The sequence below is a fragment of the Colletes gigas genome, unplaced genomic scaffold (assembly GCF_013123115.1).
Source record: "Colletes gigas isolate AHSC1104 unplaced genomic scaffold, ASM1312311v1 Colletes_gigas_Sc00011, whole genome shotgun sequence".
Classification (NCBI taxonomy): Eukaryota; Metazoa; Arthropoda; class Insecta; order Hymenoptera; family Colletidae; genus Colletes; species Colletes gigas.
In genome coordinates, this window is record NW_025106640.1 from 7,549,690 (window position 1) to 7,824,529 (window position 274,840).

At 47.5% G+C, this 274,840-nt stretch overlaps 6 protein-coding genes, 1 long non-coding RNA gene and 1 other non-coding gene across 18 annotated transcripts; 5 read left to right on the forward strand and 3 right to left on the reverse strand.

Annotated features, from left to right (window-relative positions):
- Nucleotides 1–344: 344 nt before the first annotated feature.
- Nucleotides 345–19,714, reverse strand: LOC122398450 (nose resistant to fluoxetine protein 6-like). The gene is made up of 12 exons (XM_043398293.1): nucleotides 19,258–19,714; nucleotides 15,840–16,030; nucleotides 13,992–14,200; nucleotides 4,458–4,693; nucleotides 4,206–4,376; nucleotides 3,831–3,924; nucleotides 3,646–3,765; nucleotides 3,313–3,478; nucleotides 2,565–2,740; nucleotides 2,092–2,221; nucleotides 787–1,104; nucleotides 345–470 (listed from the first exon to the last, which is right to left on the reverse strand). The coding sequence occupies exons 1-12, from the start codon at nucleotides 19,712–19,714 to the stop codon at nucleotides 345–347; spliced, it is 2,394 nt and encodes a 797-aa protein (XP_043254228.1).
- Nucleotides 19,715–26,075: 6,361 nt separating this feature from the next.
- On the forward strand, nucleotides 26,076–26,158 carry Trnal-cag. Its single transcript has one exon. It is a non-coding gene; the product is annotated as a tRNA-Leu (tRNA).
- Nucleotides 26,159–111,308: 85,150 nt separating this feature from the next.
- Nucleotides 111,309–120,835, forward strand: LOC122398105. The gene is made up of 11 exons (XM_043397701.1): nucleotides 111,309–111,392; nucleotides 111,531–111,800; nucleotides 117,058–117,324; nucleotides 117,441–117,779; nucleotides 117,850–117,969; nucleotides 118,035–118,210; nucleotides 118,323–118,596; nucleotides 118,748–118,829; nucleotides 118,895–119,039; nucleotides 119,121–119,310; nucleotides 119,434–120,835. The coding sequence occupies exons 1-11, from the start codon at nucleotides 111,329–111,331 to the stop codon at nucleotides 119,583–119,585; spliced, it is 2,079 nt and encodes a 692-aa protein (XP_043253636.1). The 5' UTR covers nucleotides 111,309–111,328; the 3' UTR covers nucleotides 119,586–120,835.
- Nucleotides 120,836–123,193: 2,358 nt separating this feature from the next.
- On the forward strand, nucleotides 123,194–139,485 carry LOC122398461 (putative uncharacterized protein BRD3OS). 2 transcript variants are annotated; one of them, XM_043398315.1, is made up of 3 exons: nucleotides 123,194–123,303; nucleotides 138,937–139,084; nucleotides 139,254–139,485. In XM_043398315.1, the coding sequence occupies exons 2-3, from the start codon at nucleotides 138,989–138,991 to the stop codon at nucleotides 139,452–139,454; spliced, it is 297 nt and encodes a 98-aa protein (XP_043254250.1). In that variant the 5' UTR covers nucleotides 123,194–123,303; nucleotides 138,937–138,988; the 3' UTR covers nucleotides 139,455–139,485. The 2 variants fall into 2 exon arrangements, with proteins under 2 accessions (XP_043254250.1, XP_043254249.1); XM_043398314.1 differs by lacking the exon at nucleotides 123,194–123,303 and adding an exon at nucleotides 138,098–138,222.
- Nucleotides 127,710–132,378, forward strand: LOC122398459. The gene has a single exon (XM_043398311.1). It carries the CDS (start codon nucleotides 127,977–127,979, stop codon nucleotides 130,713–130,715), a length of 2,739 nt encoding a protein of 912 aa, XP_043254246.1. The 5' UTR covers nucleotides 127,710–127,976; the 3' UTR covers nucleotides 130,716–132,378.
- Nucleotides 139,486–140,035: 550 nt separating the features above from the next.
- On the reverse strand, nucleotides 140,036–141,153 carry LOC122398460 (autophagy protein 5). Its single transcript, XM_043398312.1, has 4 exons — nucleotides 140,913–141,153; nucleotides 140,629–140,834; nucleotides 140,230–140,555; nucleotides 140,036–140,159 (listed from the first exon to the last, which is right to left on the reverse strand). The coding sequence occupies exons 1-4, from the start codon at nucleotides 141,066–141,068 to the stop codon at nucleotides 140,050–140,052; spliced, it is 798 nt and encodes a 265-aa protein (XP_043254247.1). The 5' UTR covers nucleotides 141,069–141,153; the 3' UTR covers nucleotides 140,036–140,049.
- A 2,626-nt stretch (nucleotides 141,154–143,779) lies between these two features.
- On the forward strand, nucleotides 143,780–144,788 carry LOC122398462. Its single transcript, XR_006259185.1, has 3 exons — nucleotides 143,780–143,846; nucleotides 144,333–144,358; nucleotides 144,723–144,788. It is a non-coding gene; the product is annotated as an uncharacterized LOC122398462 (long non-coding RNA).
- A 7,890-nt stretch (nucleotides 144,789–152,678) lies between these two features.
- LOC122398458 (voltage-dependent calcium channel type A subunit alpha-1) lies at nucleotides 152,679–242,630 on the reverse strand. 10 transcript variants are annotated; one of them, XM_043398301.1, is made up of 34 exons: nucleotides 242,389–242,630; nucleotides 197,796–197,910; nucleotides 196,977–197,371; nucleotides 191,774–191,877; nucleotides 190,622–190,777; nucleotides 190,103–190,323; nucleotides 188,697–188,800; nucleotides 186,575–186,690; nucleotides 186,334–186,393; nucleotides 186,154–186,255; nucleotides 184,216–184,428; nucleotides 183,675–184,102; nucleotides 183,050–183,372; nucleotides 182,862–182,981; nucleotides 182,061–182,624; nucleotides 181,582–181,927; nucleotides 181,359–181,523; nucleotides 177,121–177,231; nucleotides 174,647–174,757; nucleotides 172,703–172,786; nucleotides 170,033–170,149; nucleotides 169,895–169,960; nucleotides 168,727–168,818; nucleotides 167,379–167,863; nucleotides 167,199–167,303; nucleotides 167,028–167,131; nucleotides 165,646–165,702; nucleotides 162,169–162,380; nucleotides 161,637–161,994; nucleotides 159,797–159,924; nucleotides 157,458–157,636; nucleotides 157,137–157,169; nucleotides 155,690–156,200; nucleotides 152,679–155,446 (listed from the first exon to the last, which is right to left on the reverse strand). In XM_043398301.1, exons 1-34 carry the CDS (start codon nucleotides 242,628–242,630, stop codon nucleotides 155,407–155,409), a joined length of 6,567 nt encoding a protein of 2,188 aa, XP_043254236.1. In that variant the 3' UTR covers nucleotides 152,679–155,406. The 10 variants fall into 10 exon arrangements, 9 of the variants coding, with proteins under 9 accessions (XP_043254236.1, XP_043254237.1, XP_043254239.1 ...); XR_006259184.1 differs by lacking the exons at nucleotides 174,647–174,757; nucleotides 197,796–197,910; nucleotides 242,389–242,630 and adding an exon at nucleotides 171,094–171,141 and having other exon boundaries at nucleotides 155,626–156,200; nucleotides 161,985–161,994; nucleotides 196,977–197,097; XM_043398302.1 differs by lacking the exons at nucleotides 174,647–174,757; nucleotides 197,796–197,910; nucleotides 242,389–242,630 and adding an exon at nucleotides 171,094–171,141 and having other exon boundaries at nucleotides 161,985–161,994; nucleotides 196,977–197,097.
- Nucleotides 242,631–274,840: the final 32,210 nt, after the last annotated feature.

The window sequence follows — 274,840 nt, forward strand, 5'->3', positions numbered from 1 at the left end:
TCTTGGGGCCCGCGTTCCTCTCGAAACTAAACCAAGAACGGACGTCGACAACCGTTCCCCGATGAACTCGCGACGACTCTGTGCCATCTAATTTTTCAAGCCACGCGGCGGTGTTGCATTGTCGAGGAAAATGGATTCCACGATAGCGGTTTCTATTCTCTCCTGAAAACATCCACCAGACCATTCTGGTTACGGGTTTCCCTTCGTCGGAGGACTACAGTTATTTCCTGCGAAATAAGAGGGGATCGATAACGCACCCTTAATAATATGCCTATTCCGAGTGCAATCAAAACGTCCGTTACTTACCGTCGATCGCGCGATAGACTGCGTTCGATCCTTTTCTTCTACCTTATCCTCTTCTTCGAGATAAAAGCAATCTTCAGCAAATTGACTATGGGCGCCTCGAGCGCGATGGAGATACAGAACGACATCAAGTACGAAGCCACCAGATTTCCAAGGTACAGGATGAGCTTGAAAAGTAAATAAACCTTCAGTATCTTCTTCAAACAGAGCCCTGAATCCTAAGCATACTCCGATCTACTGCCCCCAGCTGGGGAATAATTATGGGGTGGTTAAGTTTTAGGGTCCAGAAAGAGACGATAAATGAAATCTCTGGATTTTTGGAGCTACTATTCTGACTGATGATATAAACAATTCCCCGACTTCCGACGTATTAGTGTCAAGGATCGAGGGTAGTTTGATATTCGTTTCGCTTCGGGCGGTCCTGATCTAGTTAGACGAAATCGTTTACCTTAACGAGACCTCCTCCAGACTGGCTCGACTCACCACAAGATCGTTGTGGAGGTGCAGCGGGCCATCCATCTGGGTAACAGTGATCATCATGATGACAGGGTGCACCAAGTATGCGCAGTAAGTCAACCTCGAGAGCGGATATATCAGCCGGAGCGACAGCAGACTGTCGATCATTCGCGCGGATCCGGTGCAACATTGAATAACGATGAAGGATATACCCATCGCCCAGGCGGTGTGTCCTAAGGCGACGTACACGGAGCTCAGACCCACGGTTAAATTTCCGGGGTACAGGCCGTAAACTACCGAGAACATCACGCCGCCCGATAATAACCAGCCGATCGTTCGCGCGATCTAAAACAGAATCGCGATGTTAAATCGCTCCGAATTTTCCACCGATCGTTGAGTAATCGTCCAGAGATGAAACGATAACGCTCCAAAAACGACCATCTTTGGTCGTCGTCAGGGAAAGAAGAACGTTTATGTAACCATCGATCGAGAAACGTTATTTAATCAACGCGTAATTGGGTACCGTAACGAACGCGATTATGTACGAACAGCAACTGATTCGTTGGATTTGTTTTATCCTTTTATCGCAATTAGAACGTCTCTGGCGAATTGTTCAGGGAGTCTTGGAGCGATACGGTTTTTTATTCGCTCGTCTTACCGAATCGGTAGCTGAAAATTCTGATCGATAGACGTAACGCAACAAAATTATTAAATAAAAAATATTGGAAAAGTCGTTCGGAAGACGGGAGTTTCGGAAAAACGGAGAAATCGTGGAACTGTTACTACGCGGGAGAACAAGAGTTATATCGTGCCTAGTTCGCCAAGTATGGGGCCGCGCACAATGGCGGAAATTGACTGCTTTAATTGCTTTTCGGGAAAGTAATTAACCACCGTTGTGCACCGACCCATACGTGGCGAGTTGGGGAACTGTTTAGCACTCCTATCGCAACGATTCTATAATATTTCCGCTTTTGTAAAAACGTTTGAAAATTATTAATGCAACGAACACGCCTAAAGGTTAAAGTATCACATTTGTTTGTCTTTGAACGGTGAATTGTTTTCGAAAATCGGCCAGAAAGTTTAATTATTTTTCGGGAAAGCAATCAGCGACCATAATTATAATTCGTGCTTGGTAAACAAGGATACTCGTTCTCCGGTCTCAAGTCTTTATCCGAACGTTGCTTTGGAAAACTACGTCTTGTTTTTGTTATTATTCATGATGAACGATAGGGTAAGAGTGTTTCCCCATTAGACACCGTTTTCCCGTCCTGAAAAAGCTTTCTAATCTTTGTTAAGCTCGACCTCGAGCGTTTCTCAGACCGTGGTGCTTACCAGCGGCAGTTTCAATTTGCAATTCGTCTTGAAGAGAATGTAGCCGGTGATAATGCCGACAAAGTAAGGTCCGGCCCTCAGCCAGGGTTTATCGTAGAGCTCGTCGAACAGGGCGAACGGTTCTTGGATTCTGAAAAAAAACGAAAGAGAATCGAGCTTTATGCGGGAACACGGTCCTGGGAGAGCAAAAAAATGGAAAGCACGGTACACGTTCGAGTCGCTGTAATTACGAGAAAATTATATCGTCGAGTTCGTCTGGAAACTAGAACACCGGGCGTTCGATTATTAGATATCGGGAATGGAACCGTTACGTTTACCGATAAAGTCTAATTCCGTCGAGCGCCGCGCCGGGAATACGCGTCGCGAACTTTTTTTTACTCCATTAACGGAAAAATAATTCGATCCCGAGCAAGTTGCGTACGTTGTTTGCATATGTGTGAGGAAAGGGTTACGTACAATTGGCGGTTAATTACCTGGCCACGTAGTCGTTGGAGTAAGCCACGAAGAAGGTGGTGAACCATGAGGAGACGATCACGAAAAGAACGGTGAACGCGATGGCCTTTAAATATTTAATGGAGAGAAGAAGCAACAGTATCCCGAGAACGTAGAACTGCGTGTCGTTTGCCATGTACCAGCTCCACAGCATACACTGGAAAGTTGTTAGTCAAGTATTCATCGGATAATTGCGTCAAGGTTCAACGAGCCTGGACTGGGTCGGGCTCGCGAAAGTGTCGGAAAATACTTGGCTCGGGGAAAAACCTATACGCGGGAAGGCGCTAGGGTTAATAGATCGAAACATTTTTATCGCGTATAATCGTTCCGATAGTCATTTATAGGCTTTGTCCTTCGTTCGATCTTTCGATTCCCGCGACAAATCTGATAGATCGAAGTTCATGCGTCGAGGGTTGGAAAACAAGGGTCGTTTAACCGCGCGATTCACCGACTATCCAATCATCGATGAAATTGATTTTAGGACGGTTAGACGACGTTCCGCGTTGTTCCGCCGCTTTGGAACTTTCTCCGAACGATAGAATTAATTATCGGAAAACGATCGAGACCCCGGCCATCTTCGTCGTCTAGTGTCTTCCGGCAGCTCGTATGTCCTGCGGAAATTTCTTTCGATTTAGTCGCCTTTCCCTCGGAGTTCGGGATCCATGACAAGGTCGTTTACTCGATGAACGGAGACGGTTATTTTTTCATGGTCTTTCCTAGAATTCTTACCATTTCCGTTCGAGGGTACAACGAGTTTATGTAGAGAGCGTTCCTCCACCAGAACTTGTCGCAGGTGATGTGATCGATGATCACGGGCGAGAACACGGTCCTCGCGTGAGCCTGCTTTATGGCGATCTCGTTGATTCCCAGGACATACAGGTACGCTGGTGTCAATCTTGGGGGAAAAGAAAATCGAACGTGGTCAATCTGTCGAGATTGGGCAGCCTGGATTTCCGAGAGAACCGTTTATTTTTTGTTGGGAAGATCGGGTCTCCGGGCCTGCACGCGGAAGTTTGATCGATCGTCTAGTTTTCAAGGCTCGCGGTTAAACACCTCGCTCACCTGATAAATCTGTACAGGACCATGATGATAAATTTGTTGAAACACGTCTTTAGGAACGTGTCGCTGTCGCTCTTCAAGCTCCCGGATGATCGATAGAAGAGGATCGTAACCAGCAGGCCGCTGAAAGGATCGCGTTCGTAAAGATTTGCCCTTCGTGTCGTTACTTGTCAATGTTTCGTTCGTACCTTATGAAAAAGAACGTGTCCACGGAAAACGTGGCATTGCTGATCGTCTGGAACATGAAGTTCCGCTCGGTCACCGTGCGCAGCGTCTTGTTTTCTAAAAATCACGTCAAAAAATAGTAACGTTCCCTTAAAGTTTGCCAGGATTACGAAGACCGATCAGACTCGCGTTCCTTTTGCTAGCCAACTTCTCGCGAACGAACGGTACATACTCTAATTACGGGTTCTGAACCAACGGCGATATCCTGATTGCAGCAATTATTATTCTCATTGCCGTTGGTTATCTCTGGAAATTGCTAGCATCAGAAATTAGATAAGTTCTGGCCATGGAAAGGGGGAAGTTTCGCGCGTGTTGCGATCCTCTTCGAGCGAGTTTACCTGCGATGGCGTACACCTGGAGGTAGGTGTGCACCATGACGACCCATCCCAACGAGAGTACTCGTAGACCGTGCAGACAGGTCAGACTCTCCCTGGCCGGTGGTTCCGTGCTCAGAATCTTGCTTCCGTTCGCGATAGGGTTGAAAGCTGTCAGACACTTGAGCCACGGTCCTGGGGGAAAGAAAAGGATAAGAATCACGGTAGGATTAAAACGAAATGGGGGACCTGGCGAGGACGAACGGGACCCAGCACCTTTCCTATCTTCTTTTTTCGCTCGATCTGGCAGGACTTTCTGCAGACTCTTCCCCTCGCAGTCCTCGCCCATGGTTATCCGACGATCCTGATTCAGGTTTTTGTTGGAGAAATTGTCGAGCCTCTCGTTATTGTTCGATACGCTCGAGGATTCGACGTCCTTCGTGCTCGGCTGCGTCCCGTATTCGTAGATCGCCGCGCACAGCATCAGCAGGATCAACACTCCTCCGACACCTCTAAAAAAATAAAACGAGTCAGGTGTCTGGCACAGACGAAGATGATAAACGAGACAATAAAAGAGACAAACGCGACGAAGCTAAATGACGATCCGACGCGTAACTTCTCGTCGCTGAAACGAATTCGTTGGATCAATATTTACGCGAGTAATTTAGGCTGCTTTTGTTCGCCAAATGGCCACGCGAAGTTAATTTAGGCAACGCGTGGGCGCGAATTAATGAAATCATCGCCGACCAAAATAATAAAGAGCGTAACGAAAGGTAAATACAAACTTTGGAGAAACTTTTTCAAGAGTTCGTTCTGAAAATTAGCGTCGAAAACACTTTAAACAGTTGAACTTGTGAGTGCATTGTTTTAGAACCCTTTTCCAGAATAATAACACTGGGAAACTAATCCCGAATATGAGTCCGGTGCACACCTGCGCGCGTAATTAACGGGTCCAGAAATTTATAACGTTGTATCTCTTTCTGATGGAAAATTAGCATCACGATTTTCACGACGACAAAATTACGACGTCATAATTAAGGGATCGCGTACGGATAAGCAAGGAATTTGGAATTCATTTGTATCGACCGTTTGTCAATTTGATCGATCGCCATGCAAGAGATAAATCGGCGATTCGCGAGCCTATTAATCATCGCGCTCGTAAATCATGTTCGCCGACGAAGTGGCCCCTCGATATAAATCGGCATTCTAAATGGACTTGGCTGTAAATAATTAAAGCCGAAGATGAATAGTTCGTCTGATATCTGTACGATTTCGTATTCAAATGTTCCTGTGGTTGGAATGGGTATAAATAACAGAAGACGTGCGAGTTATTACGATAATGCTTGTAACAGCGTCGATCTCGACGTGTGGAAGCACTCTTGCTGTCGAGTCATCAAACGTCAACGTTGACTTTTGACTCCTTTGATACGAAAAAGGAAGTCGAGACAGCCAAACATGCCATAATGTTGTTTTATCGGACGTAGAAAGCCCGCCTCGTTTATAATATTAACAAATAATCCCCCCCCCCCGGTGGGTCAGTTGGTTTCATTACGCAACAATGATTCATTTCCTCGCTTAAGTTTCTTAATTACCGTGCAAGAACACGCCGGCGGAAACATTCCTTCGATTAACCGCATTGTTCGTTCCTACGGGGAGAAAGTAGACGATAAACAACGCTGGTTTTTATCGTCATTTTTTTCCAATTAATCCCGCGACCGCAAGAACGAGACGACCGATACGAGAACCTTAGCGAGGAAACGGGTGGTAGACTTTGCAATCTCGCGATAAAAAAAATGTTGATTTTCGTCAAAGGCCGACGAAGGAACGAAGAATTTCCGGCTTCCGGAAGAACTTCGTCCTTCCGGCCCGCTTAGCCGGATTTAAAACGCGAGCCTGGAGATAATAAAACGGCAAACAAGTTTTTCGCCATCGTTTTCGACGCAAAGCCACGTGGCGCGGTTCTACGCGACCGTGAAACAAATGGAAAGCGTCGGAACAGCCGCGATAAAACTTACGACTTAAATTCTTATGCCTCGGCTTATTTCCATTTCTCTTCTTAATCTTTCCTTTCTGTCTAGTTTATTCTTCAATTTGTTCCCGTGATAAAGCTTAAACCTTCCGGCTGTTCGGTATAATGCCTACACACGCCGTATACGTATATCGTTTTAAAATCATCTTTCGTTTAATCCCAGGAGTCCCTTTCACGGTCATGTTATTTTATCCAAGTACAGTGTTTAAATATTTTACAAATTGCACTTGACTCGATTAACCGTGATCTTGAGATCGTTTTTTGTTTGAGCTTATATATTTATCGAACGGGTTAATCGTAGTATATTTCCCAACGCGTTCGTCTAATGTATTCCGAAAATTGCGTACAATGTGTCGTTAAAAGATTGCGGATCTGTGTACAGATACAGCGTATCAGAATATGCAAAATGCGTGCAGAATATATGCAAAATACATGCAAAGCGTATGCAGAATATATGCCGAGCAAAAGGTAACTGTATAACATTTCATATTACGATTGCTATTACTGTTGTTACATCACGTATTTTTTCATCATAGTTAATTCAGTACGTGACGATTTATAGATTGTTTTTGTGACGTGTTGCAAAAATGAAATAGAAATAGGCAAATTGTTGAGAGAGAAACAACGCGAATGAATCGAGACCGCCGTAAACACGGAGAGGAGCGTGTTTTGGTCTCGAAGAGCCGAGTTGGTTAGTGGATTGCTTCTAAAGAACTGCTTGCGGGTCGAAGATGGTAGTTCCTATACTTTTCTATCCCTCGCTGGAATCCCCCGGCGATTGTAACGGCCACGACACGGTACAAATTTTCAATTTATCCGTAAATTGCACCGTGCAGCGAGCATCCCTTGAGAGAAACCAGACAGGCGAAGTAGAATCACGAAGAACCGACGCGGCGCCCGATGTATCTGCAACCGCGAATCTCGTAACTGTCGAAATGCCAATAACGACACCGTGAAAGTGGATTCCGACGCTTCCACGTGCCTCGATCGCTATCATTTTTCGTATTTTGGGCTACCACGTTCGCCATAACGAAAGATCGCCATTGTTTCGATCCGTTTGGGCCTCCCACCCTGGATTCATTTGACCGGTCGCGGAAGATTTAATGTTAATGGTTGCTAATGAAATCCTGAGAAACCTGGCTCTGTTATCCGTGATCTCGTGGAAAAGTTTTCAACGTTATTCATAAATTTAAATTAACTCCCGACGATCGACCGCGCTTGTGACTCACTTTGCGGAATTATACAGTATTCCATTTCTTCTATTTGTATTTAATTAAATTCGCACCATTATGCGTGCGCATTTGCGTTGCAGATCCGCCGTGGGATCTCGCTCGATGTTTCTGCAGCAGGTGATCTTGACTTCCTCCTCGTCGATTCGGCGATTAGGGTCGCTGGTCGAACGATGAACTTAAAAACTTGTTCGGGAAAAATTATTCCGCGAATCGATTTTTTGTCAGAAGGGGGACACGTGGTGGATTATTTTAAAAAATTGTTGGAAATCGAAGCCTGTTATTTCTCGTAACATATTCGGAGGAATAAATTCTATTTATTAGATACGAAATGATATTCGTGTTACGTTAAAATATACGCGTCATCCGTATTCCAGCGTTGGATCCCTGTGGATTTTACGTCAACCATAGCTGACGATGAATGACGTGTGAGGTCCCGTCACCCATTTCTGATTAACGTTTAACTTCCCCAATTAGGCGTGAATTTCCCTCACCGCGCGATCAATCTCAATATTCTAGAAATTGTCGAAATCCAAGTTGAATCGCTATCGCGTCGACGAGGTGTCGTGACTTAAATATATTGTGAAAGATATCTACAGTTGAAACAGATTAAAATTAGATATTTCGCAGGCAGAATAGCGCGGTTGCGCGTGGTCGATAGTTCGATTGAATTATATGAGCCACAGCGGGGAAAAAACCGCGGCCTTTGCGGGACTCGAGCGCGAATTTAGCGCGGCAGTTAACGCGTTATACGCAGGCCTCCCGTCGACGAGCCATTAGAATCGATCGGTCGCGAATCCGGAGAGAAGCGTTCGGATGAAACCCGCATTCGTGTGGAATGTGCACGATAATGCAACCACTTTCACGTGCTGGCGCTCAAAGGCTTTCAATGATCTTGCGTAACGCGTTCGAGGCACACGTGCAATCCTGCGCACCTGTCGATACGCGTTCCGGCACGTATTCCGACGATTTCGAGCCCGGAAGAACCCATCGTTCATTTTTCAAGAAAAATTAGAAAACTCATCGCGGAATACAAAAATATCTCTTCGGCCTTCGAACCCATTGAAAGAAAATTTGAAGCGTTCGTAAACAGAGCCCCTCTCGGATCGAACTGTGGAATTTGAATATGAACTTGCTTAGAATAAACGAGATAAAGATTACGAAAGCCTCGTAAAGGCGATGCAAACAGCCGAGGTCTCGTTCTCTCTTCTGTTCGTGCGAAAGTGCAACGGTCGTTGCATAATTGCATAGAACCGGTTCATCATCGAGATGGTTACGTGAAAAATATCGCGCGACGACCTCCGTGAATTTCGTTTCTCCGGCCAGCGAAAGTGTGTACGTCCGGATCGTTGTTTTTCAAAACAGTCGCGATAAAAATCCCTGGCATCCGCGGTGCTCGCGAAGTGTCGGAAGAAAATTAAGTCGATATCTTCATTTTCTCCGAGAAAACGGCTCGCGGCGTTTTATTCGGACCCGCATGGCGCGTGGCATCCGAAACATTTTGTCCCGGCGCCTTTCCTTCCATCGAGGATCCGCCGAATAAGGAGAGACAAGTCACTCTCGTCTATAAAATCTCGCGTTAAAACAAACAGGTAGAAATTCGCGCGTTAGAGACGACGTGAAAAGAACATAAATTGTAATCTGTGTCAACATGTTGCATTAACGACGCGTATCGTAGATTGAGATCATCGTTTTAATTATGATAATATCGCCATTTCGCGTAATGAATATAACTGCTTTCGTAGATTGAGCCTGAAAGTTTTTAAATTATATGCAAATCCAATAGCCGTCGATTTGAGATACGAAAGGCCAACAGTATATGATTATTACGCGGAGCTAAACGACCCTCGTTATTCCTGGCCTTTTTGTTTCCCGCATTTTCAACGGTTCGTTAACTCTTTTGGCCGTTTTATTGTCTCGCGGATCATTTCGAGACTTAAGTGTTCCTAATTGGATCCCATATACAGTGACGTGGAGTACCCTGTTACGTTTGGAATTGGTCAATTTCCACCGCGCTCTTCCTCGTCTTTTACGGGAATCCGTAGCCCTGGCCTTCGAAACGAATGTCAACGATGATCGTGCATCGATCCACGCGAAAGGAAGGGACTCTCGATCGCGCTGGGGGCGAAGCGGTATCGCTGAAATCGGGCCGTTAGATTGTAACTCGCCTTGGAACTCGAACGCGCTGCTTCTTATTTTATAGTTAATATGCATTGCGTGCAAGGACGTTTCGAGGTGCAAGGTTCTATTAATATCCCACGCGAGTCGTTAATGCCAACGTAATTTGCGGTTAGTTAAAAGTTCGGGATCGTAAGTTAATGCTCTCGCGGGAATTCGACACTCTGTTTGCTATTTCGCTAAACAACGAGGACCGCCTCCTGTGATAGTCAAAGGGCAAAATTGCAAGGTAAAAAATAATATTTAAGTAAAGAAATAAAAGAATTAATATTTCCGGTTCACCAAGCTCTATAATGAGTGGGACTTTTATCGAGCTTTTTTTCGTATTGCGAATACCAGCGACTCGAGGCTGTTGAAACGCGGCAGGGACATTTCTTCTCGCGAAATCTATTAAAGTTCAGCGTGGAGGAGCGTCGAATCCTCGGCGAAGTCTCGTAAAACTACGTCGGTGCCAGGCGTCGGGACGTTCTTTCGTGCTTAATCCGACTGGCGCGAAATCGATTCTTCTACCCGGCGATGAGCGTTCGAATCTTCTTGGGAAAGTTCGAAACATTCGAAGCTGCGAAGTTCCAAGATCGCTTTGCATATTACTCGAAATCGGAAATTGGAAGATCTTCCGAAATCCCGATAAGCGTTGATCGTTGTTGAGCAGCTTGACAAAGTTCAAAATGCAAAACTGTCGGCTAATTTATATTCAAACGATAACGATTGCCTTACAAAATGAACTAAAAATTCAGAGCATCACACTCCTGAACCCATCTCGATTAATACATCGTTTATTTAAAACGAATTATCTCGCGCAAATTGAAGCTGGCGCGCGGCTAATTAAAACAGAAAAACAAACACACAACGCAGAAACGAAAGAGGAGAAATTACATACAAATCTAAGGTCAATGTAGTAAAAATAAAATCTGGTTACGTTATGTACGCCGATAATGAAAAGCCATTAGCCCGAAACCAGTCAAACCGGCAACGGTACGGAACAGAGAAAACAAAACAATGACATCTACAACGCGATAGACGATAGTAAATATCCCACAGTACTAGTTCCACCGGATACAGCCTTATACTCTCCGCAGTCCATTTATTTCATTCTGGTAATCAATAAATTGTTACTCGATAAAGATCTAAATCAAAGATCGAGAGGTTGATAATAAAATCGCAATTCTTGGGATCGTAACGACCGGTAAACGTGCATACCAGGTTATTAGGAAATTGTATAAATTAGCACGTTATTAATTTTTTCAACGATACGCCTTATTTACACTTTCAAAGATATTTCATCGTTTCGTGAAGAAATACTTTCTAAACGTTCGGCACTTTCTAACGCCTGAAGACCTTCGTGATCTTCCTATTCTAAACAAGATCCGATTTCGAAACAGACGTCGCAGGTATCCTTGGTCGGTCCTCGAACAACAATTCGCAGTAAACGTTTCTTATTGCAGGTTCGAGCGTTTGTTTTGAAACCTCTTCGACCTCCGATCGGAGCTCGCTTGTTGCCTGGCTGAAATCCGGGGAGAGGAGCAACCCTGACTGTGAAGCCTCGCGAAAAATGTTTTGATCGTGCTAGTTTCCTACCTGACGTTCGCCAGTGAACTTGATCTCACCGTCGGTGGTAAGTTGCCTCGTTAATCTCTGCTCTCGACAAGCTTCGAACGTTGCTTATACGCGTGAGAGACGCAGAGTGTGTTTCGTGGTTCGTTTTGATTACCGAACACCCGCTTTCTCCCGCTCTTTCCTCGTGTGTCGTAACGTTATTTATGGAGTTTTCATTGACTGGGCACATCGGGTATCCCGGGAACCTTCGACGATATATTTTCGAGACCGCTTTTGTTATCGAAGTTTCGCCTAAAAGCCTATCGTCGAGGCGTCGGTTCGTAGACGTTTGACCGACGTTGTTGGAAACCGCGGCGCGACCGCGGCTCGTCGTTGCGTAATACACGCGATCCCCCGGTGGCTTCCACAAAAAAACCATAGCTACCATCGGTATGGTAAATTGCGAACAGTTGTGCAAGTAGACCGACGATCCGCGTCTAGTAATTTTTTCGTTAGAGGGCTGACGCAATCGTCGTTACGCCGTGGCCCGATGTAACCATGACACGCGGATTGCATAATGTCGCTGTTGGGTGTGTTCGATCGCACAAATCGTTTCTTTATGGATTTTTTCCCCCCAGATTCGTTGAAAGTGGAACGTGACGGATAACGTATCGGTTGCGTGCACTACGGCCTTATTCGCGAGAATTTGGCACACGACGAGGGATAGACACGCTCTTCGAGTCGTTGCACAAGGAAGACGCACCTTGATGTTGCACGTTGCGTAACTGCAGGAATTTCATCTCGAAAGAAAGTGCAGAAAGTGTGTTATGCACGTGACTGGTCGTGTGCGAACGTACACAATCGATTCGAGGAACGATTGTATCCTAGCAGCCACAAACACACAGGCGAACCAGAACTAATTGGTGAGACAAAAATAAGTACAAGAAAATATTTAATGCGTCAGAAAACCCTTTAAAGTTTTTTAGATGAAATTTTACGCGATTTGAAAGTTTTTTTCTACAAACTTTGGCGAGCGAAATATAATTAATGTAATAGAGGGTTGCGAAAATTTTCCAACGCGTGGTTCTGACCGAAGTCAATTATTTTGGTTGCGTTAGGAGCGAATTCTGTGCCATCGTGCGCAGGTAGAAATTACGCACTTTGGCGCTTAACGAGGCAAACTGAAAACTCGTACCGTCACCGTGCAACTGAAAACGCTACATTATGTTCGACGGTATTAACACAGCCTCTGAAAGGAGGAAAGTTTAACGAGATACGGGGCTGCAGCGGATAAGAGGCCACTTCTTTTCTTTTTTCCCCGTGTGTGTCGTGCCTCAAAGCACGCGACTACTTTCGTTTAAGTGGCACACGAGTTTCAGAATGTTCACGGAACCTCGTAAAGAATTCATGAATTCAGACAACGAAGATTAATTACCGTGTGTTTAGCTAATTGTGCGATTTTAAAAATTATTACCAAAAATCTCAATCGTCGACATCCCCTGTATTCGTCTAAACTAACCTCGATGCATTCTTTTTCTAGTATCCTTTCTTGGAATCAAAGCCGACCGCCATCCTTGATTTCGATGCAAATGCGAAACGAAGAGTTTTTATTATGTAAGTTAATAAATCCTCGGTTGCAACATTTCTTCCAGTTAACCGGTTGCGCCCGCGAATCCTACCATGGAATTATCCACATCTATCGACGCGTGTACCGACTTTTCCGTGCTTTTTTCATCGAGTGAATGTAACTGTTGCGCAAATTCCGGTCGTGTAACCGGAGATACACGACCGAGAGCCGTATTTTCGTGTATCGACCGATCGCCGCGGAACTTTCTAGCCGCGATTCCAATACAGGTGTGAAGATTCCATCACGATCGTTCGAATCAAGATTCGACGAGCAACTTCCATGCCTTGAATATAACTTTGTAAAATTAGTATACGACGCGACAGGTGTCCTCTGGTGGCGGCGAATCTTGCGGAAATTCCCCAGTATCGTGGATAAGTGTCATTTAAACCCACCGCGGACGATGTTATGCAAAGCGACGTTCGCGAATCGTGCAACGAATTTGTCAAATTGCTGTCGGCGATTCCTCCTTCTGGTGAAAATTTATTTACGAAACTTCCGGCCACTTTCTGTTGAAACTTCCTCGTGTACTTAGCTGCCGTGCTGAAAGAGCTCGTCGCGCAGTACTTTCCGTCGTGAACAGGATTTAATAGCGAAGCGAGACTGCATTGAAACAAGAACGGGAACAAACGGTCCTGTACAGTATCGGATTCTTCAAGTTCGTATTTCCCATTCTCTGGTTTTGGTGGGTCGTTTTAATAGCAGAGTATGTGCGCACTTTTGCGACAGATGTTCGGGCATTAAACCTCTCGTCCTCATTAGAACCACGTGGCTACGTATTCGAAATAAAATTCATCCGCGCTTCTATATCCCCGTGAATGCAGATTTTACATTCTCTCGTAAACTAGCTTTCAAACGAGAAATTAATTCACAAATGCACAATTTACATTCGTTGCTAGAAAATTTTGTCGACTCTGCCGTAAGTAGTAGAGTAAAAAATTATTATATTTCATATGGAATTACGGGCGTAAGAACTTTGCAATGCAAATTATGTAGATCGATTATATTTCTACATATTTTTAGTCCTCTTCGCGTATTATAAATGCACGAAAGATTTTATTTTCGGAATCGAGAGTCCCGTTGCAATGGCGGTAAGAATGAAAGTTGGCTGGATCGCGTGTGGTGGCTATTAACGAGCGAATCACGGTTCGAAAATTTGGTTTGCGCGGCTGATTTACGGGCAACCGCGAAGGAAAAGTTTTTGCATTACTTACGAGAGGACGTACAACTTGGGATCGAGCCAGGGACTGTAATTGCTGGAAGGCACAGGCTTCACCGCAACGATGTGAATCTTCGGGCCGGTCGATCGATAGGTTGAATTGCCCTCTCGCTCGACCCGATCTGCGCTAGCTCTCAGCATCGATGTTAGCGACGTCCGGTTGCACGTTGCTGGCAAACAGAGGCCCAAAAATACCTGTCGTGTCTGAAAACGAAACGTCCAGATTCATAAAAATCAAGTTTCATTCATTTATGCATCGACCTCGTCATCCTTTGTTTTGCAAATCGAGACGCACAGAAAACAACTCGCGAGGAATTTATCGAAGAGAGGTTAGAGAATAATATGACAGGATTTAATTAGGATTCATCGCAGATTTCTTCGCGCAACAGCGAGAGGATAGCAATGTTCCGTGTTATCAAATTACTCGTATAGTCTCCGAATAGGTACACCATAGCAGAATATTTAACAGTACGAAAGTGGTCCTAAGGCTGACGTAGACGGTATATAGGTCGCGACGCGTAATTCGTTTAAATTGTTCGTCCCGAGACACGTAATTCGCCTAAGTTCTGCGCGATCTTCGCGCGAACGTGCCACGTACTCCCGCTAAATTAATTTCAAAAAGCGAGTTCGGTGGAATTGGTCGTGGATAAATATATTTCTAATATCTGCCGGGTGCAGTGAAATGGCTACAATCGAGTTACCACCTAGTTTTAACAGAATTATTGTATTCGACTCGCTGGGAGTTCCGTAATAGTTCTATTCAGTTTCTAAACGAGTTCCCTAGTTTCTTCACTTTTCATCCAACCTTCGTCCTCCTAAGATTATGGAGAATCGTGTTCGAGCAGCTTCTGCGTCCCAATCCCTAGTTTACGATCTCGTAGACAGCGTTTCGAGACGATCGGTTAACACCGTCAGAACCGGATGCTGGCTCGATATTCGAACGCAAAGAGAGCAGAATGATCCCGGTGGAAGCGGTTAGTATCTTTTAATTAAATCCAAGTCGCGAGTTTGCAAGACAAGTCGTAGCAGGAAGATTCAATTTCAGAATTAATCAAACTTTCATAATCTTCCATTCTCCGGGGCTTACATCGAACCGTGTGGTCCGGGCTCTCATAATTCGTTTCCCTCGAAGGTTTCCCATATTTTTCCTCGCCGTTGTCTCTGCTTTTCCGCGACTCGGTTTCGCCCAGAGTCGCGACATCGCCGGGAAAATCGTGACGCGGTTTCAAACTCGGTCGACGTAAGCCGGATTCTCCGACACGATAATCCTTCGCGGATCGGAGGATTCCTGCTCGCCACTGAAAAGTGCAGTTCCTGTTGGGAGAGTTCGGAACTTTTGGACCTCGAAGCGTCGACAACGATCGCTTATATCGCTTAACGCAGTCGTCTGCCTCGTCCTTGGCTTTTTACTGCCTCCATTGTGCCCCTTAATTTCAATTTATTCGAACCCTTTCGTTTATTAACTTTGGAAGTCGTATTGAAGGAAAGACAAAAATAATAAATAACGTGCAGGGGTCTGTTGACGTCTCCAAGACGTCGCGACGTTGGAGAACATCATCTGCGACGCGAACGAATCGCCTCGGTAGATTAATTAGTCCCCGGACTAATTTCGTCTGGCGGATAGACGATCCGTCACGTGTCTCTGCGCCTCGCGTTTAATTAATCCGCGTAATAATTCATTGGTCGTTACAAGCCCTCGCGTTATTCAGCTTCCGAAAGCCGATTAAGGCGCGGATTAGTTTAACGAATTGGCATTCCGTTGACGCGCGACGGTTGTTCTGCATCCGGTAAACGAAAGGAAAATCGCGGGCTTGAAACTTGGCGGCGCGAACTCGATACTTACGGAGAACTCGAACTCCTTGGGCAAAGTCAAATACATTCTGGCCACGTGGAATTTGAGGGGATAAGGCGGCCTTTCGTCGATCCCTGGCCGAGCTTCCGTGATGTTCAGCTCTCTGCAAAGGTTGCTCGAGCCGAGCCAAAAGCCGTTTCCAAAATGGAACTGCGACGAGTAACGGCCGCTTGCGTCCGACACTGCGAAAATGAAATTTAAGAAGCTTGCCATTAAATTAAAACATCGGAACTTAGTGGAAAATGGTGTTTGTGTTATAATTTAATTATAAATCGTAAGCCTGAGTTTCGAACGAATTTGTAACGATAGTGAAGAAGTTTTTAACGCTGGAATGGAGACGCTCGTAACGGTGAATAATGTCTAAAAACAGATTGTTGTTTCTGAAGGGGTGGAAATGCACGTTCCCCGGTGTATTTTCTTGTCCTCGTTGCGCAAAATCTTCTCGCTTTCGAGGGTTGGGTTACGCGAGCGAACCACGCCTGGAAGGTTCATTGCCAGTTACGTAAATTGCCCGACGATTCGCGAGAGCGGAGAAAGTGCGGACGATCGAGTCGGCCATCGCCAGGATGTTCGATAAACTCCTTCGACACAGTTCCGAGCGAATCATCCTCGAGCATGACGCTTTGAAAATCCTTACGGAGCCGTAGAGATCGTCGATTAACCTTTCGAGTCACGTGGAAGAATTTTATTCATGTTCGAATCAAACAACGCATTCAATTATTACGAAGTCTCGAGGTGTTTCTATAACGCCGTTATAAATTGAATATAAATTTTTAAAAATGTACTCTCTGATTTTTAACGGTCGAATTAACGAATAATCGACACGTGATTCGATGGAGTCTGTAGCCCAGCGAAACGTGACGCACATTCCATATGGCGACCCGGGCGTTCGCGTTGCTTGAACGCGTGAAATAAATTAACGTAGATTATGTCTGATGTAACGCCTACCGCGCATCTAATACTGCTTCGCGCGGGCTGAAAAACCAATCTCGCGGTAATTTACGTCCCCGGCAGCCTTGTAAATGTTATTTCTCGGGTTCGTTGGCGCCTTAAGTGAGGAGTTGCAAAATACGATTATTCGAACGCGAACACTATGGAGTACCTGTTTTGTAATTCCTGGCCGAGCCCCCTAACCCGTTACAATTCTACGAACAATGTTGCTGGAGTTCCGTTAACGCGTTAAGTCCCAGTTTATCAAGTTTATCGAGCATTGCGTAGCTTTCGTTTACTTCATCGATGCAGGTTCGATCAATATTCGTATTGTTATTGTGAAACGTCCAGCGATGGCGCCGCAAAAGTCACGCGCCTGGCTTCATCGTTCATATTAAACCAGCCTACGCTGGAAAATTCTACGTCCGACAGCTTCGATCAGGTTTATCGACAAATACTTTGCACGGATTGCGAACAAGATTAATTGAATGCCACGGTACGAGAAAACGCTTTTATCAAATCAATTTAGTAACTTTCTTGTTAAAGTTTGGGTCCAGAGGTGCGAGAATGCATAGTTAGATTGTTATTAATTCGCAGTAAGTATTTTAAGAGTTTCGTGGAACATGGCTGACTCGTCTGACTATTATTCGCTGTTTCTACTTCTGGCCCTCGTAGACGACGATCGTGGTACAGCGTTATCCACTTTAATTGGGTGTAATTATTTAGAAGGAGGCTTGATGGAAGGAGATGATACTGCTTTTAATATTTACTATCGTCGACGTAAATAGAAATAGCGAGCAACGGACGGACGCGGGGTTTAAAAATCGATTTCCTCGAGTACCAAGCTCCCTCGAATCTCCATAATTCGATATCTATTTCTATAGAATAAATCAATCTTTCAAAACCTATTTTATCCTATTGTACCCCGTCCAAATCAATGGTAGCCCCGAAATTTAGTAATCTGCCATAGCGAACGTGTTATTCATCCCCCGGGGAAGGGTTGGAAGGGACGTTGTACATCGAGAAGTCGAGGGTTGCGAAGGTAATGTCGCGTGCGGTTTTGGCGGCGATACTGGCCGATTTCGTCGCCATCGCCATCGATAATCTGGCCAGCCGGGTTGTTGTCGGAAATCATCGTAAATCTGGAAAGCCGTGGAGGCCGATTTAGCCCCGCGTCGCGACCGCAGCTTCGATCGATGCCCCGCGGTGACCCCTCCGCGCCTTTACTCGGTTTCTGTCTCGCGATAACGATCCGGGGCTAACCTAACACAGACTCCCCACGTTGAAATTTCGATTCTGATTCGCGCCAGACGCCGTTGATTTACCGGTTTCACCCACCCCCCGAGTTTACGTCGGGATTTTATAGTTGACCTTTCCCCCGTGGCGTGACCGCCGCCGAAGGCCTTTGACTTTCTTAGCCATGGCGCGGAATTTCACCCACAGAACGGCCCTTTTCACCTTCCATAATTAATGGAACGTTCCCGACGCGTTAAAAACGCCGCGCGTCGTGTAACCGCGTCGCACGGTATTTTTCCGAGGCGATAAACATCTGTAATTGTAGCATTTGTTAAACGGTGAGTCGCGACGCGGGATCGTAAAATTTTAAGACGCGCGTATCTTCTCGATAAGGAGTCACCGACGCGTGCATTGCGAAACAGGTTGTCGTTCGTGGGTCGACGGTAAATCAAATTATATAAAACGTTAGAGGCCTTCCCGCTATAGAAAGCCATTTCATCTGTAACGCACTTTGATTTATTCCACGGTCCGTGTCTCGATTTACCCGAGCCGTACGGATCGCGTAACCGTGGGTTAGACGTTGCTGCGACTTTCGATTCGGCTCGAGCGCGGGGATCGTTCCTTCGGGAAACGTTGCTGGAAAGTTCGAAACATTAAAGCAACGAGTTTTTGTTCCCGTCGAGAACGGGTACTTCGGTTTAGGGACGCGTTGGGAGCACGAAAGTTTCCGGACGCGGGTCGGTTAAACTCCGGTCGCGGTTCGCGGATAATTACGCCCGCGTCTTTAACGCTCGTGCCATTATTATCAACGGGAAGATATTTTAGTAGGAGGCTCGTAATAGAAAATAAGAAATTAGCGAGCGGTTTCTGGCGAACGTTAATATCGTTCTCGTCGTTAATTGCGCCGCGGCGATAAAGCGTTTCGGAAGAAACGGGAACGCCGCTGCCGGTACAACTATTACGGTAAATTGTAGTTTCGCAAAGTAATGAGGTATTTGGCAATCGAGCCAACGACACGGCACTCTGGAAGTTAGCGGAGCATGAATTTCTCGGGTCTGGCGACTCGATAAAACGACCAATACACGCGCCCGACTTATCAATCGCGGCGAACACGCCCGAGTTTACGAAACACGCGACACGCGACGATGGCTGTTACGTCGCCATAAGTGTCGTTATTACCCCTTTCCCTCCCTACCCGGGTGGAAATAAAAAAGGAACGAACGATGAGATCCTGTTTACTCACTCTTAGCCGCCCACGGTTTCCCATCCTTCAGGGACTTCAAGAAGAATTCCAAGTCGGCCCTGCAATCGCCCTCGAGTTTTCCGGGTACTCTGGACCACTTTAACGGATCGTAAAGATCCGAAAGCCATTGGATACTGTTCGCCGTTTTCTCGAGCTTCTCCTTCATGAAATCCACGTCCAGATCGCCGCGATCCTCCTCCTTCTTGTCGAACAATTTCAAGTTGTTCTTCCAATCCAATTCCGGATTGTTCTTGCTGAATCCAATTAATCGACCCTGTTCTTTCGGCGTTTCCTCGTCCTTGTAATCGGTGAAGTTCGAGTCGATCGGTTCCGTCGTCTCCGGCAGCTTGTCCCGCGACTTACCCAAACGCAGTATGTTCGATCTATCTTTGGCGATCGTCGTGTGAACCACGCAGCTCAACGTCAGCAGGTAGCAACAAGCTAGGAACCAAGTCATTTTCGAAGGAGGCGCGGTCCGCTTCATGGATTATTCGTATCGCGGAGGATCGACGGGCCTCTTTGACTTCCTCGATCGCGGGTGCTTCATCGATTTCGATAATTCCGATCGCGACGTTTCTCGGGTAATTTTCGTCGGACGATCAATCGTCGAGATCGCCGAGCATGCTTGGTCTGTGGCCGTGGATCGTTGGCTCGAACGCAACAACGGTATTGCGGACTGTTTACGACTCCGGAATGAGACTCACTTTCCTTTTTCACTCGATATATCCTATCAGCCTGGCAATGCTCGACTATATCGTTAAACGTAATTTATATCGTGATTTAAAACGTCTTCGAACGCCTCGTTCGCCGTTTTTAACGAGAACGCGGGGAAATTATTTGTAGATCGTTTGGCACGCTGTCGACGCGATCGTTATCGAAATCGTTGGACAGTTTTTCGTGATGTGGAGGCTGTCCAGTGACGGGAACCAAAATCGACGCACACACGAGGCTAAGGATCACGCACTGAATGAAGCGAATCAACTTAGCAGTCGCGTTCACCCGTGGACAGCGGTCCCTTTCTCTCGACGATGTACTTTACCGTAGTAAATATATTTTCCTTCTTCGGCCACCGTACGCTCGTGCTCCTTGTCTCGTATCCGAACAAATTCCCCGTACATCTAAACTATCGTCCTGCCGCGATCTCCTCCGCGTTTAGGTAACCTTTTTCCTTCGTTATCCTCCGTTTCACGGTCGAGGAAGAAGCAGCTCCGAATCTCCGACCGTGCAAGAAATCTCGTTCGTTATCGACCTGGACAACTTATTAGCCCAACGTCGACGGGGACCGAAGAAATTAATTGGTCGTCACGTTTAAAATTTTCATTATCGAACAATTAAACCCACGGGAAAATAATATTCCATATTTTTGACGATGCATAAATTTACTTTCGAATCGATAGGATTTAGAGGAGTCTTTATTTATTCGGGGCTTAGTTAATCGTTACGCAGAGTTTGAATACTTTCAGTGGAATATTAAAAGAAATTTTTTGTTAATTTCAAGGTTGCCTATTGGCGCCTCGGGGCTTGTGCCACTTTCGTCCACGTTCCATATTTAGATAAAATACAGTTATATTTGACCGAACCTAATTTGTATTTATTATTCACATACGTTTCTCCTGTTGACTGACGTGGTTCTTAACGAAGTAGCTTCAGGTGTTCTAATAGCCAATTTAGAATTCCTTTCCCAGCCATTTTCTGACTTCGATAGAGAGCAAATTGAAATACTGTTTTCTACGTTTCGTGTACCCTAGGCAAACAGCAGAATTCTACTTCTATTTCATCATAAATTTTTATAAAGCAACGTGAAAACTTCCCTCGCTGCCAGTTCGTATATTTCTAAAGTCTTCGTCCCTCCCGTCCGGCTTTTTCTATAATTTCTCGTCCCGAACGAATAAAAGTAGAATTACGTGGCATGTTGCCCGAGTGAAACATCCACCTGTGTACCTAAAGCCAAAAACCAGAATAAATATTTAGTCGAATAGCAAAGAAAACTATATTTTCAATGTGGCCAATATTATATTTATATCGCACGGTCGATGGCCTACATTTTTCAACGAGCGTTCGCTCGATTTTGAACCGTTTCACTTTTCCTCCGCTTCGATCGATCACAGTATTTAGCATAACGCATTATACAACGTTATGAAAATGAAAAAAATCACTGTAAATCATTCCGTTGACTTTGCACGGTCAAGATTTTTTTCTCTTGTTGCAATCAATTCTCTAGTATTGAATATTCTGGTATGTTTACTTTCTCTCTTTATCAATGCATGCGTTGAATCGCATTCTAATACGAGTGCCTACTTTCCATAAATTTCATATCTATTATTTCTAAGCTAGGTATGTTGTTAACTGCACACAACGTGCATGAGGTAACTACCTTATTTCTCTATTGGACTCCGCGTACGTAGGAAAATCCGAAGACACGTGACACCGAAATGAAACGGACAGGCTTTGCAAATATATTTAATGACACGATGCAATTTCCTCTGTTCTTCTGCTTCCAATATTGTAAAATTATAGACAGCTACTTTACAGTCTGTAATACATTTCTACGTTCTCTAAATTGATTTATTTTCAAAATTGATCGCTCCATCGAGACGTAAGAAATTGCCAACGAACAAAGTTGCGAAATGTTAAATGTAGTTCCATCGTTCGGACCCAAAGTTTGTGATTATTTCTCTAAAAAGTCGCTCGCAATCGACGCTTCTCGTTCTTTGGTAATACTCGCTTCTTGCGAAAGTCATTATCGTTCCCCGGTACAGTTATTAAACGAGGATACTGTCGTAATACGAGGAATGGCATGTAAGTTTCCTATGCCATAATTCATAGGTTCTACTCGCGAACGCAAATACTTTTTCCTGCATTAACAATGTTTGTAGAAAGCGTAGATGCACTGATGTAAATTATTGCTCGCGTTACAGGCACTAAAGGGGCTCGTTAATGCTTTATCGCGACGCTAACCACGCGAAGTGCCATTTTATCTTTTATTCGCGACTCCGTAATTCCTTCGGTAATCAGAAATTTTATTTCATTGATGAATTCCATTTGATGTGATAATAATGGAAGATTCTAGAGGCCAAAATAAGACGAAAATCAAGAATATCAATTTCTTGATCGAGGCCTCATGAAAAACTTATTAAAAAATTAAAATAAAAAATTTCAAATCGTTCTAAAAAAATTATTTTCGTTTGTGGGGGCCAATTACAATCATTTTTGGTGAATAGACATACCCCCGAAATCCTACGCAGTTTCGAGAAAAAAATTCGAGTAGGTGCCTAAATTTTTCGACGAATTTGAAAAATTTCATATCGTTCTAAAAAAATTATTTTTGGTTGCAGGGGCCAACAACGATCATTTCTGGTCAACACACTTACCCTCGAAATCCTACGTACTTTCGAGAAAAAAATTCGAGTAGACAGAAATTCGGTCACAGACGGTCGGGGATCGACGAATCGTAGATTTTTACGTTTACCAAGCTCGACGCGTTGCTATACCTTCGTGTGGGTCCAGGATAAGGATATAAAGGACTATTTCCATGATGCTGACGGGGATAAAAGTTCCCTTCCAGCTCGTGACCTTTCTTTCCAGCCCATTCACCGTAAATTACGCCGTTTATACGGTTCGTTTTTGACGTTGACAGCTCCCTTAAAGAGTCACAAATCCGGGGAAACAACGGTCCGCGAAAATTCAGCTTTCGTTTTCCGCGAATATGTTGAACCGATCCACCGTGGCCACCTGTTTCGCTTTGGCTCCCTCGGGGTAGCTTTCGAGGCGGACGCAAAAGTTCGACGATTCTTCTTTTCCTCGCGAATAAACGAATGGAAACGTTTTATCGCGCCCGTTCCTACAAAGGAAAACATTTAACGAAGTCGAGAGTGGCACTCTACGTTTCCGACTCTCCTCGGCGAAATCGTGTTCTCCGATTGCGAGTGATTTCTTTGACTCGACGAGGAACGGTTCTTAAAATATGTCTGTACAGAGGAGGACCGTGCATTCTGCAATTATAAATATAATTGCTATCGAATCGGGACTATATTTTCTATTATTTTTAACCGAGAATTCCGTCGTCGAATCTTAATAATTTCCAGGAAAGCATCTCGCAACGCTTTACGTAACTGTTCGCCGGTGTGTTCGTTTAAAAAATGCGACAATTCGCGGATAATGTTGCTAATTGCTGGGTAAACGTTCTTATTAGCGACCTCCTTTCCTCTATCGAACGGTCACTTTTACTTTTGCCCGGTACCTTTCTCGCGATTCAGATATCTCGCGTCACCGTCTGCCTCTTCGTTGGCGAAACGAGGCGATTCGATGCCCTAAAAGTTCGATTTCGGTTCGTCAACGTCGATTAGGTAAACCACGGGAGCGCAGCTGTCGCTGATTTTCACTTTTATTCGGGTGTTTACATAACGCGACCGCTTGTAAAATCGCTGCACGCGATTCTCGTCTCCCCGTTGGAGTTTCACCGAATTTCTCGGCCCGTTCATCCTTCGTTTCCTGGTTCGTCGTCGACTGTCCGGCACGGAAACTGCCTCTCGAGGAGATCCGGTTATCCGTTACGCAACAGAGCTTTCTACGTGATCGACCACACTTGCGTGCACATACTCGCAACGTTACAACCGGTCCACGTTCGCAAACCATGAGCTGGATCTCCCAGGCACCGTTGTATCGGCTTCGAAAACCCGAGAAAGCAATCTATCCTCGATTCGAGGCGTTCGCTACCAGCAACAGCTTTCGCGAGCACCGATTACAGGATTCACCCAAAAATTAGGCGACCTTTTGGCATATATTTTCAATCTTTTGGTAGATCTTTATTTGCGTTCAAGCATGTTACATAAATTTTTGGACGAAAAGTGATATCCATTTTGGTCCTGTTGTGATATATTATACGGAGATACGCGGAGCAATGGCGTCTCGTAAACCTCGTTGGCAACTTCGCGCGGCCGTCTGAAACAAAACAGGAACACAGATTTCTCATCTCCGCACGTTCCTTTCGTAGCTGCGAGTGAAATAAATTCCGAGGAATGGCAACGAAATAATTCATTTTAGCGCGCGGCTTTGCAACTTTCGTCCGCGATAAGAAGTTCTACACGCGCCAAAAGTGGAAAGACCGATAAAGGCGCGTTCGCTTTACGAGCGTGCCAAAGTTCGAGATGATCGAACGAGCAGTTCTTCAAACGTTTAGTCGAGACCAGCTTGAGAGATGCGGTCTCGAGAAAAACGACTCGAAAGTTTGAAGTAGCAATAAGAGATACTTACAGCTGGCCGTAATTAATCTGCTATTTCAGCTACGTATCGTGCTCTTCTCCAAAATACCCATTTAGAGCCGCTTGATCTCCTCCAGGGGCTGTTCTCGTTTCATTAGCCCTCTCACAGCTCTCGTAAATCATTCTATCTTCCAAAGGAGGAATGAATTTGTTTGTCTCGCGTTTCTTGGTAACAAATTCGACGCGGTTTCGACGAACTGTCGAAATACTGTTGCGTAACGCGCGTTAAAACGTTCACCGTGTTGACTCCTTCGGCGAATTTTCAAACTTGGCGCCAGGGATCGGTTGAACTTTGCGCCAGACTTTCATATCTCGCGGCAGAGTTGGGCAAATTTTATTTCCAAATAGGAACGTCAAACTCGTTCGTTAACTAACTTCTGCCCGCGGCTTCGTTTGCTCGAGCGTCGATCGTAATTTTCATTATTTGGAAATAAATGTTCGCTCGACTCTCACCTTCTGCAAATTGAACGTATGGAATATTCAGAGGATTCGCGCGTTAACAACAACGTCCATGCAATAAATTCAACCATCAAGGCGACTCGATTTAGGCGGTGGCCGAAATAAGACAGCCTTGCTCTACACGGGGCAAGGAAATCCGAAGGTTGGAATAAATTGCTTTATCGGACGATGCGCCATTTTTCCGAGAGGGTTGTTATATTTAAACGGAAACGATGGGTGACGGAAGCTGTACGGCCGGTTTCGTGCATATTTAAAGCACGAGTAATCTGGAATCGACGTGGTTCGGAGGCTGTCCTGGGTGGACCGTAAATAACGTTTCCTTCGGGAGCTATACCATGCATAATGCATTTTTCTTTGAAGCTGAACTCGACGTACATTAACTGCAAAGAATTATCCAGGAACGTAGGAAAATATCGGGCGCATTTTATCCGCGAGAAGATCGTGGCTCGTTGTTGGGAGCGTGCACGATGCAAAGTGAAATTTCAACGATTTATTGGACACCTTGGTATAGAAATCGAAGTTACATCGGTTACGCGACAGCACAATGCGAAATGCATGCGCCCGGCCTTCGCGCGCGGAAGTGAAAGCAAGAAGTATCGACGGAAAAACGATTTCCGAATGTCTGTTTTCGCGCTATCGAGTTTCACCTCGCACGAGAGACGGAGAACAGTCTTGGACGCGAATCCTGAAAGCATACGGTAACCTACGGTTGATAAAGCAACAACCATACTGCGGTTACCAACCCTGGTGAAAGTTATTTCGAACTTATAGTACCCGCCAACGACGTTTCGCGACGCTTCTGAACGCTATCTAATTTTTTATTATTGATAAAACACTTGCGACCTACGTTACGCGATAAACATAGATATCCACGCATAAATAACGTTAATTTATCGTCGAGCTAAAGATAGGAATATTTTACTGGTACAGAGTGCAATGTATTGTCAATGATCCATGACGCCATCCTCTATATAACAGTCACGATCGTTTGTAATCAAATTACGCGTCGGTGTGGATCTGCATCGATTTTAAAAATACATTTCCAAATATGGAATTTATATTAGCTACTTGTACAACATTTTGAGGGGACTGTTACATGTCAGGATGGCCGAGCGGTCTAAGGCGCTGCGTTCAGGTCGCAGTCCACTCTGTGGGCGTGGGTTCGAATCCCACTTCTGACAATTATTTTTTTTATTGCATTTAAAATCGCTATTCTAATCGCGAGTATAGATACTGTACGTAATAATTGATAAACTCGACGGAGAACGATTTGCATTAATTTCATTCAACGCTCTATCTCCATCGAGAGCCAGAGAAGTCTCGATCTCGAATCGGTTCGATCTGTTATCGACTTTCGTCGAAACTCGAACGGCCGTAGCGGAAGGCAGCCCTTCGATACGATCTGCACGGGTCAGCGTGCAACACGAGACCATCAAACTCGGCCGTTATTCCTCGTAGATTTTTTAAACGGTTCACAAACAGGAGTAATTCGCTATTCACAGAGACCTCGGGCGAGATACGATCAAAGGAACGGTCCAAACGACGAGGAGCCCGACCGAGGAACGCCAACAGTAACGCAGGTCGGCTTTCAATAGCAATTATTAACCCCCGGACGATCCACGAGCACAGGCGCGATTACTCGCCGGTATTAATCTCGGCGATCGCCGCGAGCGTAAAAATGCATAACCGAGATACCGTGTCCGCGGGGACAGCGCGAGATTCGCCAAATTAACGATTGAGAACCCTGTTATCGGCGGTTTCCCACGCGGCGGAAAAATTCGATGGAGGAGACCGGCGATTCGATCGAGCGCGAACTCGTCGAACGGCCGTAATTAGTTTCGAGTTGCGCGCGGAGGAGACGTATTTGCGTATATTACGGCGACGGGTAACGGTAACGATCGGCGAGGCTACTTCGTGTAGTCGGGCTCCAGTCAAGTTCAAGATCTCCGGTGTAGATCGTCGGATCGCAGAAGGGGTACGGCGACGAGCGTAGGACGAACGGTGACCGAAATAACGCAGAGGACTCGGAAATAACCAGCCCACGGCCCCGCTGACACAAGACCGTTTGCACGCCGCTCGCGTACCACCGTTCCCATAATCGTCGATGAACTCATTATCGACTCGAACGGTCAATACTTTCGTGACGCTGCGGAAACAGCCGCGAGAGATGGTTATTCGGGTCAACGACGCGCGTCAAACCTAAATGACCGATCGCGCGATGAATCCTTGATTCGCACCCTGAATATCCTGCACCGCTCGTTTCCTGCGCCATATGGAGCCATTTACCCTCCATAGACTGTATTACTCGGCGAATCTAGCCGAGCAGAGTCCAGCGTACACGCCAAACAGCGAGTGTTCGTGCTCGTTGGCGTTAGTTTGAAGTTTTCTTTCCCCCGCGTCGAGTACATTTTCATTTCGTTACCGGAAAAGTATATAAACGCGAGAGAACGTAAGCATCTTACGAGCTCCGTGGAGCAGCAGTAAACAATTAACCGGCACCAGATGGGATCTTTTGTTTTGGCGGGTAATTCGAGCGAATGACGTAAGCGGATTTGCGCGTACGCAAGCAAGGTTTTCTGCCCCGTCATGCAATTAATGTTTCTTTAAATACGATTCTATGAGAGACAAGCTCTCGTCCAACCCTCTGGCGTGTCTCGAGGCTCCGTCCGCTTCTCGTCGGCGTGTACCATTCTTTTAATCTCGAGCTCGTATCCTCATTCCTCGCCGTTTAGTCCGACAATTATTCGCGCCGTTGAAACGCTTTACAATAACAATTAGCGAGAGACCTACTTGGACGACGGTGAACGCGTCACGTACGCTGGTCGAATACTCGTAATTAATATTCTCCGTTTGCAGCCGTGCGTTGTAAACGGTCAACCGGGTTACTAGGATATCGGCTAGGTATTCGAGACTAGTATCGACAATATTGTTTTGTTACCACGAATCTCCGCGCCTTCTTCCTCGCGTCGCTGCAAGCTCGAGCGAAGGTTCGAAGGCGGCTTGTACTTAGGAGATGCCCACAACCTGTAATTCCTTCCTTCTTCCAGTTATCGCCTGACCAACTTCTGTCATTATCCGTCGAGTGGCTGGAAAGACCGTGGTTAGCCGTGTCGTTCCTCGGGGAACGCCGCGTTTTCGTGGTCTCTTATCCATCGCCATCGGCCACCATTCCGCGCTCGAACGAGGACGGGAGAGTTCCCGTTCCCCGGGAATTCTGGGGAATCGATGAAATCCTCCTGGTCGATTCCACCCTACTTCCCATCGCGTGTTACGAGATTCAAACGTGCCTAGAGTGGAGCCTGATTGAGACACTAGGCCCGAGACCCTCGGTTAGCATCGAACGTGTCTGCCCAGGCACGTTTTCAAACGTAGGATTTTAGAGCGGTCATTGTTAAATTCCAATAAGATTGGTGGTTAGGGAGGTATCGTTTGGCTGTTTATCGGCGCGCATTGATATGCAAATGCCACGACACGCGAGTCGAGCGGTGATCGATCAGGCTATTCAACGTCTAATGTTGAAAGATGATCGTCTCATATTTCTTGCTCGAAGTCAGCGGAGTTGATCGATGCCGAGTAATAATCGGGCTTGCGTACCGGTTAACGTTAATTAACGACTCGAACGAAATCAATTTAAAAGAACGGTCGAAAGAATTCTGCTCGACGCTGGGGGATTCACGACGCTGACGCAAAATGGCGGGTTAAGCGTCGGGGGCGAGCGCCCGCGGCCGATTCGTGCAGCCGTCCAGCAGCTATCTCGAGTCATCTGAAAAAAATCTTAACAATCACCCGCGAACGTACACGAGAGGCTCCTTCGCGGTGCCGGCGCGGCTTATCGAGATTCCAGCACGTTTCCAAGCAGCGGGATTATCTTTCAGCGAACCGCCTAAGGAGCCCGGCCGAGCACAATCGTACGCGGATGATTTATCGTCGAACGAACGGAGCTGATTGTCCATTGTCCTGGAAAACTGAAAATTGCCCGTGCTTGTTCCCATGGACGACGGTTACGCGGAACGAGAAAGACGCTCCTCTGAATTAATCGCCGCGTAACATTGTCGTGGCCCCCCCCTCGTACGTTCGTTTCATCCGCGGCGCGTAATCGTGCGAACGGTAGCTCGTTTCACGCGATACAGCAACGTCACGTACGCGCGACAGCAGCCATTTTCTATCTCACGTGCGATTTATACTCTGTCGCGACTGGCGCGTCACTCTGCAGAAAATTCCACGTTGCGTTGGAAATATTCCTTTGCACCGATTTAAAAATTCCGATAACAGCTTTGAAAACGTCTTGGATAGCTCGAGGAGCTTAGATATTGGATGGTCCGCGGTGGTTTTCCGGTTGAATGGCGGTGGCCTATCGGCGTCAGGTTCAATCGCTCCTTAGTCTGCCGTGCGAATTCCAGCGGCCGTATGCTTTATCTAATCATTGGCCAGGCGCAACGGTAAAGACCGAAGGTTGCAGAATTGAAATTCATTGAACCGGTCGTTGAACAACGTCCGGAGTTTCGCGGAGGTCAAGCGCGGCTGATTCTCCCGCGAACGCGGAATTTAATCGAACACACGACACCGTGCCGCGTCTGTGCATAGACGACCACGGCGGTCTCGGAAAGTAGGTCCCCTCAAAACGGAATCTCGATACCGAAACGATCGGGCACGATCCACGGCGTGGCACACGCGAGCCGCGGACCGCTATGGTCGCCGCGTATCCTGATCGCAGCGTGCGCCAGATGGTCCCCGACACGCGCGACCAGCCGTTTAATCGTGTCCGAGCCATCGATGCCATTCTTTCGCCTCTAATCCTATCGCCGGGCTCGCTCGTTTCGCGGTCGATCGACTCCTGCAGGCCATCAACGCCACGTTTACGGAACCCGACAATTTCAGCATACCTATCCGGGGTATCGCTCGACCTTCTTTGTGATTTTTTTATCCAACGTTAGACACGTTGCTTCCTATCGAGATTCTGCGCGTGCACTTGCCCATCTCGTAGGCGTGTACAGGATTTTTTTCGTGGAAAAATATTAAAAATCGTAGGAGTTTCAGCTCCTCGATCAATCGTTGCCACAGGATGGACGTCGGGTATTCGACGACCGATTTCCAGTGTCGTCGAGAGAATTAGGTTCCCGCGGTCGCGGGTGTATCCGCGGCAGGCTAAACCGCTACCTTTCGCGCCAGATGCTGCGGATCCTGCGGAATCATGCGCTCGCAGCGTGTAAACAATCCGCGTTTAGAGGTATCACGCATCAATCTTGATCCTCGAACGGCGATTGCCTCGCCGCGGCGCCGCGTCCACCGTTGTTAACAATAAATCCAGTGTTTATACGGCCTCTCGTGTAACAAGTTTCTAGCGGGATGTATGCAATGCGGGCTCCGATGTTCCACGGAACGGTCTTGCCATATGTTGCCCGTCATCTCGCTTAATAATCGCGCTTCCGCGGACGGCGAAAAATCCTCGACAGTTTGTTGCGATCGAAACGACGAACGATCGACGCTGGTTCATTAAAAACGGATCGATAATCCATATACGATCGCGATGGAAACTTTTGTTTTGAAAATTAAACAGTCGTTTCTGGATTTTCGTATCAAGACTCTTATATTTTTGAAATTTTAAGAATCTAGAAGCTTAAGAAACGCAAGAAACGAGGCGTATTCGACCCACATCGCTAAATACTGAGGTTCGCGAAAAAAAATCGCGGTAGCAGCGAACGTGTTAAGCGGCGATCTTGAAGGATCGAGCCCGAGATAGGATCGCGTGAGTTACGCGAAGCTGCGAAGCGAATCGCGGCTGGTTTACACGACGTCGGGAATTAATTGGGCCACGCGAGCCGATGGAACGAACGAACCACAAGGAGCCCGCAATCCGAAACGGTAACAATGCCGCCCACGCTTTTGTGTGCAAATCGAACAGCGCGAACAGAGTCCTCGGGGGCAGCAACGAAATGAGCCCGGGACGTCTTCGTTATCGTTTTATTGTCGCATTGTTTCGCCACGACCCTCGCTATCCAGATGCTCTTGCTTCCCGCGATTCGCTCGTGTTGTTAACGCGCGAATCGCGCTCGAGAATTCGCGAACACGTTGTACGAGTAGATTCTCGTGCTCGAAAGATCCTACCGTCTTAGACAAAACGATAACTTAACAGTTTTATTCGTAACCAGATGCATCTTTATTCCGTGCATACGTTGTAGGGTCTATTTTAGGTAAACTCGCTTGGAAATCGCTTTTAAAAATGCATAAACCAGTGTAAACAAATTGGAACCGCAAATAGACTCGCAGAAACTTTTTCCCATAACCTGTCGGGATAATTAAAATTTTGTCCAGATCGGTGAACCCGTCATACTTGGCGTCGGTTGGCGCTGGACTCTCGCGTCATCGATCAAACGGTGAACAGTATTTTTCATAGGAAGATCGGGTCCTGATTATTTGTCCTCGTCTGCTTGTTTAACTGTTAGCGCCTCGAAACAGTTATGTCCGGTATTTCGTCTTGTCGCCGGTGTGCTACTCCATTTAAATACCGATGATGATGTATCGCGCCTCCGTAAGTGTCCGCACTTTCCTAACTGTCGACCTCGCGCGATCTTTTTTCGGAGGAAACGTAATCGCTTCGACAAATATTTACGCTGCATCAACGATCGTCCCGATCGCCGTGACTAGCGTCGAGAGAGATTATTTATTTGTTCCGCCGAATAACTATGTAAATGTTTTTACATGTTCCTTGGTAATAAGATTGCGTGTGCGGAGAGCATTATTCATTTGCAGCGATAAATTATCTTTACAGCGTCTTGCTATCTTAAATAATAAACGAGATCTTGCAGCGTGGAACGCGTGCGACAAAGAATGGGTTTTGGTTGACAAATTCTGCCCCTCTTACGTAATCTTTTCATTTTCATCGTTGTCGTTTATTTCACGCGAGAGATAACTCATCGTAATAAATGAACAATGCTCGCAGCACGCTGGGATTGCCAAAGGAGCGTGAAAGCACCGATATAAATTTGTTTCGGGAACCGAGAAAAATAGAAGCGTAAGGAAACTACGTACTCGCGAAAGTGCATTAAACTATTTTTACGCGCGCGCGAGAGATCGATCACCTTTCGACAACGGTGTATCGCATTCCGATTGCAGGCTGCCGACTCGTTCGTCTCGCTTCGTTTAATCCTGTTTTTGATTTATTTATTCGCACGGTTTTGAGTATTGTATAATCAATTCGCCCCGGACCGTGAAATGCCTCGATAAGTATACTGTTGCGTACAGCAACGATGCAATTACGAATTTTCCGCGTTCGCGATTAGGAATAGGACGTTAACGGCGGACGGGGCTGACGTCAAAGGGTTCGAGAACCACGGAAAAAAATGTTTTATCAAAGGTCTACCGTTTCTAATAGCGGTAATTAATAATAAATAATGTCTTCCCCGGGCAGATAAGATCGCCGCGCGACCGGAAGCAATCGGGGGATAGAGTCAAAGTAATCCTGAGCGGATAAACGAGCGGCGCCGCGTGTAAAACCGCGGTTCTCGTAAAGTACCGTCGGCAACTGCTTTATTTTACCGGCGGCTGCGATCGAGGCATTGAAAACGCGGCTTACTCGTTGCGACGGAGACGCCTGGCGATTAACAAACCGGCTGGGAACTTCAATAATACCGCGACCGCGCGGTATTTATCCGGCTGTGTTAATTACGATTCGTTTCGACGTAAATATCGGCTCGCGGGAACCTAACGGAGTGGTTCGTCGTCGGAGCGATTTTTCTCGATCGGATCGACGATTCCGCGGGTGCAACGACGAGGAATTGTTGCCGCGGCCGGTAAGCACCGGAATTATTAACGGTATCAACGAACAATAAAAAACAACGGAACTCGGGGAATAGATATTTTCCAGATAAAACGAAAATCATCGCGAGATAATTAGACGAACGAATATTAAAACATAAAAATTGAAATACACTTGAGTTTCGTTCCAGCGAAATGGACACGGCGGTCGATAAAAATCGAAGGTTATCTGTCGGTTTAACGGTAAAAGGTAAACAGTCGATACAACTAGGAGCTTCTAATGTTTTTTTCGGACGATTCCGTTTTACGAGACGACATCGACGAAACGATTTCCTGACCGCGAGGATTCTCGTATCCTCGGAACGTTTAACGACGGTTACGATCGTCGATCGACGGGGAACCTGTCGTTGGATGTCCTTGAAATAGTCGGAGATTCACGAGCAGCGGTAGAACCGGAACGATCGGCTCCGATGCAGCGGTAATCGGTCGATCCGATAACGGGCGCGAAACGCCCTCGATCCATAAAGATCTTCGGCTCGTACGTAAGAGCGGTCGTTTCGAGGAAAACGAGCACTCGACGTTTCACTCTAAATAGAATCCGATAACAGCGATCGTCGTAATAAAACGACCGCTCCCGGCGAACCTCGACGCGAAATTCCTGTTCCAGTTCCTCGGCGATTCTCGCGAGCCACGGTCGCTGGTCTCTTACGCGGCATTTTCAGGCTACGACGACCGATAAGAGGACGCCGAGGAATTCGTGGGCGGCCGCAAGGCGCGGCAGGAACAGACAGAAGTCGGAAAACGCGGAAACCGTGCCGCGAAATCGCGTTCGTCCGCTCGAAACGGCTGGCCCATATTCGACCGACTTTCGACCGTACAGTTATCTGAACGCAGCTTGCACGCACCGTCGTGCGAGATTCTTCGAGTCTCGTAAAATCCTCGATGGACGGCTACCTTGTGCCTCTACTTTTTTCCCCCATCGACGCGGGGGAAATAAATGTTTACGAGTCGTACAGTTTTGAATATGGAATCTAAAACGCGTCGAGACTCGCGAGTCCAGGCGTGTACCCTCGACGAAGAAGTATTTCAAGTTTACGCGGCGAGTTCCGGGAGCGAATTCTCACCCGAATCCGTCCGATTCGATTGCATGAAGCTAGCACTATAATTAACCTTTCGATGAGTGCATTGCCTCGCGCGTATCGCGATCTATGGTCCACGGTGTGCAGGTTCGAATCGGTTTCCCACATTCCAGTTCCGTCCTCCAGTCTCTTATCTCGTCTATCCCGAGCATAATGATTAATTTTCTTATTCCGTGTTAAATAAAATATCGAAACCCAGAACTCTACATTCTGTGATAATAGAACCGGTTGCGAGATTTGCTATTAAAGATGTTCTCTATTCTACACGAGCGTTCTCCGTGGCATTCCTAGATACTCTATCGATCCTGGTTTCTTTATTATTCAGCTTGACAGGCGAACATGTGTCTACCGCGAACGTCGCGCGGATTGATTTCTGCCCGTTGGTATCTATTCACCATTTATAAGTCCGTTTGAAGGTAACAGTGGCAATTTTGAAGCCTATTCCCGCGTCCCCGGCTAGAAACGTAAAATTGCACGTTCGATACGGTTGGGACCACCGACTGTCATCACGATGGTCCACATACTCGTGGACTATGCGGCCCGGTCGACGCGATAACAGGAGGATTTCCGAGAAAACTCGTGGGTGGCCCCGTCGGAGCGTCCCGTGGCGAAACTCGCTTCGTTGAAATCGCGTCACGCGAACGCGCGATGCAGTTCCACGAATGCTCTGGCGAGCATTCCATCTAGAATTTAGAATTCAGATCGAGAATCGACCGGCTCGAAACTATGTTCGACGTCTCCGCGTCCCGTTACGTGAACACGACCCCCCGGCGGAGAGGTCATCTTTCGATTTCGCAGCCAATGGCATTACCGCATCGACCAGACTTCCCGACAGCGGATAGATCGGTGCAAGGTCGACAGATTTAACACGTCCGCCGTGCCACGGGACGTATACGGCCTCTATCGTACATCGTTTCGAGCCACCATTATTTCACTGCAACCCAGCGATCTCGTCCTTGTTTATTCGAAAATTTGTAGTCGTAGATCGGCCCCGCGGTGCCTCTAAACAACATCTAACGGTCTCTAACCCACACATTTTGGCCATCTTTATTCTAACAAGCCCTGTGATTTCGAGTCTATTTATCCTCACGTCGGGTTCGTATAAACGGAGTTTGTTGAATATCAAATCTCGCAGAGGGAAAGACGCAGCAGCGAACGCGTTAGGATTTTAATGGCGTAAGTGTTGTTCGCTGCTAGCCGATGAAAGTCTAAGAACGTGATCGAAATGATGGTCGTCGGGAAGCGAGGATTCTCTCGCGATAGCTCATGGCTGTGAAACCTGTTACACATCCTTGTCACGGCTCGTCCACGCGTACGGTTTTTGCAAATTCGCGGCCTGGCTCTTCCCATGAACGGGTATTCTAATTGTTGGCCCGTAACACGTACCGAGCTGCCACGGTACTCCGCCTCTTCGTCTTCGAGCATCCTACGCGGTCTTCGGGACGACGTGCCAACGAACATTCGGCCCTGCGCGAATTACAAGTCCCTGCTACCGTTTTTTCCCCTCCCACCTCGACCACCCGGGTTACGTGAGAAAATTGTACTCTGTCGCTTTGTGCAATCTCAGCGGTACAATAGACGTAACATTAATCGACAAAGGAAGGTATGTTCGTATCGTTGGGTCGTAGGTGACCCATAACCGTTTTAATTATTTTGCTTCTGATTGCCGGGCAGTTTCCTCTACTTCGTTACGTTCCCCGAGTGTAACCTGTAATTTCTAGAATTGCGGGGAGAAATTAGTTTCGCTTTGAATCATGGTCGGGTAATTATCATGTGTTTCGCTGTTCCATTCGAAAACGATTTACTCTATCCGTAAAAGTTTTGCTTTCGTATGCTATTTTCGTCATTCGTGTCACATTCTTCGTGGCAATTAAGAACCTTGATGCACTCTACTTTTTATTTATTTCTTGTAATCTAAAACTCTTTTACTTTCTTAATACTGCGCTCGTTGCAACTGTTTTCCTTTAGGATACAGTGGAATTTATGGAAACGAATCCCGTTTATCGTGTTGCCTAGTATATTAAAATCCACACATGCGTGAATATATTTAAAAGAAAATTGCATTCCGCGATAAGGGGTTAAACGAGCCAAAAGTTTACCAGATTTATTTGCTCGGAATCGAGGTTAAACACCATCGTACAAATAAGAAGCGATATTCATATTTGTAAATCAACTTGGAGCTTCGTCCTAGATACGCTGAATAAAAGTTCTGTAATGGAACTAGGACGAAATGTCATAATACTGTTGCACCTGCGCCCAAGAATATTACTTCTCGAACATATGTTTCAACCTCCGCGACGTGCAAATAACTAAAATTAATTTCTCTCTTCTAACGTTTACATTTCGTAAAAATTAGTTTAAGGGAGGATTCTCTCAATAAATCTAGGACGACGTGATACTCTGACATATAATCAATTACATGAAGCTGTAATAGTTCCTGTTGCACAACAGTTTAAAATAGTTTTACGCCTTCCTCCGCGATCACCCTTGGCGATTCTAGCCCGCAATTACGCACCTCTATGTTTCCTTTTCCACGCTTCCTGTAGACTTTTACGCTTTTTCCTTCTTCCTTGTTATTAGTGCTCCTCGAAAGCTCGTTCTTGCCATTATCGTCGTAACATTCTTGCCTCGGAGAATTCCTAGATGACATTCGGGTCACCGTAATTTCTCCATCGTCTAATAATACGTTTCACGCCGTAGATTTTAAACACGCTCGTACAAGTCCGAGGAGCTGACGTTCCAAAGAGAAGAGAGACCGATGCCTCGAAATTACGATTATTTACATATTTATAGTCTCGCGTGGGGAGAAACGGTAATTAATAGGAACGTGTCGAATCGACGCGCAGCGTCGCAAAACGACGACTCCTTTATCCGGTTGGACACCAAGAGAACGGTACAATGTCACGCGTTGGACGCATCCTGTAAAAACGCTTACTGGTTCCAGTCATTTATTTATTGACTCGATCGGTAACGTGCGTAATTATTAGGTGTCGGACACGCTCATTCTACGCGCAGGTCGTTAGCTTCCGTGTCGAACGAGGACAGATGACACGTCCCCCCCCAAACACCTGCTGTTCTTTGTAATTCGGAAAAATCTCGGAGCTTTTCTTCCAAGAAGTCTTCGTTCTTCCCATTCATTTTTTAGAGCGTACAATTAATTTAAATAAGAAAAGAAATTACCAAACCATACTCGAGTTGAGATCTTGCTAGTGAGAAGTAACGATACTACGATGCATCGAAGTGGAGGAAATTGTATCGGAAGTGCGTGGAAAAGTGGCGTGGCCAATTAGCCGAACGCGTGGAAGCGCGAGACCGGCATCGCGTCGCGTAAAGGAGCAATTAATCGGTTTCGCGATTAAATCGGAATCGGTATCCCGGCGTGAGTAGCCGGAGCGGAATCCCAGCGACAAAGTAGCCGTTTGAAATCTTAATTAGGAGTCATCGAGGAAACGCCTGGCAAAAAGATCGAGCGACCGGGCCTCGTAGCCAGCTTTTACGGCTCGGGGATATCATTTCCACCTGCTACCGGCTACGGTCAGCCACGGAGTACAGTTAACTCCGGGCCCGTCTTGAAATATTGCGTTGCCTTTTTGCGGCTGTTCGCGCGAGAAACTAATGGATTGTACGGTGGTTGCACACCGAGGGCGCGCCACCGACATTCGTTCGAACGCATGTTCGAGCTTCATTACGACCAAAGCCGGCCATTATTCGTTGTAACAGCGTTGCTCGCGTAACGAGTATACACTGTAATTTCGTCGAATCGAACAACGGGGAAGATCGCTCGACTCCGCTGGTTCTTCGATCTCTGTTCTCGCGGGAGGATCGATCGGGGGACGATAATAAAATTCGGGATCCCCGGTTAACCGGCGAACAGCTGGAAAAGAGAAAACAGCGTTTCGTTATTTAAGATGTCCCGGGGCCGACCTTGCGGGTCGGCGGATCCAGTTTCCGCGAAAAATCTCGACGCGTTTTAATTTCGAGCTCGGTTCTCGCGGAAGAACCGGAACGACCGTAAAACGGTTGTAAATTAAGCCGCGCCGCGGGTATTCGAAGCTAATTCGAGATCGTTGGAGCGGAGGCTGCGTACACGGCCACGCGAAAGGGATCCTTGTAACCAACCGGAGTCTGTTGCTCGTGCCGGCGTTGTACTCGTAAATTTCGAAGATAAACACTTGTTCGAGGGGGGAATCGTACCGATGGGCGAATAATAATCCGGCTTTTACAGTTCGCGCGTAAGGTGACGTCAGCCAATCTCCACGGAGAATACTGCTTTCGCAATTCGAACGCGTCGCGGACTCGCATAGAATCACGTTTATAGCAACACAGGTAGCGGCGATAGTCGGGGGGTCAGCATCGTAAAATCCACGGCGGTGCGGCTTTATTGTTGAAACGCGAGAATAGGATGCAAAGGAATGCATATGTCCCGAACGCGCGCCGCGAACAGTAACTTTAGACCCGGATAAATAACGCAACAAGTATACGCGGGTTTCGTTGCGTTCCGTTGATAAAACGTGCGCATTACAGACAAGTGGTATCCCGGTTTCTGGATAAAGATGAGTAACGGTAAAACCGTCGGGTTAGAACGATGCCTCTGTTCGTTCCTCCGGCTCGCGATAGCGAAAAGCAATTAATTATCTGCGCAACGTCCGCGGTCGAGACTCCGTCTTGAAACGTTCGGAAGAATCTGTACAGTTTCCGCTTCGTCTATTGTTCCTTGGACACTTTTACGCGGACATAAAAGTTTGCATTGTCTTAAATATCGCTGCTCGAGATTTATTAACAGCCTCGTTAAGACAGGCTGTACGTATCCAGACAAATTACGAAAGAAATTATGCACCATAGAAGATTCCTAATTAATTGTTTATTAGAGTATACCTTACAGTTACTGCCTAATGAGAGGATAACTCTTATCTGTCCATCGTGAGGTAATTAAAAACGCGTAACTTTCAGAGTGAATGGTACTCGCGTAATCGAGCTGAGAGTAAAACCTGTCGTTTGCTCTTGCAAAAGGAAACCAGGGATCGCGAGGCCTTGGCATTGTCCGTTCCAACAATTAGACGACACAATGGTCGCGGGGCCAGGTTATCGCGATAATTCGAACGGACCGCCCACGGTAATTGCAACTCGAAACGCTCGTGCGCGAGCAATGAATCGAGAATTCCGACGCAGGAATCGAAACGATCGACCACCCTGCCGGACAAAAGGACGAGAGGCCCGCGTGGCGGTTACAGCGACCAGCGTCCATTCGCGTGCACCCACGCTTCCCTGCGCGTGTCGCCGCGATTATGGCGTCGTTCCACGGATTGCCTACGATCGCGTAACTATGCGTCGGCTCGATTAATCGACGGTTCACGATCGCGCGAACATCCATTCGGGACCGACCACGCGTCTATGTTCGTACCCGATACGTCGCGTGGGATCAAAGTGCAGCGTCCACTTGCGCGCCACTCGGGAAATACTGTACGCGCACGCCAGAATGCACTACTGTTACTTCGTCCCGTCGCGGTTCTTCTACGTCGTGTGTTTAATCCTTCTGCGACGACAACGTTCGCGTTCCCCGTACAAATAATTAGGAATACAGTTAACCGTTTCCAATCTTCATTGTGGCGAGGCTGATTATTCAAATGTGGGAATCGTTAGCTGGATTAACCGCCGTTTCATGCAAACTGCAATCTCTATTCATAGACGAGCTAATTTTGACACTGACCCAGTTATCGTACTTCAAACTTTAGCATTAACTCTGATGTAAATTCATATGTTATGCAACACGAAATCAATAATATTAATAATGTCCAGACGCGTGGACGGAACGATCAGTCATGTTCCCCGTCGCTGAGGTTTTACAGCACTTTCTTTCTCGATGAATTGCTTTTACGTAATTTGGTGGACAAGCTTTTTCTCGTGGCAGTTGCACGACGAGGACCGTGTCGGAGAGACTTCAATGCCACGAGAGTTCGATAGGCGATGTGCCGCGTTCCGGAGACTTCAATGCCGCGAGAGTTCGATAGGCGATGTGCCGCGATCTGGAGACTTCAATGCGCGAACAGGCCACGAGCGACGAAATCTAATGCTAGGGCCATAGTTTCGAGGCTTCGGCGAAGATTTATCTCGCAATTTAGACAGCTGTTTTCGTTTAGAAAGCGTCCACTCGAATTTTATCAAGAAAGCTAGAAAATTGCTTTAATTTTACCAAGTATGTTCTGAACGCAAGAATCTGAGAGTACGATACACACCGAGGAGCCTCGTACCAAGCTTTTAATTGGAAACGGACACTAATTAAAGGCAATAATTAATGTTCAACGGTATATAGGATATTCAGTAACGTACATCATTATTTTTTCAGCAAGTTACATCTGTTGCTACCGCCTATGTTTTCTATATCAATCCACACAGATTATTTCGCAAAGAAACTGCTGTGCAGCACGAGATCCTCGGGTTTCACGATTTCGTGCATGCATCCGCGTTACTCCGCTTCCCCCGTTCACGCTTCTCGTCGTTTTCTCTTGTTTTCGAGCCTGGGAAATATGACGCCTCCGCGGTAGGAGCCCGCGAGGCGATGGCCCGCTATTATATCCGCGAACATTGTTCGGAATCGACGAACCGTGGCGTAGAAAATAGGACCACGACCGGCGCGGAGGTTGCCCCCTAAATACCTGAATTTCCACTTCCTCCTCGCTATTCTTATCCGTAATTCGTTTCGTTTCGTTCTACCTAATTACTGAATTAAACACCTGAGACCGTTTCTCGGGATACCTTCGTTAGCGTCTTCGCCGCAGCGTGCATTTTGCAAAAATCTTTCGAGCATGGAAACCGCGCGGGGAGTTCTATTTTTGTGTTCGCGATTCGAAACAGAAAACGATCATTCCGTATCGACGAGGTAAAAAGGACTTCCATCGGGCGCGAAGTCATTCGAACGGCTCGTTTTTGCGACGACGAGCGACGAGAGGAGGCGCTTAACGTGGCGAGGGCCCGTCCATTTGTAAACGTCGGCCAGGAGAAACGTAGTCCTAGTAATTTCGAATTAATTGCCGTCGCTGGATCTTTCCGTTCGTTTCGCGCCTCCGTGTTCAAGGTGGAAACGAGGAGCAGAAGCCCCCGAGGTCGCGATTCAGCGCGCCATTAACGCAGTTTCACGCACGCGAGAGCGAGCTGCTAGATCACAACGTGGGATCGCGCGATCTTCAGCCCTAGTTAATTACCCGGTGCCGCGATCACGATGCAAATTTGTCCCTCGGGTACGTGCATTCCTTCCAAGGACGGAAATCGCGCCACCCTTCAAGGACGTCACCTCGGGAATCGAGATTAGGCACGCTCGGAGAACAATGGCAATTGCAAGGATCAGGGAATTCAGCTCCGATGAGTTTGACACACCTTGTCTCCTTGTTCGAACAAAAATTTGTATTCGTTGACCGTGATAATTATTCGACGGTGTCCTTGAGAGCTTCCCTCAAGGCCAGGATCAAGGTCATCGGAGCTGAATCCCCCCTGAGCTGCATAATCGCCGGAACAATGGCGTTTCCCGTACAACGATAAGCATCCGTCTTTATCTTTCGTGTAATCGTAAACTTTATATTAAATTCCGCGTAACAGTGGCGAGACATGTATTTCAAACTATTTTTCCACGGATAAAATTCATAGGGGATTGAATGGAAATGAAAAATTAGCTTTGGTAATGGGCTACATTGTTGCGTTAGTCGTCCTCTGGTGAACGAATCGTGAAAGAAGTTATCGTGTCAGGAAAATCTGGAAAATTACTTTTAGGCTCGCGACAGATGGTGTTGGTCTTCGTCGATCTTTACGGAATCGCGGCTGCGAAATCGCGACTGAACTCGATAGTCGCGGATTGCAGCGTCATTCCGTATCTTTAACGTTATCGTTGCTCTTGATATCGTTCGGTTTCCCTCCTTTTCTCCTCGTGTTCCCTTCCTCTGGCTTCGAAGTCTCTCAAAGGCAGCCGGCAGAAGCCTCTCCTCCTCTCCGACGATGGGAACTATAACCGCTGTGAGCTCGAACGAGCCTTTTGCGTTCCTAGACGCCTAGGAAAGAATCCAGAACTTCGAACAAAAAGCCAATAAATCGCTCAAGCAGCGCGACGGACAAAAGCTCTTACAAATCGTTTTATTTTTTTCTCTCTATCTTACGGTCTTGGCAGAATAATCGCCGATCGAGGCGACGGATTTCTTCCGAATCGAACGAAAGATCGAAAGGCTCGAAGACCGCCTTTAAAAGTATTCGATCGAGCCTTGGGGCGAATCTTAAAAACGCATCCGGCGAGTAATTTATCGGACAGTCGTACAATAGAGACCGTTCCACGGACGAGTTAACCACGACGTGCTAGCTTAGGCGAATGGGGGAAAAAGGGTGCGAGAAAAAGAGCGCTCGACCGAATGCTAATCGACGACGGAATCGCGTCCAACACCTGCCGTCGAAGAGGAGTCGAACACTTCGACTTGGAACGTCTCTGAGAGCCTCGGTACTGTTACTTCGGCCAAGATCCACATCCTTCGAGGTCACCTACTCCTAACTGGACCTGCTGCTCGTTTCCGAATGCTGAGCATCGGTTGAAATCCGTGTATCGACGCCCCGGAGGAACATGAAATTCCGCGAGAACCCTCGGACGCTTCGCGTTCTTCGCGTTTCATGGCTGACGATCCGCCAATTCGTTTATATATTTATTTACGAGCAAAGAAATCGCCCTTTGCAATGAATGACAGGAAACCTGTGTACCCGGAGGTCACGTAGACGCGTTAAATGCCTCGATAATCGTGTTTTTGCAAACTGCGCTCCTATCGGGACTAATTAGCTGTTGAATCGATTAAGATATACGATGTTGCCGGGCAAGGAAATGAAAATCTGCACCAGTCAATGAAATAGATACGTTCGGATCGAAACACGGCTAATAACACTTTCTTTGGCTCTCCAGGGATCGTATAAAATTTAATTTTAAGTAGAAATAATTAAGGGAAACGAAGAATCTCGTATAGAGCAGGTTGCGACCGGTCGAGCAGGTTTGGCACAGTCGCCGACCGGAAAACATTATTGTCAATAAATGGCGAGCGATCGACGAGTCGTTCTTGCGTTACCTCTCGAATTTCGGTCTCGTATCATTTATTATATTTACTCTTGCACTCTTTGCTCGTTACCTATATTTTATGCACAATTACCGATCTTTATCCGTATAATAATAACAATCGTGCCATGCAATATTCAACGGTCGATTTAACCCTGTTCGAGATGGCTGTCCTAATTACTATTCAACGAAACGGAGGATCATCGGCAATAACCTGGAAAGCGAGGACTACGAGAACGCACTTTTTTGCGTGGTGGACGGTCGATTAAATCGTTCCCCGGTGAATCTCGACGGTTCATGCACGCGGAGGATTATTTCCCGCTGTACACGCATCGGTAATTTCGTCGGTGGACGCCGATTTCCAGAGATCGAGGGGTCCTTTCGATCGATATCCCCGATCGAAAGGGTCTCCTCGAACGGATCACGAGGGAATTAATTAAAGGACAGAGAATAAAAGGACTCGAAGAACCGGTCCGAATGCAAGATGCCGTGAGTATTATCGATTTGTCATCGACCGATAAAAACCGACATCCTCCGCGTCCCTACGGCGCTTTTTCTTCTCCGTGCGCCGTTGTAGCGCACCTTGGGCCTCGATGCATCGTCCCTCGTGCACAGGGTGTCGTTCTCCAACGGTATCGAACGATTGAATTAAAGATAAATCGTCGATCCCTGCCGCCGGTCGCCCCCTCGTCGACAAATTATATATAAATTCCGTTTAATTGACACTTGGTTTGGCAGGGCGATTTAATATATTTCAACGGCGACAATGCTCATTATATCGGGAATTTCCTCGATCAAAACCTTTATTGAAATCGTGCTATCGCACCGGGGGAGGAGTGAATCTCCTAGGAACCTGTTTCGATTACGCGCGGATGTCCGAGAATTTATCGCTTTTCAATTACAATCCCGTATTCCGTACACCTCGCAACGTTTATCGAAATTATCGTCGCCGGGGACACGTCGAAAGCGTTCGAGTTTTCCAATAATTTATTCGTTAAAGCTCTCGATCGAGGGTTCGCGCGCGGCGGAACAGGATTTTCGATAGAACTAATGGCGGACGTTGGAAATTACATGGCGATATAATAGATAGTTCGATAGAATTTCATAGATTGTTATCGTCGTTAACGGGATAATACTTTAATGCATATCATAAAGGTAGTTTTTACGGTAATGCAACCGAGCGAAAGTCTGTTTCAAAGTGCAACGCGAATGGCTTGTTAACCGGTAAACGTCCAAGCCGCGAACGAGCCGTAAGTTAATTACGTCTGCTCGCCTCCCTCTTGTCAACAGTCTTTTTTAATTACCGGCGTTTCGGCGATAACCTAATTAGGGATATCAGAGATCGTTAAAGCGCGTTCGCGGATCCCGGAGTTATTTAATTGCTGTAAGAAAATTTTATTCGTTCAAAGAACTGTCGGTTTCTCGTGCGAACGAGCTTCCGGAACCGCGGTGGGAACGACGACGACGACTGCATTAAACAGCTCGCCGCTGCATTATGCAAAATGCACGGCGCTTAATAAGCAAAAAATCTACATCCACTGAATAATATATTTATCGTTTATTAAAATGAACCGAGGAGCGTTTATCGTGCCATCGTTCGAGCGTGTGGGTACACGGGATCTCAAGATTTTTCTAGCACGATTTCACGGAAATTTCGTGGCCCCGCGACGAATACGACGAAACGACTCAACCCTCGCGTCGTTTAGGGGTTGACGAGGACCGGAGATTCTTTCTCCGCGCGTCGAAGATACGCGAGTCGATGCTCCTTTTCTCGCGCGTGTGTGGGTGTATATTCGTAGAAAGGTTGGCGGGGATAGCGGCCGGCGAGCCGACGCGGCGAGGCGAAAAGGGGTGGGAGGGATCATAAATCTGTATAATTGACAGGTCCCGCAGAAAATGTTCATGCTCCATAGATGCTCGAGCAGATAGCTCCGCTAATAACGCCGCGCCGGCTATGCGGACATATATAATGGCCGTTGAAAAAATCCTGCGTCGACTTATAGTGTATAAATACAAAATCGTTGGACGCTGGTCTTTAGGTTTCGTTAACAAACTGCTCGTCCTGAATCTTCGTTTTCACTCTTGAAAATTTCACGCTTTAAATAACGAGATCTCGCGACTCGCGGGTTTGCCTTGTAAACAAACGAAATTGACAACGCGCAGGAAATTATCGTCGGTGCGTCTCGCGATCGGGCGTGTACGCTGCGGACCGGCACGGTAATTTAATTTCAGATCAAAGATCTCTGACCGAGGCCCCCGGGTGGAAGCCGAGCCACGACGCTCGAAAGAAAGAACTCTGAAATTATGTACCTGTCCATTAACCGGACACTTAACTCGGCCCTCTATGCACACGCATAATTTTCCACGCAACTCGCGTCTACCCTGCGCGCCACTCGCGGTTACCCAACTAAGAGGCTAATAATTTAATTCAGGATCAGGTATAAACCCGTCCCCGGAGAGGAATAGGACGGTGGTCGGTCTTTTCAGCGGATCCTCGTCGTCAGCCGCCACGGCGCGCTCCGGGGAACGCTGTTTCGTTCGTAGGAACAAGGGTAGACGGCTGTCAGACGCGTCCAACGCGTCGTTGCGAATTTAAGATGCCTCCCGACCGAACGTTTCATTCTCCAAAGTCGTTAGTACCTTACCCGCGAACAAACTCGAAAGATTTCTTATTCTACGAACGCTCGTACCCTTAAGGTTCCAGTCATGGTTTTCAAATTGTATATTTATCGCGTTAGGGTTCCACGTCTATAAAAACCTAGGACAGTAATATTTTATTCGGTATTCGCGAATTTATGTTTCTCTGGATGGGAGAATTATCTTACGTTTCTATTAGCGAGTGCCATGTGCATCTGAAAGGGCACTTACAGTCGATGTAACAATTTACACGCTTTCTAGACTCTCCTAAAAGCCCCGTGGCTAGAATCATCTGCTAAAACCCGCGAGAGCCTATCGAAATCGAGAGAGAGCGAACGTGAACTGCACCAGTATCGCGTGACGCGAGTTATGGCGTCGAGTTAGTGGCAAATGGGTCCTAGATGTCAGCCGACAGTAGTATAAGTCCCTCGAGTCAGACGTATTTCACTTTTACTTCCAAAGGTTCGAATATCGATCAATTTTTCCTCACTTTTCTCTTCTCGCTTTCTTTGGAGGAACGTACGAAGATCAGATTCGTATCTCGACGCAAAGCGATGATCTATGCGTCGAGAGGACGCAAAGGTTCCACTGAAAAAACAAGATGGTGATCGGCTCGTGTTTCCCGGCGGGTTCGAAGCTAACGCGTAGCAACAAGTGGACGCGATCGACGCCTCGTTGGCGGGGCGCGTAATGGAGCAAAAGGAGCGAGACGTTGATGGTGTCGGGCGTTACGCGATATCGCCGGGACCAGCTCCGGTTCCCTTCGAGCCACACACGCGCGATCCTGGGCGCGAAGTCGACGGGGAAGGTGCACCCACGGAAGTGTACTCTCGCCGGACTGTCCTGGGAGACCACCTTGACTAATCGCCGACGAGAATCGCTTCCCCAACCTCGAATGCTAACGAACGAATAATTACGCGAACTCTAATGCTGCTTTTCGAGGCATTTTTCTGGAGGTCAATGTACTTAACACGAACGCTTTCGATTTCGAAGTGGTTGCTTCGAGCGACCATTTGATTCACAAGAGTTACGAAGTCAGTTTGACGACCCATTCGAAGCTACAGAATGAATAAATTTATCGAGCATATTTTAATAGACGTATCAACGTCGAACGATCTATTTTCGAGGCGCAGATCTTGGCGCGAGGGCTTTATTGTCGATCAGGAAGCGCCGGTATCGGTCGGCTGGAATCATTGTCGACGCGATCGGTCCATTAATAGTATCTAGGCGCACGCCATTAAGCCCTGTTACGAGGGACGATAATTCGTTGGAATAGCTCGGGCAACGTCGTGGACTGCGCCATTCTTGTAATCGGTTCTCGATCGTCCGAGCAGTGAGCCTCTCCCTGCGAGATTATCGGCTCCTTACAAACGAGGTTCGAGGCGCGGTAGCGTGAAAAAGATCGCCGCGACTTCGAAACGGCCCCGTTTAAGCTCGGGAGATTGTAATTTCTACGACGGGACGCCGGTGGACGCGCTTAACCGGTTAATTATGGGACATTTTGACGCTGGATATTGAAACCTTTTCAAGGGAAGCGTGGCATTATGGTCCTGTTTATGGCTTCCCTCGATCGGACGAGTTCTTTCACAGTATGCAACACGGGCTGCTTTTCCACTATAAATTTAATCCGCACCGGAAAGTTCTGTTATCAGCGTCTATTAATATCTAATTTACGGTATAATTGCCGTCGATGTTAACAATTTCTTCCCATTTCGTTGTCAAAGAAACAACCGCTTAACATTTTTACACTCGAAATAATTACGTGGTGGACGCTCGTGGCTTCCTGGTACGCTCGCGTACGTTCGAAAAATCTATTCCCGGCGAATGATCCATTTGCGCGCTATAAATCTCTCTCCCGGCGGGGGGTCCCCGGGAATAATTAAACGCAGTCGACGGGTCGCGATAAAAACGTTAACCACGAAATTGGCCTCCCTCGTAGCCTCACCTGTTGCTACCCCGTGCCTTCGTTGTTAACTTTTTGCCTTCAATTCAGCGTAACGAGTCGCTTAGCGAAAATAAACGGGTAATTTTCTTGGACCGGTAACGAGATCTCCTTACCATTTGTAACTTTAACGAGAGTCAAACGGTCGTAATTTATCGGCGACGCGAATCGCCGCGTTTTCGTCGCCGTTTCTCGTTGCACCAATTAACGGGGCGCGTCGATTGCACGCTTTGCTGTTCGATTCGCGATCCCCGTCGCTACCGTTCGCGAATACGATCGGGTGACCGTTATCGGCCGGCTACCGTAAGCAGATTTATCGAGGCCGGTGAAATCGGACGTCCGATATCGATCGGTGTTCCGTTGCTCCGGCACGCTCGATCGAGCCCTCGTTCCGATTTGCCGCGCAGGATCGACGAATCCGACGACCTTGAAGACTATGCAGAACGTCCCACGGATATTCCATAGGCGAACTTTCCTCGACGACGCCTCCTCGCGTGGAAGCAGACGAAAGATACGGTGATTACCGAGATTAACCGCGCATACGTTTGCAGCCCATTAAGCGCTTATCATTAATTATAACGCGCGGGCCTTCGTACGCGCGAGGATTTCTCAAACGTCTAAAATAATTACACGAAAACGCATAAATAAATTGGTAGGCGCGACGGGAGGAAACGGGGAATACATCGTGTAATTTCCAAATATCGGTATCTCGCTTATACGAGATATTAGAAATTAAACTTCGACACTGGTCATCATGGACGATGACCAGAGTTTCATATATTAATTTCACCTTTTCCCCCGATGGAGTTTTTATATGTCTCTGTTAATTTCTAATTTGCAACACCCCCTGCGTGTCGTCGCGAGGCTCGTCAAAGTCGTAGGGTGTCGTTAATCATTCTCGGCGAGGCGACGCGCGTTCGAAATCGGTAATTATTAATCGCGGTGGTAATCCGGCGTAAAAACGACGCTCGAGTTGCGTTAACGTTAGCATCCGCGAGAACTGACGGTCGTTCGGGGTGGCATTTTGTTTTGGTGCCGCGTAGCCAGCGGGTATAAATTGTAGATCTCCCGTACGTAACGACCCTGCGATAAATTACGTAATTATCGGGAACGACGCGGATCTTGGCGATCGAGCAGCCGCTAATGAAGGATGCGAAAGATCCGCTGGAAAAATGAACTTCTTTCCCACTGTCGTTTCGTCGAGTCGTAACCATCGCGAAACCGTAAGATAAATCGCTGACGTATATTACCGCCGCGCGTAGATATACGTACGCGGAACTTGCAACGATCACGAGCGCGAATTTCACTCGTATCGTTTCAGGGTGCGAATCGCCGCGGATTTCCGGGTCCATTAATTCCTACTTAACGCAGGTACCGTTGGCAAAAAGTCCAAAGATCGTCGCATTAAGAGAAGATTGGCTAACGCGTGTTTCGACGTCGATTGCCTTCTCGATCTCCGTTTCCTTCAATTTTTTTCGCGATGCACGCGTTATGGGAAAACGCAGACAAGAAATTGACGTATCGCGGGTTCTTGCACCGGGGAAATAAATATTGAAAATCATCACGCAAGATTGATATAATTTGTCGCTGAATTGGTAAATTCCACGATGACGGTTCCATTATGGTTTGGGCAGAATAGTTTCTCGCACGGCGGAGAGTTCAACGGCAGAAACGCAGTCCTTTGAACTCTTGGCAGTTTCGCCAATTTTACGGCGCACGATTTCAGACTTCGTATTATTCCGCAAAAACAAAAATTCGATTTCTCGAGCTCTCGGGAACTAGGCTGAACCGGCGCGATCGTAAATCAAAATTTCTTTTAATATACAGGACTGGTTTCGTTTCTTTATTTAACGACTTTATTCACAGTATTGAAAGCAAAAACAAAATGAGGTTCGGCGAGCGAGGATGTTTTACAACCTAATAATAATATGTATGAAAATATAATCCACTGCGTAAAGCGCACATTACAGATTTACGAGAGTCGTGAAAAAGTACGAAATGGACGTAAAATCCATTATTGTCCCAGTCGTGGATTATAAAATATAGGTTTGATTTATTAACGGTGGACGAACAAATTTTTAATCGCCGCCATAATATTAAGATTTTACTGCGTGGTTGATAGGCGTCCGTGTCGGTGCCATTTGTTTGAAATAATTGACAATCTATTACCGTCGATTGCTATTTATAATGCAACTTGTTCCGTTGCGACTTTAATCGTTCCGCGGAACGATGGAAATTATCATATTAGATCCATTTCTCATCGCGCGTTACAATTGGACGAAGAAATGGCTCATGTTCATTACGTCCGAGGCGCGAAGAGCAAACCTCGTAACGACTATCCTTTGTTTTTCGTTCGTGGAACCCATTAATCAAGCTTCTTTACTCAGCCAATTTCCTTCGAGTGATCAGGAAACGCAGTTTTACTCGCAACTAGCATCTGCGTAAAATCTTTTACGTTCGATATAACAATTTAAACTCGTACAAACGTTATCGTTTTGCTCTTTTCTTTTGCGTTGCGTTCAAAACAAAAGCATCGAAGTTAATTATAGAGCAACTTCTTCCCATTGAAACGATACGAAAGAAAAGAAGTGCGCGTTAAAGAGACGTTTCGAGATACAGGCTAACGGGAAGCAGTTTATTTACAGGCAATTTCTGATTGCTCGAACGCTTCGTACCGAAAGTCTGCAAGTCTGCGCAAGGCTCGTTCGTCCGGAAAGAATTCATATCGGTCGGCGAAGACCGAGAGCAAGCGTAACGAACGGAGTCAGGCGATTCGCAGCGAAACCAAACGCGAGTGCTCGGTACGAGATAACTCGAAATTAATCGGTCGTGACCGAGCCACCGAGCAGAAGGGTAGAATCGAAAACGTGTCCGGCGACGGAAGCCCCCGATCTCGCCAGGCTTGTCGACGTTGGCTTTTATCAGCCAGCAAAAAAGGAACGGGGAACGTGTTCTCCGTGCACGGCAATATCTCAGCCTGGTAGGTGGTACCAATTGCAACCAGCAAACCTAATCGTAGGCTGGTCGCAGTCGACAAAACGATCACCAAAGGCCTATCCAACCGAGCCATCGAGACCGGGGGCTTCTCTCGTACGTTGTTTTGTAGAACGGCGTTGATCGCGGTACAGTTACCTTGACGCCATTGAGCACATCCTTGCGGATTCCGGGCTGGAACGAACATCTCGACGGATCCACGCTTTATTATGGTCTATTAATAAAACGAGAAGAAACCGAGGAATCCGCGGAACCTTTTTTAACGGCCGGAAAAAAAGCACCTTGCGTTACCCGGCCATTTTGGTACCAGCCTCGAGGAGAGGAATCCGTTGATAGTTTGATTGGCTCGTACAGTCCGAGGAATTGTCGGTTCTAATCTTGTTCTAGAAAATAACGCGCATCCTACTCGATAAACTATCGTCAGCATTTTAATTGGACGACAGCCACGGGCGGAAAGCTCGTTAAATAATCATCTCTGGGTATTAATAAATTTAGGAAAGTTACATGCTCTGGTGTATTTCGAACCTGTGTTTATCAAATTAGAGAACACCAGATTTCTTTGAGTTCTCGCAAAGTTACGTGGCGGCACAATCAGTTTTAATTTTAATTTTAATTTTCGTGTGATTAATTGGAAGAGATGGATAAGCGTATCCTCGCAGGTCTTGTTCCAATTTGCAAAAATTATATTCGCACACGATCAAGATATGCGGTACGATAGGTCGCAATTTTTATCTCGCAATTTTCATTAACACGATGTTCCAGCGGCGCAAAAACACGCTCACCTCGTAAATTCCCTGAGACATTAACACATTTTATAGATATATTTTCGCGCTCGCGTATACTCGTACCATCCAGCAGATATTAATCACTTGGAACTATTGTTAAGTTTCGTAGATCCTTACTCTTTTTTTAATCTCCGTTCAGAAATCTACGTATATTTTAAACGCGAATTATTTGCACGAATTATAGTAATAAATGGTACCCTAACGATTAGGTAGATCTAGCCAGAGCCATGAATCGGCAGAACCAGAGAGATAATCGAGGAAATCGTAAAAGCTAATAACCGAATCGGGTAGGAAGGAGATCGAATTCGTGTTTGAAGATCCAGAATGATTGCACGGTGATATAGGGTACGGCGGTAGGAGCTGGCTAAATAACAAAAATAGCATCGTCTATTCGCCTGATTACATTTTGATTGCCGAGAAACGCGGTCGTTGAAATACCGCTCGCGAGTAGCTGAATTATCGCTGCGGGGATCGTGCTCGAAAATTTGCATTCGAACGAGCGAGGCGGCTCGATCGAGCTCCGAATAGCTTCGAAATTAAACGAATCAACGTTTCGACGAAAGAAAAGCGCCGAGCAACGTTCGTTAGTTGCGAAACCGGACGATAAATGCTCGTTGCTTAGCTCGCGTAAATAAGGGACGCTTTGTAAACTACAAATTATCCGCGGTCGAGGCGTCGCCCGGTAGCGTCCAGATTCGAAATAGATACCTAATCTACCGTGAACACCGCAAACGTCGTTTTAGCTGCAGGTTCGAAGCCAAAAAATGAAAAAGTCACTCAAAACACGCGATATTGCAGCGTTTTAGCACGAATCAATCTTCGTGCTCGAGATCTGCGGTCGACTGCGTTCCTTTTTTGCCATCGAGCACGGCTAAACGTCGCGACGCTGGGCGCGAGATTCGTTGCATATCCAGGATGCAGCTGGACGAGGAAAAGGGGGAGGTGAAAAGAAATCTGAAAATATCCGGCGATGCGACTCTAATGCGCCAAGTCACCGTGAAATTTTACAATTATACGCGCGGTTCCTGCCGCTCGTTTTTCCGTCGTTTCTTCCCTCGTCGCGAACTCCGGGTTCAACTTCTTACGTTTTATTTTAATAATAGTAAAATTGGAGATCATCGAGCCATTTTGAGTTTCGAATCGAGACCGAGCAATGGATTGTCCGGTGAATCCATATCCGGTGAACGTAGCATTTAGCCACGTGGCGTCGTCTTCGACTGGTTTCGCGAGAATCCTGGCCGGGTATCTTGATCCACGAAGCCCGAGGAAGCGACGCCAACGGTACATCCTGCCCACGAGGCGTCGTTACGCTAGGCGCTGGTGACGACGAATGGATCGACCGGGGCACCTCGTAGCCGATCGAGCCAGATGGATCGAGCACGATCTCCCGCAACCGACTCGGATCCGTTCCCGCGACGCTTTGTTAGCGTGATTAATTAAGTGTCAGCGGCCCGGAGTGGTTCGATGTGTCCTCTGACCGGGCAGCGAGACAAAGGACTCGGTTGTGATTCACGACTGGCGTTGTCCGGTTATCGAAAAACATGACACGCGGTTGACGTTGAAATATCTTCCAGCAAAATTCTCGAAATATCATTTTGATTCAATAACAAACGGAACGGTATATAGTAACTTGAAATAATAATACACGAAGTAACGATAAGGAAAGCAGAGTTGCTGGAAGGAATGAAAAAATGACGGAATGTTAACAAGCGCGGGTCCAACGAAAATTTGATTCGTATCGTGGCACGATTGTTTCTCGAATGTCCGAGGAGGAGATACGTTAACGAGATACGAGGGACAACGCAGTGGCGAGCACGCAACTCGAACGTACGCGCTTGTACGTCGTGTCCTGTTCTTCTTGTTCGAGGCCCCTACCCCTTGTTCCTCGTGTTCGTCCACGTTAATAGCCGACCACGTACCGGAAGGTCGACAGGTAATGCCTCATAAATTACCGAAGAATAATCCGACGACTTGCGTGGACGACCTCGACGAGTCAGCTTCGGAAACCTCGTGACCAAGAGTCAGGTGTAACGAGAGTCCCTTAACGACGTCCCTGCTACGACAGGATGCTCGGAAGCATCTCGTTACCACGGATCGTTTCTCCGTCGTCGAAACGTTTAAACGCAACCTCCTCTCAGGAATCGCTGCGCCGCGATGCACGAACGCTAGATAAATCAAGAAACGAACAGGATAATAGAGACGCCAAGCTCGCAGCCGAGTCAACCCTGGAAAAACCAAGGCCCCTCGAGATTTGATCGAAAGATTAAATGAATGAATTCTCTAATTCGAACGATCGAGGCGTCCAGAAGTAGTCGATCGCCTGATTCGATTCGACAAAAAGTTTTGAAAGTCCCTCGAAATGTAACGAAAGGTCCGACCACCATCGAGGCATTCGAGGATCTCGCGGCTCGAATTCTTGCGGTCGGTGCCCGAGCCGGAAGCGGCGCGGGTTGCACGAAGCGGATGCTGGAATTAACGTTTCATCGGTTCGCAAGAATCCCGCGTGTAGTATCAAGGAAAACGGTTCGTGGCTCGAGTAGGTGTAAACCGTTTTTGCGTGAGCGCGTGCGTATATGTAACGTTTCGAAGAACCTTGCCTATCCATTAAGTAGTTATCGATGCTTCCGATCCCTTCCACGCGAGAACCGCCTCGTCGAGGAAAGATCAGATGTTCGACATCGTTGGTACCTTCTTACGCGGAACGTGGTCCCGTGGAATGATTACGCTTCTGCGAGCACGATACTTCTAAGTAGGTGGAAGCGTTTGTTGGTACATGTTTTGAATAGTACCGATCAATTTGCTGCGCTAATTATACCACTCTACAGGCACGCGATCGAGTCCGTGGTACGTTATCTTCGTGCCCGGAGGAAACGATGGAATCGATAGATACGAGCAGAGAGTCCTGGTAATCGTTGAATTTTTACGGACGTTGTAATTTTGGTACGAGTGTTTCGCGAACGCGGCAAAAATACCAGGCGATGCTCTGTTTCCTTTGTGTTACCGTCGAATGGAATCCAGTTCGATTCGTTGTCGTTTTTTGCATGGTCATCCGGATCGACGCGAAGAGGCTGCTTCAGTGTAGATTGGAAAAATCCTATTTTCTCTGTATGTCAAATTGATCATCGTGGAATCGTTTAGTCGGTTATGGGACCAACCAGTATTGTTTGTAGGCTTCGTTTTGATAAAAATAACGCTCGAGCTGTTCGGTCAGTCAACCATAACCGAGCACGTAGATCGGATACGCGACGCAGGTTGCACCGCCGCCACTAACAGCTAATTATGACGTGAGTTACAAACCGCCCACTCTGGTAATAATCTCATTTTACGCAGGAAGCTTTGGAATATACGAGATCAGAGATTCAGCAAAACGAAAACATCTACGCGTGACGGAATACCTTTCTCGAGAGACGCGGCAACTCGGCACGGGGTGATAATTCCCAAAAGAGAAATATTCGATCGTGCCGCGTTTCTTGAACGAATTTTGAACCGCAAAACGCTGAGTCAAACCCACTATAATTTTCCTCGGCCTACATAGTATTTCAATTTCAACGAGATTCTTCATTTGCACGGCAAAAAGTGATCGATTCGGCGTGAAATAACTCCTCTCCGCCGATGTTCTGGCTGGCTGAATATGTGGCAGAAACGGATTCTTTGTCTGCTCAACCTTGTTTACAAGATATTTTCATTCGTCTTGCGATAACTCTATTTTAATTCCGAGTATTACCGGGGTAGATAAAATTTGAAACAATTTGCAACCTCGCTACATCCCGAAGATCGCGAAGCTATTCTATTCTACGCTTTGCAAGCTGTTCAACGCATAGGAGTCTGTATTTTTTAATTAGGGGACGCGGTGTTTTTCCTCGCGAGCGTAGAAACGAGACGCGTAGCGGTACCGTTGGTTGGTTCAGGTGATTTCTGGGTCAGGACTTTTCGGCGGTCCTGCAACGCGAATTCTTCCGGGGCGTCGCTCGCCAGCCATCGTAAATTATCTTTCTCCGACGCGATTCCGGCACATTAACCACGGTAAGCACATATTCCACGGAGCGTAGGGGCCGCGAGGCTCGTCGGGGCGCCTCCTGCCGCGTCCCGTCGTCTCCGCGGACGTCTTGCAAAAGGAAAACAGCCGTTGAATGATACCGAGCCGCGGAAACCGCGACGAAAAGGAAGAAATCTCAATCTCCAGATCTTATTAGCGGGTACCGTTGCTGGCTGTGGCGTTCGTCAGGGGAAATCGGTTGGAAAATCCTCCTGCGAAGGGGGAGGATCCACCAGGATCGTTTAAGGTCGTTTACACCGGAGACGAGCGTTCGTAAAGAAGGAGTAACTTGTCTGGAGAAGATGGATTCGTCATTAAATGGAACCTGATAATTCACAGACCAGTTACAACGATCTCTCGTTAACTTTCGCGACGAGAACTTTATTAGGAAAGCATCTATTATGAAAGCGAAAGACACTTGGAGATTGCAAAATTGTCCAAAAATCAAAGTACACGTGCGAGTAGCTGTTTTGCAAATTGCACGATTTTGTCTACGAGTACGAACGTTTATCGAGGGAATGAGTAGCGGACATTAGCGAGGGACTACTTGGGTATCTGGATCGTTAGAGAAACAGCGGGATTAACCGAGGTTTCTGCTACTGGCAGAGAACTCATCAGGGTTACACGAACGTGCAATCTACTGTTGATCTTGTTTGAGCTCGTCCTGCGATTCCTACCGTGAAATTCGAACGTCTGGTGTAGCAACGTTTGACGAACAGGATAAAAATTGCAATAGCGTTTGGCTGCGAATCGTTGCGTGCGTTAATTAGTTACTATGTCGAGTGTAGTTGGCATACGGGCAGTGAATCGACCACGGTCTCGTTGTCCCCGGTGTGATCTTTCCGTTCGAGATGATTAATGGGATCTTGTCAACTCGTAACATGGATTTAATCGGTTTTAATTATCGCCGGGAGCCTTTGCGTAATATACCGTTTTTTCGTTATCGATCGTTGTAAAATAATTCAATTAACACGGATCCCATTGAAGGAGCATGTAAGCTGGAACTCTTTGTGCCGTACCGTTAACTTTTACAATGTGCGTATTTATACTTTGAAACGTAACCTCCGTACTTCGTTTACCGTAATCTTCCATACACGTTGACACATATTTCATCGATAGGAAGCAGTAAAAAAGTTTACGTTATTATGCGCGGAACATTCTCATTATTTACGACTTCTATAAATTCCGAAGATTTTTCGATTCTACCTTAAGCTCCAGCTTACGTTCTTGCTGCGCGATAGATTTCTGAAATATCGCTTCCAGTTTCGTAGGGTATAGAAATCCTTGGCTGGTAGCTCGTGCTCGCGACGAAGCATGCCGCGAACGCCAAGGTCGTTTACACTGCCGAACGCAAAAAGATGAGGCATCCTGACCGCGGGATCGGTTCTCCATTAAACGAAACCACCGAGCCCGTTGCTAATCCCGCGCGCAGCCGAGGCTTGCTGCGAAGGCGTGCGACCCGCGGCCAATTATTCAGATCGTCGCGATTACCAGACAATCGAGTGATTTGCTGGCAACAAACGCAACGTCACAACACGCGGAAGTTTTCCGTGCGAAAGTTGCAAATTTCTTTTCGCCCCCGCCGGCTGGAAAAGTATGGTTCCGTCATTCCAAACGTCCCAGGAACGGTTAATCGTTTAAAATACATCGCTCCAGTAATAAACTCTTGCGAGAAATAGTTACAATTACGACGATCTGTAGAATTTCACAAGATCCAAGATCATTGCAAAGAAATAGTATCATTTAGACGACGTGTGCAAGTAATTAGCATAGCCCGAAGGGGGCTAGGATCAAACAGACGTCCGCGAGCGCAAAAATTCCAGAATACGAATCGTCCTGAGAATGGCAGGGTCATTACTTTTCCCTCGGAGCCTGAGGTAGGCAACAATGGAAGGAGAGAACGTTCTCATAGCTCGGTGCCACGGTCAGGGCAATTAGCATCTAATAACTCGAACTTCATTAGCAGGACGCGTTCCTTCGCGCCACGCGATCGCGGTTCACGAACTTGTTGCCGTTGAACTGCGTCCAGGCGTTCGTGATCGACGGAATGTATTAATCGAAGTGTCGAACGAGGAACACAGCGGGACCAAAATGGCCGCGCGAGGGTTGATAAACTGGTATCGAGTCAGCGTCTGTTCGATCGTAGAAATTAGTCGAATTTCGAAACGGAAGCGTTTTCGGTATGTCAACGAATTCTGTCTCGCGTTCTCGAGCTGGTAATCTCGCGAGCAATGTACCGTAATCGCGTTTCGTCGAGAGGACGCGCGCGGCCCGAAGCTGGCATTGTCCGCGAGCGTGCGGTTTCAGCGGGCCCTGTGTTCCCTCAATTAATAAAAGTACTGCAAAAAACGGGACCGTCGTTGTAATTAAAGCGCGATCCGGAAGACGGTGTTCTGCCGCAGCGCGCTCTCGACCGTCGAGAAGAAGAGGAAAGGAGGAGGACGTTGGACACCGGTCGAGCTTCATGCCAATTTAACTCGTCCCCGGTCAGAAGAAGAGAATCAGTCCCAGGGACGGTTAGACTAAATAATAGTGCAACAATTTTTAAGTTAAATGATCGGTGATCGCGAAACTCGCCGTTTCTTGTACCACCGACGCACAAAAAGAGGAATTACAGGCTTCCGGAGCGTTTAGTGGAAACGCTAATACACTACCTTTTACGAACCTACCGGTTACATAAACACGTCTCTAAACACTTTTATCGCTAATCGCGTCTAACTGTAATGAAAGCCTCGCGGATGAAGTCGACTAACAAATCCGATGCGAAACTATAAAGTGTCTTCTCGTTTATGCGTTATTACGTCTTTATAACAGGCAAATAGGGTAAATAGAAGCTGTTATTAGCGAACAAAGAAATTAAGTAAAATTATATTACAGCAGGTGCATAAACAGTGGAGTACAGTTACGTATTGTATTTTCCGAACAGTTAACAAAGGTCAGTATGCAAGCGTGTGAGTGGTAGAACCACAAAATCTTTGCAAATAGTGGACACGGGTACAGTTACGTCGAGGAATCTTATTATTCGGTTGCTTATTGTATTCTCGGGGTCGGAAACCACCTGACCGGAGTGGTTAGCTCGCCACAGGTCGACCAATTGCCCACAGAATAGTTCCACGAACGTTTGGAAACAGAGTTTCAAAATTTAGAATTAATATCTCAGCCTTTAAAATATATTTATACAATCGTCGGATCTATAAGCTATCCAACCGAGCGACGTAACAAGTTTCTCCGGTGCAAGAAGCCATTTTACTCGTCGAGCATAGTCAAAGCATCGCTTCGGAATCGGCTGAACGAGGCGACAGGACGCAACACGCGTTTCTCGGAGATTAAACGATTAGGACGCGATCGAAGCGTAATAATTCCACTCGACGCGAAGCTATGCCGGCTGATAAATCGCATAAACGTCTCGCTATCGAGGAACGTCGTCTGGAAATCGCGAAGAGTACGTTTCCTAGCGGAGATGCGTCCGTTTCCCGTTACTGGTCGGACGGGTAGTCTTAATTATTCCGATCCCGAGCGGCAATTATCGATGTGGACGACGAAAACGACTTATCGATAGTCGATCGAGCATAACGGGCACGCGGAAGCGGCGATAAGAAACGCCGGGAAAGTAGAAAGAAGCGAGGGCGGGGGAGAAAAAGAGCGCTCGCGGGGGCAACGAGCGAGAAGCGCGAGTGAACCGGATGGCGAGACGACTTTTTGAGCGAGTAAATACTCGCGTGACACTGGAGCACGACGGTGTACCGTTTTTTTTTACGCGTCCTTCTCGTTTCGCTTCCCATTCGAATAACGACGCGGAATAAAAGTCGCGCGTCGTCGGGGATCTCTTTGTTGCACGCGCGGGGGACAACGTAATTCGCCCCCGGAACTCGAGTATCGTCATTGTTAGCGCGCGCGCGTCGCCGGGAAAAGTTGCGTTTATTTATCCCCGTTCGTGGACTTCGTCGATGGTTTATTTCGTTTTGAAAGCGTTAAGAAATAAAGTGACTGGTCGACGGGACGCGTTTCGCCGCTCGGATCTTTTTAAGCATTCCGTATGCATTCCTTGATGAAGACAGGCGTACCATCAATTTATGTTGTACCGCTTCCAATGGGCCTTTACGCTCGAAACGAGCAACGCAGATTCCCAAGCGAGTAGCTGAATGGGCAATTGACGAGCGACTTCCTTCGCGAGCCGCGAACCTTTCCAGATACGTTGTCCATTGTCACTGTCCGGCGAGTCCGCATCAATCAGTAGGACAGAGGCGAACGTTCCTACGGCGACTTCGTACCGTTCGACGACTCGACGGAATAATAAAGTTATTCCGGGGGACGAAAGGAAGCGGTCGCGAGCTGAATACTTGGGTATGGAGACGCCGGTACATCGCGCCTCGGTTTCCGTCCGCCAGCCACCGATCGACCGGTATCACCGGCCATTTTGTAATTTATACGACGATGCGAGCGGGAGATTTATGCGACGCGAGTACCGTGTAATAACGCCGAGGCGCGATTACGCCGGGGACCGTCCTTTTTCCGTGGAAATCGCGCGAGATCGCCCCGTCGATCGATCATACGGCGGAGATCGATCGCGGAATGGCAAGCACGTTTTTTACGCGGTACGCGCGTCGACTTCGCGCGAGCCAAAGATCGCTGGATCGATCCTCCTCGCGGGGGAACTCCAGGATATTCCCAGGAAACGCTCTCGCTATATTTAGACGCGGAAATAAAAGCTCTGCCCCCTAATTCCGTATGTTATGAAATTTAATCAAAATCGACCGGCACACGTGTGCTTTCCTCCACACTTTCTTATATCAAATCGTTCGAAGCATCGTCTACGATCTCATTATACAGGCTGCAATTTATCTTCGTACGATACCGTCCTGTTTATCAAATTCGATCGCGCACAAATAAATCAAACGATATCGGGGAACGGTTGCCAATCAGCCCGCTCGAGCGTGCTCTTCCGATCGGTAGTCGAACGCGTATCCCGTGGCGGTCGCGATCGAGACCGTTCGAATTCGACAAAGAACTAGGGAAAAGATTTTCGGGAACACCGGTAGGCTGTCGGATAAGGATCGAGGCTTTTTACCGTCTACGTCCACGAGAACGAGTCTCGCGGATCGATGACAAATCGTCGAATCGGTTACACTCGTCCGTTCTTCCGCGTCCATAATTATTCCGAGCGCCCGGGCTCGATCATGCGGAGAAAGATGTCGCGTCCGCGGATGCCGCAGGAATTACGGGGCGGCCTGGACGGGAATAGGAGGCAGAAAAATCCGGACGTCGATGAACGCGTAGAGCGGACGCAGCGCGCGGAGCATGACACAGGCTCTCTCGACCGGATTCCATCCCACCATATTCTCTTTGGCGCTTCTTACGGTGCCCGTTCGTGCGTGAATCGTGCCTTCGCTGTAATATGTAAGAGGATCGGGCCGTTTTATTATTAGTCGCGAGAAACCGAAGATAGAGCGGAACGCGCGATAAGGAAACGCGAACCGCGGGAAACGACCAAACGCTTACGCGATGTTTGCGCAAACCGACGCGTACCGGATAAAAAAAAAACCCCGTAGAACGTGGCAGGAAGTCGCTAGGGCCTTTTTCTTGCGCCAGGGATCCCGGAGCCCACCGGCGCCAACCGTATTTTGCATCGTTAATGCGTTACTGATTCTCTCGGGGTAATTCGAGGAAGTTCGAGACGTTTTTCGCGTCTTGCCTTTATTTTTACTTGCTCCGCGGGTAAACCCTCGGATGCGGAGAGCAACAAGTGCTGGAGTAAGGATCGAGGGGAGAAAAAGCAAATATGGGCAGGAAGATGCAAGAAAACCGAAGGAAGAGCTAACTACCCAATAAAGAACATAGCGATCTTGCATCCGGACGTGAATTTAAGAAAAAAACTTTAATCGAGGATCGAACGAGTGGAAGCTCTGCCTCAAAACTGGCGATCCCTTAATTTTAACGAGTGCCAGGACGAATCTAAACGTCCAAGAGTAGCACGCTCGATCGTGAGAAGAAATGCACAGTAGCCAGCGTCAATTTGCAACGGTATTAGTAGAAGGCTCTCGCGAAGAAGAGCAACCGGTTCAACAATTGGTTTCTAGAACAACATATTAATCCTCGCGTCGTGTTTGCACGGTTTCCGTTCTCCGGCGCGAATTCTATATCCTGAGGCTGTTTGAAGATTGCTTTGTTAAAGGCTACAGGACTTTCCGTCTTGCATTGTTGCGTCGTGACTCGACGATCCTCCGATCCTCTGTACGCTTCCGGTACATCGGGAATCTGGGTTACACAATTGACCCAAAGACTTCTGTGATCCCTCGAACGTTCGATCGAGCACCACAAGAATTTCGCTTTCCCCAAACTATTGCACTATGATATAAATATATTTCCAACATTCTTCTTACGACTCGAGAAAAGATCGATCACGCGGTAACGGATGAACGGTTGTTCGGTCTTGCAAGCTTTTTATCCAGATCTCGTTCGTTGGAAGGTGAGTGGAAACCAAGGCCAAGAGGCGTGGTGGGGGGGGGGAAGAGGAAAAAGGAAACGATCGAAGAAAAGCGACCCTTTTCCACGCGAAGTCGTCGCTCTTCTTTTCGACGAGGGACCAGTTTGTTGCGAGCGGTTCTCGCGAGCCTCAAGGTCCTTGCTCCTGTCGGCCGACCTTGAACGACCTTGAGGAGTCTGACGAGCGGAGCGCGCAAGTCAGCGATCCGCCTTTCGATTCCGGCATTCGTTCGCGCTATCCCCGCGATCGGACGCGAAAACTATCCACCGATATCCGCGCTCCAGGAAATATGAATACCTCGACACGGTCTTCTGTTCCGCGGCCTCCTCTATTCCCGGAATGCGCACATTTCAACAGGAATTCCGAATCAGGCATTCAGGAAGGAACAGCCTGGAATGCAACGCCGGATCGAATCCATATTTTAAGCGTCCGTGCACCGGGATCGGGGGATGTTGCCACGTCGAATCTGAAAGCGTTCCCGTGTCCCGCGCGACGGCATAAATCGGCGACGTTGATCGGCCAACAGGCAAAAACCCCTTGGCCCTTGAAATCTATTGGACACGCGATGGAAAACCATAAACGCGAATCGCTGGATACGTTTCTTCCTTTAACGAGCTCGATCGCAGGGATTTAACGGCCGGAAGAGCGCCATTTTAAATACTCCTACTTTCCTAGACCAACGCGAATTGATTAAAAGGGAGATAACGAAACCGCTTTGTCCATAAATTTACTCCTTTTTCTAGTTATCCTCGATGCGAGAGAAACGTCCAGCGTTTAATGTCCGGCCGGATCGTCGATTTATGCCCCGCAGAAACGGTAGTCAACCTAAACGGTCGGTTAAATGCGATGCATCGAGTGTCACGCGGTTGTCGTAACCCATTTACGACGTCCACGTTACGTGCATAAATTGTATCATTATGGTTCCGTTACCGAGCGAAAGGGTCGCGGAAGATTGCCGGTTCACTCGACATTTTGTCAGCATCGTTGACGTACCCCTTGCGCCTCCAGGCTGCTAATCGTTTCTAATGGCGGTTTCAAAATTCAAATCGTTCCTCGAAAGCAATCAGTTTAATCGCGAGGAACGGCTTCTGGTCTCCTACGGCTAGCTATGGAAATTGCCTAGGAAGAAGACGTTTACTCGAACTAACTAGACGAGTTAGGGGGGGACCTTTCGGTATTGGAAGGTCGCACGCCACTTCAGGTATTCCTCAGTAGACCGCACATTACGTGACAATCAACTTAAACAAAATTATATGGTGGTATTTTATCCAAATACAAGCTGACTCTCTTCCCAAGGGCTGTACTTTGAAATATAAATATTCGCTGTGGATGCATTCCGTGGAAAAGAGGAACGTTTTTGTTTGCCAGAAAAATTTATAGACGTAATTTATTTGTCTCGTAAATATAGAGTGCACGACTGGTGGATTAATAAAACTTGAACCGGCTCACGGTGCGTATTATCGTTGCAGCGGTGCCAGCAGAGTGCAGAGAGTTAATTGAAATAAACTCCATTTGGAATTGTATAATTCATAAACGAGGAAAACACAAACAGGAAGAAAAATTATGTGGAGACGGAGAGGAAGTAGTTATCATTCAAGTTTAATCATAACAGAAGTACAAATGGAATCAGAAATTTTATTTATTGCATCTTCATGGTACAGAGATTAATTTTGAATTAATTATAGTATTAATTATTTATACGTTCTTTGCGTCCGGATAAAGCTTTTCCTTTTCGATCGGTCGCTAGAATAAAAATACAAGCTTCTACCGACACGTTTCTTTATTTGCAATGGACGAGACAAACACCTTGCAAGGAAGCGTGCGGTCTGGGTTAGGCTAATGCTCGCCTATCTCGTTACGATCACTGGCTGACGTGACAGTGTAAATATCAATATGAATTGAAACATTGAAGCACTTTTTATCTGGCTGTAATCGGATACAACTTCATACGAGTGGCTCACATTTTATCTTTTATTCGTCTCTTGCCGCAGAGGGGCAAACGGGAGAAAAAGGACGCGAGAAGAAACAAGACACCGTCGAAGAATACCGTAGTAGAGTCGCGTTCCGTATACCTCGTTCTAAACCTTATCGCGCATAGTGCAATTTATAAAGGAAAAAACATGGCCACTTTGCCAACCTTTCCTTTGTTTTATTGCACCGACGAAGGGGTTAATACGCGCGGCGGCGCCATTATGGGCTCGCGTTCGCCTTGGCCGAGGAGGCAATAGATAGGGGCAGTTGATGGCACTCTCTCGAGTCGCAACTCGCGCGCGTCGAACGGTACTCGGGCGAAAGGTCTGGCAGTGTTCCCGAAGGATACAAACATGTCGCGGGTGCCCTTTGGACCTCGCGAAACACGCTCGCACGGAAGCAAAGGGCAACCGAAACGATCCTTGCACTCGGTAAAATGTAGCCGTTGCTTCCATGAAATTAGCGTAACTCACGCTCATATTTCAAGTGCATTCTTTCCGGTTATCGTTTCGCTTATCTTCCAACAGCAACGACGAATCGATCGACCACAGCTTACAGAAATGAACACAAAGGGAAGAGAAACATTTCTGGTCAGACATTATGGTGTCGGTAATGAATTTTTTTCTCGAAAGTGGATAGGAATTCGGGGGGATGTGTATTCACCAAAAATGATTGTAATCGACCCCTGGAACTAAAAATAATTTTTCCAGAACGATTTGAAAATTTTTAATTTCGTCGAAAAATTTGCACCTTCTTGAATTTTTTTCTCGAAACTGGATAGGAATTCGAGGCCATGTCTATTGACCAAAAATACTTGTAATTGACCCCTGCAACTGAAAATAATTTTTTGAGAACGTTTTGAAATTTTTTAATTTCGTCAAAAAATTTGCCCCTTCTTGAATTTTTTTCTCGAAACTGGATAGGAATTCGAGGGTATATCTATTGACCAAAAATGTTTGTAATCGACCCCTACAACTAAGAATAATTTTTTTAGGACGATTTGAAATTTTTTAATTTGGTCGAAAAATCTTCAGATCGATATGGCAGAATGGGTCCCGAAAGTCCGTCTGTGGTTCGATAATTAATCCTTGCTCCCGTTGTCTGGTGGCATTAATCGTGTAGGGTTCAGGACATCGGGTCCCTCGGGCGAACAAGTTCGGTGTAACTGAAAAATGAAGCGAAGATTGATGAGACTCCCGGATCCTCGCTTATCCGCGTTCTCCGTCCCTCCTTCTGCTTTCCATTCTCAGCGTGCCGGGGTCGGGGACCTCCTGGTGGATCCTAGGTCGGTCGAAATGACGCGCGGTCGAGCCTTGTGTAACAAGTGCGCCGGTGAACGTGCGTGCATCCCGGGGATTATGTCCCCGACCTAGCCTCGACTACGCAACATCCGCGAAGCGTGTCGTCCCGTTCGCGATACGGCTGACGTGGACCAGCCGGTGGTGACATCCGAGACTCGTCCGCGCTTCCTCCTCCTCAGTTTCCTCATTCCATCGCGAACGGGCCTCTGTTGCGCTTCCCTCGCTGGCTGCCTCCGCGCTCTGCAGCCTTCCTCTCTTCGGACGTCTACTTTTCTTCCGCGTCTCCCTTCTTCTTCGCCTGTCGCCGCCTCGGCTCGTGCTTCCTCCTCGAACGAAGGACGGTGCGGTCAGGACGAATCCGCGGTCCACCGCAACCTCCGCGATGGCTCTCCGTTCCGGGCTGGAAAAATGTCTGTAAATTTCGCACCGTTACGGAAACGATTGGGTGTTTCGAGAAACCACTTACCCTCGGGGCGAAAATCGTTGCAGCTTAACCCAGAGACGATAAACCGGCGAGCTAGAGGCGCGAAGATCCCCCGGAGCAGTCGTTTCGCCGGAACGAGGCGATTACGAGGCGTCCAGAAAATAGTTGCAAGTGAAAATGACTGTCGCGAAGCGACCAGCGCGACCAATCGCCGGCTGATCGGTTCCCCGAAGGTCGCGTCGTAACCGCGTTAGGGGCGAGAAAAGTAGGTATGGAGTGTGGACGATTCGACGCGCTGGCAAACAACAGTCGTTCATTTTTTTTGCAATCTCGTATTTGTTCAGAGGGAACAATGTTGCTGGGGCTGAAACTAGCATGATTAGACGATTAGACACGCGTCGTATTCGCGATGCTCTATGAATACCGAAGCGGCAATTTCGTGCTCGCTGACGTGACAGTCGTTTAAAAAGCATCCTTAACCCCGCGGGCCGTATGCCATTAACCGGCGGTTCAGAAATGTTATTATCCTGAAACGTCTTTATCACGCAAATGCGAGAATACGAGCAAACGAATGTGCGCTAAGATAACAAGCATATAAGTGCATAATGCACAGGGCGGGGCACACGGGGACTGGAAGCTGAAATATTTTCGAGATTAATGGTTACAAGCTTTCGGATTACGCGTACTAAGAAACCATCCAGGCGATATTTTAATTAACCCTTGAGTGGATTATCGGGGCCTCTGCAAGTTTAAACCGATAATTACTTAATTCTCCATTAGTACACGATTTTTCTGATCGAGAGTCCACTCAAGGGTGAAAATAAGGCTTCAATTTCCCGAAGTAAAATATCTCTAAAAGTTTTTGCGCGCTTCCAGAGACGTTGGTAAATTAATCCGCGAGCACCCAGCGCGGCTGAAATTGCTGTCGTTAAAATGTAATATTACGATTGTATTGGTTAGGATTTATCCACCGACCACTGTAGCGGCGTTTTTTGCTCGTCAACCGCATCGGAGAGGATGCTGCGAACCCGGTAGATGGTATAAATAATGCAATCCCCGGCGTATCTCGGGTTATCCGCGGCTCCGCGATTTGCTTACGATCCCCTTTCCTCTTCCGTGAAAAATCCGCAGCCCGCGGAATCGCGATCGTCAGCAACGCGGACAGAGAGCATTCGTTTTCGCGGTATACCCGTCCAGAACCAGAAACGCGAGACGTATTTAAATAATCCCGCGATAGCAGATACGGATCGGGGCTGGTCGGCAGCCTTTTTCCAGCCGCGGCTTAATCCACGCTCGCTTCCCGACGAGATACCGTACGGTCGACGCGCGACGCCTCGTTTTTCTTCTGCTACTCCTGTTTTTCCTCGACGTTCTTGCCTCCATTCCGCTTCGACAAGTACGAACGAGACGCCCGGACGTTGACCAGAGGCTGCTTACCATCCCTGCTACGGCTGCTCGCCTCCTCGCCGTGCATCGATACAGCGAATCGCCTCGCGACTCGTAACTTGAACGTCTCCGACTCGGAGGAATTTTGGACGAGAAGAGTGTACGGCGATTGACCCCTTGACGTACGATTTAATTTCAAATAATTTGTCAAAGACTTGACGACGAGCGAGTAGCCTTGTGATCGTGAAACGAGCCCCCAAGAATATAGATTTTCCCAACACGTTTCTTAATTTCTGTAGTTCGCCTCGTCTATCGTGGAATAGTCGGATAGAGACGCGTTGTATCGGTTCAGGAAGAGGGAACGAGTCGGCGAGGCGTCGCCTTGAGTGGAATCGCGACATTCCTCGGCGACCTGCTTCTCGAAATTCTCGGGTTGATAGCTTAATAGATGGCTCGATAAGGGGGAGGCAAAAAGCGGGTGAAAAACGAGGCAGGCGATTAATTCGAGGGGTCCGTCGATCGCGGAGCGTCTCGCGTTCGTTACGATGACCCCGAACGAGCCAATTATTGCGCGGATCGAACTTACCCAAGGGGGGTGAGGAGGATCAAAGATTCTACTCACGCGCGTGTCTCGCGAACGGGGACGAAAGCACGTCGTTCCAATTTAGAGACAGAAAGTCTTACACGGAAAAGAGGATAACAAGTTCAGCGGCCGCCGCGTCGGACCACGGAACGGAGGAGGAAGAGGTATAAGGGGGAAAATTAGCGGACGGGTTCGAAACGCGCGCGGGAAATTAGAAGTCCGTTGAAAAGAGGTCCGGTAAAGGTACCGCCGCTGAACGCTGGGAACCTGAAAGAGAAAAGGAAACGTTTCGGTGCGAGGATGAAACGAGATCCGAGGCGACCGGTATCGAAAGCGCAGAGACTATGTTTATGGTTTTATTCGCCTGCGCGCGATGGCGTTACGTCACACCCGGAGGTAATTGTTTCGTTGAAACCGCGATGCAGCGGAGAAACCGATGGGAAAAGAAGAAAAAGTTTGATGAACAGTCGATGAAGGGGTTAGATAGACTCGGTGTTTGCAACGCGCCTATCGACTCGAGCAGGATCCTCCTCCGTGGGTATCCACACACGATCGATGTTACGCTCAAGTTGAAGCGAGTTTCCGATTGTCGGAGTGCCTGGTTCGATGACTCTGCAAATACGATCCGCGATCACGATCGGCGGAGACCCGTGGCTACCCATCTTGCAAGAAACCTATCGAAGAACTTTCCTCCACCCTTCTCGAAATGATTTATAACGCTTCCCCCGACCGGTATCGGGGTGTATATTGTCGCTGGAAACTAATAACGATCGTGTCGAGAAACAAACTTCGTGAGGGGAAGAGTGGAATGAAACTGTAAGGGGAGCACACCGGATGGATTGTTAAATAGTTTGCGGGCTAGGGAGCCTCGGGACTCGTTAAGCGCCCTGAATAAAATACGAGCGCCGCTGTCCCGGTAAAAACAGACGGAAAAGAGAAAAAGGGACGTTTTCGATTTGCGGACAAATAGCCGCGCGCAACAACGAGCCCTCGTACCATTCGTTGATTTTTTCCGTCCCGCCGAAATGTCCCGCGTCGAGGCTGCCGGAGCTGGTTGCAGCGCTTTTTGCGCGCGCTTGAATTCCCCGCGAAGATTGATTCGTGCTACGCAACGCCCGAGAACCGGATAATTCTAAGCAGGGTTTATGGTCCTCTGCTCGTAGAACCTGTTAACCCCTCGACGTACATACGCCTAGCCGCGCGAAATTCACTGCCCTGCCATTGAAATAACAAGAAGCACAATCTCGCGGCTACTTCTTGCTCCTCGTGGCGAGCTCGAGTGCCACTGGTATTTTGTTCGACTCAATTTTTGATCCAGTCAGTTCTCCAACGTTTTAATTACTTTCCACTCGGATCAGAATTGTACAAAAAGAGGAAAAGGATCGGTGGTGTAGAACACAGTCGTATGGAGCACGCCCGGAAATCGATTACACGGATTTCGCGCGGAGAGGAAGAACGTAGCGTCACGGAGCGTTCGAATGGAACCTGCTGCGACGTCGAATGCGCGGATCGATTCGATCGAGAGCCAATGGCGCGTGAGAATCCTCCGTGAAATTCGAAACGACACCGACACTTGCATAGATTCGAACAGAATATCTCACTGTTTCGGTTTGAAACCCCTGTCGAGGCTCGGGAGTGACGAAGCACGATATATGGTGTCGTGTTTCCCGTCTATCGTTTTGAAATGATTTTAACGGCACATCGTCCAGGGCCCATCGTAAACGTCGAGAAACGTGGAACAAATGGAAACCGATAGGCGAATAACAGCTCGACGTTGGTGGCTCGATGCGGATGGCAAAAAAGTTCGCGTTGATGGTCTACCACCGCAAGAGGACTGCGAGAAGTTCTTCTTGTCCCTAGCTTCGAAAGAGTTTCCGTTTCTTGCGACGACGTCGCACCTGAGCGCGAAACCCGACGATCGTGAAGAACGTAATGAAATCGGAGACGGAAGTGGAGTCCACGAGCAAAGATTTCGATTCGTTGTTAAATTTCGCTTCCGTGTGAAACCAATTAACAGGTTAACTCTTTCTCCCTCCGGTTTCTACGACTCTCGAACGGTGCATCGACGTCGCATGGATCGAAATCGTTCGTTGAAACAGTCACCGACGGTAAAAGTAGCGTTTATTGGCCGCTGGTAACCAGTTCGACGAGCAATCGTGCCTGGAATCGAGCATCATAAGCGAGCCTCGGTCCATCGTCGCGCGATCGTCCCCGACTTCCGCGATGCAACGCGTCGCGAACGCACCGATGCTCGCAACGGTGCATCTCGCTTAACTCGAGTAAGTATTTTCTAATTACGGGTACGCTGTAAATAACCGGGCAAACGCCAACGTGTAACGGGTTCGACCGGGACCGACCATCCTCGACGCCTCCGTATCGATCTCATCCGGTAAGTTGGTTCAACAAACCCGCCGTGTTTCCTTTGGGCGTGGACGAAGCTTGCGTAGCTTACAACCTGTAGGGAACTGGTACCCTGCGGAGCCGGGGGTTGCAAAAGCTACGTGGAAGGTTGTACAGTGGAGGCTGGATTGATCGTAGGTTTACTGCTGAGTCTTGGTTCTCTGTTAGGATGCTTAGGAAAAATAGAGCGAACGTTGTCAAAGATCGAAGACCGTCGAGGATCGATTGGACGCGCTCCACGCCCCGATTCGATCGCGACGCGAGCAAAATCGGTTTCCATGCGTTTCTTCTCGCCGGTGGTTGTCGCTGGAGGTGCTCGACGCTTCCTCGGACAGGTACGAAATGGCTCGAGGAAACCGTCGCATTACGGCGATACGGAATCGAGGGAAAGGGAAACGTATTGGCTGAAAGGTCGCGTATATCGTTCGCTGGCAGCCACCTGGACGTGGTATAACGTGCTCCCTTTGAATCGAGCGTTCGAAGAGGTCGAGGGAGACGGAGAATCGAGAGGGACAGGCTCCTTTCGAGGAGCACAGTAGCGCATAAACGATTCGACGCAGTCTACAAAGCACCCGAGCGACTTCCTGCCAGCGGTATCCCTCGTCCTTTTGCGCTCGTAACGCGCGCCTTTTACGGGGTGGCTCCTCTTCGGGCGATTTTCATGCTCGGCCTCGACGGGAAAACGATCCCCCGTCCGAACTGCCGGGTAATTATCTCGTTGGCGCCACGGTGCCTAGAACCGCTCGATTCTTCCGTCAGAAATCGACAAAACTGCCTCCGGATGGCCAACAGATATTTCGATGTTAAATTTTCAGAAGTAAAGTTTATTCTCAAAGCGCCACGGTCACGCGACTCATCGATCTTTATAAAATTAATATACATTGTCGGGGACTTGCACGTCAGACGAGCATAGAAGAGGAAGCGAATTAAATCGTGAAAAATTCAGCCCGCGTCATTAATTGCGACGTCGACTTTCTACCGGCCTGTAATAAAAATACGAGGTCTTAATGAACATCCTCTCGATGCATTACCCGGTATCGGAGTCGATGATATTTGCGTAACGCGTTGACGTGCTGTGTGTTTACGACTCGACGTCGGTGAAGTTGATAAATGTAGCCTCTATGATATACCCTTACAGCAGCCAGAGGATTCCCGTTACAGTAGCCGCGGAGGAAACGAATGTCTGTGTAATCCACGTTCGAAAATAATCGCGACATTTCGGTGCGAGGTTGTACGGTTGACTGATAGTTACAAGTATTAATAGACGCGACACGGATGGCCCCCGGCGATTACAAATAGCAAACGGTTCGCGCGTAAACGCGTTACGCAAACATCATCGGCTTATAGTCGCCGACGAGCTTTTAATTTTACGGTGGTATCGATCCCCGATTCGTGAAACACCCTGTACAGTTTGTCGGGTTAAACGGAGTAACGGTTCACCGGTTAGTTGGTTGCTTGATAAAATGAACTTCGCGATCCGGCTGAATCTGCGAATCAATGTTTCACCGGAACCGGTCGTCGAGCAGCTTTATCGGGAATAAAGTAATTTCCCGCTGGTCTCGATGCTTCTCGGGAGCAATTTGCATCGCGGGGATCTGTAATCCGTCGTTTTTTCGTCACTCCTCGGGGACGATTCGACGGTGAGAGTTCCGATCGATCGTCGTCCTCCGATCGATCCTCGATCCGGAGGTGTTCCCGGTCGCGCGAACTCGACAGTCGACGACGGCGCTCGAGGAGTCCACGCGCGCCTATAAATAGACTCGTTCTGACTGAACGCGTGTGACCTTGGCAAGAAATCGCCAATAGATCGAGCGGAATATCGCCGGGACGAAAAAGAAGAACCAGAAGGTGGACGTACCAAAAGAGGAGCAAGAAGATGGCGCGCGGTTGGCTTTCTTTCGAGCGTGTTATTACGTATTCATACGAGATGGCTCGCAATGGCGGACGCTGGAGCTCCGGATGCGAGCTTACACCGGGCCAGGATAATTCCCTGGATCGCGGTACAATTATCCGCGAACAGGAAGGCTACGCGATCGCGCCGGGAATATTCGTCGATGGCGGAAAAAAACGAGATTAACCCCTTGGCGTACGATTTAATTTTATTTCAATTTGCTCGTACAAGGAACGAAAGAATCTTCGAAGCCAAAAAGACGAGGAATACCGAACGTGCTGGGAACGCGCTCGAACGAAGGTAAGCTACGAAGGAAGTTGTCGAAGAGAGCATACCGCGCCGATAGCGGTAATGAACGCAGATAAGCTGCCCTTTAAACCGCGATTATCGCGTCCCGTGGAAAAATGGAAATGAAATTGGAGAAAAATTGAGCACGGAACACCTGACTTGCTCAGAATATTCCTGGACTCGTCGATCGATCGAATCTACCCATAAATAATTTTGTTTTGTTTGGACGAAGGACGATCGTGCGCGAGGAAGGAGGAATGCTGGACGAAGGGGTCCGGTGGTGGTTCGCGTTTGGTTCCGCGGGTATTCTCGAGGACATCGTCGACCTTGGACGGGTCGGTAAATTGCTATAATGAGTAATAACCGTAATTAGCGTCGGTGACGAGGGATTCGCTAAGAATTAACGGCGGTGAAGTCACAAGCGAGGTGGAATCGGTCGGTGGAGATAGGCACGAGCTCCCCTTCGATCGTGGCAGGCCTGCTCGTTGTTTGCAGCCGCGTCGTGCCGGCACTCCGCGAGTCCTTGACCGACCCTGAACCCCGAGGAAGAGTGGAAAGCCGGCTGGTACCTGATTGGCTGCCGCGCGCCACAGTCGATGCCTCTCGAACGGACGAACTAAAATATAGTGATTACGAGAGAGCCACGGTGTGGGAGGAGGCGGCGTAGGAGGAGGCTAGAGGTTCGACGAGAACTCTGCGGAAGAACCGAGAAATCACGGGGAATGACCGCCCCGACAACTAATCCAAAGGAATATCATCGGGAGGTGTACGTCCTCGCCCCGATGATAATCTCAGTTATTTCCTCCGCGAGCCTTTCTTTATTATTCGCCACTCTTACCGCGAACAGAAATTGTTACCACACTTTCAGCCGCGATTAGAGCGCCTAGGAATCCACTCCCGGTAGCCATTCTTAAGGCAAATGCACCGATAACCGGCCACCTTAACGTATCGTTGACCTCTCGAGCAATGGCCGACCCTGCCGTCGATCTTAAATTTAATTCTCCGTCGGACGGAATCGTCGAGCAGGTTTTTTCCTAGCTCCTACGCTCGATCTCCGGGTCGCTCGGAGATCTCCGGCTGGCAATTAAAGTAACACAATAAAGGCTAATCGCAAAAGTTGCACGGTCGACGTCGGATCGCGGAACCGTAGCGGGATAACGTAACGCAAATTAAGTAGCAGGGAACGACCTTTCTCCTCCTTTCGACTTCCTCTGTTCGCGGTCTCTCGCATCTCACCGGTAGATTCCCGTTGGCTCTCGTCTCTGTGATTTTGTGAACAGAGGATCCCCTAGTTCCCTAACGGTATCGCGGCCACACGGAACGGCTCCAATCTGGGAACCGGTGGCCCATCTCGACCCATATCACGAACACGAAAGTCTGTCTTTCATTTTTTGGTCACCTCTTGGGATCGTAAAGTCCCTGAAAACGCGATCATGGAGAATTTCGATCTCTGAGGGTTGTCAACCTCGAAAAGGATAGCTCCTCCAATGACAGAAGAAAGATTTCCTCTTCCTTTAATCCTCGATTATCCACGGTGGCTCTGGATCCGGTTATTTCTCGATGCTAGCCCTGAGAAAACGTCGCTGTTACATCGAACCGATTAATTATGGGAACATCTCGCAGAGTATGCAGACCCTACTAACACCAGAACCAATTTCATTTCCGAGCCATCGTTTTCCCACGGCTGGTATTTACGCGCGTCGATCGTTTAAATATCGCGCGCGCGCCTCGCTCGTCCCGTGTACTTTCTAACGCGTAACGGAAGCGACGCCATATTAATTCCCCGGTCCGCACCGGTCACGTACTCGAGATTTTCGATCCCCTGTACCGAACCGCAACCTCTCAAGGCCTCGCTAGAAGCAGGTGCCACGCTTTTTTCCGCTCAACGAGCCCTAACTATCCCCCTCTGACCACCGTGAATCAATGATTGACGGAAACATCCACGCTTTTTGCCATCGAAATTCCGACCGTCGCGGATCCATTGTTCCAGCGATTCGTCGCGAACGTGAAGCTTGGAAACGAACGGGGCCCCAACAGCCACGTACATTCTACGTGGCGCGCGCTGACTCATGGACGAAGCTTTCGTGCATGGCAGGTGCTGCGAATAATTATACATTCAATCGCGAGGCTACGTTTTTACGTCCAAACAAAAGCTCGAGAAGAGCTCCTCGCGATCTGATCTGACCATCGAACAGAACTCACTGAACCAGCAAACGAAAGTCACTCGACTGCATAGAGTAAAGAACATCAGCGAGTCAAATCATTGTAAAATCAGGTTGTTGTTTCGTTAAAATATAATGTTAAAGAATTGTCATCCTGCGTCGCAACGTGTATCAACGATAAGAGAATTCCTCCTTCCTCGAAGAATGTAAATTACAAATTTGAGAACGTGTATAGTTTGAGAGGGTTAAAAAAGGTAGGTTGGAGCGTGAAAGGGAGTCGCGTGGATCGCTCGACCCGGAAGAAAGCGTAACAAAGTCGAGGGGAGGTTTGCAATTAAGTGGTTAACCCCGCGGTGACCCCGTCGACACGCGCGTCCTCTCCGCCTGGCGAGGATCACGGTTAGAGGCTTTCCACACCCGCGCTCGGAGCTCGTAAAGCGATCGAGCAGCACGCTCGGACGCTTATGCCCGATCATCGGCGTCGAAATAACTTCGCACGACCCGCGGAGGAATCGTATACGCCCGCGTGCAACGATGGATGGACGGATAGACAGATAAATAGATACTTTATTACAGGCACGAAGAACCGTAAGACCCGATCCGGCGGCGGATGGATCGATGCGATCCCAGTTTCGCCGGGACAGCGAATGGATGTTCGAAATTAGAGGCATGGCGAATGCGCGTGACAGATGAATGCGCGGATAAACGAGCTGATTTTATCCGTGGAGATTCGACCCGACATCTCGCCGCGAGTCGGACACCCTGACCCGCGACGTCCAACCAAACAGAGCTTCCTGCGATTCAGGAGCGGTTAATTGGCGATCCACGAAGCGTCCTTTGCTCGCTAGTTTTGGACTTTGTCTCCATTAGTTGGGTATCCGTAAGAAACCTTTGGTCGAAGGGACGACAGAGACTCAGGCAGTCACGTTGGCTGCAGTAAACACAGTTTTATCGGTGAGCAGCGATCGTGATCGCGTGACAGTGCAACTAGCCAATGTTTATGTTAGCTAATAATGTCCTGCTTAGTCACCTCCGGGGTCCATCTCGGGCCTTTTAATTGAATAGCACCGTTGCATTCGGGCTCGTGATTAATGTAGAAGCGGTCTCAGACGAATGGAAATATTCGCAAAGCTCGAGGAGCGTGTAACTTGGGCACAGCTAGCAAAGCATAAAAGTCTACAGTTAGGAAGGGCCGTGTTTGCGTGTCGCCACGTGGCCACAGGCTAGGACGTATGCAAGTTAGATCACCGAGCATAAAACGCTACAGTTAGGCACTTAGACTGACCAGCGACGCTGATTTCGGCTGATTGTTTTCTACGGTTCTCTTCATGGTCGGTGACCACCGTTGTCGCTGGACAAACCTGTCCCGGGGACACTTTGGTGCTCGCTCCTTTCAACCGATATTCTCTCAACGATAGTTTTCCTCGTTGATATTCGCCTAAAATTGACTTTGGTCCATCCGGATACCTCGTTAGAAAAATATGGCGAAAAGAAAACTTTGGTAGTTATTGGAGACGAACTACGAGGGGTTAAGAAGCATTTAACTTAGACGGTACATGGCTCGTTACGAGTGGATCTCATTGAATTTAATATCGCGGAATTTTATTCCCAATAATTTGCATAATATTTATGGTGGAGGGAAGTGGAGGAACAAGACCATTTAACGATGCTCGGTGCAGGCTCGTTGAATAATCAACGAAGGTCGTCAACGAAGGTCAGCATCGGAATCAAATCGGTAAATCATAATCCCATTTCTCGATTGTCTCGTAAATAATCCTACGACTTCTTTCGTTCGCGTGGTTATTTAGCGTCTCGTCGACGGCGAAGTCTCGCGCGACGCATCTTTTATTAATGGCGCATTCTACGTCGACCGGAAGGGCTCGAAATTTCTCGGGGACTCCACGATTACGTTGAATATAATCGTCTTGAGAGACTCTAGCCTCGTCGGTGATTAAAATTAATTTATTCGACGGTAAACGCGCATGAATTTTTCCGATAAAAATAATACCAACAAAGAGCAATCGCTTAGCGGAGATGCATCGCGAGTCTGTAAAACCGGAAACGAAACGCATTTCTCCGATCTTCGAGATCGACAACAAACGTTGCGTGTGCGTAACGACCGCTATTACTAGGAATCGCATCAATTTGCTCCCTCCGCGTTTCGCTGGAGAAACTATTCCCTCGTTGGAGGAACAGCCCATGGATCGTTGGTAATATTTTACGCCATCGAACTCATCCTCCCACGTATCTGGTCGCGCCTTCCCTTAAACGCGAAACAAACGGATCCGTCCTCGACGTTTTCAATTTACCCCGCAATATACCCGAGCAAATAGAAACAATAGTTTCGATCGTATCTACGGATAATTGGACTCCGAGATTAATCGCGTTATACGACGATCTCTTCAACGTTTATTCGGCCATAAATATCGCGTTGCCAACATTAATATGCCCCGGCGATACCCGCTAGTCGAGAGACCCGGTACCGTATATAAATACATCTTTTAACGATCCACCTGTTGATCTAACGAGTGGAAGAAACTTCGTTCTGGTGAGCCAGATACGCTCCTCAGGATCGAGTCATATATCAAGGACGGCTCCCTTCTTTGTTCGTGTCAGTGGCGTAGACTCTGAACGAATCGAGAAATATTTCCAAGAAAAGCGTTGATACAAAAAATATTTGTGCGGATTTCTGGTGGAACGAATCGCTGCGGGACTCAGGATTTCCACTTGATTTCGGCCGGTTACACGGGTCCGTAACTTCCTTGGAAGTTCGCGAAGATAAACAGCTTCATGGATCAGCGATTGTCAGCGGAGGCCATTACGATTCCCGGTGGCTGATATCCGATAAACGATTTGCATTGTAAAACGCGTCGATCGAGGGTGGACGACGATTACGGAATCGCGGTAGGGAGATATTTAGCGACAGTTACGTTTACTTAGTGGTCGGTTTGGTGTTCGGATGGAAACGATAGTGTCGGTTGCGTTGATGCGCGCGTAAGCCACCGTCGTTACGCTTCCCTCGTCCGGACGTTTAACGATCTTATTAGCAACGGACCGACGGCCACTGGAACGACCGCGTCTTCCCAAAGCTGGGCGTCGGATTATGCCAAGAATGCCCGGGGATCTTCGCGGTTATTTGACGAGACAGCGAGCGGAGAGACTGAGCTACATTTTCCGGAATGCAACGGGAAAACGACGAGAGCTATCCCGAGATATGGTGATTCCTCGACGCTAATTATGGTGAAACTCGATCGTTCTACTTGGTTGTTTATAGTAGAACCTGCAATATGCATCGAGGAAGTAGCGCGTAGATCGTTTCGTTCTCCGTTTCATCTGGATCGTTATGGTTGCCATAAAGACGGGATTTTACTTCGATCGGTGAAGTATTCTTTACTGGGAGACTTCGTTTTTTGCGAAAATCTACTTGGAAGATCGATCGAGTACGCGAGCAATGGCGTACGACCTCGAACTTCTGCAGAAGTAGAAACGATGGGTCATGGATCAGACAGATATATTTCTCCATTGTATTGTAACATGTTTTCTAATAATAATAGATCTTTATTATGTTCAGACGCATGTCAAAAGTACAGTAAGGAGAGATAAAATATAATAATAATGTATCCTAAAATCTAACCCAATTTTTCCATCGAATAAATCGTTCGACGTCCGAATTTGCACAATTCTAATATCAATGGCCAGATCTTCGCGAACAATGGAACGCTTGATCGACGTAACGAGTACACACATGTTGCGCAGAAGATCCTCCTCTTAATCATCCGTTACATAATGCGTTCGATCTCAATAAAATCAATCCCCCGGGTTCGCTGAGGAAATCGTATGAGATTTTCACATGATATTCTTTTGTGAGGATTTCTAATGGTTCCAGGTTCGTCGCTTCGTTAAATCGTTAATTGATCTACGATAGATTCGAGAAATAAAATTGTTTTCTAGGATGAAATAAAATCTATGCGAGAGTTTTGACCTTCCATCCTGTAGTCCGGAATTCTTCGAGCGTGTTTTATAGAATATATTGGTATTTTTTGAAGTATACCTCGCTCTCCTGGATGATGTTCCGGTAGAAATAACAAGATGGAGTGACGGCTCATAACGCCCGGATCGTAACGAGATATGTATGAAACATGTGTAGGGAAAAGTGATTTGGCAAGCCACGCATCCTCGTTCGACTGATTTTTCCACGTTGGATTTCTGAAAATGAAATGTATTCGCGGTGCTTTCGTTCCGGTGAACGGCTTCGAGTATAGAATTAAGACGAATCGTTCGGGAAGACTGAAGTTACACCGATAACTCGTATAAAACTGCTATCGTTCCAATTTATACAGCGTTATTAGATCTCGTTACTTCCGGGAAAGTAAAACGAGAACTCCGACTCTGAATATTTCGCTACCCACGGGTTTTCTATTTGTCGCAAGTACAGAGTAACGGCCTTGAGAGTGACTCGGAGACCAATTCGTTTCCATCAGCGTCTAAAATCGCACGATAGTAACAAATCGGTGGTCGTGTATCAGCGCGTCTCGGAGACTGATGTCGTTGATTTTCCCGACGTTACGATCTACTAAAGGAGTCGTTGCAATCACGTTTACAGTCCCGGGCGACGATTTCATCAAAAATTCATTGCAAGATAGTAAAATATTACCGCTACCGACCGCGTCAAATCGTCTTATTACGAGGCTCCGGCGTCCCCGGACGATCCTATCCGCGCGGGAATTGCAAAAACACGGGTCTGCTAATCGTCGATCGCCGTCGCGACGAGCCATCGTCCTCACGGTGAACCTGACCGCGCGGCCACGAGCGTCTTCTATCGTCCGACGCGCCGAATTAATCTTACTTATTGCTTTGCTTGACCCCTCCCCCCCCCATTCCCCACGGCCACCGTTCGAACGTTGACCGGTCTTCCTGGATAACCACGATGAATCTCGCGCGATCTTTCCGATCGATCATCGAAAAACTCCTTCTTCCTCCTCCGTTCTATCTTCGTTCCGTCGGTTTTTGCGCGGGGAGCCAGCATGACGCGGACGTTGCTGTTCCGCGGACGATATTTTATCGCCCCGTGTTCCGCGGTAATAATGCAACAGGCAACAGGTTGCTACATGCCGGGACGAGAAAACACCTGGACGTTGCTCAGGGGGGGGACAGGAAAAGTCAAATAAGAAGATGGAGGTCAAGGACAAAACGATCTTCTCATCGCTCAGTGATTTATTAAATATTGGAGGGGGCACGAGGCTGGAGCGAGTCTTCCTGTTCGAGAACAGGTCGAAAACCCCGATTTAGTTGATGTTCTCCATAGTGTGGAGAACTTCGACGACGTTGGAGGGCTTGCTTCGGTCAAATCCACTCGCCTCACCTCCACGTTGGGGCCCCTGGGACTCTGTACCATGTACAGAGTGCGAAAGAGCGAGTGGTAGTCAAGAAATAGGACCTGGAAATCGAAGATCGTTTTCAAGAAATAGTAAGACAATGCTTCCAATTGTCATCGAGTCAGACCTGACCCAAACCTCAGTGATCGATGCAAGCAAGTTTTGGGGATCGAGGAGTGCGCAGGTCAGTTCGATTTCGTTCGAGGTGACCAGAGTTGAACACTCGTAGAGAGGAACTTCTGTAGGGGGGAAGGGCGAAGAGAGAGAAAAAACGGTAAAATGTCACTGTTCCCTAATTACGCGAAGTAACTAGCCTGCGTGGTGGCCGCGTGGACAGAGAGAGAGGGACACGAGGTAAAGACGGAAAAGAAGAGAGGGAGAGGCACGGAAACATCGTGGCTCGAAGAAGCGAGAGATCCACCTCGGATGGAGCCACGGGTACCGCTAGATCCCGCGTCCAATCGTTGGCCGCGTTTACGCGAACGCGACCAATGGTACGACGTGTTTGACCGGCAAGCAGACGCGACCACCACCCGACCGGCTCGGTTTATAAAGTCAGCCCGATGCGCCGCCTCGAAGACAGACCCGTGCCGACAGTCCAGCCATCAGGAGCGTTGTTTTGTTTTTTTTTTTACTACGTCTTCCGGGCCGAGAGAAGTGTTCCGTCGCGTGTGATCGCGGTGGACGAATCGGTGAACGTTTCTCGGTATTCTCTGTCCACCGTTTCCGTACCAACCCGATTTCCGGTACCGTTTCGAATCCCCGAAGTTCGCCAAGTTCCGCAGCCCGGGAAACGTGGTGATAATACCGAGTGATTAGAGGAGCGGAAGAGCCCGGGGAAACTCTTTACCAAGTGGATAAATCCAACCAAGGTACGTGCGATGCGAAAAGTGCTCGAAGATTCTCAGACCGATCGAAGGAACAGTGTCAAAGACCCGCCGCCGGGTTCCTCGGGTGAGATCGATTAACGGTCCCGCGAAGATGTCGAGAAAGTGATAAGACCGTGGCGGACGTCGCCGCGATCAGAATCATCCGATGTCCCTCGGAGTTATCGCGACGTCGATCCGCGGAGGAGACGATTTCAGGTACCGTAGGTCGACCTTGCGGAGGATAGATCCTGGATCGATCGCCCCTGGATGTATAAAAGTCGCGGGGCGATCGGTGCATACCAAAGTGGCCGCCATTCCCACGGTGAGAGTCGAGCAAACGCGGTTCAAAGTCAGGGCCGTAGCCGGCGTTGAGCAACAACCGAGGCCCGTAATATCGAACGAACGCGAAGCCGCGCGTAAAACCGAAACGCGTTTCTCTCGGCTGAGCTCGTTTCGCCTGGCCGCCGGAGCTAAATTGCCACCCTAAACCCATCCAACGAAATTGCCACCGATGGCGAACGTTCCCCGGCGTGGCTAGACCGGGGGAACCAGATACTCCGGTAGAACTACGGCCGTTATCGTCCAACGATTCCATAGACCAGCGGGGGACGTACTCGACCACCGAATCGTTCGTATTCCGCGTAGACGATCTCGCGGACGCCCATCGAATACATATTCATGCTGGTTACCGCGTCTCGACCATCGAGTCCGTCGACCTTCCGAATAATGTGTGGGCCACATAGCGCACGGACACCGTGTATCCGTCTACGGAGACAATAGAACCTCTTATACTTTGAACAGGGCACGTTGGACTGTGGAATATGGGACACGAGAGGCGTAGGAAATACCTATCGATGGGCACATGTCGTTCCTCGAATTAATAACCCCGATCTATTGTACTCAAAACATTCACGATTTAGAATTTCTAGTAAATAATAGTTACGAATTCTGTAACTTCTGTGTCATAAGTCTAGTGTCAAGCTTGCCAGATGACAAAGTCATAGAAGTTCTATTACTCATAATTTAAGAAGTCTCTGTTACTTTAGAATATTTCGAAACGTGTTCTTGCGGATCCCATGTTTTCGTGATGTTTGATTATCATGTAGTACGATATTGCGTGTATCTGTCGTCGTAACGACGAGCCGGGAGTACGGTACGAGGCGTTTAAAAGCGGAAGCTGATTCTGTCGCGAACAGGTGGCCGCTGGCTCGTTTTCCAGCGTCGAAGTACGCTGGAGGCCGGTGAGTTCAATGCCAGAGAAGCGGTAACGTCTTCCGACACTCGTCGCGTCGTCGCTATTCCGCGTGTTATTTCACGAGCATTACGTATCGTTCGCTCCAGGAAGCGCTCGTGTACGAACGGGGTTAACGTTCCCAATTATCGACACGTTTTCGAGCTATCGTCGCTTCGAACGTGAATGGAATCATCTCGAAATAGTTATTGTCAGTACGATGTTAACTAGGAATAAAATGTACTCGATGAAGTGTCGATCTGCCACGCGAAACCTGTTAAGGGTTATTGAAATGATAAGATCGGCTACAGTGTATATTCTCTGGCATAATCGAAAACAAAACGTCGTCGACGCCACTTTCTCCACTCAATTAACAACATGCCTAGATAATAGTTGCCGTATCGATAATTGCTCGGGTTACAGATTAACCTATTATTTCGAGCCTCTTAAGCGAAACAAGAGCCGTGCCGGACAATACGATGTCGATGATTAATCGCGAAACATTCGCTCTTCGTTAAATGCTCGTGTTTCTTTAAATGCACCACGACGCAGATGCTTGTTTCATGGTCGATGCGTCGAGCGAACAATGGCGTCCGAAACGTCGTTATCGGAAAAGAGTTTACCGGAGTTCGCCGGAGAGGTTCAACAACCATTAAATCATCGGGCCTGTTCGTATATTTAATTGCGTAATTCGTGCACGCCTAATTACGTTTGTGTCACGCACGTCTTGCGCCGCGCGAAAGGGTCTCCGATTAAAATCTGAAAACAGCAAAAATAGCCTGACTATCGTGTGCGTATTCAGTAGGCGTTACGCGATTCGTGTAAGTACGCATCGGAAGGGTACATAAAAGATGAACCGTTCGCATCGTACAACGTTACACTGTAGTTTTAATTTTATGCGTTACGAGGGTCGCGCGGAAAGCTGATTCGATCTGTTCTCTCGTTAAAACCGAGAGTTCGCGAAACTGTGAAGCTAAAAATCGTTGTTGTACATCGAGTTAATTGTACTCGTGTCGTTTATCGTGGTAGAAATACTCGTCGTCGAGGCTGATTCGCAAAAATGTCGGTGAATCGTGACCCTAAGACGCAGCGTCTCGTTTCCAAAGAATGTATCCGCGGGATCTGGTCGCGGACGATATAAGCCTCGTACACCATACCCGCGTGCAAGCCCACCACGCCGTGACGACGAGCTCTCTTCTCCATCGCCGGCACCATCATCATCATCACCATCATCATCCTCATCATCATCAGCCCGATCGTCGTCGTCATCGTTCCTACGCTTTTCTTCGAACAGCCTGGCTTTTTGCTTTATCGTCTGTACGAATCGTTGCGTTACCAGGGGGGGAACAAGGTTGAACGAACTTAAAAACTTTAATTGAAAACCTTCTCCTTCGGCGCTTTCGTTCTCGCTCGCGAAACCGGCCGGGGCGCCTCCTCACGCAGAGTTCAGGATTCTAGATTAATAAACGGCTTATCTAATATAAATTCTGCGTTTCTTTTGCGTTCTCCAATATGGCCACGGCAAAGGATATTAGATTTTGCTAACTAAGCTCAAAAAATCTTTTAGAAAAGTCTTCGAAAAACCAGCCATAAAGCAGTAGATGCAGTCGATAAGAAACGACTCATCGACGCGGTAATAATTGAGGATTGTTTAATTGCGTCGTGAAGTGGTGCTGTCCGTTCACGAGGGCAGAAGAAAGTTGTTCGTCAACGATCCCCGAAGGTGGCAAACGAACGTTTACTCATTTCGCCGCGGATCTGCCATTTAACATGGCGCACTCTTTTCTCTTCCCTCCTGTCCGTGTCTTCTCTTTTTCCGTGGAGTTGCAGCCGCGACCTGCCCCACTATCTCGCGTTCAGCCGATGGTGGATCTTCCAGGCGCCGCCTGGCCGTTGACCCCGGGGCTGCCTACGGCCCTGACCAACACTCCGCGCGGCTCGCGCGCTTCTTCCATCTTACCAACAGGCTCCGACCAGCTAGATCACTCCTCGACCCGCTCCCGAGAGACTTTGGAATTTTATCCGCCGGAATCTTTTCCGTTAATTAACGTTTCTCCAACGAACACCCCCCCTCTGGACCTCCGCGGTGACCTCGTCAACAAACTAGACGCTTATTAACACCACCAGAGACCGTCAAACGTTTATTCCGTGGAAAACATCGTTGGTCGAACGTGACAATTTAACCCTTCAGTGTACCCTCAATCTCAACTGAATTATTTTACGTGATAAAGCATTTAATAAATAATGAACTAATGGAGGATTACATAAATTTTCATTTACTTGAATTTTAGTTCGAACTTGCAGAGGGCTCCAATAATCCACTTAAGGTTTAAGCTCCCAAGCCACGCGTTGCATTTTGTACGTTTTGTTTTTTCAAGCATAAATTTTTAAACCTCTCGCTAGTGGTCTCAACATTGTCTCTGGCTCGCAGAAATACAGCGTGCACGCGATCCCAAATTAAATCACAAGGCAAGGACTTAACGAGTCTATTTTAAGCCCCGTTGGTGTTTCGAGAATCTTAAAAAATTCTATTGTTCTCGCGTCAGGTAGATACACACCGTGTCACGAGCAACTTCGAAGTATTTTATTAAAATTGAAAACGTCGAGTTCGCTGCTCGTTCTTCCGTATTGACGATTTCGTTTCGGGCCCCGTAATTTAGTACCGGAATTATGGCCTCGGTTGTCGTAACCAATTACGTCTAATTAGAAGCGAATAATGTTACTCTTCTATTCTAATTACGCGTTATTTGAATTTGAGATGCATCGCGCGATCGCTGCTAGAATTCCTGCTCGTGGTGCTTTTGAAATTAATATTACGTTTTCTCTAATGATTTTGAAGTAAAATCGAGGTCCAAAATTAATTAGAATATTCCACGGATTTTTAAGAGCAGTTACTCGGTAAAATTTCAACGTCCAACCGGGGGAACAGCGACCATCGTCTCGACTATCTAGTAACAGTCATCCTTGCTGAATCGCCATCTGTGCTGCGCCCGAGCAAAGACGAATGTAGACCGCATAACGGACATTGCATTCACAAATGACGTCCATTGAAATCTCGTTAATAAACGACTCGTTTGCGAGCGATAAACGATTCCCCATTTGCAAACAATGAAGACGGAAACGTCATTATCGTGGTCGGTCGAAACCAGTACCGATGGCGGACGAATTACGGTTGCGTCGGTTTTCATTTATGGCGATATTGACCTGTTAAAAAGTTCTGAGCGTTTTGCTGACCACCAAACGTAAATGTGGCGCGTATGTTTTGAAAAGCGCGTTTGTTTGAATCGTTGAGCGATTGGCAGTCTGGATGAGCCGAGTGCCGACACGTTCGCGGAAGACGGACGTTCGCCGCGAAGGTATTTAAGGTGTTTCATTATGGCTAACGATATCCTCGAACGCGTACCAGCTATTATATCTTCCGCCCTTAATCAGTAACGCTCAATTTCTAACTCGTAATTTGCGCTGCTGTGTGTACACGGTCGAAAGGAAGAGGCGGCGGTTAGAAAAGTAAAAAGGATGAGGAACGAAGGGGAAACCAATTACTCGAGGCAAACAATTATCTTTAAACCCTTTGGCGCCCGTCGAGCGAACGAAGATATCAAATTCGATGGTAGAAGCTAGGACGTCGATCGTAACGTATCGATGTATCGAGGTGCGTAAAGGCGAACGAACTCGACGGGGAGGAGGCGAAACAGAAGGGGGACGGGGGAGGAGGAACGACAGGAGCTCATTATCGAACACTTAGCACGTTTTAAAGCTACTTCCTGGCCATACCGCGCAGATACGCGCATCTCTTTGAATTCGCGCTCGGGGCTTAACGATTTCGCGTTATCGCGCCGCGTTTCCTCGCGATTACAGCCCCCCCCCGACTCGAAAATAAAACGAGATCTACGCAAGCAAGTGGGGAGATCGCGCGTTATTATTTAAGCGATCGATCGTTCGGATCCTACCGTCGACTGTTTTTTCTTCGTCGGCGGCGAGGATGGATCGTTTAATAGAACGCGGCCGCAATAAATTTTAATTCGTTTGAAATTAAGAGTCGAGCTACGGGCGCGGTACAATAAATTTTAATTTCTTCGTCTTGAAATTAAAAGTAACGCGTTCCCTGGCGCGTGGGAACGGCTGGGATGGATTCAGGGCAGTTAAGGGCGCTAATAAAACGCAGGGAAGCCTTGGAAGGATTTGCTTCGATAACATTGAAATACCAGAGCTGTTGTAATTAGTTGGTACAGAGAATTTTTCTAATTTGCGTAGGATCTTAGTTTAATTTTAGAGGCTCGAGTGTCCTTTCCAAAAGAAGAGGAGGAATGGGTAATTCGCGTCCCGTTTCTGATCGGTGTGCGAGCTCTTACGCGTTATATTACTTTCAAATGCACCGCTATCTAGTTGGCATACTTGCATATGGTTTTTATACGCCATATTAGTCAGCATTGTACGTTCGTAGTTGGAGTAGAAAACACGTTTGCCCCGACGTGTATCCGTTAGAATCTGGCTTAACACGTTTGACTTTCAATAATTCGATCTTGCCTACTTTCAGTTCTTTCCTCGGGATCTTCAGGGGCCATTATAGAGAGATTGTAAGATCGAAGGAGTAACAATGTTCCAAATTACCCTAAAATGGTACTCCGAGCTTCGCGCGTCGATCTCAGGCCCCGAATTAAGAAACAGCTCGTGTAATTTTACGAGAATTACCGAGAAAAAATCCCATCTTCGCGGAGAGTCTTCCGGTGGAGGATCGTAAGGGCCGATACAGGAGGTCAGGAGCAATTTAGGCCCGATATTCAATTTACCATGTTGCATGGGTGAACCCGGCTGAAAGGCCATCCGTGATCCGTTTAACCGGTCGTAATGAGCCGGTGCCGTTGGATCATCGATCTCGATCGCGGAGAATCGCCGATAGGTAGTCGGCATTAGGAACATCGCCGCGTATAAATCACGAATCTGCCCCCTTTTGGCCGCATGCAACCTCGGAAGGGGAGGACGCGATGTTGGCCTGGATCCTCGATGGATCCCGAGATCGCGTCGCTTGCAAATTGATCGATTAACGGTACGGCGATCGACGCTGCATCCGTCGCGGAAAATCAGGTCGTGCCCGGCATTCACGATCGAAAACCAGGAAAAAGAGCTCGACGATTAATAAACGTTCGAATAATAAACGACGCGATTAAACATAAACATTTGGACTGGTATCGATAAACGGCTCGCGTTCTAGAATCGCGCGACAGTATCAAGACACGGCTCCACCCTCGGCTACTTTTTCGTGGCCCGAATATATCTCGATAAAACGGTTCTACCGGTCTTCGATCCGGTTCTCGGGTCGTCCTCGCATTTCGATGGTTCGTTTGCTCCACTGCGCTGAAAACACACTTCAACGCGTGCAACCAGTTCTTCATGTTCACCAAATATTTTTCGACCTCCAAACGCCTATCGTTAGCTATCTAACGATGCACGGATCTACAAAAAAGTAGATAGCTCTCTGAGACTATAAATCCATGTCATTAACCGTCGATGGAAACGCAATAAAATGAGTATACGATCAATTAAGTCGGCCAGATCTCACGAGCATGCCTCTTGGAGTTGCAAACGAGATTGACTTTCTCGCCGCTATTCTGTATTCCGTCTAAAATATTCAATATTTGGCGTACGAGGGGTGCAAGGTAGCAGATTGCAACGAATAATAATGATTATGGATGTATTGACCTGGTTGCTCAGCCCGTTGAAATACCTCGGAACGACGAGACCAAGAATATCCGTTGGTAAATCGATTCGATTCAGTTCCCTGGAACGCTGAGCGCTCCGAGACCGTTTCGAGCAGCCCGTTAGAAGGCCGGCCATCGAAACCGTGTCGTTCGCGGAAGGAACGCCGGAAAAAAAAACCACCCGGTTCCTTCTCAGCGATCACGCTTGCTTATTAACCGCAAGCGTGGCAGGAAGAACTTCTGTCTCGAGTCGCCTGCGAATTAACTACCAACGACTGTCCAATGTCTAGGCTAGCTACTCCGTGTTTGCTCGAATCTGTAGATCCTAACGCGATTCGTCACGGTCTACGAGACGATAGATCCTTCGAAACTCTGTTTTCAACCACCTGTTCTCCTTTGAGATCCTTTAGGCTTACTTTCATCTCGAAGCACTGTAGATCTTAACCCTCTGAAGGAGCATCCAGCAACGAAATTCAGGAAATACAAGATATTATTGTTTTAAAGCGATTATACAGGACAAAATGCATAAGCAAAGAATGTAAACAAAGATATGTTTGCTTGAAGTATTCAAGAAAGTGTGCTCGAGTTAATAGTAGATGATCGAAGAAAAGTCTCCGAATGCAATTTACAGTGAATAATTTTGTTTTATTTGGTGGATAGAGCAGTCGAATAGAGAAAATTGGTTAGTTGTTTAGTAGCCGTGAAGGGTTAAATGTGGCTCAGAAGCGCGATGGCGGAAAAGTCGTGCGTCGACCGGTTGAACCCACGGGATTCTTCCGTATTAGGTTTATCCGCGGATCGGCCTCTCGGCCCATAAACGGCGAATCAGTAATGGAGGGAATGAGTAACGGGAGGGAACGGACACGGGCGCGCGATTCGAGCAGCCGCGAGCTGATATCGCCAGGCGCGTGCATCTGCGCCGCCGAACGGTAATCGCGTTTTTGTTGCGGAATTAACGTCGTCGATCGCGATACCCGGAGCTCGCGTGGGCGTGAAAACGCCACGCTTCCGAAACTCTTCTCCCCCTTTTATCGCCCAGGTTCCCGTTACGGAATCTCGAGCGATATTTAAGATTTATTTCGTAAAAACAACCACCCGACGCATCAATCTCTTGGACGTTGCTTCGATGGCAAAAACGTTTAGGATTGAATTATTCCTCGCAAGAAACGCGTACTCTCCGACCGTGAAGTCGAAAGAAAAACATGTTACACACGCTGGACGAGAAAAAACCACGTGTTGAAGAGCTGAAGACAGCATGGGCGAGTGATCTCCGTTTATATTAAATAGACTGCTCGTGACTTGGGTGTACATAGTAGAAACAGTGCACGGACCTGTTGCGAGTAGATATTAAAAATGTCTCTAGCCGGAATAGAAGTTAATCGGTGCTCAGAACCGAGTCGTAATGGCGGCAGTAAATCGAAGGACGAGGGTGGCAAAGGCTCGCGATCCGGGCTTTGACGGTATGTTAAGTAGCCTGGGCGATCGTTACAGCGTCGTAAACGTACGGAAAAGGCAGTTGTAAGAGAGAGGACGTGGGGAGGGGCGGGAGGAAAGCAAACAGGGACGCGCGACTCGATGGGCGAGAGGGAATATTGGCCGCTGGAGTTTGTGGACCGCGCAACGGTAACCTCGCTCGCTCCTCTTCGGCGCCGTGAATCGCGTTGCGTCCGAGCACCGTTACACTTATGAGCACGGACTCCATAAAACGCTACGACCTTAGTTATCGGAGTGGCTGCGAGGCCACGGCCGGGAACGACGCCCACCGCTCGCCTTTATTTCCTCCGGTTCGCTCGACCCGACTTCTCAAACCCTCGTCCAGTTCCCGTTACCTTATCCGCGAGTCCTGATTATTTCTGCAAGCTGATTTCCATCGAAACCACATCCGTTGACATCGACAGACTATATTCCACAACGTAATGCACGATTTTTTAAAGTTGATATCAGGATCGCATCGTACAAGTCTGTTTATATCACGGAGGATCGATAATAACGCGAGGATGCACGATCGGGTAGGTTTACGGTTTCCTCCTGATAACTCGATCTCCTCGAGCGAACGTATCGTCACGATTTTTCGTCGTCGATCGCGAACGATCATCGTGGGCTTCCTGGTTGCAGCAACGGTGCTTCTGTTTCCGCGCGTTCGTGGCATTCACGGTGATATAAATATTAAGCGATCGCGAATGGCGAACCGTCTCGTTCCGACTGGTGAATTACGCCTGGAACGTCCATTAACGGTACACGGGTATGGATACGCGATAGTCGTGGGATCGCGATCGCGAATCTCGATCGCTCGGCCACGAATACCTCCGTAGAGTCTACTTTCAAAGAGCCCGCGCGAACAAAAGGAACAACATATGCAAAACGTTCGACAGATCTTTACTCTTACTGCAAGAGAATTTCATTTCATCGGAGAACCAGAAAAGAATTAAATTGATACTGCGGTGAAAATGGCGCCAACCATTCACGCGACAAGACCAAGGTAAACGGATCTCGAGGTTTACCGCGGCTCAGTCGCAAATTACACTTTCCCGTTTTTCGAGAAGGCAAACAAGCAAAATTAAATGCAAAACTTTCCCTCGAAGCTCTGTAATTAAATAATCATTTTCCACGGGAGGTTCGTCGATTAAATTTTGCATCTTACCGTCTATTGCGATCTAGGCCCCCCCTTCTCTTTCCCCCGGGACGAGGTTAACGCACGATCGCGTTTCCGAACGAAGCATCCGCGCGAAACGATGGCAATCAGCGGTGTCAGGTGTACGCGCGATTCCATGAAGAGGAGGCTTAATTAACAGGACTGGCTCGGTAACTGTATCAATTAGAGACGCGACGCGGTCGATTGTTCCGTCCTGCGGGAATATTTCGTGATTTACGAGCGTCCGGGACCGTTAGCCTTCCTCCGTTGGCGACCGAACGAATCCGCGAACCGAGAGCGAAACGAGCAGGGAATCGAGGGTGAGTCGTCGATTCCGATTCCGCGGGGTTCAGCCTAACTGTACGCTATAACTGTGGCACAAGGTGAGCAATCTTTGCCGGCTGTTAACGCGATTTTAACGACGGAGCCAGACGAACCGTTATCGAGCGAATGGATCCCTGAGAATCGGCTGCCCCGAACACCTTTATTGTTCTTTATTTGCTTTGCATCACGCACTTTCATATCGTGTCACGTTGCACCTGACCCGAGGAGGGCAAGTTTCAGGCTTAAAAGCTCAATCGTGCACCCTTTTGTCCCTCTGAACCCAGTAATTGCCTGACCTAAACTTTTCGTTGATTTCTTTCACGTTTCAACTTGAGAATCAATTATTTTAACACAGTGTGCTCTTCATGGAACGTACTGGTAATTCTGGTTCTTAGGGATCGTCGAAGCAACCAATTTTAGTTTCGAATCGGCCATCGTTCTTTATCCCATCGAGGTTCCCCGCTCCTCCTCCTTTCTCTAGTCTTTACGAGCAGCTCCACCCACCGTCTAGAGGCTGTTTATCATCCCCCGGAACTTTTATCGACCTTATTCTCATTAGGAATAAAAAAAGAAACACCGCCGACCCCGCAACGTGTAATTTAGGCCCGATCGAATCTGCGGAACACAGCCGCGAACCTGTTCTATGCATCTTCCAGAGGCCATTCTCGCCAGGGCACCGCTGGGATCGTTCGAATTTTATGGTCGACCATCGAAATATGGACCGAACTCCCGTGTCCTTCGGGTACCATTAATATTCAACGAACGGTGCCGAAGAATTTCACTGAAAAACCCCTTCCACGATCGACTCGTGTCCAGAAAGCATGCAGTGTCGTTTGTTTCACGCTGTAGAAACCATATTTTTATCGATCGATAGAATTAGCGTGACGAATAAACTGGTAACAAGATGATCGATCGCGTGTTTAATGTGGAAGTCGATGAAACAGGTACGGATCGAAACGATCGACGACTCGGACACGCTCGTAGGAAAGTAAAGAGCAATGAGTAAATAGACTCAGGGCGGTCAGGATTAGAAATCGATGGTCCGTTTTACGATTAACGGTAAATCGCGTATCAAATCGAACGACCGATCAGAGAAGTGGTCAATGAAACGCGCGCCGCGGCTAGTTTGGTGGCTCGGTTGGCCGATTTAAACCGTTGCTTGGTCAACTTTTGTCCGTCCCCATTTCTGCCTGACCCTGAGCAAGGTTCAAGGTGAAACTTCGGGTCGAAAACGGAACGTGGACTCGTTTACGTGCAACCTACAATCCTGCCCGGCCATCGAGGCTAGATTCGATATTTCACATTACAAATCAAAAGTAGTGCAAACAGAGGCCTTGAATCAAGTACTGTTAAATTTATTTCAGAGTTACATATTTTGAAAATTGCTTCTGCAAGTATATTTATCCCCCATAGAGTTAGGTACAACAATTGGCAATAATTTTAGACACCTGCCAAGCGTTTCAGGGTATTTTCCAAAGGTCAAGGGCCACGATCATCCGTGCTACCACGTTCCTTTCTCCGGATATCGTGGTCCTAGGTCCGTAATTATGAGATCTCGAGGTCGTGAAGCTTCCTTCCGGGGGATAAAAATGTCTGGATGAAATCGTCGGGGCACGCTGCCGGTTTCCCCCAGCTTCGAGCGGGTCTCGGGTTCGCGTCACGTCTCAGATTGCCAGGACGGGGCCCGCGCTTCGTTCCGCGTCCACGCGAGGCCCGCGTTATTATAATAATTTCCGCCACTTCTCATCGCATCTCGCGATTCTTTCGCGAGATCGTACGTTCGTTCCTGCCCGCGGGGGAACGTAGAAGGGACCCGTCGTCCACGGGGATCCGACGAACTTGACGCCGAGATTGCCTGTCTACCCTCTTGCATCCACGACCACCCAGCCGGAGCAATCTATTAGCTCTTATCTACGGGATTATGTTCGGGGAACGTTGTTTTCGCTAAAAACGATGGGGATAATTGTTCGCCGCGAACACGATCCGCGGGGGATTCTTTAAACGCGGCTAGATTTCATTAATAAAACCAGAAACGCTCCTCGTCGGAGATTAGCTCCGCCATTCGATCTTTCGCGTCGCTTACCCTGGGGCCTTAATTTCCCAGTGTTGACTGCTACGCGTCCTCGACCATTCGTCAACCTGGTACAGATCTGGAACTCCAACAGGCTCAGACTTTGACCTCTCGAGATTCTCACCTTCTCAAAATAAAATCTTATTATTTAGAAGCTTACATCAGAGACGTTTCAGAGGCTCAATTTCCAAAGATTTCTCGACCCAATCTTCGAGTCTGTTTATTTAAAAATCTAACTGTCGTCTATTCGCCTGGTTGGAGTGGCTCGAGGACGATATATCGTTACCCGTGGAGCAAAGAACGCATCGAAGAAGAGGCGTTCCAGCGAGACTGCAGGTTCCGTCTGTGCGTAACGGTAAATTCTGGTCGAAAAGAGGTCGAAACCGAGCGTTCGAAAAATTTCGGGGTTACGCAATCGCCCTGGGTACTACGGCGATTAATCGTTTCGTGAACACCCATTCCGGTGTCCCCCCGTGACTCATGATACTCGTGAACCGGCGTATCTCATTTCCGTGCTCCTTGAGCCGGCGCGTACCGTTACTCCCTCGTTTAGGCTCTTTCGTCGGAATTCTATTCTTTCGTGTTCGATTCGAGGAAAGATCTCGGTCAGCCCGTGGGACGATCGTAATCCACGGATATTATCGTTCCTGAAACGAACCGTATCTGACTATTGTGATCTTGGGAACGCTCTTCGCCTTCGTGCCTCTCATGTTTTCCTATTAATTCGTTCGAGACAGGTTACGTAGTTGTTCTTAATTATTTAGAAAGATAAAACAGAATTTACGAGGGAATTTATTTCCCCCCCTTGCTTGGGGAAGAGTCAAGGTCGTTTGAAGGTCATTAGGCTCGTGAGACGAGTACGACGACCTATAGTTAGTCGTCCAAACTGTCTAACGAGTAGAGTGATGGTTCAGAAATTAGCATCTCTCAAAAAATTGATTCGAACAGGTAAATCTAGGCCATCGTCGATGACTTTTACACACGAATTTAGGTTGTTTATTTTTAAGAGCTGTCAAATGGCTCTCAGGGGCACGTTGACGCCATCGCGTTACAATCAAATCTTAATAAGCTCCTCCGCGCGAATACAACAGAGTTAACCTTAATCCTCGGATAATTACGCGCGTACAGACTCGATAATGTACAGTTCCCCGGCATTAATGGCGTCTGTGACCTGGGTGTGACCCGCGACGATCAATTTGTCTTACTCCCCAGCGCGTTATTAATATGCCCAACATCGCGAATAAATTGCTAGGTTCCATCAACCGGGGGACGTCACGATCTTTAAAAATTACCTTGAAACATTACACGACTCTTCCGCTCACGTTCGCAATATGCAATCACCGCTTTAACTGATAGACAAAATTTAATCTCAGCCAATTCCTCTTTGTTCAACCCTTTGACGCAAGCACGCAGCTTATAAGCGGTTTTGGTAGTCAAAGGGTTAATTTCATTACTAAAATACCCATGGACCGCGATAGAGGGGTACTATATTCCGCGATTACCATATCCTGGAGCGATAGTTGACGCTTCTGGCGAAGTTCCTAGGAAGAGAGAAGCTTCTTCGAGCCTCTCACTTATCGTGGGAGAGACAGAAGGTGACGTCTTGTTCCCTGGTGGCAGGTACGCGCGAAAGAAAGCGTGTTAATCTGGTAAACGTTGAGCCACGGTACCGTTCTAACGGGGCACCGGGAGTCGGTAGGCGCGTCACGTCGATGGGCGCGCGCCAGAAAAACGGCAACCGGGCGTTGTCCTGGCGGTAAAAATCACGCTAGGACGTATATCCTTGGGCGCAATAATGGCACCGGTGTCCCCTTTGATCCGCCTCGACGACCAAGGGAACATCAAAGGAGCCAGGCTCCGCTCGGTTTTTTATCGAATTCTAACCGTAGGGATCCGTCGATGCTCGTTTAACGAAGCAATTAGACGTATTCGAGTGGATCTGGCGGACGCGTACCGACGGAAACGGAGCTGGACACGAGCGATACCACGCATTATTCATTCCTCCTGCCGCGGCCACGTTTGCACGGAGGTCTCGTTTACGTCCGCGGCGAGGAAGTCCCTGGAAATTCATTACCCGACGAGGCTACCGAGGCTGATGAATCTTTCGAGTTTCCTCGACTCCCGAGGAATCTGGGTAGCCGAGTCTGCCGGAGCAGGTTTCACCCGGTGGGCAGAACCTTCTCCGTGTCTCGGTCCACTGAACCGTGGAATTTACAAGACGTCTTTTCCGATCCCTTTGTCCCTCTAACCCTTGGCGTACCAAGATCTCTCGGGGTCGCTGACTAAAATCGACGATAAGACAATTTACTTATACAACGAAGACACGAGAACATGAACAGTGGGCTATGACACACGTTCACTTCGTGTCTTCTCAACGCAGGGCGATATTAACGACGAAATTAAAAGCAGCAGAAAAAATTAAACGTCACGGAGTCCGGGACAAATGGCGGATCGAGGGAGACCGGCGACCGCAGGCTGTCGGGATCTTTAATTAAGCAACGCGCTGTACAATTCCGCGGGCAGACCTTCTAATTTAGTATTCGACGGGCAGGAAGGCAGAAAGGGTTGCCGAGGTAGAGTGCACGAAGTCTGATGGAGGATCGGTTGGTTATTTGCAGCTGGCGGAGGCACGAAACGCGCCTGCGGATTGATTACAAGGTATGCGGCCGTGCAGCGGTAGCGAACCGCAGCTGCATCTGGCGTACGAACGACAGAGCAGGAGGAATCGGGGCGATCGTGGACGCTGGATGGCGGTACTGCGTGCAATTTGCCGCTGCGTTTAAAAGATCGCGCTACCCGCACTTCCCGAGCAGATTCCTCCCGTTTATATTCGAGAGATACTCGCGAAACGGATTTTATTTTCAACTGCTCCAAGTCACGGATCGATGGAGTTGCGTAACGTTATTATCGCGAGAGCGAGAAACCTTTCCGGCGCATGCACCAATAATAAAAAAAAAAGAAATCGTGCGTATCTTCCGCGGCCGATAAACTTCGTTTTTTTAATGCTCTGTTGGGAAATAATCTGTACAGCAGCTGCGTTTTCTAATAACCATCGTTGATTGAATTTTTGTTGACATTGAGAATTGACGGGAACTACGGTCGCGAGCGAACCGTGGAAACCGGTATGCAACCGGTATGCGGCTTTAGACTGTTCCTAGAATCGTCCGCTCTCCATCTGCCTCGGTTTTTCTGACGATCGTGGTACGCGCGAGAATCGATCGAGACTAATAGAATCGTTCCTCCGACCGCAGAAGCAAACTCGAAAGGATCAGGAGGATTTCTGTTTCGATGGTGTTGGAAAATCTGGTAACTCTCGGATAAAATCCAATTACGGGTATTCCCTTTCCGAGATCTCCGTAACGTCGGAGCAATTGCGAAACGCGATCGTTGTAATTGATTTGCCGTTGGTAAACGCGCAATTAAAGCTAAGCCCGTCGAAACTAGAAGAACCTGAGCGGGAGAACAGAAGTCGGGATCGGTTCTACGATCGGTGCATCCGCCTTTCGTGCGACACGCACGCGTCAACGGCGTCCAGAATGTTGCGTGCTCGGCCTCTGCCTCCTGTTCGTGCGGGCTTCGTCAACCGGTGCAGGAGCCTATTAACTCCAAATGATTTCTCATTACACGGGGCGTCGAGTCGAGCACGGGTCCCGGACCCGGTCGAGATTGAGTCGTTTCTTTTCGTCTCGAGAACGAGTCGCTCGAGGTTAGCTTCGTCTTCCTTTCTTCGCGCTACGACCCGATACGGACACGAACGTCCAAGAGGATACGGCCAATTTCGCGTAAACGGCTCTCTGCCCCTTCAATACCGTTCGCGTAATTTTAATATCGGATAACGTTTCGCTCAAACTTGGGCCCCAATATCGGGGGGGGATCCTCCCAGCTAACTAGCGTCGGCCATTTTAATCTCCGGACTCCGCGACTCGTCCCTTTTCGACCTCTTATTTATTTATTTGTTGCGTTTATCGTAAAGCAAAGTACAACCCCTGGCAAACGGAAACAACAATATAACAAAGACGTGACTCGACCCTTAAGTGGATAAAACTAATAATTGTTCAATACATGTCAAGTTGATTTTCATTTACCAATTTGGTAGAAATCAATAACTCGATTGAGATTGAGAGTCCACTCAAGGGTTAAAGACTAATGACTCCGTCTCAGAGGAGCGCATATGTGGTTGTTTAACTGCTTGCGAGAAAGGTACGGTCGAGCGTCTCCATCTGCCGACCATTGCGGGAAGCGTGGCCGCAAAAAAGGGGTTCGCAACCGACGAGACATTAATCGTTCGCGCTGTCGCGGAATTATAATAGAGAAAAGGAGAAGGTAGGCTAGGTAGATGTATGTAATCTCGCCTTGGGGCTTGATGATAGAGTCTCGTTCACGCTTTCGCAAACCCGAGAATGATACCGTGATCGCGTGGCGTTTCTGCGGCTTTCGCGTTACGTAAACGCGATCGCGATTACCTCGAACTCTCGTAAGCGCGGTGAAAGTGCATCTTCTCTACCTTCCACCCGACATTGACCCGCTTTTTCAGCGACCGTGAAACAGACCCCGGGAACTTTCTTTCCGAGGAACGCGCGCGGTTTTGCGGGATGATCCTGAAAGCTTCCGGAGCTCCAGAACTCCTATGGATCGTCTAAGACAAAATTTTAAGCGGAAGAGAGACACTCGACCAGCTCGTTTAATTCCCCGATGGAAATCTTAATCTAAATTTGACGTTAACAGATCTTTTACCGATCGCCAGGTTATTGTGTACTCAATCGACGCGTACGTATCGCGATGATCGTTCGTGTCGGCGTAGTGGATCGTAAAAGGGTACTCGAATCGTCGTGGCGATCGCGTCGACGGTCGTTCCATCGATCCTTAGATCCCCCGGGCGCTATGCCCGGCAGCCGCGTCCGCTAAATAAATTTCATCGATCGCGGATCGAAAGGGGGTAACAGGTACGCCGGAATGCAACTTCAACTCGCTTCGCTATCGGCTTAATGGTCATTATCCTTCCGCGAATCCGTAATTGCGCGGGTTAATAAACGAGCTGGCTACCGATCGGACTGACCGCGAGGTCGTCCCCGGAATCTAATCGAGGATTCTAACATCGCCGGGAACTGGATTACCCCGGGAAACATTTCTGCGTCGCGGATAGAAATCCCTCGAGCATGACTAAACCCATCGACGCTCCCGTATATCCCACGGCGCGGGATCGATCCGCGTTCGTCCGCGATCGCTTAACATGAATTATGCAAATTCCCGCGGACCAGCCAGCAAATCAGCGGAAAACAAGCCCCCCCGATGAAAATTGCACGGCTCCGGGATAAATAACACGGGGAGCCCCGGGAGGCCTGGTTATTTGTTATCGAGCGTCCACGATCTATCGAATCGCGTTCCATTACCGGGGATCGATTCGATTCGAAACTAACGCGTGCAATTAGACGGCCACTGAAATCTATTACGAGAGAACCCGTGGAATTTTTTTTTCAATTACCGATTCGATACGCTCTGGGTTTGGATGTCGGGCGCGTTACAGGTTATTAAACAGTTTTTAGCGTATGTGTACCCAGAAATTTCTCCGAGTCGCATAATTTCCCGGGGTCTCGTTAAATCTACAACCCCAGGGATCATTAGTTTCGAATCTCCGCCGGTGGCAGAGGCTGGAATGGCGAATTTAAAAGAAATCCCCCGGACAAGCGGTTTCGTGTAACCGAGATCCACGGATCCTCCTCCTCCTCGAGCACTGGTCTTCTTCCTCCAACCCCTTTCCACCGCCACCCGCGCATCCTTGTCACGAAGCTCGGTGTTGCGGTAGATCGTGTCCTTGGGCGGTACATCTCCAGTTCTCTTCCTCGGAGTCCTTTTTCCCTCCTCGTCTGTTTCGCCTCTCTCCTCTCTCTCTGTCTCGCGGCTCGCCTATTCCTGGCCACTCCATTTGCATCGGGCCAACAAGAAGAAGACAAAGGGGGGAACGTGGGAGGTGGGGGAGAACCGGAGGCCGCGGAGATCCGCTTAGACGGTCGGAAAAATCGCGGAACACGAAAGCGAGCCGCTCGTGCATCGAGGGAAGAAGACAAAATGTCGCGGGGGACGGTTTTACATGGCCGTGGCTACGTAATATCTCCTCGTCGGCATGCAGCCTTAGACCGGATGCTGCGTGGCGATCGTTTCGCGGCGAAACTCGTGTCTTGAATTTGCAACCGGCGGTCTCTTGCGCGTTCCCCCAGCCATCTGATAACACGCGGACCCACGGATGCCCGGTCGTTTGCTTTTTTACGCCGGACGCCTCGTGTTCCTCTTCCTTTTGCCTCTGGAATATCCGTGGATCGATCATGCAGGCAATAACCAACAAACTTTTGCGACGCGCTGAAATTCCAACGTCCTCGGTGGTATCTCCGGTAGCGCCATTTTATTACACGGAAATTTTTCATTCCAATTCCAGATTTATTTTCTTTAAATCAGAGATCGAAGATCCCAAGGAACGAATCTAAAGTTTCCGCGCGTTGCACCAAAATGGCGGAACTGGAACCAACACCCATGAAGCGCGCGACGCATTTATCGCGCGTAACTCTGCCAAAGTCGCGTTAGATCGTCCTGGCGCAGCAGCCCTTCCTCCTCGCGACTCGCTTTGCGGTTCCTCGACCGGAGACACTGCGCGCCATTGTGTGTTCCGCGAGCTTCCGCGATTCTTCGGGACGCCGCGTAACGGGGCCTCGTGTTCCTGGACGGTTACAAAGTGAACAGTAATGTTCGACAAACTCCTGTTACGCTTCCTACGGCGTATCTAGCGTGTTCCTTCCGACCGCGACAAGGTCGGCTAATGGTACCCGATGGAAATCCTCCTTTTGCGCCGGGTTGCCTCCGAATAAAACATTCCTAGGAAATTAAATCGTAGCAATTTACGCGCCATAATCACCAGCGAAAAAATATACCCCGTCCGTGTTCGTGTTCGTGTTCGTGTTATTTCTTTCTGAGCCCCAGGTACCATTATTCATGAAATACTTGTTCCTCGAAGGTTTTTTCTCCCCGGGGATAATGATGAGTAACGTATGTGCGTTGCTCTTTAACGTGACAGCTCGTTGGTCAATTTTTCCCCCATAGCTAAATGATAACTGCAACGAAAGATAATTTCAAGCACGACGATCTGTAATTTTCTGCCATCGTTTTCGACGTAATTGCATTCCACCGCAACGCCACGGATGCAAAAACCAACGTACACGCGCGTTTAATGTCGTCGGCGGATCGCCCCTCGAAAAGTAACACAAAGTCTGTTCGCCGGTCACGATATTAAATATAGAACCGTAGGCTTGTTTCCAATAACGATGCTTCATTTTTCGAATAGAATTTCGTGCTAATAATATCGTAGATTGCCCCGTCGATACGATGTGCAATTTACTCGAATCGTCGTTTTAAAAAAAGCTGATTGTCGCGTGCACTTTACCGTATTAAGTCCCCGTGGATGCACGATGGCCGCCGCGTAACTCGAGCGTTCGTTAAAGATCCAACGGGTTCCCAAGTACTCGTCGCAATTTGTTTGTCTCTCGGTGGCATTAAGTGGTGCCCCGAGCGAGATACCTGCCCATCGGATGTTTCTTAAAGGCTACTTTGTTGGATGGACGCCGTTCGAGGCCGCTCTCCTCTTTCCAGCAGTCGCGTAAACGCTGTAATTCCATCGAAAAGGATGGTCCCGCATCTCCGAAGCTGGACTACCGTAACCGCGGACCGAACATCTCTCGAAAGAAACTGGCAATTTGCCACGCCCTCGAACGGAAATAATCCAGTTGTTTCGTCGTTCCGTCGGGGGGAAAAGAATTTTTAAACATCGCCACCTCGAATCGCGCTATCTTTGTGGAATTCATACCAGAATCAAAAGCTTCTCGGTGCATTTGGGCACTTCATCTGGATTTATTTCGGAAAATATTAGCGCGAAGTGAATTTTAAGATGGCGAGAACGCGTTAAGGGGGTAGAATCGGTAGTAATAACTGGACGATCCCACAGTTGGGAGCCGCGGCTCGATTTTCTCGGAAAGGAGCATCGTAGGTCTTGGTCGAACGCCGACACGATTTTTGCAATCTGTCATTCTTCCGGTGCAACGAGGCGTAACGGGTTCGCGGAGCATCGAAGAAAGACTTCTCGTCGTTTTCCTGGAATCTGATCGAACCAGGGCACCGTGAAGGGTTCCGTCGAAAGAATTTTCATCCTTGGAATTTTTTGCGGTCTTTCTTGCGCGATTACGGGGGCCGGATCATCCGGGGTTCGCCTTGGTAACTTTGTTCGTCCAACAGAAAGTACCTTGCGTAGTTCCCGCCATTTTAAAAATTCGAAACAACGAATTAATTCGTAAATTAGAATTTCGTATAACGCCAGGGGGTCTGGAAGTTATTTGCACGGTTGATATTGCTCGGCGGTGGACGAAAACGCTTCCGAGGATGCGCCGTCTGGTCTGGACGGACGTCGTCCGTGGCGATGATTAAATTTGCATGAAAAACGAAGACGCCGCGTGGACAGACGTACGTCTCCGGCGTCTCGCGGATGTTGCAACGACGACGTGGCGGCACGGAGAGGAGCTGACAGGCCGGAATAGAGTTCTCATTCTTGCTTTTAGCGCTCTAACGGACCGTCCGTTTCGCAGAGGATCTTCCCTCCGCGTTGGATCGCCGCGAGCCGGTTCCAATTAAAGTATTCTCCCGCTAACGATCCGGCGCGTATGGAATAAATCGAACGAACGTCGATTAAGACCGTAATTAACCGATCTGTGCAGGCTTGTTTATCGGATCCGCGCTAATCGCGATAGAGCAAACATCGCGAAACTGAGTAAGATCGGTGCACCACGATCGATCGCGCGCCTCCAGGGAGCTAATCCGTAGATCTTGAGCAAATTTCGAGACGCTGATCGAGGTTGAGAGAGGTCGTACGCCTGGATTATCGCGATATCGAGAGGAAACGGAAGGATCGATGCGTGTTCTGGTTGCCAGCAGAAGGGGGTATAATCATATTTCTTGCATCCTCCCTTTCGTCCTTCGATCTCTTCCTTCGGTCGTTCGTCCGCTCTTCGAAGACGTCTTCCAGCCGCTAATTACTTTCGGAGGATTTATCGAGATCGGTCCGCGGGACTATGTTCCTACGGCGGATCGATCGTTATCGTACGTCGGGGCCCCGCCGACCCTCGACTTTCTTATTCGGACAGGGATGAACTCGTTCCTGCGCGTAACCACTCCGAGCACAATAATTAAGGCTCGTTTACGCGGATGACTTTATCGCTCGACGGACCGTACAGCGTCCGTAAAGTTGGTTACCCGTTCGAATTAGCCGTTCGATGGACGGTTGCGTGCTCTGTCAACGCCGAGGAGGCTGACCAGATAACCGAACCGTCTATCCGCTTCTGCTGAAACGGCCAGATGAAATTTAATCGTCTTATCTCTCCTCGAAGGCTGCGTTGGACATATTTTATTTAATTTATTCGTTCTTAGATCTTACTTACAGGCATCCAGAGATGCGCCAAATAGATATCTCGATAAAGAAGTCGGTGGTTGGAAGCCTTTCAAATTAAGTAGCTTATACTTTCCGTTGATATTTAGAGAGCAATTAAACAAAATAGAAGTTACAGGGGAAGCAGATTTTTAGGGGTAGTAGGAGTTTGCAGGGTCGGTACAAACTTTACGGAACTTTATGACGTTACCTGACGCCGAGAATGGGTACCGTTTCGCTGCAAAGTTGGCTGTTTAACGCCCAGAGCGCGCTGACCGCTCATTTAAGATTTATATTATTTAACATAAAAATAATCGAACCCTCGCGGAACAGACATTCGTCGAAATTAACAAGTTCGAACGAGGAAGCGACGAACGAGCTGGTTTTGCTATCGTATAAATTACGGATTCATCGGTTCGCGGATGTTGGTTTGCTTGGGGTTTATCCAGAAGTGGAACGACTTCGAGACGGAGAAACTGCTGTTTCTCACGGAAGGCGAACCCAGATTCCACGCGGAATCCGTGGTTTATGCGATCGACTGAAAAATGGCTACGCGCGGTCATCGAGTGATCCTCGATGGCCGGCTGAAACGAGATCCATTCCGCGCGATCGGTCTCGGACGCCGATTTACGTGCCTCCGTTGTTTATGAATCTCTTATTCTCCGTAGGGAGCCACTCGTACCCCAGCTAGCTACGTTTCCTTCTGCTTCTTCGTCTCATTACTTATGAATCTGCTCGACTACCGTTCGCCACCGCGGAGACGCGCTCGTAAATCAGATTCCTCAAGTTCACCGTTGCGGGTGAACGCGCCTCGATAACCTGCTCAATGCCCAGCCCTATTCTGGATCGATCTCGATACTTATTTAGGCTGTAGGAAGTACTTAGAATCCCTAAAAACTGTCGAGTAAAACGAGAGATCTTTGCTTCATATTCGGTTAATAAAAATTAGAAGATCCACGTAGAATCTCCAGAATATTTGCAAACATTGATCCCATTAATAAAAATTTCTCGAGCTTTGGACCAAGTCCTGCAGTACGTAATTTAATTTTACGAAATAAATAAATAAACGGAGGTTTTACCGTTCGACCAGCACGTAGGAGTCGCCCCTCGCCGGAGGATGAATTTATTTCTCACGACCGGTTGCGTGGGACTAATCTTTACGCTCGTGCAAACGTTTCCACCACCCCCGAAGGTGATCGATCGATCAGGAACACGGAGGCGCTGTCGCGATGGGAAGCCTCGCGTGAAACTGGTCCCCCAGAGCCGAACGAGTCCCGTGGATCCCGTGAGTCCCTTGGTCCCTTGGCCTCTGTATCGCGGGAGATCGGGCCCCGCGCTAGTAGAATATGCAAATAACGATCGCTCTGCCGGAAATAATAGGTGGGGCGAAATTAGCCGACGGAAACGATCCTATCTCTGCTTAATCTGCCACGGAATCTTTTCCTCCGCGAGGATTCCTCTGGAGCCTGCATTAATTTGCTCCGTTTTCGGAAACCATAAACTACAACGCTGATCTTTGTAGACGCAGGATTAGTCCACGAATTAAGAAATGTTTATTCGTTTGTTCGTCGCTCGCGAATGGAATTTGGGCTACCTGTGCTCGAACGCCTGGCGTTACCTTTTGTCACGATATTGTGGGATCGAGACCTCCCCCCGAGAACGAAACAACGGGTCAGGAATTGTCCGTACCCTTCCTTTTCCTCCACCCTTGCAATATTCACCGTTTTTAATTTGGGATCGAGGCTGTAAAGTTCGCATTATCCCTAAACTCTTGCGCGTTTATGGCTAACCCATGCGGGCCCACTGTGTTCCAGCACAATACTGGCCCAATTCCATATCGATAAATACGCATGGAAATGTTCCTACAAAAGAATTCCTGCAAAATATAACATTACTCTTTCGAAATCAATTTTGAGAATATTATTCGAGTCGTGCGTTGCATCCTGGATTTTTTCGGGGAAGCTTTCTCCGGGGATGGGAACCTACGATGTCACCCGAACGGGGCTCAATTTTCCTGCGGTCTTCCGCACCACGTGCTTGTTCCAAAATGACCCGGGAATTTCCCACGAAATGACCATTCCTCAGCTTCTGGTTGCAAGCTTTTAAGATGACCCTCCTCCTGCGAGGTCAAGTCCAGATCCGTTGAACTTTCATTGATAAATTAAAATCCATACAAGCTTGTAACATATCAAGTGGAGTACCTGCATCGTTTCTATGCAGTTATGATGCAGTTACCCGGGAAATAAAATTCACCCAAGCCTGTCCATGTCCTGGTAACGCGTCGAGAGCACGTGCCCCTTGTATCTAGGACTCCTGACGGTCCTGAATCGCGATTCTCCCGTTGGCAATAGATCCAGCGGCGATCTAAGCGCGTCCCTTCCGAATCGGTGTATCGACCGATTGATATACGAGGCGGTATCGAAGGGGATCGGGAAAAGGGTCGAACGGACGTTTGCGAGGACTCGTTAGCGAGTAGCCAGGACGCGGCTCGGACAGGACTCGCGGCGCCGCGGCGTGTTCGTCGCGGGGAAGGCTACGAGCGAGCGTGGCCATTAATCCAAGGCACGGTGACGTTCCAAGGAGCATAAATCTGCATGTTCCGGTAGCGGTGCCCGCGCAGGACCATCCCGGCGCGTCCGGGATCCGCGATCGCGATCGCGATCATACGCTCTCCCGAGCGTATCTCGGCGAGAGGATCCCCGGGGATTTATTCCGTTGACCCCGGGGGCGCGAATATCGTTCGTGTTACGCGCATGGGAACGCGGGGAACGCGCTCGAAAATCCTCGAAAGCCGTGGGTGAGCAATTTACTCGGACGTCGTACGTCACCGTTAACCCGGCGCGTAATTCCTCGGTAATCATCGTCGCGGATAACCGTCGATCGACACACTTTTCGTCGCTACGATTAGACGGGACGAGGAACGGGCACGGAGCACTTAGGATCAATTTGAAGTCAGAGAGCCCCGAGATCTACCGCCTGGCGTGCGTCGTTCCGTGAGAAACGCTGCGTCAACGCCGCTTTCCTACTTTGCATTTCGATACTAAAACAACGAATTCTCAAGTTGAAACGAGAGACTTTTGTCCGGCAAGAAATTTCACCGTTTCGCGACACATTATAATTACGAATTTCGAGAAGAACTCTTCGTGTTATTGCTTAAGTGTCGTTCGACGCGGAACGAACGAAGCGTGTTATAGGGGGGGGGCATATGTGTCCGGAACGCGTCCGTTTTCAAGGGACGCCGGTCCCGGCGATCTGATAATTGATTCTTCACGGGGCCCCGTGAAGATCCCATCGCGTAATTGTACGAATCGCTGTTAGTGCTCGGGCATAATCCGATCGTGACTTTGTAATTAACCACCGGCCGTGGAATCCACCGGATTCGAATAAGTACAGGTAATCCGCGTTTATCTCGTCTAATGATTAACAATTTACCGGGATCGGTTTAATTAAAACGACGCCCGGACACTTGCCCCTCCGCGAGGACGTTACGGGAGCCATTAACGTCGTGTCGGTTTTATTGGAGCTGTTTAAACGTTTCTTTAGAAACGATGGTTCCGATAAAAACGAAGTCTTTCGTCGAACGATCGAACGTATCGATGATTATTTTCCGCAAATCAATTACAAAAGATAATCAAAATGCAATCAATTACCGGCCACCGGTGGCCGTTCCGTGGCCTTCTGCGTTCAATTCCGCGCGTTTCCAAGCTGCTTCATCTCCTTCGCTCGTCATTATGATGCAATGGAACAGGTTCTCCTACGATCATCACGGTTACATTTATCAAAGTACTGTCCAGGCGCCGACGAAAGTCATTCGACGCGTAATGCTGCCTGGAAATTGGATCGCCAGCTTCCGTATGTCTCGAAGGTGTAATGGACGAGCGCGTAACACGGCATTCCGAGCGTGTCGTGATTTTTCAACTCGCCTCGGACTCCTCGAACGAACCTGCAGGGACTCCATTGGCTCAACGACGCGTTTACAGTGGTCGTTAACACGTTCGCTATCCCCCCGTTCCTAGAACGCGAACGAAACGCCCTGAGAGACGATGAGACTTTCATAGCAATAAATATCCCGCCACGATTTCCATTCCTTCTCCACAGATCCCAGCATCAATCATCCGAATATTCTTTTGCTTCAACAGATTTATGGTTCTCAAAATGAACGTCACTCTTTCGAACAAATATCTTTCACCCTTCGCAAAGCCGGCAAAACGCAACGAAAAGATATATTTGCATCTCGAAATGTTAAAGTGTAAAAAATTATCAAACATCGCTTCTCGTTTTGCTATTTTACACGAGTCTTTCCCCCCTCGAGATAAGATCATCCTGACCCACATGTGGATCGGAAGGCAGCGTTGTTGAGTTGTTATCCGGCGATATCGTCCACGGAAGAACGCGTGCATAATTAAATCGGTGCACGGTACGTTCGTTAAGCGATCGCCAGGTAGCATTTAATTGCCCGTCGCGGTCCTGGCTGGAGGGTTTTTCGTCGACGGGCGGAAAATCGTGGTCACCGGTACCCGCGTACCCTATAAATCACTTCCGACGCGGTGCTGTTTAATATTGATGATCCGATCGGTTCCTGGCCTCCGCGTCGTCGAGGCCGCGGATCTCTGGAACCAGTTCGTTACCGGCGAACGAGTTAATAAGGATAGGATTCGCCCGTGGCGATCTCGTCGACGAGTCCCAAGGATGGCGGGGGAACGCCTCCGCTAAACCGGAGCGCATTTGTTACGAGATCATTGTGCCTAGTCACGACCACGGGAACGAGAGCCAAGACAAATGGAAATCCGTGGCGTGCCGGGACCGGAGTCGACCGTGATTCACGAAGCGATTTCGAGCTGGTGGATAGCCTCGACGATAGTCCCGTGGACCTCGACCTTTCATAAAGGGGATAATTAAATGGCCCCCGGGGGCCTCGGACCTACGGACATCGCTCGCGTTCCCTCCAAAAGAATCGCGACGTCGTAGGCGAACTCGACGATGTATCATTCAGCATTCGGGCGTTGGCAACGCTCTTCGGAACGGTAGCCAGCCTATTTGCTCGAAATAGGTTGATCCGGATAATAATAATAGCTTTATGAAGACGTCGTAACGCGATGGTACCTCGAATTGTTCCCGATCGCCGAGGCTTCGCGTCCCCGTTGAATCGGAAAGCAACGAGGAGTTTCTCATGGCTCGTATTCGCAGGATGCCGGAGGAGATCGCGTTATTAAAAACCGTGTGGCTTCTAATAAAAAGGTGGCGGCGCGCGAGGGCCCCGGAAGCGGCGTAGTTCGCGGAACGAAGCACCGGAAGCCACGATCCCCGCCGGCCGTAGCCTTGAACAACCGTGGAACGTCTCTTGGAACTCGTCGGGTTACCACGCGAGGTATCGCGTTAGGGGACCGGTTGTGACGTAAATCCCGGGTTTCCTGCGCCCGTGACCACACCGTAGGACAATGGCGGACGAGAAGTTCGCACGTGTGCCCCGTTCGGACGTCTCACGACGCAAAAACGCACATATGTTTTATCGTATTTGGTAGAGGAAGCAGTAGTTGCAATACCAGTTGGAGACGCAGAAGGAACCGACCATCGGTGGAAAATTATTATATTCCGAACGAAACAAGTTCCTTCCTCTTTGTAATCACCGTCGTGGCGTACGGGCACGAGTAACTGTGATTGCACAAATTCTTCCAGGGTCGTGAACCCACCGTAATTAATCACGGTCGAGCACCCCCGACCGTTTCTGGCCTTCCTCCCCTGTGAAGATTTTCACGCGGAGGAAGCGTGAGCGTTCACACGTGTTCGTGGAAATCCCAGACGCGTCACGTGTCGCACCCACGACGTGCACGCACGGAGACGCGAAGAAAGTAACATAACTTCGAACGGTAACGCGAAATAAACGCAAAGGGAAGAGAAACATTTCTGGCCACAGGTTATATTTTCGGTAAGGAATTTTTTTCTCGAAAATGGATAGGATTTCGGGGGTATGTCTATTCACCAAAAATGATTGTAATTGACCCCCCTAGATAAAAATAATTTTTTTAGAACGATTTGAAATTTTTTAATTTAGTGGAAAAATTTGCCCCTTCCTGAATTTTTTTCTCGAAAGCGCGTAGGAATTCGAGGTTACATCTATTGACCAAAAATGAGTATAATTGACCACCCTAGCTAAAAATAATTTTTCCAGAACGATATGAAATTTTTTAATTTCGTGGAAAAATTTGCCCCTTCCTGAATTTTTTTCTCGACAGTGGATAGGATTTCGGGGATATATCTATCGACCAAAAATGATTGTAATCGACCTTCGCAACTAAAAATAATTTTTTTAGAACGATTTGAAATTGTTTAATTTTATCGAAAAATGTTCAGTTCTGTATGGCAATCTGATTGGACCACAAAAGTCCATAAGGAGTAAAGGTTTACTCGTATACCTTGTGGTTCGACATTCCGAGAAAACTACAGTTTTCTCAGGTAAACTCTCGACCCCGCCGGAAGAGGTCCGCGGTTCTTCTCCCCCGTTTCTTTCACGCGGAGAGCATTAATCTTCGTAGCAGTGCATCAACCCGTCCGCCAAGTGAACCAAAGCGAATTCCTCGTTGTTAGCGGCTGCACACGCGCGACCGCGAGTTTGCGGGGGCGGTTTCGACGCGCGTTCGCTTCCATTAGAGTCGAGTTTGCGAGTAACTTACGATTTGTCCCGGGAAACCACCGGTCAACATCGTTCTGGATCACTGTATCCAACTGGTGAAATCGACTCCTACAATTCAGTTATTTGTCAAGCTCCCTTGAGTTCTAGATCCATCATCGATATTCCAATCATGGATCTGGCGTTACTCTGTTACCATTAGGTGCTATAAAAATCGTTTCTACTCTCGTAGTAATGGAGGCGTCGTAAACCAAAGGGTCCCACAGAACTCGTCATCACCAGGTTTCATTTGTAGTACCTAGCACCTGCTACGGTACTCGAGTCTACCGTTGGCTTCGTCTCGCGTCGTAATTAATTATTTCCTACCATCTAACAACTTAGCTATTTCGCTATTTCTGCTAGTTGATTTATGGCTGAAAGTATCAGCGAAGACCGAGCCCTAAAATAATAAAAATTATTGACGATTCGATCGATCGTCTCGCCTAGGTCGCGGAGCAATTCGAGGCTCGTTGATATCCGCGTCCGCGGGGCGGTCCGGTATAGGCGTTCTGGCGAGTAAAGGGGGAGATGGCGGGGGGCACAGGCTGAACCTTTGACCTTGGTACGAGCCACGACAAAGCTCTCTTCCTCTGTTATACGGTCCTCGGTTGCTCCAGGCTCGATGACCTCGAACCAAGGCTACAAAACGCCGCGGCGTAGACCATCCTCCGGAGGCCCGACGCTCCGTTATTGCATTACGTTAATTTCAACCGGGCAATCTCGCGTCATTTACCTGCTGCAGCAATTACCGAGGGTGTACGTACGTCGCACGACCCGGTACGTGCTCCCGGAGTCCCTCGATTCCCTGACCTGAGCGAAACGTCTTCCAAATAACGCCATCTTAACTACGTATTATGTTTTCCCAACTGGACAAGCCCGAGGTTGGATTTTAATCTGTTAATCCGGAACAAAATGCAGAGGTACCATTTTGAGTATTCTTAAGGGCAGAGCCTGTACAATTTAATTCTTTCAAACTGTATAATCCTTCGGAAACACGGACGAGACAGGCTGTTGGGCACACCGAGCGACCAAGATAAACTGTTTAGCCCCGTAATCTCTCGGTTCGCTAAACAAATATACAGGGTTATTCTAATAACTGGGCCACAAGACAGGCGAGAATTCTGGCGGAAAATTTCGCAAGTTGCACTGGTTCGTTTCACGGTGGAATGGTTCCTGGATAAAAATGGCGTCGCGAAAGAAGCGAGAAAAGGCGAATGGTCGATGGGAGCAACGGGGCGATCTCGAGGCTGGTTCACGTGGGTCTCCGGAGGATCGTGGCGAAATGTCGATCCTTACACGGGCAGCGTACTTCGGGCTGAATCGCTCAATCGACCCGTGGGGAAAAACGCGGACGCGGCGGAACGAGGAGGAAACGATCGATCGTAAATACGTTTCGTCGGGACGAGAGGCGGCTCGAGGCGCGGGGGGAACAACGGGGCGAAGAAATCGGGGAGGTGGCAGCTGTGGAAACGGGGCAAAAACCGAGGAAAAGAAGAGATCCAGGAAGCGGTCGGACGGTGAAACACGAGCAAAAGGCACGCGGGAAGACGGTGACTTGCGTGCTTCCAGCTTGCACGAGCGAATTACTTCGCTGGACGACGACGAGATCTCTCCAGCGACTTCCTCGTGATCGTCTTTTAGCACTTTCATGAACGGGGGGCTCGCACGATCGCGACGTCAAAGATTTATTCCGCCGTGGATTGATTCACGGACACCTTATGTGGCTCGCGTTAACGAGTTATGGCGAGCCTGTGCCCCCTCGTACGTTATTAATTCCGCGAAACGACTTTCGAAATCGAATCTGGGAAACAAACGCGTCCAAAAATGGCCGTGGCCATTTTCTTACGTACCGGTCATATTTTATTTCTGAATTGGGTTCACTGTGCTTGGGGGGACTTGTGAAAATATTTAAACTTCGTTATTATACTGTTACAGTATCTAAAATATAGAACACTAGCATATTATCGTATATGTTATTCCGTGGTAGGTGGGATGATAAAATAATAAATAACCCCTCGTACGTGCGCTGTTTCCTCACCGACACCATTTTCCTCGCGAGCCTTTGACTCGTAAAAGGGGGGAAAAATTGTTACCGAGGTAGTTAGGAAATAATGATAGTGATTTTCCGTTCTTCCTCCTAAAAGGTCAGTTTTTTCCAGAGCTAGTTTCTTCGCCCTGACACGTTCTCGGCTCGCGCGGATCTCCGGTTGAAAAACCGTTTTAGATGCGCGAACACATTTCATTACTCGTGCCGGTTACGCGCGCGTCAAGCGTGCGTGCACGCGGAATTCATTAAGGGGGTAGTCGAGCCACGGAATCTTAAATATCGACCTTTCTCTGACCTTACGTTTACCGGGAAGCAAATAACCGTAATCGGTTCGATGCTCCAATGTTTAATGGTCATTGAATTTAACCCCACCGCCCTGCAATTACGACTCTGAAAGTTTCACAATTATGAGACTAATGGTCATTGAGCAAATTTAAATAAAATTAAATAGTATACGGTTGAAAAATTACATTCAATCGTGCGTTAAGGGGTTAACGTTCATGAGTTCGAAAGTTATGTTGCTGTTTTATTTGAGAGATCATATTGGGAATGGGGATCGTAGGTCCACGATAATGGAATATAGCGCACGAGCGACCGTGGCGAAAGGGTTGTACGTAAGAATCGTGTCCAGGCGAGATCGAAGGACAACGAGGGGTCAGGCCGTATCTAATTAAGTTTCTAACCGAGATCCTTTGCTTCTGTTGCAGATGGGCTCGTCCGCGATCGGCACGATGGCGACCATAGCCGCGAGCGTGACGCTCCTGACCTTGGTCACCGTCTCTCAAGCTGCTCTGGGTGAGTACGATCCCTCGATGGACGACGACCAACGGAGAACAGCCTCCTCGAATCGACTTTCAAACAGTTGCAAAGCGAATCTCCTAGAGTGGCTGGGATGCTGATGATTTTTAAGGAACCTGGTGTTTCCCGTTTCAGCCAGGACGGCGTTCGAGAAGCTGACGGACTACGATTACCGCGGAACGACTTATTACAGCGTGAGGAACCTGTCGTTGTACGAGTGCCAGGGATGGTGCAGGGAGGAAGCGGAGTGTCAGGCAGCGGCGTTCTCGTTCGTGGTGAATCCTTTGGCGCCTATGCAGGACACCCTCTGCCAGCTCCAGAACGAGACAGCGGCCACGAATCCTGCTGCGCAGCCACAGAGGGCCGCGAACATGTACTACATGACGAAGCTTCAGATCAGATCGGGTGAGACCCGTCGAAACAACGTTGAGACGATAAAAAAGTCCAACAACGTAGGGTTAATATTTAAATTTCTTTAAAAACCCAACCTACCTATATATTTATCGCTCTCGAACGTCGGAATATTTCATGCCGCGCGCACGGGTGATTTCAATTATAAATTAATTGACCTGCCCGTCCAGGGAATGATTTATCAGTCCTCAAGGATATTGTCGTTGCATCCGTAGACTTTATAGACTCGATCGTAAATAAATTTTCGTCGCGATCGGAGTAATGGGTGTTAATGAATACACGATCAGCCCACGGAACTTCGTTATTGCGATATCGATCGCGAGATAGCGGGGGGGTTTTTTTCTTTTAAAGCGTAATTCCCGCGCACCTGTCCAGGATGGTTCGTCCTTCGAGGGCTCGAGCGGCCCCGGCATAATCGAGACACCAGCACGACTTCGTTAATGAACGTTAATACCCTCGCACCTCCCGCGTCCCCCCGTCGCAAACAGGACGGGAAACCCTTCCGTGGAACAATGGCGGGCGAAAGAAAAATCCCGCAATAAGCGGGAGGACCTTTGGGGGGAACGGGAAGGTGCGATAATCCAGGTTTAGACGCTGGTGGCGAAGTCGACCGGGGAGCAGGTAGATGTGCAAATAAACCGGAGAAGCCGGTAGCTTCTGGTAGAGAGGAAGGTTGTTTGACCACGTTGCATTGTGACCGAGTTTGATGATAACCTGCAAACAGCCCTTGAGTTTTCCCTCTCGAGTGGCCCGGGGAATTTCTATCTGCTCTTTGTAAGCCGCGAGAACTGGTTGGAAACTTGGAGAATATCGTCCTGTGTGTAGTTACGATTTATTTAACCCCTTCACGTGCATTAACGAGTCTGACTCGTGGCGAAGATTTTGGCCCAAACACGAATAATAACCAGAGTTCAATCAGAGAATAATAACAGAAAGGTGGCCCAAACGTAAACATCAGGAGCCACGATCGCGATTGAGTTTTAGTTCCCATAGGTACGGCACAAATGTCGGTCACGATTCTTATAATCTCTGTTGCAAAACAGTTTAGTATCAGTCTGGTCTGTTTACGAGAAGGGGTTAAGATTGCAAACTTTTCTCTGGCCTTCGAAGAATACAATTTATCAAGTTTGATATTCCAAATAGCCTTTCTCCCCGCAATTTCAACGTTCGTCGAGGGTCGTGGGTTAAGCAGGCGGGTCCTGGACGCTTGAAAATTCTCGAATCGACAAAGTGCCACCTTTTGTGACAAGTTTCGCGCGATGGCATCAGGCCTGGGCACAAAGAGGCCTCCGTTCCGAGGGGCAGATTTTCACGCGGACAAGAAAGTCTACAAATTTGCCAAGAAGGGGGGGACACCAGCGGGTTGGTGTCAAACAATGGGATCAGCTGGTACCTTTGAAACGGCGCGAGGGATGGTTTAAGCACGGTCGCCGGCGGTAAACAGGTATCTGCAGGCGTGTCGGAGGTGTCGAAAAGATCCCAAGGGGGTCTAAGAAACCCCTAATATTGGTTTAACGAGCCTACTGGTGCCTTCGACCCTTAGGAGTGTCTCGGGGCTGGTCGTAAAACCCGCTCGAACGGCCCACGAACACCTCCGGGGGACTCGTCGCCCCGAAACGACCGCGAAGGACTTCGAGGAAGATCTCCGTTTCCCTGAAAACGAGCGTTTGCCTCTCCGCCAGGCGCCTCCGGGACGTCCAGATGGGACACCGGTTTCGTTCCTCGAGTTTGGGACAATTAAAACGACGTGATTCGCGTTAGCCCCCCCGTCTCTTTCGTCACACCTGCTTGGCAGGGCAACAATTGCGTCTGGAAGTCACAGGATACTCGATTGGAGAGTCGATCAATTGTTTTGAGCAATATATGGCAGTCGAAGCAAGTTGCAATGGCGGATGGCAGCGGTGCAAACACTGAAAATCCTCCTTTTCTTAAAATAACCATCGGGAAACGATAGAGGCACCGTGATCGAGGTGCCGGCTCGTTAAGAATTCGCACGGGCAGAGACCGTTTAAAAGTTGGCTCGTCCCGAAATTTACGTAACCCAAACCCTCCCTCCTCCCCCCGTGGTTCCATCGTTTAATTTGAGAAATAAAACGGCCCGCGACGATGATTAATTTTAGCCTCGTTCCGCGTGAGTCACGGATGACAGGGTTCAAACGTCGGTTCACTGCCAACTAAAACATTTCCAGCGGAATCGCGAACCCCCCGCCGTCCCTCAGGATCGCCGTCGCGGACTCCAGGACGTCTAAGAATAGTCCCTGTCCGAGAGGAGCTGGTTTATTTTTGAAGACACCCGGTGCACGGTTCTCGAAACGCCTCTGGAGCCCGGACGAGTCTTCGAATCTTCGTCGTTTCGAGGGTTGCAGAGAATCTGCGGGGGAATTGTTCCCCGCGGAGGCGGATGCCAACGTTTTCGTGGCAAAATGGCCGGTGGCATTGTATCGGCGGGTATTTCGGTGGTCGTCAATCCGTCGGGCGCGATCAGGAATTCGCACGGTCGCGGTGAATCATCCGTGTCGTAGTCACGCGTCGGTTCGTTGGCACCGTCCCGTTCCTCGTCGTCGACATTAGCGCCGGTTTCGAGGGCGGAACAAAAGAAATTGGAGCGCGCGACGAAATATACGATCTGCTAAAATTTCGGCACCTATGGCGCGGCCAAGGACGCCGCCCCTGCTCGGAACAAAGTAATAATAAATTCATTCGGGGGCTCGAAGCTGACGAAAGCTACTCAGCAAACTTTCAACGTGTCAATAAACTAAAAAAATTAAACTTCGAAGAATCCGTTTTTAAAGTTCAAGATGGGGGTGTCAAGTATTTGTATCGTGCAAAATTCTTATTCTTCTTGTTATTCTGTAGAAGAGGCTGATAAAGTTGCTCGAAAGTTTTTGAGGAATTTTGTGTTATTTCGGCGAACGGCGGTCCAAGGTTTGGGGCGTAAATTTTACCGCGGCCTGTACGATCCCGTTCCTCTGCCAAAAAGTCGTGCGTCATAGATCGGATCTAGCGGCGGCGGTCGATCACGGGGGGATGCCAAGTCACATGGCCCGGGTCCGCTCGTGATTTCGGCATCGACTCGAGCCGTTTTCCCCGTGCACGTCCCGCGTTGCGTTCGCGTGACCGACCAACCGTGGTATTCGCCACACTTCCTCGGATATCTGCCGGATATATAACTGTTTCTCGATCGTCGAGATCCGTGCCTCGGCCGTATCGCGAATGCTGACCTTCTTTTTTCGTCTTTCACGCCGCCATGGCCACCGATACCTCCCATTTATCCCCGGGGAGCCGACGAACGCCATTAACCACGCGTTACGAGTCGAATCAAACCCCCTGCCCGAGATCGATCTTGACAATAAAATTCCAACTATCGCTGGGGAACTCCATTCTGCTCGATCTATGCACCAAACTTATTAAAATCACAACGCGAGATTTTCGAAGCCTTTAAATTCGTTAGAATAGCAGTACGGATGATAATGTTATTAGCTTCCTGCGATCTACCTGCGTTTTGAGATATCAAACTGTTACACCAGCGTTCTAGCCCGATAAGATCGGATTCCAAGATCTAATATCGCGAACAAAGAACTATTTATTCTAGAAATTTCAATAACTATTTAACTACAAATATTTCCACGCATTCCCGCGTTATCCGATGTTAAATAGTTTCGAGGAGCACCGTGCGATCAGCTTTATCAAACGCCTTTGTAAAATCACTAGAGATAGCATCTGCGTAATATCCTTAATCTAAAGATACGTAATGGGAAAACAATGCGAGTTTCGAGGCTGCTGATCTACTAGTAACAAAGCCACGTTGTTCGTCGCGTGCTACATTCGATAGACAAGACACTTTGCGAGCGCATATGTGTGCCTTTAGATTCCTCGGGCGTTTGAAATTTTATTTACGCTTGGAATAAAAATTCGATTCGATTCTACGTTGGTACGAGTAAAAGAAGGAACGATCTTGTATACTACCGTTGAATCGCGATAGTTGGATTGTCCCCGTCCCTCGAAAGACATTTTGATTACTGGATATGGTCGACCATGCGAGGCAAATGGGTTGAAGCATGTACCTTGCCATCTATTGGCTTCTCCGGGCTGAACAAATATGCGATGATATTCGATCTTAGACGTAAGCTTATTAACCGGTAGACCGTGCAATCGTAACAGCCCACGTGCACGTTTTACACGCGAATAAACAGTGTTTAACGAATCTTGGCTGCAAATATCATAGTTTGTAGTAATTTAAGCACCGCGAATGGTGCAAAATTCATTGATATTCACCTCTGCGTCGAATAATATTGAAAAGCATAAATTAGCAAAAATAAAAATTCTTTTCGAGGATCGAGAATCAATCCTTACGTTTCTAGATACGATGGGATAAATAGAAACGAGGTTACGAAGAGCGATAAATAGTAAGTTCTTTGGTTACGCGATGAATAATGGCGTTGCTGTTCTCCTATAATAGAATTGCACATAATGCATGCCTCAGTGCCTCTGATAATCCGGAAAGTAAGTCGATTTTATCGCAAAATGAGTTAGCCGCGTTGCCAATGCGATTAAACAGCTGAAATTACGATAGAGCGCACGGTGGTGCGTATCGGTACGGAATAGTTGCGGAAATTTCTGACGTGCATACTGAAATTTATGCGATGTTAAATATAGGAGGAATTCAGGGCTTTAAATAACAAACGCAAAGTCGTAAATTACTAATAAATATAAAGTTTTATTTCTAAATAATTAAGGGTCGAGCGATCCGTTCGCCCACGTCCAAGGTACGCCATTGTTGGCTCGAGACGTTGATGGGTAAAGATGCTGGGAGCAACAAGGAATATGTTTATCGTCTAGATGCCAAATTGCACGGCAACGACACCGACGGTTGTATCGAATATCTCGAGCGTGCTGGCACAGGTGTTGGCGTCTGAAATTCATATCGCATAAATAAGTATTACGTAACCGAATGCACTCCCTGCAGCATGTGCACGGTTCGTCAGGTGTGCAACCGTCGCGTCTTGCGGTCAGGCGTATCCACGTGTCCCTGCCTCTCTGTAAACAAAAATCCCTCGCGCGTCATAAAATTATACAACACGACGAGGTGGTCGGTTCAATTAATTTTAGAGGATCGAATCGCCTCAATCAAATCTCCCAATCCATTCCCAGATATTTCGTCAGGTAGCAAGAATGGTCATAAAATAAATTTGCATCGAAAGAATATTATTTTCGACCATTTGTCAACGTAGTTTCGGGGGTCGTTTTTCAGAGAACGTTTGCCTGCGTCCGTGGTCCTTCGAGCGGGTCCCGAACAAGATGATCCGTGGCCTGGACAACGCGTTGATTTACACGTCGACGAAGGAGGCCTGTCTCGCTGCTTGTCTGAACGAGCACCGTTTCACCTGCCGTTCCGTCGAGTACAATTACGTAACCCTGCAGTGTCACCTGAGCGACTCTGATCGAAGAACCACCGGCCAGTACGTGCAGTTCGTGGACGCCCAGGGCGTCGATTACTTCGAAAATCTCTGTCTGAAAGGTATGAAGTACAAACAGGAATCGGAATCTCTTAATTTTTAATGCGATCGTCCAACGATCGAAGGTATCCAAGGACGAGAGATGGCCAGAGGCGCTGTAAGGGGTAAAATCTTTCAGGAAAAGAGGCGTGCAAGTCTCAGAGGATCTTCCAGATGCCTAGGATCGGCGTGGCTGATGACAAGGTTGCGCAATACGCGGGTTTGCACTACTACACCGACAAGGAGCTCCAGGTTCAGAGCGAGTCAGCGTGCAGATTGGCCTGCGAGATCGAGAACGAGTTCCTCTGCAGATCCTTCCTCTATCGCGGCGCCCCTCAGGGATCGGCTTACAACTGCCAGCTGTTCCACCTGGATCACTGGACTCTCCCCGACGGGCCCTCCACGTACCTAAACGCCGAACGTCCTTTGATCGACAACGGGGAGCGGGTTGGAACTTACTTCGAGAACTACTGCGAAAGTAAGGACCCCCAAAACTTCGTAAATCTCTCGTTCTGACCAGCGTTGGGGTAACTAATATTCGTTTGCAGAGGGTTCGGGGCCCATCGCCGATCCGCTTCCGATCGTCTTCGAGACTACTGAGGACTCCACGATCAACAACCTCACGAGAAACGACATCAATTGCGACAAGACCGGCACCTGCTACGATGGTACGTTCGCTAGATAGCATCAGGTTGACGTTTAGCGGGTAGATCGTAACAGGGCGTTGTTACAGTGTCTGTGGACTGCAAGGACACGCGTATCGCGGTTCAGGTACGCACGAACAAGCCCTTCAATGGCCGGATCTACGCCCTCGGGCGATCGGAGACCTGCAACATCGACGTGATCAACAGCGATCTCTTCAGGCTCGATCTGACCATGAGCGGGCAGGACTGCAACACTCAGAGCGTGGTAAGCGATCCTCAGAGCCGTTCGTACCATGTTCCATTCCACGATCGTCCACTCGACACCTCGACTCTCCGTTGAAACTCTTTGTTTACCATAGCAGCGTGACGGTTTTCAGACTGGGATCTACTCGAACACCGTCGTCCTGCAGCACCATTCCGTGGTGATGACCAAGGCCGACAAGATCTACAAGGTGAAGTGCACCTACGACATGTCCTCCAAGAACATCACCTTTGGGATGATGCCGATCAGGGACCCGGAAATGATCAGCATCACCAGCGCGCCGGAAGCCCCTCCTCCGAGGATCCGCATCCTCGACAGCAGGTCCAGGGAGGTCGAGACTGTACGCATCGGAGACAAGCTCACCTTCAGAATCGAAATCCCGGAAGACAGTGAGTATTTATTTTCAGACGATATGAAGAGGAAGGAAAGGGTGAAACGTGGAGGATCCAATGTGAACGCTTAAATTAACTTACCTTCCTTCTCCATATTGATTTCTCGCGTCATCGAAGGAATAATAACAATTATCTGCTCGATCCCTAGCTCCTTATGGCATCTTCGCTCGCAGCTGCGTGGCCATGGCAAAGGACTCGAAGAGCACGTTCCAGATCATCGACGACGAAGGGTCAGTGACTTATTTTAGGCAAACTACAGCGATTCAGAATAAATAAATAACGATTGAATGTTCAGATGCCCGGTCGATCCATCGATCTTCCCCAGCTTCACGCCAGACGGAAACGCTCTGCAGTCTGTGTACGAGGCGTTCAGATTCACCGAATCCTACGGGGTGATCTTCCAGTGCAACGTTAAATACTGTCTGGGACCTTGCGAGCCGGTAATCCAACGAATTTGATACAGAGAATCGTCATGAATTTTTATTTCTTTGGCAAGATACGAAGGGATGGGTTGATTCCAGGCTGTATGCGAATGGGGTCGCGAATCCGTGGAGTCGTGGGGCAAGAGGCGTCGAAGGAGCCTCGCGAACGCCACGGAGGAGAAGTCGGAGGACATGACGCTGTCGCAGGAGATCCTGGTCCTCGACTTTGGCGACGAGAAGCAGTCGGAGTTCTTGAAGAGCGACGCGAGCATAGACTTCAACGAAGCAGGTAGTTACAAAGATAACACAGAATCGATCAGTACTCGAGCAATCAAAATGACCCCTGGACAACTTCTGTTCCTCCAGATATTTTTCACCTAAGTTTTTTCGTATGTTACGAAATCTGTTGCAGACAAAACGGTGACCATAGTGGAGCCCTGTCCGACCAAGACTTCGGTGCTGGTGTTGGGCGTGACGTGCGCCCTGCTGGTTCTGATCTACATCTCCACGATCTTTTGCTACTACATGAAGAAGTGGCTGTCGCCTCGTAAAATGATGCCGTGAAACCTCGGCTCGGGTACCTCGGGGACGGGTGGTGGGAGGAGGAGGGGGAGGAGCGCGATGGAAAAGAACCTCCGTGTAAAGTGCTAATTCGCCGACTCGCGTGACGCTTTTGTACGCGTTGCGAGACCACTCGCGTTAACCGACCGACCCGGGGAAACACACGCGTTCGCGTGGAAAAATCGCAGGACCCGGTTCCCGGTGGATTTTTCCGCGCGAACGACCTCGCGCGTTCTGCCCCTTCGAACGCAACGATTTCGGGTTGGGTAATCGTCGCGTTTCGAAACGCGTGCAACGCGCGTAGCAATTCGTTCGTTAAATTTTTACAAGGAGAGAAAAGAAATACGGAAAAAACGGCGCACGTTTTGGGTAAGTCGCAAGAGTCGCTTGTGCAACGCTCTCGAGGAGACGTGTTTTCATCGATGATATTAAAGACGGCACTCATTATAGAACACTTTAAATATAATTTCACGCGGACATGCGACCATCAATGGTCGCGGGTGATCACGAGGCTTGCTTGATTGAGCAACGCCTCGCGACGGGGGAAATAGTTTTAAAACGCGTTTACGGCCGAGGATCGACCACGTGGAAGGTGGATAAATGGTTAATGCACACGGTCGGTTTCAGATAATCTTTTACAGGACGGAGCTCTACGCTTTACGCATTTCTACGTCCGATTCATTCCATTCCTTTATACATAATATTTATCGCGCATATCGGATCTTATAGATCGCATAATGGGACGAAGATCGCAGGGATCTTGCGTGCAATATTTCGTGGCGAGTCGAGGAACACGAGTCTTCGCGAGGACGACAGGAAACGATCGAAGGCTTGACGCGTGATCGTTCGTCGTCCGGCCGAACGAGAGAATTTGTTCCTCGATCCGCGGATTATTAAGTTCTTGTCTCCACAAGACGACCAGGGACACCCTGACGACAAACGTTGTAATAAGTACACTTTATTTAAGGTCATCTTAGACACAGCTAACCGTCTTATCCCTCAAGGGCTATTTCTGATCGGGTTGCAAAGAGTATTTAGCAAACCGACGACTTCGCGGTGAACGGGGAACGCACGACACGGCCCTGGCCACCTTTTCGTTTCACGGAAATCGACTTGTAACCCGTATCAAGACTAGCGATATTTAAAGGTTCACGCTTCACTAACGTCTCTAACGATACAACGTAGCGTTTAAGGTAGGAACTAAGCGGAGCATGTAAGCATAGATAAAAGGAGAACGACGGGAACGAGCGAAAGAGGGAGAGCATTTCCCGATCGGGCGACGAGCAGTCTCGATCCAGAGGCGACCGGTGCTTTTATCGAACGTTCGTAAAGCCTCGCTTACGACGAACGGATTCGATCATTTCGCAGATACGAGGCGCAAAGTCCAACCGAGAGATATCCGCGACTGAAACAACGCTGGAAGGTTAACGCGCCAACTCTACCATGAATTGACCGCGAAATTGAAATCGGTGAAAGTGCCAGTCGCTCGACTATGGCTGCCAGAAAAGTCTCCCTTTCGCGACTCTTTGATGCTAGAGTACTTCGATTCACGATATCGAGCCGCGAACGCAAACAACTCCAAACGGTATTCGATCCCTCGATCGGCGACGTCGAAATGACGCGTCTTAGACCAATACCTTTATCCTGTGTCCGACTGAATACTTTCTGCAACAGTAGCTGTTTGCAATTTAAGAAAATGAATAGATCTCTGCGTCGAATCGGCGGGATGTCGTCGATCGAAGGTTGAATCCACTTCACATCGTTCTGTTCGAGGTCCTCGTTTGATCATCGATGTTGAATCGAAGTACGAGAAAGGAGCTGCGGTCAGGAACACGACTATAAATTACGCAAACTGTGTTGGTCGCTTTATTTCTACGAGTGTAGCTATCATCTACTTAATTAACCCTCGCATAGGCGAAGACTGGGCCTTTCCGGACCCACCCTTAACGTTCGAAACGAGTGAAATTTAGAATAATATAGACCAGCGAAGCAAACTTTCACAGTCTCGGTAAATATCATTGCAATAGCCATAAAATTCTTTAATTTCTGCGAAAGATAGGATCTATAAAGTCTCAGTCTGAGCCCTCAGCGATCCGGCGTCCAAGGGTTAACGCGTCGAGTGCCATTAAAACTAATTACACCATTGAAAATATTAAATATTTTTAATATTGCACTCGTCGCGTTAAACGGATGAAAAGGAAGCAATATTATGGAATAAATCTAGACATTTTCCCGTCGAACGTGCCTAACTGCATACTTTGACACGGCGATTAAAGTGGATTTCGGAAAGAGCCACCCCGTCGAGGGTAGAAACGAACAAAGCAAGTGTATATATATTATTGGATCGTAGTATTGAAACGGAGACACGCATACACGCATCAATATCACATGTATTTGTACTCTATTTAAGTACGCGAATGTTTTAATAATTAAACGAAGAACAATTTCGAGAGTGCTTTCCTCCCTTTTCTTCTTTTCCTCGGACACAGCTCTATCCGGCTGTGTTGTTGCACGAACGTCATCGGCTCGTGATTAATCGAACCGCGCGTGCAATCGCGCGTTAAGGATGCACGTGTGAGTGAATTTATTATTGCGACAAGTATTAATATGAATCACTTGATGCACGGCTTACTTAGTAGAGAGAACAGTCAGTTGATATTGGATACAAATAATTGCAGCAACGTCGTTTTAAAAATAGTCGTCTGGTTGCATACGACGTCCGAAAATATACTCTTTCGAGCCCGTCTTAATCATCGTCGTAAAAACATCGATCGGATCGATAAAGATAAACGTGTGTTTGCTCGAAATATACGAGACCGATAAAAAAGAAAAGGAATCGAGTTGCAATCGACGCGTGACTCGACGATGCATTCCGGATTTCTGGGGAACCGTGTATCGGCGACGAGTCATCAAGCTTTTAACGAGGTCTCAAAGGCTGGCAATAATCGATAAGAAATTTAACGAGCTTAACTTCTCTCGACCCACGAAGACAACGGTTATCTAGACGATAAATATTTTCAAGCATTCGTCAAAGGAGGTTTCGCAACAGCGATGAAACGACCGCGGGCGAATATCTTTGGCCGCGTTTCATTTCAGTCCGCGTGTCTAGACTAATTTCTTATTCGATGCAACCTTCGCGATTCGAGGAAACCGCGTATCTGTTCGACGGAATCGTGGTCATTTTACGTCTCCATCTTTATTTTGACCGAGACAGGGGTCAACGTCACGCGATAAAAATATTACCAACGATCAAGCACGATCATTAATCTCGTTTCTCGTTTCTTTTTTAACATTCGTAACTATCGTTCTAACGAGGAATAATTCGCATGAATATTCAACGCGACCGGGAGTTACATAAATCAATAGCGTCGATGAATCGCGGGAAGAAAAAAAGTTGGATCAGAAATAGCGTTCGAGCGTCGATAAAGCGAGTCGCGGATAACACCACGGCTTTTTAGCGGCCCTTTAATTTTTTACCGCTCGGTCGATAAAGCGAATCGCGGCCGCCGGCGTGTACGTCGAGGTCAGACGCTAGACCCGTAACGATTTCGTGCTCGGATTCAAGGTTTCCGCGTTAAACGAGACACGGCACGATGTTAGCAGTCGTTTCGGAGTCATCGTCATCTGCGTCGTCGTTGTCTTTCGTCGTCGTCGTGCCAAAGGCGAACGCATGGCAACCTCGTCAACCTCGATACGCCTTCGCCAATGATAAGATAAAAAGGTTAGCTTGTGTATGTTCTCTGGTAGAGACGCGACGTGGGCGTTGTTGCCTTTCGCTTTGCTGGTGTGCACTTCGTTCCTCGCGTTCGTTCGCGATAACGTTTCTTCTGTTTCTACGCCTTCTTTACCCCTTCTTTCCCCCCCTGCGTTCAGTATCGCGAAAGAAACGCTCGAAGGGGCGATCGCCACAGCCACGGGAATCGAACGAAATTTCGGTGGAACGAACCGTTTCGTGCTGCGAGGTTAGCCACGAGCTCGCAGGTATGCGCAGGTATGCGCGAGTAGGCGCCATCGTGCGACCGCCCACGGAGAAGGTATATTTCTGTATTCGTACGTGGGCAAACGAGCGATGCGACCAACTGTGACGCTTAACCTACGTATATTGCACGATCGGGACTGAGTCGGGTCTCTGGTCTGTCTCCTAAAATTTTTAAACGATCGCGGCGTAGCGTGCAACCACAAAGGAGTCGCTAATCTACGCGTCGATGAAACAACGATACGAAATTTTAATCGTTCGTTTTAATTCGTGTAGCAACCGGTCCGCTTGGGTCGGTGGACGTTTAAAAGTCAGCGTGATACCAGAATCCTTACGCAGCCGCTGATCCGCTACTGTTTATGCATGCGATTAGTTTTGAAACTGTACAGGCACACACGCACAGGAACGTGTGCAATGCGAACACTACCACGCACCAACGGGGCTGTGTACGTGCGCTGGTGCACGTGTGGCGCTCTCCCAGTTAGCATGTACGTAAATAAACTTAGGTTATAAACTCGAGCCTACGATTTCAGCGAGCGTGGCTGTTTACTACGAACAAAAGGATACCCATCTTTCCCGTGGCGGCCACGAAGCACCGCGTTGCGATCTCTTGTTTCTCTGAATTTATTTTTTAGGTTAGAATAGCATATGGTAGAATTTCGATCGAACGTACAAACGTACCCATGGATACGATTCGATTGGCCGTAACGGTAAGCATAAAGTGCACCGTTTGAAGCAATTCGGTGACTACATATGTATATCGTTTAGCGAACGAAAATATAGACGCGAATAAAGTGTGTTCCGTTCGAGTGCAGTAATAAAGCAAGCTTTGACAGACGTATGGTCGGATGGGACGCGCATGGCAAACCTATAGCGCGGTTTGGACAGGAGCCAACTGCACGAAAACTTGAACAATTTCAGTCCCAGTCCCGACAAGATTCGATCAATCGCCCCCACAAAGCGAGCATAGCAGGCGACTGGCTGTCTCGCGCGGCGAAGGAACCCTCGAACGTTGGCTTCCATGCTGGAAAGAAGTTTTAAACTCGAGACGGAAAAGGACGGCTAGAAGGACCGTCTAATGCACTTTTTTGCCAGGAATCACGCCCGCTGACGGCCCTTTTCTTTCACGCTCGCATTCTCACGTGGCTCTTACCGCACCGAGTAAGGTAGGTAAGGGCCACAAGTAGTACGGCATAGGACTTAAAGGTGAGGTGTCGCAAGTCGTGGGCTCCGGTAAATAGGAGCACGGTGTCTCGCTCGCACTCGTACGGCCCCGACTCCGTCCCTCGACTTTACGCGTCGTACCCCGGCGCACAAATACGTGAAAAGAGAGCAAGGAAAGCGAAGGCTACGAAGCCGAAACGAACGAACAAGAAGGAGAAAGAGAATGGTCGGCATACATCATTTGGGCGCCGAGAAGTCTGGCGCGACCAGGCCAAGCCGAGCCAGGCCAGGCCAGAGGCGCGTCTCTGGTTACGCGACCATTTGGGGCGCCAACCATGGAACGCCGGGACGTGGAGTGGAGCGGAGTGAGGCACAGATAGAAGGGAAAACCATAGGAGGGCAAAGAGAGACGGAAAGAGGGATCTACGGTGAGACGTATGTAGGTAGGCGTCCGAGGCATCGTTGAGCGAAACGGGGAATCGCGTAGGGTGGTGTAGAGGAAGGAAAGGTGAAAGAGAGGGAGGGAGGGTGGGGCGGGAGGGGAGGGAGAGATCAACGAAGGGGCCCCTGCAGCTACATTCCAGCAGGACGCGAGTTTTCAAACATGGCTACCCACGTGAATGTAGGTCCACGACCGATCCTATGACACGCACACAATCAGCCTTACGAGCTACAAGATCTCTGCTCGAACGATTTCCTCCCATAGCGCGCTCTTTCCCCCTAACGTCTGCACCGTCGCACGCTTGTACAGCACACCAACCCACGGAATCCCCTTGCCCCTTTACACCATCGGGTTCTTGGTCTCCTCTCCCCCCGCGGCAACCCGGACGGCCTGGCCGACCGAGCTGGCGACACCCTGTCTGGCAAGACCGGCCGGCGGACAAAGGAGGGGGAGCCTGGTCGCTGCGTTGCCACGTCCTCGGACTTCGGGCTGCGCCTACCTTCGGCCCCAAGGACAAATCCGATGAACGTGCCAGCCGTCGTGGCGTACTTAGGCGACTGCCGGTCTGCTATCGCCGCGACGCTTTCCACACACGATATGCTTCGTACCGATATTATTCCCGACCGCTACCGTTACCTCCCCCGTGCTCCCGTTTACGCGAAACTCCGATAACGATCGTATAGGATCGGTAGCGATCGATCGTTACGTAACTCGGACGACGTACGTAAAAGTTGAAACGAAACCCGACTGTTTTGAACGGAGGCGCGAAATGCCTGAACGATGAGTCGCGTCTATAGAACTATGCGAAGGTCGAATCGTGCTCGGAGGCAGGTACCTCTCATCGCGATATTGCTGGTCGCGTCGGATGTGTTTAGAAGGGACTCGAGAGTCGGCGTGATCGACAGAGCGAGAATAGCCAGCGAGATTCTTAGAAATGCAGTAGGGTGCTCCTTCGAGGAACCGCAGGGGAATCGGTCGGGTCTCGCCGTTTCTGCTGGTGGCGCGAATCGTGGAAATTTACGAGGCCTCGCTCGTTTCTTTTTACACCGACCTATCTCGCTCGCTCCCGTTCGTCAAAGTATGTACTAACGCACGGTTTGCGTCATTGCTCGCAGGTCTCTCCGCGTCCGTATACACACACGCCTGGCGGCCTACGTGCGAGCCGAGCGAGCGACATGGCAACCGCGCGAAAAGCTAAACATATTAACTGTCGGCTCACGCCACAAAAACAACATGATCTCATTCCACGACGTATATGCAAGAAACTCGCGATTCGCATGCACGGCTGGAAACCTCATCCACCGATAACTCCGAGGGGATAGGCACCAGGCGGCCGGCGCAAGAAGCGAAAATAAGAGAGTGCACGGAAAGTAAAGAGAATAACTGACCAGCGATGACTCGTAACGGTAAGCCGGCAGAATGCTGGTAATAACCGGTAAGAACAATGCAGATCGCATTACCCTACCGAGTTATAATAGGTACGACTCCAACCCTAACGAGACTACCATTACCGGTAAGCCGACACGGCTACGGCCGTTTTTCCTGGAAGGCGAAATCCCCTCGCCCGCCCGGCCTTTTCCCCCTTATTCGAGTGCCAATAAAACTTCCTAGACGACAGTCGTCGGTGTTGGCGCTCGGTACGGCGAGCTTTCAAGAATCGTATACCGTATGCGAAGCCTGACGTAGGTCTTCAACGATTTAACCTAGATAACGCGCCTAATCTCGGCAAACGAGAAAACATCGTAACCCGAGCCCGTGCCGCGAACTATTCTTACGATTACTCTTTCGATCGCGATTGCGACAAAATTTGCTTAGCATATGCGAACGGCGGAGCTGCTGCGAGGAGGCGAGAATAAGGCACGGCCGTGCCGAGGAGAAAGGCGAGCAAAAATCGAGGCTCCATGCTGGCTGGTACGGCTCGCAGCAGCAGCACCGAGAAGCGAACGGGCAGGCAGACAGGCAGTCGGACGAGCACGGCAGACAACATGGCGCCGAGAGCGTCGTCACGCCGGCGTGACGTTTCCCGCGCGCGTCATTAACGGAAGTGAGCACACAAAATGGCGGAGTTTTACGGCGCTGAGGTGTGAAAGGGAGGCTCTCCACCGCGGACAGAGAGAGTGAGAAAAGAGTCGGGGGGGTGGGGAGGCGTGGGGCGCCTACGTGCACGGGTAGTCAGGCGGGATGACGAGAACGTAGAAAGAGAGGAGTTGGTAGTTGGTGGAGGTTAGGTCGGTTAGGCGTAAAGAAAGAAGAATGACTGGTGGCCGGCGGCGGTGGACTCTAGCGCCTGTGCTGCCCGAGTGGGATGTTGGGTATGCGCGAGGGCCGTTTGCTGGATAGAGAGAGAAAAGGATAGAACGTTGGGAGTAGTGGAGGGGGTAGCACGATGAGAGACCGCGAGTGCGGCAAAGAGACGCGCGAGGCGTCGAGGGGCTTCTAGAAGAAGCGAGAGGTAACGTTGGCGCGAGAGAGCGCGGTCCGAGCGCGGAGGGAAAGGTGGGGAAGGGAAAGAGACTGCTCAGTGGGAAGCAGCCGCAGTCCTCGCCCAGTGGTGGGGATGAAAATTAGTTACGGCATCCACCAAGAGACCTAAAAGGAACTCCGTGCGCGGCGCGGCCAGGCAAGCACTTCGTGCAATGTTACGCGTTAAGGTACCCCCGTGCGTCGTTGGCAGTGCCCGGTTACGAAGTTCATCGTCGTTATTGTCGCCGTCGTTCTCGTCCCCGGTGTTTGACGCGTGACGGTCATCGACGTCACGCTGAGAAAAAAAAAAAAGTTCTGTTCGTTCGGTGGGTGCGTGAAACGACACGTTATGGCTCACGGTGTGAGCGAAGTGCTCAGTGAGGGGAACTCGGTGAAAATGGTGCATCAGAAGCAGCAGTCGGTGGTGCATCAGCCGCCGCAACAACAACAACAACAACAAAACGGGACGAGGAAATCGGTCGGAGTGATGGGCAGCAGACGCATATTCGCGCCGGCCTTCAAGCTCAAGGTTCTCGATTCCTACAGAAATGACATCGACTGTCGCGGCAATCAGCGGGCCACCGCGCGTAAATACGGTATCCATCGCCGTCAGATACAAAAGTGGTTACAGTGCGAGGATAATCTGAGAAACAGTTGCGCCGAGAGTGGAAACACGGGAGTCGTGTCGTCGTCGGTGATTCCTCCTTCCGCGGGTGTTTCCAAGCCGGACGGTACCGTGACGGAAGCCACGGGGCTTGCCGTGACTCCAGCAGCGCCGGCCTTGAACCTCAGCCTCGCCAGACTGCACGGCGACGAGCTGGCTACACAGCAAGGGCCCCCACCTCTTCTTCCTCATCCTCCTCATGGTGGTTCACCCTCTTCGCCCCAATATGCCGGTCAATCCACCACGGTCGCCTCGGTTTTGCCCGTTCGGATCGGTTATCAAGAGTACTCCGGTAATCAGGAGTCGCCGGCGCATCACCTTCGTCGCGAGGTGGACGATCGCGCCCAGATAACGGACTCTGTTCGCGATTACGCGGAAACACGTGCGGATCAGGAACAGCAGGCGAGCTACTACGTTCTGAACGCGGACGGTCAACGGGAGATCGAGACCACCGCGTCGTTCGACGGTCGAAACGAGGCGAAGGTGTACCAAACGCTCACGAGTTATCGCGTGTCCCCTCATCAGGCGCACCGGTACAAGGAGAACGAAATAATCGGTGCGATGGTTCATCACCAGCAGCACTCGAATCGTCATCGATCGCAGCAGAGTTACGGGGACGTGGATTCCTCCGTGGACGGGAAATCGTCGTACGGTTTGCTACTAGCGCCGTCGATGATAAAGACGGAACGAGCGAGCCCAGACTCGGCGGCGACGCCAGGGCCGTGCGAGTCTACGTGTTCGCCCGGTGCCACCAGGGTCCCACTCTCGCCCGATTCGCATCGCGCAACCAGCACCACCAGCACCAGCTCCACGATGTCCGTTCACTTCGATTCCCCGCGGCCGTCCGCGAGTCCCTGTTCGCGCGTGCACGTGCACGAACACGAACACGAACACGAACTCGCACACGCGTCACCGACACCGGATTCCGAGAAGCCGATCCGACAGTCCACGGAGACAACGGCCCATATCGAAGAGAAGGGAACGGCGGAGGAGCAGGAGGTTGCAGAGGAGGCGGCAGAAATCGGCAGGGCGGTGGTCAAGGAAGAATTGCACATAGAGGAGGAGGAGACGATCGACGAGGGAAGAGAGGCCGACGCATCCTCGTACGTCGATTATCAACGACCACCTGCCGACCTGCGTCCGGCGAGCCCGGCTCACGATCGAGAAGGATACTCCTTGCCCTCGAGCCCTCGTGGGCCCGCCAGTTCCGGGAGATCCAGCACCAGTTGCTCGGACAGCGAGATGGACCCTCTCGATTGCTCTTCCGGCGGACACAATTCGTCCAACGATCTCGCTCGTCGACGGTCCTTCTCGCTGCGCTTCAAGCTCGACGTGCTCGACGCTTTTCACAGGGACGTAGGCGTGGCGGGCAATCAGCGCGCCACCGCGCGAAAGTTCGGCATAAATCGACGACAGGTACAGAAATGGCTGGGCCAGGAGACGGAGCTACGCGGCGAGATCGCCGTGCGCGGGAACTCGCGGCAACGGCTGGGCCCCATCCAGGATGCCGCTTCCGGTGAGTCACCGGTGGACCTGAGGACGTCGAATTACGTTTCCAGCATGTCCCACGATCGGATCGAGCCCGAGTACAACCTATCGCCACCGCCTCTTTACTGTTGCGACGTGGGTTCCTCCTCCTCGCAGCATCTTCCGTACTACCACCACTCGATCGTCGTCGACCCGTCCTCGGAGAGCGAGCCAGCTACTTCTTGCAATCTCTCCTGCTGCATGGACATCCACGCGACGACACCGGCGTCCTCGTGCTACCAGGAAACGTCCTTAAGAGGATCTTGCTACTCGGAGCCGCAGAACAGGCTGTACTGTTATTCCCCCAGAGAGTACTCGTCCGAGATCGCCTCCGTGGAGGAATTCACGACCTCCAAGAGACCGCACTGCACGCTGTCGTGCTGCTACGAGCCTCTGTCCTCGCCGAAGAGGCTCTGCTTGGAACAGGACGAACCCATGGCGACCAGTCCCGTCTGCCAGGAACCGCCGCCCCAGGACACGCCGCTGTGCCTCGTGAAACCGAAGAGGCTCCACGACGGTGACCCCTCGAGAACGGAACCGGTGACCAGCACTGTCCCGACGCCGCCGGCATCCGCCGCGCCCCCGCCCCCGGGACCAACATCCAAGAAGGACGCCATCCTTTTCAAACCGTACCTGGACAATCCCGTGAGCAAGCCCGCCAAGGAGCACGCGATCCAGAGGGGTCTATCGCCCCTCAGCAGCCAGAACGTGATCAACAACAACAACAACAACTGCCAAAGCATCTGCAATCTGAACGAAGGCAGGGGCCACGATTACGCCCTCGAGCTTAGTTTAAGACTGCCGGTATCCTGGAGGACTCATCCGAGTTCGTACACCGAGTTCCCGCAGGTCAGGAGCGCGTTCGTTAGGTATCCAGCGAGTCCTCATTACAGTTAATTCGAGAACAGTCGAATCGATCCTCGACGCGGCGGAACGGAAATCGCGGTATCGATTTTGTAATAAACAAATTATTTTCTTTTTTTTAAGATCTACGGAACGCATACTAATTTAGATACTGGACGAGAAACAGGATTCGAAAGGATTCGGTCGATACGTGATTCGCGGCACATCGCGCGCCACGTAAGCAGCTTTTTTTTTTTATCGTTTCGATGCCACGTTACACATCGCGATAAAGTCTTAATCGGCCGGCCATTGGTCGATCCGTGGACGTGGTAGGAGATTATGGACACCGCGTCGCGTCCTCGCACGGCGTGTTTTCCCTGCTCGTCCAGACCGTAGATCTCTTCCCCTCCACGAAAATCCGCGCTGATATCCGGCGAGACTCTTTTTTTCGCGCTATCCTATCGCCGAGATTACCGTTCAGCTCCTATCGGCTGGGCCGTTTAGAGGTCGCGTAGATTCTCGTTATTATTACGGAATTATGTCAGCAGCGACGGTAGATACCGATCGCGAGGAAAAACTCTCCCGCGACGAGTTATGCAACGATCGAACGCGACACCGAAGTCGGGCTAATTGTATCCCGCGAGTGGAAACTTTTCAAAATTCGCTATCGATTTTTCCGCGAGTTTCGTGTTCGTCGGGGATCGATCGTCGTCAGACGTCGTTTAATTGCTCAAAGAATTTCTTCCATGCGCGCACCTGTGTTGCACGCACGGTGCGCAAGTATTACGACAGGGTTCCGTCTCCGTTTTCTTTTCTCTCATTATTTTTCTTTTCTTCTCCCCCCGCCTTTCGACCGGCGCAGTTTTCCTCCGTCGTTTGGATCGATGGCTTGTAAATAATTATGTAAATACGCGACGTGGAATCGACGATGGCGCGGGAGGATCGAGCCGATCTCGAGACGAAGATCACGATCGGTTCCGGTGGTCCTTGCTCGCGAAAATTTTTCAGGATGAAACGGAACAACGACGAAGGATACTCGCCAGGGTGAATCCGTCGCGATGGCTTCCGTTCGAAACCGCTCCGCGTGCCTTCTTTCCTACCGATTTTGGAGCGAAAATATATATTTTGTACCGATCTATGCTCTCCTCCGGATCGTCAACGATTCACGAGACTCCATCATGGCCGTTGAAAATCGTCGAAACGGAGGAGAGCAAGAAATTGTTAGAGTCGAATAAATTTTATTTCGGGTGAATAAAATTTGTAAGGCGATGGAAAGGCTAATTCTCAAGAGGCTGATCGTAGAGGGAGAATTTTTAAAAGACAACACACACATACACACACGAGAACGCTTCGAGATAACTCGCGTGCCTTATATTCGATATTCGATATTCGCGGATAGAGTTTCGCCTAATTCGAGTTTGAGAATCGTGAAAGTGTCTTATTTTCTGTTACGTCGATGGTACAATTATATGGAAAGAAAACCTCGAATTAGGCGACTCGTCTTGAGCAAACATAAAAGGGATGTTCGTTCTTTTCGGGGTCATGCGATTTTTTTAGTAAAAAATGTACAAAGTATTTTGGTATACAGTTTTTATTAATATTTACCCATCTTCTGGGAAGATTTACAAATTTTTATACAAGAAAAACATGGTACAATGGTAACAAATATCAATTTTTCAAAACATTTCTCAATTTTAAATACAAAATATTTTTATAAGCCTAGTAGAAGATATTTTCTAAAATACTAATAACATTGTATTTCGAATATCATTATAAAATTAAACACCCATGTTGAAGATGTTATAAAATCTATGTAAAAGCGAAGAAAATCGATTTTCTTGACCCGGTGAAGGGAACGAGTGCCCCGTTAAGACTACAATGTAGAACGCAAAGTCGTTTAGAGATAGAATTTTCGATCAAGTGTTCTTAAATGTTATAAATTATTCCGCGTGGCCGTTCTCGGGGTTTGTGGTATCGTCCCATTGCGTACCGATTCTCCAGGCGATAACGCGTTCTCGTTTTTATCGTCGAACGACCTTCGCGATGACAATTTTCCGTGAATCTGTGACGTTGGAAAACAGCTCGGGCAAAATTCTTATCTCGTTAAAAAAGCTTCGAACAACGACGAACCGCGATGACACCGTTGCAATAAAAAGTTCCGATTATGCAACGGAAAACGTTTCGAAACCGTCGCGCAAAAAATATCGCCGATAGGGTCGGGGAATAAATCCGTAGCTCGGCAATAAATTGCTCGCTTATCAATCGTTCGGAGCGTAATACCGGCCATCTCCGTTATCTGCCCGTCGATTGGAAGCGAGTAATCTCGTAGGTGGCGAACGTCATCGGCGACGATTCGTCTGCGCGGCTGCCAAAGGGGACGACGTACCCGTGGGAAATCGAAAATAGCGTTCCGCGAATTCTTGGACGGATCCGGCAATTGAGCTCGAAGAAGAGCAATTTTGTAAATGAGCCTCGCAGACGGACCGGTTACGTCAATGTTTCAATATTCAGGCCCAATCGAGCTCGTTCCAGGCGCGCGAACAATCTCACGGGGCGTTGCGACACCGCGTTTTATCGTCCACGAGCGAAACGCGTTTACCTGAGACGGTCTTCGAATTGAAGATGACGTACGAATGCACCGTGCATCGATTCCATAATCTATAATTCTTTATTAAAATATCTAATGTTTTACCAATCGATTATTGGGCACTTTCAACTGGACGAGAACTTCTGTTCGAACTTCGCCTGAAGAATCGGTAAACGGGAAACACCGTATTATTATATATATATATATATATATATATATATATTATAGCCTTCTCCGGCGTTGCGTCGATGGGGTCAAGGCGGCAATGTACAATAAAATGTAGCATAATCGTAAGCCATAATGAATTACATAATGCCATAAACGTTTTACATAATGAAAGAACCGTGGTGCGTCGAACCGTTCACGACGAGAGTAGCGTGCGGCGGTGCGTGCTCGATAGCGCGAGAAATCTATGCGTGGCTGCGTAAGTGCGTGCGTGATTGCCGTGTGTTTCCGCGTGCACAGCCCACAAGAGTCTATTAAACGAGGCATAAAGCGTATATAAGCAATATATTTTTTAAGTGCGCGGAAAAGTGTGCGAACGCGGCGGCGTACCGGAGAGTGGGTTCACGGGGACCACGGTGAAAAAAAGAAGAGAAGGGGGGGGGGCAGTTTCGTGGGCGAACCCCCGCGTTTTTTAAGTCCGTACACACGAGTGTAGGCAGACGTGTGCGTACTTTCACACAAACACACACACACACACATAGAGAGAAAGAATAATGTTGTAAGCATAATGCTCGTGTATCGTACGTGTACAAAGAAATTTATATGTATGTATATAGCGTTGAGTGCGAGAGAGAGAGAGAGTGAGAAAGTAAAACCAGAGCACGTATGTATATAAATACATAATTATATATATATATATTATATTTTAATACGATCAAACTTCTATGTACCGACGAAGCGCCTCTTAACTCGCCCGGTGCCTTTTAAATCGCTCCGTGCCTTATAGTTTCGCACGAGGCGAAAAATCAAGGACCAAAGTGCCTCGCGTCCTTAGAACGAGCCACACGGTATTATTTAGTTTTCGAGTCCTCCGGCGACGTACAAGCGTTTTCTCGCGACAAGCGAACACCGGTGACTCGTCCAAGCGTGTAATAATAATAATAATAATCATCATCATCATCAGTATTCAGATATATTCGATTTTATTTATTGGTCGACGCAAACGACGGCCGTTTCAATACACGGGACGCTCTATACATGTTTCTATCCACTGTTCGTCGAATAAAACGATCGAAATGATATTTGCGTACATCGTACCCACGTGTTTGCCTTCGTTTTTTATTTTATTTCCCCACACGTTTCCCTCCGTTGCTCGATTTTTATCCGGTGAAGAAAATACGAAGCAACGCGCGCGCATGAATCCACGGGTGCCTGGAGGCGCGATAATCGAACAATCCGCTTATCTATTTTCTTTCCGTACCAGCGAGGCTCCCCAGCGAGCGCGAACGGTGGCGAAAGCAACGATATTATTATTATTATTATTGATTCCGTTATGTACGATGTCGAGCCGCGCGTGTTTCCCTTTCGACGGGAAAATTCGCTCGATTACCGACCATATCCGTTATTGTGATTCATCGAGAGGAAGACGGAGAATGAGAGGGAGAGACTGAACACTGAATACGACAGAGAGAAAGAGAGAGAGAGAGAGAGTGTGTGTGTGCGCGCGAGTGAGTGAATGATCGACGATTCTAACGTGCGGTGAGACAGACAGGCACCGTCGCGTCGACGAGTCGTTTTCTTTTGTACGCTCAGAGAAACGAGAAATAATTGTATTAAATATTGTATTATATACACACGCGTAGATTATACGAGATAGAACTTTAACGAATTTGAGAGAAAATATAAGAGACTATTTTAAAAGAATTCCCCGTTCTCAGTACTTTCGTCCTGCACCGTCCTGCTTCCAAGATGGCCGCCGCGGCGTTTCCTTTCAGGCGACGTTGATCGACCAATTCTCGTCCTTTCGTTACACGGGTTCTGTATCTACGTAAATTTCGTAGAGATTGCAATTAAATTTCCATCGAGTGGCTTCAGAGGCGCGAAAGCGCACGCCTCGAGTTGCGCGCCAAAGCGTACGAGCACCACACTGTACATACATAAATTATCCGCCTATAAAAAATTCTAAGCCCTCCCTAAATAATTAACCGAGTCGTGCGTGAAATTTGATGAACGTCGGACCTTGTGTTGTCGCTGAAAAAAATTCCCAAAGCGGAGCGAAACGTGAAATATTCAGACGCGTTATCGGAAGTAGAGCCATAAGTTAGAACTTCCGTCGATCGATTTCGGATAATAGAGCATTTCACTGTATGCATTCAAGACGCGCGTGGCATGATAACGGCGAGCGCTGATAATTTTAGGGAAACCGATACGCCCGGACGAAGGTGGGATGCGCAATTGATTTTCACTCGAGTACTTTCCTCGATCCGAATATCGCGCGATCTGTCTCGATTCGGTCAACGATAATAGCCCGCGGGGCGAGGAAACGACAGATAATAATATTTATTGCACAATTATATCTCACGCTTTAGCGAACGAATAATTCATCGTGTCGCTTCCGTCCATATTGCTATCGAGCGTGGAAAGTTGGGAAAAAAAATAAAAATGTATCAACGAGTGTTTTGCTTTCTTCAACTTTAATCTTATCCGATAAAATCTTGAAAAAACTAACGCTCCACCGTTACGAGAATCTATAACGATTCGTGCCACCGATTTAAATGCGTTGAATACTATGCATAGCAATTGATATAAAACAAAAGATTCGTGAACGCCTTCTTAAATTTCCAAGAAAATTCTACAAATTTTTAATATATTAAAAGCCTGGGCAGGGGGATATTTTTTTATTCGATACTTTTACTGGATTGGAAATTAATTCGTTGGTGGTTATACCTAAATACATAATTCCGTGGTACGAGGGCTGAAGTCATACGGGAGATAAGCAGAAGCCAAGTCAAAGTGACTGGTGTACCGAAAGCAGTCACGTCGGATGCACACACACACACACACACACACACACATCGTGGCTCGCAATCGATGCGAGCGACGCATTGTTTCCGTTATCGCGGTCGATTGGCAGTGGCCGCGGATCGACGATCGCGCACGTACTCGCTAAACTTTCTAAGCACGCAACCACGCGCTCGCCCGTGCTCTCCGCGCAGTTCCCGTCGACCACCGATGCACTCGCGTCGATAAATGACGTAAATTATGTTTATCAGCCTTAACAAGTTGGCCCTTCAATTTTTCGGTCATTTTCTAATTTCGAAACGATAATTTCTCAACGAAGCACAAAGAATTAGAAAAGCTACATATTTCCACCGCAAAATCCGAGGAATCTAAATCGTTTCATTGGTTTTGGGTCCTTTCCAAATTTCACAATGGCCACCTAAAATAATCAATTTTGTTAGCGTCGATTAATCTGAACCTATACGTTGCTTGCAAGTCTATATCGACCTTTCTATCGTATTATTTTATAGGACAATTTCTACCTGGGGGTTCAATAAAAGAACCGAAACGTCGTTTGTGTAGTAAAGAGTATCTTCTACCTTCGTCAGAGGTACTTGCTCGTAAAAGGGGAAACCTTTCTAATCCCTGTGTGCTTTTATTTCACGGTTTCGAGCCGCGAATCAAGGATTTGGTTCGTTCCAGTTTCAGCAATAAAATTTTAAATTTTACCTGTGCGTTCGAAGCACCGATGCAACTGAATGAAATCCAAATGAATTGCAATTTCTATCGTCTGCTTTCGACGAACGGTGCGGCGCGTGCAGTTGCACACGTGCGTATGATGCAACATATTCTTACGTACCACGGGAGCGTACGGTATGACTAACTAATTGAACCCTAACGAGCGACGATTACGCCGAAAGCATAATTAGCGACGTCCGACGAATTCCCAAACGTCGATCAAAGAGACTAGGAAGCGCGAGAAAATAATTAATAAAATAATACTATTTTACGAATTCGTTTTAAAATCGTGCAACGCCGGGAGAAAGTAGATTAAGAAAGCCCGTTGATCCCTCGTCCGAGCCACTTCCTCCTCTGTAGATTTACGAAGAACTCCGTACGTGTTCTCGTACGCTACAGATACTCGAGTTATCGACGGTGGCAGCGCAGTTACACTGATTTATCGATATTTCCCTGCAATTCCTGTCGAAAGATTATTAAATATCTTATCGTCCCGGTTACAGGCCGCGATGCGATCTCGGAATCTAATTAACTTGAAAACAATTTCAGAATTGCAAAACAACAGGCATTTGCACAGTCGTATATAACACGTTAATGGCAAATATTGTTTCGACGAGCGGCGTACATTAAAACACTGAATGTTTGTCGAAAGTTCTATACATTAAATGGTAATAACAACGCTGTACGTTTTTATTGAGGCCATCGCGTACGCGCAAAGCAGACCTTGAATCGAAGTATGACTGATGCAACGCTTCAATCAGAGCCAATAAATGTCACAGACTGGTGCAATGCAATTAGGATAGGGTGCACTGGCACGTAAAAGCAAAAATTCGTAACATAGAATAATACAGCAGAAACCGTGTGAGAGAGAGAGAGAAGTCTTTTATCAATACTATTTGACGAAAGAAAAATTTAGCAAAAGTAAAAGAAAATGGAAGGAACGAGTTATAATCGCCTGCACGTTGAAAGTTTGCGTCCTGTTCGTGCCGCGCTGAATCCTTTGTTAAATTGTCCTTGTACTCGAGAATTAAAGAAACTATTGTCCGTGACGCGTGAAAAGAAAAAACAGAACCTCGCGACAGAATTCCCCGCGTCTGGCGTCCTCAACCGGAAATTCGAAAAGGATACCAAAAAGTTCCTGGCCCGATTCCAACAGTCGAGCAGCGTGACTTCTGTTTGCGAGTCGAAGATCAGCGTAGCTACAAAGTCTCGAGTTTCGTTGATTATTCTCGCCGTGTGCTTCTTGTCCATCCGTCGATATCTGCTCGAACAGCGATTACGAATTGGCAGGTGCGTATATATGTATATTTTATCGAACACCATCGAGGGGAAAGTCGAACGACGACGATCCCACTGGTGTCGTTGCATCGTGTTGATCGACGCTAAACTATTTTTCTGCGAAAAATATCCGAGACACGGTTTTGCCAAAGATTAAACGAAACGACACGAGATAGCGCGTAGAGTACGGAACAGGCTCGCGTAATAATTTGCATCGCAGTGTCGAAATGATCGACGCATCAAACCGACAACTTGGCCTCGAGTGGCCCCCTCGAGTGCCACACTTTCGAAAGTCACTGGTTTTCGAGATAGCGGCTAATTATAAAAGGCATTCGTGTTCCGTCGTGGCAGGGAACGCGGGGCTCTATAGAGACGCGTGTCGAACAAAAAAAATCGTGATCCTCCGAAAAATCACTGTTTACCACATTTATTTTTACTCTAGACGAACACCGTGACCCCTTCTCTCCCAACGTTTCTCTCAGACGTCTCCCGGTTGTGGTTTTTCTCTTTTTTTTCCCCTCCCCCCTCTCCCCTTCGTTCTCTTTCGAGTCGACGTCGTTTTTGGGCACGCGGGACGTTAATCTTCCTCGGTTGACGGTTTTCCCGGCTGGTCGGGTCCGAGGTGCATATCTTTACGATGATCGAAGGTCGCCCGATCCGCGGACTATAATCAGATAAAGAGGCTGCTTTAGATCGTGAAACGATACCAGCCGTTTCTGGTTACAGGTTCTGCAGTCAGAGCACGCTGGAGAAGCATTAGTCGGTAGCGTAGCTGTAAATGACGGAGCGTTATGAACCGCCCGAAGCGCGAGTTGCATTGACCAAGGAAGAGATTCACAATCGATACCAAGACACGGCCCTGGTTATATTCAAAGTAAACCGTTTGTACTTGAACGTAGCGTACGTAACTAGATTAATATTAAACGTTGGTTCGTTTCGATCGATACCATCTTGGAAGCAACCATATTTCTCGATAAGCAAATTGCGTTTTAAGAACGCTGTCTCGTACTCTGTTTGATGCATTCTAAATCTCTCCGTTGCAGGAACAACAGAGTAAAAGGGAAGTCGTCAACTATCTGACTTTTGGTACCAGTCGCAGGACCATGGAATACAGTAGCTATGGAAATCAACCCGTTATTGTACGAAGACCGGCCGGACCGTTGGCGGTCCAAAACACCGAAGACTTGTCTTCGCAGATATTAAGGATATACAGAAAGCCTCGGGACAGTTGTGTAATAAATTAATGTACGATTTAATCGTTGTTTTCGGGTCGTGAATTCGACACGATCGTGTTGTTTAAATGTATCGTTGTTGTATTTGGTATTCTCGATATTCTTTGCTTCGACGCAACCTACCGATTAATCGATCTATTTATCGAACTTTCCGCCATTGTCTTGGTTCGCTTCTGTTGCACATGCGCACGTTACTTTCCTAATATCGATCACAATCTTGATTGATCTATTTACATACGTAAATAATTGTTTAAATATTTATATAACTATATTTATACAATATATATTCTTTCGGATACATTCTCGATGATCGAATTACAAATTGTCCGACATTTATCCGAGCTGTGTACAGGCCCATCACTGCAGTTGAGATAAAGTTCAACACACCGGCTTTGAGGTTATGATAAATTCGTGCGTTACGAGAATAAAAGCAACAACGTTTCGTTCTTTAAATTATAGCAACATGTACAATTTCGTATAAAATAAATATGCAATAGAGGATGGATCACGCTCGGAGAGCCAGTAAAAATCGGCGAAAAGAACAGAGCGCGAACTCGAGGTTTACCGAATTTTCAGATAATCGGTTAACATGTCGTTTCGATATGCGTTATGACACCAGAACTAAATGCAGGAAATTGTCAGGGTAGCTCAAATGTTCGGACATCCATTGAAGAGGCGTTTCCATAGGTGGCACTATGCCATGGGTGAGCACCGTGACTGTAAAGAAATTATATATATCCTCTAATAAAACAGAATATTTCCTTAGTAAAAGAGAACATATATTTACTCTTCTCCTGGTTTGGAAATACTTCATTCAACAAATGCCTTAGTGTTTTCCTCTGACCCTCTTCGTTGATAGGTTTCACGAGCTTCTGAATGTATTTGTCCTCGCTTGTGTAGCATCTAAATGGTATATATTTGAAACCTTCTTCGCTGTTGCTGGCCTCCATAAGTTTTCGATTCACGGACCAAAATTGATCGAATTTGTCATTGAGCAGGCCAGACCACAGCTGATTGTGATCTTTCTTTTGCATACTGGACACAACTTGACTTCTGTGCTTCAATACATCTGCTTCTTTTATACAGGATAGGAAATAGGACTCTGCTGCCTCTCTAAAAGATCAGTCCAATCGAATTCAATTGATTCATTGCCAGGAATAATTGAATTATGCCTCGATGTACATACTTGTTTTGACAATGCATCAATACATTCTCTGGGAACCTTTCAAAGTGAACAACAATGTTCCATGGTAACTGAATGTCGTTAGAATAAATGTCCATGAGCACACCGATCGGATAATGCCATTTTAGGGGTATTCCATTGAATTCTAGCCACATTTCGTGTTCCTGTTTAGTGTCGCTTTGCACGTGTCGTATAAAATGCTTTCGTACCTTTCGCGCGGAAAAAGCAATTTCAGACGAGGTAACAATTTATTTACATCGAACTCTATTGGACTTTTATTGATTTACCTTGTCTGTGCAGAGTGGAAAATAACTTAACCTAGGTACCATTAAATAAAACGGATCGGGCCCTTGCAATTCGCATATTTCCTCGGAATCAAGCGTAAAACAAACGGGAATTTTGCCATCCCAAATTTCTCTGAGCACCTCTCTATCATTTGCCATTATGCATACGACGACAAACAAAGTTTGTTTCAATTCATTCGTGCCTACAATGTCACTTAGCTACCCTTACAGTAAAGGGGTTATGTTTTTCGTCTGCTACAAAAACTTTATATATATATCTACACGACGGAACATCGGGTGCACTGGGATTGAGCACCGGGTGCACTACTCACGCTATGCCAGATCACGCGTACGTGAGCTCGTGGAGTTTCGGCAAGTCGACAAAGACAAATTGACACCTGCTCTCTTTCTCCATTCTCCGAAGCTACCCGAAGTAATTTCGGACCGCCTCGTAGGACTCGAGAGAGCAAGGCTCACATTTGCCTTCTGGCACTTGACAACTAAACTCCGACCTCCCGTCAACGACATACGATCTGGAATCATGAGTCGAGATTCTCCACTGCCCATACATTTTTACTTTCCGACCTATGCATGCAGACGCACATAAGCAAAGTACCCATAATGAAAACAACATTTTGTGAAATTATATTACATATTTTCATTACTGAAAATAAAGAAATTCTTTTTTATCATTCTTATGTATGAGCGTACATATGTATGTTATTTCAGATATCACTTTTGATGTGTCTGCTTCTAGCTGGGGCCTCTGCTAACATCTGCCGACACGTGCGAGCCTCTGCCTGTCTCTGCTGACCTCTACTGGCCTCTGCTGACCACTCCTGGTACTTCTGACAACGTACAACGATTACGACTAGCTACTGCTTGTCCCTGCTGGTCTCTGCATGCCTCTGCATCCCTCTGCTCATCTCTGCTGACTGCTGCTGACCACTGCTGACCAACACCGATGCTTCCGACAACGTATGACGATTACTACATGTTACTGCTTGCCCCTGCTGGTCTCTGCTTCCCTCTACTGTCCCCTACTGTCCCCTACTGTCCCCTACTGTCCCCTTCTGACCCCTTCTGACCCCTTCTGACCCCTGCTGACCCCTGCTGACCCCTGCTGACCACTGCTGACCCCCCTGACCCCTGCTGACCACTGCTGACCCTTGTTAACAACTTCTGCCATGATATATATGTATTAAAACGTTGTATAATGTAAATCTATGACAATAAATGATATAATTACAAAGAATTCTATGTGTTCTCATCATTTCTTACCTTTCTTTTCCTCTCCAAAGCATTCCCATAGTTATTAAGATACCTGCCACCTCTTCCCATATAAAACGATACTTATTCATTTATTCGCTCGAAAAATTTCTAAGTTCCTCGAAAAGATTTGAGGGGGGTCCCGTTTAAATTTTTCGTCAAAAAGTCCTGAAACAATTGGAAAGTCCTGAAACAGCTGGAAAGCCTGAAACAACCTTTGGGAAGTCCTGAAACAGCTGGAAAAGCCTGAAACAACCTTTGGGAGGTCCTGAAACAACTTTGGAAAGTCCTGAAACAGCTGGAAAGCCCTGAAACTCAGAACTTTGCTAAAAATTCAGTTGTTTCAGGACTTTCCAGCTGTTTCAGGACTTTCAAGCTGTTTCAGGCTTTTCCAACTGTTTCAGGACTTCCCAAAGTTGTTTCAGGACTTTCCAAAAGTTGTTTCAGGCTTTTCCAGCTGTTTCAGGACTTCCCAAAGTTGTTTCAGGGCTTTCCAAAAGTTGTTTCAGGCTTTCCAGCTGTTTCAGGACTTTCCAGCTGTTTCAGGACTTCCCAAAAGTTGTTTCAGGACTTTCCAGCCGATTCAGGCTTTTCCAGCTGTTTCAGGACTTCCCATAGTTGTTTCAGGAAATTTTTGGGAAATCGGCGAAATTTTCGAGCAAAAATTTTTCGACGAAAAAAATGAATTCTCGATTTTGCCAACAGGTACGAGAGTGACGGTTACAGAAAAAAAGTTTAAAAGTTAATTTTTGATTTTGGAAACAAGTACGAGAGCTGGACACTTTGGGAAACCAATTTTAACCGGAAAGACGGACTCTTAAAACTAAGGGAATGATTAGGAGAGGAAAAGAAAGGTAAAAACGATGAGAACGCATAGAATTCTTTGAAATTATATCATTTATTGTCATAGATTTACATTATACAATGTTTTAATACATATATATCATGGGAGAAGTTATTAACAAGGGTCAGGAGTGGTCAGCAGGGGTCAGGGGGGTCAGCAGTGGTCAGCAGGGGTCAGCAGGGGTCAGCAGGGGTCAGAAGGGGACAGTAGGGGATAGTAGAGGCTTGCAGAGGGAAGCAGAGACCAGCAGGGGCAAGCAGTAACATGTAGTAATCGTCATACGTTGTCGGAAGCATCGGTGGTGGTCAGCAGTGGTCAGCAGCAGTCAGCAGAGGTGAGCAGAGGGATGCAGAGGCCAGCAGAGGGATGTAGAGGGATGTAGAGTCATGTAGAGGCATGTAGAGACCAGCAGGACCAAGCAGTAACTCGTAGTAATTGTTATACGTTGTCGGAAGTATCAGGAGTGGTCAGCAGCGGTCAGCAGAGGCGAGCAGAGGCCAGTAGAGGGATGTAGAGGGATGTAGAGGCATGTAGAGGCATGTAGAGACCAGCAGGACCAAGCAGTAACTCGTAGTAATTGTTATACGTTGTCGGAAGTATCAGGAGTGGTCAACAGCAGTCAGCAAAGGCGAGCGGAGGGAGGCAGAGGCCAGTAGAGGCCAGCAGAGACCAGCAGGGGCATGCAAAGATATGTAGAAGCATGTTGAGGCATGTAGGGACCAGCAGGAGCAAGCAGTAACATATAGTAATCGTTATACCTTGTCAGAAGTATCAGGAGTTGCCAGCAGCGGTCAGCAGAGGCGAGCGGAGGCAGGCAGAGGCCAGTAGAGCCCAGCAGAGGTTAGCAGAGGGATGCAAAGGGATGCAGAGACCAGCAGGGGCATGTAGAGGCATGTAGAGGCATGTGGAGACCAGCAGGAGCAAGCAGTAATACATAGTAATCGTTAGACGTTGTCGGAAGTACCAGGAGTGGTCAGCAGCGGTCAGCAGAGGCGAGCAGAGGCCAGTAGAGGGATGTAGAGGCATGTAGAGGCATGTAGAGACCAGCAGGACCAAGCAGTAACTCGTAGTAATTGTTATACGTTGTCGGAAGTATCAGGAGTGGTCAACAGCAGTCAGCAAAGGCGAGCGGAGGGAGGCAGAGGCCAGTAGAGGCCAGCAGAGACCAGCAGGGGCATGCAAAGATATGTAGAAGCATGTTGAGGCATGTAGGGACCAGCAGGAGCAAGCAGTAACATATAGTAATCGTTATACCTTGTCAGAAGTATCAGGAGTTGCCAGCAGCGGTCAGCAGAGGCGAGCGGAGGCAGGCAGAGGCCAGTAGAGGCCAGCAGAGGTTAGCAGAGGGATGCAAAGGGATGCAGAGACCAGCAGGGGCATGTAGAGGCATGTAGAGGCATGTGGAGACCAGCAGGAGCAAGCAGTAATACATAGTAATCGTTAGACGTTGTCGGAAGTACCAGGAGTGGTCAGCAGCGGTCAGCAGAGGCGAGCAGAGGCCAGTAGAGGGATGTAGAGGCATGTAGAGGCATGTAGAGGCATGTAGAGACCAGCAGGACCAAGCAGTAACTCGTAGTAATTGTTATACGTTGTCGGAAGTATCAGGAGTGGTCAACAGCGGTCAGGAAAGACGAGCGGAGGGAGACAGAGGCCAGTAGAGGCCAGCAGAGACCAGCAGGGGCATGTAAAGATATGTAGAGGCATGTAGAGGCATGTAGAGACCAGCAGGAGCAAGCAGTAACATATAGTAATCGTTATACCTTGTCAGAAGTATCAGGAGTTGCCAGCAGCGGTCAGCAGAGGCGAGCGGAGGCAGGCAGAGGCCAGCAGAGGCCAGCAGAGGTTAGCAGAGGGATGCAGAGGGATGCAGAGACCAGCAGGGGCAAGTAGAGGCATGTAGAGGCATGTGGAGACCAGCAGGAGCAAGCAGTAATACATAGTAATCGTTAGACGTTGTCGGAAGTACCAGGAGTGGTCAGCAGCAGTCATCAGAGGCCAGCGGTGGACTGTAGGAAAATTCAGACGTACATGTAGTCGTACCTTATACGTCGTACTTTGTATCTTATACTTCAGGTACAAAGGGGTATAACTTGGTAAAACAGTTTTATGACATTATCTGGTAGCTCAAGTTACTGTTCCCTTTTTAAACGAAATAATTACTTGGTACAACTGAACTAGAAGAACTATTCCACGACAAACTTGGGCGTTTTAGCACCAAGGGGTTTGAGGTCGAAAATGCGCGCCATCTAGCGTCGCAAATAGCGAACTATTTGACAATAAACGTGGGCGTTGTGCAAACATGTACCACCGATGGGTCACACTTTCTTTAACTTACAGGCAGGGAGCATCACAGGCAAAGGGGCGTTTAAGTGGGCAAGAATGCAGTCACTTTATGTAGACACTACTGTAGTTATTATAATAATAATAAGCTTTAGAAACTGTTTATTAATTAGACTGAAGTACATATAGTATTATGCTTGATGTGTTGTGATGTGTCTTATTTACTTCTCTTACAGCTCCTTTTCTTGTGGTCCTTAGAGAATGCTAAGTTTTGCAAATTTTTAGAATTGTCATTTTATTTCTTCGGTTCCAAAATCTGTAAAATGGAGTAGCCAAAATGAACTATCGTTTTAAGAACGACTTCCAGAAACGCGACGAATTGTAAGAAATAATTGTCAGCAGTTCTGCAGTAGAAATCAATAATCAAAGTTATATGAAATGCGTATCATTGCGTTTTGAATTCGTAATAGTTCGCGAACAAAATATTAATGTTCCATTAATTATTCGTATCTAATAATCCATCGTTCATCTCTTGGATCAAGAGCACTAACATTTAACAGTGATTTAATACATGTTCAAAACGCCACGATAGATATCGAATAGCTAATAATGCATTCCTTTGACTCAGAACATAATTGAAACATTAAAAAATCAGAGAACCTTTGGCAGGAAATATTTGCGAGGAAATCATTTGGGACGAATAAAGTAGGAACGGAGTAAAAACTTGTATTTTGAAGATTACAGATATTATTCTTCGCCGAAAATAATTATTTCCTATTGAGTGCAAGTTTGTAAATTTAGAAAATACCGTAGCGAGAAAACTACTCTACTCTTGTTCGTAACCGTGTATATTTATGTGTAAAAGGATATTGTTTTTTTATTTCGCTAAGCATGCTGCCATCTGACGGCGGTTCGTGGCGATTCGCAGGAAGTCGAGGGAAACCGTGCCAATTTCCGGTCGAACGTCTCGAATTCCATTTAGCGGAACTCGCGTGGAAATTTTTCTTACTTAAGTTTAAGTGAAAAACACGAGCGTCTTGAAATATTTTAACACATTATTTTATTGGTTTTTTCCTTAAAAAAAGAATGAACTTGAAATTGGTTGTTGGGTTTTTTGTTTTTTTTTTTTTTGTTGGATCCTGGCGAGTAATGACTGGGCATTTCGAAGCGACAATACACACTAATTTGCAAATTGAACTAGCTATGTATATATGTATATATACATACATGTTATACGTACATATATGTATATATAATATTTATATATGTAAGGTAGGTATCTTCTCTCTCGTTTACTGCATAATACATAAGTAATAATGCATGTTTGCGTCTTCGTGTTCTCTCTCTTTCTCGCGTCACGCTTTCGTTCTTACATTCACGCACGACACCGAACCAGTCGTTTTCGTAGATTCAAAGAATATTCGAGTTTTAACCTTTTTCGTTATTTGTATTCCATATGTTCTTTTTTTTTTTTTTGTTTATTTTTACTTTTTCCTAACACGTGGGGAGGTTCCTCAATGGCAGATGCGACCACATGTATAGAATACTTATTTTTTCCATTAAAGAAGAGAAATGATACAATCGAACCGTTCGCGCGGCGACGAGCACGCGAAACCGAGAACTTCGCTAAATCGACTGCAATTAAAGATCGCGTGGATCCGTCGATCGTCGACGACGAGGATCTTGTCTGTTCTTGCGTACGCGAAATAAAATCCATTTCACGTGGACGATCGTCGATCCCGTTATTCACGTTTATCGCTGGATCCTCGTGGATCGCGTTCCCCGGCGCCGCGCGAGCTATGAAATACGTATAAAGGTACAATCCGCACTCGATCTGCTTTCTCCGAGAAAAACAAGTGTTCCTTCTGCATTTTCACGTATGCATACATCTATGTATATGTATATATGTATATATGTATAAGTAATATACAGTAAGTGTACAGTAACGCGAAGATTGGCGGGATATTGCGCGAACGGCATACCTCCAACGAGATTGTAATAACGATATTAAAGAAAGAACAGAAATTTCGATGCCCGTTACCACGAATGAAAGTACATCGAGGTAGATTAAACTAATATTATTTATACGTATGTATATGTATAATTATATATTTATAATGTATATGTATATATATATATTTATTTATATATTATATGAACGCGTTTCTCTTTTATCCGATAGTCGGTAAACAACGTCGCGCAGAATCGACCGCCAATCGTCCGCCATTCACGCAACTGGCAGCAGCACTCGCTTGCGCTATATCGCTATACCCTTTTTTTTAAAGTTAGTTTTAGTCAAAGTTAAAGCTTTCAATGGGTTTATCTCTCCACTTGTTTTCCCTTCCTCCTTTACACGAACGTTTATAACAATGGTACGCGCGACTATTAAAACGTGTCTACGGAATTTTCTCCCTCTCACGCTCGCCCCCTGTTCTCGTTCACTCTTACGCAACCACGCAAACCACGCATTCCAGCTCTCTTCTCACACCCTCGTTTATTCAGGCACTGTCACACGTAGCCAGATTCTCATCCTCGGTTTTACTCTCGTACCTTGCACGCGATCTCGTACACTCGAACTTGGCCATTCGATCAACTCGATTACCATTACTCGAAGGCTTGCGAGACATAGTTGACCGTTCACGGGGATCATCTTTTTTCTTTCTCACTAGCTTCAGCGTTTGGACATCGCGGCGATTCTACTTTCGTTGTCCTTTACCACGCCTCCCTAGTTCGGATCGTATGAAAAATTGTTTTAAGCTTCGTTAAAATGTTCTCCAGCTCCCTTCGATACCCAACGATCGCCTCGTTTTATACACAATTCTATCTGTCTTTATATATACACAGTTACAACAGTTTTGTTCACACAACGGGAACTCCTCGAATGCAAAATTCATAAAACAGATTTCATTAATATTTACGTGTTAATCTCTTCTATATACGTCTATACTTTCCTCTTTCATCCCCCAATGTTTCGCTTAGATCTATCGTTTCGTTGCGTACCGAGGGGAACCCAGAAACCCGAGAAATTCAAGATTTGTTCTCACGGTCAGTTATCCCGCTGGTCAACCATTAGATTCATGTATTCGATTAAAAGTAATCGAGCCGTCGAATGATTCGAGCACCCGATAGAACCGGTTGAATCAAGAGCACTATCGTAGACGCATTCGAAGAGCATTAAGCCACGCTCCCACGCGCAGGAACACATTGATCCAGAGACGGGCAACATTCTGGATCAAAATCATCCGTGGTTACCGACAGGATAAAAATAAAAGTCTCGTACGATGGACAAAAATTTAATCGTTCTGTCGAATAAACATACGTTGGTCTTATCTACTGTTGCCCATCTCTGGTCTTCTCAACACGTTCTTTCTTTATTAACTCTATCTTTCGTTGACTTTGCAATGTAAATATATTTCTGGAGAAATTCTTTGTCAGAATGTAGTTTTCATCCCTTAAGGAACGTGTTAAGTGCATCGAGGGTGCGAACGTGGCTCTACACGGCGCATAATACACAGCCAGACATTGTTCGCTTCTGCCTTCCGTGCCAATCTCTTCTCGGTTCGTCGTCCCTCCTCTAAACGCTCTACCGTTCTCTCTTTCTCACCCCCTTTTTGATTTCTTACGTGCGTTCAACATCGAGGCACTCTACTTTTCGTGGACGATGATCCTCGAGCCAGCAAACGTAACTCAAAGTCGATGGTTCGAATCGTTTTGCCAAGAAAGGCTTAATTCGTGACTGTTCTTCCTTTCCTCGACTTTCGCGACGCGAAAATCATCGTTCACGATCAATAGCGTTTTGTCCTTTCGCAAGAGGCGACTCCTCGAGTTACCACCGTTAATATTCGTCGTTTCTCGTTTGCGTATCCTAGTATTTTTTGTGAACGTGTTAATATTAAGGCAACTCTTGTTACTATTTAATGATTCGTCGCGTTACGATTTTATTCCCCTCTCTTTCACCGTGTGCCGTTCTCGCCCCCTTCCTTCGTACCGATTTACTCGGAACCGGAAGGATCAGCCATCCGAGTACCCTTGCACGACCACACTTTCGCACTCTCGAAAATACATTTACGCTTTTTCTGTACAGAATATCGGTAACCAGGCGACGCCACCCCCGTCGAATCGAGCGTTCGAAACCATCAAACGACCATCGAACCCTAAAGTAACTTTTGTACTTGTTGAACACGATTTAAAAGTGTCCAATGCTTTGGAACCAAAAGTATCCGGGGCTACGTTCGCCAACAAGACAATGTTCGTTTCGTGTTTAAAGAATAAATCTAGAATACGCGTTGGCTGATGCTTTCGAACGTAATCGATGGTCACGAAGAAGATCTCGATTCGACGAAGATCGTCGTCGCGCGAAAGCGGTGCACAGAAATAATTCGTAAACCTCGAAAGAATTGACATCCACGCACATCCCTCGCGTTAAACAATCCGGTCGTTCGAAGATTCAGACACGGGCCAAGATCAACGTTCTCTCGTTTGAACCTTTTTAAGTATATTTATACGTATATTTATAATGTATGTATATACATTATATATATATAATAGAGAGAGAGAGATCGGTGTAATAGTGTATCGACGAGATTTCGATTATTTGCAAAAGTATGAAACTCTACGGAGCTCCGGCTCGTCGGGGAGCCGAGAGGTCTAGTGACGAAGTTTATTTCGTTTATATTTTTTTTTTTTTTTTTCTTTTTTCCTTTTTGTTTCTTTTGTTTGTTTTGTTGTGACTATTTATTATCGACAGGGCGTTTAGCGTCAATATACGGTTTCATTATTCGTTCGTAACCGCTTATACGTACATATTTATATATGCATACGGGTATTTATATATAAATACATAGATATAAAATGCACGTTACCATTTACGCGTATCATTTACGTGTACATATTTATATATATAGATATATATTTATATACATATATGTATATATATAGATATATATATGTATGTATAGATAAGTAGAAAAACTCTTAATCGTAGGTATTTACGCGTTACACCATTTACGCCCCTCCCCGGGTTTACGTCCTCGTTCGATCTTCCTTTACTTTTTCTCTCCCGTTCGCTTATCGTTATTATAATTAAATGCAAGTAATGAAATCGTACATGGATTCTGTTCGACGATCGACTAAAAATGATCCTTCGAAGTCTCTTCCCGCCTAGTCACCGATGGGGAATTGTATCCGGTCGCGAGGCTCGCGTAAACGTTCTGCAGTTGCGTTGTCATTAACGGTACTTTCTACGAACGAGCCGAGAAGCATTTCTTTGGTTATTCTTTTTTTTTTTATTTTTTCATTCGCCCGCTACGTCGCACGTTACGATCGAGGTTTTCCTTTATTAATACAACGCAGTCCCCGTCGGGCGACTGTCTTTTGGACACTTCCTCCACCACCACCACTTTTCCACGTTTACCACGATACCGTTTTGCTCTCGTAATTTCGCACACCGTGGACAATCGCGTCTCGACGCCCCGCAGGATGGCGTTTATTTTTATTCTTTTATCGAGCTAGAGTAACTGCGGCGGCAAACATTAAACCTCTAAACGCTGCGCTACGCGTAGGTGAAGTCTCGACGAGATTGCGAATAGAAAGATATAGTAAACTGGAAAAAATTTCACCACGGACCGTTTTAACGTCTACCTGGACCTTGTCAGCGGCGCTCTATTCTAAGCTGCGGGGCGTCCAGACGCCGAATCGTATCAACGATCGTTTGTTTCGTTGAATTTGTGCTCTATATCTCTTCCTAATCAGCATCGTTGTTCGCGCATGCTCTTCTCCTGGCCGTGATTCGCTCGCGAGAACTCGAATTTACGCGCGTCGGCTGGATCTCCTCGTCGTTCACGATTATCGGATCCGTTCGTTTAAATTTCATTTGGTTTGCGTCGTGGTTGCTCGCGTTGATCAGCGCGTTCGAGCGTATGCGTTGGTTATTTAATTATTTATAATTACATTTATACGTATGCTTTCGATTAGAACTAGATTCCTCCGTTATAACTAATGTTACGCTAAGTCATCGTTAAGAGCTTGGTCATATGCTTGCTTTTACGACGCTAAAGAGTTTCATATTTACTTTTTTTTTTCTCTCTCTGTTGTTCTTGTAAATTAGAAGATTTCTCGACATCCGCCGCTCACACGCACACAGACGCGCACGAATGGCTTCCAACACCCCGCCCGCGCGCGACCATCTTTTCGTTTCAAACCGTATTTCGGGGCTACAAAATTGTCCATCGACGCGACGGCTAGATTTCTTTGGATTTATCACAGAAAAACATTTTTAATAATAATCCCGTCTCGCCCTAACACTTTCGCGTCCGTGCAACGTTGAAACGAACGCTTCCCGCCCGCGATCGTATCGATGTTCAAAGAACCCGCGGGGGCAGAAAAGAAACGAAAAACCATCGGCGTCGAGACTCGCGATCGATAACGGGAAAAAAGTCTGGAGGAGATCGTTACGATGCATAAAACGAAAGTGAAAGTGTTACAATCGATCATCCTCTTGTCCAAGCATCTTCCTGTTCCCCCCATTCGCGCCCACTTCGCCCACCATTTTCGTGTTATCATTTTTTTTGTCTCTTTTTTTTCTTTTATTATACTTATGTATCCTCTTTACAGTGACGTTTAAACGCGACGATACGAAATACGATTGAGTTTATTAAAGCACTTAAGGGAAAAAACCACGCTCAGCACCGACTGCACTACATGAAACGCACGCACGTGAGATTCTCGGTGCTCATTTTATCTGTGTCTTTAAATTCTTATTCGTTTAGTATTTTATCGTTAATATTTTTCTGCTTTTTCTTCTTTTTTTGTCTTTTCTTTATTATTTTTTTTTTTCTGTTATTTTACCGGGTAACGGCACTTCTTTTCGGCGCTTTACTGTCGACGCGTTCTTGTTCGTGTTCGTGTTCGTGTTCCGCGAGTGACGATCACATCGATGCGACTATACCGTACGAACCAGCACGAGAACGTGAACCATTTGACGGGGGGCCAATGAGTAAAAGGTAAACCGCGTTCGATCGCCGAGAACCTCGAATCCGCGAAGGTGCATCGAAATTTCGTTCACGTCGGACCGGTCGCTGTGTACGTTCACACGGTGTAACCGGGCTGCGACCGATTCCCGTGTTTCGTTTATTTATGTTCAGTCGGAATCCACGTACGCAGATTACGCAGGCAAGCGCGAAGTGGTATCGAAAAATGATTAATTACGCCTCCGTAGATCGTCGCGATCGACGCTTCCCACGCATTCACGCTACACTCTCGTTCCCGATCGCGCTCACTTTCTCTCTCTCTTTCGCGTATTTTATTTACATCTACATACGCGTAGATGTCCGTGTATACGTGCTGCGAAAAAAGACGTATGGTTTTTTTTTTTTTTCTTCTTCATATATGTAAATATGTACAGATTTATGTATCTCGTGTGTGTTTCGCTTAAAACACCCCCGTACGATTGGCAGTATGTTACATGTGTTTTTTCTTTCATCGAATCCCTCGTCCTCTCTAGAATCACGCAAACCCTTCTCGACTTACGCGCGCGCGCGCTCTATATAATAACCAGACGTCTGTTTTTTTTTTTTTTCATTTTTAATTTTAAACGCACCGCGAGTTCGAAATTCGGTTTCTTTTATCGTATATGTTTGTCCTGTGTGTGGTGTGTGTGTGTGTGAGTGTGTGTGCGCGCGCGCGTGTGTACGTACGATCGATCCACGCCTCTCCATGTTCGTTCCGACGAGTGATTCGCGTACACCTTAACCGTACAATTATAGTGGTAGTAACAACAGTAGTAGCAATGGTTTTGTAATTTTTAATAAAACGTTTCGGTAATCGTAGCGTTAGTAAAAGTAGTAATAATAATACTATTAGTAACAGTAATCGTAGTAATAGTAGTTTTGTAGTTTAGTAGTAGTTGCAGCGGTAGTAATAGTAACAGTAGTAGTAGTGATAGTAGTAACAGTAGCAGCAGCAGCGATAGTAGAGGTTGGTGTTTTGGTGGTGTTGTTTTTGGTGGTGGTAATTAGTAGTTTACGATGGTAGTAGTAGTTGCGGTAGTAAATAGTAGTAATAGTAGTGTAGCGGTAGTATCGATGGCGGTAGTAAGTAGTGATAGTAAATTGTAGTAGTAATAGTAATAGCGGTAATAGTGGTAGTATTTAGTAATTAATAGTAGTAGCCGTAGTTATTAGTAGTAGCGGTAATAATTAGTAGTGGAATAGTTCTTTCTCGTAGGTGTGATAGTAACGGTATAGTAGCAGTGATGGTAAATTTTTAATTCAAAATTATGAGGTAATTTACAAGTGCTCGTGAATTATCTTCTTCCGCTCCGTTTCCTTTCGTTTCTCGTTTCCGTTTATCGATTCGTTTAATATCTCTTTTATTGTTTCACAAGAACGTAGAACTTCGTGGCCCTCTTCGCCGTCTCCGTTTCCGTTTCCGTTTCCGTTTCGTCGCGCGTCTGCACCCACTTTTTCCCACTGTTCGTTCCCCTCTCTCTCTCTTCCGTTCTTTCGATTTTTCTAATCTCCGTACGCCACGGAGCTGCGAGAATACGGAACAACGATACCGCGATCGGTTCCTCTTGATGCAACCCTTGCTTTCTTTCCTTCGTTCGCGAACAAAATAATCGTTCACTGGCTTCTTCGTGTATGCGCGTTTGTGTGTGTATGTGTGTGTGTGTATTCGAGACGCACGCCTAAATACATCCCTTGCGGAGGGTCGTCGGGACCACGACAAGCGGTTCCAGCAGTCGCGACCAACGAATACTTGTTGCGATACAAGAGAATCGGTTTAGTAAAAATTCCTACGTATTTAGTTCGATGTATCGTTCAGCGCGCACAGGAGATATCGGGATGCTCGCAGCTTCGAATACGATTTTTTACAAAGCGACCGATTACCAAGGTAATCCGTCCTGTATAGGTGGGAGGGGGGCCGAACGCGTAACCGATCATCCGCGAAAGAAAGAAGTCTAGAAAGAACGTTTGCACCGTTTTTTGGGGAACCGCGTCTACGGATCCGCGAACGTTCGAGAAGGGACGGGTGTCCCGTAGCCGCGGTTCCCGTTCGTAATCGAGAAGAGAAACGTCTCGCGTACTCTTGTTCCCCGTGGCTTCGTCGACATCATTTTCCACGGAGCCTGGAGAACCTCGACGCCGTGATCGGCGGACTCTCCCGTAAATTCGTCAGAGAAGACTCGTTTTATTTGTCCGGTTGGCCAGTCCCGTCTGCGCGCGTCCGAGAACCTCTCTGACGAATAGCTCAGCTCCGAAATAAACCAAGAAGAGACCCCGTTCCTCCGGCCGTGATGGCTTCCCCGCGTCGTCGACGTGTTTTCCTGGTGGTCTCCGCGCGACGAACGTCTCTCGACATGAAAAAGTTGGTGGTTTCGCGCGAAAAGGGATCCGTTCCAAGAGCGTTTCCCTCGGTATAATCGTATAAAAAGTGGATCCTCCTCGGCTCGGTCCGTCGATATTTAAAAAGCACAGCGAAGGAAGGTTTATCGAAGTTCGAGACGAAAGAAAGTTTCGCGTGAAAATAGAGAAAGTTCAAGTTTACGGCAGCGTCCCTTTAGCGGAACGCTCCGGGTTTTCCGTTTAACGTTCGTTCGATCGACGATCGTCCGTATCGCGGCACAACAAGTCTGCTTCGATGTTGCCTGGACGATTCGTTCGCGTGTGTGTGTGTTCTTTGTTTCGTTTGTCCCTGTAACGATCATCCGATGTTTGCTCTCGTTTCGGTCGCCTAGTTTCGTTTCTCATCCTTTCTCTGACTCTGACTCTGGTCTCGGTCACGAGAATTCGTCTCACGAATCTCGATCGCTCGGTGTGTCCCCGAGGTGCAACCGGCGTCCATCACCTCATCTCCGTCGATCATCCCAGTCGCGTACACCTCTCGTCCGACTCGCGGACCTCGAGACTACACCCCCCGGGGGCCGGGACCGTCGATCGATCGACACCGACCAAGCAGCGTGTACCCGTCGATCCGTTTTTTCCACCGCTCCCGAATATCGCGGCTACGATTTATGCGCCTCCCGTTGCGGAAGATTCACGCGCAAACCCAAAGACGCCTGGGGGCGTCCACGTCACCGGACCACCGTCCAGGGTCCCACTTTGGCTAGCACCAGTCTTCGTCGTCGCTGTCTGAGTGTCTCGACCTGGAAAAGAAAAGCGCAACGAACGTTAACGCACTCCGACAAACTGTACCGCCGAACCGATCATCCATTCTGAAACAAACTACGGGGAGTGGTTGGAGCGTAACAGTGAAATTCTCGTGCATTCGCAACGACTACTGGGTGAACAGGGTCTAGGGTATACGGCATGGTGGAGATAGCACCTCAGCGGCCTCGAGCGAGCAGTTGATTCTGTTGCGACCGCAGGTAAGATTAAGAGACGTTCACCTGGGTGTCCTCTGCTTGGCCTGCGGCTGCGGCTTGTAGCCGTTGGGCACTGGGCTGGGCAACAGACGGCCACCGCGACCCATAGCCACCGCTTGCTCGAAGCTCAGCGGACAGTGGCTGGGTTGCATACCGGGCACGTGGCCCACCGGTGGGTGCTGTATGCCAGCCGGGAGCGGCACGTGGGCCCCGGGCACGTGAGGTCCGTGAGTCGGCGAGGCGTTCAACTTGGGGAAGTTGATGTTCGCCGGTTTCAGCTGCAGGGTAGACGGTTTGTTCGGCGTAGGCGGCAGTCGACGACCTTGGCCCCTCCTCGTCACCAACACCGGGTAGCTATGCTGATGGGGGTGATGTCGATGATAATGCTGGTGCGTGTGGGCTGGCTGACGACCCCCTATCGGGCTCGGGCTTCTCGATCGTTGCTCCAGACTGGTCGTCCCGTAGTGACGACCTCGCTCGATCTGATGTATAGGACTCGGCGTCCTGGCGGGACTCGTCGACGCGCTCCACGGACCTGGCGGAAACAACGGTTACAGCGGTGCCTGGACTCGACCATCATCGTGTCTAACGCTAGGGGACTAAAACGCTAAAACGCTCTTTCGACCACCGTACGCTCGTTGGAAATCTTAAAATGCTGGCTTGCATCTTTCTGGTCCAGCTTCTTGGGATCTCCGATGAGCGTACGCCGATTCGAACATAGTTCCTGTCTAGGACACCCGGAATTATCGGAATCGTTGAACGAGGATTCGACTAATCAAGTCCTACTCTGGGGAGATCTAACGTCTAAGACTGCACGGGTGCAGTTGGGGGATTGCATCGCCAGGGGCATGCTGGGGTATCTAATCTTTCTACTGTTCTACGGAAACTTTCGCGGCTAACGAGACCTTCAAGCGGATTCTACGGGATCAGCGTGCAACTTCCACGACCATAGGGCCAACAAATTTGTACGCTACTCTCGAGAAACTAGTCATTCGGTACATTCGGGCCTAAGGGTGTGTGCGTGTTCCGAGTGTGCAAGAGTGCTCGATATCAGAAGCGTGTGTATCTATCCCGTGCGCGATAGATCTTGTACAGAGATTAGAAAGGTCTAAAAAAAAATTAAAAATAAGCGTCGTTGCGACCCAAGCGCGCGACGAGACGTTTTACTATTATCGAGATCTGATGGTGGGATTTGCTCGCGATTTTTCTCGAGCTCTCTCGTCGGATCCTCGCGTGACTCTAACGAATCGCGATGAAGGAAAACCGTCCGCTATTCGGTGTCTGTTATGTGTTTCGATTGTTTGCTTGAACTAAGGATACTAATCTGTATCGGATCGACGTGTTTCTGACTGTGTTAGGAGTAGAAGGTAACACGAGATAACGGTGAAAGCCAAACGATCGTAGACGAAGGTATATAATAGTAAAATTGCTTCGTAACAGGGAGATGAAACGGAGTTGCGAAAGAAATTACCATCGTCGTAATAGTCGCAGTGGTCGTAATAGTCTTTGTAGGCGCATAACAGAACAAAACGAAGAAACATATTACATCGAGTGACACAGAGCTTCTGCCTCTTGCGAGTAAACCATTTATAGCGACATTCATATTCTCGTGTAATCCCGGCCACGAATCTCTTCCTCTCCGTACGGGAACGGAAGAAGCCTAAACGCGAAGAGTATATCGTTTCCGACGACGTTCGTCTCGCGACAGAGATTCGTGGCGTGGATTTCGTCGAAAAGGACTTATCATTGCACCGTGTGCATCTTCGTCGATATTATTATCGCTGTCTTGTACCTCGCAACCTGTGCCGATGATTGTACTGTGACGAATGGGGATGATGCGTGTGTCTCTGAATCTCGACGACGTTGCTAACCGTGTCGCTAAACCCTGGTCCGTCGTGGTAATAATGACCGTGATGATCGTACCTAGTTCGCCTCGGTGATTGCGATCCGTGCACGACTGGCGAGTGTCTTCTGGAAAAGAGAAACATCCGGTTAGAATCGGTCCCTCCCATCCCTCGTTGGGTTGTACCATACTTATCTGCCGCTTCTCTATCGCATTCAAACATCAAAAGTAATGAAAACGGCCCACGATATTAACCCGTTGACCGCCGGTGCTCCTTACAAAATTACCATGAACGTGTTTACGTTAATAGCCATTTGGTATCTCCAAAACTGTAAACGATAAACTCTCGTGGGCAGTCAACGCGTTAAACAATCAACATTTTTACCAATCTTTCGTTGGCATGCATCGGATTATGGGGTATGGAATAATAGAGGGTGAAACAGCCCTTTCGGACCTGACGGTAGCATAACTCTACGTGATATTTCATAGTCAATATTTTTGAAATATACGGGATGTAGCGGGACGGGTATTTAGAGCTTTTTGTTAACACTAAACCTACCAGCACTTCATGTATACCTGTACATAACCTGTACAAAAATATTCAATTCGTAAATTAGTAATTTTCATCGGATAGAAGATAAAACGCCCTTGAAAACAAATTTTCTTTCAAGTCGATACCGTAGGTAATGCCAGAGAAAAGAATCATCTACGAAAAAATGACATAGTAATTATGCAAACACCCTGTATATAAATTTAAATTTATCTTCGATTAAATAAACAATTTATAGTCCAGTTTTATCCCACATCAGTCGTATGATCAACAAGAAGTATTAAAATTACTTTGGGTATGTAGCGTCAAAGTAAATGTGCAAATAAACATAGGAGACAGCAAAAATTATAATAGTTGGTGTAGTCATCGGATAGAGGATGAAATGCCCTTTAAAATGAGCGTTCGTACGAGTCGATAGCTTTATTAGTTCCGGAGATATGGCGATTTTAATTTCGAGTCGATCGCGTGAGTCCGAAGGGTCTGTTTACGTTTGTTTACGTTGCGCATCAATGAAGTCACGTGACTCGTAGTAAATAGTAAACGTGACGTCACTCATTCAGTCGGTCAGTGGGTCAACGTGCGACAAGGAGGTCCGACGCGACGCGTCAGACGGAGACAGCGATAGTCGAATTAAGAAAAATTACCTTTTACATAAATTGCGATATCTCCGAAACGGTAAGTCCGATCGACAAAAACCAAAAGCCACTTTAAAGGGGAAGGTTCACCGCTGCTAACAATACCTTAATAATTAATAAAACACTAGTAGTTTCGGAACTCCGCGCGTCCAAAGTTTGACTATTTTTAATACGGGTTAATAGCCGAGGAAGCGAGAGAGCGAAATTTTAAAAATTACCTTTTACATAACTTGCGATATCTCGAAAACGGAAAGTCGGATCGACAAAATTCAAAAGCCATTTTAAAGAGGAAGGTTCACCGCTACTAACAATGCCTTAATAATTAATATAACACTAGTAGTTTCGGAACTGCACGCGTCCAAAGTTTAACTATTTTTAACACGAGTTGTTAACTCTCCTTTCGCCTTTGTTATACATATATTTGGTACCGAATTTTGTCCAATCAGATGACCGATCGTGGTAGGTTTAGTGTTAAGGTAGGGTTAGAGGCAGATCATAAATTTTTGTGCATGACTGTAAGTCGGAGCGTAGAAGCACCCTATCGAGAAATATTTTTAATAAAATCTTAGTAACTTTATCACCTTTATGTACCTAAACGAATAATAAAACCATGCAATGATCCTTCTTTAGTATATTTCCACACACCGTACGCGTGCAACCGTGCTTAGAATTCAGGTACGAAAGGGACAGGTCAAAGTTTAAGAAGAATAGAAAATGCTTGTCAATTGGAAGATCATAAGAAGTTAGTTGGTCCAAGCATGTTATTATTTATAATAAACGTTTCGACCTTCTGGTTCAGATCTTCTTTTTCGATCAACTTCCAAGTGGCACCAAACAACAGTGGCTTTTTGTATTGCTTCTTGACCGAGCTGCTCTTTACTCGGAGACGCTCCTAAGATTACAATTTTCATTAGACAAACGATGTAAAGACGTAGTCGAGGCTGCAAGCTTTACGATTAGATAATGCTACGGTACAACGACATGCATCGCAACGTTTCAATTTGTATCGATTTTAGGATAGAAAAAAAAACAGAAAAATAATTATGGTACAACCCAAATGTGGTCGAGCAAACCTTGAATAAACGCGCGCGTCCGATTGTTACCTTAGACTCGGTGAACGCGAGGGATGTCTGATTGGATGGGCAGGCGGATGAAGTCTCTCGCCGGCGTGGGTGAGACTCTCGAGACTACCGGCTCGCGAGTCGCTAACTACGACGTCCTGAGGCTCCATCTAAACGAACATACTCGTCGGTTAGGGAACGGTCCCGAGGACACGGTGAGTCAGGAGTTTAAGGAGAGTCGGGGTGTCGCCGGTTCTTTGCCTTCGTTACTAACGGTTCGCGCCTCGAACGAAATATCTTTCTCGACTCGAGACGCCTTTTGCCTCCGAAACGATGAACCTCTGCGCGAGCTTACGTCCACGATCCTCCCCCAATATCGAAAAAAAACATTCCAATCGATTCACCCGGAATTTTCCAGTCCACGAAATCTTGTCGCGACTCGCGCAGAGGCCCCGTCATAGTCCATGCTATTTTCGATGTTTCGACAAACGGTAGACAATCTCGAATGTGAGAAGAACAATCAGCGAAATGGAGCAGAGTAGTCGATATACAGGCACATGTGCGCGCGTGTAAAGGCATGCAGTTAAAAAGATTTCCTTCGGTCATGCTTCATGCTTTGCTGAGTAGTCTCGTTCGGGGTGATTTGTGGTGGTGGTGGTGAGAGACAGAAGAGAAACGAGTGTGTCCACTACCTTTTGAATCGAGACCTCGTTCCAGAGGTGTCGCTTACTTACCGGGTCGCGGACATACATGAAAATTACGACAAACAACAAGACAAGACGGAGAACGAGGCACTCGCAGGCCTGGCTGCGAATGCTTCGTTGCTCTCGAGAGTAATCTCAAGGCTGAAAGCAGCTAGGGACAAGGGTGGGGGTTTCTCTAATACCGACGTTAGAACGGTCACTAAGAATGTTGTATCCAGGTAATGAGGTGGATGTGGGAGTCATCTAGGTGGGCTGCTCTCTAAACGCGATCGGTTCTAATCGGTTGTATTTACAAAGATGCTACCACTCGGCGGTCGCGATCCATTCGCCACTTAAAAACTCTTTGTTATCATTTTTTCGCGTCACTGTATTCATTTAACGAGCATTGCTCGAGAGATTCTCAAGTAAAAAAAGTACGGTCACGGGCCACCCTGGTCTTCTACTTGAAATACAAGGCCCGTACAACTCTCAAAGGAGATTATGCGACACTCAATCTTTAATACGAACAGACTGGGTCTCGAAAACGATAAATAGCGGATGGCGAATCGATCTCGATCACCGCCGACTCACGACATCGCGCGCAATACTTTTCGTCCGTTCGGTTGATCGATCGCGAAACATTGTGTGTGTTCTCTAATCCTTCGTATCTCGAATCTATTGATCTATATCTAGTCTAGTGTCGTTGGAAAGAAAGTGTTACCCGATCTAAAGGTGTTCTCGACTCCGTCTATCAGGAATTTATCTGGTATCACGCAAGCTTATCTAGAAGTGTTCACTGTATCGCCCCGTCTAAAGATAGATCGCTTCAGCCCCGGGCGAAACTAATCGCGACGCACAGAGCCCTATTCTAACGGCGAACGATCTAAGTGTTCTAAGAAAGCGTGTCGTCGCATACGGATTCTACGTAAAAGATCCGTGTCTCGAACGGTCGAGCGAGCACGGAGCGTATCTATGCGTCCCGATCGAAGCGAGTGATCCTCGATCTACCGCGATCCAGACGGTTCCGTTCGAAACGTTCGCCTCCAAACGTTGGCTAGATCGACGAGAGTTTTCCTTTTCGTTTTTTTTCCCCCCGTTCTTTATCGCGACCGATCGAGGTTTGAGCTATCGAAATCTGCGCGACAGGGTTGTTTTTTATTTTTTAGTTTTTTGTTTTTAATTGAATCGAGCCGAGAGACCTTGTGGTAACGGATCGAGGAGCGAGGTGCGTAGGTATTCTGGTGTTGATAGTACGAGGGTGGTCGGTGAGCATGATGATGATGGTGATGGTGATGGTGGTGGTGGTGGTGGTGGTGACGGTCATAGTATAGATCTTTGTCGGTATCGTAGTATTGGTCGTGATGGTGATGGTGGTAGTAGTAGTAGTTTTGATCCTGCTGGGAGGGCACCTCAGCCAGCAATGGCTCTAGCTCGGGGGCGCGATCCTCGTCATTAACTACGGGTACAACCCCAGACCCACCCCCTCCCTGGCTACTCTCTCCGCTGCTGCCTAGTATATCGTACTGGTGGGACATCTTCCAGTTCACCTTTTTATTTCTGAAACCAAAACAATCCCTCATTAGCGCCTCCAATTTTATTTAAAAATAGAAGAAGAGGAGAGTGTCCTGGAAAGCTTTAATAATTTTACAATTTTGACAACTCTCCCCCGCGTAGTCCCGAGCACAAACGATTGTAAATGGTAAATAAAAGGGTTGGAAAGTGTCAGGATACCTGATGCTACGGAGTCGTCTGTGCTCGCCGGCTCCGAGGACCCCGAGGGCCCCATCGTCTTCCTCCCTGAGCTCCCTCTGTTGATCGATCTTCGTTTCCGACGTCGGTCGTATCACCGGCTCGAGGCTGTTCGCCCTACTTCCGGTCCCGTGATTATTTCCGGTGTGATTAACAGCCGTCACGTCCAGTATGCAGTTGAGGAAGGCCGATTGCTAAAGTCGAGAACGTGCGAAACCACACGCGGCTATCAGAGCTGGTCGATACGTTTTTCTACTGTATTGTGTTTGTTTCTCGTCGATCGACGCTCTAGACGGCCGTTCGATCCCCGAGCCAACCCATATTTATCGTACAGTATATGTACAGGCACATACAGGCTTTCAGGCGTTATCTATCGTTACTCTCTTCCCGTTCCGTTTCCTCGTTTTATCTTCTTGCTCTTTTGCGTGCGTATGCAATGCCCCAAGATTCAAGTGAACGAATTGGTTGCGACAGAGAAAGAGAGATAAAGAGAGAAAGAGATTTCTTTCCTTTTTGTTTGATTAAATAAAATAGGCCATGCTAGATAGAAAAAGAGTATATATATCGTGGTGGTGCACTTGAGAGTGTCGCTAAAAGAACGCGTTGACATTCCCCGTCGACAAAATGCACGTCTCATATCTGCGTGTGCGGTTATAAGAGAGATTGTAGAAAATGTTAGGCGATATTCGTTCCATCGCGACGAGCGAATCACAACTCCGGCAAAGCCTGTATATGTTTGTCAAAAAACAAATACCAAAAAGCTATTATCTTACATACGATAGTTATCATTTTATTTCGATCGTCAAGTGTTTTACGAGTGAGCGTAAAATTACCATATGCAATCAGAGACATTTATTTACTCGTCACGTTTACGGCACTGTGGGAATGCAAACGTTAGTAAGCATGCAATAAAGTTGCACGGACCGTCGTCGTTCCTCGAACGTTTCCCCGTTGATTCACGTCCGTCTCGATGCAGCCGGAAGTCTGATAATTCACGCGAGAGGAACGTCGACGATTCGCGAACCTTTCGTTAAAGGTACCAATACACATATGCGAACAAGTCGTGGACAAACATAGTACGCAAGCCAACCACAACGAACAAATGTGACGGGGGAGCTACTTTGGGGAGCTAAAGATTCTGTATATCGTATACACACACATATATCAATATATTTATATATTTAAATGGTCGGAAGTGTACGTTTTACTCGGTATACCAACATGCCTACGTTACGGTGGACCTCGCTTTTCGATCATCCTCGCGACCTCCTCGGAATGGCTCGATTCAAAGGGTGTCTCGAGAATAATCTCGATGAAAAATATTCGTAAAATACGATCAAGGTCCACCCTAGCCTACGCCACAGTTGGCTACGGTTCATCTACTGTCGATTACTTCGAAATACACGAACGTGCTCGCTAAGTAATCGCGAGCAGCTCGTCTACGACTAGTTTACACTTCGAGTGCGGAGAAAAGGGCTTCCTGACGGAAGTCCCTTCTTTCCTGGCGCGACGACGAGGATCGTTCGCCTGGACCATGTCTACGTTCTGGTCGTGCGGCGACTAATTCTCGTCGCCGGGCGTAAAAACATTTGGTTGTTCACAGCATCGTTTTTTGTACTCGAGAAAAATGGCCGAACGTTCCAACGGCCGGGAACGACTGTTCGGGATCTCTAACTACTCGACTTCGTGGCGATAGATCGTTGTTTGTCGTGTTGTTGTCTGCGTGTCGCGGCGTGTAACCGTGTTATGGTGTAACATCGTTAGAGAGGAGACCGTGTGTCTGAGACGTTAAAGCCATCGCGGAAGAGAGCTATACTAGCAAGGCAACGATCGTTACAGAGACTCAATCCAAAAAACTTTCTAGAAACAGTGTCTACGCTACGTGATGGCGGATGGTCTTCGGACAGTGTAACGGACAGACAAGAAAGAAAGAAAACGAAAATATAGTTCAGTCCAGCTAGCAAGAACGCCGAATAAAAGTCTAACTCCAACTACGCTAATACCAAGAGCTCTGGTAATATACAAAAATTAGAAAAAAAAAAAAGAAATAGATTAAGTAAAGACAAACAGTTGCAGCAGAATCGTTTTGTAGTAGGAACAGTCGCTCTGAGGGGATTGGAAAACTAATGTCTCTAATGCTAAGATCTAAGATCGTCTATGTCGGATGACTAGCGGACGAGAAAGACTCGGGTGACTAATCGGTCTAAGAGAAGAATGAAAATCGTGGCTAAACGGAGTGATGTTCGAGGCAAAAGGCGAACTATGTTCGAGGATCAAGTATCTCCGGTTCGTGTTCTCTTTCGAGCTAATTCGTACTACGAGGTTTCGACGGACTATGGTAACTTACTTGCAACACGGCTACACCGTGTTCTCGAAAGGGGGGGCAAAGAGCCGATTCGCGTGGGCGGGCGTGCGAACGACACCCACGCGGCACCGACACGACGACTAAAAAAAATTTCAGCGTCGTCGCGATTTAATGCATCGTCGCTAGGTCTGCGGACCGATGCGCGGCGATTCCGTCGTTTCGCTTAAAACCGATCGGTTCCGGACGATGCATGAAACCGTACGAGCCAGTTCAAACTAGTAGATTCAAGTAATTATCCTAGACTAATTTGCTTATTATCTGAAGAGGAAACGTGCTGTTAGAAAGGAGATTCTTTTAAAGGAAAGACTAAAGTTTCTAAGAGTTCTATATATCGTGTGAACCCGACGGATGCTCTAGTAAGTACTGTCGCTAAATATATATCAAGTGCCTAAGAAAGAAGAAAAGTTCGAGTGTGATTGTGGGTTCCGGTATCGAACGCAACTGCGGCTGATCTTTATCTTACGTATTTAGTTTTTATTGAAAGAATCGATCTGTCTCAGCGAGAGATTTTCATCGAAATTGTCAGTCGCTGTTGCGTTGGGTGATTCGTCGGTCTCGTGACTCGGTGAAAGGAAAGAATAAAGAGGTCTACGTATGTGAACGGAACGCAAATGTACGAGTGTAACGAGTGTCGGTGAATCGTGTGTGCCGTGTATCGATGCATTAGAAGAAAAAAAATTGTACAAGATCAAAAAATGTAGCAGAGATACAACTGCCGGTTCTAACTTGGAAAATGTATTTACAGACTCGATATGGGAATATCGTTCGGGCTAATATATTTTATGTACACGATAGGCTACTGTGTCTCTGCATGAATTAGTGATTAGTCAAATAGAAAACGAACGTAATCGGTATTATGTACAGAAGAAAGTATAATCGTTCCCTGCGAAGGATATTCGATCGTATGTCTCGTTAAGATTCTCTATCGAAGTTTCAATTATCCGGACGGATGTTCGTTGGCACCATCCTTCGCAGTGGACGTCGAAGAAGTGTAAAAATATGTGTCGAGAAAGGAAACGTGATTGTACAAAGTAAAACGAAACGAAAGAAACCGTATTTAGATGATAATAAGTAAGAGAAAAAGTAAGTACTACCGCCTGGGCTGCAGGACTTTGCCCAGCATTATCGTTATCGATAAGATCGTTATCGTTCTGGAAAACAAAGAGAAAAGACACAAAGAGATGATTGAGAGCTGCGTGAACATCCTCTTGTCTGGGTATATAAGTTACATAAAAGTATAGTCTGTAGTTAAATTCGAATATAAAATTACTCCTACACTATGGTCACAATAATAATAACGATAACAATAACAATAATAATTCTATCCTCCGGTAAATCGAAGGTTCAAACCTCGCTGTTGTACTCTCTTTCTATGACTCTTTAATGAAAACACGTATAAATTCAACACACAGATTCTTTTCTAATGTTCTAATCGTAACTCATTCAAAAATCATATTTTCCTAATTTTCTAGAAGTTGTCCATTTTTGCGTCGATTCATCGTCTGCCCCGGCGACGATTTCAAACGTATCTTCTCGATAAAATCAACAAATCTCGTTATCGTTTCACACGATTCGCAAACAGCAGACGATGTGTCGACTCAGGACGTTCTACGTTAATCAGTTGCATCAAATTTGTATTGTGACGTTCAAGGAAGGGTGACATCGAACTGCTTCTACACATATTGACTCTGCTAATTCGATCGAACAGACAGAAATTGAACGTCTTTTTTGTTCGTAAGTAATAGTTAACTAATTGGGCCGGTTCGTTACCACAGCGAGACATAGTTAACTTTTGTTTAAATCAGTGAATGCTTGGAAAAGAGAACAGATTTGTTTTACAAATGTCTCGCGAATGCGAAGACGTTTGAGCACGCTGGGATAAGGAAGTCGGCGAGGAGTCTCGATCTTTCGTTACTCGTTCAAATACATATGAATCGTTAAAAATTCTCAGCACTACTGAGCACACAGTAATATAGCGTCAGAATGTTAGGACTCGGGATGGAAGCTTAGTAATCGTGGTAGTTTTGTCAACTGTTTCTCACGATTCACCGGTTTCGCGACTAGACACTGCGCGTAGGCGTCGACGGTTATCGAAAGTCGTGTTTTCAAACTGTCGACGCTTTTAAATACGCGATACTAAGCTTTCGTAGGTTCGACAAAGAAGCTACGGTGGAGTCTGGTGATCTTTCTATTTGAAACGTGGCTTCCACACCGGCCGTGTGAAATCCTACCACGATGAAGCCAACGACAAACATCCATTCGAACTCAATCCCCCGAATTGCACCCCGCGACGATTCTCGGTCACGTCGATTCGATTTGATACGATCGAAGAAACTTTTTACGCGAAACGATGAATCGACGAACGGCTCGCGGGAACGCAACGCGGGGGGTTTCTTGTTTGAATAGGGGGAATTATCGCTAGGGGCTTCGATTTTCGTACGAGCCACGCTCGGACAAAAATTGATGGGACACTCACCTGTCCGGTCGATTCTATCTGACCAAACCTAGTCGTCCTCCAACTTTCGAGTATCAGAAGGCAGACGTATATCTTACCAACGGTCAGCTTATCTCTGCTTAATTCTGAAACAACGTCACGGTTTCGTTAATCGACTGCTAGTCACGACGGTAGATCGAAAGAGATCCTCACCTTCGTTCCTAGGTATCAAAAGGTCCAACATCTTTTTCGCCTGTAGGGGCCAGATACTTCTGATCGTGTCTCTCAGTTCCTCGTTCGCTTGGTTCATCTCGTCGGCTGTTAAATCACGGTCGTTCAAAATAAATTTGATAAAATATAACATTGTCAGACTCGAAACTGTCTCTTACTCACCGCATCTCATCTTGATGCTAAGATTCTCGCGGATCAGGGCGAACAAAGTGGTGGTGAAGTTGACCTTCCCGTCCACGTCCACCGGCATGTTCATCCGGATGAGCTTCTTGTAGGCGAGCCGGTTCGGGCACTTGTTGCCAAACCCCAACGGCGGATCCATGTTCTTGAGCATGTCGTACATCTCGGTGTAGTGGATCTTGCCGGTGGCGTTCGGATCGTATTCCGCCCAGATCCGAACGAACTCGTCCAGGTGATGGGCACCGAGGATCGACGAGTCCCTGGTCAGGTAGTCGAAGTTGTCCATGATGACGGCGACGAACAGGTTCAGCATGAGGAACGAACAGAAGAAGATGAACGAGACGAAGTACGCGTACGCCATGTTGGAACCGCATCCGTCCGTTTCCTGTTTGCTGGCCTTCACGTCGCACACACGGCCCTTGATGCAGGACAACATGATGTTCGGCCAAGCCTCGCCGGTCGCGCACCTACGAACATCGTTTCCATCACTGATTTACCCTTTTATCGCTCGATCATCACCCGAACCTTCCAGGAAAACATGGAAGCCGCTGACAGCAGACTCGACGATTCCCCCGGAGTCTCCATCCACCGTTTTTAAGAAACAATCTTCCTAGGGGAATCGTCGATCTTGAAGCATGCAAATTACTGACGTTTCATGGTCCACTACGGTTTGTTAGTCTCAACTTACTAGCGGCAAATTGTACGATAACAAATGTTTCGAACACCGGACTTCCCTTGGAAACCATCATGCGTGAGGAAATCAAATATTATGGCACGTATCGTGAATTCATTTTTCTGTGCCAGAGGATGTTCTTTTGTATATCGTACGCGCTATAATATTCGTTTCAAATATGACAAGCAAAATATGCACGTATACTTCGTGATCCTTCGTGATGCAACACCAAAAGCGATACTTGCTCGATCGTTCTACTGCGTGTTGGAACTGTACGCAATTAGGCGTAACACGGCCCGTTTACGTGTGTCGGTAATCTCGAGTGGTGCAGTGTACGTGTCGTTACGAGTACTATCGCTTCGATCGAATGAAAAACTTAAACTTCGTTTCGTGAAATGTTGCGAAAGCTGGTGCCGTGGAATTCTGATCCTCCGTAGTCCAACGTTTCTTGGGGGGAGTTAGATCGAGCTCTGATCGTTTCCAAAAGGTCGTACCCCCGAGAAAGTTTGGTCTACGAAGACGTTTGTCGACTAGTCGAATCGCGAGCGTGAAACTTCAGCGGTGCTCTTTCTCTTTGCGAGGTAAAACAATAAGGAAACAAAGGAAAAAAATATAGCCGTTCATCTGTTTAGCCGTAGTTCTTGTTGCGTTACTTACCGAAAAAGCAACATCAGACCTTGAATGAAGCTTTGAAAATTGTTGTGCTTGGTAATAGAAGTCTCGGGGTCCAGCGCGATGTTACCGAATATCTGAGACCGAGAAAAAGAAAAGGGCCGCGGCCAAAGGGCGAGCACGGCATTAGCAAACAAGTCTTTCCTCTGAATGGATTTTTAATTTAAACCTTATCCAGGCAAACCGCGAACCTGACAACGCTCCCTGGACACAAAATTCACCGACAACGATCGTTTTTTTGTATCATGTCTCGGTTTCTACGACGTGTAACAATAGTGTACACAGTGATAGTGTCGATCTACCCTCTAGCAATACGCATCCACCACATTAATTACGAGCTACGAAACTTCTTTTGCTCTTTCGTTTGAATCGATACGCGAGTACATTCGAGCGAACGCTAGGTACGATTCGATCGGGTGTCGAGCACCGTCGATTCTCTGCCGATTACCCAATCGTCGACCTGTTCGCGTTCCCTCGAGTACCGCCGTAACGTGACCAACTTCAACAAACTAGGGCAAGCATCTCTATGGAACCAACTGTCTATGGGAGGTCTAATTTGCAGGGTTCAATTACAACAGACTGACACGTCGAGCAGCTTACTCTCCTCAAAACCTCATGCCAACAGCCCAATATACTCTCTACCATAATTCGCTACCGATCGTTCGTGTCCTTTTTGCTCTTTCAAACAGTTTCGATCGTTCTCGACACCCGATCGTTCCACATTCTGTTCCTTTTTTTTGGTTAATCTTTTACCAGCGAACGAAACTGTTTCACAGATCGGTAGCACTTCCAAATTCGTATTCGGTTTACCCCGTTTCTGAACATCGCTGCGTTTAGCTGCTCGACTCACCGAAAAAGCAACATAAGACCGGCGAAGAAGGACTGAAAGTTGTTGTGATCATCGATCGCTGTTCCTGGATCGTTCGATATATTTCCAAAGACCTGACAACGGGAATTTCATGTGTCACTAATCGCCGACGCAAACCGGGGATCGTTAAACGTGTCTCTGCTTTCGTTTCAATGCTTCGTCGAACGTTCGAAAACTCTCGGTGCGGTCCATTATCCCGAAATTTCATTTCAAAGTGTATCGTTTCGTTTCGTTACTAATCGCAGAAATTAGAGCTTGTTTATTCGTTGAACGGGCGATACGTACCTGCATACCGATGATCGCGTAGATGAAGAACAGCATCGCGATGAGGAGACAAACGTAAGGCAGAGCCTACAAGAAACGAGTTTATCGATAGAAATTTTTAGCAACCTCGTTCGCAAACGTTAGAGATTTTCTACTCACTTTGAAGGATTGTACAAAGGTCCAGAGCAAAATTCGTATCGTGTACCCCTGCCTGAGCAGTTTGATCAGCCTGGCGGCACGGAACAGCCTTAAGAAACCGACGTTGATGAAGTTCTCCTGCAGGGGGCAAAGGAAATTGCACTTAAACCCAACAAATGCCGGCGTTTCATCGCGATTTCGAGCCGGGCTTCGTGCGTGTAACGTCGGACGTTCGCGGACGCGCTACCAAGGGCCTCGGTCTTCCCTTTGGCGCCGCCTTGGAAACCGTCCCGATGCACGAACGAAGCTATAGAACGCTTTGTATCTCCCTGTACCCTTGGTCCACTAACCTCCCACCAGGTTGAAATATTTCATAGCATTGCATTTCGTCTACGTACGCGCCGATCGAATCTTTCCAGCCGCGAGTTCGACCGAACATTCAAGACTCGTAGATCGAGAAGCATTCGTGAGCATTTTTATATTCGTAAATTCGTAGTAAAAAGGGACTAACAAAATGGGTACGTGAAGTTAACACTAGAGTTAATTAGTTCTAATTTAAATTTAAATGCTCGGACGAATGCACGGCTTGGGGCGATTACGATCGAGAATTGAAGCTAATGTCGAGCAAACGGGATCTAATCGACACGCCTGGGCGTCGCGATTGCAACGTCGTTCGTTAAACCCATTTGCTGTGGTCCAACTATTGACAGCATAATTTTGCTCGCGCGTTATATACCGCATCCATATGCCATTCGAGAGTCTGTCTTGTGTAAGCTGTGTACGCCTCAAAAGTGTAGAGATCGTGTCGCTGTCATGGGCGACGTGTCGTGGGTAAATTTATGCAATGTATGAATATCTCGTGTCTTTTGTAGGAAATCATCGTGTAGCAAGAATGGGTAATCAGGTCGAATTCGACGTTCGAACGAATGATGACGCGTGTTTTTTATCTTTAATAGTAAACGTCGCGCGTTTCGAGAGCAATCGTCCGGTACGGTAGACGACGGTAAACGTAATTTTTTTGTTTTTCTTAAACGAGTAAACCGACACTTACGTCTGTGGTGTAAATGCGACGAAATTTATACCTTTTTTTCGCCTAGTTGGCCGCCACTGGGCACACTCGAAAACCGCTCCTAGCACAAGAAAACACGATATTGCAAAATTATTGGTTCGATCGGACGTTTTGGCACACTGATCTTCATAATATGCGATTATAGAGCAAAAGACTAGCGGTGATTTACAGTAAACGAAGCTGTCACGACGTCGAGACTGCTTCTAAACAAACTTTCATTACGCGAAGCTTGGTGATACATGTTTCTTTCTTTTTCTTTTGGCTTACCTTGGTGTCCGAATGTAAACTTTACAATCTTTAAAACTTTACAAAACCTACGAGGAGTGCAAGCAAATTTAAGGGTAAACTCGACCCCCGACGGTCTCGATGCGGCTTCGACGATCGACTATCTGACTCTTTACTGGATAGATCACCGCATACGTAGCACGACCTTTCGTTTCGGGTCTTAAATACACTTCTACTACAAAAGGAGCAACGAAATACTTGATGGGTAAAGTGCTGTAGTTATGTCGGTTACACGGAGAGTTCAATTCTTTACTATACGAACGTGAGAGCTGCTCAAAAGGAAATTGCTCGGAGCTCGAAAGCTTCGTTGGTAAAATTTAACTACAGATATTAACAGGAAACGTACGATAAACTTTGCAAGCGAAGTTCTGGTATCGTCCGTTTAAATTCAAGACAGTTTAAACTCGTGTTTTCCAAGGTGGGGGGGCACAAAATTGGGGTTGATTTGGAGTCCAAGAACGTAGGATCGTTTCGAGTTTAAAGAAATTTGGAAACCACTGGTTTAAAGAGTCGGGAAGACATCTTGGGGGGAAACGATCAGGATACTTCGAAGCTTCTTTCCCTTTGAACGACGCCGTTGGTGACGTTGCATGTGTGCTGCGAACACCGTGGTGATCGTATACTGTGCAGATGTGAACATGTACAGTGTGGTTGTGTAGCGTATGAATGCAGCATAAAGCTACGTATAAGATACATAAGATTATAGGGGTTCGAATAAGATCGTTGATTTACCTGCTAGCGTACCGTATGCGTACAAGGCGATTCTACAAACTCGAACAAGCCACAACTCTTCTCTAAACGAAGATACAATAAAATTCACACGGCAAAATCTGTTGATCTCCCCGTGCAAAGTCGTCTTTGGATAACACATAATTCTCTTGCATTTCACTGTACACGAATCCGACTCCTCTTTCACTTTTACAAGCTCGAAACAGTTACCACAAAATGCACAGAGAGAGGAATCGATCGACGTAGAAATAAATACAAAAATACGTGATCGAAAGACGAGGGGGAGGAATTTATCTGTTCTCCCCGTGAATTTCTCGCGTTTTCGTTCGGGAAACTGGCTACAGTTTGGCCCAGTTTCCAGAACCACCCAGCGCACACGTATTCGTATACGTTTGCTGAAACTAAAAAAGCAGCAAAGGGGTTAAAGGAAAGACAATACTCGAGATGTACAATCAAGCAACACTGGGTCACACAATTAAATAACGGGAATCGATGGCTTTCCCGTGACCGGGGTCGATCGCTACGTCTCCTTCCGTGAACTGGGGTATTCGATCTGGACATTTACTTCGTTTAGCGATTTACAGGACGACAGTTGAAGCTTTACGTACCCCGAACTCGATCACCAGGGCGTCCACGATGCTGCCGATCACCGTGATGAAGTCGAACGTGTTCCAGGCGTCCTTGAAGAAGTTCTGCTCGCGGAGGGGGATCGAAAAAGAGAGAAAATCGATTAGGGTACCGTTCGTGGCGATCTGTATTGCCTGCTACCGCCTCTAAGTTTGCTGGAAGTCGCCGTCGAATCGTAGAGCATTTTCTTTTTACGGAACTTTCGTCCCCCATTTCGCGACTCGTCGTTCGACGAGGCGTTCGAGCAAACTTCGAAGGCCTCTAAGTGTGTATAAATGTCTGCGAAAACTAGCGCTAAAGAAGAAAACTACGAGTCCTGTTCCGTAAAGAATATTAGAAAATGTCCGATCTTTCCGTGAGTGGTTCGTGTATTGTGTTCGTGTGTGTGTGGTATGTCTGTACGCACCCTTGGACGAATCGTAAATGCTAATGGAGAAACTAAAGTGTGTGAGGAGTCGTGCTTTCGTACGGTGTTTCGAGTAAAGGCCATATATCTTCGTTTTAGGTCGAGAATGTTCTCGCGTGATCGTGAACGATTACAGAGGATAGATTCAGGTACAATAACGACTATAGCGAAGACACCGCGAGTGGGATTATCGGTCTACTTTTTGGTGGTCTCGTTACGTCCAGAAACTATGGCGTTCAACGTTTACCGATGGGAACTGCTCGCACATCGAATACAACGCTACGTAATACACGTGATCTCTACTGATACTGGTGGAAATTAGCACGCGAGAAGCTGTCCCTGGCCAAAGCGTTTAGGGAAATCCGATTCCGTCTCTCTAGTTTCCTCTCGAGGCGGTACGCGAGATACCCGAGTTTTCCGTTGATCGATCGGACCGGGGATCTCTTCTAAAGAAGTGTCTACGGGAGCATGCCGGTTATAGCAAGCAAACTAGAGAGCGAGATAGTGGTAGAGACAGAGATTAGTCGCGTGTAAAGCTATGCTATTCGTATTTTCACCGGGCAAACAGGTTTTCCCCTGGCGACTTCAATGCAAGCATAAAGCATCTGTGTCAGCTTCTCGGTACTATCGCCACGTTTAGGCTTTATGATACTGTTCGGAGGGCGATTCGAACGCGTGTACCGAAGAATCTCTAGCCGGTGAACGGTGCAAGCGAAAACTAATTAAAACAAGGTGGACGATCGATGGCGAGAATGTATTTTAAGAAACAATAGACGTTGACTATGTTTTTGTAAATGAAAATCAGCAGCAGATGTTATGTTAGCTCTATTCAGATAAAATTAATCGAACTGATCCTTTGGAGTTTATTAATTTTTATTAATGACTCGAGTGACTCTAATTTCGAGGTTGATCGGCACGCGTTTCGATCGCCGCTGCACCGCGACTCTGAAATAGACAAAAGAACAGGGAGAGGGATCGTACGTTCGCAACAGTGTCTACTTGCTTACGCCAATCGAACTATGCGGGACGAGAATCGAGAAGGACGAAGTCTTTCTTTATGTACCAGCCACGATTCACTCTGAAAAATCTTCTTTTTTCCGGCGCTAGTCGATACCACGCCTCACTGTCTTTCCCGTACATGATCTACGATCTATCCTTCCGCCATTTTCCATCGCGTAATATCGCTACCTCCGCGAGCACGAAGGGTGACCGACCGGTTTTGGGTGAAGAAGTAACAAACAAAAAAAAGACAATACGTAATATACGGTTAGCGATGGGACTCTGAAACGCTTCAAATTTGACACTCCTGTATCAAACAATTCCAAGAGTTGTTTAAATAATTACACAGAGTTTCGTCGCTAGAAATGATTCTAAATACTTTTCGTTGGAATTGTTCGAGTCTCGGGAGACGTTCGATTATCGATATCAACGATTGTATCGGTCCCATCACTACGTACGGTATATACTATAAAATAGTTGCGTGTGATTGGAGTTAGTGATTAAAAGGCTTTTTCTATACCTTGCATCCGAAGGCGACGAGTTTAAGGATGCACTCAATGAGGAAAAGGAGGGTGACGACCAAGTTCACGACGGTCAAGGTGTCCAATAGAATTGGCGGCGCCTCGTGATACTACAAAATACACCCAACACACAGACGTAACACAAGCAAAGATTCTGCATCGTTATCCGCCTTGCATTTATATTTTCTTTTTCTCCTCCACTTGGTTACTTTGGCAAACTATCTTTTCCTGGCCACCTTCTCGAGCGATTACGATCCCCAGCGACCGGAAGTTGCCTCCGTTTCTCGATTTATTACCTCTATTTTGGAATAAAAAAAATTCACGTCTGGTTCGATCGATCGAGTATTTAGTGAAATTCTGCCCCGACGGGGTTTAAACAAATGGAGTTCCACTGTACATAAAAAGGATCAACGAAACTCTTTTTCCCCCTTGCTGATAAATAGCTCGGGACGCGGAGGCGGAACTTCGAACGGCTTAAGCGCGGAATGGCTCGAGAAGGATCGCTTCTAAATGCATTTTAATCGTTTTCCGTCGGTGTCCGGATTTCCACTTGGTCTCGTAAACTTTCGAGACCGGTTCCCCCCGATAACACGGTTTATTTTTATTAATTTGCCCGTTACTGCGCTCTCCGGTCGTCGTTTTATTCTCTATCCGAGGGCCCGAGAAAATACGCGGGAACGATCGAGGAAACGATTGCTCCGGATGGGATCGTGGCGATCACGTCGTTCTATCGAATCGGGACAATTTAGGCTCCCCGTAGTCTAGCCAAGAAGCAAGTCTAACCAATCTCTCACAGAGCGATCTTCGAGGCAGCTCGCCGTTTCCGCGTTCCGTGACGCGCGTGAAACGACGCTCGATTCTTGCGTGTATGTGTGTGTGTGGTGAGTGTGCGTAGAATTTATAACTGGTCCATCCCGGCGACGGGTAGAATGGCATGCGTGCGGCGGGAAAAACGGAAGCTCACGGAGCTTCCTCACCGTCCGAAACGAGCCACTCGATGGTCGCTGCTGGGAATCTGATCGAATACGATCTATCGCGAACAAGCGTTCCATCATATTTCAGTAAAGTTTAAACGGACAAAATATCCTCTCGTATAAAATAGTCAGTTTCATTGATTTATCGTAATCTCGTTGGACATCTCGATGCTTTCATAGAATTCCGAGCGGCGGGCATCGAAACAGCGTATTCGCTCGTGCCGACGCGACGTTAATCGTTGCTGGCCCATAACACGCAGTCGTTGCAACAACAGTAAAGGTCTTCGACGCCGCGTATCGATCAACGGGATCGATACCAGGCGCGAAAGTCGCAGTGTACGCATGCAAGGATAAAGAAACAATGTTAACGTGCAGTGATCACGTGCGGATGCAACAAGACGGAGAATACCATGCACGGGAGCTTTCAGGGTTAGCTTTCGTCGTACTTGGCATCGGGATTACTTCCTCGAGGCGGTAGTTCCCCCCCGTTGGACGTATCTCGCGGGGGAAAAAGTTTAGTTGGAAAATAAAAAATAACGAGCCAGAAACAGAAGACAGACAGAGATACAGAGATAGAGATAGAGATAGAGACAGAGACAGAGAGAGATAAACAAAAAAATAATTTGACGTGACAGTTATGCTTCGTCTCTTCGTGTACGGGTGATCCAGTGTGTGAATGCGAGTGTCCCGTGTTGTGTTGTGCGTGTGTGATTCGTGTGTTCGTTGATCAACTCGAACGCAAACGCGATCGACCGCTTACGAATTAAAAATTTCTATGAAATGGCAGAGATATGAAATTGGCAGAGAACGATCGACCGCGCTTCCGTTTCCGTTGTTAGCCGCGATCAGACCGTGGTCCGCGGTACTTCCGGTGTCTCGTGTCTACGGTATCGAGTCGGTGAAGAGCACAGGGCGAAGAAGATGTCGCGTGATCTTCTTGATCCTGCGATCCTCGCGAAGCGACGAGCGTGCACGAACGTACAAACTCGTTCGGGATCGCGTACAGAGCCGAACGCCGCGATAAGGAACAATAAGTGACTCCGAAACGGAACGGGAGGCCAAGAAAAGCAAAGACGATCGGCGGTCCGTTCGGCCCTGAACACAAAAGGACAGTCTAACAATAAGTAGTGATCTATATACTCGGAATATCGAGTACATGAATCGACCAGATACTACCTATTCTTACGAAAGAAAAAAAAATATGAAAAAAAAAAGATAGGAGGAAAAAGTAATAGTACAACGCTCTAAATTCTTTCTAACAAGCTTAAACTTACCAGTCTACGCAACGGGAACTGATCCTGCGACGTTTTTGATTCTCTTAACGTTTCTACGTTTCTCGAACTACGCGAGATGAATTTCCACGGATGGAGAGTGACGTGATAGTCGTCGCAGAATCATTTCCCGGTGGAAAGCCGGCCCGAAGCCGGCCGCTCTCTAAGCGCGTACGTTTTCTCGTTAATCTGTTCGATGGAGGGGTTTGTTGGCATAGTGGAGCTTACCCTCACGCCGAAAGCGGCGATCTTCAGTATGCACTCGACGGTGAACATCCCCGTGAAGCACATGTTCATGTACTTCAGCGTGTTCTTGTACGCGTCGCTTTGCCGATGGAACTGCAATGCATACACTGACAAACACACGGCCGACAGAGACAGACAGACAGACGTACAAGCCTATAGAAACGCGCGCGTGTTCTCGCGGAATCGCCGGAGATCGACGTACCCTACGCCCCCTCCCCTTTCTCGCGTCTTCATCCACCCCCCGGACAACGAGAAAGGGTGAGTCCCGTGTCCCTCGTGCGAGACCTTGCCCATCGATACGCGAACGCTATAAATAACCATCGGTTATCGACGATGCTCCAGCAATTTGCTAATAACGCGCGTCGAAATTTTCACGAGCTTTTCACCCTTTCACTGTCTCGTCGCTTGCTCGAGCATCGTCGATAGCCTAATCGTATCAATCCCATCGAGGGAGACTCGGATCGGTGTTCTTTCTAAAATTGGCACGGTTTAAATTTAACCCCTACGATATCGCGACGACGGACGAGGCGTCGCGTATCGTTGAGCGATTACCCGTGACACGGTATCACAAATATACAGGGTGGTTCGCTGGTTCCGTTACAAACTGTTCCCCTGGAAGGATTCACCAGAAAGATTTCGCTTTATACTCTTTGCACCGAAGGCAAGTAGAAACGGACTGCGCATGGTCAGACACATTTCAAAGTCTCTAATTTTCCCAATAAGCACGCTGTTTCAAATGTCTCTTCGAGCAAACTTTAGAAGGGTGAAAGTAGAATTTAACGTCTGATGATACTCGGTGCAAAAATGATGATTTTTATATAAAAATTGTACTATTTACAAACTTTAAACGCAGGCCTTTTGCAGAAGAAAGAGTACAGTTTTACCAATAACTCAATTTTTATTTACCATTAATAAGAAATAGTTAGTATATTAAAACACCTCTTGGTACTAAAATTGGATAAATATTGAAGAAAGGAGAGCCTTTCGCCAGCTCGTTAAAGACTTTAGAACCTCGTGAAATGTACTATTATCGTTGAATTCCCCGTAACGGAGGTAGCGAAACACCCTGTACGTACAAGACGTGTAAAATAGAGTGCGAAATCTGTAAGTTACACGGTGTATATATATATATATAAATGTATATATACACAAATAGCGACACTTTCCAGTCGACAGATAGAGAGAGGGAGACACATAGGTGTATAATATTAGCGTTAACCTAGATACGTGTATCTGTACGATCCTACCGGGTGTGTACGGCATAACGGTGACATTAAAGAGATTGTTTCCTCTTTTATATTGTCGGGGGGGGGGGAGGTGAGCGGGAACGGTTTTACAAAGTACTGTACATTACGTGTTGCTGGTGTGTGCACACGTCTGTACCGGTACGGTACACGTGGTCTCGGTGTAATGGGATAACGACGACAAAATTGGATACTCGTATCATCGATCGGGTACTCGACGATCGATCGCTAACCAAGGGTACCCGACGATGGCTGTAATTTGAGTCTGACGCGACGACCGCGGCCTCGTCGTCGATCATCGATACGGACGTCCATATATATTTATTTTTTTAATTCACGTTCGTCGGGCACGCCGATCGTTCGCATCGGGATCAGTTTCTGGGTGGATAGATGCGAGAGTTTGGTGTCTTGGAAGAGTGAGAGTCGCGATTAAACGAGAGGATGAATCGCTACGGCGAACGAAAAACGATTTTCTAAGAACAACGAAATACAAAACGAAAATTACGAAAACCGAAAAAGGAACCAAGATTATTCGAGACATCGAGGTAAAAAAAAAATGAAACAAGATGGAATCTTTGCAAGGGAACAAGCAGAGTCTCTCCGCTCGAGGTGTTTGAATAAAACGCGTGTCTACGCTTTGAAAATTATTATTCATGTTTGTTCGAGGGCGGGAGAGGGAGATTTTGAATCGTGCGGGCGCCCCGTGCAAGAAACGTGTCTTTGGCGTTCAACAAAAACACACACACATTCAGTGGACGAGTCTCGTGTTTGGTTCGCTCGACCTGGTCCGGTCGAGTTTGCAGAGTTGCTTTTTTGATTTTTGATTATTTCTTGTTGCGAGCAGCCAGCATGCGACGCGTGGTTTCGTTCGGTGCGAAACGTACGCGAGTTTCTCGTGTCAAGGGTAACACCTACGTCGAACAAAGAGACCGCGGAGCTCGTGCCGCTTCGTGCAAACGTATCGCGAGAACAAGAACCCCGGGTCTCTTTCCTCTAGCGATATGGACATTCGAATTATCGTGCGCCACTCGTGTGTGCTCCATTCTCAAGACCATGTGCATAGTGTGCAAGGTGATTCGGTGACATTCCTTTGTGTCGTCAGGCAGATTGTATCGGACAACGAGAATACGAACGGAACAAAAAAAAAAAATAGAAAAAAAAAATGGAAAATTAGCCACGCGCGTGTCCGATCGAGCTTTCGGCGTGTCTATGTGTGTGTGATGGGTTCGATCCAACAAACCGTCGGTCGGATGGATCGAGGCCATAACGCGAAGCATGATCAGCCGCGTCTCTAAGATCGCGTTTTTCCGTGCGCTGCAAATAACCAAAGGCTCACGCCTTGGGCCGATCGCGTCGAACCGATCGGTCGCAAGGGCGCCGTGAAAGCGTGTCGCCTCGTCTTGGACGCGCTCTGCCACAAGTCTCGTGTCAGCAGCCAGCGATCTAGCGAACGATTCAACGCGTGTGTGTGCCGTGGACAACAACAAACGAAACCCATAACAAAGACAGAGGCAGAAGGGTGCTCTGAAAAATCACGTGGACTCGCGTGCAGGGCTTCTTTTTTTTTTTTTTTTTGTGGCTCAGCAGCTTTTCACTCGCCCTTTTTTCTTTCATTTTCATTCGGCCGTGTCTCGCGCGTTGAAACGTCAATCGAATCAAGCCAAAGTTCGGTGCGACGGCTTCGAACCCCGCCACCAGTTCAAACATGGGCTTGTCGAGGCGTACGAGTCGAACGCACCTCGTGTATGTGTGTGTCTGTGGCTGTGGGGAGCGCATCGATGCTCGGTATCGTTTATCCCGCGCGTCCTCGAGGTACGTCTACTATCAAAACGAGGACACAGCAGCGGCCATGCAGTAAGAGAAGGAGCGGGGGAACAGAAGAGACACCGATAGATGGACAAACGCAGGATCGTCGTAAACGTAAACGTAAAGGATTTACAGTAAAGAAGGGAAATTATACCATCGAAAGCGAAATAAACGGTTTGGTAAACGCGAGACCGGTGTACGTGTGTGGGTGGAGGCGTGCACGAATGCCTGAAACTCTCTCTCGAGACACCTCGACTTGAATTCGAACCTTCGAAACCGATCGGATCTCGCGATTGCAATCAGAAGGAGAAAAAATTAAAATAAAACCAAAACTGAATGAAAGTTGCTTTCAAAAGCATTGGAGCTGTTAATATCTTACATTTTGTAGACAGTTTGCAGAGTTGTATTAAATGTACCATTGCAGAGATCCGAGCGGCTTCGTCTATCTCGCGACGACTCGAAATTCAATGCCTGATCTCGATAATGTCTCGAGGCACTCGTGCACGCCTGGCGTGGAAATAAAAGCGTCTCGATTCCGGTTCGTACGAGGTATATAGAACGTATAAAGCATCGAGAGGCCGTCCAACCGATGCGACCAAAGCTCGGCAACCGAATGGAATCGAAACGACGAAAGTGGGGATGGGAGAGAAGGAGGTTGTTCCGGGTTTACGAAAAGGGGGCACAAGAGTATTCAACACAGCTGTGTACACGTATCAATGGATACACAAGGATGACAATTATACAGAGAGCAATAAATAAATTGGCAGGCAAGAACAACAATGTCCTCGTACAGATATAACGTTATATCTTACAGTCGCTTCGAACTCTCCATTGTGCACGTTTGTCGAACACGACCGTACTCTCGTCGACGATCTCGCTGATTATCGCGATCGACGACGATCAGTGTCTTTCTAGGCTGCTTTTCGATTGGTTAAAGTTGCCAGAACGCGACAAGATCGAGTGTTTCGTGAGATTAGAAACGATCCGGGGGTTAACGAGGATTCTATGTACGCCCGGGTACGCGAACGAACAATATTTTTTATTTTTTTTTGCGCGTCTTCTGCGTCCATTACGTTGATCGGGGAATCGGTTAACGTTCGTTGAAGAAAAATCTCTTCCCTTCGACGCGTGTTTTGGAGGGAGGGGGGACGAACGAAACGTGACACTCACCTTCATCATGAGGAGTAATGTGTTTAATACGATGAGAATCATGATAAAATATTCGAATGGCGTCGATACCACTATCCTCCAGATTTTGTACTTTACGCTGTTCCGCTCCTTCGGCATGTACCTCTCCAGGGGTCGAGCTTGTATCGTGAAGTCTATACACGATTTCTGAAACCAACGGGGAATTAGCGGTTCCATCGTGGGAGGAACGGAACTCACGACGAACCTGATTCTTGTCGATTTCGCCGTCCTGCAGTTCGGCCTCTCCCTGCTCCTGGAAAGTGATGATGATCAAGGCCACGAAGATGTTGACGAAGAAGAATGGAAAGACGATGAAGTAGACGATGTAGAAAATGGACATCTCTATACGAAAATTCTGTATGGGGCCCTTGTCCTCGTACGTGGCCGCCATCGAGTTCTGAAGTATCTGCGGCCATCCCTCGCCCGTCTGCACCGCGAACAGCGTCAGCATCGCGGCCATCACGTTGTCGTAGTGAAAACTCTGCGGCTGCCACTCGCGTTTCTTCAGTTCCGGCAGCATGGCGCCGTCCTCGAACACGAAATATTGACCCCTGCGAGGCACACATCGAGCTACCGTCAACGAACCGTGTGAAAATATCTAAATGGAACGATCCTCGAGACGTCTACGACTACCCTTGCAGCGTATCGTACGATAAAATCGGCAACTCTCGGATGTATACTCACTGGCAATCCTCTTCCGTATACTTGCTCTCGTCGGTGCAGTAGAAGAACTTGCCGTTGAACAGTTGCACCGCGATCACAGCGAATATGAATTGGAACAATATATACACTATGAGAATGTTAATGACGTTTTTGAGACTGTTCACCACGCAGTCGAAGACCGCCTTCAGCTTGGGCACCCTTTTAATCGTCTTTAACGGCCTGAGCACGCGGAGCACCCTCAGCGACTTGATCGTCGAGAGATTCTGACCGGCCGAGCTGCCGGTCATGTCGAACGCGAACGATACCGCGGCGCATATCACGACCACCGCGTCCATAACGTTCCAGAACTCGCGCAGGTACGAGCCCTCGTGAAATATGATGCCGAGATCGATGATCTTCAGTATCATCTCGACGGTGAAGACACCGGTGAACGCGTAATCGAAGTAATTCAGCACTTCGTTCCTCGGCGAGTCCTCCCATACGGGATCTTCGGCGGCCAACGCGATACTCGACAACGATATCACCACCATTATGAAGAAGTCGAAGTACCTCAGGTTGACGACCCAATGGGCGCCTCTTCTTATGCTGCAACAAATTTACACCCTCGTTATACACACGTTCGATACTGCCTGACCATTCCTCGATATTTCTACTTCCACTGACTTTACACTCGTATTTTCTGTTACTCTGATCACTCTCAGTAGCACTAACGTTGATGTCAGATCGATGGATACGAGGGAAATACTACTTCAAGTAGAAATAACAGATAATAGTCAGACGTAGGTAAGTTTCTTGCTTTCTGCTGTGAATTCGAAGACTCACGGATTCGTAGAGGACAGTATAAACATGGAGGAGTATGGCAGCATTGGTTTTGGTCCCGTGTCGTCGTCTTCATCCTGCTTTTTCTCTTCGGATGCCTGCTTCCCACCTTTTCCGTCTTTGCTGAAATCGAAGGAGTTCGTGAAAGAACGTTCGCCTCGCGAAATTATTTAAATGTATGGGACACTCACAAATTCTGGCTCGGACTTGGAGGGCAGATCTCCACCTTGGGCGCGCTACCGTCTTTGGGCTTCTGCAGCGACTCGATCTCCTTCTCGAGCTCCTGCGCCTGCTTCTCCTTGTCCTCGACCTTCTCCTCGTCCTCGGCGGCGCTCAGCTCCTGTGCGTTTGCCAGATTGTCGACGGCGATAGCCAAGAACACGTTCAGCAGCGTGTAGTTGCCGAAGAGCACCAGCACGATGAAGTAGAGCGAGTAGACCATGCCCCTCCTGTGACCGCCTTGCGACTCGATACCCTGGTACATCACTTCGTTCCAGTCTTCTCCGGTCAGGATCTGCCCAAACGATCGCGAATTAATCCTCACGCGTAATTTTCCCATTCGAGGACGATCTATCTCTTCTCGTCGCTCGAAGGAAAGACTATATTTATCTGTCTTCTTTCCTTGGCGAGCTATTGTTCGAGGAACTTTTCACGCAATTTTTCCCCAACCCTTTGCCTCAGGATTCCATTTAAAAGATCGTGGAATGATACAGAATGCAGTCTCGCTACGAGTGGGACTCGTTCTTGTCGACTCTACGTTAGGAGGCAAGGGGTTGATCTACATTTCGAAGAACGTTGAACGAAGATGAATCTTACTTGGAAGACAGTGAGCAGCGCGATGGGAAAGGTGTTGAAGTTGGTGGGCGGCGTGCCGTAGTCGAAGTTGAACTGACCGCCGAACAGCTGCATGCCGAGCAGCGCGAATATGAGAATGAAGAGGAAGAGCAGGAAGAGCAGGGAAATGATGCTACGCATCGAGCTGAGCAGCGATATTACGAGGTTCCTTAGGCTCTTCCAGTATTTGGTGACCTTAAAAATTCGCAGGAGTCTAAGGGCACGTAGGACGGAGAGGCCGAAAGAGCCGGACTTCACCTCGGACCAGATCACTTCGAAGATCGATCCCGAGATGACTACGCAGTCGAAACGATTGAAGCTCGACTCGAAGTATGTGCGAGGACCGAGCGCGTACATCTTTATAAACATCTCCAGCATGAACAGAGCCAGGAACACGAACTCCGCGAAGTCTGCGAACACCCAAACATCTCAATTATTTCACTTGTCAAATATTTTATCAAATCAGTCGATATCGTAAATACCAGAGACAGCAAACGATCTACTTTTCTTTTGTGAGACTTACAGAGGAAGTCGGTGAGCCATTGCGGCTGGTCGTAGTGCTCGACGGCGACGCAGACGGTGTTGAAGAACACAAGGATGATGACGAACCAGTAGAACTTTTGCGACTTGACGGAGTTCCTTATCCAGAACCTGAACCTCTTCTCGGCCCGCCAGAATTCCACGCAAGTCCCCTGGCCCTTCACCCTCGACTTGAAATAGGAAGATCTCGTGAAACCTGCGAACCACGCACCGCTCGTTTCAGCAACAAACTCCACGCTGTCGTTTCGTTCTTTCCCCCCCGCGTCTCCATCGAATCTTCCACCGGGTCTAAGAAGAATCCGTTTGTCTTGGATTCGAAAAGCTCGCGATATGATCGATTTAAGAGACCAAGAACGAACGAAGAAACCCCGTACGTACACGTAATACTATGGCTAGCTAAGTGGTCTAAGTAAGCGAGAGTAACTATGTTAAACGATGCGTGTGACTAATCTATCGCTAGGAGTGTAAGTACTTCGACCCAGCCTGTCTTTCGTACTCTATGGGGCAGGGCCTATTTTTGGCGTTCTATTTATCGCCGAATCGATTTCTCGCTCGTCGGCGCTAATTGTTCTACGATATTCCGACGAGAACTGGTTAGTACACCAACTATGGACAACGTCTATACGAGACGAAAACATCAATCGGTACTCCGGCCACTGTCGGGTACACCTAAACCACGTGGATACACATTTACACCTGGAACCATTCGTGACTCGGCAAAGCGTCCGTGAAATTTGAATACAGAATCTTTGGTGACGAATGCTCTCAGGTGGTCGAGACACACAATAATGTACAAGTATACAGCGACACCAGCCACAGAAGCAATTCCTATAAAATCAAAATTAATTAGCGCTTCGAGTATCCGCAGAGTCTGCCGCAACTCCTAGATACAAACCCGTGAAAGATTTTCGAAAGAACAGCCTGCTCTTTCGAGTATATAACGCGCGTGTTTATGTGGATCGAGACACCCTGTACGGTGTATTCTAACTACGTGACAATTACTTCGTCTGGTTGCGCGAAGTATGCTCTGCAGCAAAGTCGATTACGCGCCAGCATACTGTTCCAGTTACGCGTGTACGTGTACTCGAGTATGTCAGTGTGTACGTGGCCTGTGTGTGTGCGTGTGTGTGTGTCTGTTGAAGGTGAAACGACAAGGACCTCTCAAAACGAAAATACAAGGAAACAGTTACGGCATAAAAGTTTACGAGTACAGCCTTGCTTTGCGTTGCTCTTTGCAAGTTCTGGCATTGTCAGTTGTAGTTACCTTTCAGGTTTTTCTTAGGCACTGAAACAAGAGGAGCATCTGATAGCGTGTGTTTAGAATGTTCGTCGCCAAGGTCGGGGGACATCGAGAGGGGGGGGGGTCTCCGTTTCCGGCGCGAAAACGGAAATCAGAAACGGCGCGTCGACTGGCGTCGCGAGCGAGACACTTTTCACGCGACTTTCGGGCCTCGCTCGCGAGACCACTCGAGGCGACGAAGGTGTCGATAAAACGACGTCGATGAACGTGAAATATGCATAACGTGACGATAAAACGTAACGCCGAGATTTCAGAATAAAAGAGAAAACCGGTCGATGCTACGAACGTGAAACGACAGCTTGACATTGATTCCGTTACATTATATTTATTATACATCATGTTATAATTCATCCTTACGACCTCGTAACATCGACGTTTCAAAGATCAACCCTGCAATTATCGCTTCAAATTCATTTTAGAATAAAAGTATCTCTTCGTGCTTTTACAGCGAGGCATGTGCGTTGTCTATTTTGACTCGCACGAATAACGTGAGTAAAAAGTGAACGGATTACTGAAAATCGAATCAATTTGATCCCTACGATCTTAAATCGTAAATCGTAAGATAAGACGATCGAAACAGGGCGGTAGCGGGAGAGAACGAGCGGGAAAAATACAACTCACCATCGTCCTGGTCGTCGTCGCCCTCCTCTTCCTCCGTATCCGTGCTCTTGCTTTTCCCGAGATTCTTCAGCTTCTTCTTTTTCGCCGCAGCTCTTCTCCTTACTGCGAACGAGAAACATTGTTTTAAACGTACGATCGAGAACCGCCGCGAAACGTTACGAACCCGGCATCGCCACGAACCTTCTAATATGTGCATCTTCTCCTCTTCCGTGGTCCTCTCTTCGGCGAGTATTACCTCCTCTAAAAATCAGAAACGAACGATAAAGGAGTGATCGACCGCTGGATGCCTCGACAACGCGCGAAATTACTTCGACGGCGGAGGACAAAGCTAGGCAAGAAAATTGTGTCTGGCCTGGTGGGGAGCTAGCTTAAGGGAAAAGGGCGCCTCTAGGTCGATGCAGCTGTGTTTAGGCTCTCTAACCTGCTTTGCAGATCCAATTCAGGTAACAGTTCAGTTCACGCTCGAGCTGCTGCTGTCTTCGCAATTTCAGGAAGGACTGCCGGTTCTCCACCTTCTCTCTCTCCTTCGCAAACTCTCTACAAGCGTTACAGAGACATGATAGGGGACGGTCGCGCGAAGGGCCAAGGGACGGTTCGCGTTTCTGCTCGATACGCGACCTTTGCTCTTCTAGCGTCTAGCGGAGGGCACCGGTGTCCCTTTACTCTAGCTACGGTACTGCGATACTCGAAACACAGCGTCGGGGAAAACTTTACTCACGAATAACAACAGTTTCAGATTCATTCGTTGTCCGAGAATAAAGTTTACATCGTGGAATACACCGTCGAATAAAAATTACTGGCGCTACAGTGGGTGCGATACGGGGCGGTTACACGCGGCAACTGGCGTGATTCGCTCGGCAGCGATCGCCACTCGAAGCGGGCAAACACCTAGCGGGACGACAAACTTAAGGAAAAGATCGATCGTTTCGAGACCTGCTTGAGTGATCCACTTTAAGTAGGAACTGAACGCAGTCGTGAACAGACGTTTTCTCTTTGCTTTCTGATAAGCCGCCCGCCTCTCGACGCGTGTTCTTTCGTTCGAAAACTCCCTGACGGAAAAGAAAGAAAGGTGATCGCCCGTGTTCCGCGGGAAAACCTCGGACCAGGGTTCCCAAGAGCGGCGAGATCCGTGAAAAACATCCCAACGCCTGACTTCGAACGAAACTTACAATTTTTTATTCAAATGGCGTTGTGACCGTCAAAGTGTTTAGTTGGAACGACAATTTCGAACGAATCGAAGAACCACAGACGAGGTATACGAGGTAGACCTTACCTCTTGAGTTTGTGTCATTTTACAGGGTCAAGGAACAACTTTTCGAATATTCTTAGAATGTCCACATATTCTCCATCAAAATACGCGTAATTTGCCATTTGGAACTTTAAAATCCGTCAATCCGTTCAGGAGTTATGGCATTTTTAAGATTCGCAAGAAATTTCAGGGGAACATATCAACGCTTGGTCAGACATTGCATTTTCTTAAAGAATTTTTTTCTCGAAAGTGACCAGGATTTCGGGGGTATATGTATTCACCAAAAATGATTGTAATTGATCCCCACAACAGAATATAATTTTTTCAGAACGATTAAAAATTCTTTTTTTCATCGAAAATTTCTTGCACCTACTGAATTTTTTTTCTCTAAAACGCGTAGGAATTTGGAGGTATGTATATTCACCAAAGTTGATTATAATTGACTCCCACAACCGAATATAATTTTTTCAGAACGATTCAAAATTCTTTTTTTCATCGAAAATTTCTTGCACTTACTGAATTTTTTTCTCTAAAACGCGTAGGAATTCAGAGGTATATATGTTCACCAAAATTGATTATAATTGACCCCTGCAACGGAATATAATTTTTTCAGAACGATTAAAAATTCCTTTTTTCATCGAAAATTTCTTGCACTTACTGAATTTTTTTCTCTAAAAGGCGTAGGAATTCAAAGGTATGTATGTTCACCAAAGTTGATTGTAATTGACTCCCACAACCGAATATAATTTTTTCAGAACGATTCAAAATTCTTCTTTTCATCGAAAATTTCTTGCACTTACTGAATTTTTTTCTCTAAAACGCGTAGGAATTCGGAGGTATGTATATTCACCAAAGTTGATTGTAATTGATTCCCGCAACTGAAAATAATTTTTTCAGAACGATTCAAAATTCTTTTTTTCAACGAAAATTTCTTGCACTTACTGAATTTTTTTCTCTAAAAGGCGTAAGAATTCGGAGATATGTATATTCACCAAAGTTGATTGTAATTGACTCCTGCGATCGAAAATAATTTTTTCAAGGCGATTTGAAATTTTTTTTTTCGTCGAAAAATTTAGGCACCCCATGTCGACTTTTTTTTAAAATTCGTTTTTCGTATACCTCGTCTGTGGTGGAACGAAACGATGCACCGTAATCAACGAAGGTAAAGTGGATCCCACGGATTCGCCGCGCTTTAAAACGTCGTTATCGTAAGTGACCCTGTATCGTAAAGAACGTGGGGGAGGGGGAACCGTACCGGGGCGGAAAAGGGAACGTCGAGAATGAAAATACTCACCCGCTCAGGACACCGAGAACTAAGTTCAGCATGAAGAATGAGCCGAGGACGATCAATGGTATAAAGTAAATCCAGTTGTACGTGCTGCCAAGAGCGTCGTTTGTCTGCAAATTTCACCAGAACCACGTGAAGCCTGTGCGTTGCACGCGAGAGCACGATGCACCGGTTACGCGGGGATCTACGCGCCCCGATCATCGATCCCAAAGTGTACGCGTCGGTGTACAAACGAACACGATTAATCGTAAGACACCAGAAACGGGCAAAATGTACTTTTTACTTTAATAAATCGTGGTTTAAAATGTCACCCATCTTTGGAATTCGCGTACGATCAAGTACCAATGTACCAGAATGACTTTAGATTAATAAAAAATTTGGTATTCGATGGGCTATCAAAGAAACGATCGACGAACAAGATAGCGAGACGACAATGAAAGTTTCGTAAACGTTGCAGTGCCATTTCACGTATGTATTAGATACGATTCGTTAGCTCGCGAACGACCATAATCGTGCGCGGAATCGAAAGAGACACGAAGCTTTCGAGGTAACGATTCGCGGTTCTTCCGGTTCCGGCGGCTCCGACGAACGAAGCGTAAAGAAAAAAAATGATACAATTAACACCAAAATTTGCAAAGAGGGCTGAAACTGACAGTGTTATACTGAGCAAGGTGAACATATACGTCAGTGTTAGGAGCTGTAAACATTTGCAAGCGCTTCCCTTCTATCGTTCCGGGACGAACGGAAGAGGTAACAGCGGAAGCCAAACTGTCATCGGGCAAACACATAGAGAAATAGACAAAGATATACGACACACAGAAAATAACGAGAGAGAGAAATTGTTGCGAGAAGTGGTCAACATTTAGATCGTAAACTTGAGGGAGGGAAAGAGAAAAATGTGAACGGCGCAGGCATTTCGGGGGGGATCGACACAGAATTATTTGGGTTTGGGCTGCGACTTCTCGTCGAATATTAATCGAATCGTAACGTGGACCAAGGACCAATCGATAAAGATCGAACAACTCTATTGACGGAGGCAGGCAGGGACAGTTGCAATTATTATACGTGTAGTGCAGATATATGAGTGTGAAATACTTTTTCATGGGAACAGTAGTGTTGGTAATAATCGAATTCCATTCGCAAGGTTCGAATACACGTCGAATACCCGAACATTCGAGGAGCCTCGGCCCAACTTCCGGTATCCTTCCGCTGGTCCTCGACGAGCCGTTCGCGATCCTCGCGAACGAGAGAGATTCGTTCGCGGCGACGGCGAACGGGCGATAAATCGGTCGCAGAACGAGCGTAGGCGGAGGGAGAAGCGCGCAATTTTGAAAGGGACGTTCCGGAAATTGAGGAAACAGAGAGAGAGATAGAGAGTTTTTTAACACTGAAGGACACATCTCTTGCTTTACCCAGTACAATATGGCAGTCCAGCCCTCCATAGTGATGCACTGGAAGACAGTGAGCATGGCGAATCCGATGTTGTCGAAGCTGGTGATGCCGAAGTTTGGTCCCACCCAGTGATCCATGCACGTCGAGACGTTCGCGTCGCACACGTGGGCCCCGAACGGCGCCTCGGATTTGTTGTCCGTGTTGCACGGGCTCGGCTGTTCGCCCTCCTTGATGATAGAATCTACAACAGAGCCATCGTCAGACCTCTCGGCCCAGTTACCACCCCGATCTCGAGGTCCTTCGTTCACGGCTACCCGCTATGCTTCTACTTTATTTCCGTTCTCGTGTCTCGGGCCACGGATCAACCCTCGAACAATGGACGCCACGCACGCTCGAGCCGCATTCCCCGTAACCACTGTTCCCTGGCATCGACTCTAAAAATATTATACCTTCTCTCGAGAGTACGGAATATTGTTGACCGTTGCCCGAGGGTCGAAGCACAGGTCACCGAGGCGAAGCGGACGTTCTTCTCTACTCACTGATATCCCTGATGCTGTAACACGTTTTGTGCAGGGTTCCCGAATAAAACTCGAGGCCGATGATGGCGAATATCACGATGGCGAAAAGTACCAGCAGGCCGATCTGCAGAAGCGGGGCCATCGCCTTGATAATAGACTTGAGCACCACCTGGAGACCTGTTCACAAAAAGTTGTTCGAGGGGTAATTAGGCCCAACCACCGGTCCCTCGAAGCGATTCGCGCGTGTCTTGTCGGTTCGTTTTATCTATTTCTGTATACTTTTTTTTTATTACGTTCGTGTTTCAGTTTCGATCGCTGCTCGGGGAATCGTGCGCGCGGGCTACGAGTTTCTCGTTAAAAAAGAAAAAAAGAAAAAATGGTATACGTTTTCATTCCACGGCATGTCTCAGAAAATCGGGCAAATCGTTATCAGCCTGGGCACACGGCACTACTACGGTCTCGCAATATAAATTCTCGCAACATTCCGATACGTTTCGTGGCTGGCAAACGAATAAAACAACATTCGATCGCAAAACGATCCAGCGGCCATACAATTGGGATACTTCGTTGTTACATAGACACAGCATACAGAACTCTCAAAAGATATCTATTTGGGTGGTGCTACATAAACAAAAAATAATCGTTCTAACGTTGCAAGGCATCTACGTGTAGAGATATATATGGTAATATAGATATAGAAATATATAATAATATACTTGCAACAAACTTACTACACTGATACTACGACCTTTAGTAACTGTACGAGGACGTATTTCGTCGGTCCGCTCGTGATCGGATCTATACAGCAACTAATCGATAAACGTGAACGTTCCGAGGAACGGATCCAGCCGATCCACGAAGTATCCGAATTCCAGACGCGGGACGGTTTGCCGGGGCAGCGACGCGCGTTCCTCGAGCAACGAATACTCGCGGCGTGTTCTTTCCATCCGATCGAAACAAATTTGCCTGCTCCGCGCGGGATCGATAGACAAAAAATCGCGAACTGGAATTCAGCAGCCAATTTTTCTTTTGCGCGCGTCGATCCGTCGACGGTGAAGCTAGTAACGGCGCGAAGTGAGACGAGGCAATTTCTTTTGGTTCTTTTTTATCTTTTTTTTTCTCTTTTTTTTTTCGGCTGGATTTCGTGGCCGATTGTATTGAAACGCTACTCACTCGGTATGCCGGAGACAAGTTTGAGCGGTCGCAACACGCGTATCGCACGCAACGTGCGCAGATCCATATCCAGTTCTATGCCTTGCGAGAACGCCGTGATGAACCTGCCCCAAAACACACACACCCCGCCACACTTTACTACTTACTACTCTATTACACTAATACTCACGCTACTTAAGTACTTAAGCTACACAACTATGTGGTTAACTAGCGTTCTATGGCCTAACCCGTAGGAGTCGGGAGAGTTTCTATCTGGGGGGTTATTTGGTGAAGCTCGCCGTGGGACCGATGTCTTCGGTTTCTCGGTTTTTGCTATTCGATTTACGAACGAATCGACCGCGCCAACGCGGCGATCTGGGCGTCTTCTAGGCTAAGTCGGAGAAACGGGATGATTCTCTATACGGGGTGACTGACTTGGAGAGGCGGTCTTAATTGTAATCACAGTTACAACGCGATGCGTGCATGCTGATCGAGTTTAGGGTGGAAGAATTCGTACAATCGTAAATTTAAGCGATAGAGAACGGGGGTTGACAAAACTGGAACGATCACCGTGGTTCTAGAAATTTAAAAATATAAATAAACGTATCGCATTCTTAAATTAATAACATGGAAGCGATCGCCATGACCCACATCCTGATTCGTCACATAAGATAGAACCGATCGTCATGACCCCACCTTGATCGCCGCGACCCGCACTCCGGTTACCCTGACCCCGCGCAAGTGGACGACACCAATCGCGAATCTTTATTTTGCATTTTCAGAACAAAATGCAAACTTATTCGATCCGCGGAGACCCAAGCTAAGAGCTTATGCTTCACGTGTAAATCGATAATTTAAAGAGAAAATTACCCCGTTCTCTCTTAATGCGCGTTCAAAGATTAGGAAATGTGGGTTAAAAGGGGAACGAAAGGTCAATGGGGTAAAAAGAAAGAAACGTTTTCCATCGAATAGAGAAAGATTCGAGTAGACGTTGTTTAAATTTACGTTTGTACGTATTTTCTTATACCTCGGCGGAACACCGTCGCTAATGGATTTTAGCCGCCCGTTTAATCTCAAAACTTGATACAAGGGAAGCTTTAGCCGCGTGACAGGCGTGCATTAAATCGATGTCGATCCGACGTTTCAACACAGGCGAGATTGCTCTTCGGAAATTTCCTTCGTTATTTAGCGCTACGATCAGAAATACAATAAATTAAGAACCCCTAGGAAAGGTTTACTAAAAAAAATATGAAAAATAATCGACTCGAACCACGACTTTGATCATCGATACGTTTAATTCCGATTCCGGGTGTCGGATAAAAAGTAAAAAATGGACATTTCCGGGTCGAAACGTCAAACCGACATCGATTCAACGTACGCCCGGCTCGCTTGTTAAAACTTTCCCTCGTATTAGAGAACAATTCCATGCTGCGGCGGGTGGGGGCACGCGCAAACAATAAAATAAAACCGAATGTTTTTCATGGGCGTCTGTTACCTTCGGGCCAGAGTTTCAACAGCTTCGGGATAAACAGCCGCACGGGAACCGGATGAAACTTGAAATTTGCTCGGGTTCGATCAAAGGCAAAGGGGTCAAAGTTAGTGTGGCTCAATTGTACAACCCAATCCGAAGACAAAAGGCTGAAGCTTGGCTCTCGACTCTGGCTGCTTCGGATTAGCTTATCGAATTAGCGCATCGGTGGATTTACCCCTTAAACTGTCTTCCGTGAAAGGGCGTAACGGTTTCAAAGGAAATCAATTTTGGACGATTATCGGGACGATCGGAATCGCCCAAAAGTGTCGCGTATAAAAAAGTATTCTAAGCATGGAAGTTAATGGTTGAACGATGAATTTTTACGGAGAAGGTGAAAAGAAAGGGGTGAATTTTGCTCGCGCGAGATGACGAATCTAGATCTAACCGGTGACTGGTGACGCAAAAGGTAAATCGCTGCTTGGATATAAATTGTAACTGCAGTTCTAGTTCCTCGAAATTGTTATAAGGGAACGTCCGTCGCGGTCGTCGAACCCATCCGTTTACCCTTCGCCCCCTTTCGCGGCTATAGATACCACCGGGGGATCCCATATTCTTCGTTAACTGCGTATCTCCGAACGGGGAAACCATCGCGGACGACCACGACGGATCGTCGATAACGTTCACCCCTTAACTGCCGACCGCGCCGCACGCCGCCATTGTAAACTTCCTATTAACCTAAAAAGAATCGCGACTGGCGAATTTCCATCCATTTAATAACGGATAACAATGTTTCCACTCTGGTCTTCGATTACTTTAAACTTTCCTCCATTTTCTTCCGAATCAAACTTTAATACCAGACTGTACACGTTATTCTTAATTTATAAACAAATATTAAACTAGTAACGAAAGCTCTGAGGATCCAGGCGTCGCAGTTGAGGGGCGACGGTACCAAAATGGCGACGTTAATGGGTCGCTCGAGCCCAAAGATCGCTGTTGGGACTATCTATAAGGGTGCACTGAAACTAATAAGGGAGTATCGCCAAGAATAGGGCGTATAAATACCTTCGTCCGCGGTATCGGTAAAAGGGTAAAATTCGATTGGTAAGATTCGTTTGCTTCCTTGGAGTTACGGATTCGTGTCCCTTGGACGCGATCGTCCGGAGAATAGCGAATTCCGCGCGAACGAGTCGCGAACGCTCGCAACGAAATGTAAATTCTTCTTTCTTCCGGCGTCAGGTTGAAGGAGAGAGAAGCATCGGGGATCAATAGTGAAAGGGAAGCTGGTGTAAGAGAGGACGCCTCGTGGAGGTCTACGAGTTCTGTAGGACGATGACACGGTCTCTCGAGGGTGTCTAAAGGTACGACTCTCTAGCAAACACGAGCTCGCTCGAATACGTTACTGCTCTAGAACACCTATTACCTATTTACCAATGTATAGTCAACTCTATCAATCAGTGACTGTAGCTAAAGATAGAGACTGCTAAATATAGAGACACCCGCAGGCCAGTAGTTTTGTGTGTTCGTTTTTTTCTTTTTTTTTGTGACAGCGTGTCGACGTGTTTGTCGCGCGATTCGAAATCACCGGGCTGTTCGAGAAACATTTATTATTCGCCTGCGCGAACATTTATCGAATATACGCGGAGAAATTTACCGAGCAATTTGTGTCGATTAAAACCGGAACGTAGCGAGGTTCGAATCGTTTTTTACCCTCTTCTTTTAAATACCGGCGCTTCTCTGTTTTCCTGGCCAATATTGACCGTGGCGGATGCGCGCGAAATATTTCCTCGAAATTTTCGATGACGTACGAAGGATACGTGAGTAGAGTACCGGGAAGAGGGGGAGGGGGAGAGGGAGGGAAAAAACAAAAGAATCGGAGTCCCGGAGTTAAAGATGAGAAATTCGGGACGCGTCCGCGAAGTTTTCCGTTCCTTAATGAAAGGCCAAAGATTTCGGCTAGAGACGATTCGTGGTGCTCGTGTATGTGAATGTCTGCGCATGTGTGTGTGTGTCTGTGTGTCTGTGTGTCTGTGTGTGTGTGTGTCTAATTCCTCGACTTCAGAAGTCTCTAAAGTAAGAACAACGTGTGCATAAAACTGAACATAACGACAGAAGATAGAGCAAATAACGCAATATAACACTAGCGACTAGTTCACGCAAGTCCTCTATAGAGGCAGTAGAATATATACGTATATAGATATATATAAAATAGACACTCGAATTACGCAAACCACGTGGACACAGAATATATAGTATAAATATATAGATATTATATTCAATTAATATATCGATCATCAACTCTCAACGATCATCTAGCGTCAATCAACTGTTCTAATACACCCATAGCCTCTAAGTGGTGGTTAATAAACGAAAACAGTAACGGAAAGTAAAACGGAAGAAAACTGGTAACGCTTGAACGACACGTTTAGTCGGGTAACTAAATAAGGAAACTAAATGGATAGTAGAACTAAGGCGGAGATTAGTAGAAAAGACGAACGTATATATAGGTGTAAATATACGTAGAGAATGTAATAAAAAATGTTAGCTGATGCTGGTCTCGCTCGCGATGAGCTAAACGTCGACCCAACGTGTCAACAAAAAAGCATAAGAGACAGACAGTAATAGACATAGATAGTGACAGACAGAAAGAGAAACTAAATGGTCTGACGAACTAATTGTGTCTTGTTAATCAAGAAACAGTTTAAAACTAAGGAGACTAGTCGAACGCACACAAACTGCCAGGAAAACAACTGCCAGGGGGTGTTAGGGTAATAGTTAGTTTATTAATCTGCTGCTCGACTGTTCTCTGTTACTGCACTCTGTTACTGTTTACTTATATGGCTTTCGCATGTCTGCCAATTTTCGCAGAACTGTGACTGACTCACTTGGAATTTTCGAAACCAGCTTTAGCGGTCTGAGGACCCTGAAGGAACGTAGCATACGCAGGTCGACGTCCACGTTTGTTTCGGCGAACACGGTCATCGACCTAATCCAAGGATTACTCTAGAATCTATCTGCTCGGCCGGAATAACCGATCGACGTGCTTCCTTAAATCTTAAACCTGCGCGGAGACGGATCCTTTCCTCGCACGCGGACCAAAACGGTATTAAAAATCTTTGCTTCGAAACGATGCTTCTTCGATTCTCGGCCAAAGACGACGAAAGGATCCTCTGCGCGGTGTTTCCTCGTAGATCGGGACGGTTTATCGCGGGGATCGATACTGATATCGCGCGGGTATGTCGATCAGACCTGACCGTAACATTCTCCTCGTCCACTGTTTTCCACTCCAAACGTCTACGGAGGCGATGGAAGCGACACAAAGATGGAAAACGGAAACGTGTAATAATCGTGTAATGTGGCCGTGAACAACGATGCGTTATCGTACGAGATTTCAGTTTCTGTTCGGAGGAGAAAACGAGGGAGGGAACGAAAGATCGTAAAGTCGTGACCATGATAGATCGCGGTATGACGGAACAGTAACGAATGTAAAACGGGGTCGTGAGAGATTCCGCGAATCGTATCGCGAAGAACGTCACGGTTCTCGGATGCTCGTCGGCCCAAATTCCCGCTTTTCCGCGTCCCGAACGATCCCCACCGGTTTTCCTTTCGAGCTCGTTGGACCGCGAGTACGCCGAGAACCGGGACGATCCTTCGTCCAAGTTACACCAAAAGAAGTGGGGGGAGATTCACGAGAGAGAGAGAGAGAGAGAAACAGAGTGATGGAGTGTAGTAGAGAATAGAAAATGGTCCTCTCACCCGGTCACCACGACGAAGAAATCCATGATGTTCCAGATGTTGCGCAAATAGGAGCCACGGTGGAGGACGAAGCCAAGGGCGAGGATCTTGAGGCTCGCCTCGACGCAGAAGATCCCGAGGAAGTAGATTTCCGTGGCCTCGAGCTTCTGTGCGAGTATGGTCTTGTCCTGCTTCGGCAGGTGCTCCTCGAGGGCGAGGACCACGCAATTAGCGATGATGGTGAGCAGGACGGCGTACTCGAAGGGCGGCCACTCGATTATGAAGCGGGTATGCTTCCTGATGCAGTTATCCTCCGACAGGATGAACAACGACGTGGTGCCCTTGCCGCCTCCCCCACCGCCACCCGCCCCTCCGCCCTGATCCCGGCCTGGCGCCATGTCCACCAGACCAGGTACCTGTTCAACCATCCGTTTTACTCCCCAGAAAATCGCTTCTTTGCGTTCGTTAACATCCCCAGACACTCCAGGGTCCATAAATGCAAAAAGTACGATGTATTATGTGCTTATAAGAAGTCTGATTGATGCCTGGATCCCCACTCTAAAGTTTGAGAAATGAACAGAGTGGGGACAGTCGTCTTTACGCTCTGTTTTACTTTCTGAGAGAAAAGAGCGTGAATTTCTAATCCCAATATGAAAAACTGGAATTATAGGATGCCAAGATAGTTTTTTAAGGAGGGCAACGTTTCGTAAATGCTGTTCGTAGCGTTTGGATCCTGTGAAGCGAGAATAATACGCGCGCGAAGGGTGAGCGGCACGATAAGAGGAGCCGCAATTAACGAATATCTCAGACGAAGCTTTCGCAAACTTAGATGGCTCTTACCTCCCCTCCAAAGCTAGTCCAGTCACCGAGACCACTCAGTCCGGCCCACCTCGGCCTTCTCCTGTACTGACTCGCGTATCCAGGGTCCCTTTGTGCCGCCTCTTGCGCTGCCAACCTGAAAAACACGCAAGACGAAAGGTGTTAGTCAAAAAGTGGAAAACTCGAAGCTATGAATCTCGCGAAAATCTGCTATATCATCGAGCCTTTTTAAATTTAAACTATTCGAGATTTTTACATAATGTACCGTAACGATAAAAGCAGAGTCACGTGTATTAGTAAGAATTAATTATGGCGAGTCGTATTATTTAGCGCGCGCAAGATCGTCGTCGATTTTTGAAAGCCAGTCTCCGGAGACGCGTTTCGCGAGAGGGGCTCGTTAATGGCGGACGCGAGCGTGCAACGCCTGGTACTAATTAGCTCCATTAGCCGAGACTTTCGCAGGGAGGATCGGGGGCCGCTCGCGTGGCCTCTCCTCGCAGGAAAGTGCAATCAAGCTGGACGATAATGCAATAAATTCGTCGACGAGGAGGGAGGAGACCGGTGCATCGGTGCATCGGTGCATCGGTGCGTCTCACGGATCGACGAGGCTCGCGAGACTTCCAACGAGCTCGATATCTCGTCGAAGTATCGTTGGGAAAATTGCGTCCTATTCAGCGGACCTTGATTCCCTATTCAGCCGTGATCAGCGTTCCGCCTTTAAGAATTTAGAGCACGTTCGTCGCGACGTGGAACGTCCAACTTTTTCGCGACGTTAAGTAGCGAGGAGAACGCTCCACGACGACATATTTTATTCGAGATCCGCGAACCCCGTGGTCCCAGTTTCGTCTAGAGAGAAACCCTCGACGGTGAATTTGCACAACGAGTCCAAGAATATATTTATGGATCGATCGCTTGGGCGCATTCGGGATGCTACCGAACCCTCTAAAGTGCTCTTTAAATTCTTTTAAGAACGACAAAACCCCCCGATGCCTTTCGTCCCCTAACGAGAGTAATCGAGCGATGCACGATTTTTAATGCCGAGGAGTCCCCCTTCGAACGATTTCGTCTCGATCTTTTCCTTTTTTTAAACGCCGCTGAACCACGTCGAAAGTACACGATTAAGCGTCGCGTGAAATTTAATCGAGAGCCGGGATAACGCCCCGGGGGAGTCATTATTCTTCGTAATTAATACCGACGATGCTGCGTAAACGAGGACTCGTACAGTCCTCTCGAATACGGCTGAGTTTCAAAGTTACTGAAAATAAAATCACGCGAGCCAATACTTATTTCTTTCCTTTTGATTTTCGTGGGCGGGAAGCGTCGAGACGAGCAGGCGTCGCGTCTCGAGCGGTAATTGCGATTCACGGATGGCCGTGTGGCGTCGAGAATGACAAGTCGCGGCGTTCGAGCCTCTGATTTCCGTCCGGGAGATGAAATGAAAAGTTCGCGGAGGATCTCAATGTCGAGGGCGCCGGTAGTATTCTTTGCTGGATGATCCGTGTGTTTCGAGGACGAGCAACGCGCGCGGCACGCTCGCTGCCAATTAATAGCGACTTAATTTAGTACATCCACCCGCGGATACGGAGAGTCCATTACCGTTGGCAGGGCTAATTAGCTGCCCGCGCCAACCTCGTACATGCGAGACGCATTAACATACCATTATCAGTCGGCCACGGTGTCGTAATAACGGTAACAATGTTACTATCGACGCGGCGATTGCTGTTTCGTGCTCACTCGTAACGTCAACGGAAACCTGTTTTATCACACACCGGGTGTCCCGCTGGAATATTCAGCGATAATAATATTTCGTAGAAAAATAGATGCTTCTGTACCATTCGAAGTCTTCCCCTACAATTTTTCCCCCATCTCGTTCGGTGCTCTGATTTTATATCTCCGGTTGCTTCGATGCCATCATATCGGATTCCGAAATCCATCTCGATATCTTCCCCTAACGAGTGCGGTACAAAGGACTTTGACCTCGTATCGAATAAAAAATTCAGCGTCGAGGCGACTCGTCAGAATTTTTAATTCGAGTCCCACTTACGAACTCGGAGTTTCAAATTCCAGCAGCACTTTTGGAGTTTCCACGGATCCAGTTTCGAGTGGTAGGGTGCTTGGAGGATTCTCTGGTCGTTGTACAGGCTGCGTAGAGTCGTTAGAGGGTGGAAAAGGATAGAGTCGGATGCGACTTGCTGTCAGATCGTCCGTCCGCATCCGGCTCGACCGAACGCGTCTCTGAATTATTGAAATCGAACCGGGGAATAATTGATAGAGCGCGCCCCGTGACCGACAGATCGATAGTACTCTCGAAAATGAGTCCACACTGCCTGGCAACGACTTGGCGACAGAACGGTGCAACGCATCGCCTAACACAGCTCTTCCGTTCATCGCCGCCTCGATGATTGTTATGCCAGCAACAGGTGCAGGCGTATCGCTGATTACGCACGGTCCGAAAGTTTCGGAATTGAATGTCTCGTCCAGGGCTGCTCGTTCCCAGCGAACTGCAGACGAGATCCTCCACGCCAGTCCACCCCCCGTCAAATCGAGAACGTTGTCGCCTCCCTTTCGATTAAACTTCCGGGCGAAGGTAAACTTCTCGAAAGTAAATCGAAAGGACTCGTTTTCAAATATTTTACTGTTTCAAACGAGGATAAAAAAGGTGATCGAGGAAGAGAATCTCGATGGATTGTCCCTGATCTAGGCAACACCCGTTCGCGAGAATCTGCATGCATTTGATCCCGCGAATCTGTCGCTATAGCCACGTAATACTCGACGCTTCGAAGATGGTGGACGCCGAAGGCGGGGGTTAATCGCGATTTACGCGGTGCAACGTCGAGTTTTACGGGTTAACGGGCGACGGGATGCAGAGGATCCGTGCCAAACGCTCGTGTCGCTTGGGCGTCCGTGTTTTTTTATCCCTGGGTAATTGATACGAGGCGTCGCCGCGGCGTCTGAATATTCACGATTCGATTTTTTTTTTTCAGAACGCGCGAGACAGTTGCCAGGCCAGCTGGCGTGGATCAACGAACCGAAAAACGATCCCCCAGCGCCCTCGAATCGTCCAATTTCCGTAAAAAGCACGCCCGGTAAGCGTTCACCGAAGTTCAGTGGAACAGATCGACGCATGGTCGGACCTGGCGCAGTAGTCGAGCATACGATAAGTCAGACGGAGTCGAAAAAATCGAATTTTTGATAGATTTGGAGTATCAGGGGATATTCGATGCTTCGTGAGAACGAAGTGTAGTCCAGATTTCAACGAATATATGGGCAAAAATGACCCCAAAAGAATAATTTTTCTATTAAGAGATTTGTATTTCCCAGTGTATTTGTACATAAATTCTAAAGCGAAGCCGTGGAATTTGGATGTTAACTTCATCTATAACGTAGCATTTAATCGGGTATACGTGCTAGAAAGTGAGATAAAAAATTCGCGAGATATCCTGCGGTATTCTGACGCACGAGCCAGTCTTACTGCGAGGATATATTCGCGTACGCAGAAATGCACAACGCCGGGGGAAGAAATTCGGTTAAATCCGAGCCTGTAAAATTCACGTAACGAGAAAAACGAAACACGAGAATCTACACCGGAATAAAAGCACGGGACGATGGGAGAGCAGGAGAAATGCAAAAACTGCCAAAGACGGAATAAACTTTCTGTTTGCCGGACAAAAAAGTTTTCTTGATTCCCGTTAATTGAAGAAACGGCTCCGCGAAAGCTTGCGGTTCCGCTATCGGAAAAGTATACAGAGGATCCGCTGGAAAAAAGGGGAATCAGTCGATGTAAGCCGTTTCTCCAAATCCCGCTGGAAAATGCAAAAATCGCCAGTTTCTTAGGGATCGCTGGGAATTTAACGAACGGGGAATCCTTCCGTTTCGACGATTATTCGCGAAAGCAAAATTTCGAGAACGCGAGGGAGAAGGGGTAGGAGCGCGGAAATAATTGGCCTTCGATTCCGGATCGACAGCCAACGATGCAGCGATCGCGTCGGGAAGGCCATTCGATTTTTTTTTTTTCCTCCTTTTCACAGATATAAATACGAACGTTATCGGACTTGGACGGGCACGGGTCGTCGCGAGATTTCCATAGGCCGTGATTGTTCGACCGAATGCAGACTCGAGCCACCGATAAGCGGAATTATTTTCGCGCGTAAAAAGGACGAGAGTCGACCACGTTACGCGGGGGTCGCCTCTCCACGGTGAAATTTCCCCGTCGAGGAGCACGGAGATTAGTGTCTGTTCGTGGCAACTGGGACGGCACTTAAAAGTTTATTATGGCTCATCAGTTATCGACGATACTTCTCCAGAGTTATTAATATCTTTCGGGAAATCAATATGAACGACGTGACGTCCCGCTAGAACTAACCCCCCTTGAAAATTCTTCCATTCGCGTGCACGGTTGTCGCCGTTAACCTTTTAGCCGTTCAATTAGCCTCTAATTTTTATCCTTTCGTCCAAGAACGTCCGAATGTTTCCCGCTGGATGAAACCACGCTCGAGTCCTAGTTTCTACCGGTTCGAAACCTAGGGAATTCTCTGGAGGCGAGTTACAGATACCGCAACAATCGACGCACGCGCACGGTTTGCGAGCGAAAATCAAACTCCGATGCAACGCGTGACGAATCAAAGTTTTCAATCTATTATTCAATTCTTTAAACTGTCGACTAGAGCTGGTCGAATATAACATCTCTATTAGTTACTGACGAAGTAAGTTCCCAATTCTATCTCTATGCCCTGAAAACCCTTGGCCCTCGAGTCTCGATTCGGCACGGAATTTTGAATATTATCGAGCTCTCGTCTTCGCGTGCTGCATTCGTCTCGTCATCTTGTATCTATTCCCCGGATACTCTTGTCCCGATCTCTCGTAATCTCCCTTCTCGAATATTGTGACGCTGTACACGGTCTTGTGTCCCCAGCATCGACGACTGTGCAGAAAATCTCCGTCTCCGAGCTCCCTGGGACGTTACAGGTTTTTCACCCTTTCCTGCGAGATCCTTCTCTACTGCACTGTGTGGCTAAATTGTTGCAATGGGCCAGGTTCAAAGATGCAACCAACGCAGTGATAATTCTTAATGTGTCACCTGATAGTTTTAAACCGGGGGCAATCGGATTAAAGGAGGTAAACGGACCAGACTGATGCTACACAGCTTCGTAACAGACATTATAAGAATCGTGACCAACTCTTGCAAAGTACCAATAAGAACTAAACCTCAATCACGATCGCGATTTGCTGTCAGCGAGCCTGGCTCGTGGATGTTTACGTTTGGGCCAAAATCTCCGTCACGAGTCAGACTCGTTAAAGTACGGGAAGGGGTTAAATAGGTAGAGATCAAGGTACCTTCTGTTTGTTCACTTTGTCGAACAAATAAATAAAAGGATTGACCACCCCGTGCCCAAGAGAATTCTACCTTAACTCGATGATAATAAACAAAGTGGAGATTCTGGTAGGTAGGTTCGTTGGGTCATTTATGATAAATAGGTTGGTAAGGGTAACAATTACCGCACCATCGTCAAGGTCTGATTCATCCTTGAAGCGGCTCCCACGCGTAGCGAATGGAGGTTAACGTTGAACCGAGAACGGTCGAGAGGAGCGTGTGGGGAAAGGGTAGAGGGCAAGGAGGCGCCCTCGGACTGGTAGGGATGAAATTGGCGGCCGGCTAAGAATCGGAGCCAGCTCGAGTGCGCCTGTACCACCGCCCTGGCTCGGACGGCGGATTTCGGGTGCTGGCGCGCACCCGAATCGCCGCTCTGCGCCACGTGCGCAGTGTACGGTCCAAGCTCCAGGTATTTTTTTAATCGCGACAAATCCACGATTCGCTACGTACCGTTCGTTGGGACGCGGTTTCAGCCACGTGCACGGGAGAGCCGATCGTACGATCCCGAGGAACGCCGCCAGTCGGACCATCGTCGTCGCTGGTACCTCGGTGTTCCACGCTGGAGAACAGGAGGCGGCGTTGGGCGAACGGTCCTCAAAACGAGGGAAGAACGCGCGCGCGTGTGTGTGTATGACTCTGTGCGTGCGACGACGACGACGGTGGCCGCGGCGCGGGGCGTCTCCCGGCAGCCAGGTCCGTCGCGACGACGATCGTTACCCGAAAAGCCGGCTAATGTCGCCCTCTAAATGCGCGAGAAACGATCTTGCCAAAAATCAGCGAGGACCCGGTGACGCTCGCGTCACGGCGCCCACCCGTCCGACAAACTTCCACCGCCCACCCACTCTCCTTCTCCCACCGATTCTCTCTGGCATCCGTACGATATCGAGGCTACCCCGTCGGCCGACGTTGCGGAGCCACTTCCAGAGAGGGGGTTCCCGGTGACGTCACCTCGCCCGCCATTTTGCCCGGTGACGTCAACCGTGCCACGACCACCACGACCGACCCAAGCCGGTTGCGTACATCCACCACGAGAGAGCTCGTGCTCGACAAATTCGACACCCCCCTCTATGGGGACGGTCAATTTTTTACTAATACAAAGTCTCTCTTAAATGAACCCCCAATCTTGACTGAATTATTTTACTTAATGTTGATTTTTATCAAATTGATGAATGAAAATCAACTTTGAGTGCCACGTCATTCGTACATGGGTGACGAAACTTTTTACATTGGAACCAAAGCAATTAAATCACAAACTGAAATTTATATAGTTTACAATTATAAAAGGTTTTGAAACGTGTTGAAGCATTTATAAAATAATGAACTAATGGAGAATTATATAAATTTTTAAATAATTGCACTGAGATATATTATACAATATTAGTTCAAACTTGTGGAGGGCGCCAATAATCCAAAGATTAACAAGAACCCTCGTCATCCATTGCGAGAAAATATAGCACGAGTTAAACCCTCGTCCAAAGGATCAATCGATCTAAAAGCATCTACTATAAGTAAAACCCTTAACATTTCATAGTCCCCCAGTTCGTGGACCAGGAGTTCTGATATTCTTTAAATATTTCATCCAACGCAGACGATATTAAAGCGTTGTATTCTATCGCGAGAGTTAAAATATACCCCATAATTCTGTTCAATTATTACCAAGCCTGCACGTACACATATAGTTTTCGGTTACAATTATTTATACCCAGTTTGCCGCTACGCGAATTAGTTCCGTGACTAAAATATTCATGCCGTGCTCCTCGCAGCCGTCTGTGTTTCAACGAGACACCTAACTGGCCGAAATAAAATAAAAATAGTAAAATGACGCCGGTACCGACGGTTCGTTGATCCTTTGACCTGAACTTTGACATTTCCGCAGGGTCGGTCCTTCGAATTTCGAACCTGCGTTCCTCCCACCAAGTTCCTTTACCCCTAGTCCTGGAGGAGGCCTTATTTTTAGACCGTTTTTTCATTCTCGACGCGCCCTCGAAGTTCCGACCATTCACGCCAAAAATAACCTACGCGTCAGCAACTTTCAAGGTGCGAGAAACCACGCGGTTGCTCGAACTATAAAATAAAATTTACTTCTCCACCGTTACAAGGAATATCGAGTTCCCGGAAAAACGAAGTGGAAGGAAGCCACCGACTTGGCGCGAGCTTTTATCTTTTCTAGGAATCCCGTGTCGCGTGGGTGGTAGGAATGGATGATTCCTAGACCTTCGAGAGTTAATCTTCGTCCCCTACGGCCGTATCCGTGCATATTTCTCGGGCTGTGTGGGTGTTATCCGGGTGCAGTACTCGTGGGCAGTGCGTAGATTTAGGTCGAGACACGTAGGCAGTCGACTATTCGGGGGATCTCGATGTAGCTCGTTTCTCTGGTGCTCGTCGTATCGAGTGACACGATGACCCGAGACGTTCCCCTTAATTATTTACTTCTTTGCGCGCAAGGCGCCGTTCGATCGACCACGGTAATCGCGTATCCGGTCGCCAGATACTGTGCCAAGATTCGTCCCGGTAACCATGATCGCGATAACGCAGCCAATCCCCGCGAGCTTAATGGAAACCTTTGCGACTCCGCGTCCCCCTTACGAGCCCCAGATAACAACGGTCCGAGCGAAGATGGGGTCGAAACTCTAAGTTTCCAAGGTTGAAAATGCAAGTGGAACACACTGGTACGCGAAGAAGGGCTGCAAGATCCGCAATAAATTATCTATCAAGGGTTTATGGAGCTGAAAAACAAGGCTTACGTCGAAGTATAGACACCAGAGTTACGAGATCTATTAAATTTGAAAGCAAAGTTTTCGGTCGATCGTGTCCGCCGATTGACAGTTCGATACTGTATTTTTATCCCGTGTTATTGGCACTTCCACCGGTAGCCTCATGAAAATATAGGTCTCCATAGCGAAAAGGGATATTCCTGGATCGTTTCCATCGATTTTCGAGCCTGCAGATTTCCTAATCGCGATACTACAACGAACGCCGCTATACCGTGACCGGGTTGAAGTTTCCGATGAAACTGTACGCTCGAGCCCAACCAGGAGACCGACCTAAAGATCGATCGGCGTATTATCGACAGTTTGGCTACCGCGCGTGGTTTGGAACGCTTTGAACTCGCGTCGAGCGATGATTTCAACGAACCTATCGATCCCCGGCGACCCCCATGCACCGAAACGATCCACGGTCCAAAAGTTTCAACGATTCACTCGGCGCTCCGAGCGGCCAGGTAGCTGGAAATCATTCAACATTCTATTTATCGACTAGAATTTCGACCGTCGTTAATTACATACGTTCCATTTTCGGCTCCGTTGACGACAGCCTCGCTGTTACTATCGGTCACGTGTCCTCGCCAGCAAACTTAGAACGGCACTCGCGTTATTATTGCTATTGATAGACACGCTAGACTTATCGACGTTGCAACGAGGAAGAGGATTCAAGGCTGCGACCCGAATGTCCAACGTTTTAAGAAACGAATACTCGACGTACGTGCGACTTTCCAGAACCCGTTGTCGCGGTGGTATCTTTCCCGGGGCCCGTCGAGATTTCTTTCCCCGATTCCGTTCTCAGGAATCGCTTCGGGGACGAAAGTTTCTCGTGCAAAAAAACGAGGGGAGATCGATGACGCTATTATCGACACCTCGGGGCGAGGGTGTCGCGCGGTCCGATTTGCGCGGATTGATCGTTACATCGGTGAGCTTGCAGGCTTTCGTGCAAGACGAATCGAACTATCTGCGCGAGGCAAATTGAATATTGGCATTGCGAGTGTCTCTCGTTACTCGCGAGTCAACGTTCCTCGAGAAACCAATCGCTCGGTTGATTGAATCTTCCGCCCCCCGGGGGCCAAGAACGTCGGGTCAACGACGACCCCCAGTCCTGGACGGAGCATTCAGAAAAATTCTTACATTTTTTTTTATCATCTCTATAGCCTCGAAGCTTCGTACAGAGATTGTTTCGATCTGATGGAAGCTGTTCCTTCATCTAAACTTGCAAATATCATTTGAGATTGAGAGTCCACTTAAGGGTTTAAATGTTTGTTATCTTTCGCTACCAATTGCGTGTCAGACTCGACCCGAACACCCTTTCGAATTTCCACGTCGTGGAAAGAGAGTCGAGGGAGGGGGCAGGGGTGCAATTAGAATACCCAGGGCCATCCAGACGCGCCTAATACGAACCTAAGGGACCATAAATAGCGCTAATAGCATTGTCTGCGCATTAAACCCGTGTAAACGCGGCCCGATGCCGGTGGAAGAGGGTGGAAAACGAGAGAAGGCCAACCTGCCGGAGAGCCACCTAGCCATAATAATCGCCTACATGCCCCGGCGAAATTACCTTTCGGTCTATTTGCCCCCAGAAACCGGGGTTACGTCAGCCGTACACGTGTGCGACGAATACGTGTACCCGTTTCGTTCCGACCATCCCCCCTTCTCGCCCATACACCCCCTCGCGAGGCTTCGCGATCAAGCGGCTACGTTTACTATCCAGATCACCAAATATACCAAACAATTCAATTTAAACTTCGCGATAGAAAGAAACGGTGCAGCCAAATAAATATATCCAAAATCATAGTTTGTTTCAAATTATTAACCCCTCAATGACCATCCCTCGAATCGAGTTAAGTGATCCTATAGTTGTTCTGAACATACGTGGAAACGAATGGTCGCTTTGTTTGATAAATTGTTCAATGTAAAAAGGAATGCATAACCTAAATGCGGTATTATGGCAACCCGAGGCGTACACAAGCGCACTCGTGGCAACGGGGGAGGAGGAAGAAACGAACAGCGGGGGCGCGTTGGAGGTCGAAGACATGGATTTCTTTTTAACGCGCCGCTTGTCGCTGCCTCTATAAACGCCTGCGTCCAAACGCATGCGTTTTACCACGTTGCGTCGGTCGGCAACGATCAAAGCGAGCCACGCTCGCCTACTCGGCGATGAGTCGATCGAAAATCCCCGTCCCCACCGTCCCCTCGGTGGCCAGCGTTCCGAGAATCCCACCCACTCTCGCTCGAATTTCACGGAAATTTCGAAAACTTGCGGCAACCACTTCCAAGATCGCCCCCTCGCGGGAATCGAATCGCAAACCGTGAATGTCGGGCTCCAAGAAACGCGACAGATACCGAAGAAATTTAGGAGAAGAGTGCAGAGGGTTGAAAAATATACAGTCACGAGATTTTTGTCACGAGATCCCCTGAAAAATTGATCGTCGTAAAAATCACTCGAATACAAAAACTTCGAAGCTCCTAGTCCATTTCAGTCATCCAAATTAAACGCAAAAATACGAATTAGCATACGTTACCCAGTTTTCGGAATCGATCGACTCGGGGAAGAAATGAATGAGTCTCGAGTAGAAGGACGAACGAAGGACCGAGGGGGTGGCGAGAAAGCGAGAGACGTCCTGGCAGGGTGGTTTCGAGATTGGCGAGTGGTCAAGTCGCGGCTGCGACCACGTACGACGTGGCTGCGTATCTTGCGGGGCTGGAACGAGCAGAGCCATAAACGAGCGCGATCGTCTGGCGCCCGAGAACGCCTCGGGGACGCGCGACGACGACTTTAACTCCACCGTAGGAGGAAGAGGGTTTCGCGGAAGCGCGACAAGGACGGGAGAACGGAACAACGTCACGACCAGACGCCGGGAGACGTCTGACTCGTCCCACGCCCACGCTACTTGCCCAACACGCGATTTCTGAAGAGGTTGCACCAACCAGTGCGGATGCATTCCACGGCGTTCCTGATCGTCAGAGAACGTTACGAGACTCGTTGTAATCAAGCAACGATCCCCGGAGTATGCAAAAGTAGCGTGGAAAATAAAAAGTGTGGTCGGGGATAGTTTCGAGCTCGCAACGAAGCATGTTTGTCGAAACGAGTGGACGTGGGTGGAAAGTTTATGACTTCCAGGCTCGTCGAGCGTCCGTGAATCCGGGACTATTGTTTCGTATTTTAACCAGACGCTTTCACGGGCCAGGTGTCCGACAACCACGTGTTGGCGAAACATTTGCCAGAGGTCTGGAAACCTCGCGGCGAAACGCGCTCCGAGCAAACCAAAGATACCGACACACGGCCAATTCTGACGAGGACCGTGTCGCGATTCAAATTCTCTGTGGCTCGTTATTAGCATAAGCTTTCGTTGCGTCTGTTGATAAAGCGGTCGCGTTACGCGAAACCCCCCCGGGGAATGTAAAAAGGGCAAAGTTTTCATGAATCAGAGAAGGGAACAACCGGAGACGGTAACACAGTTCTACGTATTCGAGCGCATGATTCGGCGACTACTACGGAATGAATGGACGGAACACGCGACCGTGAAAGAACCTTTCCAAGAAGCTAGCATTCATTGATGACAGGAATAGATTAAGCTACATTAACGATTTCCCGAAGAATGGTAATTAGGGTATGCAAATTGGGTACGCACAGAATTCCTGGAAAATAGCTCCGTTCCACGGACCGATTCCAAAAGATGTTTCGTTATAATCGTAAAGAAGTTTATATTCTCAGTGGCTTCATCTCGAGCGATATTTCGTATTTCATGCATTCCGATCGTTTCTAAAGCCATGTCGGCGAAATTGCCCCGTATTTTTTATTTTCGTGGAATAATGAAGATCGCTGGAACAAACCTGCTCTCCCTCCACCGGAGCGGAACATACTATTTCTCGAGCCTCCTGGCCATCGAAGCTAACCAGGCCACCTACAGACACCCTCTTCCCGGGGCGCTGATATTGAAATGGTCGCTTTGAGGATCCGGAACTTCTGACACTGCTCGGTTCTTCGCGTTTTTCGCGTCCCCGTCGCCGAGAATCGGACAAGTGTACCCAGTTGGCGCCGTACCACGTCTTTTCTTCGCTCGTAAAAAGAACGGGGAACCGACCTGGTAATCCGTCGCCGATCGCTTGCCAATTCGTTACCCGGGCTGGTGGACGTTCGTGAATCACCGCGGGGATCGTCGAGGGATAATCTTCGCGAATATTCCGACGGCCTATTAAATAAACTTCGAGACGGAGACGCGCGTGCCAAAGCTCTGCCCGACCACGCGCGCCGCTCTGCTACTTAAACCGACTGGACGTGCCAAACGCTTTCTTTCCCGGTCTGAATATACACGGGACCCGTACTACTTTCGGCTGGACGTCTCGAGGAGCGATCGATGCTTCCACGGGCTCCTTAACGCTCGCGAGGAACATCCACGAGACATCCTGCTCGGCACACTGGTCGCGGGAATTAAAATTTACCAGCTCGAATAAATTTGAAACTCTTGGACCTGCCATCCCGGGGAACACTGTTTAATTATTTAATCGTTCGCGACACGTGCATCGATTCTGTTTTGTTTTAAATATTCAAGACGTCTCCCTTGTTCCCCGAAAATCCTGCAAGACGGAATAAAATAATTCTGCGTTTACTGGATCCTTTTGCGACCGTATTCCGAATCTTCTGGAGAATATCGTCGATTGATCGTACCTCGATATTGATTATAATAGGAGTTTACGGCAGAGGCATATCTCGGCCGATGTAAGCCTAAGTAGGTGCATATTGACGTCCGTTGTCTGACAAGAGGAGGGTCAATAGTGTCGGACGGCGATTTCAATAACATATCTATGGGATAATGGGCGCCTACGAAAACTGTGCATCGAGTATCGGTGCACGGAAAACTCGTGATCGATATCCAACCGTATTGTTCTAATGAGAGAGGTCGCGTCGCGGTGGCATCGTGCTAACTTTTTTGACCCGAGCTCGAACCCAGATGGAACTTTGCCCCATTCACTTTTAGAAACAAGCGCAAAATACATAGTAATATAATTCCGTTCTGTACCATCGCGTACGATCGACCGAAATTTTCCATGCACGCGATGGAAGTTTGTTATAGGGCAAAATATTTGATTAATAAGCAACGAATAACAGGACCCGGAATGGAGGCAGCATCTCGCTGGTTTTAAGAGCAAAGCGGGCTTAATAATTCACTCTAATAGACCGCTTCCGAGGTGAAATATTAAATCTGTTTGCCTGAATTTGCTGCGGGTAGTTTCTTTATTTTTAATATGCAAAATATTAGATATTAATTCGCGAATTCGAGATTGAAATATTCTACTAATACAAATGGTCTGTTGCGTGTTATCGAAGCTAAAAGCAACTTTGTTGTAGATGTCTTTGGAGTCGAGTCAAAAGTTAGCACGTAGCAAACCTGCTACTATGTCGAGGTCGCTCTTGTTAAAACGACACGGTTACGAATATACAGGGTGTCCAAGTAGACTCGATGGAATCGAGTACAGGTAAATCCACGTGCAAAAGCAGAATAAAATGTGAAAGTTCTCGATCTTTATAACTACCCTGAATATCCCTGAATCTCTGCAACCAATAAAAAATCGAAAGTCCATAGAGTCTCGAGTCGACGTTTTTTCGCGAGCGATTTCGCGTACCGTTGGCCCGTTCTCGCCTAATTACGAAGTAGGCCATCAATTCTCGTCGGGTCTGGTAAGCTCGCCGTGCCCCTCTCGCCGTTTTCTCGCCCCCGATGCGAGCCCGCGCGACTGTCGTCGGATCAACGATCAATTAGCCGCGTTATTAATAGCGCGGCGTTATTATTATGCGATAAATTTCCCCCACCGGCGATCGAGGGGGGGTAAACAGATGGCGGCGCTACTCGACTCGTAGACATCGGGAATCCTTGAACTATAACATTCTGGCACGAAACGATACAGTCCGCGTTTGGCCTTCGACTAGCCGCCGATTCATCTAATTGAACCCAAGCGTCGTGTCAGCCACGCCGTGCACTCGATACGAAACGCAACGCGTACCGTCGTTTCCCGAAAGCGGACACGTATGTACGCGTCGCGACGCTACCCCCTTGAACTATAACATTACAGCGCAACCGACGCGCCCAACCCACGCAGCCCGGTGGAGCCGATTTTATGTTGCAATCGGGAAACGTTATTTGCTCGCGGGCCCGCGTTTATTAACAATAACGACGCTCGACCGCGGGTTTACGCGCCACACGAGCCACCGAGGGATCGTCGCGTCAATTTTCACGCCACCCGCGACCCCGTTCGTTATTTTCCATTAACGAGGAGCAATTTCAAACGTTAAAGAGTTATTTTTCCGTCGAAATCTTCTGCAAAACTTCTTGCACCTCTTCGAATCTTCAGCGGAGAAGACGTTTCTCTTCCACTTCAATTAGCGCTTCGAAATTTCACGAGGCCGCACGCAAAATCACAGACAGCGCTAATAAATTCCAACGAAACGCAACGTAAACACGACACCAGCCGCAAGGATAATTAGATCGCGGAAAGTCGTGGGCGGGAGGGGGGTGGCGAATTCTGCATTAGCCATGGGAATCGCTGGTTCTCGCCATTCGTGTTCCCAGTTGCGCGTGAAAACTAACGTGACCGAGGCATGCCACGATAAATTACCCTCGTTTAAACTTTCCTCCGCGGCTGTGTCAACTATAACGTTCGCGGAACGACCCTCGAAACAACGGAATCGCAACTTTCCCGAGCTCCTCTGGCTCTCGAATTTCTTCGTATTTGGAAATACAGCGAGGGACGCTATCGAGCGATTTCCATTGGGTCGCGGATCTCTAGCCGCCTCGAAGACCGATTTTCCACCCTCCTCGAGGCCTCGATCGAAAGAAGAGAGCCAAAGGGGTGGGTTTCGCGGCATCTTGGTATCCTGAAAAAGCTCCGGCGGCCGTTTCTGGTCCTCCGTCGGAGTATTTATATCGCGGAGCTCATTTCCTTACGTCGCCCGAAGCTTAATAAATCAGGGAAGGCGCCCTTGTCAATAGTAAGGTCAACCGGGGCGACTCGACGTCTCCAGCATTTGCCAAGTGGTACGAGTGGAAGATAGAGGGAGACAGGAAGGAGGACGCAGGGGCGGTCGAGAAAAGAGGGACGGAGAGGGTGGCTCGAGGGTGAGGAGGACGGGCTGGAATACGCAGAGTCGACGTATGCGCAGTCTATGCACGCACACGCGCGCGCGATAATGTACGCACACACACGCCGGAATACTCCGTTTCGCCCACGCCACGAGATCACCGAGCATTCGTGCGCCGATTGGTCATCGGGACTTTTCTTCCACGCGCTATCATCGTTCAAGCCCTTTTTTATTATAACAATAACCATTGCAAACACCAGCGTTCCGTTTAATCACGGGGTGGTCCTGGCAATTTGGGGTGCAACTAAAAATTAACGTCCTCCAACGTTCTAGAAAACTGTAGACAATTTTCCAGATGGTGGAAAGTAAATAGACGAAGTTAACACCCCTTGACGTACGATTTAATTTAAAATAATTCTGTTTAAATTTGTTCGTATAAAGAATTGTTTTACGAATACCTCGTGAATGTAAAAATGTATTGATTTTAATATACAAGGCTTGATGACGAGTAGAGTTGTCATTGTACAACAAGGGGTTAATGAACTATGCATCGAGATATTTGTTAACGAAAAACAGAGTTTTTTTGTGAAAAAGGAGGTTAGTTCCTTGTTATCTTTCCAATTAGGTTAAACGAACGCTCATCAACGATGGTATTAATGTTCGCGCGATACCATCGAGGATGTAAAAACCATCCCCCAAGGTGGCTCGTCCCACCTCAGGGAGTCGCAAGTTTATTATCCACGAAGGACTCGTGTGTGTGGGCTCTGGTGGTTCGAGTTTGTGTACCAGGGTTGCCCTCGGCTGTGGACGGTCGAAACATTTTGGTTTCACCCCCAGAACTACACCTCTTTTTCTGTTCTCCTGGATCGTAGACGACTTTCCAATACTCTGATCACAAAATTAATCGTAAGATGACCTGCGTAAAATGATTTTCCGAGTACAGAGAACGAATTTCGTGAGGAAAAGATAAGGACTACGAAGAAACTTCTGTCGTATCGATCCGAGGGATCGCCGTAGGACAGAAAGGTTGGCGCCTCCATCGAGATTATTAAATTTGTCGTTACCGGACGAACGCCCAAGTGTTTTCGGCTCGTTTCGAAGGCGAAGAAGACACAAGTTTGCGACGAGGGAGACGCTGAATCAATGTTGGCTTGCTTTCTTTACAATAAGGGCATTAGAGAGAATTCAGTGGACTAAAATTACCGTGGCGAAGACTTTGAAAGCGCGTCCGGTATGAGATCGCCCATCGGTGGGTGTTGCATCGCGACAATGTCCCTTCTCGCGCCGCCATTGTCCGCAAATGAGTTTTCGGCGAAAAAGGCCGACTCCGTACTCTCCGTTCTCTCTCCACCCCCGAAAATACACCTCGAGAGTCGTCGATTTTGGAACCGTAAGGCGACTCGTGAAATTGGAATTCCGAGGAATGGAATAAAAATTTTCTATAAAATTTGTGATCCACCCTATCCGTCTCGATCAACAAGCTCGACCCCAGTGAGTTCCATGGGTGTCTCACGAGTTCACCCTCGTTTCAGGCGAGTTTCCAGCGAAGGAGGGATTCTTTCGCGGGGAAGAAGAGTCTCGTCTCCCGAGAAAGTATACGGGAAGATGGATACCTGGCGGCAAGTAACTATATATCTATTGATCGTTCATTCATGCCGCTGTTTCGGCCCCTCCTCGGTTCATTCGACCCTCTTCCACCCCCCACAAGCCTCCTCTCGTCGACGGTTCCACACCAGGCGTCGTCTCTTCTCCCCCGTCAGAGCCAGTTCTGCCAACTGCTCGACTCTCGCGGCCTACACACGTGCCCGCACACATCGACTCGCCACGCTTGCCAACCCCGCGGTGAGGACTCGGTCGGGGAGCAATCAGACCCCCCCGACAATCGGCGTGATACGAGTCGACGAACGCTTCCGTCGGAATTTCGACCCAATTTCGCCTGGTTTTCATGATCCGTAGACGTCGGGGGGGAGGGGGGTGGAAGAAGGACCAGGGCGACGCGCCACGGGGGCTGTCCTCCTTCCGCGGAAACCATCCAGCGCAATTTTTGGGTCGACGAGCGGCCGAGCTTTCTTTTTCGCTTGGGAATCCGACCCCCCTCCCCCAACCCGACGAGAAACTTCTCCTACGTAACGGAGATATCGAGGGAACTTCCAGTCGCGGAAATTGGCTCCTCTTGGCACTGGAAACCGACGCTCTTTCGTGCGTTTGTTCCACTCAAAATTAGTCGTACGAACGGGGTCAAGGAGATTCCATGGCTCCGAGTAAAACGAAAATCAAGAATAATAAATTACCATCGGTGGCTTCGTTACCCTCGGAAACTCGGTCGAGAATTTTTAACGATTATCGAAAATCTGTTTTATAATATCAGAAGAATAGCTTCGAGATGTAAATAGGTCGAGATCGCTCCGACGATCGATGTTATAGAAACACCAAACTGCAAGTAGAAATAGTCGATAATGGTCGGACGCGGTTCGCCCAGTCGTACGCATTTTCACTTAAACTCGAAAAATCTTTGTAAAACTAATTTTCTTGACCACTAATCCATTACTGAGGGACCACAGTATAATATTACCCATATTTTCGTAATTTTCATCACCACAATGACCAAACTCGAGTGGCAGATAATTTGCTCGTTCTAATCCGTCTTTTAACTAAGATCGTGTATCCGTTGGCGATCATCTGGCCGTAATAACGGGTCGATCGATCGAACCCAAAGACTAGATACACCAGGGACGCGATTAGCGGAGCGAGCGACGGAACGGCCGGCCGGCACGCTTCCAGCCATTATTTAATTGGCAGTTACGTAACGCCTGGCTCTCACGTGACAAACCTGCCCCGCGGATCTCTAATAAATTAACTGCCCGCGAGGACGCTCGTACTGGGGGGATCGTCGACCTCCTTTTCGCGATCACGGATCTTCGGGGAATAGCTGCCTTCGAGGACGAGACCGCGAGAGTTCGGATTTCGGAATTGATCTCTGCGCCTCGACCGCGGGCTCGAACCTCGTTCCCCCTGCGCGTTAAACATCGCGGTCGTCCGTGGTTTACGGTCCCCCGAACTTTCCACGATTCGTTTCGACCTACGAATCACTCGAAACCGTAATTATTTACGAAATTGTGGAGTAATTAGCAAGAATGAACGATAGAGCCCTCGTGGGTGTGATAAAGAAAATAAATATTGTCGAGCACACTGGTATCCGTCCAAAGACCCAACTTCGAACAATAAAAACTTTCCTCGGGGTCTCCAGCGGCTCCGAATGTTTAGTTTGAGACGCGACGCTTGATGCGTGAAGTTTCGAACTTAAATTACTTTCAGCGCAATATTCGATAGACTGGTTTCTCGACAACGCTTAGGATACGCTCCGAAGCCGTTCAGAGGACTATCTTCGTCCCCATAGACGCCTCAGAATTCCGTATTCCGAGTTCACCAGTTTCGAGAGCACCCCAGATGCAACCCTTTTTAAATAGAAGGTGCTTAAAATTTCAATGGCGTGTCTATCTATTATTTTACAGTATATCTGTACTCGTGGTACGATTCACATTCGAGCCCTAACGAAATAATACTCTGAGTAACACGTCTGATTATTTATGGCAACTTCTAATCTCCGGAACACAGAGCCCCGAAAAGCGTCATTTCAAAATACTGTTCGTAATGTATTAAATTTAACTCGTTTACAGGAAATTAATTAGCGAAAGAAATAATCCTACGGTCAAAACGATCACTCGATCGAGCAGGCAAGCACCTTACGAACCACGGTTACACCCTTCATCTGTCAAGTAGAATAGTACTTTGGAAGATAAACGCGCGCTTAAACGTCAGCGATAAATATCTTGATAACTATTAACCGTATGCCCGCGAGACCGTATATCATTGGCCACGGTGTTTCGTGTACCATCCACAAAAATGAAACCCCGGATCGTTGCTCCGTTCTCCAAAAAGTTTGCGGGGGAAAAATATAGATAACTTTGCCCGTAAAAAGCGAACGGTTTTTGTTGAGATTTTATCGGGAAAGCAATCTCGAAGTTTCGTCCTCTTTCCGGGGGGGGATAAAATTTATATTAAAACGATCCGACGTTAAATTATAATAAAAATTGAAATATCGATTATGTGTTGATTTAGTCTCTTGGGGAATTCAAGGGGGTGTTTTTCCTGAAATGCATCTTGTCTAATGATTCTATGCAGTATCGAATATGGGGAGCTCCATCCTAATCTATCGTAAGTTTATGCCGCATACGATGTTAGGTAATTACACAGTGCACATTGTTCCTGAGGTTGCAAGTACTATCGCTAAGCTATTCTTGTCAGACCCTAGGAACATCGCCATTCGCGAGATTCGCCCGAACTTGGTGCAACGAAGCCACCGTTGCCCTGGATTCTGGCATCTGTGGGTTACGAACAATATTTTGCGATGAAATAACGCTCGTCGAGGTACTCGCTGCAGAGTATCGTTCCGGTCGGTAACGAATGTTGGCAATCTCGAACAGTATCGGAAAGAATTCTCACAAAATCTTTGTTCCCCGCTCTGACGTAAACAATTTAGCAAAAACATAGTCGATAAGTTAATGTCTGCGGTAAACAGAGTATCCGTTTATACCTGGAAAGCTGTTAGGTCGATCACGTAATTGCAAGATCAACTATGAATTGCGGGTTGTTTCGTATCTATAATACAGCGCGATGATCTATCAAGAAGATAATTATCTTCTGTTCGCCGCTGTACGAACGTTATCTAGCAGTCTTAGGTACTGTCACGATAAAAAAAGACATGCTCGAGGATAAATAGAAGGGGAAAAGAAATCTGATGTTTGCAGAGAAGATTCCCTAACCGCGAGCTATAGTACTTCCGAACATGGAGGCATGCCCAAGCTTTTAAATATTAACACGTGACTGCCATGGCGGTCACATTGAATTTGAAGCCACTTTGCTTCGATTTACACTGCTTGCTGGACCCACAGACTATCGAAAGGGTTTCTAGCAAAAGAAAAACACCGTCTCGAGCGCTGTCGGTGCAGAGATGGTCGTTAAAGAGCGAGAGTGTCACCTGGGGGAGTTCTTGTTCGCTAAACCCGCGGAACATCGACGTTCGAACGACCGTTCGAACTTATTTCGACGAAGCGTTGCCTGGGGAACCGTTCCGCGAGCGTACGGGATGGGATGCCGATTTAAAATTGAAGGAAACGGGGAACGACGTCGGGGGCAATTTCGGATAACGTACGACTCACCTCGGAGAGGATTCGATTCTGGTCGTCGACCTTTGTTTTCCAAGAGTCTCCGTAACGAGGCGCGAGAAGGGAAAAACGAACAGTTTGGACCGGAAGGGGGTGTCGCGCGGCCGTGGATCGGTCGGCGTTTTAATGAAAGCGGTAAATCGTCGCGTATAAAATAAATTTCCAATGCGGGCCACGGGCAACGCGGCGCCAAATTACGGGTACCGGGACAACGGGAATTCGAACGTGGACGCCCTTTGTATTTACGAGTCACCGAGAAAAATGCCGCCGTCGAAATTAACGCCGCGCCACGTTCTTAATTAATCCGAAACTCGACGACCGTCGGCGAGCGTGGCAAACGGCAACGGGACGATCCCCCCCCCAACCCCCGCCAAAGCGTCCGTTTTATTCGATTTCACGCCTGGAATGCGATTAGCTGCACTTTCCAGCGCGCGAGAAAACACGCGAGAGAATTGGCCCACAGTGTCTGACCATGCACGGACTTTTCTACTGCGACTATTCCAGAACCGAGATATTAAAGAACAGAATTTCAACGCGCGCGTAGGTGGCCAGAAAGAGGGAATTTAGGTTAGAAAAATAATCAACGTGTAATTCCAGTTGCCGACAGGGTATTTAAAAATCGTAATACCGTTCAAGTACGGCAATTAATATTGCAGGGGTTCCTATACACGACGAGAACTTTTGCCTTTGGTTTATAAGACATGAAATATTTCATGGATCTTATAGTTTTCCACACTTATGCTGTATTTATAGCGACCCTTATCACCGTAATAGATTCTGCCTTACCCTGGGGGTTTTTTAAATATGTCAAACCGTATCTAAGCGCTCGCGTAAATGTGAAATTCACTGATTCGTGTATCCCGGACGATAGCAGTGCTCTGTTAAATAATTCTAACACGGATGGGAACTCGACGCTTTTCCCCTCGAACGTGCAAACGTTTTCACGTTCGACGAGCTTCGACGGTCTTGTATCGTAATTTCTGACGGTAGCCAGACGCCGCAAACCGTACGCTGTTTAAGTACGCCCCCTCCGTGGCTCGATAATGCCTGCTAACTCGATAAAAACTTTAACCCACTTTTTATCCAATTATTTTAATATCGCTCCGGAGAACCGGCTGGAATCGTACGCCGGGACGTACGTTCGGAAAACATCTCGGTCCCCTCGTCGACGTCGAAATCGGATGAAAAAATGGTCCCGTTAATCGACGCGATTAAACCGGCGAAACGGTCTCCCCGCGAAAACTCGAGGATTCTTCGGGGAATGCGCTCACCCCTTTGACAGCTTTCTAACGAACGGTGGCACGGGGGAGGGGGCTGTGCACGGTACAAAGCAACGTGACGAATCGTGGCGAAACGTCGCTCCAAAGACTCCTGGTGGTAACTTTTATGCATCCCCCGGGGGGATCGTGGCGCGTTCCCTTTAACCACTTGGTTCCGCTGCATTCGCGAACACGAACAGACAGCAGAGGCTGATAAGTGACGCGATGAAAGCCCGATAGGAACGGCAAAATAAACGGGGCCAGCACGATATACAGGGTGACTCGCGGTTCGAAAGGCCGGCGATCGCGCGGCCGAGATACAAGTCGAAAACGTGGAATAATATTTTTTTGATGGAAAGTCTTAATAGGATAAATATCCGTAAATGTTACCGAATGTACAAATTCTCGAAAATCGAACGACCAACGTTGTTGCATTCGTTGCGTCACCGAAGGGCAAGAAACACGTTCGAGTGCAGGCGTACCGGACGAGTGCAGGCGTACCGGACGAGTGCAACGCTATTCCATATTCCTGAGATATTTTCGCGAGCTGGAATCAGCACCGGGTTGTACAATCGGTTACGAAACAGACCAGGAGAAACGACCTCCCGTTGCTATCTCATCGTGCCCATTTAACGATCATTTTCTACTCCCCCAGCATCGACCGGATCGCGAGATTTCGGGAACCGGGAGCATTTTTGCGGGAATTACGGGCCACCAGAAATTTCCATACAATAGGCGATTTGTATTCAGCGCACGCTTTTGCGTCTTCCTAACCGTAAGCAAAGCTCGACCTACGTGCATGCTCTGTATTTTTCCTTAATGCACCCGGGACAACTTGTCCCCCGAAAGCATGCAACGAACAGTCGTTTGGTTCCATCTCGTAATGCGAAACAAACTGACCAGCCGCGTCGTGCCGGTATTCTCGGAATGTTTATGTGTCAAGGAAACGATACCCGGATCGGTGGTCAGCGGTACGAATCACGATAAAGGGGAGAAAAGGCACGGTTCCACGATCCCGAATAATCAGTCGCGTTAGAGCAGATCCCTGTTCCTCTCCCGGATTAATCGTTCGGTCGTTTGGTCCGCATCGCGCCGAGGGAAAGGCAGAAAGCGTCGAAGGAGGTCGAGGCTACGCCGACTCGCCGAATTTCCGACTCGTCCGGCTTCCTCGTCGCGCTCGGTCGATCTCGTCGGCGCTAATTAACGGCTCGATCGAGTCGATAACGCGAGTAAACGAGAGCCACGCGCCCCCGAGGCCTGGAAGCCGACCGAGCGCGGCTGTTACGAGGTTAGAAAACGGTTCTCGTGTCGAGGTCGAAGGACGAAGATCGGAGATCGGGAGGCGACGAACCGCGCCGAAGGGTGAATCGCTCGAGCAAAGAATCGGAATCAGAGCCGCTCCGCTTCGGTTTCTACGGACTCACCTCTAGAGGGAGGCAGGGGCTGGTTGCGGCCATGTTCCTACATGCGTTCGAGCCTCTGCCCTGCTGGCGATTCCCTCTTCGTGCTGAGGCACCACTTTAAGAAAACCACACCACACTCGACACGAAAACGCTCCGTCTCCTCGACGTGAACACAGTGGCTTCCCGCTTTCCGGTTAACGAACGGGAATAGGAAGAAGAAAAAAAAAAAGGAAAAAAAAAAAGAACTATGATATCACCACATACCACCTCTTCCCTCTCCGGGTATCCTCGTTACTTTCGTCTGCGCCTGGCTCCTCTTCGGCCGCCCGTAAACGTCCCCCGGGTTCTTATCGCGTTTCTTCTTCCTGTTGGCCGTTACGCACGGTTCGCGCAAAAACGATCGCTCGCGGTGACTCCGTGTAGAGACTGTAGAGAGGGAGGGAGAGAGCAGAGAGGGGGGACGTGTGCCTCTTCCTCTCTCTCCTATGCTCTAAAACTCTCCCGATCCCTGAGCCGATCCCGATCCCGACGACGGGACGAGCCAGCACACGCACGCCAGCCACTGCCTTCCTTTTCTTCTTCCTCGTCTTCCTCCAGCACCTCTCTTTCGCTCCTTCTTCCTCCTCCTCGTCGTCGACGTCGTCGTCTTTCCTCCCTTTCGAGCCTCCCTCCCCTCCTCCCCTGCGGCAACACACCAGAACGCACTCTCCTCGGTTCCTCTTGCAACGAGGATTCCTTTCTCTCCTCGGCCCTTGCTTCCGCGCCCGCACCTGTTCCTCTTCCACCGCCTCCTCCACCTCCGCCTCCTCCTCCACCTCCTCGTTCGCGTCCACGTCCTCTCCCGTTCCTGTTCCTCGTCGTCGTCGTCGTCGTCGCCGCCGCCGCTGTCAACCGCCACTGTACCACGGTCGCATAACAAACGCACTCGCGTCCCTCAGCGTATCCGAGGGCGATCGAGCGCCGACCACCAGAGACCTTTCTACCCTTGTTTCACCGATCAGCACACCCCCGTACGACAGCCCAGCTACGACCCACTCGCGTTTTATCCACCGGTGGGGCGATCGCTCGCGATTACGTACGCGCGAGATCGTACGATCCGCGACACCCCGATCGGAAAACGAAGCTCCGACCGAGCCAGGGGAGGTCTCCGAGCCTCTGAGAAACCCGGAATCTCGTATGGGCCTTCTTCTCCGTTCCCCGTTTCTCTCTTGTCCGTTTCACTCGGCCGGAAGTTCACGCACTACCTACGTTCCCCGAGCGTCGGAGCTCGTGGCCACAGCGGGACGGTCGCTCGACTACGCTCTCTCGCTCTTCCACCACCACCTACCCACGGCACCTCCGTCCCTCGCCCTTCTCTATCTCTTTCTCACTCTTCTGCCCCCCCACTACACCTACGCCAACCGTCCTTCTCCCACTCACGATCGGACCTCTCCCTCTGACTCGTTCACTCAGACACTCGCGATTTCTCTCTCCGCGAGCTTTCCTCCGGCTCCCTTTCGACCGTACCTTTCTTCGAGACTCTCCGTTTCTCTCGCGACTTCTCGCTCCCTCTTACTCCCTCCGGTTGACTTTCCACCCCGCTGTACCAGCCTCGATTCTTCCCTCTCTCTCTCTCGGTTGCGTTGCACCCTCAGGTGGGGGTGCACAGGTGCGTACCGTCAGCAAACCGGAGCCCCGAGACTCTGCAGAGAAACGCTATTCTTTCCACGATGATCGACGACTTCGTTCTCACCGATCCACGGTTCGCTCTCCACTGATCTATTCGAAATCAGTTGCCAACGGTTCGATCGCGATCCAACGGCTCGGTTTTTTCTATTGTTGTCACTGTCGGTACCGAGCGTGTGTGTTCCACACGTCGTGCGTGTGCCACTGGCAACGAAGTTTGTAAACTACTTCTTGCTTATAGTTCCCGCGCAACGTGTACGACGCCTATTAGTCCGTCGTCGACGCGTGCCTTCGCGCGTAACGCTACAACGGCCACGATTCGAAATCTGCTTCGATTCTTCGTAGCAATATACAGAACGGTGGACAACATTTCTTATCACTCTCGAAGTAAACAGAAATTGTCATGTGTGGAGCAATTAATATTTACGGAGGTATAAACGATGACTCTAAACCCCTTAGTACAAAGGATTTAATATGTAACGAACTACAAATGTGGATTTTACATAGTCAAGAAATTAATTTACAATGGATTTACATTATTATTATCTGATTATCTCATTATGACACGTTCGCAGTCGTTACAGAATTATATTAGACTAATGTTCCAGTTTTAATCACGACAGGGGAAAGAAATGTAAAATTGCAAACTACCAGGGGTTGAAATCTCGTCCCCCCGTTAGGAAAGTGAGATTAAAACGACACAAATGAAATTTCCGTGGCAATAATGGCATCGATACAGCCAGAGGGTGGAACGTGGATGCGTTTTGGCGGCGTACGAGCGCGTTTCCGCGCGCATTTTCGAACCGGAACCCCGCATAAGGGTGGTTGCGTGGCGGAGACGCCAGGTGTCGGGGCGCACGGCGTCCCGTGGAAGGTGTGCGTGAGAATTCGTGACCGTAAAGGAGCTTCTGGTGTCCGTGGTGTGCGTCGAACCGATACTGCCGGCAGCAGAGGAGCATGCGCCGCGACGCTGGTCGTCGGAGTTTCGGGGTGCACGAGCGTTCCATGCAGTCCGGGCGCCCCGTCCACCCCTCTCGAGCTTTCGAATAATTCATGGAAAACCGTTGTTTTTCGATTCTTTGCGTCCCCCGATCGCTACGTCTTCGATCTCTGTACGCGACTCGAAAGTTGAATTTTTTGAGATTCGAGAAGGGTGGAACGGCCCTACGCGATGGAAGGAGCCCCGGTTCAACGATCCCGGCGCACGAGGAGCGTTAATTACCCTCGCGAACGTAACGAGGTAACGGCCGAGTCGTCGCTAAACGACCGCTATAAATTTTCGTCGCGCGGCTGTCGGCGCTCTTTATCTCGATGACCGTTTTCTTCGTTTCCGCGGAGGAACTGATCGCCTCGATGACTATCGTCTCCCCGGGGGGTTCACTCGAACCTCGCGGCGCTTGATCCACCCGCACACACGCTCGCGGGGACGAATGGACCTACCGGTAGATCGAGCCATCGACGGTTTTTTTATTCATTTACTGGGATTCGACCTCTTTTTGCCCACGACGCGACGTGCGGATACAACGATGCACAAAGCAAACGAGATCGTCGGCGCGATTAACGGGGGATCAATTTTTCTCTTATCTGGGATCGACCGGGGAACGGTCTGCTGGAAACTGGAATAACCGAGCAATCGTACGTTACTTTTACGTCTTTCTCGAATCTTAGTTCTCGAGGATAACGAAGTAAATGGCCCGCTAATAGCCCCCGGGCGAAAGGAACGGGAGGATCGAATTTGTTCTGAATTTACGCACACGTGAAATTAACTCCGAGTGCTTCCCAAGAAATGATCGCGACGTTTAGCGGTGTTAAGAATAAAAAGTGTCCGGAATCCTCGCGGTCTCCAAGGTGGTCGATTTTAAACCGCGCAGAGTAATGGACCGCGCGGGCTGAACGTCGGTTTAAAACGAAATACGAGTCGTCCGCGGAGAGGTGATTGACGCGTTGTGGGACGATTACCATAAATTGCTTCGAGGTTGCAGAGATTATTGCTCGAGAGCCGCGTAGCGTCAATCACATAAGAATGCATGATTGAGCGACGATTACGAAATAATGGGTTTCATTGGGTACAATGAATCGTAATACGACTTCGGTGATTCGGATTACCGGCAGATTGAAAATAAACGAGGCACCGCTTAACGGGTAATGAACAAAGTACATACGCCGAACCCTCCGCCGTTGACAATCGTTCCAAGTAGGCCGCTATCTATTCATCGCTAGGCGTATCTATCTATCTCGTTAACCAAATTACCTACCCGTGGAATAGAATATCTGCCGCGACGAGAAATAGAATCTGCTCCTCCGTCCCTGTAATTACGCTATCGATGCGCCGCGAAAACAATCGCAATCAACGACGAACCGATAAATCTCATCGCGCGCCGTCGACGACGGCTCCTTATTTCTCGACGAACGATCCGTTCAGACCTTTGAACCGCCCAAAACCTCACTAAACTATACAAAAAATAGACGATACACATCGTGAATTCTACTAAAAATGTTTAAGGGGTAGTTTTTACAGTCCGCGAGAAAGGATGAATCCTGTTGACCAGCCTGTGGCTGTCTAATAGATTCTGCATAATACTCTATGGGGACCCAGGATTTATCCATCGACCAACTATGGAATTACCAAACAAATCGAAAGACTTCTGGAACAGGTAGAAGTCAGTAACCGAGCAAGTACCCGGTTATCTGACACTCGAAGGTCCAAAAGACGATTGAGGGGGGAGGGTGAGAATTGGTAATCTCGTGGAACGTTGTGTGCCCTTTGAGGCGAGTGAGCGATGCACTCGCGTAGTAGCGTAGCGTAAGGTAACGCGATCGGCTACGAGGAAGAAGGAAGCGGAAAGCAGCTAGCAGGGGGATGGGAAACGGTGGGTGGAAAGAGAGAGAAACGCGGAGGCAGAGGGTGAAAACGGTGGACGGAGGGAGGCGGGAGAGTCGGAGGGTCGTACGTATCGCATCAGGGTGTATGCACCGAAGAGGGGTAGGCCGCGGCGGGGGTCACGGAGTGCGCTGACCTACTGTTCCACATTCGTCGTGCACAGCAGCCTTTCCGAACTTCGTCGCGGAGCGAACCCAGAAACCCAGAACGCTGCCCCCCCTCTCGCGTCCCCCCCGGCACCGCCAACCCCCTTCGACGGCTCTCCTGCTCGTTCGCGCGAGCATCGTGCAACCCTCTCGCTTCCGTTCGCGCGCCCCCTGTCCTTCCTGCCGTCTCGCGGATTTAAAGCTGAATCCTTTATACCGTGGAATCGCGCGGAACGGCGCAGCCTTCCGGGCGAATCGCATCGCATCGCCACCGGTTCTCTTTGTTTTTTTTTACGTTTTCGAAATGCACGCGACACGCTTACCCCCCTTCCCTCCGTGTCGTGCGGGGGCTGCACCGAGCATTAATCGAAAACGTAGCCCGAAGTGGTCGCGGACAATTTTAATCGATGGTGTTCCACGATTTTAAATAAGACCAAAATGTTTTCGCGGGAATCGCGACTAGATGATTTGTCAATTCTTTTTAACAATGCACCGACTCTCATCAATGTCGTTTCCGTTTAAATTATTCAACCCCCGCGACGAGCACTTCCTACGTTGCGTCCATTGTTTTCTATCGTATTATTATACACCGAGTATTATAGTTTACGATCCGATCGAGTACCTTTCGAACCAGGCCAAATTGTGCTGCACGTTAGCTGTATCTGGTCACCCATTTTCGTGAAAAATTGCTTCGCGGGTTAAAATTTTAGCATTGCAGCGTAAAATTCCGCACGCAAACGGAAGGTTATGATAATTTGGACAACAAATCTTTGCTGTCTGTCCGGGATAATTTTTTACCTTCAAAACCCTTTGGAAGAATTCTAATAGTTACAACATTACTATGGATGCTATCGATGCAAATAATCGTTTCAAAGGAAGTGGAGGATGGAAAGCAATTTGAAACGGGGCGATCATCTCGAAGTCCGTGACTCGCAACTGTTGCAAACGAGTTTCTTACACCTTAGGGATCCTGCCAGAAGCAAGAAGCTCGATTTTTTAACAAAATTATCATAACCTTACGTTCGCGTGCCGAATCAAATGGATCCTGCAATATCGAAACAATGTTTAAAGCCATTCTTCGTAAAAATGGCTGGTCAGATACAGGGTTAATCTCCTGCAATTCGCACAGGCCAAGAAACATGAGCTGCGAAGCTGCCCCAAGTAATTTCGGACCGAATCATGTACTTTTGAATTTTCTTACAGGCCTCTGATGACCATTGCTGACCACTGCCAATACTTCTGACAACGTAAGAAGATTGTTACTTGCTACTGCCCGCCTCTGCTGACCAGTGCTGATACTTCTGACATGATGTATACGTAATAAAGTTTGTGTAATATAAATTTAAAGTGTTCTCATCATTTTTACCTATCTTTTCCTCTCCAAATCATTCCCTTCTCATCTCTCTCGCAAGCGCTCGATCGACCCTCCGTTTCTATATATACACACTCTTCGACCGACTTCTAAATGGGCCATTCGACTATGCTCCTGGAAGCAACACGTACCGGAGGATTGGAGTCCACTAGCAGTCTTACTAGCGGTTACCAGAAGAGAGAGAGGCCAGTAGAGGCTGGTAGCAGTTAGTAGTAGTCGTTATACATTGTCAAAAGTACGAGGAGTGATCATCAGCAGTCAACAGAGACCAGTGGAGGCAAGCAGAGACTAGCAGTCCGAAATTACTTCGGGCAGGTTCGGAGAATCGAGAAAGAGGGCACATGTCAGTTTGCCTTTGTCGACTCTCCGAAACTCCACGAGCTCACGTATGTACGCGTGATGTGGGACAGTGTGAGAAAATAGAATGAGGGTGTCCCCGGTGCACCCCGGGACTCCGTTTGGCATCCCTGGCATAAAGTCAGTGTCTCTGCGTTGCGAGGGGACGTCACTAAGACATTTCAAAGAAGGAACTGATCAGCCCCAAGCTAGAAACAAGAAAGCTCTTTTGATTCAACAAAGGGTACGCATCCCTGGAATATCCGAATGCGTGGAACTCTTAAAAAATAATTATTTTGCGTCGTTTCGAAACGATCGTTAACGAAACTGAAATACAATTCGAAGAGCAAAGGGTTAACGGTGCAAGCGTTTCGGGTCGATTCGAGGATTGATTTCTCGATCGTTACGAATCGCGAGGAGGGGGGCCGTGTTCCTGGAGTCGTCCCGGTTCCAAACGGGTCCGGAATTTCCAGGAAAGTCGAGGCAGAGATCCCACCTACGCCGGGGAATCCGTCTCGGAGCGCCGCGTATATCTCTCGGACCTTCTCTCCGGGTTTTATTTGGGTCGTTTGGCAAACTATCGTTCGCGGTACGCACGACTTGCCCACGGACCGAGACGATACGATATCCCCCCTGTGCACGCGAACGCGATAAAATCAATATGTCTGTGCTCCTCTCTCTTTTGTTCCCTACGCTCTATTATTTCTTTTTCGTCGTTCCTGCCCGAATTCGCGCCGCGCCGCCATCGATTAAACTTCCCCAAAGTCCCGGCGGAGGTGGACCAGGGACCGGTGGGGGGGAGGGGATCGATGCGCGACAGGTACTAAAAACCACCTGAATCTTTTCTCCCCCGCACCCCCTCCCGCCTCGCGATCGAACGGCGCACAGAATTCGAACAACTCCACTTACCATCCCCCTATGTTATTTACCCTATTAAAAGCATCGCTTTATTCGTCGACGTCGATTTTCATTCGTATTTCTTTCCGCGCGTTTTGCTTTCAGACGTGCCTTTACCCACGGAGGAGAAGCGAATCGGCATAACTGCCATTATTGCTACGATTCTAATACCTATTGACATCGTTTTCCATACCAGTATCGATGATCTCTCAATACATATAAAATACCAAGACTTCACGCTTTGGTATCTTCTGCAGGGCTCGGAAACCCCGAGAGAAAATATGACTTTTCGCTAGGGACTTGAAACAATTGATTCCCAAGATTAGATGTTAAAGAAAGTAAATGTAGATAGGACTCTTGAATTTTAACGAGTCCGTAGAATTATTGATGCGTTTGGTCAGTGAAAGAGTTAAGTTGAGCAATAGGAAGAGTATCCTAAAGGAGAACGCGAGGACTAATTTAGATGGGTGGATCGTCGACGCCTCCTCGCCGGAGAAAAATGCGCTGCGTCGACGCTGGCCTCGAAATAAATCTCGAATATCGTTGTAACAGCGTCGGTGGATCTCCGATTGACGCATCGTAATCGCCCACGCAACGTTCCCCGCGCGACGTTTCCCGGTTTCGGGGATATTAGAACGGCCCCATTAAATTCTCGCGAAGGCTGCGTTTTTGGAACGATCCTTTACCGGGAATCGTGCAACGAGCAAACGTCCTTTACTACCGGAAACGTCGCGACGTCGCGACATCCTACGAGCGTTTATGTTTTAATTGAATATCGACCGAGCGTATTAATTCGGGATTATCGCGACCGGGGAACTCGCGGTCCCGAAGAGTTCCCATTTGTGTTCCGAGCCGGGGCACAATACCGGCCAATAAACTGGCCATTTATAGGTTTTCCATTCCGGACCGGTGATTGAAGCCAATTCGAGTGGCGCTTCCAACGATTGGAAACGACGCGATAAAAACTTCGCCGCGCCGCCAACTATAATAATCGCCGGGCTTCGGGACGACCCATCAAACGATGACGTTCTCGCGATCCTTACAAACAAGGCCGAATCTCCCTGCAAAAGTACTACCCCTTTCTGGGAATTAAAACTTCTGCCAAATGGTGGACGAGAAACTGTTTCAACCTCCATTACATTTATGGTCGTACTACGGAATGATCGAAAGGTGACTTGAAGTGTGATTTGTATCGAAGAGGTCGGTATTCTTTTTATTTATTAATTTCTCCAGAAAATAACATAAACGTGTCTCGACGGGAACTTTTAATCAAATTCGTCGCGGTTTACGATCGCATAAACATCCCCGACGTTTGAACTTGACGAGACTTGTAAACGCGCGGCAAACTCGGACCGTGGAGGTTTTTTCCGCGGCGATTTCCGCGCTCTATTTACCCCGAACGAACCCGGGGATCTTCGTAGAACGTCGGACAGCGAGAGTCCGCGGAAAACAGGTCCGCGAGGGGGATGAAATACGATCGCCGGGCTGATTTACGCGTTTTCGCCGCTCGCGTGACGTCAGCTGGACGACGATCGATGTTATCGTTCCCAATGATAACCGAGGGAAAGCAAGGGACCGCCGTGCATCGATCTGTTTTTCCACCGTGCGCTAAAGGCAACGTAAATACTCTCTATTTATAACCATAAACAACGACTATGGTCCCCGCGAACGGCTTTGGAAAACGTTGCGTCCTCCAAGGGGGTGTGGAGATTCGTCGAATTCAGGGCCAGGGGTTTAAAGCTCACTTTCGACGCCGGAACCAGGCACATTATGAGCAATGGCTGATGGAAAAGTTTATCGGTTCGATTTACGGGGAATGAATTCACCCTCGAGGCACGGGACGCCGTCGTACGGGGGTTTGTAGGTTACCGGGAGGGTCGCGGCTGAACATGGGGTTTTGATACGCACAGGGGTTGCCGGCAAGGGGGAACGTTCGAGCGATGGAGACGCGGGGAGGGTGAAATCTGGGTCGCCCTGCACCGCGTGCGCCTCGAAAACTCGGTCAAGTTTTCTGCACCTGCAGGTCGAACGCCGGGCCATTCGCCGTCGTCTTCGTCGTCGTTGGATTTTCTATTTGCGATACCGTTTGTCCCTGCCGCTCACTCTCGAACTACCCAGACCCTCGTGCCTTGCCCTCTTCCTTCCGCGTCCTCCCTACGAAACCATTTTCGACGACACCCCATCGGCGAAACTCGACTCGATCGCTGCTTCGATTTTAACCCTGACGAGAAGTCTTTTTATAAATGCCTTTTAAATAGACGCGTTGCGCGACAAAAGGTGTCTATCGTACGATACAGGGTGGTTTTTTAAATATACCGCTGCGCGATGAAAACTTTCGACGCACCCCTCGGAATGCAATTAAATTTAAAAGAATTTAAATGCTCGAGTGAGATTTTTGAGGATCGAATTTGTGTAGTCGCGACCTTCGATAGGGTTAAATCTGGTCGATCTTCCCCGAAGGATTTCCGCGGATGGTTGTCTTCGTTACAGAGTACGCGCGTCAATGGCGACGATGTAATTTCCTCCGCAACGCGAGGCACGTGCATCGTTATGGTCGCGTTACGCGCGATTCAATGATTCCTTGGTGTAACTTTGCTCGTCAAACGTTCCCGTGTACGCCTCGCGATCGACAACGAGAACGTCGGACATAAAACGTAGCCTCGATCAGTTTATCGATTTCAATTACGAGCGAGATCGATCCCCGCTGTCAATAAGAGCGTTATCCGCGTACCTAATTTTACATCTAGTTCGATCTCACCGCGTTTACCGCTTAAACAATTATCGCCAAGTGGCTGTCGTTTTCTACAGACTTTAAACAGTGAGAATTTTAATTTCAGAAGTAGTCTTGGCGATTAATCTCGAGAATCTACTATCAGGAATTTTTATTAACAACTTAGTTTTTGCACAGTTGAATCTCTATAGAGACGATCGGAAATTGTTCAGAGGATAATATTAATGGCTCCTATATATGTATCGTGCACAACGAGGTCATAATAAGCTCCTGTCCTGGTGCGAATATAACAGACTTAACCTTAATATTTCAAAGTGTCACGCAATCGAGGCTGTTTCGTAATCGTCAGATAATTATGTACCCTTATATGCTCGATAATGTACAGCCATCGATGGCGTCTGTGACCCGAGACTGACCCACGATCACCATTTATCGTTTCCCGAACACAGAAACCAGATTGCTCCATTCTATACGCAATAATTCCATCTTTAAATACGAAAAGCGTGATACGTCTAGAAAAAATTCTATAAAACGATCCACAGCAGTAAATTTCGTAGCCCTTTGATCAATTTTCTAGACCACTCCGATCCACCTGTACTCCCGTAAACTCCGTGTCAGAGACGACAACGTCCCGAGCGATTTCACGCGACATCCACGAGCTACTTTTTGCCATCGTTGTCCCCGATTCGTTGGTCCTCTGTCGCAAATATTAATTTGCAATTCGAGCTTCTTCGCGCTCCAACGACGAAACGCCCCCTCAACAAAACAATAGATACGAAACGAGCGTTTGCAATTCCCTCCCACCCACCTTTGATCCGTATTCTCGAATCTAAAACAATTCGAACGATTCCGCGACTCTTTGATCGGAATCGTTTGATTTTCCCGAAGTCTCAGCAGTGAAGGGGGGTTGGGGCGTCGCTAGCAAACATTTTTGCGCGACGATCGAGGAACGAAATCGCGGGCAAACATTTGCGGACGCACGGCCGCGGCCGGTACGCGAATTAAGCGGCAAATTAATTGGTTCGTCTTGGAGAGCGGCGGGCCGCTGTTTACGCGAGTATCGATTACTAATGGCTGTTTGCCCAGGTTTCGAACCTGCTCTCGTTGCCTGCCTCCCTGGAACCACCATAACCCGATATTGGATTCCGCCCCGTCGCCATTTTCCTACGCGTACGTAAGTCCGAGCGGTGTGATTTCCAAAATTCTTCTCGAATGATCATTTGAGAGTCGAGAGTCGATACTCGAATTTTTTTTTACTCTTATAAAGTTCCCCAAATGTGCATCGACAATATGTTCGACTTCAATTTCATTCGTATCGATTCTATAATTACTCCCATTTCATTATCATTCTAATAATAATTATTGTTCGACTCTGGTAAAAGCTGTGCATTCGCGTACAATACTGGACAATACGCGACCGACGTTATTGGTCATTTCTATTCGCCATGAATTCAGATTTCCAATCGCCCCTCGAAATTTATACAAAATTCTTTTGTGTTGTGAACCGTTTAGGTAGGCGCCTCCTCTATAGGCCACCCTGTATGCACGCGTGTTTACCTGGCCTCGCGTCAGCTGTTCCGGGGAATCAATTAGTACGCAAGTTCGGGCTGTGCCTGTATCGTGTAATCGAATCGAACGGAATCGAAACTGGCGAAGCAACGAGAACGTTCGTACGCTATTGTTGGAACGATCGGGATTGGTATCGCGTGACGTAGCTCTCGGCCAAAAATTATTACCCCAATTACCTTAATTACCGCGGTCCCTTGCACTTTTTCCCCTGCACGAAACGAGGACTGGCGGGAGAGAAACGGCGGAACCTTTTTCCCTCTGTCCGTGCACGCTCGATTCGCGGGAGTATTTTCGCGAGAGCGGGATGAAAAGGGACAAAAGCGAGGAGGAGCGACGCGACGGGACGGGGACCGAGAGAGGCAGAGAGAAATCGATCCCAAGTACGCGTGCACTTTGACAACCTGACCACGAGGATGCATTCAATGCACCGTTACGTATTGTCCAACGATATCGTTTCTGGTTCTGCCCCCGAGATTTCGAGAAAGACTCGCGAGTCCCGGTTAGAGCGTTCCCCGACCCTTTTGCGCCCTGACGCGTCTTCGCGAGATCTTTTCCAGGCCAACGCCTCCCCCCTCCCCCTCCCTCGCGGCCACTAACGCCTCGATTCTATTCAAGGGGAAATAATCACTGCTGAGCTAAAAAAAATGATCCCACGCTTTCTATAAATTTGAAAAGAAAGACTCTGTTCTTTCCATGGCGTCTACCACCCCTGCCAGGAAGGCTTACGAGAGAGGAACTCCCGTATTTGTTGTTTTAATAATAATGGTAATTTACTTACGGGCATGAAACTCTTTGATATACATTGTACGTACAATCAGGAGTTCACGCGATTACAGTTCGAGCACAGTCGGGGGTGCGTTCGTGCGGAACTACTAAAACTGAGTTTCCCGAACGAGGACGCGGATCCGCGAGTTCACGAAATTGTTAAAATCATTTACTCTACCGATGCGATTCTGCCCCCTTAAAGAAAATAACATCTAAATACAATTATAAGAACGCTGATTCCAATAAAAACTATTAAGATTGCCTACAATTATACCTCTTGCCTTACATATTAAGATCAACACATTTTTAGAAATCTGTTATTTTTCGTGGCCATTCCATGTACGAGAAAATTCAAACAAAATTAAATGATCTACGTGTAAAAAGCTATTTGGAATTAAATCGTGCGCCAAGGGGTTAAAAAAGATCTCGTACGATAACTTTGGGAAACTAATCCAATTACCACCCCCCCGGACGATTCTCTGTCGAAACTGTGTTTCCGCGTCACGTATTCGAGCCCCCTTTCGATCACGGTGGATCCCCGTGGCCGATATCCCCGTTGCACTGGCAGCCCCTCGCCCCACGGTTCATCGTCTTGGTCGTTTCCGCTTCTATTCCGCCTCGAGGAGATAATAAGTGCAACGAGGTGCGCCGCGTCGTCGGGTCTCCAGCGTAGACCTTCATTCGCTGATGGGATCGTGAAACGTTGTCGAGGCTGAAGGAGAGAGCCCCCGAGGGCGGCGAGGCGGGGGAGGGGGGACGGAGGACGGTGTCGTTGCGGCCCGATAGAAGGGATGGACGGGGGCGAGAAAAGGGCGGAGGGGAACGAGGAGATGGAAGAGGAGCCGTGGCTGGTGGACTTGCTGTTGGCAGGGGTTGGAGAAAATGTGGGACGTCGAACTCTCCTGGACTGCCTACCCGGCCACCCCCTCGCTCCTCCTCGCGCTCGATCCACCCTTCGCTCGCAAACAGCACCCCCTCCCCCCTCCCGCCGCCTTCTCGCCCCCCTTCTATCCATCGTATCCAGTAACGGCCGCGTAGATCGCGAGAGATTCCGACACGCCGCCACCGCGATACGAATATCGCGACTCTCCCTTCGCGGACCTCGAAACTCTCCAAGAACACCCACGCGAAACTAAGTTATCAGATTCGGGGAGCTGGTTATACGACGCTTCCAAAATTCCGACGCCCCCTTTTCATACTCCAATCGCTGCGGATCTTTATGCAAATTCATGTTTTTATTAAACCCTTGGCTTTTTATCTCAACCCCCTATACTATCTAATTTTATTTAAATTTGGTCATAAGAGGAGTGGACGCAATAAAGAACAGATTTGTTTTACGAATACAAGGGGTTAATAGATACAAAGGGAGCATTGTAAGGGGTTGCCTCAACCTCTAAATATAATAATTCGTATCCCCCTTTAAGTATCTCTCGCGTCTGATCGATATCGCTGTTTCTACTTGCGCCGAACTTCGAGTCGTTCGAAATCCGTGGAACTCGCGACGTCCCGAAGACGATCCGCAACTTTCCCCTGTCTTTGATCTGCTAACAGGTGCCATGCAATTAAAATTACACCCGTTGTTGGGCCCAGCAGTGAAATTAACCGCGCGATAACGTCGGTGAGCCCCGATAATGGCCGGGATCGACGATCGAGCGGAAGAATTTAATTACGGGTTTCGCGCGTCGTTGGCGGGCGAACTGCAGAAACTACCCGAGACGAGAGATCCTCCCGCGAAAACCGGGAATCTTGCCGGCAAACAAGCGAAATAAAACGAAAGATCCCGGGGGCGACGTCGTCGAAGCGTGCGCGAAAATTGCTTCTGCTTTTTCCCCCGGAATACGTATCATCCCCCTTATCCGCTTTCGCGGAAACCGTTTCCCGCGACTGCTACGCGGGCTCGCGGCTGTGTGGGTGTTTTCCGCGATGGAAATTATACGAGGGAAACTGGATCCCTCGGGGGACCGTTGGAAAATTTACTTGCACCCGCAAATCCCTCTTTCGAGTCAATTCGATAAACCCTCTAACGTATGCAGATTAATAATCCCAACTAACGAATCTCCACGTTTATAAAATATAGGAGCTTGCAATATTATTTCGTGAATCTCGGAACGAGAAAGAAAATTTTTATTCCGACGAGACCCAGAATGCCATCGATCACAAATCACGGAGAAATCGAATCGACAAAGTCCATCGTTGAAAAGAAATAATTGCGAGCCGGCCAAGGCAGCCTCGTTATCAGCTTTAATAATTATGCATCCTGTTGCACCCGCTAACGAACGGACAGCGTTCCCGAACGCGAACGCGGCCAATTTCGTCGTTGATCCACGGCCTCCAAAGGTCGAAGGTCGTAACGTAAGAACGAGAGAGTGCAGGTTGTTGTACATTTTATCCAAACGCCGGATGCTTTGATTTAATTCGAACTCGAGGTTCGTTGCTCCGCAAAACTAATTCGCCGACCGATTTAATAACACAGATGACGATCGTGTTTAATGAAGTTTAATATTTCGTATTCGACGCGCGACGAACGGGACGTTGCGTCGCCGTTTTTGTCCGCAAATAACGCGGACGTTCCGCGCCCTTTCTCCCGTTTCTCTTTCGGCGAGATAAAGTAATCGAGAAACTTGGAGGGAAGAAGAGATGAAAAATTCTGCACGCGGAAGCAGAAAGTTTCCGCGAGCCCGGGCGAACTTTTCAACGACTTTCCGCCGACACGAACAACTCCAATGAGCGTATTTCAAGAATAATTGTTTCCAAGCTGTCTATATACGTGCTGGAACCAGCGAGCGTGTGCGTGAGCGCACGGTGTCTTATAAATATCACGTTAGACACGGCACTCGACGCACCTAAATTTGTTCAGAAACTACGCTGGCCTGCTTATCGACTGCGGCTCAACCCATTAATCGCGGTCGTCCTATTTATGGTGCAACGCAGTTTGCAACCTTCGTACGCGCGACGGAGTATTATAAGGTCGCCCTAACGTCGACGCGCCCTTATCCCTTCGAGAAACTGCGTGTATTCTCAAAATAAACCCAACGACGCTCTACGCCTTTCGGTTTAATCTGGGAAAACGAAAGTCTCCGATACCGAGATCGATCGACACTAATTTCGTACCGGTCTCCAATTAGGTGCAGAATGCGTCTACATCTACGATTTGTAGAAACAGAATCGTAACTTCTCTTTCGATTTCGATGCAACCGTTCCACGTACAAACTGTCCAATGATTTGTTCGAAAGAAGAAAGAAACGTCCAATAAAGTTTGCGAATAAACGCTTTGTCTTAGAGTTAGAAACTACGCAAAAGTTTACTCGACAGGAGTGACTTCGTACAAAGAACTCGCGCAAAGAATTAAAAATGTAAGCATCGAGGCTCGACTAAACGCTAAAAAACTTCGTCGAACGACAAATTGTATCGTTATATCGCGTGTAGTTGTATCGTTATAATTGCAGATTTTAAAAATAAACAGGTCCGACCAATGTTCGATATTTCTACTTGATGTTTCTTAAAAGTGGTGTTTATCAAATCGTACTTGCTTGAATATCTTGTAAGTGGTTAGAAGATAGTTATACTAATAGAAAATAGATGATAAATTCATCAGAGAACACTGTGAATCCTCGTAATTATTGTTTTAAGTAGTAATATCAACGATAAGTCGGACATTAGGTAACCCTGTACTCGATGGCCCGCGTACGCTATAAATTTTGAAATAAATTATTTCTAAAACCGTAATGCGAATGAGAGGGTGGTGTTATGTACTCTGGATTCGCTTTTGCGCGAGAAACTACCCTATCTTCGCGTGCATCGTCAGTCCTCGTCCACCCTGTATATACCAGCCTCAGTCAGGCTGATCAAGTTGATGCAATTTATGCGGACATTAAAGAAGTCTTTGACGCAGTGGAACACGGTGGATGGAGCTCTTGACAATTAGCGCGCATTATACTTATTTCTTTTTAACGCGTTTACTACTCTGCTTCTTTTTGGAACGGAATCGTTCCCCGTTGCGACTTGTCTTGCAAATAAATCCAAATAGCTTCCTTTCGAACGACCACTGCCCGAATATCATTTTTAACAAAATTCGGGGAACGAAATTAATAGAGTAAACTTTCTTTTTTTAATATCAGAGCCTAAGCCTGCAAAATTCCGGCGGTCGTCGATGGCGAAACGTTCGTTTTCATCCGGAAGGGGGTGGGAATTCGCGTAGGTTACGAGACGGGGGTGACGAAAACAAACAACGTCGACGTCCCGACGGGTTTCGTCATCCTCTGGCATCGCGCGAGGCCTACTCCGTCGTACGTTGGTCCACCAGGGGGCGGAGGGGGGTTCGGAGAAACTACGAGAATTTTAATCGAATCATTCGATCGGTCTGTCAAAGTGTTCGCGTGACGTCACTCTGGTCCGCCGCCAATCAAGAACGAGCGTCGAACGCGCCACGGCCGATCGAGCTTTTCCAGCCTGGCTAAAATCGTCCAGGGAAAGACGCGCTCCGCTAATCTGATATCTATCGACCCATCGATTCCCGGCTTTCGCTCACATTCGAGTCCAAGGGGCGCGTGGACGCTCCAACGATCAAAAGGAACGACCGAGGTGCGCCCGGGGGGATAAGATTCCTCATCGATCCGCGTCCCTTGGATCCCTCGATCGCGGCCAGCATCGACAGTCTTTCACGTTGCAGAAATGTCCGATAATTCTGTTATTTTATAGAATCCCCGATGGTAGATTGCAATTTTATAGCTCTCGAAATCCTTCCGTTGTACATGACTTAGCAATATATAAGTTTAAAGTGCTTGGGTCACATGGTTTGAACTATTTGATTTATTAATACCGAGCAGACAGGCGTCAAGGTTTACAGCGTATTAAACGGGACGGAAAAAGAAATAATGTTGGTCGAGAAAAATGGAGGAGATTGTTCGAACCACGAAATAAACAGGGACGTCTGTTAGTTATTCGTATTGTGCGAAGAATCTTGAGACGCGTTAAGTTTCGTTCGAAGGGTGGATCTCGATCGCGTGGATCCGGGTCGTCCTAACCCAAACCGTCGACGAAAAGTGGAACGCATTCTATGACCTGCATTTCGTAACGACTTCATTGCCGGGCGTAACGAAAGAAAAACGGTGCGTTGCACCGAGAGAGCACGGCCGGGGCTTCGTAAGTCAAGTCATCTGAACCCCGTTAGCTTCGTCATCTATTGGTCTTCTAACGTAAGGGTTGCTATGCACCGAACACCGGAGCCAAATGGATTTACGTCTCCTTATACCGAGGATAGAACCATAAGGTTTCCGCGCCATCTCTTTCGCTTTCGATCGGTCATTCGCAAATTAATCCGTCTCTCTTACGTTAACGTACTTACTCGCGCACGTTATGCACGTACTCGTCCTTAGAAACTACTCTCCTCTCGAGACAAGTACGACTCTTCGTTAAAAAAAAAAATTAAATACATTCCCTAGTCGTCTATGTTTACTAAATTTAAGCACAGATACTTTGGAAAAGTATCTCAAGCTACGTCTGAAAAATTTGACGATTAATCATCGAACAAATTTGATAACGCTCGAGTTTGTGAATCGTCGAGCGAGGAGAACAGTCGAAGAAACTGCCCGACACTTTTGGAAGGTACGATAACTCGATTCGGTAAACACGAGGCATCCTTTTGGCTGTATTATCAGTTGTTTACGCGCGCCCGAACTAATCCTCCCACGCGAAGAAGATACGGCCCGCAAATGCGCGAATGCTCGCGTCTACTGTGCGATTCTGGCACGTTAACTCGCCTCCAAACAACATCGAGCGGAAATATCGCGATCGAACTCCCCTCGATCGCAGACCTTTATGGGAATATTTCAATCCAAGCTGAACCACGAGATGCATAACAAATTTTGCATATTTATTATTTTCGCTGGCGTCTTATTAAAAAGCATCATTCCTCGAAGAGGTTACGCGACGAGCACGAGTCTTCGGAGTTTACTGACCCCCGTTGCGGTTGTTTTCATCGCTATCGAGGATCTAGAAACGTCACGGAGATCCTTTGGCGTTCGTAGGGTTCGAGACCGTCGGTCGAACATCGAAAGGTCAACCAGACGATACTTTCGCGGCGTTATTCGTCCACGCGCGCCTCCTCTATCGACGCCCCGACGAGCTGTCTTATCAATTATCCAGGGAAAAAGTTTATCGAACATCCTCCTTCCCGCGAGAAAAGCTACGCAAGCTTTACTTCTTCCACGATTCCAGTTTGGATGTACGACCAGAGTCTCGTACGAAAAAGAGTGATTATTATTTTCTGTATAACATGCAACTATCTACGCAACTGTGTAGCTATTAATTGATAGTTCAAAGTATAGGGGATTCGTCGAATATTTGACCATTTCGAAACTGGTTCGCGTCTGCTTCGTCGAACGTCGGAGTTTATAACAGATTTTGACCCAGATTTTATTACTGACGCCGATCGACTGCGCGTGGCGAGTAGGATTTTAGTCGACGAACTTTATTGCATCGCGTTAAAAATAAAAGAGTAACCTGTTCCTCCGTACCATTCGATAACGACGCACGGATCTATCGTTAAAAATACAGCTCCGTTTGCAAAGGGAAAAATAAACTACTCGATATCGACGCTCGTAATATTTCGAAAATATTGAGAATCCTGCGAAGTTGCAAAGAAATTGCACCGTTCGATGATTTTTAAACCTGGATAATTAACCACGTGGGATCTTTGAATAGAGCCCCACGGAATGACTCGAGCTTCACCCCCAATTTCGAAATACTCTATTTCTACGAATAGTCTGTTTACTCGTAGAAACATTAACGAGAGTCGCACGGCGTATGTATCGTCGTTAGGAACCGCGTGCTCGTTCGTCAGACCTGTTCGCATAGCGCGGGGGTTGTGCAACCCGTAGAGGCCGCTATCGGCCGCCAACCCTCCCCCGTGGCCCGCTCTGCCGGCTGTACGCGTCCCGCGAGCAAGGGGTGGAACGTCGAAGGGCAGAGAGGGTCGGTGAAGGGGGTACGGAGGGGCTAGGAGAGACAGAGACGCGACTCGTGGACGAGACAGAGAAAGACCGGAGGAGCAAAAGACTCGACGACCGGGGGGGGCGAGGAGGGCGGAAAAACACGTGGAGGAGGGTGGAGAAACGGGCGAGGGAACGAGATGGCGGACAGAACCGTGGCAGGAGAGAGGAGCGTCGGCGGTGGACAGAGGAGAGCGAGAACGGGAGATAGGACGAGGGACAGAGAAAGAGAGGTGGCACGCGCAATGCGGGTATTGATTCACGGCGGCAGCCGGCAACCAGCCTGAAACACACGACCGAGTCGACTCGACTCCGCGACTCTGACTCCGACTCGATCCACCACAGCGACACGCCACCGATCGGAAAGGCCGTGGGAGAGGGCGAGAGGGCCGTGGAACGAACGGACTACGCCTCCCGCGGCTACCGATCGCCCGAGACCGAAACGGAAACCGAAAATCGCGACGGGAACGGGGTCTGGGAGTCCGAGACGGCGGACAAAGGACAACGACGTAATCGGAAACCCCTGGCAGGGTGCAAAGCACTCTGCTTTCCACGAGTCGAATTCCTTTGTATCGAGCAACCGCGACGCGCGTTTACGATCGCGACCTACTTGCTCTACCCCGGGTGCCGTTTACACGTTTTACTTTCGATTTTTTCCCCCCGTTTCACCGTCGAGTCGCGCCCTCCCCCTGGACAAAATCGATCGCGTTTCTTTACTTTCGATCGTTGCCGATTTTACGACGGGAAGCGTCTCGGCGATCGAGGGGACCTCGAGAGGCGGGTTTTGAGTGGCTTCGATCGGTCCGCGTATCTCCGCGCGACTGCAGCCACTTAGTACCGTCGGGAATTCGAGAAATGCGTGTACAGGAACGAGCACACATCGTCGCGAGATCGACAAAGGAATGCGAGGGGAGAGCATCGATTCGTTCGTTAACGGTAGAGATTAATCCGAACGGGCTGGATAGCCTCTGTGACCATTTTAATAACAAAAGGTCGGGGAGGGGGGAGGGGAATCCTGGCGATTTTGTCCGCGATAGCGCAGACCTAGTTCCACGTAACGTCGATTCCTTTTATTGATTCTATTTTTACAGGGTTCGAGCAGTCACCTTCGAAACGATAGCTGTCGTACGCTCGATCGCAGATGGATGGAACTAAAGAAGGGACGGCGACGATAAAACTTGAATGAGCATTTTATTTATATTTTCCCCCGCATAAAGGGAGGTATAGAGCGCACCGGTATCGCGAAAGCTCGGTCTTCGAGGCGGCCACGGTGACCCGTTTATTTTCGAGCGGAAAAATCTACGGCAGAAAGTCGTCGGATTGAATATGTTTAAAAGAGGGTCTCCGCGAATCGGCCGCGGTCGAATGTCGTCGTGCAAACGCGCCCCGGAAGAACGATAGGCAGCCACCGGCATGGAAATTCTAATTAAATTTAACGGAACGGGCAACGACAGTCCGCGCTAAAAATAAAAAGTAATGGCCAAACAATCGAAGACTAATCGATAACGTAAAAAGCGCCGAAGACCGTCCATGCCGAGAGTACAGACACCTCGCTACATTAGACTTTAATTCAGCCGCAGTAGTGCATACCCCGGCGTGGTCAGCCGCAACCATCGACTCACGCCATCTCGTATTCGCGAACTCGTTAACCTCTCTCGCGATAAATCGATTACGGTGTATCGATTATCGTAACACCGTTTCCTCGAACCAAGAATTACATTTCCCTGCACAGTAGTAGAGAACGAGCTGTGGTCAGACTGCATTCTACTTTACTCTCGCGCGATCTGCAGAATTTATCGACGATAGATGCTAAATTGTTGCTGCAATATGGTAAATTATGGAGGCGACTGCCGATACAATCGTCAGTTGCAAACGTGATGTGGTGAAGAGGTTTTTTACCGACGACGAGTCAAGTTATCGACCATTACTCGACTTTACCGGCAAGTAGATATCGACTGTGTTGGTCAGACGCCTCACCGCTGATACCATGCGGCTTCTATTGATCTTCTTAGTCGATAAAACCGTCAGAACAAAGACTAGTGAAGCTATAATATCGACTGCTACTGTACGAGCTTTACCGCCCAAGTAGATACCGACACTGCTGGTCAGACATTGCACCTCCGCGACTTTTACCGACTTTCACGTACAGAATATGTACTCACATGATATCTCCGAGCTTGATACGAGTCTGTACGAGGGCGCAGCTCTTGTGATCGCTAGTGGTAACCGCCCCGCGCCTTCTTGCAGCGTATTTCTGTACATCCGGTGGTAACGCGGCAGCATCGTTGGAATTCCCGGAAGCACCTTGTCCAGCATATCCAGCGAGGCCCACACCTCCACGCACCAACGGGCTACTGACCCGCCGGCGCGTAGACATGTGCCGGCCTCCCACGCCGCCCAACATCCTGCAATAAAAATCGAAAATGTCAACCGATCGGTCGACGAGTTGAACGCGCAATTAGGAGGATCGGGAAGAAATTCGTTGCAACAGTTTCACCTTAATTGGGTTAGGTTGACTGGCCTAATCTCGAGGCATCGGAAGCGCGGGCTTAGTCACGCGATCCACCACTCGTACTCGTTTATTTTTGTTATCCTACGTACACCCCCCAACATATGTGCTTGTTTCGCTCGAATATTATTTTTATCGTTACGTCTTCTCCCTCTCAAGTCCAATTAACGTCGCGTATCTCTTCGCGTGTATTTTTTTTCTGTCCCCTCTCTTTTTTCGTTATTATTCCGGTTCCGCGAACCCAGACGATGCAAAACGTGTATACCGATACTCGCTCGTCCTTTTTCCTATTTACATGAGCCTGGATATCAACCTTATCCCCGTGGCTCTCTCCAGGAAAAATTCATACACGGTTCTTTCGACTCGATTTAAATATAACCGTATCCACGGGATCGTCGAGAAGTAGCTCAAAGGAACCAACTAAATTTCATTTACTCTACGTTTAAATTTTTAATAACAGTACCAGCAGATAACAACGAGCGAAAGAAACGAATAATTATGCGGGAAGCTTTACTTATCCCCCATAACTCAACCACTTTGGTGCTATCGAAAGTGATTAAGGTTCGTACACAGTTGGACAGCTGCCTACCGAACAAGTGGCACTAAAACTTCATGGTCTCGCAAAGTGGAGAACATTCCGCTCGGAGGAATACCTATCAAGGGGTTGTCTTTCCCGTTCGAGGGTAAGTTCGCGTTCGTTCGCTCCTTTTCGTCCAGCGGGGAATTTCCAAAGAATTTTCGCGCCGCACGTGCAACTCCCAAGGAACATTTCGCGAGAATTTCGAGTCATATTGAGAACCGCTACTCGACGACGAGCTCGACGCAGGCCAAACCACCCCCGAGTTAAAAATACCGACGGTCCAATTATCGTAGCGGCAGACATCCCTAACGATTATCCCCGTCGATGAGTAGCTACTAATTCGCGGAATTGTCGCGCGATCTTTGCGCGAGCTTTGTGTTTTTGCGTTTGAGCAATGGTCTCGAATTTAAAACGCGTTCGATCCCGCGATAATCGAGCGGGGCGAGCCACTCGTCCCAGAAACAGCTTTTCCCACCGTACTGATAAATCTGGAGTTGTCAATTATACGCGACAGTTACAGTATCCATGGCAACATTCGCGGCAATCGATTATAACTGGGTTCGAGACAGAGAAAATTCATTAAAAAATACCATCGATGCGCGCGCGTTGCAAAATAAGACCCTCTTACGCTTTCGTTTCTTATTTTTTTACTTTTATCGGCGAGCCTTACGCGATACGTCCTCCGCGAAATCCATGGAAGGAGGATTACAATTAACTGACAAATTGGAAGGACGATTCGAACGTTGGAAATTTCCAGATGGATTTGAGAACTTGCACGGCTCGTTATAAAGTATCGTTGAAACAACGGGTGAATTGATACAAAGCACATACTTGACGGATAAAAAAATCGTACGCAGGCGGAACGCGAGAGAATTAATATTAATAAAATTGCACCGTTCGCGAAAGCTCGGGCGGTGGTCTCGATAATTATAATTTATAGGGAAACGGAGAAGGTACAGTGGCCGCCATAAATCCCATTCTGGTTATCCGGGCGAACCCTTGTTATCCTTATGTATTTTTTCCTGTGGAAAGGGAGCCGCTAAAGTGTGTTCCATTTATTCCAGTAGCTTTCTTTATACAGCCTCGTCGCGGCCATTTGTCCTTATTACGTTTCACGGGCCGAATCCGTGCAGTCTGTTCGTGTCATTTACCTGGTTTCAGCTTAAAGGGAACCGAAAACGAGCCACGCTGGAAAGACAAAGAATAAAATGACAATTCGTCTCGCTCGATTTTACTCTACCGTCCCGTTCTCGATCCCACTCTGAATCGATAACACGGCTCACTTTTTTAATTAACCGTGCTTTGAACGTACCGGGATCCCGTTTGATAATTATGTACACTCCGCGGGAGTTGGAAGGGAACCTAACTGAGAAGGCTTTCTCGCGGCTGCGTGCATCCGGCAGCTTTGAAATCTCGTTAAGAGTTTCTTCGATTTCCGCTTTAAGTAAATTGTACAGAGGTTTTGTAGAATCGGTCTCCGGTTCTGTCCCGATATCATCCGACGTAATTTAACGCCCGTCGTCGCGCGAATAAAACCGACGCGGACTCGAACGAACGATCCCCCGATGATCCAAGGCAATTTCGAAAAATCGTTTCCTTGTTTTTTTACGAAGAAAAAGAACCGCGAACGGTTCGATTCGACCCGTGGCGGATCGAATATTCATCCGAGGGTGTTTCGACCGCCATTGAATTAATATCTGCCGGGTCGAAATGGATTTCGATCCGTTATACGCGTAACTAACTTACCCTCGCGATAATCTCGCCGCGAATTTATCCGTTTTTAAATTCTGACAGCGACAGCCATTTTTAATACGACGCGTGCTCGATCGCGAAAGGCAGGAAAAATTCATAAAACTCGCCTTCCCTCCCGCCCCCGGGAAACCTCGTTGATGTTCGAAACACGTTACCGCCGCCGATGCGTTCGCTTTAAAATGAATATCACGCTCGTTTTTCGAAATTGAAATCGGACTGCTTTGAAACACCGTTAAATTTTAACCGGTGAAATTCTTTATCAAAGAATGCGTTGGAAAATCCACCCTGACGGTGGAAGTTCGTTTATTTTTGCCCCGATATAATTTCGTTCGTTCGAACGTGTGCGTTGTCGCGGCGCTTAATAATAAAACGTGTGAATGCAATTAAATATGGGGATGAAAAAACAGAGCAACGCGTGGAAAAGGAGAATTGATCGAACAAAAAAAAAAGAACGAACGTTTAAATCGTGCATTTGAATTTAATAAATATGAAATTCTGCGCGGGTCGGTGTATTTAATATGCATTTAAGTGCATTCGGTCATGTTTTTTATCAGATTTGCTCGTACCTCGTTTCGCAGAAAATTGACAGACCACGAGTAAATAGGACGCGTGTGCGAATAAAGCGAATAATACAGTGCTTGGAAATATTAAAATGTGTTCTACGGAGCGTACGCGTACATTGGAACAACGTTACATCCCCGTTTTTATAGTTAATGCCACGAGTGGAGAGTTATGGTCAAAGCTACTAAATTTCAAGTACGCCAATCCTAGCTCTTGGACTCGTCTCGAAACAGCTTCCGGCAGGATAATGAACGAAAACAACGAGACGTCCGTGTCGATCGTAGTTCGCGTACGCGTTTACAAAGTATACGGGGTGTCCTTGCAATAATTACATCTCAAACGTACCCTCGAAACATTAGAAATAAATAGGAATTATGGAATATCGTTTCGAAAGGTTTATTATATTTATTTCCAGGTCGTTCTATTACTTTGGAACCTTAAAATTAATTTTCTGTCTGAAATTTATCATTCGAACGGACTGGAGAAGCCACCCTGTAGGTTGCTTGACGCTTTCATCCCCTCCCGGCCTCGGCGTTCCCGGTGGTCGAAATTTTAGGATAGCAACCTGTTGCTAGGCACCCCTGGGAGCTCTTATCCCACCTCTCTGTTACCCGGCAACCCCTGTTTCCCTCTCTCTGTCCGCCACCCTCCGTTTCATCCCTCTCGCTGACGTGCACGGAATATCAGAAAGGTCTCCCCGGTTCTCTGTCCAATGCCCTCAGCGAACTGTTTACCATTCTGCTTGTAAATTTTTCTTTTCACCTCCGAACTATCCGACGATGACAGTCCGGGGACAAAGTCCAGCGAACGACCGGATCCGGTTAATGAAAATTCACCTAACCGAGGATAAGATTGGTCGTCGAGTGCTCTGTCCATTGGAAAATGCCCTCCACGAGCCATTGTTCGGGGAGATAGGTCTGCGATCGACTCGAATAAACGACCGTTTAATTTCACAATCGACCCCTCGATGCATACCAGGTGTTTCCGGAACTCCGTCGCTTCGAATATTCGCGACAGTTTCGAATTTTGCAACAATTGGAAGATTCTTCGTCGAGTTAGACCTAGCAAATAAATAAATATCGTTCGACGGTGATTAAAATAATATCGACGTGGTGCGATCAAGGATCCGGTAAACGCGTCTGGCTATCACTCGACCATTCTACTTGTGGTGTTGTTAGCAAACATGGACGGTGGTTGAGTACTATCTGGTTTCCGTAGACCCTACTATCTCATGGTTAGAACCACTTAAAGGATCTGTTCACTCCGGAGCCCTGACGATTTTCAAGATATTCGAGATTTCCAAATTATTCCCAATTTATTTGTTACTTCGCAGCTATTGGAATTTTTCTTCCAGAGCCCAAGTAAAACTCTCGATTATAAAATGTAATAATCGACAAAACTACTCGTTCGTAACAAGGACAAGAATTGTCTGAGCCTCGTAAATTCTTTCCCGGAGGTTGCCATACTCGTTCGCCATAATCTCCTCCTCGTTCGCTACTATTTCCCACCCACGCGTCGCTTTCTTTATCTCTCTCCCCCCCGGGCGAGTTCTCTGCTTCTTAATTTTTCACCCCGCCAGGAGAAATCTCTTCCCGCGTACACTGGGAAACCTAATAACGCGACGGAGGGATCTCTCCGGTCGACTCTCCGTGAAATTAGTTCCAGCTTCGAGCCCTCGAAGCGCGAGACACCACCGAAGGGAGCCGAAATCCGAGCACGAAACTCACTTGGAGGGTCGTGATAACGGGCGCTTAAGGGCCTGGCAAAAGAAAACATCCCTCGAGGTCCCTGGGGAGAGGGTGGAAGCTTCTCGATATTCGGGCATCCGGCGAGATCGTTCGATTCCAATGTTATCCGAGATCTTTCGATCTCTTCTTCGACTTTGAGCTTGGAAATTATGCTCGTTGCCACGGTGGGCCGTAAAATATATCAGTGAATTTATTTCCCTTAACGTTTCAGCTTGAGAATTGTGTTGGAAACTAGAAATGTAAGGGCGTTCTTTGCCTCCGCGAATAAATCTCGATTCAAGCAAGGGGGAGGTGACGTGCGATCTCACTCGGATAATTTGATAGTTCGCGTAGATATTGAAAAAAATAACTTCCCCCGCGTCGGAGTTGATCGTCCGTGGCTATCGCGCGACAGGTCGAATTAATATTCCGCGTGGCGTGCAATTATGCAAATACGCCCGCGTCGCCGCTCCATTTTGGCTGGATGTCGGACGCAGCTCCGGTGTGCACGGTGTTTCGAGGCGTAATGGCAAAGTTCAGGCTAATGTCAGCGAGCAAAACTCGCGGCAGTCGATTAAGTGGAAAGTTCTGGTCAAGAAATGACCGAGTGCCTCCGACTAGAACGAACCGGGATCGATCCAGAATACCCGTGACCGCTCGATTACCAGTGTACTGAAGAAAAATAACCGCGTCGCCGGAGATAAGGCAACGCGACGCGCAAGATGAATTGCGGTACATCTGGCAGATGTATATAAAATTCCCTCTATTTTTTTCTCCGCCTTTTATATACGCACTTCGTTTCGCCGTGACGGACGACGTCTCCGTAAGAAGGAATACATTATCGTTCTCGCGCGAAAGTAGCTCTTTTGCCCGTTTGATACTCGTAAAGAAGAATCTCGCCAGCTTCGCGAAAGCTAATGCATCGTTCGTGGAAAGCCGTGCAACGGGACGCGATCTTTTCCTGCATTAAATTGCAGAGAACACGCGTTTCCACGTTCTTTCGTATATTTTAATAATATTTAAAAAAAGTATCGAAATAGATTGCTATTGGCATTCGATGCGCTTTGCGGAAACGAGAGTCGGGCGAGTCTGATCAGTTATAGTATAATCTACTTCCTATAAACCCTGGAGATGGGTCTGCAGATAGAGGATTATGTCTTTAATGATCAGACTCGACGAACCCCGGGGCAGAATCGAATTTTAGCTGACCAGACTTTCGAATTGCTCTCGAAACTATCCCCCAAAATTATTTAATGTATTTACGAATTTTAATTCCACAAATATATCACAGTGGACGGTAATAGAGGAAGAGTAATTAATTAAGAAGCGAATAAGCCGAGTCTACGCTTCCGACTTCCTTCCTCCTTGTTCACCTTCGATCCTCTTCAACTCCCCCCCCGGCCCTGTAGGATTTAATTTTCCTTCTCTCCCGATCGTCGGCCTCATTGACTATTAATGACCCGGAGGAAAAATGCCTGCCGGCCGGGGATCGGTTCGTTTACCATCCTCGTGCATCCGACACCCGCTGAACGAACGCGCCATTACGTTTTCAAACGCTCCGGGAGAATTCCACCCTGCGCTCCTTTCATCCGAATCTTCGCGCGCGAATTCCTCGGCCAGGAATTAACGCGATCGACACGGCTCGAGAATTCGCTGGACAAAAGGGTGAAAAAGAAGGCTCGAAGGCGGACAAATTATCGCCTGGACGCGGTAATCTCGACCATCGCTTCGCGTTTCCATGGGTCCTGAAACGGACACGTGTAAAGCTGTCCCTTGAGATACGTCACGCCACGGATCATTAACGTCGTGTTACGTAACGAGCGATACCTCGAGGATGGATGTGCTGACGTTTGAGCGCAAATTGATAAGCGAGGGCAACCCGGGAAACGGTAACACCGAGCACAGAAAATATTCTCATTAGCAACAAACTTTGCGACATCGATCCTCGCACACGGGGAAACTCGACGCGAAACGCGAGGGAAAAGTTGAAAATACACCCCCCACTCGGTACTCGCGAACGCTATTAAACTTCTGGATTGCCGCGTTCGTTTCGAATCTTTCGCGATGCAAAGGACACCTCGTATAGAAATCGATCGGTAGAGTGATCCATCGTTCGTAGAATTTATCTTCTTTAGAGCTTTAGTAGGTGTATGATTTGCATCCGTTACGATACAGCGAGGGGACTCGACTTTATTTCAGCCCCGTGACTCGGCCGGTTCGATCGCCCCTACGATTTCTAATATCATCGACTCCATTAGTTCCCCGGATTAGAAGATATAGGGAACGCGTGTCGGCCGGTTGAACCGCGATAAGTAAACGACGAGCCCTGGCCAGGCAACACGCTCGAGTGGATGAGTCAACAACGAAGAAAGGATTTCCAGAGGGTAAAAGCAAAAAGTGAATACCTCGAGAACGAAAGTGGAAAGCGTGGGAGGGTTCCTGGTTCGTCGATCGATACGACGATGGTCTTATCGCCGCGAAACTGGGCGCGCTCGGAACACATCGGTCTTCGAGCGTGAAACGAAAATTAAATGTCGGCGGTCGCGATACCTTCGACTCGATATCGTTCCCGTTTCTACGACTTCTGCGACCCCAGCCATGAAATTTCCTCCGTCGGGGATTAAAACGTTCAAAAAATTCCTGTCTCGAACTTTTCCCCTTGAAATTGTTCCGTAATCGCGGATAGCTCGTGTGTTCGGAGAGCGTTGCTCCCACGAGGTTGCTCGACCGAGGCGGCGTTAAAAATATCCCGCCACCCTTAAGTTAACCCTTAACTCGCGAGGAACTGGCTCGAACACTTCGTAAAGGCTTCTTTGATAAAATGTAGCGCCGGGCGGCGCAATGGGACAGCTTAATTCCGGTAAAGTTCCCCTCGACCGTTTCGCGTCGGGAACGATGTTGATTTTCCGCCGCTAAAAAGCTTGGACACCCGGCGTTAACGAGAAAAATTTTTTAGTCTCGCGGTGGAAAACGCGACCGCAATTCCACCGAGACGCGCCATTTCCACGGTGCACGCCGCGATCGTCATTATCGAACAACTCGACGACGTCCCAAAAAAAAATCAAATAACACGTAACGCGAATTGTAATTGCGATTAACGTTTACAATTGGACGTTTTAAAACGGAACTTCTTACTAGAAGAAAGCACCAGCTCTACGATTTAATAATTCATAGTTCACGTATTTCTATAACCTAAGATTTTAGGCTACGAAGGTGGTCCTTCTAAGCTCTTATCGCCCTTCGTTGTTACGTTTTTTATAGTTTTTATAAAATTGACAAGTCCCCCATTTACGATTCCGAAAGCTGTTTTAATCTCCAGTTTTTATCACTGTGCTAGTTTCGAGCCAGCTTACAGGGAACAACTGACCACCCTAAACGCTCGTACAACCGCGTTTCTGTAATTCGTTCGTGCCCGACTTTTACATTTCCGTCTGCGAGGCGACGTCCATTATAATGGAAGCGAATATTCCTGTGTTTCGCGCGCGTTACCGATCCGTTGGATCGCTGCGTGCATAACTCGAAAGCGGAAAATACGAAAGATTGATGACGCTTCGGCCGATACGCATCGGGATTGCCGTGACGCCACTTTGGCGCGTTTCCACGCGGTCTGACGGGCAACAATGAACCGCGAAATACGCGCTGGCGAGTCTCTCCAAACTAATTTGTCATCCGAACGGCGAAGAAGCGAACGCGAACACGTCTTCGTTCGCGATTGCATCGATAAAAGCTCCCCGTTTCAGATAGGAAACGCGTCGACCGCTTTGTTCGTGCTCCGCGTGTTTGTACAACTGTGTTTCATCGCAGATTTGCAGACTATTATCCGCTCGGAAGAGATGAATCGAGATCCGTTTCCTATTCGCCACAATGTAAATTTTCTTATATTTGCCCATCGCAAACCGTAAGAATCAAACGTAGCAAAGGGAGGAAGGATTAAAAATCTATGGCCTGTGGATGTTTGCGCGTCGGAAAGTTCCCCCGGAGTCGTAAACCAAAGCTCCGAGAGCCAAATAACCGAGACTCCGGTGCTCTGTATGGATGCAAAGTAATTCCAAGGAGTGAGGGTAGTCCGGTATGTCGCCGTTTCCTCGCGACAGCTTGGAGAACGTCCAAACAACCGAGAGGGTTTTATTATCAACGATGTATCTCGCAAATATATGAGCGCGAAGAGATATATAGGATGTTACGCAACTTTTAAGTGCAACTACGAAGCCCGGACAAAGTACTATTCAAAGTTCCTTGGTCGTTAATCTCGAGTCGTGGAAAAATGCTACCAACGAATATAAAGAGCACTTCTTTTAAAAATCTGATTGAGAGGAGTGTTGTTTTTATGTTATTTCGAAACATCAGAAGCAAGGAAATTGTTGCCTCCTTTAATCGCTAAATAATGGAGGTTTTGTAGAGATCAACACCACACAGTGTCGCGAAGGAAATGTCTTCCCGGACACAGGTTGATCCGCGTCTGTCCCCCTTGTTTCGGTGCCTTTTGTTCGCGTCCAAAGTTTGGCCAACCTTTTCGCAACGGCCTGTATTGACGCCCGACTGGTAGCCAGCGAGAGATTGGCAGCCCATTGTTGGGACCAGTATATGCAGACTTCAATCGGAAAAGCTATTTCCCGATCGGATTCCACGGTGTCGACCGAATCGAACGAACGAACGGTCAGCCGCGGAGGAGCGCCTCGCATTCCGCCATTAAATTGACTGACGCGGTCCAGGCTTCCAACTACGAAAGGAACACAAAATTCACGGACGAACTTTTACAAGAAACGAGTACCCACGATACAGTTTGAAACGCGGTCGATCATCGAATCGACGAACCCTTTGCGGAACGTGCTTGCGAATACGAGCTTGCACGCAATCGTTCCGCTGTTTTTCATTTCCACTCTTTTTTCTGACTGACAAAAATATGGAAATTTTGCAACCAGCGTGTACATCTTTCGCCATGTTGGTTATTCGAGCGCTTTACAAGTCGTGACACATTTTTCTATCGAACTTGGTTCGATTTATGGTCAACTCGTTCGTTCCAACAAACTATCGAGGATCTCTGCGCGTTATTAAAATACATCATCGTGAAAATACACCACCTATAGATCTAATTGGAAAGTATCAAGAGTGCAAAGCATTTTGTATCGAGCTCTGATCGTGATTGCTAAGGAATTCCCCGACGTTGACCAGCCACTACCTTCGATCCAGCGTCTAATCGAGTTTGCGTTGCATCAAAGCCTCGACGGCCAGGCCAAGTTGCGTCTTGTAAAGTCATCGAGTCTCCAAGACGAGCGTGTAACTCCATTTTGTCTCCAGAGGCGCTTCGTCGTCCTTGGTTCCGATGACATCGGAAGCCGGGAGTCATCGTTCGCGGGATAAAATTTTCCATTTTCCACGACGAACCCCACGCGGTTACTCCGCGTATCGATCGCTCCGCTACGAACGCGACTATCGGTTAGGCCGTGCAATCGCGATAAAGGCTATCGGATTCCGTTATCGCGCTTTTCGAGCCCTAATATCTAACGCGCTTCTCGTCGAGATTGCCGGTAATTTGCATTCACGCGACGTGATCCAACAAAATAGGAAACGATCGCGTTAAGAGTACCATAAAAACGACATACGCGACGCTTTCGAACACCCCCGGGGGAACGCCCCTTGTAAAAGAAGTTACACGGACACGCGACGTTACGGAAGCTTTATGGCTCTGGTAGGTGTGCTTTCTCGTTCCCCGTAAATAATAAAATCGTATAGCGCGGGCGTCGAACTCGTATCGCGATGGGACACGATTGCAAAGAGTTGTCGTTTCGGTAAAATTCAGGCGAGGAGTATTTTATCGGTTTGAAATTTGGATTTTTGCATTGTCCAGGACTTTCGTTGCTCGAGCAACGTTACGCTGTGCTCGAGAACGTTGACGCCCCCGTATCCACAGCGATTGAAGCGAAACGCGGCAGGGGCAGGCGGGATAACAATTCCATTACGGGCGGCCCGGAACGTTCGTTTCCGAGACATTATTGACACGAGCAAAAGCGATTGGAAATAGCGCACGGCTGGTAAGGAGGCATTGTGCTAACATCTACACTGTTCCACGATGATAGACACGGCGAGGTCGAGACCAAGGACCGAAACGTTCCATCCGTGGATCCTCCCCTCGTTTGGCCCGTCGTTACACGTTTCTCGAATGTACACACACGACTAACAAAGTTAATCGTCTCTAACTTTAGTCGAAATAAACGACAGAGGATTAGCAAGCGGATCGAAGATCTAAAACGCAAGTTGCGTGCGAACCCTATTAAATAATTGCTCGAAGCTTTTTAACTCTCAAGCACTTTCTTCCTAATTGCTTCCCACTTGGATCGATCGAACGATCGATAGCGCGAAATTGGTCTACCGTTCGGCGCGATCCGAGCACCAACGATTCTAAAATACTCGTTTCTCGAGCCCTCGTTTTACCCGTCGAGCGATCCATATTCTTATTAAGAATCCACGAGCAAGATTTAACGATCCGAGCGTGTCGTCCTGTTTTCCCAGCCGCTCGTAATTACGACCCGAACAAATCGTTAATGCCTAACCCAGCCCATTATTTTGAAAGCTCGTGTGCGTGCGAAGTCGACAAAAAGCGAACGTGGTAAAAAGCTTCCGTCGGCTTGGGAACGCGTGTAAACCTAGTTTCCCGCCCGTAAACCCATAAATAAAGATGGTAATCGCCAATGGCTACGTCACGCGTCAAACTTTACGAGACGTGGCCATCCTCGCGGCGAATCAACGCCCCGAGAAACTAATTTTTTATCGACGAACGTTTCATGGCGAATTTTTAAACGCGAGAACTCGCTACAGGTAACAGTATTCTCGTGGTAGACGCGAAATTGGTATCAGTGTCGACGATAGTTCGCGTGGCGCGCTTAAACGGATCACGGCCATCGACGATGGTCGAGAAAATTTCATAAATTGGCAAACCTGCCGGGGCAAAGGGAATTCCGGGCGCGTTTTACGTGCGTTTAATTGTCTCGTTCGCGAAACTTGTTGGACGCGAAATTGATTACGTTGCCCGGGTAACGGAGGCTAACGAATTTGATGCTTCATAAGCGGTGAGCTAAATTATACGCCTGTTTTACTTCATGATTTTCAACCTGATTAAAGCGGCCCGCGATACGCGGGGCAAATTTCGCAAATTACTTTCCGATAAGGACGTACGAAAGCACCGTACGACGACAAAAGGCTCGCGAGTCGCTGCACGCGACCACGCTAATTGCACCGCGTTCCTCCATGGACGATGTCTAAATTTAAATTTACGAGAAGTAAACTTCGAACTCGTTTACGCGAACTAAACAACATATGAAATGAACAGGAAGATGCAACAGTTCTTTAAAATATTTCTCGAGGATAGAGAGCTCGATAGCAATTAAACCAACCTGGAGTTTTGCGTCTCCTTGATAAGTCATAGTCTGTTACGAGATTCCGTCTATGTCTGTCGGTGACACAGGCGTCGTAGAATTAGCGCCGTCGAAGATTAGTTTATCTCACGCTGGGAAGCGTGCGAGAACGAGTCGAAAATACCTCGCCAGACGGTGTAGTCGCGATAAAGACCACCCTCGCGTCTCCGAATTCCAGGAGTTTCCGTCATCTTTGTCCCCGGGCCGTGTATCGCGGGAGACGAACGCGCGATAAAGCGACAACTCCGATTCCCACTCGACAAACAGAGCTCCAAGTTGGATCTCACGACGGTAGAACTGTTTCGCGATGACTCGAATCTCGGTTTCTCTAAATTTACACTCAGACTACAACCTTTTCCCTCCGAGAGTCTCTGATTTTGGAACAGTTGTACTTTGGATTTGTATCCTCGATGGAAAATTGGGAAGTCTACGAAACGGATGGGTTCGTTGATTACGACGAACATAATTTCGGTGGGCGTTGCGAAGTCCCCGTGGAGCGTTCTCTCGAAATTACGAAGATCTACGAGCACGCTGTTGCGCCTCCGGGTGGCTCCACGCGTACAGTCGTAACCATTTCGGATCCGACGATATTGCCTACGTTTATGGTTCGCCTAACCGCTGAATCCTCCGCCAGTTTCGGTAATCGAAAGCACCGCCTCGAGGCTCTTGCCTCCGCGTCGGACGATTATCGCGAGCCGGTAAAAAATGGATTTCGAAAGTCTGGAATTTAATTACCTCTCTCGAAACGGCGAGAAATAAGTAATCGCCCGGGAAGGTACACACGGAGTCGGAGATTTAATATTTGTACCGAGAAGATTAAGAATTCCTGGCTCGAAGACAGAAAAAGATAATTCCTCCTTTTCGCGTTCGCCTCTGTTTAAAGTATAATGATCGAGGTGATGTTTGAAACTATTTTTCAGGGGGTTTCATTAAAATCGTTTGGTATCGGAGAGGTCGCGAGATCGTCGATGCACAAATTTCCCAGGCAGTCAGAAAACGAGACGGACGTATTGGCACCCTGTTGCTCCTCCGCAGTCGATACCGTACGTACACACACGGACAAGTACACCGGGCGGAAATCGTGCGTGATCGTGAGCTTGCAACAACGCCACTCTCTCTCAATCAGCCTGTCGAATATCGCGCGATCGATAGCGTCTGGGTCAAAATAACGCTTGGCTCTCGTCGCCGGGCGGAAGACGCCAAATCCGAGTGCTCTGTTCGAGGACATCAGAAGTCGACCAACCCCCGAGCATCGTTCGCGTTCGCCTCGTAGATTCCATTATAGTAATTGCTTCCTTTGTCTCTACCACCCCCGTGTCACTGCGGGGATCACTCCGAGTTAGACAGATGGATAAACCAACCCGGACGTGTCGATCGCTCTGAAATTCCTCTAAGTCGAAAACCGGAAGTTATCGTTTAGGAACAAAATTTCTGGTTAAACGTCGACGCCCCGAGCGTTCAAAAAGCAAACTACGAGCGGGGAAATTTGACTAATTAGAAAGTTGGCTCGCGAACGTACCCGCGTAATTTCGAGGATGACGGTTCCGTAACGAGCCCACGACTCCGCCAGGGCGATTAAAAATTATTCGATGCATAAAAGCAGAGGCGAAACTACCGAAACAATATTTATTGATCGAAATTTTCCTTCGGAGCGACAAGACTCGAACAACATTTTTCTATATTAAATTAAATCTCCCTGTCGTCCGTCCAGCGACTCGATGAAATATTTTATTCGGTATACCGGAGATACAAAATCAACGGGTAAAAACTTCCAGCGGACATCTGGCTATTCGTTTAATTGAAATGGGAGATGCTACTTGTTAAAATTCGTTGGAAATCCGGGGAAATGAATTCTTTCCTGCGCCGGCGTAAACTGAAGCTGATTGAAAATATCGAAACGATGGACAAAGCGGGACAACGAGAATGGGATAAAATTGGGAGGAGGTAATTAATAACCGGAAAAAATTTTGTAATAAATTCTGGATAGCTTCTGATGTAAATAGAAAATACGTATCAAAGATAAAAGGGGAGAACGCGTATTAAAAATAGTAATACTTTAGACCCGTACAGTTCCGAAACTACTAGTACTTTATTAATAATTAAGCCATTGTTAGAAGCGGCAAAGCTTCCCCTTTAAAGTGGCTTTTGGTTTTTGTCGATCGGACTTCTCGTTTCGGAGATATCGTAATTTATGTAAAAGGTAATTTTTAAAATTCCGCTGTCCGCCTTAGAAAAGGCTATTAACGTACATTAAAAATACTAAAACTTTAGACGCGTGCAGTTCTGAAACTACTAGTGTTTTATTAATTATTAAGGGATTGTTAGCGGCGCTGAACCTTCCACTTTAATATGGCTTTTGGTTTTTGTCGATCGGACTTCCCGTTTCGGAGATATCGTAATTTATGTAAAAGGTAATTTTTCTAATTCGATTATCGCTGTCTTCGTCTGACGCGTCGCGTCGAACGTCCTTGTCGCACGTTGACCCACTGACCGAGTGACTGAGTGACGTCACGTTTACTATTTACTACGAGTCACGTGAGTTCATTCATCTCGCGATGTAAACAAACGTAATCAGACCCTTCGGACTCACGCGATCGACTTGAAATTAAAATCGCCATATCTCCGGAACTAATAAAGCTATCGACTCGTACAAACGCTCATTTTAAAGGGCATTTCATCCTCTATCCTATGAGTGTAAATGATTGTATAATTTATTTTGTCTTCTATGTTTATTTTGCAATTTACTTTGACCCTGTATTCCTAAAAATGTTTCAGCTGTTCCTATCAATTCTACGACTGGTGAGAATGAGATTAAATTTATATACAGTATGTTTGCGTAATTACTGGCCAGCATATTCTCGCAAATAGTTGTTTTCTCCGGAATCAACTACTATAGACTCTAAACAAAATTTATCTTCCCGGTGAAATAACTGTGTTTCGTTGAAAATGCGTACGTTTACGCGAGAAAGGGATCTCTTATAATATGGAAAACGGTTCCTGTATCTTTCGCCCGATTCGCTGGAAGTTTATAGAAAGTTTATTGAAAGCGTAGGCGAGTTTCTCGGCCATTCTGTCCCCCCAGCCATCCACGAAGCGCAACAAAAGTTATAAGGAAGTTCATTCGCGTCAGTTTACCCACGGCGCCGGAACTTTGGCCAGGATATTCTTCCATCATCGTCGTCGAAGTTGCGAAACCTTTGCGCGAACGAAAGTGTCCACGAGGATCCAAAAACCAAAACCTGAATCACGGGGATCGAATCGATCTGTTCCAAGGATACACGGAATCGCGAACGCCGTCTGTGTTTGCCAGGGGACAAAATACACGGGGATACTTTTCCCTTGATTGGTTTCGACAGCGAACGAAAGGGAGGAACGAGGGGACACGGAATAAACGAAAATCAGGAACAAAGTGTACCGTGGGTAATCGAATTAAACCGAGTGAAAACAAGACAGATACAAACCGATAAATTAAAGTCCCTACGAAATCGTCCGTGTTTATTTATTCACGGACGTTCCCGCCGATTCGTCGAGAAATCCGGCCAAAGCGTTTCATTACGGACTGCGACGGAGAAACGTGACCAGAATTTTCAATGTACTTTACGGAAAAGCCAGACGCCGATATTATATTAACCGTTATTCCCCGCGTTACATAATTCTTGGAACCGAAGCTGCTCGGTTTTGTTTATTTTTGAAACCCTTTCAACTTTTGAAAATCGACTGGAGCGTATTAACAGACATCCGTTCGATCGTACAACGCGTGTTTCTCGTTCGAGATGCATCGTGAGATTGCTATGGCTGCTGCAAAGGGTCGCGCGCTATTCACCGGTGGTCCGATCGAAGGAAAACATGCTTTCACCGCGGATCTTCGATTCGGGATCGTCGGAAATCCTAAGTCGCGTCCACGGGAAACCTATTTCGAGATTGTGACGTATTCCAAGCCTTTCTTGCCGCGTTTTATTCGCTAAAATAGTCGAGAACCGGAACCAAATGAAACGTCGAAGGAATTTCTGCGATCTCTCCCAGTCTAGTAACCTCGATTATGGGAATAACGCATGCAAAGCGAAGGATGATCGATGGAATTTTAATTGTATCAATCACCCTTGACAGAAACCAGTGCTGAGGCCTCGCGATCAATCTCACTCGCGTTATCGCCCGATCTATTACGAATTTAGAATATTTCGCAAATACTGAATACGTAATTTGGTAAACTCGTTCGGAATAGTATTAATGGCGGTATTGGAAGGAAGTTGTAAGTTTCTCCAAAGGGAAACGAGGAAAGGTAAGACCAGCCCAGTGGCAAAAGTCAGATACGTGTTAGCCCCGAGTCACGAGGTGTATTTAACGGGCGTCGAGTATCGATTTTTCTTATCTAAATGATTCCTTATCGTCGGTGAACAGGAACGGATAAGGCTCGTTATATTTGGCAGCGAACAACGAACGAACGAATTTCATTCCGACGGTGAGAATTCTACCGAATAAACAGAACGTCGAGCGACAAAAGGCTCAAAACATTTTCGCGTAGGACAAAGAACGGAACAAAGGACTTTATTTCTTTTCAATCGGCGTAAATCGAACGAGCATACGTGTACATTCGTTTATAAGCAAACGTTTTTTTCTTTTATCTATGGTACGTAGAGTTCAAACGCGAATACCCCGGAAGGATATTCTTCTTTTTCGCGTCGCGTCTGTAATACCGCCAAGGTAATTGATAATTTTCCGAGACTTAGCTTGAAACTCGCCCGAGGGATACCCTGGAACGGATTATAAAAATGGAGCGGAAGATTACGCAAGATTAAACGGATTTCGAGGACCCAACGAATCGATACTCTCCGCTAAAATTTTATGACCAAGATATCGTCTAATCGACGCTCTGAAAACGTGTCCTCGATTTGTTAACTGTTAACCGGGCGGATCATCGATCAAGGGCCTCGTGTCGTCTAATGGTAATTTGTAACCGCGTTATGCACGCGCTGGCTGCTTCGGGACACGATCAGAAGCTCGTCCAGCATTGGAGTTTCCCTCCGTGAGCGGATCTAGATAACCGAACGACAGAGATTTCGATCGCGAATGGAAAAGAACGCACAGCGGGCCGAGAAACCGCGAGAAGTTACGGGCGAAAAAGGGTTGCTCGCGTTATTTAAGGCTCGATCTGTAACGAGCGCGGACAGAAAACGGTGGAAGAGGCAGATAACGCTCCCGAAGTGGACTACTTTCGACATCTTTACAGTAACAATTACGCTCAGCCGTGAGTTATTCGTGCAACCTCGAAAGGCGCAACGAGTTCGCGTTCAACACGCGACCGACTCGTAACCGGGTGCAAATGCAATTGTTACCGCCGATGGGGAACGATCGCTATGCCTCTGTTGACTTTTCCCCGTTCGAACATCTTTTAATTCATTATGCAGATAGAGAGAAAATTATATTCAGAATTTATCTTATGGTTCTTATTTGGTTCGAACAACCTGTTTCACGAAGAAGGGAGTCTGTGAAACGACGAACCAAAAATTGAATAAGAATCCTTGGATCGGGACGAGAAACAATAAAATTCAGATTCGAGTAAGAGGGTCGATGGACCATAAACGTGCGACGAAAGCTTTCGATCCACCCACACCCAGTGTCCTGAACCTCGAGATTTTTTGGAGGATTTTAAACAGAAGGGATCGAAGCAGGGAACCGAGGAGAACCATTCCTTTTCGTTTTCTATATTATCTCTGGCGTGCGTTACTTTCGCTTCGCCGGCGGAGGATCCATCACTCGATTAAGGCGAGTTAAATCGCGACCCTCGTGAAAGGGGCATTCATCAGAGAGCAAAGTTAACGCTCGATCCGTCATTACGATCAACCGCGATGGCCCTTCGATCCTTGGTACTCTTGTGATCCTCCAAAGATCCCACATTACACGTAGAAAATGGGAGATACTGTGAAAAATGTCACGAACGTTCACACGAGACATTTCGTCCCCGATCAAAGAATATTGCATAAAGCTTGGAACGATGTTTCGATTAAATAATATAATGACGTGCAACAATTATTACGAGCGATCGAGTGGCTTTAATTGAACAAACTTAATCCAGAGGAACAAGTTAAGCTCCGGTGCGTTACTATGGGGGGTGGGATTAACAGTCGTCGCGACAAAGACGACGACGAGAATGAATCGACCTCGCGCGAACTCCATCGAGGAGGACCTTCGTTTAACGATTCTCGCCCGCGACGATGCACGCGCCGAATTTGCACAGAGAGAGCCTGTTGCATAGATAATAGACAATTTCCTCTTGTGAAACCTCGTTACGACGTTATTAGAGAATCACTGTTAGCGACCGCGATCGTCAAAGCGGATACGCCGCGACTCCCAAACACGAGCGACCTAACTCGTTGCAAGAAACGTTCCGAAAGCATTTTTAACCGATGTTCACGACGATTTCCAAAGTGGAAGCTGAATTCCTGGCTTCGAAATCCCATAAATAAATTTGAAAATAAAAAGTGTAACAAAGGAAGCCTGGGAAATATTGTAATGGGAGATTCTAGATGCCAAAATAGGACGAAAATCAAGAATACCAATTTGTTGATCGATCCTTCGTTAAAGAATTATTAACGTTTAAAGTTTCACCCTTATTGAATTTTTTTTCTCGAAAATGCGCAGGAATTCGGGGGTGTGTCTATCCACCAAAAATGATTGTAATTGACCCCTGCAACTGTACAAATTTTTTTTAGAACGATTTGAAACCTTTTAATTTTGGCGAAAAATTTAAGGGGAATAGGTGTACGGTATGGTCAGACGGTATACTTCAGTAATTTTTTTCTCGAAAGTGGTTAGGATTTTGGGGGTATGTCTGTTGACCAAAAATGATTGTAATAGACCCCTGCAACTGAAAATAATTTTTTTAGAACGATCAGAAAGTTTTTTTTTCGCCGAAAATTTTAGGCACCTACTCGATTTTTTTTCTCGGAACTGTGTAGGATTTCGGGGGTATGTCTATTGACCAAAAATTATATTAATAGACTCCTGCAACTGAAAATAATTTTTTCAGAACGATTTGAAATTTTTTAATTTAATTTTTTAATAACTTTTTAAGGAAGCCTCAGTCAAGAAATTGATATTCTTGATTTTCGTCTTATTTTGGCCTTTAGAACACTCTGTATAAAAAGAAAGCTTGACATTTGATAGTACGGGATATAATCAGAATCACGACGTGATTGGGGCGAATCAGACGAGCAAATGGACCATGTAAACAAGACTACAGTGATGAAGCGTAACCACGCCATCGAAGAACGTTGGGACGGAGGAGTAATGTCCTGGAATTTACGAGTACAATAAGAATAACGAAGACACGAATGTTTGATGCGTGAAACAAGCGGGGATCGTCGGGAAGGAAGACAGGGGCCATAAAGAACGCCGCAATAATCAAGCTAGGAAACCACTGGGGATCCAGAGAGTGTGAATCTCGAGTCGGTTGACAAAATACTACGCGTATCGTAAATTTGAAAGCAGATTCTCTGATTAGTAAATACGTGGAACGGAGGAGTAATTATAATAATTAGCAATTTTCTATAAAAGGAAACTGCAGCAGTACGATCGCAGTGCAATTGGCTTTTCGAAGGTATTGATAAAAATCCCCGAGAGAGAACGATTCGAAAATGCAGCAGAGTCCGGAATTAACGATGGGCACAGAGGGATATTGATAAGCTCAGGCGGGCCAGAAGTAGAAAGAGAAATCAATGAAATACTCTTTCGTGGCAGAAAGATAAAAGAATCATTCGGGAACAAAGGAATTGCGATAAAAGCGGGCACGGATTCTACGAATATTTAGGGGAATATAACGGGGGGAAAAATTTTCCAAAAAAGAATTCTCCCTTTTCAAGCACGGATCGTTTACGAATCTCGTTAAAAAATTGTGTAAGAGGGTTGGAAAGCAATCCAAGATCCTGAACTCGAATCTCCCAGAATTTCTACGCTATTCCAATTATATTTTCATGATTGAAAACTAGAGAAAGAAAGGGGCTGCGTTTCGGTGCATACTTTGCTGTGATCCCACCAACGAAAGGGGAAGGTTCCCGAGTAACTGCTTTAAACATTACGTTGGAAGCTCGATACGAGCAGAGGGTACAAGGAAGAGGCAGAACCGAGCCTAGCAACAGGTGGAGCCGGCGACTCGAAAGCTCATCGCGGACCAACGAGCGCGAGAGTAATCGATAGTAATTATCTGCTCGCTGTTGCGCGTAAATATCCCAGTGAAAACAAGTCCTCGTTGTTCCTCCGCGTAGCAACGAGACTCTAACCGTACACGACGATTCCCAGGGACCCGGCCACTCTTCCAAAGGGACGCGTAAAAAATTCACAGCGAAGAAATATTCAAGCCCCCCGGCGCGGCGTCAACTTTCTCAACGACGCAATTTCTTCGGTGTGTTTCTTTTTCGAAATTACCTGCAAACTTTTTTTTATGTAAATCGACTCCTCTCGACGCTTGAAAACTTTCCAGTTACGAAATATTACTTTCGCAAATAATTTTTACTCGACTCGACATCGGTGCGATCGATCCGAATTGAAAAAAAGATTATTTCGAGGAGCAACTTTTGACTCCTAGATCGTACGCTTTAACGTCGTCGACTACAACGAAGGGTAAATCAATTTGCCAGTTCGGGATTCAGCACCCCTTGCTCTCGGGGAAGTTTGTTCGTTAAGCGTCGCTTGGAATTGCAAACGAAGAAAGCGATTCGAAAGTTTGCGAGTCACCGGAGCCCGGAGGGGCGATAACTCGCTGGGCAAACGTTTCACTTTGGAAAGAGTATGACAATTAAGGGAAGCTCGCGCAAAACATTGACCCCATGGAGAAGGCCGGGGATCCCGACAAAGGCTTCAATTTTCACGGTCTCTTGTTTCAAACATTCGCTGGATTTTTACGCGTAATTTGCGACCGCGTGTGCCTACCCCCGTCGAACCGATCGAACTTCTCTCGCTTCCCAAATTCCTGGCAAGCCGAAGACGGGGGAATTCTGACTACGTTCACCTGGGGAACTTCCCGCTGGAATTAATATCAAGCGACACGCGAGTATTCTCCTCCACGAAAAATAATAAGATAAAATGAACGAGTTCCTCGCGAACTTGTTATAACTGCGATACCTTTCCATCGAATTTTCGCTGGTAAATTGAAACGAAACGCGTGGATGATCAAGATTTTTAATAAAATAACGCGACAGGAAATGGCTGCCGAGATTGAGGGTACAAATTGCTGGGCGTGTTCCGTGACAAGGGGGTCGGCGCGATGCAAGGCGACACGGAAGAACGAAATAGAATCGGATGGAGTCTCGCGTTCGATTGCATTTCGAGGGATCGCGACCACGTTTCAGCAGCACGTGTGTCTATGAAACCGCACGCCTCCGAAAGGATTAAGAATGTCCTGTGTTGGAACGCACACAGACGCTCGGGGATCGAGTGCGCCGGAATCCGCTTTGAGCGACGAACGCGACGTTTAATTAATATCGTGTCTCCATCCAGCGCAATAACGAAGAGGCAAACGGAGGCGCGTCTTTGTCTCTTCGATCCAATCGTCGAAACGAGTATTAAACCGGAAGGTCGTTTCTCCATCCTCGAGCCGTCCGTTACGACTAACTACGTTACGAATAAACTTCAAAGCTCATTTCAATACTTTTCTGTTTCGATATCAATTTTATGGGGATACGGGATCGAAGAGATTGGGAGCAATTTGTTGGAATTTCTTCTATTTTTGCAAATTTTCAACCTACGAATTTCTAGATTTGCTAAACCATCACTGAAAGAACAAACATAACATTAAAAAAGTATAGAAGATACATAACTTTCGAGAATAGGAAATGTTGAAAGTGAAAAATGTAGAGAATCGTCAGAGATAACAGTGAGCAACTAGCATGCACCTCAAGATTGCACAGAGATATCTGTACTTGGTTACGTTATAAAGATTCTCAAACGATTTAATTGCTATCGAAAAGGTCAAGAATCTTTGGTGCACCGTCTTATGGCGAGGAAGCCTGAACAAAGATGGCCGAACGCCCGGGGCGATTGTAGCGTAATCCTTTGGTCCCTGGACGTTGTTGCGGGCACAAGGAGACAGGGAAAATGCGGAGGAAGATGATGGACAAAGCTCGAAGGGAGAAGGGCGACGAGTGACAGCGCAGGGAGGAGGCTGCGGCCACTCGGTGGCTCGAAATTGCAAGCCTCCTCTTGGACACACCACGGAAACTCGGCTTTGTGGAGGCGCGTTAAATCCACCGGACCTAATGGACTCGTATCAAGGCGGCGTTTACGAGCAACGAAACCTTTGACGGGCCACGCGGATGCGTATTTCACGATAATTCCGAGTTTCCGTTCGGTTCCTGTCGCGCCCTCGACGACGAGCAACCTGGTGCAAGCGATATCGAAGGCTCAACCGTGCGGGGGATCGACGAGGGACCGGGGATCGCGCGATAAGCCTGTATTAATTAAACAAACAGTCGAAAACAAAAACTCGGCCCCCCCTTTGGAACTCTGAACTCAGACCTGCGGGAATCCCTCTGGGTCCCGGGCGAAACGAGCCCCGGCAGGTTGGTATTGATTTTTCTTAATTATAGTACCGAAAACCAATTTTGGGCTACGCGGTAACGCGCCAGGGAAAACCGAACACCCGACGAAGGGTCGCGATCTTTTCAACAGTCTGGCGCGGGAAAATTCGAACTTTCAATGTCGTTTTATTTGTCAAGTGGATCATTGGGGCTCTCCACAAGTTAAATATATGTAATCCTCCATGATTCCCATTTACCAATTTAGTAAAAATCCCACTGTTGATTGGGAGCCCAATTAAGGGCTGATAAAATTGATTTCGCGTTGATCGGAGAATCGACTGAGAGAACCCGAGTGCCGCGTTCGTCGATCTAATAAAACGCGACTCCGTTGATCCCGGTGACCCCGGGCGTCGTTCAATAAGGAACTATTGCGTGGATATGAACGCAAAGACCTCCTTTCCCCGGGAAAACGTAAACCCCGGAAGGGGGGAAAAACGCGTACTCTTTGTCCAATCTCGGGGTCCTTCGAGTCCCGGAGCGACGTTGATTTTCGCGTGGAGGCGCGGTTCAAACGACAGGGTAGAAAGCTCTTTATAACGTATTCCAAAGAGGGAGGCGAGCCTTTGAGGCCCAAGACGCGCAAAGCCGTGGAACGACGTTGTTGGGCTCGCTATAACAAACTCCTGGAGAATTTCCTTGGTCGAGATTGCGTCGCGCGGACGGCTACTTACGGCGTTGAATTATTACCCGCGGGGGAGTTAGGAAAAAGTTTTGCGAGCTCTCTTTCCAGTTCTACCGTCCTTTGTTGCCGATTACGCGTCGTCGCGCGAACGATTATCGTCCGACGTCGATTGATGCCGCCCCCATTCGCGTAAACATCAACGAATCAATGCACAGATCAATATATCCGGGCGAACCAACGAACGACGGGGTCGTGTGTGTGCGTGTGTGTGTGCAAACATCGACAATACGGCCGTGCTTTCCGGGAAATGCAACAAGTCGCAGACTCCCGCGATCCCCGGCCCGGAGAGAAACCCAATTGCCTCGGGCGCGCCGTGTCGTTGCACTTTTCTCGATTGAACGAGCTACGCGGATCTCTTTTCCACGATTCGGAACCGACGCGTTGCAACGCCGGGAATATCTCCGCCGCCGCCTGAAACAGACGTACGCGACCATTCCGGTTTTTCCAACTTCTCACAGTTTTCCATGCGCGGACACGTCGCCTCGGAGCAACTTAATTTGTACCAGCGATCGAATCTGGATCTATACTTTGCACTTTTTGGTTCTAGAAACACAAGTTTGCAGTTTCGAATACTTCGAAGTGATCGATACTACTTTACGAGCCTTTGGGTGAATATATTTTCGAACGTTCTTTAGGAAATTTGAGAAAATCGGAGATCGATCCTTTCCAGAGCTTTGCGATGAAATACTCTTCTGATTCTTATATTTATTTTATAAATAATGAATTTATAATAGATTTAAGGGTGAAGGTGAGGAGCCTTTGCAATTTGCATCGAATTAAATTAACGCGATCCCAATTAAAAATGTGTTGTCGTTTCCCCGACCCGAGAAGAGATTAGCTCGTACCGGAAGCGTGGTTTCGCGAAAGTTTAAAGGACCTGTGGCGCGTCACGATCGGGCTTATCGGGATCCTGGATCTATGAAAGGGCGGAACGGATGGTCGAGGGAAGTTTGGATCGCGGGAGTCGACCGAAAGAAGGCGAGAGCACCGGAAAGACGCGTGGATCGCGAGCAGGGATTCAGACGGGGGCTGTGCGAGCGAACAGTGTCGAATCTGGACTCCCAGGCTCCGTCGATCGATGCCCGGGGCGCGCTTCTATATATAACCACCCCTGCTCTCTGGCTCCCAGCTCTTTCCCTCCGTCTCTCTCCTTCGACCTACGTTTTCGACCTGTGCCGCGGGTCCTGGTGCCACCTGGCTTCCCTGCGAGCTCGGAACCGGTACCTTTAACCTCATTCCCCGCTTCTCCATTTTTTTTCACCGCCCACGGAAACCCCTTCGATGTTATTGGTCGAAAAAAATATTTACCTGCAAAGTTTCGGGGTTTCAAGCTCGAAATATATGTACGGCTGTTTGCGAGGAAATTAATCAAACGACGGACTTGGAACATTTTCATTACGAAACGTTCCACGCACGATGGGATATTTAACCCTTAGCCCTGCTTAATGTTGATTTTTATCGAATTGGTGAATGGAAATCGACTTTCCTTAGTATTCGAAAACTAATGAATTAAATAATTGTTAGTTTAAACTTACCCCAATGATCCACTTAAGGGTTAAAAGTCGATCTTGAACTATTCCCGAGGAAAGCACGTTGATCGTCTATCGAAGTTCGGAATTAAGGGAACGATCTACAGATTGTTTTCTCCTTAAATTAATCACGATTTTATGTATCTGCGTGGTGATTTCTATTTTTAAACAATAGATAGCAACCCAATGAAGTAATTTGGACCAAACAGATCGGCCAAATATCGCAGTGAGTGGCGTGCGAATGATTTGATCGACTCGTCTGACCATATATCGGTGTTACTACTGAAAATATATTCACACGATTTATTAAGCATCGACGACGCTGTTAATCGGCTGTTTTGACTTGTGACTGGAATTTAGGGGATAGCAAGATTAGCGGTATCATTCCAGAGTCAATATTAACGAATAGGAGCATCGAGAAATAACTATGCACGGCCCCGATGTGGTAATAACTCGACTGCATAATCACATGCTCAAACTCGCCGAATGTATTTATGATGATGTGGCAAATGAAACTCTATTTTACCAGGCAGTTAGCAAATTTGTGCCGAACGAGGTTTCCGGTTTAAATTCCAGCCCACTTCCGTTCGAAATTATCTATAACGATAACACGGAACATCGTAGTTTCGGTTCTGTTTGGAAAAAGAAATCTCAGGATTTACCACGCGTATAATTTTAACTGTTATTTGGTCATTTCTTTAACTAAGTGTTTTAATAGAAACGACGGTGCTTAGAATCGAATAAAACTAGACGATATAACTTCCATGGTCGAGGAGAGAAAAAAGGTTCAACAGGTCCTGGTCGTCGCGTTCTAATGTGTCTCGCTTTTAAGCAAAGTTTCTTCTGTCTCTATAATACGAATTAAGCTTCCCAATTAAACTGATATGTACCCAAACCCCTAATCAATTGCCTGCCACGATCTCCATACGAGGATCATACATATTCAGACAAGTTTACGTAATCAATTCGAAATGAAATCGAATTTTACAAGAATTTTGATAAAAATAATGTAAGAAACTCCCACAGCTTTGCTTCGTTATATAATTCTATCGAGTGTCAATTGAAATATTGCACTATTTCTAAACGAAGTAGACACATTAAACTCGTGGCACAAGAATGCTCGAAAAATCAATGTTCTGGAATAGGAAAGCTCTGTCGAAAAAAATGTCGTTTCGAGTGCAGGATTCAATTTTGCACGATGAATCGTCGTATGTCCAATTGAACCATCCCATCGCCTCGTCCCGTGTACGCATACGTTCGCGTATAATGTACAGCGTTCCACCACAGAGGACGAAGATTAATCCTCGGTCGAATTTGGAGCGGATAAGCCGAGATCGCTAATTATACGTGGCAAATGAACTGGTATCATAACGCTGGGGAGCATTTAGCAAAGCGTGCACCCTCTCCCGTTGCGCGCAATTTGATTCGATCTAGAAGCATTGGATCCAGTTGTCCAGCCTCGACGAAAGGCGTCGAAAGGAACTACCCGAACCTAATTAGAATTCGACCGGGGGACGGTAACCTTTCGACGATTATAATCTCTTAGCGTGGCTCTAACCGACGCCACCGCGGCGCGAGAAACTTTCTTTAATTATGCACGCGTCTCGCTGTTAATTAAATCCTTCCTAACGATGTCGAGCTCACCCATCGATCTTCCATACGCGACAGGGTTACGCGATACCTTCGGAGGAAAAAACGAGTTAAAAAACGAATTATTTCAAGGGAAATTGTACGAGTTTCTTTAACAACACTCTTTAAGGGTTGGTATAAAAATTGAGAAAGAGAAGTTCTCGTGTAAGCTTTAATTTCTAGCTTCTCGATACCCGGAACTAACGGATATCAAAGAGTTGATTAGAATGTCTAACGCTGGTGCAGCCTTACATGTGCACGTGTGGTTGTATAGATTCGTGGCTCTACAAACGGACTAAGTTCGCACGTAACGGGTGAAACACGAGCAAAGTTTCGTTAAAAAATGAAAACAAGACTCGAGAATCCCTTTAGAGATTAAAATTTAGATGGTTCAAGGGCCCCCAATCCCCTCGCGTCCGCCACCGTTGTTTATAACTGTTTTACCAGGGCATTTCGACAATTTCCTGCGGAAGGGAATCCTGCAAAATGTAACTCGATGAACACGTTAAACGCCATCCGAACGGTATAAAAAATAACACGATACTGCAAAATACGAGTACACTTTGTTAATTTCATTGAAACCTTTTAATTAACGTTGTAATTCTCTTGTATTTATACTCGTCTAAGTGGCAAACGAGATTAGCTGTTGCATTTAACGTATCAACGATTAACAATTACGATCGATGATAACCGTCACGGAATAATCAACGATCGATGAATAATGCGAGTGACCATAGCAAATGTAATCACGAGACACGCTGGTTCGTTAATTATTAATCACGAAATGATTATGTTTTTTTTTTATAATGATGGAAATGTTGAGCTATTAATGGGACGTCGGTGAACGTTGTATCTCGCATTAATTACGAAATGGAAATTAATGAATTATGAAACCGATGCGGGAATGTAATTTACTTTCGACACGACGCGGTAATGCATCAAATATATCGTTCGATAATTTATTTTTTTCGATGCAATACAAATCTCAAGAAAAATCTCTTTCAAATCAAAACTCTTTCTTTAAATAAAATTTATTAATTACCGATTCACGATATCAGACCACGAACGTCTCGCTGATTAATTTCAGCGACGATTCCACGATCGATTATGATTACCTCGGTGCAACAAAGTCCATCGATCGCGGGTTAAAACCCTGTGAAGGATCGAAAATGCAACAGGGACGACAGGGATTGTTCGTTCGCGAGTGCGTGCACGGAACAACGGACAGAACGGAATTCGGATGTCTGTTTCCACAGGGAACGCGGCAGAATTAACGAGCCTCGAAAATGGCGAATCTGCTTCGCGTCGGGGGTGGAAAAGAGGATCGAACTCTGTCAACGAGCGATAAAGGAAGGCGTCTGTTCTTTTCAGACACCCTGTGAGCTCTGTGTCCACACGCGCGCCTCGATATCCGAGTTAACCTGCCTTCTGATCCAATCAAACACGATATCGAACATCCGAAGCTTCATATCGGATCGATGCTTCGTTCGTAAAAAAAAACCCCGGAATCTAAACATTGCAAGATCACACGTGGATCACTGGGAAATAAACTTTGGAAATGAGAACTGTTCGTATTTTCACGATTCTAATTATTGGATTAAACACGAGCTTGAAATAGAGCACTTAGCTTGGGAAAAGTCTCGTTAATAAATAATTGACATCGATTTCTACGCGACGATGCATCGAATAGTAATAACAGTTCGTTATTCGGGGAAACTGTGTTATTTTTAAGCCTGTCTCGATAATGCAGTAATTAACCTGGTCAGTATGAGCGTTCAATCTATGTGTTGCTCGAGGCATGTGATAGTTTTTTACACACAACTTGCATTTACAAGATCGACCGTAGTGAAAGGGTTAATACAATGAGCTATCAAACACTGATAAATATTCTTTGTAATGGAACTGCAGATTTGGTAACAGCATCGAGCCATAATATTTAGAAACGTGGAGGAAAGAGAGGTCTTCGGTCCTCCATGGTCGATCGAAGCGTAGTTTTTTACTGCCGGTTGGTGGTTTTTATCGCGTCCTATCGGGGATCCGTGTGACTCGTAAAAAAGCAAGAGAACGCTCCGTAGAAAAAATTAGAACGGTATTCGCGGGAAATGATCTTTATTTAGACCCGATTCGCACGGTTCATCGGGGTCGTTTCGATTATCGCGTAGGATCTTCGTGTTGGCGGGCGAACACCCTGGTGTTACCGGATGTCCAAGAGAAATTACGTGTGCATGCTTCGGGGCTATAGACGGACAGGGAGACGGGAAAGATCCTAATCGAGGGGGGAAAAGCGAGCGCGCGTTCCCCGAATAGTCTTTCGTCGACTTATTTCCACCCGATCTACGTCACTGGACTTTACCGGACACTTTTTCGAAATCCTCCCATCCTCGTATCAAGAAAATAAATCAAATTTACTTTGATCGGACTGAGCGAAGTCCACTCGATATCGCCGCAATAAAGTTAATTTTATAAGCAGGCTCTGCTATGGGGTGAATTTAGATATCTCCAGAATTAGATCATGATTTCGTAATATGGTGAACCTTCGTTATTCGAGCTGTCGGTCACGAAAGTTCTAAATGAGATCCTCCATCTATTATTTATCCATACATCCATGCCCGTTCGTTGAACTTTAATCGGTCCAAGGGAACAGAGATTGCAATTTATATGTTCCTCTCGACGAATCGAACGTATTAATTTGCCCCGGAAAACGGTTCGTTCCTCCTAAATCGAGCGGAGTCATTTTAACGTTATAGAATGTAAACTACGAATTGAAAACGAGATTTCGCAACCCGTTTCGATCGGAATGCTGCATCAGCGAAAATGCAAAGAAAGTTGAGACGTTAAACCGGGTACTATGCAGCCTTTTGGGTGAAATATCGAGACCGAGGCGACCGATAATCCTTTTAGCGGTCTCTCGAAGCGTACGCAAAAGGGACAAAAATCCGTCGACGTGACATTTCCTCGATCGGGAACAGTTTCGCAGCCGACCCTTCCGAAAGATCGACGTAAAAGTACGCGCGACATTTTCCTCGATCCACGCCAACGCGTCCCTCGCGTCGTGAACAGAGAACGCCGTGCAAATAAATCAAAATGGCAACCTTGATCCTTGGACTTAATTTTTAGCTAATTAATTCGAGCAGTTTCTGGCAGAACAATGATATTATTGCTTCGATTTCGTGATAATAACTGCTTCGAGGGGGTGTATCGAGTGTACTTTGATGTGTTCCACCCGTAGAAACTACGTTTGAGTAACTGTTGGCCCAGTTTAGATCGCGTAGATCAACACTGAATATCGACAAAGTTTGTGTTTACAATTGTCAATTTCGAAGATCCGAAATGCGGGCAAAACTGAGGAAACTGCGACCGAAACTTGCATCAGGTGAAATTGACGATAGTAATAAGAACTATATTTCTTTTTTTATTGCGAAAGAACGAGTGATAGTTTCAGATTCGTAAAGGAACTTCCCGTTTGCGTTTCGTTCATAAGTCAGGACCCATTAACGGATTTTAAAACCGACATTCAACAGGCGAAGTCGCGAGCAGAAGCTAATTTTAATCTTTCGAGCGGAGTAAGGATAACGCATGTTGCAAATCCACATTAATTATAAGTCTCGACCGCGTCGCGTTGAATAATGTATTGCCGCGATCTCGAACGTTTCAATTAATTTTAATACACCGGAAACAAGACTACAAACACGGGACAGCTTTCCATCCATCGAACATCGCTTTCTTCCAGCTGACTGTACCGAAACCGAGCATCAGGGAATATCAATTAGCGGGAGAAATCGGCGGGCATTTTCCCTGGGATCTCCATGCTCCTTTTGTTCCGTCGTAAAGGAAATACTCCCGTCGGTAATTCCAGAACAGAGCGGAAAATTCAAGCGGAATACGCCTCCGTTGGTAAACTTTTCCGAGCCGAGTGTGTACTTTGTGGAAGCTGGTTTGCGTATACCTGTTTACACACGGCGTTCAACTCCGGAAAAAAGCGAAACGCAACAACGGGGATCAATAACGATACGCCCGACGATTCAGAAATCTTCCATCTTGACTGGGACAAAGAAACGCCGTTTTATCGTGGATAATACAAAATCTGGCGATCTAAATAATTAGCCACGAAGAGAAATCGCTGGAAAACTTGGAAGAACTTGGTCCCGGGGGGAGATGAAAGCTTCTATTTCGATTGGAAGCGAATTAATTCATGAAAATCGGAACCGCGGAACCAACGATAAACTTTTAAGGCGAACGTTTAACGATGGCGAAACTGGACTCGATTTTCAAGGTACGAGCACCCAATTTTTTCCGTTCCTCTGTTCTATCGCGACAAGGTCCGTGCATCTCGCGTTTCGAGCGACGATATGACGTACGAGCTGTTTATCGAACGCGTGAAAACGAGCAACAAAAGATCACGGGGAGCATTGTTCGGTGTCGGAGGGATTGCTTTCGACTAATTTCGCGAAAACTAGAATGGATACGATGCAGACGGAGGAAAGGTCAGGCCTGGGTTAAGGGCACAGACTGTCGAGAATCTCTGCTGGCTGAGAATACTGCTCAAAATTCCGGGATCGACCTTCCCACGCGATGATTGAAGTTTCTTTAAAGAACCCATCAAAAGTACAGTATCGAAGTAATAATTTAATAAATTAATAAATTAAAAGTTTGCCGTTTCGTTCGACCCCTGGTTCTAAACAAAATTATAGATTATTAGTAAGTGGAATTTAAAGGGGGTCGAATAATTTCTGCAGGGTTGCAAACCTTGAGGAGACTTATTAAAATTTCTTTTCCCCCAACTGTAACATGATTTCAACGCTCATCCCAAGGCACGTATGTATGTTATGTAATGTGCTACTTTTCCACGTAAATTTACATGCAACCTTCGATCTTTCAGCTCTACATACGAGTATACAATTTCGTTAATATTCTGTGCAATCGATTTTTTCCACGAACTAGTACTTTCAAAAATACCACTTCGTCTCATTAACCTACTTCGTTAACACGAATCCACATCTTCTGCAAATTTCTACACGATGAATATAATAATTATTATTATAAATGCCTCAAATGGCTCAATATTGCTCGCGACTACTGGAAAGGGTTTCTAGCGAGTAGTTTTATTTTATGAATGAATGCAAAAAATCCTGACCAACAGGAAGATTTCGAACCAAGCTCAGACCGCAGAGCTTCGATTCGCTGGACCACAATATTAATCGTTGATTCCTTTAATCGACAAAGTTTCCAGAGGTATTAAAAAACTTTGACCGCGAACAACGCGACAGACTTTTAGTGGTAATCGGGGGAGAGTAAAAATAAAATTGTGTAATCAATTTAGATTCGAAAATATCAGGTCCGATATAGAATCGATACGAAACCAATACAGTAAAAGAAAATGTAACAATTTCAAAACTCTGGAGGCAAAAATATTTCGAAAGTTGCAGTGTTTCTTCTCGTAATCGAATAATAAAAGAAAAGGAGAAACAGTGCAAGATAGTTACGAAATGAAATGCAAAGCTCACCTTCCAGTACCTGTGGCAACCCCGTTGACGCCGTAGGGACGTGGAAGAGGAATCTATCCGTCAGCTGGTCATCATAGTAATCGCTCCTCGATGACACTCACCAGCACTAATTCACTGTCACAGAACATGTCACCGTAACGCCGCGATATGTCATCGCG

What these genes read in the sequence shown, in the direction of transcription:
- LOC122398450 (XM_043398293.1), bottom strand. Translation starts at nt 19,714, where the DNA reads ATGACTTGGTTCCTAGCTTGTTGCTACCTGCTGACGTTGAGCTGCGTG. An exon ending in CCAGGTGTACGCCATCGCAG is followed by an intron (nt 3,925 to 4,205) that starts GTAAACTCGCTC and finishes CGTGATTTTTAG; the next exon opens with AAAACAAGACGCTGCGCACG. An exon ending in GTCCTGTACAGATTTATCAG is followed by an intron (nt 3,479 to 3,645) that starts GTGAGCGAGGTG and finishes TTTTCCCCCAAG; the next exon opens with ATTGACACCAGCGTACCTGT.
- LOC122398461 (XM_043398315.1), top strand. Translation starts at nt 138,989, where the DNA reads ATGACGGAGCGTTATGAACCGCCCGAAGCGCGAGTTGCATTGACCAAG. An exon ending in CGGCCCTGGTTATATTCAAA is followed by an intron (nt 139,085 to 139,253) that starts GTAAACCGTTTG and finishes TCTCCGTTGCAG; the next exon opens with GAACAACAGAGTAAAAGGGA.
- LOC122398105 (XM_043397701.1), top strand. Translation starts at nt 111,329, where the DNA reads ATGGCGACCATAGCCGCGAGCGTGACGCTCCTGACCTTGGTCACCGTC. An exon ending in GACCGGCACCTGCTACGATG is followed by an intron (nt 117,970 to 118,034) that starts GTACGTTCGCTA and finishes GCGTTGTTACAG; the next exon opens with TGTCTGTGGACTGCAAGGAC. An exon ending in AATCGAAATCCCGGAAGACA is followed by an intron (nt 118,597 to 118,747) that starts GTGAGTATTTAT and finishes CTCGATCCCTAG; the next exon opens with CTCCTTATGGCATCTTCGCT.
- LOC122398460 (XM_043398312.1), bottom strand. Translation starts at nt 141,068, where the DNA reads ATGGCAAATGATAGAGAGGTGCTCAGAGAAATTTGGGATGGCAAAATT. An exon ending in TTGATGCATTGTCAAAACAA is followed by an intron (nt 140,556 to 140,628) that starts GTATGTACATCG and finishes CTGATCTTTTAG; the next exon opens with AGAGGCAGCAGAGTCCTATT. An exon ending in ATTTCCAAACCAGGAGAAGA is followed by an intron (nt 140,160 to 140,229) that starts GTAAATATATGT and finishes ATTTCTTTACAG; the next exon opens with TCACGGTGCTCACCCATGGC.
- LOC122398459 (XM_043398311.1), top strand. Translation starts at nt 127,977, where the DNA reads ATGGCTCACGGTGTGAGCGAAGTGCTCAGTGAGGGGAACTCGGTGAAA.
- LOC122398458 (XM_043398301.1), bottom strand. Translation starts at nt 242,630, where the DNA reads ATGTTGGGCGGCGTGGGAGGCCGGCACATGTCTACGCGCCGGCGGGTC. An exon ending in ATACTGTCCTCTACGAATCC is followed by an intron (nt 182,625 to 182,861) that starts GTGAGTCTTCGA and finishes AATTTGTTGCAG; the next exon opens with CATAAGAAGAGGCGCCCATT. An exon ending in AGACGACTCCGTAGCATCAG is followed by an intron (nt 161,995 to 162,168) that starts GTATCCTGACAC and finishes TTTTGGTTTCAG; the next exon opens with AAATAAAAAGGTGAACTGGA.